Source organism: Diadema setosum, chromosome 19 (assembly GCF_964275005.1).
Source record: "Diadema setosum chromosome 19, eeDiaSeto1, whole genome shotgun sequence".
In the NCBI taxonomy this organism is placed as follows: domain Eukaryota; kingdom Metazoa; phylum Echinodermata; class Echinoidea; order Diadematoida; family Diadematidae; genus Diadema; species Diadema setosum.
In genome coordinates this window covers 5,446,372-5,690,257 of record NC_092703.1, presented here as the reverse complement: position 1 = coordinate 5,690,257, position 243,886 = coordinate 5,446,372, and the positions used below count along the sequence as shown (strand labels likewise).

The following is a 243,886-nucleotide window of genomic DNA, read 5'->3' as shown; positions in this document are numbered from 1 at the left end:
TTCACTTATTTGATAATTCTAGTAACAAACAACATTTTCAAGGCACGATGTTATTTTGAATTGAACGTTTCATGACCTTTCTTGGGAAAATGAAAGTACAATGTAATGTTGAAAGAATAACTCACGGAAGACAGCGCCTATTGCGATCAGTACAATCAGGACAAAGGTTTTGACGATGCATGGGTTGTGCATCAGATATTTTGAATGGTGGCGCTGCTCACATTTTGTCGAGTACGGTTAAAGGTGAAAATTAGTAACCGATCAGTGGGAATGCTGAGGGATGATTGTTCCAATCATTGTGGGATTCATTTAAGAGTATATTATATATCTACTCTTGTGTGAAAATGATTTTCTTCAGAACGGTCTCATATTCAAGTAATGTGCAGATTAATGCCCCGTCACTGACCAGGCACGCTAACCTGGAAACATATAGAATAATCTGACGGTATATCATAACCTACATTCTTTGAATCTTGTTTTTGTCTTTCTACAGGCTCCTATAATCGATGCTTTGCCGCACTGAGATGAAGGAATGGAATCTTCTTGACGGTTAAATGGTTTTAGTTCTTTTCTTACACGTGTCTTATACAAGTATATGCCACTTTCTCCACGAATCGGCAAACTTATTACAATTTTTAGAGTTAGAGATCGCAGTGCATTGTTGGCTACGGTTTTGGTATGACATGAACACGAACCGTATAATGATTCTCACATGGATTTAGATTAAAAGATCAGAAAGTAGCAGATGTATAGACAAAGTATCCAAAAATATCCTTCCCTTTACATTGTTGTAAATTTATGATCATTACCAATTATTGTTAATAATTCCACCCGAGTGTCAAAAATAATGTTGCAGCACACACACACACACACACACACACACTTACGCCAAAAATATTGCAGTATTTTAAGGTTTCTTTTTTTCTTTTTTTTTCTTTTTTCTGCAGACACAGCTGAGTATTTGAAATATTCCAAGAGTATAGCAATGTGTCATCGCATAACATAACAATACACTAAATTGTTTTAACCTTTTAAATAATTACTGTGAAGAATATTTTACATTTTTAATGAAAAATTATCTATACACCTATAACATCTACAATAAAAACTGAAAATCCTTTGCGACTTCTCTCTCGATTTAGCTTACAGTAAAATGAAACTTCATGTTTACTTTCTCGAAACACTGTTTCACAAGAATGACGAGAAAACGAGAACAGGCCATTTTAGTCCATGTGACTCAAACCTGAATATCATATACTACCAATCACGTTATAAAACAGTTGTAAATGGAAACAGTTACCAAGACTAGGCTCCAATAAAAACATTACAAATATCGGAGAGTCTGACATTCTCGTTACACTTCAATTTGTGTTCGTTCTCTGAACAAAATGAAATCATCATAAATGATATGTGCATTGTCGGTCATACCTCTTTCATAATGTGTGCGTGAAGCAATAAATCTTTCAAGTCTATTAGCATACTGAATCCTATGTGTGTCAGGTAGTCATTGAATGAAGATGTGTTTTGTCCAGCCAGCCTCTTAAACCCTATAGTACTTACAAACATGTGCACCCAGCACACGGAGTTATGTTACAATTACATCTTAACCCTTCTCAGTGTTCTTCTGATTAATTTGGTATACATGTTGCGTGTACGTTGGTTCTTAAGAGCAAATGTAGTTTTTCAAAGCCAGTAAGCTTTGCTATTGTATTATACACAGAAAAAGAGAAGATCGAGGGAGGGGGAGAGAGAGAGAGAGAGAGAGAGGGAGGGAGGGAGAGCGTAGAGAGCGCTAGGAATAGTACATTAGAAGTACAGTATATGTATTAAAAACATGAAAATACACTCGCTTGTGTAAACGTAAGGCACTATGGAAATGCACAATGTATCATAAGGCTCAGTTTACGCAAGGAGGTACGTCGGGCGGTTCGCCTATAGCTACCTTATGTGAGAAATAACAACATTGAGTGGAGTGGACGGAGGCAATTCCTGTGTAAAGAGGAAAGAATTCAATAGTGTCTTCTTTAATTTGTTTTGTCGTACGTTGTGAGTGCCTCTTTTGAAAATGGCCGGGGTTGACTAGTGTACGTCCGATTTGCACGTCACAAGCTCGACACCCACGAGTTATACAGCCTACCAGCTAGACTAAAAGTGAACAAGGCCCATGAGCTCGCCATCAAGTAAAATAGGTCCCCGAGCTATACGGCCCACCAGCTAGACAATTGGAAAAAAAGGGCCCATTAGCTTGAAATTATGGAAACAAGGCCCACGAGGCCGAAACAATTCGAAAAGGTCCATGAGACAGAAATTACATCACGAGGCTTCATGCCATGTATTGGACTTATGGGCTTTATCTGCCTAGTGTCGAGCTCAAGGGCCTTATTTTTCTAGTGTCGAGCTGGTGGGTCTTTTTGTCTTGTGTTGAGCTCGAGGACTGTGTGACTCAAGGACTTTTCATTTTTTTCAAAGCAGAGCTCGTAGGTTGTATGCTCGTGGGTGTCGAACCCGTGGGGTGACCCCAAGTAATGCAGGTAATGGGTGCTATCCCTAATCAACATTGAAGCTACCAAACATATTAACTTTTTTTTTTGATAATTCTTTATTCGAATTTCGTACCATTCCATATCATAGAGACAGAAATGTTCACAGAATCAAAACATCATACAAAAACAAACTGCTTTTTACACAAACATTGTACACAATAACGTCAAACTTACACTACATAAATAACAAAATGCATTATCACCACCATTGTGCAAACTAATATCAAATTTCACATTGTAACTCTCTAAAATCAAGGAAACGAAATCCGCTTTTTTTTAAACACATAATTCTCGCACAAGTCCGCGAAACGGGAACATAAAGATCATTTGCTTAAGACACAAAACGTTTCGCGGACATAAAGATCATTTGCTTAAGACACAAAACGGGGCATACTTCACTGTTTCTCTATGAAAAAAACAAAAACAAAAACAAGGCCATTTGCGAGACAACATACACACATGCACACACATCCCCACACCATGCCAACATGCACCCCTCCCCCCCCCCCCCCCCCGTGCCTTCAGCCCTTAGGATTCAGGTTTTATTCACACTTTAATACCTTTGCAGTATAAATTGCCATTTTGTTTCTCATACAATAAAATACTTTCTACTCATGATATGGAAGTGATGTGGAAATGAAACAATAGAGACGAGGAAAAAAACAAGAAAAAAAAACACACAAAGATAATCACATAGGATTATCATCCTCGGTGTACCTCATATATATATTCCCACTTTGACAGATGCATTCCAACTGTTCCTCTTTTACTAGCTATCTTATTTTCTTCTTCTTTACACATCTTGAAATACTTCATAACTTCATTAAAATTTGGTACCTTCCCTTCTGATCTCGCTAAATATAAAACATATTTAATCATCAATATAATCGTATTCCATCCTTTGATTTTTAACGAGTTTCCAGATATACCTGTATAAACAACTTCCCAATTCATATTTCCTAATTCTTCTAAATTAAATTTCTAAATAATAATTTGCCACAAATCCTGCACTTTAATACACTCCCAAAATAAATGTGAATATGTCTCCATGCTCTTTTTGCAGAAAGAACAGAGATCATCCGAAACAAACCCAAATCTCAACAGATTAACTTTTGTATAAAGTGCACCATGAAGAAGTTTAAACTGAAATTCTCTAAGCTTTGGGATAAGAGTTGTGACTCTGGGTCGGAGAAAAATATCTTTGGTTACTTTTGAGGAGAAGACAAAATTACTCTGTTGATCTCCTACTTCCAATGTATATAAATGTTGTAAATCAGTTTAAAAAATGCGTGTAAATCTTCCTCGAAGGTATGTCACCAATCCTAATTTCTTTTCCATGTAATTTTAACCAAATATCATACACTTGAAAAGGTTTATTGCTGACCCAGGATAAACTAAACCGTCCACTTTTCAAAATTACATTACAAATCCTCCAAACATATTCAATTTCCTCACTACACAACCCTGCTTTCTGAAAATAGATAATCGGCCGTATACCTTTTCCATCAAAATAATGACATAATCTATAAAAATTTTTCCTAAATAAATTTTCATTATATATCATTTTACCTTTCAATAAAAAAAAATCTATTATTAAATACTATTTGATTGATAGACCCCTCTTCTAAATCTCTCAAACTTCCCAAATCTTGCCACGCTTGTAAAATCTCTTTATAAAATTTCGGAACTTTCAAAGAAAGCTTATTCATTTCAAAATTACACTGAAAAATTAAAATGCCACCAACTGACCTAAACACATATTGAAAATACTTTTTCCAGGTCATATTCTTTTCTCCACAAAAAAGTCTTTTCACCCACATTACTCTTTGAGCTTTAACGAACAACTCAAAATTCATCATTCTAAGTCCCCCTTCTCCATAATCTTGATACAAAATAACCCTTTTAATGCGATCTTTTCCTTTCCATAAAATTTCAAAACAAATCTTTTTAACCTCTGCAAATACCCACGAAGTAACAACAATTGACGATGATATATAATTCAATTTAGATAATGCGTATGTTTTAAGCAAATGAATCTTACCCATCAAAGATAAATCTCTTTGTTTCCACCAACTTAATAATCTTTTTATTTTACTAAGTATCTCTTTATAATTCATTTCTTCTCTCAATTTTAAATCTGTCGAAAAATAAACCCCCAATATCTTCACCTCTTTCACCAAATTACGAAACGAAAGCTCCCCTACCCTATCCCTGTCTTTTCCTATCCACAATATTTTTGTTTTTTCCAAATTAACCTTCAAACCAGTCATTTCATAAAAACACAAAATTTCATACACTCTTTTAACCGAACTCTTATCTCTGACAAAAATTGTCATATCATCAGCATATAACACTTGTCTAACCTCAAAATCACCCAGAGTAATTCCTTTAATACCTTCAGCACTCCTCAATGCTTGCGCAAGAATTTCAGTCACAACCAGAAATAAATATGGCGACAGAGGATCACCTTGCCTAACTCCACGATCAACATCAAAATAACCAGTTGAAAACCCACCATTCATTATACTACTAATTCCATTATACAAAATTTTTACCCAAGAACAAAAATAAGGACCAAAACCAAACAATTCCAATACCTTAAACAGAAACTCATGAGAAACAGAATCAAACGCCTTTTCAAAATCAACTGCAATTAAAAAACTCTGCATGTTATTATTCAAACAATAAAAAACCATATCATCTATCAACCTTATAGCTTCTCCAATATTCCTATTTTTCATATACCCTACCTGATCCGGCTTAATTATATCCTCTAATACCTCCTTCACTCTATTCGCTAAAACTTTAGAAAGTAATTTATAATCAACATTCAATCAAGTAATAGGTCTATAATTCTTAATATGTAAAGAATCTTTACCATCTTTTCCTATCAAAGTAATTACTCCTTGTCTCTGCGATATTGAAAGAATCCCTTTATCATACGCCTCATTAATAACATCAACAATCAGACCTCCAATATATGGCCAAAAATTCATATAAAATTCCACAGAAAAACCATCATTACCCGGTGATTTGTTCAGTGCCATAGTCTAAGGCATTAAAACATTCCTCCTGCGTTATTTTACACTCACATGAAATTCGACTTTCATCACTTAACCTGGGGATATCGGCGAAGAAACAGTTTTCTGTATAATCTTCTTCTGACCGTTTCCTTTTTGAATACAATTTCTCATAAAATAACTTGATGACACGCAATATTTCCCTTTTATTTCGTGTTATATCACCATTTTCATTATATAATTCTTTAATAAATGTTTTCCGTTTATTAGATGACAATAATTGCTGAAAATATTCCTTCTTCTCTTCACCTTCCTCATACCAAACCGCTCGTGATCTTATCTTAATTCCCTCTAAACAAAAATTATGTAACCCCGCCTCAACACACACACACACACACGCACACACACACAGCCATATTTTAGAACTGAAACTATACATGTATTCTTCCTCTTACAATAATCAGTCAAAAAGGAATCACAGTCATTTTTAATCTAGCTCAATATTCACGTGCTCTCCCATAAAATCGATGGGACAGGTTCTCTCAGTCAATCAGAACCTATTAAAGCCGCGATACAGTTTTCATTTTTGGATGGCTTTACACAAAGAATGAAATAAAACTTCGGTCACTCTATAAATTTGATATCAAGGCATCATAACGGCAACTGATATACTGTTCATTGCAGTTTCGAAGAATACAAGATATTGGCATAAAACAACATGTATATTGCATAATATACAGCACAGTAGACATAGAAAAATATGGGAAATGTCATTAATTATGCACTCATTTTTATGTACATTGTGTTTGTATGTGACAAAGAGACCATGATTAAAACAGCAAGAACAGTGTGTAATAATATTGTAATCACATAATTGCGTACATAGCAAAGAGTTGTGGTTATTTATTACAGCGTATGGATAAAATAATAATTATGTTGACAAACAAAGAAAGTCAGCAAGAGCAACGAAAGAGTAACACCATTAATATTACACTCCCCTTGAAATTTACGGAAAAAAAAATGACGTGGGGAAGAAATACCTTAAAGATGGCCCTTCCCTTTTGCATTCCTTCCCAAATAGCACAGAACATGATATATTCCACCAGAATGACAAGACTATTGTAAATCTATAACATTTCTGTGATATTTGAAGGTTGTCAGCCGTTAAGATTCAAATAATGCATCAAACGCTCACCGTAGCGTATTCTGTGTACTAGGCACAGCTGCATACATTAATCCTCCTGTGGTTTGACTTATACACTGTACTTCGAACAACAGATATGCATGTTAAAGCTGTCAGAAAAGAAGAATTCACTAGCTTCTCTTACTTTGTTATCAATGGCAAACAACAACACACCATTTTCATGAACTACATGTACAACTAAGTGCATCACACAGGTCTGTAAAACTAGACTTGTATTTAGATTTGTAATTTTGCGTAGTAGGCAAAAATTATTCAAATCTTAACGGTCAAATAAAGACCCTCTTGAGTTCAAAATGTACAGGAGGTTTCCAAATAGTGTTTTCTTCAATACCTAAGTGTTGTCACCAATTTTTCAAAAATTTGCATGCAAAAGGGATTGGCTGTCTTTAAGACAAAAGGTCTGCTAAAATGTTAGACACTTCAAACAAAATGTCACATTAATATCAATTACAGTATCATGACAAAATGTTCCAACAAATATTTTCAGCACTTTGACCCATACTTTTTAGCTACACCCCAAAAGCATGGTTAGTAACATCACGGTTAATAAAGTCATATTATTTTGTCCAATGTTATTCCCCAGGTCCTTCTGACCCTTCTAAGTATGATTGATTAAATATCACATACTTTTTTTTTTTCCATATGGCAAAATTTGTAAGGACAAAAAAAAAAAAAAATGAGACTGTATATCACAAAAACAAAAAGTCGCACCCACTGATTTTACGCGTGGACTCAACATTATAAGTAAATCGCGTCAACCTATAGTCAATCTTGAGTTTCTTATATTTTCTGAAAAAGCAATACTTCTACATAATTCTAAGGTTTGGCGTTATTAAACGAATGGGCAATTGTGTTTTAGCGGTTTCCTACAACATCGATTTTGTAGAATAGAGTGATTAGGTTTGTCATAGAGGCCCCTTTCCATGTCTTAAAAATCTTTTACACGCTCTTCACTTTCAACACTGATAGCTTCAGAAAGGATGGTGACAAAGCTTTTAACGTCGGTATATATAATATAGTCATGTATAATAATGTGTTAATAAACGTATTTCAAAAGTCTCGTTTCTCCGTGTATTCGCTTCATATTCTTATGGAGTATGGCTTTCTTGTCGGTATCTAGGTAGGTTATGAGAGTCCATTTGAATTCAATTACACATCTCTTCAGAATCTCCCCCTTACTTAAAATCCATATCTGGTGACTTTTTGTTGGTTTTGTGATGTAAGATCACAGATATAAAATAGTCATTTGAATTTGAATGCAATTGTCTTCTTCATCCTATGCACATTTTGAATGATGTTTTCATATCTCGAAAAAAGAAAAGAAAAATAGTTTCTACCGAATATGAAAGACTTTTCAGAATTCTGAACATCAATGGCATTACAGGTGATACCCGTATGGTGTATCAAAGATTAACATAAAGAGGCATTTTCTTGTGTTGATGTCACGTCCTCCTGAACGGAATTGCCGTAATCATGGTAATGATAATGAAAAGGGCATTCATATTGCACAGCTACTATGATAGGAGATGGCAGTATACTCTATGCTGTGTATTACAAAATGGTAGTCATGTCAAACATAATTCAAATGTCGGCGTTTTGAGGTGGATACGGCTAAGTTTTAAGTTCCTTGATTCACAAATTCCTACAGAGATTATTCCACGATTCTGGAGCAGCATACATGAAAGCCCTGTCGCGAAGGGTATTTTTTTTTCTTTTTTTTCTCAACAATGCTTATTCCTTAGAACTTCGGTGGCAATGGAATACATAAGAAGATAACTTTAACTCTACATAGGTGTTCTTGTATGTAAACTGGTACTGTGCCATTAATAGCTCTTTATACTATCAAAGTTTTGACAATAGTACTTTGTTTTACTGGTAATCACGTCATGTATACTCACATTTAATCACGGATGATAACGAAAAAAAAAAAAAAAAACCGAGATGGCTTCGAACTTATCTATAACCCATTCATTTTGAACCCTTTGTAGTTTACCTGGCTCATATACAGGTATATCAAGAAATACATGAAAATGTTTCAGTAACCCAATCTACCTGTGATAAATGCACGGAAGATTTCATACATGTCAAATACTTTCAAAGTGTCTAGTACTGAGTAAAAGGTAAAATGAATGTTTGCATACATCAGAGATATGTTTGGCAAGACAAGTACTTGCTGGCAGTTCGACATGTACTTCAAAGACAAAATTCTTGGTAAGTTATTTCAACAGATTGATGGTCTGAACACGTCAAGAGCCTGTTGAATGGTACTCAGTCCTCCTTTGCTGTAGACCCGGTATCGGCCGCGATGAAATATAACAATCTTGTCTGGTGATGGAATGGCAATAGACGGTTGGGGATAACCTCCTTCGTAAACAAAACTGATGATCTTTTGTGACAGAATGTCGCCACTGGAGGACATCACATCTACGTGACATATAGAGTGCTGGCTGTCCGAGTACAAAATAAAAATGTGGTCATGTGCCTGATCTACTGCGAAGCTCCATATATTCCTATCATGGAGGTGGAAAGTGTCTTTGATACCGCCAGACTTGTCTGTGATGCACAAATCCGTACCACGTTGGCATTCAGTACGCACTGCAATGTCCCCTGATGCGAGAGGGTGTAAATGGAACCTATATTCAACGTCAATATCGATTACTTGTACCTGGTATCCGTCACATAAGCTGGGTTTAGGTATTGTACGAGTCCCCTTTAGAGATATTAGAATAAGTTCATTGTGGATGCATGCAACGAGCGTGGGGACATGCGGAAGTTCTGCCGCTTCCTTCAATCCATTTTTAGCTGGCGGGGTAACGAGCTCCCACTCGTTGTTGTACACAGCAACAGTACCAGCCACATGACCGCACACGATCCTGTTGTCGGAAAGGCGGACGCAATTACTAATATCCAGATCCTCTGGTTTAGTCAGGACTTTTGTTGTGGTCCTGTCGCAAAGATTGGTGACACTGATGTGTTCATGATCCCTAATTACAACTTCATGGTCACTGATGCACCCTACCATTTCAGACCTGTTAGCACGGAAAGCCTGGTCTCCCTTGCCTACGGATGCACTGCCTTCGTCAGTAACTGAGTTCCAGTTATCAATCAACTCCCATTGTTTCATCCCATCAATTCGTCCAATGACGTGCAATGCTGATTCTTCTCTGCAGAATTTCACCTCCTGCACTGCGGAGGATATCCTCGAAATACCATCAAGGTTGACTTCTCTCTGTAGGTAACTAGACAACAATGCAGAGTCCCCATTAAAATTGAGCAACAGTTTCTCACTGTCGACAAGGGTGTTGTCAACTTTCTCAGTTGCCTGCATTATATCTGCATGCAGTTCCGCTATCTCAGAAGTAACTTGCTCCTCGATGTAATCTAAGACTTTCTTTTTCAGATTGGTAAGATCTCCTAGCAAGAGCTGCTCATTCGAATCAATCCAGCTGATTTTTTCTTCATACTCAGCTTTGCTTTTCAGTAGATCGCTATTCCTCTTTTACTCCAATTTCTTTATTTCTTCATCTGTCTTTCTGTTGATTTCCACATCGCGACGTATTCTTTCATCAGTCAGTCTCTCCCTGTCATTCTTGATGGCAGCTTCAACATCCTCTGTGACCCTTTGAAGCACTTTCCTGGCATTTGACACACTCTCTTCGACACTCCCATGAGACTGCTGAAGGTCTGCAATCTTAGCTTTTCCTCGTTGTATTAGGTCCTTAAGGTGTTTTTCCCACTCAGGCATAGCAGCTGCGATATCGACACGTTTGCACCCATTCATATGGTACATGATTGCACATGTAGAGCAAATTAAAACTCCATGGGATTTGCAGAACATCGTGAGAGTTTCACTGTGCGTTGCACACCGTTTATTCATCGCACTCAACAAATCATTCGAGGAGAGGGTTTGTTCAAAAATCGCAGCATGCTCTGTCATTGAGAAGTCGGTAGCCATGTTGATTTATACTTCTCAACACCTGGAAGAAAATAATGTAAATCACTGTTCATTATATTCTTGAATTTTGTGGTGTAGAATAATCAAGCAATTGAATAAGACTACTCAAACAACATTACGGTATAATATACCATGTTGTCTTAAATGGAAAAGTTAACCTTCATTCTATTATTGCATGTGGATCGAGAGAATGCAGAAACACTGATACGACACATCAATAAAAGTTTGAGGAAACTCGATCGGACAATCCCTTTAGAAGTTACGAGGAAAGTCAGTTTTAGTGCCGCCATCATTGGATGAGAAGAATAACAAAGCCTGTCATGTCACATGTGTCGAACGATTTAAAGAAAATGTGAAAAAAAAATCAACATTTTTATTTTTCTCGCAAAATAAAAGAGCACTTGACTTGCCTCTTTCAGAAAACGGGGGAATAATATTACCCGTCACGTCAGGGCAATCTGTCCTTTTATCAAAAAAATGAAGTTTGTGAAGTTCTCGTTATATTTTCCTTATAAATGTACCATTCTGTGCATGTGTCATCATAAGCTGGTGTTATCTTCTCATCGAGCAGATACTTAAAAAAATTCATAACTTTTGAACAGATTGTCTGATTTTCCCCAATTTTTCACTGATGTGTACTGTTTTACTAATATTGCTGCATTCACTCAGTCCACACGTATAAAGGTGAACTTGTCCTTTAATTTGATGATCTAATTTTGAATTTGATCTGTAAATAGCCACAGGGTTCTTTGCATTGACTATGATCTTGTACCCCTGTGGTGCCCAAGTTGGTTATGTCATCAACCGAATTGCATCACAGCCAGCATTCTATGCTGTGAGCAATTGATGCTGAAAAACATTTCCACATTCAATACAATTCATTTGCACTATTGAATAAAGTCATGATAGTGGTGATGGTATATAATGCTCTGTCCCTTGATAACTTTGCATGGACACTTGAATATTTTAGCATTCCTTCATCATTTGGACAATTTCAGCCAACTCTGACAAGGAATTTGTCGAAATTAATGACAGCTGATGACTCACCAATGGATCTTTTTTCCCCCACTACCAACTGGGTGTATAGTGAGGTACACGCAAAACAACATCATTGTTTAATTTGATCTTGGAAATTTTTTTCCACTATACGTCAGTGTTTATTTAAGATCTTTACGGCATTGGTTTGGGAGCCGTATGGTAAAATACATGTATAATTCGGATTGGGGGAGCACAATAAACTGTGATCACAATCTTGGATATTCTTAAAACATGATGGTGTGGTCATTTTAACACCCCCCCCCAACTGGACCCAATCTGGCCATAAGTACCACTGTCATCAACAACCTATTTATCTGTCCCTTACAATAATTATATAGGCCTACCTAGCTGAGTATTGGGAGGGGGAGGGGAAGGAGGGGAAAGTGACAAAGAGATCTACTAGTACTAGGCACCATAAAACAATGGTCAGTGGGAAAACCAGCAATATATATGTACACCTGTACACACATCTGCATAATATGTCATCACATGACTATACATACTGATCCATAGACCTACACATGACATATTAGTACATCATAAACATGGGTGCCTGTAGGCTCTAACATTTATACCACTAACTAAACCCGTCTAAAGTGTGTGTTGCATGATTAAAGGGTATGTACAGTTCTGGTCGAGGTGAGGATTTAGCTTTTAACGTTTTGCGAGATATTCAGAAACCACTCTATGAGATGTCAAAGAGCATGCAGTTCTAAGGGGTATCAAAAGTTTATTCGATAAAAATCGGTTTTGAAATGGCTGAGATATCCAAAAACAAGGTGAAACAAAGAGATCCTTATAAAGTTGTGGCATGTCGCCTTTTATTATTAGCACTTTTTTTGGATATCTAAGCCATTTGAAAACCAATTTTCATCAAATAAACGTTGAATCCTTCTTAAAATTACATGCTCTTTCATATTTCATAAGAGGGTTTTCATTATCTCACTTAGGAATGTTCAAAACATGAATCCCCACCTCAACCAGTACTGTACAGTCCCTTTAAGGGGAGGGAGAGTGTGATCGAGACGTGTGTTAAAATTAAAAAAAAAAAAAATCTCTGAAATAGCTGGGAGAAATGAGGTGTTTCATCTTCATTAACCTGGATATGTGAGATTATACCTTTCATCGATCAAAATCGGGCTAGGCGTACACTAATTTTACAGTACACTAGTGTGGGCTGAAAGGCCATAGCCACGCTTCGATTGTATAAACTGACATGGTAGGTCATTGCATTCAAAGTTAATATATCTTACCTTCACAGCCAATGAAGTATCTAGGTACTCTATATGTGTCTTGACTACGCCGATGAAACAACAAGACGTCTCCAAGAAATGTTGAGGGGAGGAAATCCTCAAAAGTATCAAGTCGTTCACCTGTAATTTTATAGGTAGGACCTGATTATCCAACGGAGCAGTGTGGCAGTGTAGATTTGAATACGTAAATTGGCAACTTCGTTTTGGGGGAATCCCCTCCCCGGAATCAATGCCAACGCATGGCCTGCCGATAGAGGGCGTAAATTTACTACTTAGTATTAGTCTTGGGATCAGGCAAAATAGAGACATCCTTCGTAGACATGCTCTGTGAGGCAGGTCCTGGGCGATCGAGGATACCTAGCATGGGCGTAAATCCCGGGGGGATTGGGGGGGGGGATATATCCCCCCCCCCCCTGAAATGGAGGAGGGGGGGATGGCCTGTACAATCATCCCCCCCCCCCCCCTGAATTTTGAGGGGAAAAAATGGAGGAAGCAGAAATGTGATTGTATCAATTTTGGCATATTGCATGACGTTTGTACGCCGGCCTTCAGACAGGTAACAAAGCTGAACAGTATTCTATCTTGTAGGAAAATATATAATTTTCTCAAGCGCTCGCTCGCTTCGCTCGCTCGCGAAGAAAGTAACATCGACATACACTGTAAGGTATGGCTCAGGCGTTGACAACGTCAAATAGTATAGGTCTACATGTAAACATGCTATGACGCGAGTAACTGGGGACCATCTGCAAAATATGTACGAAAACATACAAACAAACAATAACAACAACTTTATCGCCATAATTGAATCCCCTCCATTTCCTGAATCATTCCTGAGAAACGACAGTGACTGATGACTCAGTCAGGATACATCTATGGGCATACCAAGGGAAGATCAGGGACGTCGAATCTATGGGGGCAAAGGGGCATTTGCCCCGCCCCAAAGGAAGTGTTTAGACAGACAAATCATTTATCCCCCAAGCAATTCCCGAGATGAAGACAAATCTCGAACTTTCTTAATGGAAAATTGTCCAAATATCGCCAGAACTATGCACCAGATTGTTGTATTGCAATCATGAACATGCAAAAGGTCCGCTATACAGGATAAGGGATAAACTTTGTACACTTTTGACATAGACGTATATTCCCTAATTTATCAAAGAGTGTGCAGCAGATCTTTCACCTAACTAAAGCAACCTAATATGTATAGAGGCGTCGATGGGGGGAGGGGGATGGTTCTCAAATAAAAGTGGGACAAACAAAAGCGAAAAATATAGCTACAAACGGCAGTTTTTGGAGTGTAAAATTTTAAAATTTTAAAGCTCGCTCGCTCCGCTCGCTCGCATTTAACCGCTATGCCATTCTCCTGATGTTGCTGCCAGTGATTGACAGCAGGTGCACCCGGTGCGCCCCCCTTAATTTCCAAAGCGAAAATATAGCTACAAACGACAGTTTTTAGGACTGGAAAATGTCAAAATTTTCAAGCTCACTCGCTTCGCTCGCTAGCATTTAATCAGTATGCCATTCTCCTGATGTTGCTGCCAGTAATTGCCGGCAGTTGCGCCCGGTGTGCCCCCTTAATTTCCAAAGCGAAAAAATACAGCCACAAACGGCAGTCTTTGGACTGTAAAATGTCAAAATTTTCAAGCTCGCTCGCTCCGCTCGCTCGCATTTAACCGCTATGCCATTCTCCTGATGTTGCTGCCAGTAATTGCCGGCAGTTGCACTCGGTGTGCCCCCTAAATTTCCAAAGCGAAAAAGTACAGCTACAAACGGCAGTTTTTAGACTGTAAAATGTCAAAATTTTCAAGCTCGCTCGCATTTAATCGCTATGCCATTCTCCTGATGTTGCTGCCAGTGATTGTGAGCAGGTGCGCCCCCCTTAATTTCCAAAGCGAAAAATATAGCTACAAACGGCAGTTTGGGGACTGTAAAATGTCAAATTTTTGAAGCTCGCTCGCTTCGCTCGCTCGCATTTAATTATTATTCCATTCTCCTGATGTTGCTGCCAGTAATTGCCAGCAGTTTTTGCCCGGTGCGCCCCCTTAATTTCCAAAGCGAAAAATATAGCTACAAACGGCAGTTTTTGGACTGTCAAATGTCAAAATTTTGAAGCTCGCTCGCTCGCATTTAATCATTATGCCATTCTCCTGATGTTGCTGCCAGTAATTGCCAACAGTTTTTGCCCGGTGCGCCCCCTTAATTTCCAAAGCGAAAAAATACAGCCACAAACGACAGTTTTTGGGACTGGAAAATGTCAAAATTTTCAAGCTCATTCGCTTCGCTCGCTCGCATTTAATCATTATGCCATTCTCCTGATGTTGCTGCCAGTAATTGCCAGCCGTTTTCGCCCGGTGCACCCCCTTAATTTCCAAAGTGAAAAAATACTAGTACAACCACAAAGGACATGTGGGACTGTCAAATATCAAAATTTTCAAGCTCACTCGCTTCGCTCGCTCGCATTTAATCGTTATGTCATTCTGATGTTGCTGCACGATTGCCGGCAGTTGCGCCCGGTGTGCCCCCATAATTTCCAAAGCGAAAAAATACAGCCCCAAACGGCAGTCTTTGGACTGTAAAATGTCAAAATTTTCAAGCTCGCTCGCCCCGCTCGCTCGCATTTAACTGCTATGCCATGCTCCTGATGTTGCTGCCAGTAATTGCCAGCAGTTGCGCCTGATGCGGCCCCCCTTAATTTCCAAAGCGAAAAAGTATAGCTACAAACGGCAGTTTTTAGACTGTAAAATGTTAAAATTTTCATGCTCGCTCGCTCCGCTCGCTCGCATTTAATCGCTATGCCATTCTCCTGATGTTGCTGCCAGTGATTGACAGCAGTTGCACCTGATGTGCCCCCCTTCATTTCCAAAGCGAAGAATAGGTACAAACGGCAGTTTTTGGACTGAAAAATGTCAAAATTTTCAACGCAAAGAGATTTCACCGTAGGAGGGGGAAACCCCCCTACCATACCCTCCCCCCTCGCTTGATTCGTTCCCTCACATAACCACTCCTCCTAAGATCAAATCCTGTCTACGCCGATGATAGGCCCCATTATTTAGTAGGCCTTCACAGTGATGTCGCACAGCAAGAGCTGAAATATTACGATTTTGTCATTCAATAATATATTGTGAATATTTCATTTTCTTATTGTTTTTTTTAAAGAAAAGAAAGCAAAATTTTCACCACAAGTGAGCACCAGATAGCTGAATTTCAGGTCTGAAAATGCAAAATCTTCCTCGTGTGGGAGAGGGATACCCCCCCCCCCCCCCATACACACCCTTCCCCCCGTTCGGTCGTTCCGCTCCCTCTCACAGATATTTCCAAAAAAAAAAATGTTTTCATACTCTTAAGTCGTCTGACAAGCAAAAAAAAAAAAAAAAAAAAAAAAAGCAACAAGAACAAAAAGTCTTTATGTTGTTGCTGCCACTTTTCTCCCACTTTATATTTCATGCAAAAGAGTGGGGCATCCGATCCCTGTAAAGTGTGTGTGTGTGGGGGGGGGAGGGGGGCACAAAGCTTCTCCCCCCCCCCCCAAAAAAAAAAAAAAAAAAAAAAAAAAAAAAAAAAAAAAAGGTTGCGCCGGTCCGGTTATGGGCTTGTAATCGTGGTGATGGTGACCATCCCCCCCCACTCCTCAGTATGGATTTACGCCGTTGATATCCGAGAGAGAATATGGGGCAGTACACAAAGCCCCCTGTTCCATTCAAAGAGTTCTCTGTGCTCCCTGCGTCGCTCAACATACCGGTAGTTCTGTGAAGCAGTGAGGTATATTGGTTGGTATTAAAGGACAAGTTCACCTTCATAGACATGCGATTTGAGTGATATGCAGCAATATTAGCAGAACACATCAGTAGGAGTTTGAAGAAAATCGGACGATCCGTTCAAAAGTTATGAATTTTTGAAGTTGCTGCTCAGTATCGGCTGGAAGAAAAGACTATTATAGCTTGTGATGTCACATGTGTACAACGATATCAAGAAAGAATAAAGAGTATTCAACATAATTATTTTCATTTTTCTCACATAAAAAAGAACACTCGACTTCTCTCTTTCAGAAGGCATGGGGAATAATATTACACATAACTACGTCAGTAACAAGACGAAGAAATGTGCGCTTTATTCAAAAAGTTAAGTTTTGTGAAATTCTCTTTTTATTTCCCTTATCATGGGCGTCACCAGGGGGGGGGGGTGCGCTGGGTGCGAACGCACTGATACTATACATTCATCACGTGTTTGCTATCTATCGCCCGTACTGTATACGTAAGGTATATTTCATTCATTGTGCAACGGATTATCAATTCAGAAAATACAAAAGCTCCGTCGCATGGGAGGGAGATAACCCGCCCACACCCTCCCCCGTTATAGGTCTCCAATCAGTGGTGTAACGGGGGGGGGGGGGGGGCACGTACCCCCTCCCCCCAATCCGCTGGTTTAAAAAAAAATCAAAATGGTAATTCAAGGGTTGGTAAACTGCTTTTGAAATTGACATGAAAGGGTGAGCAAGAAATTATTTTTTTTTTCTCTAAGATTTCTTTTAACCATAATTAAAGAGGCATCAATAGTGTGAAACATTGTTCAAAAAGCCCGGAGCCGAAAAAAAGATTGTGATTCAGCGTGATTCCTGGTTGGCATTCTGAATGATAAGCAGGATGGAGCAGTGTACTCAGAACATCCGAACGGCAAAGAGTCGCTGCAATGTTGCGCAATGTGATGTAGAATGCACACCTCTGTACCTTACACTTTGTTATATCAAAGCTAGATCACTGAGTGTTGCTTTACATACTATAGTCTATATAAAAATGCCTTGCATTGCCAATAATAAGACTTGACCTGGGCTATTTCCCAACTTTTCCATGTATAAAACACACACACACACAAACACCAACACTGGAGATGCTCTAAAGTGCAGATTTTGGACATCCTTCCCCCGCTTGGTCACTTCGACGCCCCCTCGCTGATCATATACCTCCCCCAATCATGAACATAAACCGACATCCTTGACTACCAGTGGTGCACCGCCCCCCCCCCTTAATTTCCAAAGCGGAAAAAACATAGCTACAAACGGCAGTTTTTGGACTGTAAAATGTCAAAACTTTCACGCTCGCTCGCTCCGCTCGCTCGTATTTTAACGCTATACCATTCTCCTGATGTTGCTGCCAGTATTCAATAATGCCAGCAGATGCGCCCGGTGCTCCACCCCTCCTTGATTTCCAAAGCGAAAAGAAATAGCTACAAACGGCAGTTTTTAGACTGTAAAATGTCAAAATTTTCAAGTCGCTCGCTCCGCTCGCTCGCATTTTAATCAGTCCAATTCAATTCAAACTTTATTTCATTTTTCGAAAAGAGCATAAACATTTCACTAGGCGTTTTCACATCAGCCCGAAGTTTCGAAATAGCGCGCTATTTTCTGACTTGGAAAATTAAAAAGTATCTCGAGCTTGGATTTTTATCGGGCTGATGTGAAAACGCCTACTTTCTTTGGTAACATAGAATAAGGTTGCATAATCAAAACAAAGTAAATTGAAAAAAAAATAATTGCGGAACCTTGGCGGTAACAAAAACGTTGTAAGGAAAATTGATTGACTGAAGTGATACAGACGATATAATCGTTATGCCATTCTCCTGATATTGCTGCCAGTAATTGCCAGCACTTGTGCCCGGTGCGCCACCCCCCCCCCCCCCCCCCTTAATTTCGAAAACGAAAAGGGCAGTTTTTTGACTGTGCCAAAATTTTCAAGCTCATTCGTTCTGCTCGCTCGCATTTAATTTTATGCCATTCTCCAGATGTTACTGCCAGTATATGTAATTGCCAGCAGTTGCGCCCTGTGCTCCCCCTTAATTTCCAAAGCGAAGAAATATAGCTACAAACGGAAGTTTTTTTGACTGTAAAATGTCAAAATTTTCAAGGTCGCTCGCTGCGCTCGCTCGCATTTGAATCTTTATCCCATTCTCCTGATGTTGTTGCCAGTAATTGCCAGCAGTTGCGCCAGGTGCGCCCTGCTTAATTTCCAAAGCTAAAAAATATAGCTACAAACAATTTTTTTTTTTGTAAAATGTCAACATTTTCAAGCTCGCTCGCATTCAATCGCTTTGCCATTCTCCTGATGTTACTGCCAGTAATTGCCAACAGTTGCACCCGGTGTGCCCCCCTTAAAATTTCAAAGCGAAAAAATGTAGCTAAAAACGGCATTTTTAAAACTGTGAAATGCCAAAATTGTCGAGCTCGCTCGCTTCGCTCGCTCGCATTTAATCGTTGTGCCATTCTCCTGACGTTGCTGCCAGTAATTGCGAGCAATTGCGCCCGGTGCGCCACCCCCTCCCTCCTTTAATCTCCAAAGCGAAAAGATGGAGCTAAAAAAGGCAGTTTTTTTACTTTAAAATGTCAAAATTTTCAATCTCGCTTGCTTGCATTTAATCGTTATGCCATTATCCTCATGTTGCTGCCAGTAATTGTAAGCGGTTGCGCCCGATGCGCCCCCCTTCATTTCCAAAGCGAAAAAACATAGCTACAAACCGCAGTTTGGGATTGTAAAGTATCAAAATTTTCAAGCTCGCTCGCTCCGCTCGCTCGCATTTAATTGCTATGCAATTCTACTTTTGTTTCTCTTTTTACAAAAAGTCCCTCCGTGGGAGGGGTATCCCCCTCCTACACCCTCTCCCGCTCGGTTGCTTCGCTCCCTCGCCGAGGATCTCACACCGTCACATAATGTACCTCCGTATATAATAGTCCTTCATAGTATTTTTATTTTCACTATATGCTCTGTAAACGCGACTTTTACACTCTTGTTTTTACAAAAAAGTTCCTACCGTGGGAGGGGATATCCCCCTCCCACATCCTCCGCACTGAAGGAGCGGAATGGATCATCGCCGAGGATCTCACACCGTCACATAATGTACCCTCGTATAGTCCTTCACAGCGAAAGATTCGTGTATGTATACAATATGTACAATATATAGAGTATGTGTAAATGTACATGATGACACAGAAGCCAATAAATCAATTTTTAAAAAAATCTCACAGTTTACATTACTGTCAAAACGCACCCCCCTTGAAAAAAAGCTGGTGACGCCCCTGCTTATATCGTTGTACACATATGACATCATACACTGTAGTAGTCTTCTCATCCAGCAGTGACTGCACAGATACTTTAAAAAAATTCATAACTTTTGAACGGATTGTCCGATTTTCCTCAAACTTTCACTGATGTGTTCTACTGATATTGCTGCATTCTCTTAATCCTTGCGTATATGAAGGTGGACCTGTCCCTTAAAGTAGGCTATCCATCCCTACATCTGGTTGCGCACTACGTTGGTTTTGAGTTTGAGCACTATAGTGCTAGTGCTCACACCCATAAATATTTCCCCATAGGGATGTGTGTTAAAAATCAAATTTCAAAAAATTCTGTAAAATAGCTGGGAGAAGTGAGGTATTTCAGCTTCACTAATCTGGATAAGTAAGATATACCCTTTCATCCATCAAATTTTCAGGGTGGGTTCTTTGGTTCAAATTCTGTCCAGGGGTCCGCAAAGCCAGACTACGAATTCTTGTCACTCAAAAAAACAGCTATTTTCCGTACACGTATCCAATGAAATATAGTCCCCTCAAATTCCCTCTGAAAAGCTTTCATCTTCCAACCAAAATGCAGTCTGTAGAGGAATTCATACTCAATATCTACAGTTATTCATGGGGTTTTTTTGGTCAAACTACATTATTGATTTTTAATTAATTGAATAAATTCTTTTCTTCATTTATTTTGGTATCTTTGGTACGATATTTGTGAAGGGGTCTGGGAAATTCCATTTTATTTACGGGTGTGAGCCCTATAGTGGAGGTCATATTTCTCATTTGACTTTTTAACATCATTAATGTGGACAGAATTTGAGCCAAAGAACCCACCCTGAAAATTTGATGGATGAAAGGGTATATCTCACTTATCCAGATTAGTGAAGCTGAAATACCTCACTTCTCCCAGCTATTTTACTTCATAAGATGAATACATAGATGCAGACAGTAATCCTTGATTATGGGGGTGTCATCATCACCTTGTTGCCTACAAAGTACTTTAAAAGACTTTGCTGTGTCAAACAGACTAACTTTATGTATTTTGAGCTGTTTCAGTGGTAGCCAAAACAAAGAAATACATTGAAATAACACAGTCATTCAAAGTTGTGTGATACTGTTGACTTCTATGTACAAAGATCTAGTACCACAACAACATAATAGGAAAATAAATTGTAGCCAAGCAGAGTTGGGGGGGGGGGGGTAGGAAGGAGAAGGGGGAGGGAGGAAGAGATCTGACACAATATATCAACATAAACCAGCAGAGCTTGTTTGATGGGATGAATACTTCCCATAGACTTGTGTGCATTGCATGCATTCTCTATAGTGGAGGTCATATTTCTCATTTGACTTTTTAACATCATCAATGTGTTTTGGATGATATTTGCCCCTACAATTTGAAATTACACATTCAAGGGTTATAAAGCTTCTCAAAGGGACACTTTTGAAAATCATGCCCTTTGGTTGTTGTTTTTTTCAAAAATAAATCTTGCAGTGTTGATCAGTTCTTCATAACATGAATACATAGATGCAGGCAGTAATCCTTGATTATGGGGGTGTCATCATCACCTTATTGCCTACAGAGTACTTCAAAAGACTTTGTTTTGTCAAACAGACTATAATTTTATGTATTTTGAACTGTTTCAGTGGTAGCCAAAACAAAGAAATACATTGAAATAAAACAGTAATTCAAAGTTGTGTGATACTGATGACTGCTATGTACAAAGATCTAGTACCACAACAATATAAGAAAACAAATTGTAGCCAAGCAGAGTTGGGGGGGGGGTAGAGGAGAGGGGTAGGGGGGTAGGAAGGAGAAGGGGGAGGGAGGAAGAGATCTGACACAGTAGATCAACATAAACCAGCAGAGCCTGTATGGGATGAATACTTCCCATAGACTTGTGTGCATTGCATGCATCCTCTATAGTGGAGGTCATATTTCTCATTTGACTTTTTAACATCATCAATGTGTTTTGGATGATATTTGCCCCTACAATGGGAAATTACACATTCAAGGGTTATAAAGCTTCTCAAAGGGCCACTTTTGAAAATCATGCCCTTTGGGTTTTTTTTTTTTCAAAAATAAATCTTGCAGTGTTGATCAGTTCTTCATAACATGAATACATAGATGCAGGCAGTAATCCTTGATTATGGGGGTGTCACCATCACCTCATTGCCTACAAAGTACTTTAAAAGACTTTGTTTTGTCAAACAGACTATTATAATTTTATGTATTTTGAGCTGTTTCAGTGGTAGCCAAAACAAAGAAATACAATGAAATAACACAGTCATTCAAAGTTGTGTGATACTGATGACTGCTATGTACAAAGATCTAGTACCACAACAACATAATAAGAAAACAAATTGTAGCCAAGCAGAGTTGGGGGGGGGGGGGTATAGAGGAGAGGGGTAGGGGGTAGGAAGGAGAAGGGGGAGGGAGGAAGAGATCTGACACAGTAGATCAACATAAACCAGCAGAGCTTGTATGGGATGAATACTTCCCATAGACTTGTGTGCATTGCATGCATTCTGTATAGGGCTCACACCCATAAATATTTCCACATACTAGTATAGGGATGTGTGTTAAAAATCAAATTTCAAAAAATTCTGTAAAATAGCTGGGAGAAATGAGGTGTTTCAGCTTCACTAACCTGGATAAGTGAGATATACCCTTTCATCCATCAAATTTTCAGGGTGGGTTCTTTTGCTCAAATTCTGTCCAGGGGTCCGCAAAGCCAGACTACGAGTTCTTGTCACTGAAGAAATCAGCTATTTTCCTTACACGTACCCAATGAAATATAGTCCCCTCAAATTCCCTCAGAAAAGCTTTCATCTTCCAATCAAATTGCCGTTTGTAGAGGAATTCATACTCAATATCTACAGCTATTCAGTTTTTTGCCAAACTACATCATTGATTTTTAATTATTTTTTTTCATTTATTTTGGTATCTTTGGTACGAATTTGTGAAGGGGTCTGGGACATTCCATTTTATTTACGGGTGTGAGCCCTGTTATTGAGACTAATGATGAGTTACTAGTATAGGGCTCACACGGGTAAATAATTCCCCATAGAGACGTGTGTTAAAATTCAAAATTCAAAAAATAATGTAAAATAGCTGGGAGAAATGAGGTGTTTCATCTTCACTTGCCTGGATTTTTAGTGAGCTATACCCTGTCATCCATCAAATTTCCAAGGCAGGTTCTTCGGCTCAAACTCTGTCCAAGGGTCCGCAAAGCCAGACTACGAGTTCTTTTCACTCAAAAAAAAAAAAAAAACCAAAAAAAAAAAAAAAACAATCACCTACATTCCGTACATGCACCTAATGAAATATAGTCCCTTCTAATTCCATGAGAACAGTTTTCATCTTCAAACCCAAATGCAGATTTATTGTTGTTCCACATCTCAAACATAAATACAATGATACAATCTATAGAACATAAGACTCGATATGACGTTGTAAGCAAGAAAAAAGACAATTGAACAATCATGAAATGTGAGGTGCCTACAATGTACTAAAAAGCAAAAGCTTGTATTGTATTTCTAGGTCCCTAGAAGAATGTTAAAGTCTTATTAAACAACATAAAACGAGGATGTTGAACGGATGAACGTGGAGGAAAAGAGAGCAAGAAGATAGAAAGAATAAAAGCAAGAAAAAAAATAACAAACAACGAGTATACTTTATAACCAGATAGCACTGGTAATAAACATGCATAGATTCCTCGCCGCCCGATTAACCCTTTACTCTCTATCCATATAGTTATTGACACGGCAGGCAAATAGTATACAGTGACTAGGTTTGATAACAGCTTCCACCTCCAAATTCACATCAATTATATTATATTTCCAGTATCATTTTGTTCCTCATTTTACGTTCGATCGGACGCTGACCTTGATATCAGCATGTTTAGGAAAAGTGCTTTTATGTAGAATCGCATAGGCCTAATGCTGTCCAAGTGAAAATTATACACTTTTTTCACACCACTTTCCATTATTAAGATGCATCGTCTCCGGTTTTAATGTGGCAAATGTTAGCTTTAATTTTGCTTTGATTTTTTTTTAAGTATTGCTTTCTACTGTGATCCCTTGGACACTGACACCCATATATAATGTTGATGCATTTGGACCACAGAGACTATACAAATGAACACGTATAATAGCCAATTTCCTTCCAGTCTCTCGTAAAGGTCAGGATATCTGTGCTGCTTGCGACCTTTCTGGTTGAGACCTTTCTGGTATGGGGCGGAGACGGCATGAGCATTGTTGTTCGACATCTTAAACATAAATGTAACAATACAATCGACAGAACATAAGACCCGATATAACGTTGTAATCAAGAGAAAAGACAATTTAACAACCATGAAATGTGAGGAACCTACAACATACTAAAAAGCAAAAGCTTGTACATGTTGGAGAGTTTGTTTGCAAAAATCGATAAGTCCATTTTTGAAGATTTCAAAGTACGGTCTCTGTCATAAAGTACAAAAAATACCTTTTAAATGATATATTGGTCACTACATATATAGGTATATTTTTGAAGTGTGTGTATGATCAAAAGAAGCAAAAAAATTCTTATTATTCTCTTTATTTTTCTTGACCTTTAATCGCAAATATCTCCATTTGACAATATATGGACTTATCGGTTTTTGCAAACAAACTCTTCTATTGTATTTCTAGGTCCCTACATTTGCAACATTTGCAACATATTGACCGGAGACGATACATCTTAATATGGGACGTGGTATGAAAAAAAGGTAGATGATTCTTTCGTCAAGAATACATTTAAAAATTCACAGTTACAAGCTCCGCAATTCTCAGATTCAAATTTGGTTACCTATGAACCTAAAACAAATTTTATGAAAAGAAGTTTTTTTATGTGTAAGTTCAGGTTTATTTAATTCATTGACATTGGTTACCCGGAGGACTAAAGATATACATTGTTAATGAGATTCAGATTTTTTTAAAGTCGTACTTTGATATATCAGTATTTTTTTTCTCAATATATTTTTTATATCAAGTATTGTTTTATTTATTATCTGGTCAGCGGTTCCAAGTTTTCGGTTTTGGATATCCCCTCCCCCCCCCCCCCACACACACACACTCAAACACATTTTTGTTGCCGTTAATTAGTATTTTGGTTAGGTATTTAGTCGTGTTATGTCGAGTTCTCTTAAAATGTTTCTATTGGGTATTTTTGTGCTGTTATTTTCATTACTGACATTATTTTCATGTATCATATTAATATGTCGACTGCAAGTCATTTTGTGTATAATTTTTCTTTCCTACTGAAATAATTTTAATGAATCTTATTAATTTGTTGAATGTAAGTCACTTTTTATAATGCTTTGATATCCATGGCGTACGAGTTTTACCGTATATATATCGCTGTTGTTGTGCTTTATATGAATTTGATATGTATGTCAAGTGGACCCCTTTGAAAATCAGCTGTGCTAAAAGGGCTGTCTACCCTATTGCTGGAAATAAATGAATAAATAGAATAAATAGATAAATCAGGGGCTGATAATGCCTAGTGTTACAAATTTAAGGTTCGCCTTTAGTTTACATTATTTAATTTTCTTTATGTGGTATTAAATTGATCGGGTATGAATTTTCTTATCTGTTCTGCATTCATTATTTAGAACCATTGATTATATTGGGGCTTACAGTCAAACATGCTTGCTTTTATGTAGGTCCCATTACATAATTCTGTTATTTGTACAACAAAATCGAAACGTAATGTTGATATTGACCAGTTATGGTTATCATGGAGGACAAAATCTGTTTATAAGAACCGTATTTATGGGTAAATTCGGTCTAAAGTGTAAACTCGCCCCCTGTTATGAGAGCGCTAGGGAACGAGTTTATAGACCGAGTTTAACCATAAATACGTTCAATTCAATTCAATTCAATTCATTTATTTTCACCCTTCTTTCTTTCAACAAAAACATAACACAAGATAAATCAGGTATTACATCATAAACAAAACATTTGCCTTTGCAATAAATAAATGATATCGATAAACATACGAGCTCATACTGGCAAAAAAAAATAATAATACAAAGTCATGTTGAAAAAAAAAAAGAAAGAAAGAATAGAGAGGCCCAATAAAAAGCAAAGCTTGTAGATTGTGAACCACTCACAAAACTTATGAATTACTACAAACACTTGTGACAAAATATGATATACGACATGACGGGACAAAACAGAAGAAACACAACAACATGACACAACTTGCCAGAATAGATGAAAAGTATGGAAGGAAAGAAAGAAAGAGAGAATGAGAGAATGAGAGAATGCCTACACGCTGAACAAGGGAAATGGAACAGGGGATGGTAGAGAATGTGCTTCATAGAGTTGGTGTTGCATGCAGCTGAGCAGGGATTGTGATGGCTACTTCTTTACGTAATAATGAATTCGGTGATTGAATGATTGGTGGGTGGATGATGAACCCTGAGGTTGACGAAACCTATAGCTAAGGGAAAAAAACATATCAGAGAGGATTTAATAGAAACGACTTCAACTTGCGCTTAAAAGAATACAAAGATGAGGAATTTTTTTATTTCACAGCTCAGTGAGTTCCAAAATCTACGACCGGTGTATATAAATGTATTCTGGGCCAATAAAGTTCTCAGGAGGGGTAAATGAAACTCATTAGATTGTCTAGTGGGATAATCATGAAAAGACTGGTTCCGTGGGAACATTGAATTGAAAATACTGGGAAGTGCATTTACATTGTAACTAAACATAAACTGACCAAGTTGAACAAAATACAAATCTTTAATTTTCAAAATGTTATATTTAGTGAATAATGGCTCTGCATGGGAACGTGGCGGGACGCCACAAATAATACGAATAACCTTTTTTTTTTGTAATAAAAGTAATTTATCTAGTAAGTTTTGATGGGCACTACCCCACGCTAGGAGTCCGTAATTAAGATAAGGTAAAATTAGAGAAAAATACAACGTCAACAAAGAGGACAATGGAATATGAAGCTTGAGTCTATTAATAATACCAATATTGCGTGAAATTATTGTACTAATGTTTGTGATATGTGGCCTCCACGAAAGTTTATCGTCCACTGTGATACCAAGGAATTTTATATGAGAAACTCGATCTAATAAAGTGTCATCAAAAGCAATACCTGTGTCTAAGTCTTCTAAAGAATTACTAAAAAGCATATACTTAGTTTTCTGCAGATTAAGAGATAATTTATTAGCTCTTATCCACTGAGTTACTTTTTTCAATTCGGAATTAACGATGCGTACAAGAGTATCTGGGTTTTGGTGAGAAAAGAAAATATTTGAATCGTCAGCAAAAAGTATAAATGAGAGTATGTCAGATGATCTGCAAAAGTCATTAATATAAATGATAAAAAGTAAAGGTCCTAATAAACTACCCTGTGGGACGCCACATTTAATGAATTCTAAACTCGAGCTGTACTCGTTCAGAGATACATATTGTTTTCGGTTTTGTAGGTAACTCCTGAACCACTCCGAGGCCTTCCCGCGTATTCCAAAATGAGACAGTTTATAAAGTAAATAATTGTATCGAAGGCCTTGGAGAAGTCCAGGAAGATACCAATAAGATGAGAATGATTACCAATAGTGTGCGCAGCGTGGTCAATAAACATTAAAAGAGCATGAATGGTGCTATGTTTCTTACGAACCCAAATTGAGAATTTGTAAAAACATTATGCAAATTCAGAAAATTCATTGTTCTTGTAAATATCAATTTTTCCAATATTTTAGATAAAGATGAAAGCAAAGAAATAGGTCTATAATTACATAGATCAGAATCATCTCCTTTTTTGAATAAAGGGAAAACCTTAGCTATTTTCATAAAATCAGGAAAAAACACCACTTGATAAGGATTTATTGAAGATATATGAAAGTGGGTCAGCAATTGAAGATATAATTCCCTTTAAAACAAAATTACTGATATCGTCATAACCGGCACTTCGCTTGTTATTCATTGCGGTAACAATATCTACTATTTCATGTTTTGTTGTTGGAACAAAAAAGATAGAACTGGAATTGGATTGACCTAAGAATTTAGAAAAATGTATATTTGACTGTGGTATTTTTTCTGCCAAATTCTCTCCAATCATTGAAAAATAAAAGTTAGAAATATTAATTATATCATTGGGATCTTCAAAAACTTTATTATCATGTCTTATTTTTATAATTTCTGATTTCTTTTTTGATATATTCATAGCCTGCTTCAACACCTTCAATGTGTTTTTTTTTTATATCATGTTTATATTTTTCTAACTGAATCATATAATATTTTTTCTTTTCCAACCGTATAATCTTCGTTAAAATGTTTTTATACGAAGTGTATTTATTTTCTGACTTCTCAGTTTTTTTTCATTTTAAATTTATAATATAACCTATTTTTCCTATTTATTGAACGAAGAAGAGATTTTGTAATCCATGGTAGTTTAGGGGAAGTTTTATAATTAACTGACTTTTCTTTTAATCTGGGAATATATTCATCTAAATATCTATTAATTATCCCTGAGATTCTCAAACGATACATTTATATCATCATTATCATAAACACTAGATCAATCAGCCCTATCTAGGTTAGCACCAAGGCTAGCCAAATTTTCTGGTGTAGCTCTACGTCTGGATGAAGAAGAATGAAACTTATTAACACAGTGTTTAAGTTCAAAACATGCTATAATGGGAAAATGATCAGTAATATCAGATGAAATTATAGAAGAATTTAAAATCTGCACAGAATTAGTAAAAATATTATCAAGGAGGGTGGCCGGAATGATTTGTAACACGAGTTGGCTTCGAAATTAATGGCAAAAAAGAAGCTGACAAAAACATTTCACGAAATTCTTGAGATGTATTTTCATCATTCTTCATCAAATCAATGTCAAAATCACCCATTATGAAAATATCTTTATTAGTAAAAAAAAAAAAAAAAAAAAAAAAAAAAAGGGGGGGGGGGTTAATAAGTTTGTTATACAATCCAGAAAATCTTTAGGACTTGAACTTGGGGGTCTATAAACAATACCAATCATAATATTTTTACTTTGCGGAATGAAAATTTCCACAAACAGGGACTCTAAAATATCATTCATAATATCAAATTCATCACAAACACTATATTCAAATTTGTGAGATAAATAAAACGCAACCCCACCACCCGTCCTGTTCACTCTGTTATATTAACAATAAAATCATAACCATTTAATGCATACGGCAAATTATCATCGGATGATAACCATGTTTCACGTTGTGTGTGTATGTGTGTGTTTTCTTTTGTTTGTTTGCTGTTGACAACGTACAAACATTTTGCCCACATTATTAACCCGTTCCATACGGGAACCTGGTGGTCTCTGTATTAAGTCTATGGGGATTTCAGAATTCAGTGCGGAACGGGTTAATATAGCCTGATTTGAGGAGTAGGAAATAGTCTGAATTGAATTGAATTAAATTGAGGTAGAGCGAGGCACTCGTATTAAACTCCCCACCACCCCATTCCAATATTCATATTCTGCGGTGTCTTTCACAACTAGGCTACTCCATCCCCTTACCCTCTCTCCCTCCTGTTTATCTTCATTCAAAAAGTATATTATTTTAGTGATTTTGACCTCCGTATTCTTTTGACAATTATTACGGAATGGAGACAAATATTGGTGGCACAACAACGTGTTAAGATGTTACACGCATTTTCTGACAACAAACAAATCACCACCACCATACATATCAGACTTAAAGGGAAGGCAAACCGAAAGAGCAATCCGTGGACTGAGTGATAGCAGCAACTTTAGTAAAACACATCAGTGAAAATTTGAGGAAAAAATTGATGCAAAAGTTATGAACTTTTAAAGTTTTGGTGTTGGAACAGCTGGTTGAGGGGACTCATAGATATTATGACGTATGTGAGGACAAGAATATAAAGAAAATATAAAAGGGAATTCCACAAAACTTAACTTACCTAGCATAATGAAAAATAAAAACCACTTGACTAACCGCTTTCAGAATGCAGGGGGAATAATTGCTACCCCTATATGTCAGTATCATGTTGATGGAATGTGTAATTTTCACGAAAAAAAATATCTATTGAATTTCCTTCATATTTTCTGTATATTCTTGTCTTCAAAATCGGAACACGTCAGTTATAGTAGTCTCTTCATCCAGCGGTTCCATCACCAAAACTTTAACAATAACTTTTGTCGGCCCCTATCGATTGTCCGATTTTCCTCAAAAACTTTCACTGATGTGTTGGTAGCTGCTTTCACTCAATCCACATCGCTCTGTAGGTTTGGGTTCCCTTTAAGCAACAACAAAACTTTATTCCTCCCCTCGCCTTGGGCGCCATCGTCTCCAGTCTCGATCCATCACATGCTCCACCGTGGGCCGAACAGGCCACACCCACTTTGCACAATGCATATTCATGACACAATGATCTTAATTAATAGTGTCTGCTTGTTTGGTGAGGTCATGGCATCGAATCATGGTGATCTTTATACATATTTCCCTAATGTGACAATTAAGGATCAAGTGATCAAGTTAATGGCACATAGCGAACAAACAAAATAAGACAAGACAGAACAAAACAAAAACCTGTAAAGGGCCATTCAGATTCCTCTACCCGTATTCGTCGCATTAAGTTTTCTTTATTACATTTTATGTCAACAGAGAAAATTCCGTTCTGGGAATTCAAATTTTCAGATTTTATACTCTTGTAAATTACATCACAAGAAACATGTAAACAAGGCTGAATATATATATATATATATATATATATATATATATATATATATATATATATTATAAATTGTAAATAATGCCTTTAAATCAAATAGGGTTATTTTGAGTAGAATAAAAATCTTTCCATTCTAAAATGCAACACTAGAAACATGCATAACATGATTGTGTGATGATATCGAAAGCAGGGTTGCCCACTGTTTCAGAAAAAAAAATGCGTTGTCTTGTACTCAGTTTGTTTGGCATATCGATATCTGCAGTATCCTAATTAGAATATTATTAGAAACATTATATAACCTATAGCTAGGGAACGTCTCCACCTTCTTCACTGTTAGCGACTCAGCAACAACAACAAAAACATCAAGGCAAAGCAAAAAACCAAAACAAACCAAAATAAAACAAACCATAAAATTCAATGAGAAATGAACATGACCCAAAAGGTCGATATACAATGAGAAAGTGGGTTTGGTTTACTTGACTTCCTTTAGTGTATAAAAACACACAAAAAAGTTCTTGAAGAGGCCCTTATACTGGTGATATCGATGTTTCGCAGAGCAAAACTTCACCTTTTATCATTCATCTCAAATTCTGAGACGATTATTTGATTAAGTTTGGGCAAAGGACAACGAACAGGACAGATTTCCCGTCCAGCATAGTTTTGTTCTTTCAGGAAAATAACTAGAGTAGGTGCTAATATACACATGTAGATATGCTAAGGGAGTCTCAACGACAGGGTTTCGGTCACACAACACATAGTAGCTGAAGCCAAGAATGTGTGCATTGGGACCTATAGTATATCCCTTTCATACCAGACGCTGAACAGTGGATGACCTCCGGAGGTCGTCCACTGTTCTTCATAGACCATGGCTGGTATGTATGCAAGGTATCCCGAAAAACGACGCTCGGGTGAACAGTGGATGAAACAGTGGACGAACAGTGGATGCGATGCGTGCTAGACTGTCAAGCACTAAACAGTGGATGAAAAGTGGATGAAAAGTGGATGTCGTTTCGGTATGAAAGGTCTCCGCACGAACACAGAACATCGATCGGAACAGGACATCCTAGAACGTGCTAAAATCAGTGATGACGAAATTAAAAATCTGTAATCATAATTAAGAAGAGTAATTTTGACAGTTTAATTCTAAAAAGTCCCCTTAATTTTTTGACTTGATTTTACGGGTATTATGCACTGCAGTAAAAAAGAAAAAAAAACATTTAAAAGGAAATATCATTGAAGAATTCGCTGCATCGCCAGGTCAACGTCACTGTGGGCGCTAGATGTACACCGGCTGAGTCAGCTGGATATTAGACGGAATTTCTGAACATGCTGTACGCATGGCCAATTTGAATAGGACAAAACGAAAGCTAGTACCGGTGCACCATGTTCGACGGGCACATACAATGGGCTGATCTCCTTTCATACCACATTTCAGTTTTCTGCAGCACACATCTTTGCAATTCATGGATTATGCTAGAAAGTTTGATGGAATTTGACAAAGCATACATATTGGGATCAGTTGCATATTAGCAATAATTGCCACAATCAAAATTATTTTGATTATGGCAAATGTTTAGTTAATTCCTACAAACCTTCCTACGAACTATATGAGTATAATATATGTTATGTTTGTTGTTGTTTATGTATGTTTTTGTTTGTTTCTTTGATGTTTCGTTTGTTTGATATTTCACAGTAATGTTACTATTCTAATGAAGAGAGAAAAAAATCAGACTCCGCAACGGCGGCATCACATCTCGAGCTCGCTCTGGCAGTTTGACAAACGAGAAGACATGGGCCTAATAACAACGCTATGGTAATTGAGTCTGCAAAAACGATTATCATACGATCATATGATCATCATAATTACTAACATTCATAAAGTTAACGATAGTAGCGAAACATATAGGTAAGCAGCAGATTATTAAAGTATAACTTTATTTTGCTCATGACATCCACTTATACCAATTCAACAGCTAATCACGTGCAAAATTTATTCCTTCTTTTCACAATGTTTTGATTACTACATTAATTCATTATACCCAACTCATCGTTTCGTAATATTCATCTGAGCAACCAAAAGCTCTTACAAGCTCAAAAACCAATGATATCATGCTCCAGATATCTGAAATACGTACCCTCCCTGAGCATGTTAAATACCTTGTCTCGATCCTGATAATGTTGTCTATATATACATCAATCTTTAAGAAATACAGATTTTGTTGCAGTGTAAATTGACTGATTATTTTTTTTGTAGGATGAACTACGCTCGGGCAGAACCCGCTCTAGTCCATCCATTGGTTGTTGGTCTTAGATGTAGGTAGCCTACACCACCAGAGCATACGATGTACACCACCTGGGCAGAATCCGTTCTGGTCCATTCATTGGCTTGTTGGTAAGATGTTCACCACCTGAGCATAAGATGTACATCACCTTGGCAGAATCCGCTCTGTGGTCTATTCATTAGCTTGGTAAGATGTACAGCAACCGAGCATACGATGTACATCACCTGGGCAGAATCCGCTTTGTGGTCTATTCACTGGTTTGGTAAGATGTACACCACCTGAGCAAACGATGTACACCACCTGGGCAGAATTCGCTCTGTGGTCTATTCATTGGCTTGAAGATGTACACCACCTGAGCAAACGATGTACACCACCTGGGCAGGATCCGCTTTGTTATGGTCTATTTACTGGCTTGGTAAGATGTACACCACCTGAGCATACGATGTACACCACCTGGGCAGAATCCGCTCTGGTCCATTCATTGGTTTGTTGGTAAGATGTGCACCACCTGGGCATAAGATGTACACCACCGGGGCAGAATCCGTTCTGTGGTCCATTCATTGACTTGTTGGTAAGATGTACACCACCTGAGCAAATGATGTACACCACCTTGGCAGAATCCACTCTGTGGTCTATAGTATTCATTGGCTTGGTAAGATGTACACCACCTGAGCAAATGATGTACACCACCTGGGCAGAATCCGCTCTGTGGTCTATTCATTGGCTTGGTAAGATGTACACCACCTGAGCAAACGATGTACAATCTGCTCTATGGTCTATTCATTGGCTTGGTAAGATGTACATCACCTGAGCATACGATGTACACCACTTGGGCAGAATCCGCTCTGTGGTACTAGGTGTTACAAAAAAAAACATTCCCCACTTTTGATCTTTAATATTTCAAAAACAATATATCAGATAACACTGACATTGATAAGAGCAATAGCTGAATAGTGTACAATTTTTTGGAGGCTATTCGAAAATGACAGCATAATTCAGTTTCATTAAATTAAACATTAATTTTCAGTTAGCTTTATTCATTCTGAAATGTGATGTATGCAAGCACGTGGAAGCATGTGCTTACTTTTTTCATGTGCATGCATTTCACCCTCTGCTAGAAATCCAGACTAGGAGTGCCCAGGGCAATCCATCATGAATAATTAATAAAGCATTCATGTGCCTTGGAGCAGCGCTCTGAACAGGTGGTATCCAGGTCCATTGTTCGGATTCATTGTAAGTACACACTCACACACACATCATCAGTTCCCGTGTAAAGTTTTGGTTTTGTACAGAGGTTTTTTCTGGATCCTAACTTTGAAATTAATAATGGATTTCATGAAACTGATCTAGGTTTTCATATTCAAATCACCTCCAACTAAATTGTACACTATTCAGCTTTAACTCATATCAATGATACTTTTATTTGATATAATACCCTGCATCACAAAACCAACAAAAAGTCGCCAGACATGGAATTTTAGTTAAGAACATATTCTGAAAGAGGCTTTAAAATGATGTATAACTCAAATAAAATGGACTCTAAATGGATCTAAATATTGGAAAGAAAGCACACACTCAGGAAAAGTGTGAAATGAGAAAAGAGACTCATAAGTACTGCAGTGTCTATTCAAGCGCTTAATCTTTTACCAAGCCGTGCTGGTAAAAACAGGATGTAAACCACCGGAGTAACAACAATAAAAGGATTATCAGATTAAACTGAAACTGCGCATGCTTTATCAACACATTCTGTCCATAATTAATGCCAGCTTTGAAAGCAGTGGCATCATCCTGGTCAAAAGTTATTAGAGTTGAAAGGGAAGAGTGTGTACAAGGTTTGTAAGAAATGAAAAGGAGACTCTAAGGGCACACCTAATCACACTATTCTACCAACAAAAAAAAAAAAAAAAAATCAAGAAAAACTGCTAAAAAATACACTTTCCTGCCCGTTATATGATTCCAAAAATCCAAACTTTAGCATAATGTAGAAGAAGACTTGCTCTTTCAGAAAATATGAAAAAGTCAAGATTAGCTAGGTTGTCCCATTTCACATATTTTCAGTCCTCTCACAAAATCAGTATGTGCAACTTTTTGTTTGTTTTGTGATGCACGGTCACATATAGTTTTTGAGCTATTAAGCATCAAAAGTGGGAAATGTTTTTTGTAACACCTAGCACATTGATTTCGTTTACTCTTTGGTATAGAATATATAGTCCATGGACCAGGTCAGATGTTGGTACCACCAAAAGGGACAAAACCTTTGTGGTGCCAATTTGTTTGTTTGACATATATGAGTGTATCGCAGTATGATAGCAATTCAAAATGAGTAGGTTAGTCATGAAAAAAATGTAGTCTTAAACCAATGCATTATCGGCTTTAATAATCAGCCTGTGCGTCTGAATCGAGACTATGCGCAAAGCAATTTCCCCAGGGTCTGTCCGGAGCTCATACACTGTTTGAACGCGACGTCTTTAGCATAATCCATGAATTGCAAAGATGTGCACTCTAAAAACGCAAATGTTGAATCAACATTTAAAAGGGCCGAGGAGTGACAGCATTTTTTGAAGTGTTGCATCCAACTTTTAAAATAACATTTTAAATGTTGAATCTAGCAGGAAAACCAACACTTTCAAAATGTTGTCACTCCTCGGCCCTTTTAAATGCTAATTCAACATTTGTGTTTTTAGAGTGTGTGCTGCAGAAAACTGAAATGTGGTATGAAAGGAGATCATCCCATTGCGTGTGCCCGTCGAACACGGTGAGCGTATACAACGCACCGGTACTAGCTTTCGTTTTGTCCTATTCAAATTGGCAAGAAGCGCACAGCATATTCAGAAATTCCGTCTAATATTCAACTGACTCGGCGTTTGTACATTTAGCGCTCACATATCCAGACGAGCCTCCGGTATGAAACGGTGCTCTGCCCGCATCTCATGTTTACTTAACGAACCACACCCTAGGCAGACGTCCGTCTATAGAGTGCGCTCGGTTGACGTCTGGAGAAGTTTGGTATTAAAGGGATACTAGTCTCTCGCCATCTACCGTCGATAACTGCCAGCATTCTAGGGGGGAAATGAAATTCTGTGAAATCTGTGCCACCTGCCTCTTTCTTGTCGGACTGGCTGCAGATATGGTGGCCAGCCAGGGCGGAAAATTTCCGATCAAACTCGAGAATGGTGGTTACTCTGACGTCCTGATTGCTATCGTCGAAGGCGTCCCGGAAGACCAGACCTTGATCGAGAACATCAAGGTGTGTATACCGAGAAAGACCATTTGTCTTTATCATGGTGGTGAGTGCGATGATGATGATGATGAAGATGATGATGATGATGATGATGATGATGATGTGTGTGTATGTTTGGTGTTTATGGGTGTTTATTCTACTATAGTAGTTGGGATATACCATGGCGTAGTGGTTTGAGCACTGCACTGTCACTAAGGAGGACAGGGGTTCAAGCCCTGTCATGAGCGAAGATTGGGGATAAAGGAGTTAAACATGACTCAGAAGACTGCATGTGAATTCAAGGCTGAATACTTGTTCCGAAGGGTAATAGTGTAACAAAATTGGCCGTTAGCGATAGAGGGTAGCAGACAGGGAGAAACTGTACTGTGTAGAACCCATAGCGCTGTATTATACGTAAATACAGCTCTATGGTAGAACCTGTGTAGGATAGACACACATGTATAAGTGAATGTCAGTGTGTTCTGTGTGTCTAGCACCCCTGGCCACTTAGTCTGGTTTCCAGACCCTTTGCTAAACTGGACTCCGCGCGAGCGATTTATTTTCCGTAACCCTAACGCGTCGAAATTGACAATTGTGTCACTTGAGCAAAGACTATCAGTGTATTAGCTGGTTTGTACGCATGCGCGTGGACTGCACGCAGTGGCATACACAGTAAATAAAATGGAATGTCCCAGACCCCTTCACAAATTCGTACCAAAGATACCAAAATAAATGAAGAAAAAAAAATAATTAAAAGTCATTAAAGGACAAGTTCACCCTCATTAACATAAGAATTGAGAGAATGTAGCAATATTAGTAGAACATATCATTGAAAGTTTGAGGAAAATCGGACAATCCGTTCAAAAGTTATGAATTTTTGAAGTTTTTGTGCAGTCTTTGCTGGATGAGAAGACTACTGCAGTGTATGATGTCACATGCGTACAACAATATAAGGAAATATTATAAAGAGAATTTCACAAAATTTCATCATATGAAAATATACACATTCCCTTGACTCGTTACCGACATATGTTATGGGTAATATCATTCGCATTGCCTTTAGAAAGAGGCAAGTCAAGTGCTCTTTTATTATGCGAAAAAAGTGAAAATATGTTGAATTTTCTTTACATTTTCTTTATTCTGTTGTACTCATATGACATCACGAGCCTTAGTAGTCTCCTCATCCAGCGGTTCCAACACAAAAATTTTGAAAATTCATAACTTTTGCATCGATAGTCCAATTTTCCTCAAACTTTCACTGATGTGTTCTACAAATATTGCTGCATTCTCTCAATCCTTATGTTTATGAAGGTGAACTCAACCTTTACTGCAGTTTGGCATAAAACTGAATAGCTGCAGATATTGAGTATGAATTCCTCCAAAAACTACATTTTGGTTTGAAGATGAAAGCTTTTCTCATGGAATTTGAAGGGACTATATTTCATTAAATGCGTGTACGGAAAATAGGTGATTTGTTTCGTGAAAAGATCTCGTAGTCTGGCTTTGCGGACCCTTGGACAGAGTTTGAGCCGAAGAACCTGTCTTGGAAATTTGATGGATAACAGGGTATAGCTCACTTATCCAGGTTAGTGAAGATGAAACACCTCATTTCTCTCAGCTATTTAACAGAATTTTTCGAATTTTGAATTTTAACACACGTCTCTATGGGGAATTATATACCCGTGTGAGCCCAGTATGGTCATCTACTAACACGTAATCAGATTCGAATGTGTGTTTTCCACTCTACACAATAAATCTGTGCCATTGGCATCGCGTTTGGCTTTGCCGTCTGCGGACACTTTTCCTGTGGTTCTATTCGCCGTCTGCTCACACTCATCCCTGTGTCTGTCGCTTAAATCTCACAGGTGGTGATAAGGGGATTGCTTGTGGTGATATGATAGGAATGATGATCATGGTGATGGTGATAAGATTATAGTTGTACAATAATAGTAGGCCTAATGATGTTTATGGTGGATCATGCATGTAATCTAATAAAAGTAATGATGGTATCTTGATTGGTTGATGTTAGTTGCGATGGTGGTGGCGGTGGTACGTGATGAGGAAGGCATATAATTATGACTGGCAATGATAAAGTGAACATCATGTTAGAAAAATAAATCAATTTAAACAATACTAATGAATGAAAGAAAGATATATTATTCCATATTCATCGTGTCACTGCCGGCAACCAGGGACAGTCTGGTGGTAGTGTCGCTGTCCGGAAAGCAGTAGATGACAGGTTCGAGACCCACTGGTTCCTTTTTTCTGACATGTTTGTTAATTTAAACATCAGCAGTTGCGGTCTTAACAAATTTAATTTGTAGAGGGAGACAAAGTGAGGAAACTCGCACCTGAATACTATTGAAATTTCGTACATGAAAGAACTTGGAGGATTAATTGCCATTTGTTTGAAATAGCACACCTTTTTGAAATGTCGATTCAAAATGCCTTTTTAAAGCCAATTGAATAAATCTAATGATATCATAGAGATCTTATTCATTTATCTTTTTATTCATTCATTCATTTCAGATCTTTAAAAATGGTAGCCCGAGTATTGGCTGGTTTTCATCGGGGCGAGGCATATGAAGCATTGCAGAGTTACAGTTACTAACAAAACTTTTAAAAGCATTTAAATACAATAAAAAGACCAAACAGAAAACACTCATCCCATGATAATTTTAAAAACAGTTCCTAGATAAACAAAAAAGTCAGATTGATTGGGGAAAACGATAAAAGATTACATCTATTGCACAAATTAAACTACTGATAAACTGTAAAGGTACTGATTATCGAGAAGAAATATTTCCTGATATAAAGAACATAATTATATCATGATTTAATTTCAAACAATTCTAAATTAATACAGGGTGTCTCTGTTTACAAGCATACAAATGAGTTCCGGTAAAATTCAGTGTTACATCTACATTATCGGTCAAAATCGATGATTACTCACCCCTTTCTCTAGTTGTTTGTTTGTTTGCTCGGTTCTATTTCTGTGGGGTTTTTTTTCTTCAAATCACATATAACAATAGAGTACATACATTTTGAAGATAACATTACATGACGCATAAGCCTAGCACACTGTCTTATAAATTGATTCAAAATACATACATACATAACAGTATTCGATGTATTATATAAGACGTATAGCATAATATTACAAGAAGTTTAGAATGAAATCATGAAAATAACAATTTATTGTAAATTAACTATTTGATGATTGATTATTCATTCAGAATGTGTTATGTCGTTACAACAACCAAAATTTGGGGGAAAATGAAAAAAAAAGGATTTAGATAAATTGATTTTAGAAATGCGTATTTCTAGACATTGTAACAGCAGAAAAAGCAAGGACAGCGATCATAAGCAGCTGCTTGGCATGGATCGAGGCCTAGGGGGAAAATTCGAATTTAGATTTGACTTACGTGACTGTATAAGGGACCTGTCTGCAAAATAGAATCAATAATCAACTCCAAAATAGCATTAATTTGTGGGGTAAAAGAGAATACAGGGGATAACTCGAAATCGTATGATTTTATTTGTTTTTAAGAGTCATTTTCCGCGAATATAACAAACAAACTATGACTATCCTACTGTGCTGAGGTGAGTGTTGTGCTTTGCTGTGCTGTGTTGTGCAGAGCGTGAAGTACAATTTTGTTAATTTGATGTTTAACTGTAACATATTTCTGTTTACAGTATTAGTGATCATGAGTATGATTTTAAAAAGAATCATTCCATTCTATTTCATTTCCGACGAACGTATACAATGCTTTTAGCAGTCTCCTCCATATCCGACGTTTTGTCTTTGTTACGATTAAGTTACAGTTTGCTCATGCATTTCTTTATCTAAAAGTATATTTTGCTTCATTGTAAAAAAAACATCAACCTGCGTTTAAATCTTATTTGAATATGCAAAAGTCAGATTGTACTTTACTTGTACACCTATGTCGGAAATGTTATGAAATGAAATGTCTGAAAAGGTAATCATGCAGCAAGTTACTAGACTTCTGCCTGTATGAACTGTTTATTAATGAGCTAACATCAATATGACTATCATACTCTGCTGAGGTGAGTGCTGTGCTGTGCTGTGGAGAGCGTGAAGTACAATTTTGTCAATTTAATGTTTAACTGTAAAATATTTCTGTTTTTAGTATAAGTGATCATGAGTGTAATTTTAAAAAGAATTTTTCCATTTTATTTCATTTCCGACGAACTTATACAATTCTTTTTGTATATAGTCTCCTCCATTTCCTACATTTTGTCTTTGTTACGATTAAGCTACAGTTTGCTCATGCTTTAAATATGCAAAAGTGAGATTGTACTTTACTTTGTTTATATGCAAATGTCTGATATTGTATACTTACGTCGAAAATGAAATGAAATGAAATGAATGAAAAAAAAAAGAATCATGCAGCAAGTCACTAGACTTCTATCTGTATGAACTGTTTATTAATGAGCTAACATAAAAATCCCCCCCCCAAAAAAAAATGGGTGTCATACATTATTATGATTCGATGAAAGTGCCTTAAAAGAATTAATGTAATCTAGTGGTTGCCTTTATTTTCTCAGGGAGATTGTTCCAAACATCTGGTCCATGGTGTCTATTTGAGTTTTGAGCTATCATTAGCTTGGGATTGCTGAGGTGATAATCTCTGGAATGTCGAGTTGGGTAGGCGTGGACGCTGGAGTTCACAGTAAACAGGTTGTGGAATGAGTATGGGCTGTTTTTGTACATGAATATTGCACATTGTAATGCATGAATATCGTTTATTCTGTAAAGTTTTCAATTTACAGAATAACGGTTCGGAGTTTGCCAGATAATGTGGATTGGTGCAAATACGGAGTGCTCTTTTGTGAGAAGGTGACCTGATTGAATTTTTGTTTTATTACAATATGCCCACACTATATTGCAGTAATAAATGGTATAAAATCACTTTATACAAAAGAAAAAAGAGACTGTGTTTTTCAATAAGATTTTAAGTTTAAACAATATACCTATCATATTGATAATGTCTGTAAGAAAATTTCACGTAACATAGGTGTTATTAATGAATTATAATTGTCTATTCCTCAACAGTAGTTGTTTAGATCGTATTCATCTTTGATACTACCCTATCTAAATTACGGAATTTTAGTATGGGGAAATACGCATCAATTATTATTGAATATATTCTACTGTTACAAAAGAAGGCTCTTCGCATCATTTGTAATACCGTTCCATACTTCTCATACAGATCCTTTGTTCTTTGATAATAAGATTCTGAAAATTGAAGATTTGTTTTTACTTCAATTAGGGCAATTTATGTATACTTATGATAATAACTGCCTCCCGTTTATTTTTTACTCCATGTTTATGCGTAACCGGACATAATATAGATTTCCAACTAGACAGTAAAATGAATTGCATTTATTTTGTTAAGAACTTGCTAGCTCAGCAGATTATGACTTTTATTTATGCAGGTCCATGATTCTGAAACTCCCTTGCTATGGACATAGAAAATGCACCTTCATTGAATTCCTTTAAAAAGAGACTGGAGGTGTTTCTTTTGAAGTTTCATAATGCAACCGAATGAATTTAATTTTGTAATGTATTTCGTATTTAAAGCACGACATTGGGCCGAATGCATAAAACAAGCAATTGCTTGTAAGCAATTGCTTCAAGCAAAAGCACAAGCTCGTCTAGCAAAAGGTCTAGTTCAAGCAATTGCTTAAATCCATATGCATAACCTTTTGCTTGTGCCCATACCTTTTGCTTGTCCCGCACAAGCAATTGCTTGCGTTTTCAACAAAAGGGACGTCACGCCTGTGCGAACACAAGAACAAAGGAGTGTGGCAGCATGTACGAGTATTTGAAAGGGCATGTGTGTGCGGAAACGTTTCCTGACATGATAGCAGAAGAGCTATGAAATGACACTCATAAATGCACACACACAGACGCACACACACAACTATACACACACATGTATCACTGGCTGATTCCCATCACTGCTTACAGTATCCCGGATCTTCCAGATCGCACGTGGAGAGAGGTCTCCTCGCTCTCCACCGAAGTCAGACGTCCTACCTGTTTTTCATCACACTTTGGATGCTAACCACTGGACATTCCCGTTGTTGAAATGAAAAAGTTTCTTACTCTACTTATGAGTAATTTCTTGAAGATCTATACCACTCCTTCACAAGTGTGGTCTTTCTTTCATAAATATGAAAATGATATTTAGAAGGGAACGTCCAGTTAAGCAAAAGCTCAAGCTCATTTTACAGAGCTTGGAAAATCGTAAGCAATTGCTAGCAAGAACTAGCAAAAGGTATGTTTTATGCATAAGTTTTTAAGCAAATGCTTGGTCTCTAAGCAATTGCTTGCGGGCATCAAGCAATTGCGCGTGCTTGCTAGCAAAAGCTTCTGCTCGCAAGCAATTGCTTTTTTTTTTTTTTTTTTTTTTTTTGCATACGGATTCGAGTAAAAGGCTAGCACAAGCAATTGCTAGCGTTTATGCATCCGGCCCACTATCTCCTCTTCTTTCCCTATATAATAGGATGCGTTCTCTTGAGGTATCGATCATTTTTTACTGCCTACTAGTATTCCATACGTGCCCTCTCGGTTACAGTCTGTTCCGCTGGAAAGCAGGTCGACACTGTATCACTTTTGAATACGCTTGGCTAATTGTCTCTATGGGCTTTGGCCATTGGTGTATGCATCAAAATGATATAGGTTTTTCTTTCTCTCTCTCTCTCTCTCTCTCTCTTCCTCTTCTCCCTATTTTCTGTTTTCTGTTTTTTGTTTTCTTTGTTTTTTTTTATTCCCGACTTTCCCAGTATCCCGCACTCTTTGTCGTTGTATATTTTTTCACCCCCCCCCCTTATTTCCCCCTTTCCCTCAGAGGTACCAACATGATACAAGCATAGTCTTTTGAGTTGGTACCTCCACCTTTTTTTCCACAGAGTGTATATAAAGTGTATGTTTCTTTTTTATTTTTATTTTTTATTTTTTTTTTTTTGACATGATCGCGTTGCTATCTCTGTCTGGGTATGTAGGCCTATATTCTCAACGACTCGCATGTCAAATTTATTGTTTGTTTTTTTGTAAATTCTGTTGAAAAAAAAAAAGTGAAAATGAAGTATGAATTTGAATTTGAATTTATCTCTCTCTCTCTCTCTCTCTCTTTATGGATTTAGAATTACCTTACACACACATTCGCACACAGCAAGCGATGGACTCGCACACAGCGATCGGAGCGAGCCATAACTTGTATACAGTGGTATACCATCGATATCAATGGTATTGTTATGGGCGATCGTTAACGGACCGTTAACGATCGCCCCGTCACTGTACAGGCATGATAACCTGGAAACACATTAAACTGCACATTACTTGAATATGAGACCATTCTAAAGCAAATCATTTTCACACAGCAATAGATATATAATATACTCTGAAATGAATCCCACAAGTACTAGAACAATCAATACCCAGCATTCCCACTGATTCCCACTGATCAGTTGGTTACTAGCCATCCCCTTTAGAAAAAAAAAATAAATACAAGAACGCTAAGGTGGTATTCATGTTCATTGTTTATTGTAAGCACAATCTCACATACATCACTGGTTCCTGTGGTGCGTTCAAGTTTTGTACAGAGATTTAGAATTTTACCAAAATCCGGAACCTAACTTTAAAATCAATAATGGATTTAATTAAATTGTTTTATGCTTTCATATTCAAATCAACTCCAACTAAATCGTACCTTTTCAGCTATAATTCATATCAATGACAGTGTTATCTGATAGGCCTGTATAGTTTTCAAAGCATCAAGGATCAACAGTGGGAAATCCTTTTTTTTTTTTTTGTAACGCCTAGTATAACATACACAATGAGGACGTATAACACACCTTTGTAAACCAACAGAACTATAAAAAAAAAAAAAAAAAAAAACACTGTGGCGAATGGTTTGCCTTCGTCGTATCTCATTATTCTTCAAATAAAACTACGAAACGTCTTCCATAAGACTACAATTTCAAATGACTGATGATAACCAAAATATAACATTTTAGAAATCTGATTGCACAATCCCCAAATATATCAACTAGGTATAAATGGATGGCCTATTGGATGAAAAGAAATATGCTGACAGAAACTTCTTTGTGACATCTGTGCTTATTCTTTATTCTCTCAATCAGGCCATCTGTACCTAGTCACGATTAATTCTATTTGCGTAGTGATGAATTGCTTGTTGTTCCAAAAATGATCATGGGAGATCGGTCGTTTGCACGACTGGAATCGGTTGCCTCGTATCCGCTATTCTAGGTAATATTTCGAAAGTTGATAATTATGGTGATTGTTTCAAAACAGCCCTCCATTCCCTTTTATTTGAAGCAGCATTTGGTCTTTTCTTTGACTTAGAACCAGTTAAAGGGATTGTATAGTTTTGGTTGAGCCCTAACTTCAGGCTTCTAACATTTATCTTTGTGTGTGTGTGTGTGTGTGTGTGTGTGTGTGTGTGTGTGTGATAATAAGAAACCTCCTATGAAATGTGAAGAGCATGAAATTCCAAGAGGAATTAAACGTTTATTTGATAAGAAATGGCTGTGAAATGGCTAAGATATCCAAAAATAGACCAATCCTAATAAAAAAAAAGACCACCTTTCATTGCCATTGCTTTGTTTTAATTTGTTTTTTGATGTCTCATTCATTCCAAAACCGATTTTCATCAAAATCTTTGAATTCCTCTTAAAATGGTGTGCTCTTTACTATCATGAGGGGTTTCTTGATATCTCACGAAAAGTAAAAAGCTCAATCCTCACCTCCACCAATACTATAACTGCCCTTTAAATTAATGATGGAATCCTTCTTAGAGCATCGAAGTTCAGCTCCATTCATTTCCCTTCTCTGTTTCATCCAACTTGACCACTGCAATGTTATACAATCTATGCATGTCGTCATTTTTAATACTGCTATGTCCACTTCACAAACGGTGCTGATGAATCGGCTCAAAATTAACTTTAAATTTATGTCCGTGGTTACTAAAACGGTTACAGTTTGTTATTCCGAAGGTACGTTATTCCGAAGGTTCTTTGGTCCGAACGTTCGTTATTCCAAAGATTCGGTTTTTCCGAAGGTTCGTTTATAATCCGAAAATGTGATAAAGTTTGTTAATCCGAAGGTTCATTAATCCGAAAATGCAATAAGATTCGTCATTCCGAAGGTTCGTTAATCCGGAAATGAAACAAAGCTCGTTTTTCATTTTCAGATTAACGAACCTCTAGGTGTAGGGAATTTGTGTGTTTCGGATTAACGAACCTTCGGAATAACGAACCTTCGGAATAACGAACAGCACCCACTAAAACACGGTTGCTCTATGGCGCACTATAATAGACAAGTTCCACAAGCGTACGTATACACGTGACACCACAAATACGTACACATACACACACGTACATATTATACACACAAACACACACACGCACACACGCACACACGCCCACACACTCACACACACACAAACGTTTCTATGTGCACCTTGTAGGACAGCGTGTAGTTGCAGGTGCGCTGAGTTATGCATATTCATAATATAATCTCTCGCTTGGTTACGAATAAAAAAAAAAAGGCGCCGCCGGGTTGGTAAGATAGACTTGCGGGTGGCAATGTGGCAGTCTTGACCGAGTGAGGACAACCAATGAATTCGTGTAATTATAAGATTTATATGTTTGGAAAAAAATACATAGATAATATGTTTAAAAATTAAACTGTTGATAAATATCAATAATTAAATCATAGGCAAAAATAGAGATTATATAGTCCGGCAAAAATAATCGAAATTATGACTGATTGTCCTTAAACCCAAAACAATAGCAACAGCAATAACAACAACAGTTCGAGTATACGAATAATGACTGCTATGAGGGGCACAGTATACAAATAATGACTGCTATGAGGGGCACATTTAAAATTATGGGCCCAAGGTGATGTGAAATCCGTAACTATGCCCGAAGCGAAGCTGAGGGCATGGTTATGGTTTTCACATCACCGAGGGCCTACATAATTTTAACTGTGCCCCGAATATCAAGCAGTCATTATTTGTTTTATATACCGAGAATATAGAATCCGAAATATAGATACCAAAAATATATAGATTCTAGTCTCTTTTACAGCACTCGTAGCCAATGCTGATCGACAGCGCGGCGGTCGTATCATTGGTGCATACATGAGTGATCATCTACTGTATAATTATGTGTACAGTGTACGGGGTTGCGACAAATGTAGGTTGCGACCGTCTCCAAACGTATTTACAGGGCACAGTGACTGCTAGTCTCTTTTACAGCACGCTGATCGAATGCGCGGCGGCCGTATCATTGGTGCGTACATATGAGCGATCTATGTGTACGGGGTCGCGACTGTCTCCAAAGCTATTTACAGGGCACAGTTGATTTACCGTGCCCCGATGCCGGGCACAGTAAATCAAAAATGGGGCACAGCTATTTTCATGACTCCGCTTTTAACCAATCAGAGAGAGAATTCTATATATGAGGTATATAATTAAAATTATGGGCCCAAGATGATGTGAAAACCATAAAACCATGCCCGAAGCGAAGCTGAGGGCATAGTTATGGTTTTCACATCACCGAGGGCCAACATAATTTTAACTGTGCCCCGAATATTAAGCTGTCATTATTTGTTTTATATACCGAAAATAATAATAGATTCTAGTCTCTTTTACAGCACTCGTGATCAACGCTGATCGACAGCGCGGCGGTCGTATCATTGGTGCGAACCCCTAACAAAAAAGTCCTGTGGTACTCCCTGTGGTACTTGTCGGTACCACACAATGTACCACACACTTGTAATGTTACCACAGGAACTGTGTGGTACTGTACCACAGGCTTGTAGGGTACTCCCTGTAGTACTTGTCAGTACCACACAATGTACCACATAAATAAATGTTACCACAGGAACTGTGTGGTACTGTTTTACAGGCTCATGTGGTACTCCCTGTGGTACTGGTTGGTACCACACAATATACCACACAAATATATGTTAACACAGGAACTGTGTGGTACTGTGTCACAGGTTTGTGTGGTACTCGGGATGTACCACAGGGCAGTACCACAGGACATTACCACAGGAAAGTTCCACGACAGTACCACAAGACAGTATATACACACAAATTGTCCTGCGGTATTTTGGGATGTATACCACACAACAGTACCACAGGACAGTACCACATGAATTGTCCTGTGGTATTTTGGGACGTACCACAGGAGAGTACAACAGGAAAGTACCACAGGATAGTACCACAGGACAGTACCACACGACTTGTTCTGTGGTATTTTAGGACGTACCACAGGACAGTGCCACAGGGCAGTTCCACAGGACAGTACCACAGGAAAGTACCACAGGATAGTACCACAGGACAGTACCACAGGAATTGTCCTGTGGTATTTTGGGACGTACCACAGGACAGTACCACAGGATAGTACCACAGGACAGTACCTCACGACTTGTCCTGTGGTATTTTGGGACGTACCACAGGACAGTACCACAGGGCAGTACCACAGGACAGTACCACAGGACAGTACCACAGGAAAGTACCACAGGATAGTACCACAGGACAGTACCACACGACTTGTCCTGTGGTATTTTGGGACGTACCACAGGGCAGTACCACAGGACAGTACCACAGGAAAGTACCGCAGGATAGTACCACAGGACAGTACCACACGACTCGTCCTGTGGTATTTTGGGACGTACCACAGGACAGTACCACAGGGCAGTACCACAGGAAAGTACCACAGGGCAGTACCACAGGAAAGTACCACAGGACAGTACCACACGACTTGTCCTGTGGTATTTTGGGACATACCACAGGACAGTACCACAGGAATTGTCCTGTGGTATTTTGGGACATACCACAGGACAGTACCACAGGACAGTACCACAGGATATTACCACAGGACAGTACCACACGACCTGTCCTGTGGTATTTTGGGACGTACCACAGGACAGTACCACAGGGCAGTACCACAGGACAATATCACAGGGCAGTACCACAGGAAAGTACCCCAGGATAGTACCACAGGACAGTACCACACGACTTGTCCTGTGGTATTTGGGGACGTACCACAGGGCAGTACCACAGGATAGTACCACAGTACAGTACCACACGACTTGTCCTGTGGTATTTTGGGACGTACCACAGGACAGTACCACAGGATAGTACCACAGGACAGTACCACAGGGCAGTACCACAGGGCAGTACCACAGGACAATACCACAGGAAAGTACCACAGGATAGTACCACATGACTTGTCCTGTGGTATTTTGGGACGTACCACGGGACAGTACCACAGGACAGTACAACAGGAATTCCTGTGGTAATTTTTGATGTATACCACAGGAGAGTACCACAGGAACTGTCCAAAATCCCACAGGAAAATCATAATATTGTTCTATTCCACACAGAAGTACCACACAGCAAATTAAATTCGTAAGTACCACAGAAAAATGCTACAGGATATTCTTTTTTTTTTCTTAACATTTTATCCCAGAGGACTATCACATCAGGAGAATATCAAACAGCAGTACCACACAGGAGTACCACACAGGAAAATTGTACGGCAGAATCAACTGAAATTTATAACAAAAATACAAACAAAAAATCACATATTAATATTCCCCAATTAATTGATAGATGAGTTATGTTGTGAATTATAACAATTGATTTGCCATTACTTATCCTGTCCTATACTCCTACAGTATTACCTATTTAGTGAAAGTGCTGATGTAAAGCATGAGAAATTTCATAAGGACTTCTGTGGTATTCCTGTGGTACTCCTGTGGTACTCCTGTGGTACAAATTTTTACATAGCTCATGAATATTCATAAAAAGCACTCTAGATTTTAGAAAATACATATATGACTTAAAAAGTCAAAGTATTAATGATGAAACTTACTTTGAACATTATGAAAGATTGTCTAATTATGTTATGTTATTCCCAATATCATAGATATTGTTATGAAAGTGTAATTTCATATCTTGATAATAAAGTATAATCGAGTTAGTAACCATGCCTTAATGCTTTACGGATAGACGGCCATATATATATGTACTGAGAGGGTCGATGGCTACCTAGGAATAGAATATGACTATATAGATCTATTATAGGACTACATTGGCACTTGGCCATTAGACTCTCGTTTGAGGTTATATGTTAGGAGTAGGACAGGTTATTAAGTAGGGCCATGTTTGTCCTAAAATCCGTCACTCACCTATCAGAAATATTCCTAGAAATGTGGCTAAAAATATCCCAGATTTTTTTTTTCGATCTATCCTGTGTGGTACTCTCCTGTGGTACCATAGAAATGCTGTGTGGTACTGCCCTGCGGTAATGCTGTGTGGTAATGATCGACCTGTGGTACTGTCCTGTGGTACTGTCCCAAAATACCACAGGACAGTTCCTGTGGTACTGTTCTGTGGTACTAGTCCTGTGGTACTGCCCTGTGGTACGTCCCAAAATACCACAGGAATTCCTGTGGTACTGCCCTGTGGTACGTCCCAAAATACCACAGGAATTCCTGTGGTACTGCCCTGTGGTACGTCCCAAAATACCACAGGAATTCCTGTGGTACTGTCCTGTGGTACTGTTCTGTGGTACCGGTCCTGTGGTACTTTCCTGTGGTACTGCCCTGTGGTACGTCCCAAAATACCACAGGAATTCCTGTGGTACTGTCCTGTGGTATGTCCCAAAATACCACAGGACAATTCCTGTGGTACTGTCCTGTGGTACTGTCCTGTGGTACTTTCCTGTGGTACTGTCCTGTGGTACCGTCCTGTGGTAATTACCACAGGAGTACCACAGGACTTTTTCGTAAGGGACATTATGAGTGATCTATGTGTACGGGGCTGCGACTGTCTCCAAACCTATTTACAGGGCACAGTTGATTCTATGCCCCGGGCACAGTAAATCATGACGTCATTTTGATCAAAAATGGGGCACAGCTATTTTCATGACTCCACTTTTAACCAATCAGATGAGAGGAATCTATATATGAGGTATATACTCAGTACTGCAGTGGAGGCTAGGGGTTCAGCGGCGGTGCGGTGCGGCCAGCCGAGCTACTGTGCCTGCTGGGAATGGGGCAAACAGTGCTGGTCCCTGCACCGGCGCCTGTCCGCTACAGAGGCAGACCAGACAGGCAGGCTGTAGCTACGATTGTCCTTTTTATAGAAACACATGTTACTACTTGGTCCGATTGCTACCAGCTGAATAAAGACAACCTTTGACAGTACGTATCAGTTGCTTCTGGTTTAAATATATGTGATTGTGAAGCATTTTTTTTATTTTGTGCCAATTCTCTTATTAGATACATGTGAAGAGTGCATTGTTTGTTGGTCAGCGATGAACATGATGGAAAGTGAACCGCGTGCATGGGATTATGAGTGCTGAGTTGGAGCCAACTAATTACTTCAGCGACTAGCAGCACAGCATAAATTTATACAAGATCCGAATCGCTACAATAGTTATAAACACTAACAATGAAGACTATAGCATTTAAGAAAAGCCTAATAATTACTCAATCTTATGAAGAAAAAAAAGGGTTGCTAATATTAATAAACTGTCCTGTTAGAGACAGTTCACTGCCACCTGTTGTCTACCATAAATTTTGAAATATAATACTAATGGAGTGTCATCGGAAACGATAACTGTGTTTCCATATTCCCAAATACAGGCAAACCTGTCTATAGCAGCCACCCAAGGGAGACGGAAAAAATAGCCGTTATAGACAGGTGGCCGCTATAGATAGGTAATCCAACTTTGGGTTCATTGTTTACATGTACACGTATCATCGTTGTATCCTTACATGTACATGTATGTGTGTACGTATGCACACGTGTGTTTCATGCATTTAACCATGCCAGTGTATATGAAATTGTTGCACAGTAGTATGTATATATGTGTAATATCGTGATGATTATGACTGAATGAGGGATGAATGCAGTGGCGGCGATCGCTGAACGTTGCCCGCACGGCTACAAGGCAGAAAACACGCTGAATTATCGGCTCGGCTACGGCTCCATTTGGTTTTTGGCCGCTATAGACAGGTTAAAATCTATCGCCGGAGACAAAATTTGTGGCCGCTGGCCGCATTAGACAGGAGGCCGCTATACACAGGGTCTTTAACAGGGCTTTTCTCTCGGGGGATTTTTTCAGTGGCCGCTATAGACAGGTGGTCGCTATAGACAGGTGGCCGCTAGGGCAGGTTTGACTGTATTGTTAAAAGCATATACTTTGGTTGTCGAGCCTTTAAGATTTAGTGTCATTGATTTGGTTCTTATCAATAACATGTCAATTTATTTATTGAACGCCTTTTTTCTTTTGCTTACAAAGCGTGTTGCAAAGAATAAAAACACAGACACAAGAAATCACCAATAGACTTACAATACACTTACATCAGAATTGCAGTAAAGCAATGAGAATAACATTTTCCTGCACAAAACAAAAAGGACCGACTTAGATAAATGAGATTTTAATGATGTTGCGTGGGAGAATATTACATAGTTTAGAATAACCGATCCACTGAGTATCAATTTTTTTTTTTTTTAAATCAATGTTCACGAGGGTATTTAGATTGTCGTGATAAAGAATATGTTTGATTAATTGGATAAGCACACAAACGAAGGGGTGATTTGCAGTTGTTATGATTATGATATGCAATGTATGTACATCTATATAATCATATCTTATATTACTCTATAGTGATACTCTTTTTTCTTATATGATATATCCGAATCTTGTTTCTGAGTTTTCCGCATATTATCTTGTCACGTCTGTATTGTTCTAACTGACTGACTGAATCGCGTATTGTATCTCCGCTTTTGAAATTTATCACTTTGGTTTGTTCGTTCTCACAAATTCGAATTTGTCACCCCTGTTAGTTCTAAATTCAGAGCTTACTTTCTTTTTGTTTTTGTTAGAAGTTTTTCTTGTTGACTGATCGCAAGCTAGACTTCGAAGGCCAAGGGAGTTCGGATATCTAAAGCTTCCAACGTACCTTTCTGTCATGTAGAGTTGGCTGATTCCGCATGAAATATCATTATTTTTATTTTTTTTTTATATCAAGTGATACATTAATTTTAAACCATCAGTATTTATGGCATAGCCACATAACCAGTGTTGATTGCTTTCTAGACGGGCTGGATTGTCTCGTGTACCTCTGTGTCTTGTCGGAAGGGGATAAGACTCATGGAATGCATTGCTCAAAATTAGAATGCGTCACAATCGGATAAAGTCTCTTCAGAAAGTTTAAAGATATATAATTATGCAGTCAAACCTCAATTCCTACCATTCTATTTTTTTTTTCAATCAATTCGTCGGCGTTTTCACGAACCGACGCTATTTCGTTTTTGAGCGAAAATGCAATTCTGAGAAAATCGCGTTTAAAGATCTCACAAGTTTTATACAACGTTTTCAATGACTTTTCCTGTCTTTTGTGTGAAAATTTTGACAGGGTGATGAGAGTGGAAGTTGTTCTTCCTATCCATAGTGTAATTTTAGTGTGAATCCAAGAAATTTACGATATTTCTGTCTTCAATCTCACTGCGTCGGTTCGTAAATTCATCGTTTCTTGCGCGCACCATAGGTTATGTACTTAAGCGCGGGTCTCACGAACCGACGTAAGTTGTATTACGCCGGTTCGTGAGACCCGCGCTGTAGGGCCTGCACAATAGGTAACGGGCAATACGCGTGTATTTACGAACCGTCGCTATTTCATTTTCGTATGTGTTTACATACAAATACTATTAGGGCTATACCTGCTTATCAACAATAACCTTATTAATTGAAATTAATTGTCATGTAATGATTGTTGTGATGATTACAATACATTTAGTGATAATTAAGATGATAATACAAGCCAGTTTCTCTTAATTGTTCTAAAAAGCGTGTTGTCATTGTTTTCATCTTTATTTAGTATTGTTATTAGAGCTGTCGTTGATCGTTCCAAAGATTTCTTTGCCCCCTTTTTTTGTGGATATATTATTTAACACTTTTGCATGTGGACATCTATCATTTGGTAATACATGTACTCGGTATACTGTGTATCATATTTTTTACTTTTTACTGTTTTTTTTTTTTACTTTTTTAACTTACTATTTTATTTTTTCACATTATTTTTAATTCAAATTCAGTTCACTTCTTTCATAATAATTATGAATGTTTGTTCTAAGATGAAGGATACCGCTAAAAATTAGGAAAATACGTGCCAGTCAGTAATAATTACTTGCATTTACTCATCTTTCATACTCTTGCACTCTGTTATTTGTGACTTTTACTTTGTCACAATTTTTATCGGTGTCATTACTGTCATTTGGCTCGCATGCGAATTCACTCATAATTCCTCATTTTCCATCTTTCTCTATCCTGCTCAACAGATTCTATGATAGCTGCACTTGATATGAAAACATAAAACTCATCCTGCATGCACTCTTCGAAACTGATAAACTCCTAGAAATACAAAAATATCAACACTATCAGAATTTCAAGCTTCATTTTAAATATATAATAATGGTCATGTTTTATTATGCCTTTTGCAGCAATATATTGAAGAGGTACAATATGTAATCGAAGAAACATAGGTCCTCCATAAAATATCAAATTTGAATTATTCAGAGATGAGTAATGACAATGGGAAGGATAACAATTGTGGAAGAGCTCCATAAATCAATAAATAGGCCCTATCTAATGGCAAATGGAGATGGAATCAAGATTCAAGAATATGTGTAATTCAAGTTCATTATCATATCAGTTCTTGTGTGTTCACAAAAAGAGGAACACAGTTCGAACATGCACACCAAATCTTACATCGTACATTTACATCTATAGAGTGCGGACGGAACATATACAAGAGAAAGAATAACATTCTCAAATTAACATATCAAGCATAACTATGTATATGAACACACAAAGATGTTGCTGCATATGCATGAAGCTTGAGAGTGCTGCAACACCCATATGCTCAGATAAAAACTTGATGTATATCATACAACAGAGAAGATGTACTGCATGTACATGTAGTTACACTATTCACAGGACAGTAGAGAAAAAGCAAGAGAGAAGAAAAGGGTGTCTAAAATAGGTCGATGTAAGGAGTGCCAAGCCAATTAAGTCTCTAATAGAAGTCATACATATACATGTATAAGGAAACAAATTAATCACAACATAAATGATCGTGCTCCTGTTAACCAATAATTAGCATCTAAAAATGTGTGTAGAAAGCCCATAATATCAGCCTTTCGCCCCGTAGGCTTGTTACATAATTATGAGAAAAGAGAAATTTTGGCGACCCCCCTCCCTGTGAATCCTTAATTCACCAGTACTATAAACACATTCTGAGAATGTGTCTTAGTACATGTACTAGCAAATTCACAAGAGGGGTGGGGAAATTCGGCCAAAATGTGTGTGGCTAAAATAATTAAAAAGAAAGGTCATCAGCAAAACTACGGGGTGGATGCAGACGAATTTTCATGTGATGACTAAAAAAAATGCAGCTAAAGAAAGAAAAAAAAAAAGGACGGTGGAGAGTGGCCAAGGCTAATTTGACTCCCCTCCCCCCCCCCCACCAAAAAACAAACAAGCAAACAAACACCACTGTTTTACAGCACCTTTAAAGGACTCTTAATTTTTTTGTTTTTTAAAAAGAAACGTCTCGAAGTAAAGAATTCCTTATTGTAGGCGAAATGTAGACCGATACAGTGTATAAAGTGTCCATCCCAAGCTATTAAAGAAAAAAAAAACAGATTATGAATATCATTTAAAGCAAGAATTTCAGTGTGTTTAATCATCTTCAGTTGAGTTGCAAATGACATGTACATATTTAATAAGAGCAGTAAGCTTCGAAGCGCTCCCAAGCCCTTCTATATTTAATTATTCATGTGTAAAGGCAGTTCGAATCCCGCTTGGGCTGCCTGTGATTTTTTTTTTTTTTTTTTCACAGCAGCCTACAAACTGCACACTGCAGTTGTGTGTTTACTACGGATGGAGACAAATCAATAATCTATTATTTTAATATACAATGTTTGACATCCTTTTTGCAATCACTTTCTTTAATTGTAAATTTAGAGACATAATGAATTATTATTAAAAGAAATCATATTTATGTATTTTGTTGTGAGTTTGCATGGGAACATACACGTATCATTATTTACAGTTTTAGTTAAATGAAGAACATCTTATAACAGAACTGTCTGGTGATGGTTGAATAATTATGTCAATTTGTTATAAGTCCTATCAGTTACATGGAGTGCATGTTCCCATGTTTATAAGAATCATACGTGACACATTCAGAGTGGGTTGAAGACAACAAAATAATAAATAAAAGAATAAAGGAGAATAGAACTTAATCTGATTACAGCATCATCTAATATTGCCAATGTGCACTTAGAAATCTATCAAGATTTATCACAAGGTTATGATTACCACACAAAACCTTCAAGATTTATCATCATGAAATACATACCAATGAACACTTTAAAAAATCTAACATTCCATATCCACATGAAGCTTTCCTTGATATAAATGTCTCTCTGTAGTGTTATTAAAGTGTAGCAAAATTGTAATTACGACATCACAGAATGGAATGCATTGTTTTCACCTTCAATCTTACAATCTAGTTTCATGTTTCCACTTTACAATAACATTTCACTGTAGATATACCGTCCTTATGTTGTTGCCCTTCATCCCAATTTCTCCCTTCTATCCTATCTGTAGATTGTCCTCTTTCCTACGCCATTGTATTCACATTCCTTGATGATCAGCACGATGCTGTACTTTTTTTTCTTCTCTGAAACAGTCCAACTCTTCGCTACTGCATAGCATCAGTCATCTGAAAGAAAAGACAGAAATTAAGAACTTTCGATTAAAATCAAACATCATGATACAAGATACAACTTTCATTTTGAGAAAAAGAAATCAGCCAACTAAACTGTAGTTGTAATCATTTTGCTCTATTTATATTAAACATAAACAAAATGGTATACAGGATCAAAGAATGTCAAAAAAATACTGCTGTTCGTCTTTGATGCATATTCAAATTGTCTCACCTTTTACATATTTTAATGATGCAAGATCTTATGTCTAGCACTTAGTAAGTCTCATGTAGAAATTAAATTATTATTCACATGAATAAATCTTCATGTCCTTGTAAACAAGACATTGCTTTGAAAAAGCTGAATATTACTAACTGCATTTGGGAAACAGTCTACGACAATCAAACTTGGTTATTATCAGAGACTTTAACATCTTAATTAGACCTAGACTCTACATTACCATTGTATTCACATCCGTTGATGATGTACACGACCTTGTACTTTTCCGTTTCTTTTCTGAGACAGTCCTGTTCTTCGCTACTACATGGCACCAGTCATCTGAAAGAAAAGAAAGAAATTAAGAACTTTTGATTAAAATCAAACATCATGGTACAAGATACAACTTTAATTTTGAGAAGAAAAAAACAATCAGCCAACAAAACTGAAGTTGAAATTATTTTGCTCTATTTATATTAAACATAAAACAAAATGGTAGGCCTATGCAGGATCAAAGACTGTCAAAAAAATGCTGCTGTTCGTCTTTGATGCATATTCAAATTGTCTCGTCATTTACACATTTTACTGATGCAAGATATTATGTTTAGCACTTAGTAAGTCTCATGTAGAAATTGAATTATCATTCACATGAATATAAATCTACATGTACTTGTAAACAAGGCATTGCATTGAAATAGCTGAATATTACTACATGTACCTGCATTTGGGAAACAGTCTATGACAATCAAACCTGTTTCTTATCAGAGACTGTAACATCTTAATTAGACCTAGACTCTACATTATCATTCAGCTTTTAAAGGTATTAACCATTCACCTATAAAACACTGGCATTGTCATGTGCATCATATTTCTTTGATACTGCACATATTTTCATGAAGTCTGTGCAAGAATGCAAATGAAACACGTCTGCTGTTTGGTATTTATGAACAAAAAAAAATCACTAACCCGGAAGTCCTTGGCCTTAGGAATAACACGTGGCGAGTTAGTAGGAATTGACGTTAAAATAGAATAAGAATAGATCTACTAAATAGGCCTTTGCCTCATGAATGTCTGGTCTAATTATAGACTAAGTGAAGTCTAGACCTTTCACTTTTAAGTTACACAGAATTTATATTACTTAGATCTAGACATCTAATACTATTAGATCTTGGCAACTTTTGTCTTTGTGAAACGAAATTAACACGTTACGGATGATATTGCGGCGATATCCAACAGAATGACAGTACCACTACTACTGAATCAGTAAGTTGACATAGATAACTGACATCAACTGTAAGTTGTTAACGTACATTAGAGATGGCACCATATACAATAACCGGTGGCACTGACTCTGACAGATCTAACGACTACGTTTAGACTAACGTTAAAGAGTTAGACTCGCCATCTCAGTAAGTCGGCCAAAGACAAAGTCAATACAGGGCTAAGTCAGTGTTACTGTTATGTTAGGCCTAACAAACGTTAACGGTTACTCGGTTAGGTTAGGTTTACCAGGACTCAAGAGTCCTGGTTAAATCAGTCGAGGGACATTTCTTAGAAGTCCTTCGATCCCAAGAATAAAAAGGGTGAAAGAACAAACGGAAAAAAGGAAAGAAGAAAGGACAAAAGATTAGAACCTATGTATGGCTGCTGTGGAAATCTACAGCGCTACTGTATCACTATCAATCATGCGTAAATATGTAAACGCCATTTGGTTGGGCCGCATTCACAAGTTTTAGGGGAAAAAAGCCCCACCGCTGTGCTTCAAAGGTACTCCACTCGAACTATTAGACATAATGTCACATATCTACACACAGTACGGTACTAGGGCTGAATTCACAAGTATACTGTAACACTGCACTGTACAGGAAAGCCACCTAACCTGTAGAGTACTCGTAGTGTTTAGGTAGTATCACTAGACCACATACTGTCATAGATGACATCTACACCAACGCTGCACACTGGCACTGGTCTGACGGTCCCTGACCAGGAAAAATCACTGTTGGACACTGACCAGTAACTTTTTCAGGAATGGACCAGTAAAAATTGGGGGAAAAAATGGGTGGACTCTACCTACTATTACCACTAGTCTAGATGTAGATCTAGAGCTAGACTATGATAGACTCTGTGTTAATTTGACTTGGTCTTAGACTTCAACTGATCTTAGTTTTAGTAACTGGTACAAGTAAAGTCTTAACTTAGACTTAATAGTTAGACTTGAAAGTTAAAGTCTAACATGTCTACCTTTATTCTTTACTCTTCCTTTGAGTTTTACTTTAAGACTTTTTACTTTTTTTATAGTTTAGTAGGCCTAACGTTACTTTGTCAATCTCATGATTTCATTTTCAACTCAAGTCAAGGCTTAGCCATGAGTGTCTTCGAGACTTTGACATCTTGCATGTCTTGCACACAGACGTTACGACTACAGTACTCAGTAGTCTCAGAAGTAACGACATAAGTTGAAAAGAAACTATAAATAATATGATTTGGGATCTAATTTGAAGTTGGATGGCGTTTACAGACTAGGCTTCATAAGCATCACGCGATTGAATACATGGGACTACACTCTACCGCAATTAATGGTTATGGTAGTCCAACTAACACTGTTATTTTGAGCATGATTTTAATAGGATTATAGCTTACCATTCACTTCACTTGTGGACAGTGGGCTGGCTTAGGCCGTCATTCATCTTTCAGAAGGTTTGGTTCTCACTCTGAGATCTGGATTAGGGCCAAAACCTAATTCTAGGCCAGTATGTTGAACAAAGCTCAAAATAATGCAACCGCGACGGTTCGTAAAACCCGCATTGCTCTTCACCCTAGCAATTCGGGTTTCACGAACCGGCGTATCTTTCCTGCGTCGGTTCGTGAAACCCCTTTTTCTCAATTTCTCGATATTTCGGGTACCGTCGTTTTTTTTCTTTCTTTGATAAAATCAAGAATAATTAATTTTGTGATCTAAAATTTGGGGATTTGGTAGAGTTTCGAAAGCACTTTCATTTGGTACCAATATCTCGATTTTGAAAATTTTGACCAAAATCGAAATAGCGTCGGTTCGTGAAAACACCGACGAATTTTTTGTTCTTATCCCTGTGGACGAAGGGGTTCTCGTGTGATAATTATCGTGGATAACTAATCGTACTGAGCACATTGTGTATTCCCTATTCTTCTCTACATCATGGTGGCATGTTAATATTGTTAAAAACAGTTAATTTGACGTATTTTGTCATAATTTGGAACAAAATACGCATCTCTAATAAAGAATAAGATATTCATATATTGCCCTATACATCTCGGAGCTGACCATGGGTTGGTCTCAAATCATGTGCCATTTGGTACTTTTGGTTAGGTGTTTCCCTATACCTCCAAGCTTTCGTCCATCCATTACTTTTGATAAAGGATTATAGGTACTCTTCTCCATCTCATTTTCCTGTCCTCTTACTCCTGTCACCTATCTGGCAACATCATGCTATTGCAGGAGATGTACACTTCAGCTTCAGAACTTCTGTATAACGCCAGCAGACACCACGTGTATTGGAAAGAGATCAAGATCCTCGTTCCCCCGACATGGTCTCCCCAGGAGCACTACGGCGTCGCCAAGACGGAGACGTTGGAAACGGCTCACATCGCCGTGCACTCCGACAGTCCACGAGGCGACGAGCCTTACGTGGATAACCCTTTCGGCTGCGGCCAACAGGGCATTCTGACTCACATCTCGCCTGCGTTCATTTCCGACAAATTCTATCGCGAAGAAATATTTGGTCCCACAGGTAGGTGAAAGGTTGGATGTTTGAGTCATATAATTCAAAAGGTTTGTGTAGACCATACTCAAATGATTACCATACAATTACAAACGAATAATCAAATATCAGTTCCCAGGAGTAATACACGTGTATCGCTAGAAAGAGAGAAAGGGAAAAATATAAGAGATAAAAGTTAAGAATATTAGACAAAAGAAAGTCTTGACCCACGGCAAGGTAAAATCATGAATAATATTGGGATAAGCGAACTAAATATAGGGAAACGCGGTAAAACCATCTGAAAACAAGGCTATTTTGTGAACATGAGTGCTGGGATGGGAGGTTTGTGATGTGATGACAGGATAACCACATTTTATTTTGCAATGTTGGTCGCAGCAAATATCGCCGTCAAACCGCTAATGATCACGTACCACGCATGTTTACTTTCTGCAGAGAGCGTCTTGGTGAGAATCTGGGCGTATTTTCGATGGGGTTTGTTCGAGGAACATTACGACGCTGCGCTCAGCGAAGCTGGCGTTGTACCGGCGTATGATGCCGGTGGCCGTTCGATCGGGACGCGTTGTTCGGCGAACATAGAGGGCGAGGTAATGTGGCCGGACTACACTCCATGCAACTATAGAGATGGGAACAGCATCGGATATCCAACGGAGTGTCGCTTCGTCCCTATTCGCGGACAGACTGTTACGTCATCACTCCTCTTCGGAACCAAGGATTTTCACATTCCCACCGTGAGTGCACATCTGCCAGTATTCTCCCCGTATTTCAAAGATATTCGCATGTATTTCTGGTAGATAATGAGCCTGTAGAGGGCTGTTGGTATACACACACGCACACACACACACACACACACACACAAAGTAGAAATTATTCTACTTGAATGTTCAACATGTTCAAATAAACACATATACAAATATTCACATAATATATTATGTACGTATCAATATATATATTGAAACAAAGAAAGGAAAACTGACCAGAAACAAATAACCGATGAAAACCGTTTTTCTTCGCTCAAAGTTTTCACTATTAATATATTAATATATTAATATATTAATATATATATATATATATATATATATATATATATATATATATATACACAGTATATTTATACTCACAACACAACACTTCCTGTCAAGGAATACACTTAAATCAATCCACTTTAATGTGCATGTAAACAAAGATGTACCAATTTCGAAATAACAAATAATAAAGCATAATATCTCTACTCAATATGTACACAAGAAAAATAATATGAATTCAATCTTTTGCATAAAAATCCCCAACATCCCATCCCCCATAACACATACTAAAATCTATCTTTCGTTATCATTAATTACTAGAAATCTATCTGCCCTATATGTACGCCCACCCTAAAATTGCATCTTTCTTATCGCCCTTAACTTACCTATTCCCTAATCCTACGCTTATTCCCTACCCCCTCCAGCCCCAGAAAAAACCCCAAATACAAGAACTTCATTCCGTGCACCTATATACGCTCACACTTCATTCCAGTGTTGCTAGATGGTGATCTCGGTAACGAAAATGGTGAAATTTGGTGACTTTTGAAAACCCTTTTGATAAAACTTTAGCCTGGTAGCCAAAACACTATCTGGTGATTTTTGGTAAATCTTAAGAAATTTCCGAAACAACGAAAATAATCATAATAAATACCGAAGAAAATGCACTTTCTCCAAAGTTTTCCCCATACACTACATTGCAATTTGCTGTAGAAACATAACATGTGTGTATTTTGCCACACGCACACACACATTCACACACTCACACACACACAAACACGGAAACACTCGCTCAAACACGGAAACACTCACTCAAACATACAACATACAACGTAGGTATAAAGAGCGAAATAAAATGAAAAGAAATTTTATTTCTTCTTATCGCCATTACTAACCAACAACAAACATGGAGTCCCTTCCACACACACACACACACACAAAGGCCCCTTCGCGGCGCCGAAGGCGAAACGTCTACTGATCTGTAACAATAGCTATTGTAATAGCTATCATAACATAATATTACAAGGACATATTATTTAGGCGTTATATCATAACGCCTAAATAATTATGTCCTTGTAATTGGATCATTTAGCCCATTTCACTGTGACGTCATCATCCGTGCAATTGCGGTTACATTTACCGTGCAATTTTGGATCCATAAAGGCCGTGTCACACCTTTCCGGGCAAGCTAAGCGGGCTTGTTGCGAGAAGGGATTTTCCAGCACGCAGGACATTTTTCTGTGGCTGACAAGAATGTTTGTAAGTTTCGCACTTGTGTCTTATCACCTGCTAGACACCTGTTACCTTCCCCTTGCGTGTATTTCGTGTGACCTGCATAAGAGCTTTGAAACCGATCCATTTTCTGTTACGAGCGACTGCGGGTACTGCAAAGTACCTGCGTTGGAGTTGCCTGCAAGGTGCTGCCGGTAAGGGTCTCCTACTGGTGTTCTGCTTGTACCTCTGCAGGCAAACCCCGCGTCTCACTCGGAACAAGTTCTGAGCATGCTCAAGGCCTTGTCATACCGTATCTGAGGAGGTTTTGTGGGTTGATATTCTGGGAAACAAATTTGCTACACGGAGCTCTCCACAGTTGGTCCGCACGTGACAGTACTTAGCGCGTATCTCACCCGTAGTTGCCCGGAGGTGCGCACGCGAGTCCGATTTCCCCGCAAAGTTTTGAGCATGACCAAAACTTTTCCGGGTGAGTCGCGGGGATTGCCTGCAGAGGCCCACGCAGAACACCAGTAGGATGCCAGTAGCTGCCGCAAGTCACAAGAAGTTGACCCGCTTGAAGTACGTAGGTTGCCTGCGGATCTATGCATCTATGCAAGATAATGGCATTCTGTTGGAGTTCTGCCATATCCAACTTCAGAGGGATTCCTTCACAAAGTTGTCAGCCCTCACTATCCACGTACCCATGCGCCTGACACGCAGGTCACATGGAATGTACTTAGAACGGATCCAGCATGTATAGGACGCACGCGAAACTCGCCCAAATTCTTGCCCGTCCGCAAAAATTGTCCAGCGTGCTGGAAAATCCCCATACACAACAAGCCCGCGTAGCTTCCCTGGAAAGGTGTGACAAAGCCTTTTTTTTCTGCTCGTATATAGGACCTGCGTGCGTTTAACTACGGTAAACTACGGGTGAGAAAAGTGCTAGTTACTGTCATGTGCGGCTCATCTGCAGGGACTTCCGGATACAAAAATTGTTCTTCGCAAGTCGCACGCAAAGCTTGCCCGGAAATGTGTGACACGGCCCTTATGATTAGCTCCATTGCACGCCGAAAGTGCTGCACACTACGCGTGTATAACGTTTGCGTTTGCAGTGTGTGTTTGCGACAACGCGCTAGCGGAAAGCGCTCAGTGAGCACTCTTTCCATTTCATATTCACTCTCGCTTCTAAATCATTAAAGGGGCATAGTCCCGGTAGTGTAGAGGGCGCTGTTGATGATACTGCCGATCACCGTTAGCATTGATACGAAGATTACCAAAGTTGAGTTGTCATCAAGAGTAAAGTGCGTAGGTGTTGCTAAGTAACGTTGCCTTCGTTGTCTTCTCTGCGCATCGCGCAGTCTGTAGTAATGCCAGGGTGCGTGCATATGCGCTTGTTATTATGACATCACAAAAGAAGTTTGCTAAAGCTGTCATCCCCTCAGCCGAATCATCATGAGCCGAACTGTGATCGGACCACTGACTACAGTGGATCGGACTTCTTTGGACTCGGGGAGGTGGGCTAAAGCGTAAGCGCCAAGGAGGAGTCGATAGCGTAGGTCTCTATAGGAAACTTGCGCCGTGCGCCCGCGTACGCATTTGACTAAAACACCGGGACCATGCACCTTTAAAACATCATAGGCCTATGACAATGATCTATAGGCGTTATATTAAACAAATAATACATGTTTTTCATTCGCGCAATGGGCAGAATATTCATTCGGTGCAAGATGAAAACTTTGATCCATTCAACTCATTTCATCTTTCACCTCAGAAAAATACTATATCCTGTCCATTGCACTCATAACCTTCTTTCGTCGTTAGAGGGCGTTAGTACTCCGCAGAAACAAAATAGTACATTCAGGCAGAAGGTATGGAAACCAGACTACACATGGCTGTAGGCGTATATCACCCCCCCCCCCCTCTCTCTCTCTTCCTGTCTTCCTGTGGCAATCTCTATAAAGGTTGACTTTATACCCGTAGAAGTACTAAAGATTTAAAATGGTCCACGCACAGTGCAGAATCTTTTCCCAATTTCAGCGATTACACCACAAACCAATCCCCAACGAAGATACTTTATGGATAACCATTAGTATGATGACAATGCATGGTGTTGATACGCCACTAATTTTAATGTTCTTTCTACTACTACTACTACTACAACCGCTACTGCTACTCTACTTCTACTTCTACTACTACTACTACTACTGCCACAACTGCTACTACTACTCTACTTCTACTACTACTACTACTACTACTATTACTATTACTATTACAATAGATTAACGAATTTTGCGACGATGATCCAGAGAGCCCAAATTTCCACAACGCGGAGGCGTTAAATCTTCAAAACAAGCGATGCGGAAACCTCGCAGCCTGGACGGTGATGAGGGAAAAAACAAACGATTTCGACAATGGCCCACAGGTGGTGACGAACACTAAGCCCATCTTTACGGTCATCCAAGCTCCGCTGTCTCGCAGCGTCGTTCTCGTTCTCGACAAAAGTGGCAGCATGTCGGTGAGTGCGGCGCTTTTTTAATTGAGGTTGACGTAAGACGAATTAATCAATAAACGAGCACGAACTGATAAAAAGAGGTATACAGAGAAGGAAGGAACAAAGGTATTGATTCAGTTGACAATCAATCATTCAGTCCCGGAAAGGATAACATATAAAATGAATACATTTACGATTGAAATGATATAAAAGAGAGAAGAAAAGGGCACTGAATAACTGAATCAACAGATAAATAATTGATAAATTCATTCAATAAACATAAAATTAGTCGATTGGATGTGGATAGATTTGTGACAGTCATGTCATTTTCAGGAATCACTTCAAATCGAAATACCAAGTAAAAGAAAAAGAACAACGAATTCAATTACTTACTTTATTTCCATCGAACAATAGGCGAAACATAATACAAAGAATTTAAGCAAAAAGCAACGAAATACAAGCTGAAAAATATTGTTGTTTGTATCTGACAAACTCTTATCTAAGCTTTCCCAGAATCTTGGTCGTGTATTTTGAGTATGTACAGTTCTCATTAAGGGGAAATGGAATTAACTGTGTACATGACTATTTCGATGAAATAAATGGTAAAATATTTTTCGTAATTGATTGTGATTATAATTAAACATAGACTGTCCAAGTTGAAATAGATACAAATATTTTATTTTCAAAATTTTATGATTAAAAAAAGCATCAGTATTTTCTCTGGTACCAAAAAAAGGTAAACCTAAAGATTTAATGAAAGAAACTTCTCCTTAGTGGTGTCAAAGGCAATACTAGTATTACTTGTGAGGCTGCCTAAAGAATTACTAAGAAGCGTATATTTAGTCTTTCATAATTTATTCGCTTGAATCGACTGTATAAAATTTCTTAATTCATCATTTACTGTCCTTATCGAAATTTTGGGGGCATGGTGAGAGTAGAAGAGATTGGAATCATCCGCGAGTAATATAAATAAGAGATTGTCTGATTCAACCTTGGTAATAACAAACCACTTAAGAATTATGCCATTAATATCTGATATGTTTGCATATTTACATACGAAATTAAATAACGGTGATGCGTGACAAATAAACGCCAACACTCACGTACACGTGTCCCATGTCTTATCATGCTATCATAAGGACAATATAAATGTCGAAAATATGTGTGTGTATGTGTGTGTGTGGGGCGGGGGTGTAGGTGTGTCTGTGTGTGTTATCTCCTTTGGAGATGTATTCTCCTGATTTTTTTTTCTGCTGTATTCTTTTGAACTGCGGTAGGGGAACGAACGTTTCATCAAAGTGATTTCAGCATCTACTGAATACATTCGAAATGTCATTCCGATCAAGAGTCGACTGGGCATCGTCTACTTCGACAACAGCGCTTCTGTGGGCGCTGAACTCACACCAATCGTCGACGACCAAACGCGGGAAAGCCTGGTGAATTCACTGCCCCCGACAGAGGGGGGCGGTACGTCGATCAGCAAAGGAATACAAAAGGGCATTGAGGTATTAACAAACAATAGTTACCTCTGCAGCCCAAGTCATTACGGATATATGGTTGAATGTCTCGCTGATGTCTCATTCAAACTTTATTTCAATAATTATGTCAAAAAGCTGAGAAAGTAGAAGGTACAGAGAAGACTGTCCCTTTGTTTCCAGTAAAAGACCGGCGGTCCCATGTTGAGATCAACTAAATGTAATGATAATGATCTCCTCAAAACTTTCTGTCATTCGAATAGTTATAAATCAGAACACTTCTTAATACATTCCAGAAGAGAAACTAGTGATTGATTCCTTTTTGAATAAGTACTTTATGTTTTCAATTCCATTCTTGCTGTCTGAAATGTCTTTACCGCCCGTTAAACTCCCACAAGATAAAACAGAATTGTCAAGAAAACGAAAAATACTGACCCCTCCTAGGCTCCTACAATCCAGATGCGCGTGATGAGACCTATACAGACACGAATTTGATGGGAATTGTGATTAGTACCCAGTATACAGTACTCATTTGGACCCAGGGGCTGAGGAACCTTTTTTTTTCTATTTGTTTGGTGTGAAGGAGCTGCGGGGGGGGGGTTCATGGCTATAGTGCTCGTGATTGGATCAAGGGTCACTGGTTCCCCCTCGCTTCGGCGGGAAGAATTATGATTCTATTTGCAAAACTTCCGGGGGATCAAATAATGAGCAAAACTTACTGTTAGCGAATGAATACCTGAATATAAGAAAGTCCATTAGAGAAAATTTTCGAAAACATTACGAAAGAGCTTATTTTGTATTTGTCAGTTATAGCAATGTTATGTACATAAGTTGAAATGTAAACCAGTCATTCAAATGATACTCCGTTTTTTGCATTACTTTGCAAGGGGTCCCCGAAGATGATAGCCAAATTTCGACTTGGCCGTTCTTTATATTCACGTAATCATATGCCAAGTCGATGCAAGCATGTTCACTAATACTTACATTCTCTTATAACCTATACAAGGTACTAGGTGAATATTCTCCTGGCGGCTACATTCTGATTCTCGGCGATGGGGAAGATACCAGCAACTACGTGGAAGACAACCGACAGTTAATCGAAACATCTGGAGTTATTATCGATACCATCACGGTCAGTAGCTCTGGAGATTCGGATATGAGGATGCTAGCCGATATAACGCTCGGAGAATCATATCACTGTATCGATACTGACAGCGGGAACTGTCTTATTCAGGCCTTTCAGAGCACTATCACCAGCCGTCCAAGTAGTGTTGCTGGGCAAACCACTCCCGTACAGGTAGGTATACGACCTTCTGTCGTATCAAGTCCCCTTGCGTGAATGCCTGAAAAATTAAAAGCACCCAAATTGAGGAATCTTTAAAATGTTCTTCTCTCGAACCCTAAAGGAGAAATCCGGCTGATTTTCAGACTTTTACATTTGAAGAACTGTAAATTGGTTAAACTGAGTACAGAGTTTCAAAATCTATTGTAATTGGAATAAGGAATAAGAATGTTTTCAAAATTTACAAGAAATCACAATGAACAAGGATGATGACATACTAGCTTCACCAAAAGAATGCATGAGCGGGGGCTCAAGGAAGTAGAACAACAACAACAAAAATGAGCATGTATAAATTCTAAACAGCTAACCTTCTTATGCAAACGGTATTGTAATGGAATAACCTTGCTTCATTTTTTAAATATATAAGCCTCCTGCTCGTGAATTTTTACGGTGTGCCCTGACTCATGCATTTTTATGGTGATGCTGCTATATAAGTGTAATTTGTTCTGGGTTTGTTAAAGTATTGGTTTCTCTGTTCTAGCACCACAATTAATTCCACAAATCTAAACATGGAGCTGACGATTTATGTGCTCTATGATGTAAAATTATGAAAATCGCTTGGACTTCCCCTTTAAGTAATACAAGCTAATTTCATTTTATGGGGAAGTAGATTAGATCAGTGCCTGTATTTTCAGGTTTGTTCGTGGCAACGTGGGTTGAGCAGGGAGGTGAATCACCCTGCTTCGGTTGAGGGAGGAACCGAACTGGGACCCGTGAAGTTTCACATGTTCATCTTCTTATTGTGAACGCATGGGTGCCATGTCCCCACCCCCTGGGGATCCCATCCAGAAGCCCCCAAAATACGAGAATGTGATATATATATCCTAGGTAATATTCTGCTCGCCCCCTCCCCACTTTTTTTTTTTTTTTGGTACTATACATAGGAATACATAGGGTGTCACCACTTTGGGCGCCCCCACTTTTTTTTTTTTTTTTTTTTTTTTTTTACCCCGAAAGTGGCACTAGAAATAGAATGAAACCTTGAAGTGAGAGCGCGGTAAAATGCCTTTGTTTTTGGACTTGAATTTTGGAAGTGCCCCATCTCACACTTTTGAAAACGTGGCGCCGGTCATGTTCTGCAACAATCCATGGGAGGTGAACTTACGATAGTCGGGTGAGCGTTAAACCAAATGGTGTCTTGTGTTCTTTTTCTTGTGTTTTTGTGTGCCTTTGCAGTATTATGTTTAACATATATAGTATGAGATGCAACATGCCAATGGCATCAACTAAACTCAAATTTTAAAGATGCGGCTATTTACAGGCGGATAGTTGCCGAGTGGTCTGCCCGTGACAGACCGCTAAAGGCCGTGTCACACCTTTCCGGGCAAGCTACACGGGCTTGTTGCGAGGAGGGTTTTCCAGCACGGAGGAGAATTTTCCGCGTACGTACAAGAATGTTTGCGAGTTTCGCACTTGTGTCTTACCTGCTAGACTCGTGCTACTTACATTATACTTGTGTGTATTCCGTGTGACCTGCATGAGAGCCTTAAAACCGATCCATTTTCTGTTACGAGCGACGTACAGGTACTGAAAATTACCTACGTTGAAGTTGCCTGCGAGGTACTGCCGGTAAGGATCTCCTACTGGTGTTATGCGTGTACCTCTGCGAGCGAACCCCACGACTCACTCGGAACAAGTTTTGAGCATGCTCAAGGCATTGTCATTCTGTAACTGTATGGGGAAGTTTCGCGGCTTGACTTGCGGGGAAACAACTTTGCTACCCGGAGCTCTCCGCAGTTAGTCCGCACCTGACAGTACCTAGTACCTAGCGTGTATCTCGCATGTGTTTGCCCGGAGGTGCCCACGCAAGTCCCATTTAACCGCAACCAAGTTTTGAGCATGACCAAAATTTTTCCGAGTGAGTCGCGGGGATGCCCGGAGAGGTCCACGCACAACGCCAGTAGGAGATCCGTAGCGGCAGCTACTTTTTCTTGGAACCTGCGTTTACAAGCTTTGCTTTTGCGGTTCCATCATAATAATTTCACAAGTTATAGAGAATTGTCTTATGTACATTATATATGCTGACACACTTTCTGTTCGTGACCCGATTTATAACATATTTTGTATCTTGCTTGGTTTGTATTTTTTATAATGTATCTCGATGAAATGTATCTCAAGTGAAATATGAAAATAAACGAGCTGGAACTATTTACTGTGTCTCGAGTGTAAGACCAGTGCAGTTTCAGTTATTCAATAAATTCAATCAAACCTAGCAGCCAACTCCCATACAGGTACCTCACAGTCCCCGTACGCAGTCAAGATAATGACATTCTGTGGGACTTCTGCCATTCCTTCAGAGGAATTCTTTCACTGAGTTGTCAGTACCTATGCGACACTCAGGTCACAGAGTATACCCGCAAGTAGAATTAAAATAGAACGCGTCCAGCAAGTAAGACACATGCACTGACTCGCCCAAGTCCTTGTGCGTCCTCAAAAATTTCCGGTATCCTCGAAAATCCCCACACACAACAAGCCCGCGTAGCATGCCCGGAAAGGTGTGACAGGGCCTAAATATGGTTGCGGGTAAAAAGATTTGCGTGCGCACCTCCGGGCGACTACCTGTGAGATACGTGCTAGGCGCTGCCATGTGCGGCTCATCTACGAGTACCTCCGGGTAGTCAAAATTATTCTTTGCAAGTCGCACGCAAGGCTTGCCCGGAATTAGGTGTGACACGGCCTTAAACTTTTCGCGTCTAAAGGCCGTGTCACACCATTCCGGGCAAGCTACGCGGCTTGTGGCGAGGGGGTAGTTTCCAGCACGTAGAAGATTTTCAGCGGGCGAACAAGAATGTTTGCAATTTTCATTCATGCCTTGTCATACCGTACGGGGGGAGTTTTGCGGCTTGACTTGCGGGGAAACAAATTTACTCCCCGGAGCTCTCCGCAGTTAGTCCGCACATGACAGTATCTAGCGCGTAGTTGCCCGGAGGTGCTCACGCAAGTCCGATTTAACCGCAGCCAAGTTTTGAGCATGACCAAAACTTTTTCCAGGTGAGTCGCGGGAATGCCCGGAGAGGTCCACGCAGAACGCCAGTAGGAGGCCCTTAGCGGCAGCACTTCCCAGGCAACTCCCACGCAGGTACTTCGCAGTCCCGTATGCAGCCAAGATAATGAAATGCTGTGGGATTTCAGCCATTCCATCAGAGGAATTCCTTCACTGAGTTGCCATCCCCCACGCGACTGGTACAGAGGTCACACAAGCCATGTTCAGACGTATTTCTAGTCGGAGTAAAAATTTATGGCATGGCAATTAAAATTCGTATTAATGCATATCTTACCACGACCCTTGTGTCCACACGACTGTCGTGGGAAGAAACTCCGACCAATTTATGTGCGAGGGTCGGTGGAACTTCCGGAAGTGGTAGCGCCGCGCACGTCGACCATGCCATTGTTTTTTACCAGTGGCATTTGTCTTCTCCATTCTTGTTGATGGAAATTTCTGCATGAGCGCTAGCTTCTTCGTCGCGATCGACTAGGTTAGAATTGCACTACACGCGCACGTGTAGTCGCAAACTGTCAACATTGCGATTTGACCCAGGAAGTTTTTCCTAGGTCATAAGGCATGTAAGTTCATAGATACTCCGAGGGCTTGTCCGCACGGGCAATTTACTCCGACCGGCTAGTCGTGGTAGCGAGATACTCCTAAGAAAACTCAGGAGTATCTCGTTCGGAGGAAGAGGTCGTGGTAAGCTCCTCCGATCGGAGGAAGTTACCACGACCTTGTTCAGACGGGCACTACTCCGACCTGTCCTCCGAAGTTTCTCCGACCAAGCTTCCTCCGACCCTTCCTCCGAAGTTACTCCGACCAAAACTGCCTCCGTCTGAACACAGCTATATTATACTCGCAAGTATGATTTAGGTAGAACGCGTCAAGCAAGTAAGACACATGCGCTAACTCGCTCAAATCCTTTTCCGCCCTCAGGAATGTCCGGTATGCTAGAAAATCCCTACACGTAACAAGCCCGAGTAGCTTGCCCGGAAAGGTGTGACAGGGCCTAAACATGGTTGCGGGTAAAAAAATATGCGTGCAAACCTCCGGGCGAATACGGTTGAGATACGTGCTAGGTACTGTCATGTGCGGATCATCTACGGGGACCTCCGGGTAGTCAAAATTGTTCTTTGCAAGTCGCACGCAAGGCTTGCCCGGAAAGGCGTGACACGGCCTTTATCGCGTCTCCCCAAGTTTTAATCACTGATTAAAACTTGAACACGGATTATCACGTGTGTTTAACGTGTGTTGCACGTCTTTACCACGTGTGCAACCCGGGGGGTTGTCCGCGGAATAAAATTTTGAGCAGTTCAAACTTTTAACCGCGTCCGACGCCGTTCCAATTTTTCCAGCGTCCTGCCACGTCTATAAATCGACCGTAGCTCGTCTTAAACTCGACATCAACGCGAACAACATCGTCTGCTTCACGGGAGACCACTTTTTGACGTGTTTTGGCCGTGATTAAGCCGTAAAGCCCTGTGTGACCGGGCTTTAAGCTCTGCTAGCGTTTTCACGCTGTATGTAAAGGCAGAGTATAGAAGAAGCGCACCGATCACCCTGAAAAATTACACATTTTTGTTTATGTCGAAAAAGATTTACAGCTCTGACGTTCAGATCCAGCAGAACGTCGGCCGGGAGATCGTTCCCCTTGTCATCGACTCCGCCCTGGGCAATGACACGGTATTCACGGTTACGTGGACGGGAAGTAACCCAGTAAAGGCAGTGGTGACCGGATGGGAGGGTACTCGGATTGACCACAATGATCCAAGATATCACGAGGATGCCACGAACAAGATTATTTCAGTCACATTGCCATCCGCTAAGGTAGGTTGCATTGCCTTGACACTCAGTGCCCATAAGGGATAGCTAACTTCCCACCGCATAAGATACCTCGGGGTGCATGATTGTGCAGTGAATAATGCTTCCGGGTAAGGCTCGGGCCGGACGGGGTGTATCAGCCGTTGCCCCGTTGCCATAATCCATTGACGGCAAAGTTTTATGGAACGGTCACCCCTAACTGTCCGAAAGACAGGCCCGTAGCTGGAGGGGGGGGGGGGGTGTCAGGGGTTACCGCCACCCCCCCCCCTTTAATTTTTGTTAAAGAAACTAATTTTATCTTTGTGAGGCTATTGTAGAGGCACCAGAAAATGCGCTGAGTTCTTTTGTTGTTGTTGTTGTTGTTGGTTTCAGTCGATGAAACGCTGAAGTGGCACGAGAAACTGAAAAAAAATTGCATGGGGAAGCCATTTTTTTCTTTTTGCTGCTTAAACCCCAAAGTGGCACCAGAAATATTGTTGCGCCCCCAGTGTGTAAAATTATCGAACTGAACATGAACTGGAACTAAAAATCTACACTTTTTCTAATTCTGAACTCTCCTATAAAAATCTTAGTTACAGGCCTGTAGGACCAATACAAGTCATAAGCTTGGATCAGCTGACCCCTTTGAGTAAACAAAAAAACAAAAACAAGGATACAAAAACAGAACAAAGCAATACAAAAAATAGAGAGAATCAGAAAATCTTGCAGAACCCCCCCCCCAAAAAAAAAAAAAAAAAAAAAAAAAAACAGCAATAACCTTGGACAGGTTGATATGAGTACAGCACCAGAATATAACTTCAGAATAGCATTGACCGACTTTTCATTCACCTTTCATACATTTGATAACAAAATATGAAAGTTATGTCATCAATTTTGATGGTTCTCTGGGAGTGCGTTAGACAGATTAGTGAGTGTCTGCTGACATTTTGACTTAGTTGTCATGTCTGTACAAATTAAAACCTTTTTGATCGCGCTGCGTTTGCTATTACGATGTAATAAATGAATGATTTGTTTACCGCTTTTACAATATCTTGGTTTTGTTCCCCTTAATTGAAATACGTTTTTTTTTTTAATGCTCCTTCTAGCCTGGTCAGTGGAATGTGACAATCATAAACACTCAACCGTCCAACCCGGCGTACGCAAGTGTTGCGGTGACGTCTAAACCAGCGTCAAGGGAATATTCACCTGTTACCGTGACAGCCATACTTGGATCTACGGTGAGATACTGAGTGAATGCAGGTGTTTTATCTTTCTGTTTAGTCGCTTAGAAAAAAAAAATGGACAGTCGTCTAAAAGGTAACTTCATAATAAGATAGTCGCATCCACTTCAGTGGGCAATGAAAAACAAAATCAACAATTCGACAAAAGGGCATGTATGATTTCAAACTTGTGGAGGCTACGGATTTACCAGTTGTGGGAGCACGAACATTCTCTGTCGGGGAGGCGGTTTCTTTAAAGTATCTACTTCTTCAATTCTTCAAAATCTTCATTGGATTATTCCTTTCCCTTTCTAGACCTGAGACCAGGAATATCCACATGACTGTGTACATACGACATTAATGGCTACTGTGAATAAAGTGGTCGTGAACAAGCTTATGACAGCAGAGAAGAAAACAAAACTCAAACAATTCCAATCAAAATTTAGCAGGAATACTGACACGTACATACATCTACACCTAGTTCCTTACGTATTAAGTAAATGGATTATAATTTATAGAGTGCATAGATGAGGATTCTTTAGTGGTAGTTGTGCCTTATTTTTTTCTTGAAATGTTCCATATAGAACTATGAATGAGCTCTTGTTGGATAAACTACTATACCTGCGTGAAAGTCTTGCTCAAAACATTTGTTCCAATGTCAGTTACCTACGCAAGAGCTAACTTTACTAAGCAAGGGTGTAATGCGTGTCAAATCAGGAAAGACTGTGTTAAGATTATACAGCATGGATAACACACACTGCTGTCAAGCCCTTCGTCAGGAAGTTTTGCTTATTTTACTTTTTTCTTTTTTGTTATTGTTGTTTTCTGCTGTTCTTTTTTCTTGCCACAGGCTGTTGATTTTTCTACTACGCCAGCACTGGCAATCTATGCCCAGGTTCAGCAGGGTTACGAATCCGTTAGCAATGCCGACGTTGAAGCGATCATCACTGATGAGCAAGGAACGAAGACAACTATCTCATTGCTCGACAACGGTTCAGGTTTGATAGGAAGGCTCAATACTCATGATACTCTATAAAGATTGAGATGCTGTATCTCTAGACGATTACTGATGTGTGCAACAATTAGGGGGTTTCTGTGAATCGTTCAATTCTAGTAATCTACTCTCGAAATAGTTGTCCTTTAACAATCAATTGGCATTTAATAATAACTTTCATCTCGTAGCAGTAAGAATTTTTCGGAGAGTACACGCTAGAAGCGCTTATTTTTAGTTGGTTTACCCATTTAAGATTACTGATTTATATCGACTTCAGCTGGGTCGTTTTATGTACAATGTAAAAATTGACGTTACCCCTGCTGCATTTATGGAATTGTTCCGATAGAAAAGATATACACAATTACTCAACAAGTCAAGCGAATGATTATCATCTTCGTAAAAATAGAACTAGTTTAGGCGACAGGAATTTTATGTATACTGGTCCTAAGTTCCTTCGATCATTCATGGAAAAAATGCTTAGCTTTAAGTATAAGGTAAAAAAATATAAGCATTTCTTTATAAGTACTAATAATCGACTTCATGGTAATCAAAAGCCTGTATATTTCATCCAATGTTTTCTAGAAGTACTTTCATTAAGTATACTCGGAAAGTTATCTTCTGTTTCATTCATTACTCTAATGGTATATAAATACACACTGTAAAACGTTGTACATAAACCTGTACTTCATGTGTAACATTACATGTATATCAATACCAGGGTTCATGATTGTGCTCTTGTAAATAATGTATGTATGGTGTTTTCGTTATAGCACTTCGCCTTTTCTTTGATATGATTTTGTATTCTGAAGAGAAACTACATAATAACAAGCAGTAATTGTAAGTAGTCCCCTTCACATTTTGTACATGTTGTCATTTTATCTAAAAATATCACGATATTTTTATATACTATACTCTGTATAGTTATGATATAATGTCCACCATGTGTTATATTCTGTAAATTTATGATATAATATCCACTACGTGGAATATGAATAAATTTCATTTTGTTTCGTTTCATTTCATTTCGTTTCATTTCATTTCATTTATTTACAGTTTATTGTTTTGTGTTGGATTACGAATGATACCACTTTATTATCTACCTCAACTCCTACTCAGATTGGTATTTTGTACGGTACTCAAAAGTTCGCTTTAGTTTCATTTTAGTTTCATTCCATTTATTCATTTAAGCACGGCAACAAGATTCATCTAATAGCTGTTATTCAACATATCGGTGCACGGATAAAAACACATAGAAATATGCGATACAGTACCAAAAAAAAAAAATGAAGAGAAAAAAATCAATCAGATACTACAAACAAATGCTCTACATGGTGAGCATGGTGAGTAACGATATACAATGTGATGATTCAAAAAGAAAATAGAAAAAATAGACCATAACGTCTTACAATGAGTAAAAAATATGTACTCAGTTTAGTATTGATAACAAAACAACGGTTTATATTCTCTTCAAAGCTTTCATATCATGTCGGTTTCAGTTTAAGATCAGTTCGTAAATCATCGTCCCGTCGATGCGTTAATGATAATCCAGCGAATGATATCCAGCTAGGAATCCTGCCCGTCACAGCTTTGACGTATAGCAATGTCCAGTGACATAAAATGGAGTCTGTCTCCAATGTAGGCAAATCCGTTCTCTGCAGGCAAAATGCCTTATCTCCACAAATATAGCAGGTCAGCAGGTAATAAACACAAGACTGACTATAACAATTCGCTTCAGAGGCAGAAGTGACGTAACTCTCAGAACAAAGATGTTGGTTACTCTGCCTACTTCAGAATTTCTGTGGCTTATATACAAGTGTAGGTCCACTCACCCCTTCTGAAATGGTCTATCAATTTGCTCCAACCTGAGGTTACACACTTGTACATACTTGTGAGTTCAAGACTCTTCCAGAAATCTTATACTGACTCACTGTCTAACTATGTGCAGAACTACCCATCACATTAGGATACAATGACAGCTCTGCATGGATTGCATTACATCATCCCCCTCCCCCCCCCTCCCCAAAAAAAGGGAAAAAATAAGTGCCAATCATATTAGGCTGCAAGTACAGTGCATCCTCAGCCAAATATGTAGGCACTTCCTAGATCATTCTAGATTGGGTGAACTGTATTGTAGTTCCTGTCACATGCATGTACTGTACAGATGTAGCCATACCAAATAGAAAGTTCTCCATTGATCTGGTCAACCTGGAAACATACAAACACTAAAGCAACCAGGCATACAGTGCATCATACATTTACATCTACTAGAAGGTACATTCTTGACAATATTCATCATGTTTGTCACAACTGAGAGAGGTGTAATAAATACTCCGAGGCATTTACATGTACTAACCTGATCTATGTTTGCGTTACCAATACAAAGATACAACATCTTGCCTCTAATTCTCTTTCTGTGACCAAATCAACATGCCTTCACATTTCTTCGCATATAATGCAAGGCGATTACATTACAACCAGTCTGGAATATTCTGTAAATCCCTATTCAATTTTAAATAGACTCAATATCGACAGGTTTGTCACCAGGACAATAATGCACGTGTCGTCTGCATGTACTGCAACACTATGGTGGTTGAGACAATTAGGAAGGTCCTTGATAAATATAAATAGAAGAAGGCCTAGATTAGACCCTTGTGGCATACCGCACTTAATACGTTGAGGGAAAGATTCGACACCATTCACTACTGTGTATCGTTCCCGCATGGTTAAGTAACTTTCAAACCATTTACAGGCATGATCATTTAATCCATTTAGCCTTAGTTTATCAACGAGCATAGAATGATCTACCGTATCAAAGGCCTTTCGGAGATCTATTGTGGCCATACCAATCATTTTACCCATGCCCATGTTATGTATAACCAGACTTCTGTGATTTCCACTAGCGCATTTAAAGTTGAGTGACCAGGTCTGAACCCGGACTGATTCACACGTATGATATTATTGTCATCAAGGTAAGTATATAATTGGTTAAATACACACTTCTCTAAAATTTTAGCTGTGATCGCAATACAGATATTTAGCAAATTTCACAAATTCGTCATTCGTGACCGATTGCCACTTTTATGAATAGGATGGAATGATACTGGAACCTCGTCGTATTTTATTTACGTATTGTCATTTAAACCAAGGACTTTGATATGGTGTCCACCACTGGTTTTAATTAGGATACAAGTAAAATTTGTCTCTACCTCATGATTTTTATCGGGTAAGTTCATCGATATATATTTCGAACATCTTGCTCACACACGGGTTCTAGACGAAATGTTGCCTATTTGCGTTTAACCAAGGAGGTTTAGGAAATGGAGTTCCAACTGGCTGTAATTATTCAAACAGCTGCCATTTTTATATTGATGCACAAAAGAATTCCACAGGTGCACTTGTGCCTTTGATGATCAGGGTTCCATGCCGCCGTCTTTTTTGAGCAATCTGTAGATTCATTTTATACTCTGACATTATATCGTCTATATTCTACTTGCTTATTTGTCAAAAGGAATGAATGTTCTCTTAATGATAAAACATATGAAACAAAAGTAAATCCCGTCTAAAATTATGAGCAAAAATGTAAACCCGAGCTGTGTGCCGTGAAAATAAATTATTTGAAACTGTACTCTCACTACAAAGCCAATTTTATCATCTTTCCGATCGCTTCCGACAAATAAAACTGATATGGTATAATTGTCGAGTATAGTTCTTTATTCATTTATATGTTAGATTGAGTGTAAAGTCATTTAAAAACGAGTAATTCTGATTTTCATTCTATCAAATTTTGTACAATTTTTATTCGCACATCCCCGTGCCTGTACTATTAATGTGCCACTTGTTTTGACAAGAAGGGACGGCGAAAAGCAATTACCATCATAAAGACATATCTTCCTTTGAGAGTGACGAGTCATGATACAAGGCCATATGAATCCTATCTGTGAGGCAGCTCCAGTTTAGCACATACTTCAACTATTTCTGAGTGGCGGCATGAAACATGGGATCAAAGGGAATGAGACTGTTTTACTCCATTTCTCAAACCTCCTTGGCCTGACGTGCTGATATTGGCATGCTGTGATGTCTGCTGTTGAATTAATACTCAAATATCAACAACAAAAAATAAATTCATTAGCAATTTCTTGTCTGTCGTTGGTGAGACCATTTTCACCTTCAATAGAAATTACTCCGTCTTAGTCTTTTTTTTTTTTTTTTTACTTGGCATAAGAGTTTTCAAAGACTTTCAATTTTGTTGATTGTTATTTTTTCCTTAGTTTTAAACCCTTCGTTATGTAATCAACCTTTCCTTAGCGAATCTTTGTAGTTACTTGATTTCTCGACCGTTTGTAATTCTTCCAATCAGCAACCACCTTTGTTTTTACTGCAAATCTCTTCTTTAAATTTCTCTTGTGAATAAGATCCAGAATTATGTGGCCTCTACCATACTAAAACCAAAATATTTCATTTTTTTATGTAAGAAAACTGTAGTTCAAGTGGCAGCAATTCTAGACCATCAGCCATTAAATCTTGACGAACAATGAAATTTAAATCCCATTTGATATAGGCCGCTGCTCCTCCTACGTGCCTATCTCCATCTTTACGAACAAGATTATATCCTTCTATTTTCAATTCAGAATCAGTAATCGCATCATTGATATGTGTTTCACTCTTTGCAACTCTTTGCTTGAATACATCTCAACTCAGCAATATTTTCAGGAACTATGCGTTATCCAAATGAATGAATTTTTAATCCTTGCATTCAGAAATCATTTGTATCCCTGTATCAGTATCTACATCATCAATATCATCAATCGCATCAGTAAGATGGAAGTGAGAGTTTGAAGCAGAGTCTGTCTCTCTACATAGAATGTCTCTCTGTTCATAATTGGTTAATGAGTCCACAGTCCTGTCAAGACATGAGAACGGTAGCTCTTTAAACCTACAAATATCGCAAATCCAGTCACAGTCTGATCGAAATGAAACTTCTCTGTTTTTGAATACTTTATACATCACAGTAGACATCATTACACGAAGTAAGGCGTTCTGATTTGTCCTCTCTGAATGCTGACAAAATAACACTTGGAAAACGAATTGTCATAAAAATCATCTTTACAGTCAAATAATACCTTCACAATAATATAAAGCTGGCAAAGGCTCTCGATGTCACTCAGTGATCGAATGACGACTTTCTCCTTTTATCTTGATGTCACTCGAAGATCTTTCCGTCCTTAGACCAGGTCCACGCTATGGCTTTACTCTTTCTGGCCAAGAACAAGAGCTCCTGACGCATGTATATGTGAGGTCTTCGTTGTAGAAGATTGAGGACCCCTACAGCTTCGATCTCTGCTGGTACACTTTTTGACATGCGTTGTACATGGAAAACTTCATAATGATGCTTTTCTCCTTTACCGGTTCGTTGGGTGTTTTGTTTCTCGGCATGATTCTGTGGCTGCGGCCGATGTCACGGGGGGTGGGGGGGGGGGGGGTTGATGCCCAGACGATCACTGACGATGTCGCTTACCAATGTATCTGTGTTTTCTCCTTGAGCCTTCTTTATGCCATGGAACCTGAGACAATTTTGGCGACTGTATTGCTTCTGTTCATCTATGTTTCTGTTGATGTCTGATAAGTCTTTCTTGAGATGACTCACTTGCTTTTCTAGCTCTTTCATCTTGCTGTCATTTTGCTGAGTGTCCATTTTGATGGCCTCGTATACTTGTTGCATCACAGTATGGAGTCTGTCACGGCTTTCACTAATGCCTTCAGCACCTCTTCAGAATAAAAATGGGCCTCCTTAATCTTTGACTCAATGGTCAACGCGAGCTCAGTGTCCTTGTCCATTGACAATCTTTGGTCGGTTGACCAGCACGCACAGCTCTCTCACTTGACATGGACGTTTGACCTGCTGCCCCGTGAACTCTGCGACCGACGTTTGCTGGGCCTCTGTTCTCATTGTCTTTCTTCACGGTGCTCATTTTCGTCATTCAGTTGTCACAAGATATTTCACAAGTTTACTCACGTAGATAGTCAAATTCAGCTTTATTCACATGTCCATAAAAGTGTTAGCATGACGCCTCACCTGACTTGAGCATATCGTCAAGGTGTACAATCTCACATAATATAGTATGAAAAAACTCAAGATTTTAGGAGCCCCGTATCACCTTGTTTATGACACACCGTCTTATCTATTTGTTTGTTTATTTATTTATTTATTTACTTGTCTATTTTATTTATTCAGTATTCTTTACCAAGGGAAGCCCCATCCGTGGTTACTACACTTGAGTTTCAGGAGTTTCGCTCTATTTGAGTTTATGTAAACTTTGTTCTCTTTTTATACCCTCCTGAGTTTTAAAAAAGGAACTTGAATTTCTGCACAAGATAGATATGTCTCTATAATACTGCTGATGACTGACGTGCAACATTTTGAAATTGAAGACAGTCACTCTTTTAACATTCCATTTCATCCATTTGTTCTTTTGTGTATACCTTTGTTCATAGGATCGGATTTACTGAAAGAGGACGGAGTGTTCTCTGGGTACTTCCTACAGTTTACCTCCAACGGAAGATACAACGTGAAAGTCAACGTTGTCGGATACGAATTAACAGAATCTGGAGACACCATTGGGATAGGTTAGGCCGCGTTACGTAGTATTGGTGTATTTTTATAATCATAATCACAGAAGTCGCAGTATGCAGTAGAAATCAGTGTTACATAATAATGTTACTATTTGACCATAGAGTATTACGCTGCTAATGATTTGCTCGTGGAAAAAAAAAAACACACACACACCAAAAACCAGGAAGAATTGTAATAATTATTGGGAAGCATGTGTAACTGATGTCTCATTTTACTGTTGACATAATGATAAAGGAAGTAAATAAAAAGCAATGAAATGGAGGTCCCGTGTGTGAGGGAATCACGACTCATGCAGGCAAAGATCCGGCAACATTCATTCATGGCAAGGAGCAGGGTGCTTACCCGTATGAAGTGGTCCAACTATCCAACAATGGGCGAATGGTGTCGGCCCCTCGATTAGCCCCAAGTGACTAGCTAGCAATAGTTAGCAAAATGATATCATCCAGGCACATTGTGCCATACAAAAACAGATGACGGCAGTATTTTTTTTGCTATGCACCTGCAGTAACGACCCAGATTTTCCATTCTTATTTACCAGTAAAACGAGATGTCACAGCCACGGAAGAGGAAAAATCCGTGCCGTCTTTCATGCGCACTGCATCTGGCGGCATGTTCGAAGTGGCGAACTATCAGCCCAACGCCCCTGATAGTATAGCGCCCTCTAGAATCCATGATCTTACCTACACGTCTTTCTCCTACTCCAACACCACCATCTCTCTGACTTGGACCGCTGTAGGGGACGACCTCGATCAGGGGAAAGGTAAATGGAGACTGACCATCATCAAATTTCCGAAGAAGCCTCTTGAGTGATAGCGCAGCTCTTCAAGAGGATTATGTCATGGGGGCAGTGTGATAAGTGGTTAAGGTTTTGGACACATGAACATGGGATTCTTAGATCCAGTGCTGCCAGATGCTTAGGTGCCTACATCCTTGAATAAGATGTTTCATCCATTGTGCCCCTCTCAACCCAGATGTATCATTCAGTACACCACAATGTCTGGAAAATAACATTGACCTGGACTAATAGGAGAACAATGTAGTAGGTCAAGAAGCTACACGGGATAAGTTATGCCAAAATCATGTATGGCAATATGGCATTACTTATTTCAGGTTGTACGGTCATGTACCGAATGTGCCACACGATTAAGAATACCTTAGAGTTGGCATTGAAGACTCTTGTGAATGATGCGTGCATGAGGGTGTTAAACATACATCACAAAACTGGTTTATTTTTTTCCCATATTCTAGCAAGCAGCTACGAGCTCCGCTACACAACCACCTTCTCCGTGATCCAAAACAATTTCACCATGGCACAAAGCGTCTCCGAGAACCAAACCATAACTGGGAATCTGTCATCGATCGCCCCCGCCGGAAGTACGGAGTCGATCACGATCGAACTTCCGGCTCGTAGAATGGACATCGTCTACTACTTCGCTATCAGAGCGTGGGACGAGGCGGATAACGTTGGAGATAAATCCAACATCGCATCCGTCTCCATCCGGTACATCCCAGATCCCACTCCACAACAACCTACCCAAACTGAGCCATGGAACATCGAGACGACGTCCGAAGGAGAGCACGAGACCTGTGCCCTCAATGTCGTTCTCTTGGCCGCCGCGGTGGCTGTGGCGTGGTGGTGCAGCGCGAAGTCCATTTAAAATGCCAACGCAAAGTCGTCCAACGGACATTAAATGGAGACAGACGGGACACGTCAATAATGCTTATTCCATTGAATAAGTGTCTTGAAGAGAGATTAAGAGTGAGAGAGAAAGGTTCAAAACGGAAAAAGAGGTTCGATTTGATTATGCAGTTACCGCTCCATGTTTTCGCAGACCTTGCTAGGCCGACAGTGAATTCGAATAAGCACGATTGCAGAATTCTTCTTTGCATTGCAATGTTATACCGTTTTTCACTTCACACATTTTAATAAAAAATTCGCAATGATGCAATGTTCTAGTTGCAATAGCGTATTCAATTTTGATAGGGTGATGTTCTTTGACTGTTTGCATAGTGATCGAGAGACACTTGCTCTATTGTAATATGAATAACATGGCCCCCGAATATATGAAAGATATTTTTAAGTACAAGACATCACCATACTCTCTCCGTAATCAAAACGATTTACAGTTACCTCGGCCAAAAACTAATCATTGTAAGAGATCTTTTTCATACAGAGGTGCATCAGCGTATAACAACTTACCCAATGATTTGCGTCAAATTTCCTCTTTACCCGTTTTTAAGTTCAATTTAGTTAAAATCGAAATCCTTTCTATTTGATCTTTTTTTTTGTGCTTCAAACCTTTGAACAATGTGTGATAACATGGTATATATGTAGTTACGATGTAGTAATGTATGTACCGTTCTATTTGTGTTTGTGTATATCTTATTCTATCATCATCAGTCCCTGATTGTATGAAATCTTTGTGTACAGGGCCCCATGGAAGACCAGAAGTGACTGTCATTGTCACTACTGAAAATGGGCTACCCTCCGTATGTATTTTTTTTTCTTTACTGACCTTTATGTATGAAATGTGTCGGTTTTTTTAGTACGGAAATAAAACAACAACAGGGTGCGTCGAAACCTAACGCAGCTTGATGAAGTGATATCAATTATATGATATGGTCTAACCCTGACGGGGATACGACATTTATTGTCTGAAGTATAGAATCGTATCGTAAGAGGCAAGGGCAATACAATTTTAGTTCAGGCGTCAGACAACAATGTCGTATCTCCCTCAAGGCCAGTCATTTATTATTATCTTCCCCTAAGTCTGCCATCATAATCTACACAATTAATCTTGAAATGGAGGTAAAATGCTATTTTGCATCACGTTATTGCAGTCATGTATCAGCCAATAGAAGTGATGATAATGATGGTGAGGTGAAGGGGCTGTAGTGGCTGAGTGTGAACGAAACACAACATTTATTCAATGAAATTATACTGCGAGAGTCACCGCATTATCTAATGCCATATCTAACTGTTACAAACATCATTGTTTTGTGCAAACACATAAAATTCCTTTTAAAAAATTATGTGCGATTTTCATGGAACTTGTTGATACTTCAATTTGACTATATAGTCAATGGTTTAAGTTGGAGTGGTATTGCTTTATGTTTACCATGTTCACTATAAGTCTATACCTTGCATGTCCATATACCTATTAAGAAACAGCATGTCACATACCTTCTTATTTACAAGTTATTATTTTCTGATCCTCTACATTATCGTTTACTTCTAGAGTTTTGTTGCTTTTTTTTTACTTCATTTTATATTGTTAAACACGATCTTTGACTGAGACTATGATCTTTTCCCGAATTTACTGTGGATTTGTTGTTATGATTTTTTAGAACATGGCGTACTCTTCTGCTATTACTAAACCTTATCAATATATCTTTTTGTTGCTGTTATGTTTGTACAGAGTGTATATAAATGTATTGTGCCAAGATATATAACCGCCATGCTGGAAGAAATAAAGTCACTTGCCATCCAGACACCAAGCGTGGTGTGCATAACTATATGGCCTAGTGTATGCCAGCCTGCACCTTTTCTTGATTGCTTCGAAAGCATGGACGCAGCGGGCATCACGAACTCGGCCCAAAATAATTAAAGCGCTGCTGCTCCATCCTTGCCGAGACAGACGTTCAAGATTTGTTTGAGACCCTAACGATCACCCGGAGCATCCGGAACCTGCCAGACCAAATACGACTTGGGAATGGCCGCTTTGTCGAAGTACTTCAATCTTACGCCCAATGTCGCATTCGAGCTCACCAATTTACTAAGCAGGCAACCGTGCCAACAACCGTGCCAACATCTTGCAGCTTTGACAAGTAAATCGACAACCTCGCTCGTGACAAGTTTATCGATGAGTGTGCGTCAAAGCCACTCCGACAAAGACTTGTGAGGGAGCCCTCTTTCAAACTAGCGGAACTCATGACCATCGCTCGTGCATCAGAGGCTACCGAAAACAGGCCTCCCTCATGGAGTCTGTATGCACTCCATCCTGCCCAAGCTAATACTGACGACGACACACCACCAGCGAGCAGATAATGGTCGTTTTCCCTCCCGACAGGCGAACAAAGGCCCAATTCGCACAAAGATGGAAGAAGGTCTTCACAGGCCTCGGCAAGATTCACCAGCCAGCACGTGGGAACTGTGGTCACATCGGACATCAGGTTCGTGATGATGAACGATGTCCCGGCCGAGGTCAGGAGTGTAGAAACTGCCACAAAGTTGGACATTACAGCCATGTATACCAGAGTTCAAAAACCTTTCGGGAGAATTCGAAATCATACAACGAGCTCCTTTTCGTGCTGTAAGAGCTCGTGAAAGCTAATATCGAGATATATGGCCACAATGTCCGAATGATCGTCGACTCATGCAGGGGTATTGGTTCTAAAGTGTTTGACTGGATGAGAGGCCATGATCATCGACTACGCTTGACCCCAGCCAGGTGCGTCCATTCACTTACGGGTCGAAAGAGCCACTCCCTGTGAGAGGGAAGTTCATGGGACACTTACGCTCTCCAGGAGAAAACCATACAGTCCCGCGTCATATCGTCATCGAGGGCGATGGCGACTGTCTCTTCAGCCGAGATACAGCCATCTTGCTTGGCCTACTCCAGATGGAACTTGGAATGAATGCAGTACATGTATTGTTACCGCGAATAACTCTGCTCTGGAATTTACAAGGATTTACTCAAAACCTACCTGACGGTTTTCGAGGGACTTGGCAAGCTCCTCAAATACCAAGTCCACGTCCATGTCGACCCAGGCGTTAGACCAGTCGCCCAACCACCGCGGAGCATCACCACCTTCTGCGCTACTCCCACGATTCTGAAAGAGACAATAGCATCAGGTTGCGGGGAGTCAGTCGACCCCGTCATCGCTGATACTACGGGCAGTGTCGAAATGAATTTGCCATTAAAGGGATCGTACAGTTTTGGTTGAGCCTAATATAAGGTTTCTAACATTTTTTTTTTTTTTTGGGGGGGGGGGGAGTGAGATAATGAGAAACCTCCTATGAAATATGAAAGTGCATGTAATTCTATGAGGAATTCAATATTTATTTGATGAAAATTTGTTTTGAAATGGCTGAGATATCCAAAAAAGAGCGAATCTGACAAAGTGTGGGCCGGACCGACACCTTATCACGATCGCTTTATTTCACTTTATTTTTTGATGTTTCAGTCATTTCAAACCCGATTTTCATCAAATAAACTCTGAATTCCTCTTAAAATGGTATGATGTGTACTATATCATAAGTGTTTTCTTGGTATCTTGCAAAAAGTTAAAAGCCCAATTCTCATCTCCACCAATACTGTACCATCCCTTTAAAGACGGCATCGTTCTTCGAGGCACACGAATAGTAAAGCATTCGAATCTGAGACAACGCACGCTCTCAGTTGCCCATGAGACTCACTAAGGAGTTGCGCGCACAAAGCAGCTGATGAGAACAAAGGTTTGTTGGCCAAAAATCAACCAGGACGTCGAGGATCTGATTTGTGGTTGCCGCAGCTGTCAGATGTAGAGTCGTCAGCCGCCGAGACAAACCATATATGCCACCCAGCCCACCCGTGGCATGGGTCCTTGATGACCTTTGTGGACCGCTCCCCACGGGAGAAACACTCCTGTGCGTGAGATTGACAACTCAAGCCGGTGGCCAGAAGTGAAAATACTGTCGCCACGACAACCACAGCGATCACTACCAGACTAGATCTAATCTTTGACACGCACGGAATTCCAGTTTGCATCGTAACGGATAACAGACCTCAACTCATCTCGGAACAATTTGCCGAATATTGCTCGACCAATGCCGTTCAATGCGACGATAATGAAGTGAATTCTACTGGCCTACCGTTCGACAACCCATCCCGCGACAGGAGAATCACCAACGAAACTTCTGTTCAATCGCAAAATTCGCAATAAACTCCCCGCTGTCGCGAACACGCCACCGTCTCACGCATATCATCAAGTACATCAAGTACGAGTACAAGGCGCGAATGAAAGACAATTCACCGACAGAAAGCTTCGCGCGAGAAACAGCGAGATCAACAGAGGAGACAACCGTCATCATCCTTCAACAACACAGAAACAAATTCGACACTCGCCCCTAGACCGTGATACCCGTTAAAGGCGACTGTGCTGTGCTGGAACGGCAAGGAACATAGATAATGCGGCACTTACTAGTGTCGCAAATCAAAAAGTGGACTCCATCCCGCGACCACCCGCATGTAACGATGAATGCGACGACGATGTCCAGCGCTGATGTCGCGGCCAATGATCCGCCCGCGAACATCGCCCCCGGCGACCCACCAGCGAATGTCGCACCCCAAACAACGAACCAAGCGTTCGCCGCTCAAACCGAGTGCGACGAGAGCCGGACAGACTGATGGATTACCGCGAAGGACCCGCGATATTTGTAAATAAGTGAATACTGAGCTGAAAAATAAAACGGACTGAAAAACCGAGAAAAGAACTGAAAGAAGTGAACAAACCGAGCGAAAACAAAGAAAAGGTCAAAATGAAACTCATGTTTATATATAATGCCAAGCTCAACCAGACACCGTCAGACAAGCTGCGATACACCCATCTCCTGAGACCCCTTGAAACACAACTACAAACTATTGAATGCAACCGTTGATATTGAAAATTTCTCCATTCTTATCTCAAAATTCACGAATTACTCACGTGAAACCAAATGTTTTGACTATAAGCATGGTACATTTATTGTATATTAATCTATAGTGAGCTCTCACGTATCCTAAACTAAACAAAAATTGCGATATCAAACATTTTAAATCACTGCCGTTACTGAGCGAGCGTATACGAAATTTATATCTTTGTTTTCGGTAAGTTGTGAGTTCTGTATGTCAGTGTCGATAGCAAAACATACTAGCTACGGTTTTAGATCAAGTTCATGATATAGTTCTGAGTATAATACGATGTAATAAATTCAATATCGAGTTGTCGCTTCGGAATTTGGAGATTGTGTGGTCTCTATAGTAAGTACTAGTACAGTCTACTATGTCGAAATATTGGGTCCCGTGAGATTTTCGTGCCAAAATTGATTTTTTTTTTTTTACATCTAACTAGGTCAATTTGGGGGTGCTGAATCCAAAAAACTTTGGTTCCATTTTTTCCGACTACGTCTTCAGTCACCATTTTGAATTTCAAAATGGCCGCCATAGCAAACTGTATTTTGACCCAATTCTCATAATGTGAGCATCATAGAAGGTTCAGATTTGATGCAAAAAGCATGTTCGTGATGTCAGACATTCTGATACACCATTTTCTAATATTGTAGATAGCTTTGATACAATTTTTAGGCAGCGATCTTGAAATTCAAAATGGCCGCCATAGCTAAATATATTTTTACCCATATCTCAGGTTGTAAGCATTGTGTGGAGTATAAATTTGAGGCAAAAAGCATGCCTATGATGTCAGTCATGCTAATACATGTATATACATTCTTTTATTCAATGGTGGATCATTTTCCTTAGCGGCCATCTTGAAATTCAAAATGGCTACCATAACAAATGTAATTGGACCGGTATCTCATATCGTATGCATTGTGTAAGGTTCTAATTTGGGACAGAGAGCATGCGTATGTTGTTAGACATTCTGAAACATCTTTTTCTGAAACGATGGTTCATTTTGATATTAACGGTGGCCATCTCGAAATTCAAAATGGCCGCCATACCAGAATGTATACTTTGACCCATATCTCATGTTGTACGCAATACAGACAGTTCACATTTCGGGCATAAACCGGGCTCATGACGTTGAACATTCAGATGCACTTTTTCCCTCCCTAAAATTGCAGATCACTTTCAAGGCTGCCTTCTTAAAATTTAAAATGGCTGCTTTTCATCTAATATCTCTGGTTACAAGCAACTTTAAGACATATCAATGTTTACGGTGGCGTACAGTGTACATTCTTTAAAACACACACACATAGGGCCTATACATTCTGTAATAATGAATTATTTGTATTGGTCGCCACTCTTGAAATTCGAGGTGTATTTCGACCACATTGGGTGCTGTAAGATATTTAAACTGCAAAACCAATCATGGTAAAACACTCATGTATTAAAGTCAATCACTTTATTGAATATTGCGTAAGCGGAAGTGTTTCCTGTCCTGTAGGTACACTGTTGTGTTGAAATGCAAAAGGGCTGCCATCTGAAACATTCCTTTAAAAGCATAGCGTTTGGGTAAAATTTGTGAATGGGCAATCATGTGATTTTGATGTTAAAAACAAATGACTTTCAAAAAACTGTGAGTGACTATTAAATAATGCCCCTTTTAGACGATTTGGTGGTAAGAACTTACAATATCAGCCCTATATACTCTAATAATTCGTGGGATAGTCGCTTAGATAATGAAATGTTTTTTAGGCTCATTCCCTGCACGTGTTTTTAAAGAAACAGCACTCTAAAGCTGTACACAGGGTAGAATTAGTTCTAAATTCTTCCAGAAATAATGACTTTTGCATTTCTTGCTGTTGAGCATGATAATGAATTATGTGGCTGCCGTTGGTGTAGGAAGCTCGAAGCATTTTATAATAATTGAACAATTTATGCATACCCTCTGGAAATATCTACAATCTAATATATCATATTTATATGTATTAGAGGCACAAATTAGGTTGTGAGAGTTTACGAGGTTATAAGTTCTCTATTGTTTCAAGTCTCTACGAGGGTAAAGCGGGAAATTGTCCTGGTTGAAGTCATCCACGCCAAACTTCTGGAAGGCACGGACTGTGTCATAACACATTCTGCATTATTCAAGGTTTAGATACTTCTTGGTCCATCTGCTCTTGGAGACATCCTCAAATTTTCAACTTCAGCCAGCACCATGAAAGGCATGAAAAGGCAGACCTTTGGTTGTTCCTGTTTTTCGCAACAAACTGCAGAGCATAATCTCTCAAAATTGTCAATTGTACCTTTGTCATTTCCTTTTCCAGTGATGGAGCAGACAGCATGCAACGCAGTAAGTGAAGCAAACCTACAAGATCCATCAGGATAATTGAAATGTTAGAGGCTACGTAATAATCATCAATATCTCTGATTTTCCCGTTGCTCTAATACATAAAATGGAATGAGGCTATCTGTTGTGAGTGACGGGTGACAGTAACTCCCATGGCATCTTTGATGAACTCTTGTTTTTGTTTTTGTTTTCATGATGTGGTCTCTGTGTCAGATGGAATCGACTGCTCAGTATTTCAACTCTCAGGCTGATTATTTGGCTCAGTTTTGTGAGTTTCTAAGGCATGGGTAGGAAAAAATGAAACATTAATCGTGAGAATGAGGAGAAGGCCATGAAACAATGAGATGAAGAGTGATTGTGGAATTACTTAGAACTTATATCTTTCAATATTGTATCGTTTAGCAATGACTGGATAATGACAGGTCTATCAGGCTGTAGAACCATTAGAAATGTTATGAAGAATTGGTGATCCCTTAAGCTTCATGACTTTGGATCCTATCTTACATGGTGTATTTTTTTTTTTTTTTTTTTTTGCACGAGCTGAATGTCTGGCCTTTCTAACAATATTCCAGAGATTAATATATTTTAATTCTCTCAGATACAAAAGTACAGAACATTAAAACTGCCCTTTTCATCTCTTTCTAGAGTATCTCCCTTGAATGTTTCTGATACCTGACTGCCAAATACCACATTCATCAGTTTCAATGCAGTGACTATTTCTTACATTACCCTCGTGTGATGATCTTCGAAGTTGTGGAGGAATTCTAATGGATGCAAGCGCCACAGAACTGAGCTATCATTACTCCTTTGTACGTAGTTTTAGAATCATTGGCTGTACAGCTGCTGCAGTAAGCATCTTGGAAGTCTTGATAATTGAAGATGACCCACTCAAGGGCAATCAGGAAAAAGCCAACTTATTCCTTCTTCATTCTGTGTTATTCCAGAAATATATCTAGCAAACCTTAAGTGTGTCAGTTTATGGCCAACAAACAAGCTTGTGAATGGGATGCCTGGTAGGGTGACCATATAGCATTTCTTGCCATTGCGAGACTTTTCCTTGTTTGTCTTCATTCTCCTGAGGCAGCATCAAGTTTTTGAAGATCACCTTCAATTGCATCAATGCTTTTGTACAAACATTCATTGACTGGGATTAATAACGCAAAATAACGTGTTGCCTGAGAGGCAAAAATGAACCGTTTTTTTGCGAACCGCATACCCGCATGGCTATATGGGATGTAACGCTAACACGCTTGCCCACACTATCGGACAGTGGTATGCCCCCTCCCCCCACGCAGTTTTTGCCCCTCAGCATCTCTTGATGACGTAATTAGAACCTCGTCCTTACATTTTGAATTGAGAGATGACTGTCATTCTGCGTGAACTGGAAATAAATTCAGTCTAACCAGGACAATTTTGGCACGTTCATCTAAGGCGCTTAACACAGTATTATATTATGTTTTCTATGGCGGCCATCTTGAATTTCAACATGGTGGCCTATCTAATGATCCACAAATAGGAAACAGCTGTACTCTGGACCGTTGGACACCACAAGCAAGTGCATTCCTGAAAATTTGATGCTTCTACAATAATTGCACACTGAGATATGGGTAAAAACGCTATGGCGGCCATTTTGAATTTCAAGATGGCGGCCTACAAACTCTACAAAGCAATCCACAATATCAGAAAATGATGTATCAGAGTGTCTGACATTATAACGATGTATTTTGCACCAAATGTGATGTTTCTACAATGCTCACTTTATGAGATATGGGTAAAAATACAGCTTGCTATGGCAGCCATTTTGAAATTCAAAATGGCAGCCTACAAATTGTATCAAAACAATCCACAATATCAGATAAAGATTTATCAGAGTGTCTGACATCACACTCATGCATTTTGCACCGAATTTTAAGCTTCTACAATGCTCACTTTATGAAATATGGGTCAAAATACAGTCTGCTAGGGCGGCCATTTTAAAATTCAAAATGGCGGCTGAAGACGTGGTCAGAAAAAATGGAACCAAAGTTTTTTGGATTCAGCACCCCCAAATTGACAAAGTTAGCGAAAAAAAAAATCAATTTTGGCACGAAAATCTCACGGGATTACATAGTAGCCTCTACTATACACTGTAGTTATATTATGTCATGCCTTGTATATGTACATGCATTGTATATGCAAATGCCTTGTATTATGAATGCACTTTCTTTCTTCATTGTTTTCGTGCTATCCCTTACCTTCTCTACAGTGTTCTCACTTCTCACTTTTCACTCTCGTGTTTCCTACTGATCGTAACTTTTTTCACTACAAAAAAAGAAAAGTAAAAGTTGTTTATACGTATAATATGTATAGTAAGAAGCTCTGTGCTTAAGAATGAGCTCTGAAATTGTTCAAAGCTCTGTGGTTCAGAAGCTCTGAAAATACCTCTGAAAAAAGTACGTTCTATCATGTTCTCTGCTCTGCGTATCTGTTTCATAGCCTACAATTACTATCCAATTCACTCTCGGTTGCTCTTATTTTCTCCCTTCTCTGCTCCTGCTCTTGAGAAAAAAATAATGACGAATGTTTGCAAAGTCTTGTCTTGTTAAGTATCTAGTAAGCATTAACATACCGCCCTGACGACGAACGTGGGAACAGTAAGTCATGTTTTCTTTTATTATTATAATATGAACCTCCCTGATTTCTTCTGTCTTAATCTCTGACCTTCCTAACTTCTCACTCGCCCTTCCGCTAGGATTCTTGAATCTTCGTTCTGATGTACTAAACACTTTTTCTTTCAAGGGGAGGGATGTTATGTTTGTACAGAGTGTATACAAACTGTATAAATGTATTATACCAAGGACCTGAATTGTACCATCACATGCTCTCATTTCACCATCACTGCTCTGGTCACTCTATCCTGTCTTCTCAAGGTCAATCTGACATTCCCTGCTCCAGCCACCACCATTCCTCATTACCTTTCATGTAAACCACCACCTCTTCATCTCACTCCCTCTCATCCCATGGTTGTAATCTACTGTGTTCTGTATTTGTCAAGTTATATTATCGCCATGCTGGCATGCAGAAATAAAGTCACTAGCCATAAAGACACTAGGCGTGCAATTCGTGTTATGTGTGTGTGCATTACTACATAAAAGTTGTATTTTCAGAAGTTTTTTTGTTTTTGTTTAGAAAAGCACTCTCTCAGTACAGGTCTGCAAAAGTGAAAAAAAAAAAACCGTCAACTTATATTTTAAAAAGCTGCATACATGTAGTTGCATAGTAGTGCACTTTGAGAAACAAAGAGTCACGTCTTTATTATGTTTTTTTTTTTTCAATGGACTCGTTACAGGGCACAGCCTATAATCAATAAGTAAACGTTCTCTTTGAAAAAAAAAATCAATCCATATTCAAATTGACGACAACACAAGAGTTGAGAATAAAAGCAAACAGAACAGTAAAGGTTTCTGAAAAAGGAACTAAAATGAGAATGAAAATCAATGCGTTTTAGCGAAGCAGTGACAGGCCAATTGGTTAAGTAGTGTCGAAAAATTAAACCAGCTGATTACATGATGAGATACGTACATCACAAATCTCATTTTCGTCTTTAGTTGGGTATATCTAAATGTAGAATAATGCGTCATTTGAATAATTCAGTATCTGTTAACCCCTCCGCTTTACAGAATCATCATTCCTAAATCGTTAAAACGTTAGAAAATGATTTGATGTGCGGGATATGCATGTATTTTGTTTTGTTTTAAGTTTTGTGTACGAGGAGATGACGAGAGACTGAGAGACTTATGAGGTTATTACATCATCACCTAATCAATGTGGTGATTGTGATTGATACTTTTTCTGGGGAAAAACGCGTGATCCTATTATATCAAAATAATTTTATTTTGAATTGAATTGAATTGAATTGAATTGAATTGAATTGAATTGAATTGAATTGAATTGAATTGAATTGAATAGGGATGGTACAGTATTGGTGGAGATGAGAATTGGGCTTTTAACTTTTTGCGAGATACCAAGAAAATATTTATGAAATAGTACAGAGCATCTTACTTTAAAGGGGGTGGCTAGTAACTGATCAGTGGGAATCAATGGGAAAGGTGGGGGATGATTGTTCCAATCCTTGTGGGATTCATTTAAGAGTACATTATACATCTATCACTATGTGAAAATTATTGCTTCAGAATGGTTTCATATTCAAGTAAAGTGCAGTTTAATGTTACCAGGATAGCTGGCCTGTACAGTGACGGGGCGATCGTTTGCTTGGTGATGTCATGGCATAGAAACATGGTGACATTTATACATACTTCCCTAATGTGACAATTTAGGATAGTTAATGACACATGACGAACAAAAAAACAAAACAAAACAAAACAAAGCAAAACAAAACAAATGGAACAAAAAAAAACGTGTAAGGGGCCGTTAAGATTCCTCTACCTTTATTCGTAGCATTAAGTTATCTTTATTACATTTTATGTCAACAGAGAAAATTCCGTTCTGGGAATTCCAATTTTCAGATTATATACTATTGTAAATTACATCACAAGAAACGTGTTAGCAAGGCGGGATTTCCCCGGAGGTTCACCATTGTTTCATTCACCTAATCATAGTAATAGCAGGCTTGTGTAAATACCATGATAGTTCAGTTATATGGCCGGCGGTCTCCATTCTGCACGTTTCAGACGGCGTATATTATCTTTTAATGGGAATCGTGAAAATAAGAGGGTAATCTAATGTTGATAACGAGTCTCTTAGGACCATGGCGTGACGTAAAGGCTAACTTGTCATATGATTTTAGAGATATTGTTTACCTTTGGGAGCAGTGATTAAAAAATGTTCGAGTTATCACATTTGATGCATATGTGTAGGTCAGTTGTATCACAAAACATCCTACCGTATAAACATTTCACAATAAGCCTCAAATATAAGGAGATGTCACTGTTTTTAACCATAACTGCAGACGGCTTAGCCTAGAAACATTCGTATTATAACTATTGTTCGCATTTGGAATATACTTAACAATGCTTAATATTGGCTATCATGATTCAAATTCTTACATTGGTTGTTTCTATCACTAACTCACCTTTTAGAACTATTTTGAAGCACTAAAGCTGTTTTTTTTTTCATCTGCAAATGCTAAATAATGCCTGTAAATCACTTAAGGTATATTTTGAGTGGAATAAAAATCTTTCCAATCTAAAATGCAAAACTAGAAACATGCGCATACCATGATTGTGTAATGACATCGAACGCATGATTACCAACTGTTCCAGAAAAATTGCATTACTATCATGTACTCAGTTTGGCATATCGATATCTGCAGTATCCTTATTACAATATTATTAGTTTAATATCAAACCTATTGCTATAAGGAAGGCCTTCATTTCCTTCACTGTTAGCGACTGAACAACAACACTGAAAACATGAAAGCAAAGCAGAAACAAACAAAACAAAATAAAACAAACCATAAAATTCCATGAGAAATAATCATGGCGCAAGAGGTCGATATACACAAATAGGAAAGGGGGTTTGATTTATTCTAATTCCTTTATTGTACCAACACACAAAACAGTTCTTGAACATTGCCTAATAAACGTCTACACTGGTTATGCTCGGTCTACATGGGTGTCGCGCATCTTTCGGTCTCTTGAGAGGCCCTTATGATATCGATGTTTCGCAATACAACAAATAATCACCTTTTATCATTAATCTTATCTCAAATCCAGAGATGATTATTTGATTAAGTTTGGGCAAAGGGCACCGAACAGGACATAGTTGATTGATGTCCCGCCCAGCATAGTTTTAATCTTTATCAAGAAAATAACTAACAACAACTCGGAATGGGTGCTAAATGAGTCTCACTGACTGGGAATTCGGTCAGACGACACATTGCAGCTGAAGCCAAGAACGTGTGCATTGAGACACTGTCTCTAGCCAACTGAAATAGTATAAGCAATAACCGGTGATAACTGTCAGCATTCTGGGGAAAAATGAAATTCTGTGAAATCTGTGCCACCTGCCTCTTTCTCTTTGGACTGGCTGCAGATATGGTGGCCAGCCAGGGTGGAAAATTTCCGATCAAACTCGAGAATGGTGGTTACTCTGACGTCCTGATCGCTATCGTCGAGGGCGTCCCGGAAGACGACACCTTGATCGAGAACATCAAGGTGTGTATCATACACCAAAAGAGACCACTTGTCGTTTTTAATGTCATGGTCTGCGTGTGTGTGTTGTTGTTGTTAATGATAACGATGACGATGATGATGGTGATGATGATGAGCTAAAACATATTTCCCGTGTGCCATGCTGAATTGTCGATTTTTGCGAAAAAAAAAATGAACACATTCTATTCCTAAGAAATGTGTAATATAGATAACGCTGTCCCGACACGATTTTGGTTAGGTGACGACGAAAATAGGAAATATTTGGAAGAAAAAGCTTCACCGGAAGTACTACAACCACAGAGCATACCCCTTGTTTTAATTGTTTGTTTGTGTGTTGTTTGTTTGTTTTTACATCTAAATACATCCATTTTAATATAATATCGGGCCACACAGCTGTATCCATCGCGGGATGCATTGCCACTGTGAACACGATTCGATCATCACGTACTATAGCATAGTTCTACGTATAATACCCACCACTGAACGGAATGGGATAAAAGTCGGCATACCGACTTTTACTATTTTACACTTCAAAATCTCAAAATACTACAGAACAACTCATTATCTCGGCAAATTGCATCAGGCAGACAAGTTTCTTGGTAGAGCTTTCCGATATATTGTAAGCAGCTTTTAGATGGTGGAAAATGCCTTCCCAGTAGGCTACATCGCTTCAGGTTTGATGGTCTTTATTCCATTAATATTGGGGAGGTATCACGGCCTAGTGGTTTGTGCACTGCAATGTCAATGATGAGGGCAAGGGCTCGAATCTTGGCATGAGCGAAAATTGGGACAAAAGATGAATAAAGAAAGAAAGAGAAAGATGATGACGATGATGATGTGTGTGTATGTATGTGCGTGTGTATGTGTGTGTATTTGTGTGTGTGCTTTTTGGGTGTTTATTCTATTTCGGAGATATATCTCGGTGTAGTGGTTTGCCAACTACACTGTCAGTGAGGTGGATACGGCATCGGACCCTGTGTGCAGGAAGATGTGGGATAAAGAGAAAATATAGCTCTGAAGACTTTGTTTTACTTCATTGTTGAACATTTGTTTTGAAGGACAATAGTTAGATAGCTGCTGACAGTGAAGGCTATAACACTCATTAAGACGAAGACGGAATATAAAGTCAAGCCTAACAATCTTCTGCAAAATAATTTTGCAAATGTCAACTGCACATGCATATCTTTGTCTGAGGCAGTTTATTGCCGTCTGTTATAATACCAAGAAATTTGATGCATGAAAACAATCGGATATCTTTCATAGCTATAGCAAAGTGTACTTCTGTTATAGACTGTGCTTATTCTGGATTCTCCTTGATATAACAATTATTGTCAAGTTACATTCACACCAATGGCAGTATTGCAGCCACGTAACTAGACAACTCCGTCTAGACTGGTAGCATGGATTGTCTCGTGTACCTCTGATGTGTCTTACCGGAAAGGGATAGGACTCATGAAATGCGTCCCAATCGGATAATAGTGTTAAAAGTGGAAAGATTCATGCAGTCAATTCTTAAAAGGGCTGTAGGGTGCCTACAGTACTGCAGGTGGGGATTCATGTTTTGAACATTCCTAAGTGAGATACTGAAAAACTTCTTATGAAATACGAAAGAGCATGTAATTTTAAGAAGGATTCAACATTCATTTGATGAAAATTGTTTTTCAAATGGCTGAGATATCCAAAAGAGTGATAATAATAAAAGACTACAGGCCACGCCTTTTATTAGGATCTCTTTGTTTAACCTTTTTTTTTTTTTTTTTGGATATCTCAGCCATTTCAAAACCGATTTTCATCAAATGAATTTTTGATACCAATTAGAAATGCATGCTCTTTGACATCTCATAGAGTGGTTTCTGAATATCTCGCAAAAACGTTAAAAGGTAAATCCTCACCTCGACCAGAACTGTACACACCCTTTAAATTCCAGTGCAGTGTTAAAAGAGGGAGTAAGTTTTTCTGGGCACAAGAATGGAAACTTGATTAAAATGTCAAATTTCGCTAATTATTCATGAAACAGATAATGAATTTAGTCTATATGAATATGCAAATAGTGAATAAATGATGGCATCCCCTCACAACTTGCCATATATATAATTTATATAGTTTGTACATAAAATTGTGAATGATTTTTTTTTTCTATTTTTTATTCAAACGCCACTGTACCCAGTCTAAAATCCTGATGTATCTAACTGATCATCATTCTGTCGTTATTCAACCAAGAATAACATTATGTTTCACATTTGAATACCATTAACATTAAATTTTCATTTTTTCTTTTGTGCAGTGCTCAATCATTAGGTGATGACATCATCATTTCACTCATTTTCATATTTTTATCAACAGTACGAGAACTGAAATTAGCGAAACTTCACAATTTCACAACTTTCCTAAATTTCATCCGATATTGATCAAAATATCATTGTTGTACTCGTAAGATTTTACTTTCACCTATACATGGACTGGAACTCCTCTTTAATTCCTACTATTTTTTATTTAGTCTTTTGTTCTTATGCGTACATGTTGACAAGGAGTTTTCGCTTGATCATAAAAGGGGATTAAGCACTCGTATGCAGAGCACAGTCCACCTTCCCCATTTAATTCATATGTGCATCATGGCTACATTTTAGCATAATTATTATGAAGAATGGGTGATTTGACGATTGTAATCATAATTTGGATCGAAAGACGCGTCTCTAAGGAATGAGAATGTAGGTTTGTGTTGGGTACATCACGAGACCGTATAACAATATGTTCTCATATTTCCCTCAAGCTCTCGGCATTGACTATCAGTTGGTCTCAAATTATTTGACATCGTAAATTGTAGGCCTACTTCTGGTTAGGGGTTTCCCTACCTCCAAGATTTTGTCAATCAATTAATTCCATGCTTTTTATAAATTATCATACAGTGTCATAGTTATTCCTCTCCATCTCACTTTCCTGTTTTGTTCCTCTACGTCACCTACTTCCGGCAACCTTGTGACATTGCAGGAGATGTACACTTCGGCATCAGAACTTCTGTATAACGCCAGCAGACAACACGTGTATTGGAAAGAAATCAAGATCCTCGTTCCCCCGACATGGTCTCCCCAGGAGCACTACGGTGTCGCCAAAACGGAGACATTGGAGACCTCTCACATAGCCGTGCACTCCGACAGTCCAAGGGGCGACGAGCCATACGTGGATAACCCTTTCGGCTGCGGCCAACAGGGCATTCTGACTCACATCTCGCCAAAATTCATTTCTGACAAGCGTTATCGCGAGGAAAGATTTGGTCCTACAGGTAGGCCTTAGTAAAATACTGGGTGTTCGCGTTATATATATTTCGAACTTTATATTGATATATAGACCATACTTCAACAGATTACCATGAAAACCGTCTGCGTCCCAGCAAATAAAAACGCATAATGGCCCGAAAAGGTGGTACAATCTTTGTCCATGCTGAACCATGGAGAAAGACCGTAGTTTTGTATGGGGCGTCAGGTGCAGCGTGGCCTATTTTGTTACGAAATCAGTCATTTCGTCGACGGAATGAGAGGAAATAATACCATTTCGTAACGAAATTTGCCATGCGACACTTGGCGGCCAATAAAAACCTACGGTCTTTGTCCAAGGTTTAAACCATGGACAAAGTAAATGTACCACCTTCGTGAATTCGGGCCGATGAGTTTTTAGAAAGTAATATCGTCCGAAAGAGAGAAATGGGAAAAAATTGAGATGGAAAGTAAGAAAATAAGACGCAAAGCGAATGCCGTGATCGATACGGTGTTATATTGATATTCAAGAATTTATCGCAATGAAACGCGATAAACAAGCCAATTTGTAAAAATGTGTTTGCTGGTATTTCGGAAAGTTGTGTGTGATGACAGGATAACCGCATTTTATTTGTAATGCTCGTCTCAGCAAATTTCGTCGTCAAAACACAAATAATCATGAATTGCTTACAGGATTCCACGTATCGTTGTCGACATCATTTGTTGTTGTTGTTGTTCTGCAGAGAGCGTCCTGGTGAGAATCTGGGCGTATTTTCGATGGGGCTTGTTCGAAGAACATTACGACGCTGCGCTCAGCGAAAGCGGCGTTGAACCGGCGTACGATGCCGGTGGCACTTCGCTCGGGACGCGTTGTTCGGCGAACATAGAGGGCGAGATAATGTGGCCGGACTATACTCCATGCAACTATGGAGCTGGCAACAACATGGGATATTCATCTGAGTGTCGCTTCGTCCCTATTGGCGGACAGACTGTTACGTCATCACTTCTCTTCGGAACCAAAGATTTTCATATTCCTACCGTGAGTTCACATCTGCTAGTGAGCTCCCCGTATTGTAACATACTCTAGAATGTCCTCATGTATTATTTTATTTGCACTCAGAAAACCGTCATTTATTCTAGATACCAGCCATGAACGTGTTGAACGAATGATTGTCATACATAATTTAAAAGAATGCCTCATCCAGATAGTTTTTGTGTGGTAGGCATATATGTTCATGCTTGGATGGACAGGAGGCATTATTTGCAAGAGCACAAAAATTGCCAAGAGGCAACTTCTCAGAGGAAGAAAATGAGTGAGATATAGGGCCCTTTCTAATAAATTGCATTGCATATTCTGTATTTCCTTGATATTGATTGATTTAATTCTACAAAAAAAAAAAAGAAAGACATACATACATGAACAAGTTTTTCATTGCTGATACATGTATATTGATGTTGCAGTATCCACATGGACCTGCGCAATAACAGTCTCCGAACTAAAGTGTATTGCCGTGCTTAAAATAAATGAATGAATGAAATGAAATGAAATGAAATGAAATAAAATAAAATAAAATAAACAAACCGTTTTCAATTCAAAACAGGACATAAAAATACAATTTCAGACAAAATCAACATTATTTTGCAGTATTTACAGCCATATTTTCTCACTGTTAAATCAACAATGATGATAAATCAATTCAAATCCAGCAATTTAACAAAACTATACATGGGTAATGTGCATCACATTCCGCTTGAATGATATGCATTATAAATCATTCACTTGACTGTGTAAACATTATAACTCACATTCCTCCTTTAAGAAAGTACATAATTATACAAATAACTCATTATACAACTAGAATATGAAATATTTCTATAAAATCCCTGTCAGCCTCCCTCTTAAAAAAGACATATCACAGGATTCGCAATTGCGGTGCTAACCCAGCTATTTTGCAGGGCCAGATAGTACCGGACTATTGGTGGGGCTAGCCCACTTTGGCAAAAACGAGTGTAAACAGAAAGTGGACTAAGGATAGTCCCGTACCAACGGTGGGGCTAAGGCCCCCCCCCCCCCTTAGCCCCACCGTTGGTACGGGACTAAGCAAAAATTTGCAAGTGTAAAAAGCCCTATAGGTCTAGCTTTTTGTTTGCTTGTTTTTTCCAAGGAGCTACTCACCTAGTGCCTCCCAGTATCGGATGATCGTTACTCTCTAAAAAATATCGAGTGAAAATATTCACTCTTAGATAAGTGAATACAAAAAAGTGTGAAAATAGACTGAAATTGGAGTGAAATTTGAGCGAAAATGTTCAGTTTCACTCATTTTGGAGTGACCTCAAGGATCACTCGAAGATTTTGAAGTGATCCTTGTGGTCACTCTAAAATGAGTGAAAATTGAGTGAAAATTAACATTTTCACTCAAAATTCACTCAAATTTCACTCTAAATTCATTTTTTTTTTGTATTCACTCCTTTAAGAGTGAATATTTTCACTCGTTTTCTTTAGAAAGTACTTTGCTCATATACATGTATTTCATCACTGTTGTGCCCCTCCACCTCCTCTCTCACGTTTCCCCTCTCTTTTCTTTAGTATTCTTTTTCAAAGTTGACTACAGTACTCGAATACTTGTATCTGTAGAAGCCCTTGAAAATAATGTAAAATGACCCAAGTATAGTGGGTAATCTTCTTCCAGTTCTAATACACAAACCAAGCCCCCATGAAGATTTGCGTAAACATGTTTCTGAATGACAATAATATAGTATTACTACCCCACTAGTTATTAAATTGTTCTTACTGATACTACTACTACTACTACTACTACTACTACTACTACTACTACTACTACTATTGCTACTACTGCAACTAGTACTCTGTGATTACTACTACTACTATTACGACTACGACGACAAGGACGACTATTACTATGACTAATATTAGTATTATTACTACTACTACTTTTACCACTACCGTAGATTAACGAATTTTGCGACGATGATCCAGAGAGTCCAAATTTCCACAACGCGGAGGCGTTAAATCTTCAAAACAAGCGATGCAGTAACCTCGCCGCCTGGACGGTGATGAGGGAAAAAACCAACGATTTCGACAACGGTCCACAGGTGGTGACGAACACTACACCTATCTTTACGGTCATCCAAGCACCGCTGTCTCGCAGCGTTGTTCTCGTTCTCGACAAAAGTGGCAGCATGTCGGTAAGTGCATGTGGCGCAGTGAAGTTGACGAAAATGTAATCAAACACGGTATGAATCAATGAATGACCACGAATAGAAGAAAGGAGAGAGGGAAGGAAGAGACGGATTAGATTCATTTGTCAATCAAATAATCACTTATCCTGTCGCGGAACTGATGATATTTATATGAGATATATGAGCGGGATGATTATGAAGGAAGGAAGGAAAGAAAAAAATGAATCAAAAGATATATGACTGCATCGATTGATTATCTCATTAATTAATCAAATAATTAAGTAAGTAAAACTGATAAATCAAACTTGATTAATTATCTTGATTGAATCAATTAATTATTGAATATCTTATCTGATTAATAAATCAATTCCTTCAATGAACCAATAATCTATCGTGTAGATGTGGTTAGATTTGTGCTAGTCATGCTGCTTTCAGGAACTACTTTAAATCAAAATTTAAAAAAAAATGAACAAGCAAATCTAATCTTGCATGCTACTAACAAACCGATATGTTTGGATAGTTTCTTGCGAAATGAAACGATGACGTGTAGGGTATGCAAATAAACGCCTCCAGTCACGTATACACGCACAGATATCACGAAGCTTATAGGATCCTATCGTAAGGACAACATCAATGTGGAAGACAACACATTCAATTTGTGTGCGTGTTTGTGTGTATTTATGTGTTGGGTGTATGTGTGTGGATTTGTATGTGTTTGGGTGTGTGCGTGTGTGGTTGTGTGTGTGTGTGTGTGTGTGTGTGAGTGTGTGTGTGTGTGTGTGTGTGTGTGTGTGTGTGTGTGTGTGTGTGTAGAAATCCTTTGGAGATACATTCTTCTGAACTCTTCCCTCTGTTGTCTTTTCATCTGCGGTAGACGAACGAACGTTTCACCAAAGTGATATCAGCATCAACCGAATACATTCGAAGTATCATTCCTCTAAAGAGCCAACTGGGCATCGTGTATTTCGACAGCTATGCACATGAGGGCGCTGAACTCACACCAATTGTCAACGACCAAACGCGGGAGATACTGGTGAATTCACTGCCCCCGACCAATGGGGGCGGTACGTCGATCAGCAGGGGAATACAAAAGGGCATTGAGGTATAAACCAACAGTAATCTTGTCTGCCCAATTGTTTCTGAAATGGATGTATGCTACATAATGCACTGTGATAGACGTTGCACTGAATCAACTTCATGTACTTGATGAATGATCAATAAAATCAACCAATAGCAATCATCAAAGTATGAACAAAAGCCAGCGCAGGCCAGTCCGTTAAAGGGATGATAGTCATGTTGCTTCAGCTTTCTAACGTTGTTATGATGCTGTTTTGAGTAATGAGAAACCTATTATGAAATGGAAAGAACCTATAAATCTAACAGGAATTAAATGTTTATTTCACGAAAATTGATATTGAAATGGCTGAGATAGCTAAAACAGGCGCCCATCTTTTATTAGGATCGCTTTGCTTTACTTTGTTCTTTAAATATCTCAGCCATTTCAAAACCAATTTTCATCAAATAAAGTTTGGATTCCTCTTAGAATTATATATTCTTTAACATTTCATCCATTTTTTTTAAGTATCTCGCAAAAGCTCAAAGCTGAATCCTCACCTCAACCAATACTATTATACCATTTATTTACTCCTTACATTCTCTTATGAAACCTCCAAGGTACTAGGTGAATGTTCTCCTGGCGGCTATCTTCTGATTCTCAGCGACGGGATGGATTATAGCAACTACGTGGAAGACAACCGAGAGTTAATCGAATCGTCTGGAGTTATCATTGATGTCATCATGATAAGTGACGCTTCATCAAACGATATGAGGATGCTAGCCGAAATGACGCTCGGAGATTTCTATTTCTGTGCCGATAATGGCACCGGGAACTGTCTCATTCAGGCCTTTCAGAGCACCATCACCGAGCGCCCAAATGTCGCTGGGCAAACCACCCCTGTACAGGTAAGCCCTTGCTCTGTCTCTTCCACTTTTTATTAAATGCAGGCTTGAGAGGTTCCTTTCTTTCTTGTTTCATTGATTAACCCGAGCATGTATGCCGCAAATTTTCATCATTGCTACTACTAAAATATTCATAATTAGCTCCAAACTACAAACGTGACTCCCATGATTTACAACTTTACAAGCCAAACTTTGAAACGAGTTTTCTACCGCTTTCACGTGCATATGAAAGACGTTCACTGTACAATTGCCCGGGGGAGGGGGTGGGTGGAGGTACAAAATTCACAATGAAAATGAATATACATTTTTATATTGAACTGATATAGATATACAGCTCCGACGTCCAGATCCAGCAGAACGTCGACCAGGAGATCGTTCCCCTTGTCATCGACAACGCCCTGGGCAACGACACGGTTTTCACGGTTACATGGACGGGGAGTAACCCAGTAACGGCAATGGTGACCGGATGGGAGGGTACGCGGATTGACCACAATGATCCGAGATATCACGCCGACAACGCAAACCACATCATTTCAGTCACATTGCCATCCGCTGAGGTACACTGTCTTAACACACGTGCAATGGGAGTGTGATAGAGGCTCGTCCAGCCCTAGTGATTCCAATCTCTTGAAGACTTCTTGGGTTGCATATGCGCAGTGGATCAATCTATAGGGTTGGGGGATGTAACAGCCGTTCCCTATCATTCCTCCCCCGCCCCACACCCCCCCCCCCCCCCATCCACAGAGAATTAATCTGAATATGCCTAAATACTACGTATCAATGTCGGATTAAAACAGAAATGAAGTAGCAATTACTCTCTCGTTAATTGATGAATAACATGCTTCAAGAAAGTGTTCAGATGGAAACATTAGCATTTTATACGTAAAGTACATTTGCCCATCCCAAAAAACAACAACAAACTGAGAACGATGTTGCCCTTTAATATGTATCTTTAATTATAAAAAAAAAAAGAAAAAACGGCAAAGGCAATCATACAGAATTGTAGAATGTCACTGTACACACTAAGAAATACGGGTTCAAATTTGAACCCCAAAATTGTTCCTACACAACCACCCTAATGGGTGCCAATTTGCACCCTTAGGGGTGCAATACGCTGAATTTTGAACCTGCAGGGGTGCGACTTTGCACCCTCAGTTTTTGTCATGATTGGGTGCGAACATGCACCATAAACATTAATACATTGTGAATTAAACATTTGGACGAGTACCAAGGTTATACTCGTAAGATCAAACTTACACTCTAATGGATATGTTCGCATCTTTATAGGTACGTATATAAGAAATTTGATTTTCTACTTGCATAATTGAAGGTACAAATGTGCACCCCAGGGTGTTGGTATAGGGACAAATAGGGTGCAAATTTGAACCTTTATTTTCAAGTGTGTAAGAGGAAAAAACCTTAGATATAACAATACAAATGAATACATTCCAAAAAAAGATGAAAATTTGTCAATCATATATCATGATGAAATAGCATAGGTCTGCAATGTATCATCACCTTGTACATAATTTGTGTAATGTGATTTTTATCGGTTTGATAGCTTGCCACGTCCCTGTTCAACTGAATCTTTCATGTGGCTGTCTTTGTTTTAGTGTATACAGTTTATTCAGTAGGATGACTTTTAGAATTTTGAGCTTCCATGTCAGTTACATAATTATTGCAGCATACACACGGTCGATATTATTTAAAACGATTGGTTGTAACCACAAATTTGCCTGTTTGACCCCTTTGCGGTAAATGGGTCCAATGAAATGAAACCTAACAGTTGACTGCTAGAGATATCGAGGAGCTGATTGATTTTCATCGGGTCACAACTGATTCTAACATCAGCCACTAACGGCGAGGTCTCATGATGGAACGGGTTTCTGACCGTGCGGTGTTATAGATAGCCAAGAAAAATGCAAGTAACGAGCTTGAATCTGCTAACCCCTTGAAATCAACAAGCAAACAAAACGCAATTCCAAGCACGAGAGAAAACTCCTTTTTAATGCAACGTCAGAATAGCAGAGAAAGAAGTATTTCTATTCACCTTTCCTACACTGGCAAGAAAAGGTACAAGTTATACCATGAATTTTAGCACCTTTCCGAGAGTCCTTTACACTGATTACTGCTGGCATTGTAACTAAGGTAGTCAAGTCGGCACAAATCAAACCTTTTCTTTTTCTTCTTCTTCTTCTTCTTCTTCTTCTTCTTCATTTTTTTTTTCTTTTTTGGAGCTGTGATTACAAAGAATGCGATGTAATCAATGAATAAATTGTTCATTGCTTTTACAATATTATTTCCTGGTGTTCTTACCTATAAACGAAACACGCTTGACTGTGCTTCCATTTAGCCCGGTCCGTGGAATGTGACAGTCATAAACTCTCAACCGTCCAGTCCGGCGTACGCAAGTGTTGCGGTGACGTCTAAACCAGCGTCAAGCGAATATTCACCTGTTACCGTGACAGTCATACTTGGTTCTACGGTGAGAAACTGATTGAACGAAGGTTTTTCAGTTTTCTGTTAATTATGTCTCTTAGAAACTATTAAAGGACAGTCGTTCTGTGCATCATATAACATAATAAATGTATTCACTTCGCTTACGTAGGTAGTGCGAAAAAGAAGACAAAACTAATGTTAAAAAAAAAAGACGTTTGTTTTGAACGTTGTGGAGACTATGGATTTACCAGTTTTGGAAATATGGACAGAGGATTTTTTTTTTTCTTTTGGGGAAGCAATTTCTTTTTAAAGTATCTATTTTTTCAAGTGTTCAAAATGTTTCACTCGGTCTGTCCCTTCATTTTCGAGATATGTGTGAATTGAAACCAGGGATATCTAACCACAAAGTGATGAGCTATACTGTCAATAAAACGGTCTTGGGAATATAAGCTTGCTTCCAAAGAGAAGAAAAATTTCAAATAGCTCCAAACATATACCTATCAACAGTATGCAAAAGGGGATTTTGCTTTTATCGCAATGCATGTCAAATCAAGAAAACTCGTGTAACGATAACACAGGATAACGGATCACGTTAACTCTTCTTTTTCTTACAGTGTTGTTTTACTTTGGTTTTTTTTTCTTTGTCTGTTTGTTTGGTGCGTGTGTGTGTGTGTGTGTGTGCGTGTGTGCGTGTGTGCGTGTGTGCATGTTGTTTGTTTTGTTTTTTGTTTTTTTTTGTTTGCAACAGGCGGTCGATTTTTCTACTACACCAGCACTGGCAATCTACGCCCAGGTTCAGCAGGGTTACGAATCCGTGGCCGATGCTGACGTTGAAGCGATCATCACTGATGAGCAAGGAAGAAAGACAACTATCTCATTGCTCGACAACGGTTCAGGTTTCACAAACAGACTCAATACTATGATACTCTATTTGCAATGCCATTATAAGACGATTACTAATATGCTCTAAATGACTAAATGAAAGAACAAACATACCTCACCATAAATATTTGTGACAACCAGTATGGTGTGGTGATGATATCGTAGTGAGATGGAGACTTAGACTTATAGGTGTTTTTTTTTTTCTTATCAAGAAACCTTTGAGAATGAAGAAACTTTCCTAACATTGTCTTCGATATCGGCACTTTGATTGCTTTTTCAGTACTGTAAATAGAACTTTGATGATAATTATCTTTCCACTGATATCATCATTTATCGAAGGAATATAACATAAATTCGAGAATTTCTGTTCCTCACTCAATTTTTAGTCATCTACTCCCTCAGCAATGCTCAGCATCGAACTCCTTTCATGAAAACCTTTCGTCTCGTAGCAGTAGGTTGTTTTGTTTTGTTTTGTTTTGTTTTGTTTTTTTTTGGGGGGGGGGGGATGGCACCGCTAAAAGCGCTTGATTCAAAACGGTTTCTCTATTTATTGAATGTAATTATGAATAACACGAATGATACCAAAAGTACTCATCTTCCTGCTTACATTGGTATTTTGTAAAAAGTTCACAAGACATCTATACACTTTGAGTTACAGGGTTTCGCTTTATTTAAGTTACTATAATAGACTTTGTTCCCTATCTACCCTAAGTTGGGAAAAATAAGGAACTTGAACTTCTGCACACGACAAATATGTGACGAAATCTTGATGATGAAGTGCAAGATTTTTAAAACTGAAGACAATCCCTCTTTTAGCATTCCAGTTCATCCATTCGTTCTTTTGCGTTTTTGTTCATAGGATCGGATTTAATGAGGGCGGACGGAGTGTTCTCTGCCTACTTCTTACAGTTTACCTCCAACGGAAGATACAACGTCAAAGTAAATGTAGTCGGATACGAATCGGCAGAAACTGGAGACACCATCGGGATAGGTTAGCCTACGTTACATTATATAGGTGTAATTTTACAGTCAAATAGAATTCGCATTAAGAGAAATCGGACAGTGCTGCATTACAGAGCCTATAATACATTAAAATAATAATGTGACAAAAATCCAGAAAGCAAAAACCAACTTGACTTGCAGCGCCAGAGTTGTGTTGTGAAGCAGTGTAATCGTTTTATGAAGGACATAAGGTAGAGGAACGAATAATATCACCTTCGTGGTATGCATCCTTTTTGGTCGTTATTCTATTTCCCCTTAATCTATTTCATTACAATATTCGCTCCTATTATAATTATACGGTCCTTCGCCATGCTTTTGTTGGAGCTCAAAACCACTGTCTTGATCAGACAGTCATACCAATTATTGATGATGATCTGGGTGTATAACGGCAGGTTATGTGGCTCAGTCGGTAGCCCGTCTGCCTCCTAATACAAAGGACCTCGGTTCGGTCAGGGAGGTGCTTCACCCCTTCACCTCCCTGGTTCAATTCCCGTGTCTCACTGAGCAACGTTGTGTGTAATCATGCACATCTGATACATAGTAAGAAATGAAATCACCCGTCCTCGGATATATAGTCACAACTCACAGCACGTAAAAGATCCCAGTCCACTACATACAGTCATTGCAAAGAGCAGGGCACACGCCCAGTGAAGTGGTCCACCCACATACCCACGCCAGAAAACTTGTAGCAATAGTCATAAAACGGTATATTTTTATCAACCATGCAGGTACATTGTGCTATACAAAGAAGAAAAAAGATATTTACTCTGACGGCAGTCAAAAAGGTTTTTATTTCTATGCACTTGCCGTATCGACCCCGATTTTTCTCTCCTTTTCATACTTTCCAGCAAAACGAGATGTCACAGCGGAAGAAGAAGAAGAAGCCGTGCCGTCCTTTATGCGCACTGCATCTGGTGGTCTGTTCGAAGTGGCGAACTATCAGCCCAACGCCCCTGACAGTATAGCGCCCTCTAGAATCCATGATCTTGCCTACACGTCCTTCTCCTATTCCAACAGCACCATCTCTCTGACTTGGACTGCTGTAGGGGACGACCTCGATCAAGGGACAGGTAAAAGAATGCAGACCATCCTCAGTATGGTAAATGATCTTAAATTATCGAAGTAGCCGTCTCAGCAGTGTTAGCGCTGCTCTTCAAGAGGATTGTGTCAGGGGAGCAGGGTTTAAGCTATTGGACACTTGATCAGGAGAATCTCAGATCGAGACCCTGCCGATTGAATATCCTTCAACAAGATATTTCATCCAGTGTGCCCCTCTCGCCCCAAATGCATCAATCAGTACACTACAATGCATGTCAAATAACATTGACTTAAACTAATAGGAGATGCTACCCTGACTAGGTCCTAAATTACACAAAAAAAAAATAGTGTGGCATGCAATCATGGCAGTGTCGGTACTTTATTTCAGTTTGCTATGTCATATACTGTAGTTTGACTCGATACAAAGTGTAGTACCTTTTGAATTGGCACTGAAGATTCTTCAGCGGAATGCATGCATATAGGGTTTTATTTATATAAATGCCTTTTTCTGCCCCATATTCCAGCAAGCAGGTATGAGCTCCGTTACACAACCACCTTCTCCGTGATCCAAAACAATTTCACCATGGCACAAATCGTCTCAGAGAACCAAACTATAATTGGGAATCTGTCATCGATTGCCCCCGCTGGAAGTACCGAGTCGATCACGATCGAGCTTCCGGCTCGTGGGATGGACATCGTCTTCTATTTCGCTATCAGAGCGTGGGACGAGGCGGATAACGTTGGAGATAAATCCAACATCGCATCCGTCTCCATCCGGTACATCCCAGATCCCACTCCACAACAACCTACCCAAACTGAACCATGGAATATCGAAACGACGTCTGAAGGAGAGGCCGAGACAACAGAACCTCCTCCGACGTCGGAGCCTCCAAATATCGCTCTCATTGTCGGTTGTTCCTGTGCCCTCGGTGTCGTCCTCTTGGCCGCCGCGGTGGCTGTGGCGTGGTGGTGCAACGCGAAGTCCGTTAAAAATGCCAACGCAAAAATCGAGCCCTCAATGGAGAAAGAAGTGACACAGTACGATAATAATGCTTATTCCATTGAATAAGTGTCTTGAAAAGATATCATTAAAGGAGACTTCTGGATGATTTTTTTAAAACTTTGACATTTGAACGACTGTAAATTGATTATACTCAATACATAGTTTCAGAATTTATAGTAATTGGGACGAGGAATAAGATTTTTTTTCAAAATTTATAAATTGCAATGAACAAGGATGGTGACATGGCAGTCTCGCCATAAGAATGCATGAGTTGGGGCTCAAGGAGCGGAACAAAAGAAGGCATGCATAGATTCTACACAGGTGAACTTGTTTAGCAAGTGGTATTGTAATGGAATTACACTGCTACATTTCTGAAATATTGAGCTTCGCGCCCATGTCTGTTCTTCTGCTATCAGTACACCTTAAATGTACTCTTGTGCTATGTGTACACATTAAATAACTTATAATGATCTTCTGCTGTTATTACACCTTGAATATCATGTGCTCTTCTGCTATTAATTGTACATCTTAAATAACATGAGTTCTTCTCTTCTAGTGTTACAACTTTTAATACCATGTACTCTTCAACTATTATTACAACTTAAATAACATTAGTTCGTCTGCAAACATTACACCTTATATAACATTTACTCTTCTATTATCATCACATCTTGATAACATGTGTTCTTCTGCTATTATTACATCTGAATAACGTATGCTCTTCTGCTATTATTACACCTTAAATAACACGTTTATTCTTCTGCTATTGTCACATCTTATCAATGTGTAGGCCTACTCTTCTGCTATCATTTCTACCTATCAGTGGAATCTAATCAGTAGTTGAAGTCACCCGAGGGACATTGCAATCATTACGGATCTGATCGGGGTGATAAGTAAACCATACGCAAAGCCGAAGGGTGTTCCATTTTTATGTCGTTTGGAAGTAATGCGCAGAAACGCATTCGAATATAATAATGGTGACACAACAATATTCCTCCTCCAACAGTAAAAAGCTCCGGTCTTGTTTTCTCACTGGACTCAGGGTCAGGGTTAGGATTTTTAGGTTTAGTATAATGTGATGATTAGGATTAGGGTGAGAGTTATGTTTGTGGGTAGAATTTGTGTGTATTGTTTACATCCACAATAAATTTCTTATTATCCCACCTTCTGCTTATGTATTTATACTGTTACGCCGTTCTTCACACCCATTTGAATATTTACAATCTGAGACGTTGTTCTCCCAATGTCCTTACTTATAGTAGGTTATAATACTGTTGCAACATGTGGCCTTTCTGTATTTTATTTAGTAACACTTATTTGATCGGATTTTTCGTTTGTTTTAATCGGTTTCCCCAATTATAATATGGTCTAAAAAAAAAAAATCTGTATTTCATAGTTACCCTAATCTGATTTATCACGAAACCTGCGGCTGTACAAGCTTGCTTTCACGCAGGCCCCATCATATTTTTTTTTCGCATTATGACCACAGTTCAACTCGTATGTATACAGACCTTGTGTTTATACCAATGCAAACTTTTGTACATTCCCGTGAAGTCTCATCTAAGTTATGTTTTTTTGAATAACTTTTGTATTTATATACTTTATTGTGATATGGTCATATGTGAGAAATATGAAAATAAATTTCATTTCATTTCATTTCATTTCATTTTTTATTTCATTTCCGGCCAAACCATATAATATGACATTGCATATACACAAAGTCAGTACAAAGTAACTTTTACACGTCCAAATGAAATTTAAATACACGTCTTTTGTTTACATGAAACAAAAAAAAAAAAAAACATATTTTGGTAGAAGAAGTACAAGGACAAAATGTGACTGAATCATAACAAAGAAAAGGTCGGAAATGGAGGGGACTGCTAAAAAGCCAAGCTTGTAGAATGCAGTCACCTCGGAGTCGCTTTATAATAGTAATACACGAGACATTTTAACATAATCCACGGGAATCAGAACACAAAAACGAGTACGCACTCAAACGCACACACATATAACACAGTAACAAAGCAGCTCTCTTACATACACGTGGAAAGGATAAAAAGGAGATAGAAAGGGACAGGAAGACAGAGGGAAGGGCGAAGGAGGAGAGTATTGGGGGTCGATGCAGGACACAGAAAGTTGTCTTCATAATATGAATGATATAACATAATGGTTATGAAATAAAGTAAACAAAATAAAGGCGTTAGCAGCAAGAGAAATCAGTTAGGAGCTTTCAGAATGCAAATCCCCACTAATATAAGAAATAACAAGCATTTTCTTTAATTTTAAAGTAAAAGTGTTGAAACTTAGAGATTCTTTTATACTGCTGTCAAGGGAATTCCAGAGTTTATTTCAATTTCATTGAAATGAATTGCAATGAAATCTATGTTTGGCCTAGCGTGCGGAATTTTCATGGGAGCAATTGTGGCTATCGCAAATGTCTTTATATAATCAGCCTACTGTAAAGTATGTTTGTTTGATATATGTGGTATGATAGAATAGAGTCTTCGATGAAGGTGAGAAGGTCTGATGAAGTATGTAAGAATTTGGTAGAAATGTCATAATATCGTACACCATGAATGTAATATTTGTCGTGCGACATCGCGGGGTCGGTGAGATGCAATTTATAATTGAAGTCATTCGAGGGGGCATGACAATTGTCACATGTTTCGCTTTTTGCTTTATTTTGTCATTTCTCTTCAGTGATCACTAGCTATAGGGCTCTTACAGCCATTATAATATCATATATACTGCATTATATATATATATATATATATATATATATATATATATATATATATATATATATTTTGCAAGCGTTCCTGCGTATCTGTGAGCTATGAATTCTTCTTTTAAGCCTTTGATTCAGTGTCACGTATAGTTTTTTTTTTTGGAGTGAGAGTTATGTTCCTTCGGTTTTGGCTCTTCATTTTGCAAATATACGTTAGGACTATAAAATACAATTTTATATGCAAGGAGCGATGAGGCAGAAATCATGGAAGTCCTGAGGGGACATCGTAAAACACTTTTGTCCATAAGGTTCACAGATGTTTCACAATTAAGTATTCACACAAATTGAGCTAGGGTTTTGATTTGATTTGATTTTATTGGTTCCTGCATTATATCATTGCTCATGCAGATACATAAACATATATCATATACATTAATGGTACCATACATATAAATGGATATACATGAACATTAGTTGCTAACAAAATGAGTTTTTTTCATTACCTTTAGAATATACAGCAATACATTTCTTCATTGCCTGTACATAAATGTCCAACAGAACAGTGATGCAATGAATAACGCAGAAGGGCTACAGCTTAAGCATTGCTTGATTTGCATGCAGCCCTCGTACATAATACACTAAATTTCACTAAAGTTCACTAAATTTTCACAATAATTTCACAAAGATTTATCAATATATTCACAATTGTATCACAAATATATTACAATTAATTCATTTTCCCCCCAAAATTTATCTGCAAATTCGTGCATCATCATCACAATTTTTTTCTAGTATCCTAAGGGGTACAAAACGAGTGTGTCTATTGCGTGCATTGAAAATGAGTTGTTCGTAACGCGCCGCAAAAACTTTTTACCCTAGTTTAGCGACACATCCATGGAAAGGTTTTCATCTGTGTCTGAATTTGACATGAACTGAAAAAAAAAAACACTTGTAAATAGCATTCTCAAATTGCAAACAACTGCACGAGTCATAATGTTGGTGAAAACCGTGTGGAAGAAATTGCATTTCACAGATATGAATTCCCTTTCACTACGCACCGACAACTAGAATTATGTAGTACTAATCATGGCTTTTGTGTCAGTTACATCTCCTCAAAGAACACGAAATTGAAGCCCCATAATGATTCAAGTACTCGATCAAAAACTGTTCGAGTAATAGCGTACGTTGTTGTAGATAAAGTTTACAAACTTGTATACAATAAAACCAGATCCTTTCAGCTTGCAGACTCTCATTTTCTATAAGGGATAGTTGAATCGTGTAGGCCCCTATCTGCAGGCGTATAGATTCAAGCAGCACTATTAGGACACTGTAACAAAAATGTATAGCGTACGTAGACCGATCCGAGGAGCTGTTAAAGCACGTAATATATCAGATAATAATTATCTTTCTTGATCAAATTATTCGGCCATTTTTGGAGCACCATCAGCTAATGTGTCCATTATGATTGTGAAATTTTCAAATCAAATTTGCTAATGCAGACGGAGTAATATAGTCTTACGTAATATGGAATACAAGAAATGCAACCCAGACGTATTTAACATTGCATACACCATAATAGGTAGCTTTAGATTTTCCCGACGGGGACGTTCAGAGGGAGAGAGAGAGAGAAAGAGAGCGCGAAACATGTTCTGCGCCTGCACAGAAGCGCGCATCAAAATTAATCGATGTATTAGTTTATCACTACGCGTTCTGGGTTATTTTTACGTCCGCTCAATTTACGACGTAGTGAGCTCCTTCATGCACCGATCATAATTATGGGGGCGCCATTTCATTTTTATACGTTGCGTCCCAACGTAATCTAAAGCTACTTTTCAGCACGACGCAGGGGAGAGGAGAACGTTCAATGCACTCGTCGTCTCAAACGTCCGCGCCGCAAATCTAAAGCTCCCTAATAAGGCATGGGGACGGGGAACCACAGGCGGATTGTCTGCTGCGTACAACGATGAGCAGCTATAAAGTCAGATCGGTATTTTGGAATTCGCACGCACAGACGAACGACTCGTCGCCAATATAGCAAAGAAGTCGAAAAAGAAAATAAAGTAAAGTAAACATTATGCGGGTTTTTTTTTTGGAAACAAACTACGACTGATATAAATTGAATTGAATTGAATTCAGCTGTTCAAACAAACAAACAAATAAATAAAGAGTAATGAAACTTTGAATTCTGACTATGATGGATGAATTATGGTTATCACGATCGTTATTATTTTCATTATTTTTATTATTATACTATCACTGTTATTGTTGTTGTTATTGTTATCTAATCAAAAATGATAATATACGAAATGAAGAAATAACTTGTATATACAATATATGTACATAAATCGGATGTTGATATGTAATTTGTACATGTACTAGCTATGCTCCTATGCAATGTTTCTAAACACGTCTGAAACGTGCCAGAAGGTAATTCCAGTATAACATGTGTATGACAACTTAATATGTACATTCAAATTACTTAGTATCTTCTGTTGAGTATCTAGTTATGATATCAATAAAAAATACATATATTATATGCAAGAAACGCAGCTAATCGCCTTAACCAAATTTTATGATCTTCTATATCATTCAAATAAGTTTAGATTAAAATAACTAAAAGTTAACTCCAGGATGGCCCTTTAAACAATGATATTATTGTATAAAGTAACATAAATCAAGTAAGGGACGCAAAGACAAGAAATCAAAGTTCATGTGGGAATATAACTTGATCAAGAATATGATACTGTGTTATTATTTATTAATATGATTAGTTGTACAGATTGCTTTTTATGGCACTGACGACAACCTTTCTCTGTTAGATGGTAAATGACGCGCAGTTTACATAGTCGGGAACCAAAAGCAAACATAAGTTTGGGGGTTTTCCCTAATGGTTCGCCTTGGTTCCCCTGCTCTTACAGAAGTATAGGCAAACGTCATAGTCAGGTCATTTCCCTCTCCTTATCTTTTGTGGACGACGTATTTCTTTCTTCTTCTTTTTTTAAATGCTGACATAAGCTAATAGGCTGCCCGTGGAATGAATGATTCAGAAATTCACCATGATAAGCTATCTAATAACTGTTTAAACGTATTGTATAATACCTCAAATGTCTCGCTACATAATTCTATTAGCCCGATTGCCCCCTTTTGAAGAGTCAGAGCATTGATATGAAAATTGACTTGGTTTGTAGTACGATCAGGGGGGCATTTCAGTAGCTTACGACAGTTTGTCAGAAAAATATCCGACCAAAACACTTCATGAAATGCCCCTTAGGTTTAACATAATCATGCCTATGTATTCAGTGATTCTTCCCACGAGAAATTGAAACGGAAAACAATATCTAACGTCACATCTCTATAAACAAGTTTATCACAAAACGAGTCCCGCACCATGCACCATCAATTAAATTTCATTTACATTATACAATTATATATATATGTTATATAAAATAGTTTACTACTTATCTTCATCTCTTACCTGTCCTGGCATCAATTAAAGCTCTAAGAAGATGAATTCGAAATGTAGAATGATGAAAGATCCTTATCCAGTTCGCCCCTAATTTAAATAATACACCATACTTAGACTACTAGTACTTGTCATATAGTATACGTACATTGTATGGATGCGTAGAAACATAGAAGAATTGCTAAGTTTTTTTTCTCATGTTCACAAAGGATAGCTAAAACGCATGTTGCGTCTTGTCTTCATGCTACTTACTGCGATGTGATATATTATCAGCAGTTATCCCCCTATCTTAATTAATAATGCATTATGTTGACGTAGTGTTTCAGAATAAAAACAGCAAGATCTTTCAGAACCGCAGAAGCAGTGAACTTAAACAGTTCCTATAATAACTGGCAACTGTTATGTCGAAGGACCTCAAATTGATAGTTTTTCAAGTTTTTCTGTTAAATTGTTTCCAAAGACAAAAATAAAACAAATGGGGAGCGGAGGGGTACACTGGTTGGGATCTGCAGTTAAGTTACTGACAATTCCGGGTACCATGAGACGATAGCCTCCCCTCCCTCTTCATATTGTCATGTTATTTCTTCTTCTTCTTCTTCTTCTTCTTCTTCTTCTTCTTCTTCTGGGTTATTGCATTTTTCTGTCCACTAACAGGGCAGCGTGGTACTCTCAGGAACACCTCTGCCCCGCTCTCTGTAGATGTGAAAACAACAACAACAACAACAACAACAACAACAACAACGATGGAAATTTATGATAAATATTCAGATTAATGCTACGGGATCTAACCTATAGTTCACAATGGAGGAACTGACTTTCCAAAATTAAGATATAGTGTCTCACTAGAGCAAACATCATGATTTTGTTAGAACGTTGACAATTTAGCAAGTATAGTCTCTGAGAAAGCCTCTGAAATCTTGATATTTCGCAATGCACATAACTCTTTACAATCCAACAGATTTTTAGTTAATAGCATCTTTGAGCTATAAAGACATTATGACTGGGCGAAGAGCGTGATAGACTCCTATGCACACATTATCGTCTCTTTATTGTCAGTACTGAGCGTGCGAAAACGTAGCCCTAATAATTGCAATATCAGAGGTGAAGTAAATACGCACTGAATACCCACACCGTAAATCATCAATAAAAGAATAAAAAAATCAGGAGGAGATAAAAATTCTAGCCTCCCTGAAATTAAACATTACACAATCTGATAGTGTCCCGTCATTAATGTAATATCTGCACATAGCATAAGGAAATGATGAACAAAACCCCGTATTACGATTCGCTCAGACATCATAGTTGAAGTTGGAACTGTGCGCGGTGCCATACTGTCTCTGGCCATCTATGTACCGTCCGGGAACAGCTTCCGACATTCCAAGAGAAAATAATGAAAGTCTGGGACATCTTAGCCCCCTGGCTGATCCTGGGACTGGCTGCAGAAATGGTGGCCAGCCAGGGCGGAAAATTTCCGATCAAACTCGAGAATGGTGGTTACTCTGACGTCCTGATCGCTATCGTCGAAGGTGTCCCGGAAGACCAGACCTTGATCGAGAACATCAAGGTGTGTCAAACAAAAGACGTTGTATCATGTTGTTTTTTCTTTTGGACAGAAATAAACTTGAATTGATTTACTTACCCTCCCACTGAGCACTGTGTGCATTCCCCATTTGATTGAAATTTCAATTCAATTTCAATTCAACTCATCTCCTCCACGCGATGGTAACATAGAAACAGTCTATTGAGCAGTGGCTGTATGAATTTGGTATATTCTACTGCAATTTGTCAAGAAAACTCTCTAGCTCTCGGCTCTGTCCATCGGTCAATCTCAATTCATGTTGGCATGTGTAACCAAATAAAGCCTTCGGTACTGGTTTCGCGTTTCCGCGGTGCTTTCACCTGCTGTCCATTACTTGAGATAGGGTGTCACACCCTCTCCATCAGATATATTCCTGTCTTCTTATATTCCTTTCACCTTCTTTTGGCAACTCTGTGCTAATGCAGGAGATGTACACTTCGGCTTCAGAACTTCTGTATAACGCCAGCAGACAACACGTGTATTGGAAAGAAATCAAGATCCTCGTTCCCCCGACATGGTCTCCCCAGGAGCACTACGGCGTCGCCAAAACGGAGACATTGGAAACGGCTCACATCGCCGTGCACTCCGGGAGTCCTCGAGGCGACGAGCCGTACGTGGATAACCCTATCGGCTGCGGCCACCAGGGCATTCTGACTCACATCTCGCCAACATTCATTTCTGACAAGCGTTATCGCGAGGAAAGATTTGGTCCTACAGGTAAATATATAGTTGGATCGTCCAGCCCTATATCTACCACACCCAATAGATTATCATGGACCAATAAGTGCTGATACCCTGACATATTCCCTGGACCTTGTTTGTCCTGCCAAACAGAAGCACATTCATCTGTAAGCAGTTCTAAGGAGCTAAAGTCGCCAACGCCGGGACGTGTGAGAAATCAACTGATTCAACCAAACCACATAATAGTTCAGAATATACCTCGTATATCACTCCCCAAATTGACTCAGTATAGAATTGTAATGACGTGATGACTTTGATTTGAAATGTTTGAAATTTCATATATGAAAGACAAATATCATATCATTTGAGAGCTTTGGAATAGAATCTGTATAAACTACCCCCACTTTTTCGCATCTATTGAGGGTACATGCTAGACCAGATACTGGCCGTTTTTTATCGTATTATATCCCTCCGATCGTGCGCCAGCGTAAATCACATATCTACCACACTGATAGCGTGATCCCCACCGATCGCGTATCCCCTCTGAGCAGGTTGTGTGTCCGTGCGTGCGTGCCGTACGGTTAGTGCTTTATAGTATTGTGTCAATCTATCTGTGTGTGAGCCGAGAAGCGCGCACGGGTAGCTCGTAGAGAACAGTCCAGGCAGTGGACTAGGTACATGGTGACATCACATGATGAATAGATGTAAGCAAATAAACACATCAATGACGTCATGACAGTATGTTTGTTTGTTTGTTTGATAGATACTTTATTTTCTGCAAATCAATATATACATAAATTACATAATCATGAACATGGGAAACATACAAGTATATTTGAAACAGAGTCGTTTGACTTGCATAAACAACGATATAAAAGGAAATTAATGATATAACATTACAGTATGCATGTCTATGCAGCAGGGATTACAATAACAACATTACATTTAAGAAGCCATAATGCAGAGGGCCGCCATTGTAAGCATTGCTTGAAAAGATGGCCGGCCCGAGGAAAAGGTAGGGACGTATTAAATTCGTAACAATACAAATTCTGCTGCGAAGATAGCAGGGGAAAATAACCTCTGATGTGTGATGGTGGTGAATGTGCGTACAGGTGCTTGAAAGTGCACAGGGGCAGATAGGCTGGAATTTAGAATAATAAAATTGGTTTGCTGGAAGAGTGAACGACATATGATGTTGCTATCGGGAGACCAACATGAGTCATATAAATTATTCGTGCTTAACTCGTATTTGAAGTATACTGCAGTAAAATATGCTTCTTTAAGTTTGCTTTGAATGAAAACAAGGAGGCACACTGTTTCAACTCCTCAGGAAGAGTGTTCCATGTATCCGGACCGTGATGTCTAATCGACTTTTTAGCAAGTAAAAGCTTTGGATTACTTAAATGAAAATCATGGGAACGACGGGTAGGGTATGGGTGAATATGGTCATTGGTTACTAGGGCATTATGGAAAAATGGTAATAAATTTCGAATGTGTTTATATACATAAATATGGCACTTAGGTATAAATGTATATCATGGGCCTTTAGAGTTTTTAGGCGATAAAATATGGGATCAGTGTGAGCCAAAAAATTTGAATGTGTGCATATACGAAGAGCCTTTTTCTGGAGAAGAAAAATTGTGTTAAATTTGGTTTTGCTACAGTTGCCCCATACAATATTGCAGTACATTACATATGGTAGAAATAAGGTGTTGTATAACATCATTAAAGTTTGATCTTTAATTAGATATTTTATTCTCCTTAAAACACCAGTTACTTTGGATACTGCTGTTATAATATTCTGGACATGAGTATTCCAAGTTAGATTGCTATCTAGGGTCACTCCTAGGAACTTGGTTGAATGTTTCTCAGCAATGTTTATATCATCAGTAGAAATACTTTGAGGAAGGGTGGGTTGGGATTGAAGCGTATGAAAATGTATAAAGCATGTTTTATCAACATTCAATGAAAGCTTATTACTTCTAAACCATTTCGAAATGTTACTTAATTCCATATTTAATGTATCAACCAGTGTTATAATATCCTTGTGGGAATAAAAAACGTTGGTGTCATCTGCAAATAAGATGAAGTTTAAACGAGGAGAGGAATTGATAATATCATTAATATAAATCAAAAAAAGCAGGGGCCCGAGGATAGATCCCTGAGGGACACCACATGACACGTTCAAATATGATGAGTGACTGGATTTAAATGCAACATATTGTTTTCGATGACTTAATTAACTTCTAAACCACGACAAAGTATAATCCCTCTCACGTCATAATTATGTAATTTTTCAAGTAAAATGTCATGATCAATAGTGTCGAATGCTTTACTAAGATCCATAAAGACTCCAATTATGTGCTACTTTTTAATAAGCGCATCAATGATATTATCAACAGATTTGACTATGGCATAATCGGTAGAAAATCCTTTCCTAAAACCAAACTGATTCACATTTAATATTTCATTTTTTTTTTCAATTCATTCAGAAAATGTGTATAAATTCCCGTGCATAATCTTCACCCAAACCGAACAGGCATATATCTTGTCTACAATAGGCACAGATATACATGTAAGTAGAGTGAATCTATTTTATGTTTATATCTGTATTGTATTGACAGTTCTATACATTATTATGTAGGTCCTACATGTTATTATGTAGGTCCTATACATAACATACGACGGGATGTGCAGTAGTATCTGTATTATAAGCATCATGTTTTCTTCAAAACTTCTCCCTACAGAGAAAATCTTTGTTCTCGTTGTTGTCCACCGTGTTCTTCAGGAGACGGAGAAATAAAAAAAAAAAGAAAAAAAGAAAAGAAATGGCGTGACGCACTAGGTCAATTGAGTGGAGTTATTTTATGCTAAGACGGGTTCAATTTACATGACAGTATCGAAATGTCAATACAATACAGATATAAACATAAAATAGATTCACTCTACTTACATGTTTATCTGTGCCTATTGTAGACAAGATTTATGCCTGTTCGGTTTGGGTGAAGATTATGCACGGGAATTTATACACATTTTCTGAATGAATTGAAATGCGGCACCACAAAGTAAATTTGTGAAGATGTGTGTGCTGTACTAGTGCAATGACAATTAAGTATCACATTTTATTTGCACACTGTTGGTAACAGTATAGAAGTCATCGTCATAACGTTAATGATCATGGTTTGAAGTGCTTTCAGGATTCCACATATCGTTGTCGACATCGGGTTTTTTTTTTTCTTTCTTTTTTGTTGTTCTGCAGAGAGCGTCCTGGTAAGAATCTGGGCGTATTTTCGATGGGGCTTGTTCGAGGAACATTACGACGCTGCGCTTAGCGAAGACGGCGTTGAGCCGGCGTACGATGCCGGAGGCCGTTCGATCGGGACGCGTTGTTCGGCGAACATAGACGGTGAGATAATGTGGCCGGACTATACTCCATGCAACTATGGAGCAGGCAACAACGTGGGATATCCAACGGAGTGTCGCTTCGTCCCTATTGGCGGACAAAGTGTTACGTCATCACTCCTCTTCGGAACCAAAGATTTTCATATTCCTACCGTGAGTGCACATCTCCCTAATCTTCGTGTATTTCGATGTTTTAGACCAAACGGTATCTCAATTCAATTCAATTCAATTCAAAGGTTTTATTTTCACTTCTTTCAACAGAATGTACAAAAAAATATAGATTCGACATGCGTTTGATAAGGAATGATACATAGCAAAGAATAACATTTGTCAATAATCATTACAAAGTTAGGTATCTTTCATACAGACATACATTCTGCGAAAAAAAGTGGAGGTACCCACTCAAAAGACTATGCTTGTACAACGTGGGCACCTCTCAATGGTTTAGTGAATGAAAACTGTATTTAAATGATTATTTAAATGGTGAACTGTCAATGGTGAACAGTATTTCATTCATGCACCCAACAGGTAAACAGTACTTAAAAGGTAATTTATTGGTGAATGATATTCCATTCAGCGATTCGACTGGTATTTTAGTGGTACTGATCAATGGTGAATTGTAAATGGTACATTGTGTGTCCTCCTTGCACTCGACTGATAAACAGTATTTCAGTGGTAATTTACGGGTGGATGGTCCAGGGCAAACAGTATACTTCACTCATGGACTTGACTGGTAAATGGTAAATATCAAATTTGGTTTTGGAAGAATAGTCACGAAGAATATAGTAATCATGTTCACAACTCAACTAACCAGCAGAAAGGCAATAACTGATCCTCAGCATGCACGCAATTTACTCGATGTTGGCAGTATCGACATCGTTCCTTGCCAGTAAAACACCCATATTATGCTCGTAAAATGCCCGCAGATTAAATGCGTGTCCGGCGCATAGGCATAGATCCACGGGCAACCTACGTACTTCAAGCGAGTTAACTGCCTGTGACTAGCTACGGGCCTCCTACAGGTGTTCTGCTTTGACCTGCGATGGTAATACCCGCGACTCATCCGGAACAAGCTTTGATCATGTTCAAAACTTGGCTGCGAGTAAATCGGACTTGCGTGCGCACCAAAAACTACCGGCGAGAAACGTGCTAGCATAATTACTGTCGGGTGCGTGCCATATATATCTGCGGGGACCTCGGGTAAAAAAAGAAAAAAAAAATGTCCCCCGCAAGTCAAAAGCAAGGCTTGCCACGAAAGGTGTGACAGGCCCTTGAGCATGCAGAACACCAGTAGGAGGTCCGTAGCGGCAGCACCTCGCAGGTAACTTCCACGTAAATTGCCCGTAACTAGAACGTGAGTAGAACGTAAGTATCACGCGTCCAGCCGTGGCAGGTAAGACGCACGCGATACCCACCCAAAGCCTTGTCCGTCCGCGGAAAATTATCCTGCTGTGCTGGAAAATCCATATACGCAACAAGCCCGCGTAGCTTGCCCGGAAAGGTGTACAGGGCCTTTACAGGTTGAAAATCGTTGAAAATCAGCTACACGTACCTAGACACATACAGGCCTGACGCCCATGAAGATATGCATGACCATGTGTGTGATTATGATGATATTTATGTCACTAATTCTGTCATTTTTACTATATTAGATTAATGAATTTTGCGACGATGATCCAGAGAGTCCAAATTTTCACAACGCGGAGGCCTTAAATCTTCAAAACAAGCGATGCGGTAACCTTGCCGCCTGGACGGTGATGAAAGAAAAAACCCGCGATTTCGACAACGGTCCACAGGTGGTGACGAACACAACTCCCATCTTCACGGTCATCCAAGCACCGCTGTCTCGCAGTGTCGTTCTCGTTCTCGACAAAAGTGGCAGCATGTCGGTGAGAGTGGTGCATTTCTATTGAGATTGATGGATGTATAACTAAACGGATTAATCAATATCCGACCACAAATTTTGGTAGATGAAAAGAGGGGAAAAAAGATCGTACAAACGGATATGATTCAGTCGACAACAATAATTTAAGTCCGTGAACGGACAACCGAAGAAAAATTAAGAAGTGCGAACAACCATAATGAGTAGGAAGAGGGAGAGGGAAATGAATGAATAAATCAATAATAAGTATGCAATCTATATCTATTCATTTTATATGTGTACATCTATTGAACTATGTGATATGCATAATTCATTCATTCATTCATTCATTCCATTCATCATTTTATTCAGTGCACATGAACTTAAAATCAGCCGATGAGATAGGGATAGATTTGTGACAATGTATTATTATGCCCTTCTCAAGAACTATTCAAAAGCTATTTATACCGAAGAAACAAAAACAAAATATTTGATCATTGTTCTGCCAAACTAACTGAAATTTAAGTAATTCATGTCTGATATCTCATGAGCTATATCGTTAAATCTGGTTAACTGGACTTACTTGTGATTTGGGGTAGCGACGTTTCACGTCCTCTCCGAGACGCTTCATCAGGCCGACTGATCTTTGGCGGCATTTGGTTGTTGACCCGTAACAGGGTCGGGGAATTTCGGAAAGCGCCGAGGAATCTTCCGAACTGCTTGGTTGTAGGCTCCGGATAGGTTGTGTCGCAAGCCCCCTCCTCGGTTTAGGGATGGCTCCTCCCTTGTCCACATCAAGCTAGGGGTGATCAAAACCCTTCTCCACCGGGCATGGATGGGGACACGAAAATCAAGGAACACAGGCACGTTAAAGAGGCACTTAGTGCATGTGGTTACAGTTTATAAATCCAAACCAAGGCACAAGGACAAACCCAACCATAGCAAGACAACGACAGTAAACAGTGGTAAAGCGGAGGTACAACGTGACGGTTCCCTATAATTCCGGATTTTCAGAGAAATCCGTAGAATCTTCAGTAAGCGTCATATTCATGTCTCTTTCAAGCCTACCAACACATTGAGACAGAAGGTAGTCCATCCTAAGGATAAGACTCCAAAGGACCAACAAAACAACGTGGTCTATGCTATCCAATGCAAGGACGACGAGTGTGAAGAGCTGTACATAGGAGAGACAAAGCAGACCTTAGCCAAACGCATGTACCAGCACAGACGAGCTAGCTCGTCGGGATGTGGAGACTCTGCCGTATACTCTCATCTGAACAGCAGTAACCACACCTTTGACAACAAGGACGTGGTCATCTTAGAGAGGAGTCAAAGAGTCTATCTACGTAAAAAGGGAGGAACCATCCCTACAACCGGGGAGGGGGCCTGCGACACAACCTAGCCGGAGCTATACAACCCGGCAGTTCGGAAGATTCCTTGGCGCTTTCCAAATTCCCCGACCCTGTTACGGGTCAAAAACCAATTGCCGCCAAAGATCAGTCGGCCTGATGAAGCGTCCCGGAGAGGACGTGAAACGTCGCTACTCCAAATTACAAGTAAGTCCAGTTGACCAAATTTACCAATATATTTCATGAGATACTTTACCTTCATGACTGAGAACATTCACAGACATATCTGATATGTTGTCATATTATTTGCATGGAAAATGAAACAAATGACGGTCGCCTGGGGAGATGCCTACACGAACATACAGGTATTACTCAGTATGTGACCATATCCTACAATAAAGAAAGCATATTCTATTGTCCATAACAACACGGTCAGCCGGCTCATTTTATAGCTGGTTTTCACTCCGAATAATCTCTGTGCGTGATATTTTGTGTGAGTGTGTGTGTGTGTGTGTGTGTTTGAGGGGTTGATTTCCTCTGGAGATGTATTTGACAAATCTATTGCTCCCTCCGTTTTCTTTTCATATGCGGTAGACGAATGAAAAATTCATCAAAGTGATATCAGCATCAACCGAATACATTCAAAATATCATTCCGCTCAAGAGCCAACTGGGCATCGTGTATTTCGATAGTTCTGCATATGAGGGCGCTGAACTCACACCAATCGTCGACGACCAAACGCGGGAGATCCTGGTGAATTCACTGCCCCCGACCAATGGGGGCGGTACATCGATCAGCAATGGAATACAAAAGGGTATTGAGGTATAAACCAACAGTAATCTTGTCTGCCCAAGTTGGATAGTGAATGTCTCTGTAATAATTACTATGTTTCTGCAATGGATGTACGTTACATAATGCACTGCGATAGACTTTGTACAGAACAAGGTACTTGTAAAACTTCACTGAAAAATGTAATGATCAAAATCAACCAATAACAATCATTATTAACAAAAGCAAGGCATGTCCATTAAAGGGACGGTACAGTTTCAGTTAAGATGTTGCTTCAGCTTTCCAATGTTTGTTTTTTTATTATGATTTTTTTTAAGATAATGAGAAACCTATCATGTAGTATGAAAGAACATATAATTTTAAAAGGAATTCAGTGTTTATTTGATGAAAATTGGTTTTGAAATGGCCGAGATATCCGAAACAAGCAATCCTATAGAACGTGGGGCCCACCTCTATTAGGATCGCTTTGCTTTACTTGGTTTCTTGATATCTCAGCCATTTCAAAACCGATTTTCATCAAACTAGATTTTGAATTCCTCTTATAGTTATATACTCTTTAACATTTCATGAAGTGGTTTCTAAGTACTCGCAAAAGTTCAAGACTGAATCCTCACGTCAACCAATACTATATCATCCCTTTAATGCTTACATTCTCGTATGAAAACTACAAGGTACTAGGTGAGTATTCTCCTGGCGGCTATCTTCTGATTCTCAGCGACGGGCAAGATTATAGCAACTACACAGAAGACAACCGACAGTTAATCGAATCGTCTGGAGTTATCATCGATGTCATCATGATTAGTAGCTCGTCATCTAGGGAAATGAGGATGCTAACCGATATGACGTTCGGAGAATTCTATTACTGTGCCGATACTGGCAGCGGGAACTGTCTTATTCAGGCCTTTCAGAGCACCATCACCGACCGCCCAAATGTCGCTGGGCAAACCACCCCCGTACAGGTAAGTCCTTTGCTATGCATGTCTCTTCCATTTTTTATTGAATGCATGCATGGGAGGTTACTTTCTTTCTTGTTTCATTTACAAATTATTGATTCAGACCCGAGCATGTTTATGTACTAAGTATGCCGCAGATTTTTTTTTTTTTATCATTGCTACTACTAAAATGTTCAAAATTAGCTCCAAACTTGACTCTCGTTCACCAGCCAAACTGTGAAGCGAGTTGTCTACCGCTTTCACTTGGTATGATAGACGTTCCCTGTACGATTGCCCGGGGGGGGGGGGGGGGGGAGGGTAGTTCATCATGAAATTAAATATATTTTGTTTATGTTGAATTGATATAGATATACAGCTCTGACGTCCAGATCCAGCAGAAGCAGGAGATCGTTCCCCTTGTCATCGACTCCGCCCTGGGCAACGACACGGTATTCACGGTTACGTGGACAGGGAGTAACCCATTAACCGCAGTGGTGACCGGATGGGAGGGCACTCGTATTGACCACAATGATCAGAGATATCACGCCGACGACACAAACCACATCATTTCAGTCACACTGCCATCCGCTGAGGTACTTTCCGGGCAAACCTTGCGTGTGATTTGCAGAGAGCAATTTTTCCTACCCGGAGATCCCCGCATGCAGATAGCCCGCACATGACAGCACCTATGATAGCACATTATTACGTCCGTAGTCGTCCGGAGATGCGCACGCAAATCCTTTTTAACCGCAGCCATGTTTAGGCCCTGTCACACCTTTCCGGGCAAGCTATGCGAGCTTGTTTCTGAGGGCGGACAAGGATTTGGGCGACTTTTGCCAGTGTCTTACCAGCTGGACGGGTGCTACTTAAGTTTTACTTGCGGGTATTCTTTGTGACCTGCGTGTCGCGTGGGGGCTGACAACTCAGATTCCTCTGAAGAAATATTTATTTGACAGAGGTCCCAGTGAATGTCATATTCTCTTTCTCTTCTCTTACATTTTTGTAAGCGAATGTCATAATCCTGGCCGCAGCCGGCTCTCAACTAACCAGCAGAAAGGCAGTAACTGACTCTCAACGTGCACGCAGGTTAACTGCCTGTGGCTTGCGGTAGCTACAGGCCTCCTACTGGTGTTCTGCGTGGACCTCTGCTGGCAATCCCCGCGAGTCACCCGGAAAAAAAAAGTTTTGAGTATGCTCAAAACTTGGTTGCAGGTAAATCAGACTTGCGTGCGCTTCTACGGGCGGCTACGTGCTACATACTGTCATTGTGCAGGCCATCTACGGAGACCTCCAGGTAGCAAAAATTTTCCCCCGCATGTCACAAGCAAGGCTTGCCCCGGGAAGGTGGGTGGGCCCATTAACACCCTTGGAAGCGGAATAAAGGCCCATCCAGCCCTCTACAGATTTTAATCTCGTGAAGAGAACTTTGGGTGCATGACTGTCACTGTCTTAACTGTGCAGTGGATCAGGCTAGGGATGTGGGGGGGGGGGGGTGGAACAGAATTAATTTGTTTAATAAAACCTAACAGTCGAGCGTCAAAAGGTATTTGATTTTCATCGGGTCAGATCTATGATAGATGACATTAGCCATTGACGGCAAGGCTGGGTTTCATGGAACGAGTTTCTGACAGTGCGATTTTGTAGAGAACCAGGATCAATGGAAGCAATAACCTTGAATCTCCATGCTACCCCCTTGAAATTAAGAAGCAAACAAACGAAAAATGCGATCAGAACAGAATAACGCAAAAACAAGCCATGAGAGAGAGAAAAAAAAACAGAATAATATCTCGCTGAAATTCTTTTAAAAGTGACAGGTCGGTATAGTATACAGCACCAGAATATAACATCAGGAATGAGGATGGCATTGAGAAAAGTTTCATTCCCTTTTCTTACATTTTTGATACCAAAGGGTGAAAGTTATTCCACCAAGTTTGTGGTTTTCTGAGAGTGCGTTTATACAGATTAGTGAGTGGCTGCCGACATTTTGATTAAATTGTCATATCTATACAAATTAAAACCTCTTTGATCGAGCTGCATTTGCAATTACGATGTAATCAATGAATGATTTGTTCACCGCTTTTACATTTTCTTGGTTTTGTCCCCTGTAACCATGTTAATATGAATACACATGTGCTTCCTTCTAGCCTGGTCCGTGGAATGTGACAATCATAAATTCTCAATCGTACAGCCCGGCGTCCGCTAGTGTCGCGGTGACGTCTAAACCAGCCTCAAGCGAATATTCACCTGTTACCGTGACAGTCATACTTGGTTCTACGGTGAGAAACTGATTACGAAGGTGTTTCAGTTTCAGCTTAGAAACTAATAATAAAGGACAGTCGTCCTATGCCTAACGTGACTTTAAAAAGTGCATTCCCTTCGCTTACGTAGGTTATGCGAAAAAGAAAAAATTATAATAATGTTATAACAAAAGCTCTTTGTTTTGAAAGTTGTGGAGACTATCAATATACCAGTTCTGGGAACATAGACAACATTTGAAGAATTTGTTTGCAAAAACCGATAAGTCCATTTTTGAAGATTTTGAAGTACGGTCTCTGTCATAAAGTACAAAATAATACCTTTTAAATGATATATTGGTCACTACATATAAAGGTACATTTTTGAAGTTATGGTCAAAAGAAGCAAAAATTTTCTTATTACTCTCTTTATTTTTCTTGACCTTTAATCGCAAATATCTCCATTTGGCAAATATGGACTTATCGGTTTTTGCAAACAAACTCTTCATTTTCTCTTATTGGGAAGCAGTTTCTTAAGCATTTATTTCCCTAAGTAATCAAAAACTTAACATTGTATTTCGAGACTTCTATAACTTGAGACCAGGAATATCTAAGCACAAAGTGATTAGCTACTGTAACTAAAATGGTCTCGAGCAAGCACAAGTCAAAAGAAGTGGAAAAAAATAAAAACAGTTCTTAACTTTAGTAGGACCATGACAAACTTATATTCACACCTATTTCTGCGAAATACTAAAGTGATGGTATGTTTCACAAAGCATAGCGATAGATTGCTGAGGTTTCTAAGGAGCAATCATGTCATTTTTGTAAGCATTATAAAGAAATAAAACTACTACTTTGCTTTAAAAAAAAAAACACTGATTGCATTCAAGTGTGAGTATTACCGTTAAATCGAACACGTTTATAACAAATTTAAACTACAATAAAGTAAAAATTCAGGTCTCCAAATCATCATCTATATATCTCTATATTCTTAATTTGTTCGGTTGTAACGAAAATTTGATATAACAAACAGCTGACAAAAGAAAACTGCTGGTCCCGAGGACTTCGTTATAACGGGAGTCCCTGTAACATTTAAAATGCAAAAGGCGACTTTACTTTGCGATTTTACAATGCATGTCTAATCAGGATGGATTATGTAAACTTTTCCGTTTTAACAGTGTTGTTTTGTCTTATTTTTGTTTGTTTGTGTGTTCTGTTTTGATTTCTCCCACAGACAGTCGACTTTTCGACTACACCAGCACTGGCAATCTTTGCCCAGGTTCAGCAGGGTTACGAATCCGTGATCGATGCTAACGTTGAAGCGATCATCACTGATGAACGAGGAACTAAGACAACAATCTCATTGCTCGACAACGGTTCAGGTGTGACGGGAAGGCCCACCTATTATCATACCCTATTTGAGATGCTAATCTTAGGATGATTTCTGATGCTTTAACAGAGAGAACAGAAATTCATCATAATAAATAAAGGATAATTACGTAGCGTGGTAATGACGTCAGAGTGACATAAAGACTACAGGTGTTTTGGGGGTTTTTTTTTTAAATCAAGAAACCTTCGAGCCATCTATTCCCTGACATGGACATAATTATATTGGCATTAATAAAAACTTTTCACCCCGTAGGTATTTTGTTGTTGTTGTTGTTGTTGTTGTTGTTGTTGTTGTTGACGAAGAACGCTAAAAGCGCTTCATTCACGCGGGTTTCTTCAATTATTCAGAGCTTATTATTTTGTGTAGAATTATGAATGATGCGAAAAGTACTGAACCTCTTTCTTACCTTGTCATTCTACATTTTACAAGACAACGTTCTTTGAGTTACAGTGATTTTGCTTTATTGAGTTTTTGTGAACTTTGTTCTCGGTTAGGAAATTTGAATTTGTACTTCTACACACACAAAAAAAAAAGATGTGCCACTATTAATACTCCTGATGATGTGCAAGATTTTAAAAATGAAATGCAGTCACTTTTTGAACATTGTAGTGCACCTGCCGTTCTTTTTGTGTCTATTCATAGGATCGGATTTAATGAGGGCGGATGGAGTATTCTCTGCGTACTTCTTACAGTTTACCTCCAACGGAAGATACAACGTGAAAGTCAATGTAGTCGGACACGAATCGGCAGAAACCGAAGACACCATCGGGATAGGTTAGTCTACGTTACATACATCGTGTGTACTTTTACTATCATAAAATTCGCAGTAATAGAAATCAGACGGTGCTGCATTTGAGTCTATAATGAATTATACAATAATAATGTGAAAAAAAAAGGACAACAAAAACCAATAAACTTGCAGCACCAGACTTGAAGCAGTGTAAATTGATTCATTTTATCGCGGACACAACAAGGTGGAGGAAACAAATCAAACAATATCAGCCTTCATGGTATGTCTCCCTTTTCGGTCGTTATTCTATTCTCCCCTTTACCCATTACACTAATTCGCTCCTATTCGGTCCTTCGCTTATAGACCGATTCTGTGACGCGCAATGTGTATTTTTGGCATGGGCAGCGCCATTACTGCGGTGTATCATCCGACCCCCCCCCCCCCCTCCTCTCTCCCCCACCCCCTTCCGCGCGCGGAATGAAAAACTGATGCATGGTTGTTTTAGCCAATTGGCGTCTCGTACTGAGTGCGCGAATGCTTGCTTAGGGTGGGATTTCACGGAGCACGCGAACGATTTGCGAAGGACGCGAATGGCAAAATCCAGCATTCGTATTTTAGTCTGCAAAAAATCGCCAAACGAACGTGAGGGTTCGGAAGCGTCGTCAATTGTTCGCGAATGTCGTTTTTACTTCGGCGAGAATTTCAAAAAAGTTTGAAATTTTTTGCGAACCTTTTCCGCACACTTGGTCGTGATTTGCTCGTGAATTGTTCTCGAAAGTGTCTTTAAAGCCTCGTCATTATGCGCAAGACCTTCGCAAGACACGCGTGATGTTCGCAAAATGTTCGTGAAACCCCAAACAGACTCCGAAACTTTGGAGAATGTCTCGCGTATGTTACGCGAAATCTGCGAAGTTTTTCCGATCATTTTACGACGTAATCGCAAACTGTTCGCGTACCTTTTGAGATATTCTTGCGAACGTTTAGCGCACGTTTGGGGGATGTATGACCTATACGTTCTCTACAAATAAAAATCGTAACATACATCTAAACATCAAACAATTATTAACAACTATAATAACAAAAGAAATTAAAGACTAGCAAGGAGAAATAAATGTTTGATATGCAAAAAAAAAAATCGTAGAATACACTTAAAATTAATCTAAAGTATGTGAAATTTCATTTGAACTATAGAGATTATGTGTTGGAGGAACTGCAAAAAGAAAAAAGATCAAAGGCTTTACTAGTGGAGATTTATGTCCTAGGAAAAAAAAAATGTAGGCAAGCACACGATAGAGAAATGAGAGAAAAAGAAAGGAGAAATAGAGGAAAGAAAAAAATTCAACTCAAGACAGCTTCCACCTCTCCTTGGGTACATTTTCTCCCATGATTATTGAAAGTTTTTCGTTGTTCGCATTTCCGTCGCGTGTTCTTCGTGTACGTAACATGCTGTACTTTAGCAATGATACACACGACATTCGCACATACGTCTTGGAAACTTCGCACAAATTGCGCAAGAATATTTTTCGGCTTCATTGTCGGAAAACATTCGGAGAAAAACTTTTCCGAATGTTGGATTTTGTCATTCGCGTCCTTCGCAAATCGTTCGCGTGCTCCGTGAAATCCCACCCTTAGTGCGCGAACCTTTGTTACAAGTGCGCGATAAACATGTTGCCCGTGGGGTGGGGGAGAGGAGGGGGGGGTCGGCTAATACACCTCAAAATGAGCTTTAGTTTGATGGCTGCGCCCAGTGCCACAAATTGTCTGCTGCCCTCAACGAACCCGAATCGGTCTATAGGAGAAACAGCATATTGTTAGACTTAAAAAAATATAACCTCTGGCTCAGACAGTCATACCAATGCATGGATGATGATTTGGGTGTATAGTGAATGCAGGTCATGTGTCTCTGTCAGTAGCGCGTCTTCTTCACAATGTATATGACTCTGGTTCGATTCCTACTAAGTCTATCTCAGCAATGTTTTTATCATGCCGTCCCCTCTAGGAAGAGGCAAACACATTCTCTCCTTCGAGTGGAAGTCCTGTGTGTAAGGGAATCACGCCTCGTGCACGTAAAAGATCCCACCAATATTCTTTCATCGCAAAGAGCACAAAACTCGGTAAAGTGGTCCACCCACATAATAATATACCCAAACCAGAAAACGGGCAAATGACTTGATGCTAACCCCTCGTGGTTAGCCCAAGGTTCATTTCAGTTATTTGTCATTTCATTTTATTCCATTTCCGACAAAATTAGAGAGTACAACATGCCATTTGAAAATATACAAAATTTTAGAGCTCAATGTGACTTTTACAAGCAATAGTCATATAACGGTTTCAACCAGGAACATTGCACTATACGAAGGACAAAAAAAAAATATACATATAGTCAAAACCGTTTTCATTTCTATGCACCTACCGTATAGACGCCGTTTCCCCCTCTTTTGTCATGTTTATACTTCCCAGCAAAACGAGATATCACAGAGGAAGAGGAAAAAGCCGTGCCGTCATTTATGCGCACTGCATCTGGCGGTCTGTTCGAAGTGAAGAACTTTCAGTCCACCGCCTCTGACGGTATAGCGCCCTCTAGAATCCATGATCTTGCCTACACGTCTTTCTCCTACGCTAACAGCACCATTTCTCTGACTTGGACTGCTGTAGGGGACGACCTCGATCAAGGGACAGGTAAAAGAATGCTGACCATCCTCAGTATGGTAAATGATCTTAAATCATTGAAGTAGCCGCTTCAGCAGTGTTAGCGCTGCTCTTCAAGAGGATTATGTCATGGGGGGGGGGGGGGGCAGTATGACACTTGATCAAAAGTGGGGGTGCTGTGGCATCGTTGATACGACTCCCAACTTCCAGTCGGAGGACCCGAGTTCGATTCCCGCCCAGTGCTTACGTCCTTGGACAAGATGTTTTACCCACCATGTTCCTCTCGACCCAAGTGTATAAATGGGTACCTGGCAACACTAGGGCAATAATAATGGCAGGGCCCTCTGGTAGCTAGAGCAGTGGCAACACTGAAGATGCTACCCTGGATAAATAAGACCTTATCATTATTATCATTATATCATCAGGAGATTCTGAGATCAGGACGCTGCCGGTTGAATAGGTGCCTACATCCTTCAATAGGACGTTTCATCCAATGTGATCCTCTTGACCCAGAGACATCAATAAATGCATTACAATGCATGTCAAAGTACATTGACTTGGACTACCCCGAGTAGGTCCTAAATTAGACCAAAAATCGGGTGTGGCAGTCAAGACAATGTTGGTACTTTATTCCAGTTTGCTAGGTCTACACTGTAGTTTGACTCAGTACAAAATCAAAATGTAGTATACCTTTTTGAATGGCATTGACTATTCTTCGGAAGAATGCATGCATATCATGGTTTTATAGACAATACAACTTGCCTTTTTTTTTTCTTTCCCATATTCCAGCAAGCAGCTATGAGCTCCGCTACACAACCACCTTCTCCGTGATCCAAAACAATTTCACCATGGCACAAAGCGTCTTCGAGAACCAAACCATAATTGGGAATCTGTCGTCGATCGCCCCCGCCGGAAGTACCGAGTCGATCACGATCGAGCTTCCGGCTCGTGGGATGGACATCGTCTACTACTTCGCTATCAGAGCGTGGGATGAGGCGGATAACGTTGGAGATAAATCCAACATCGCATCCGTCTCCATCCGGTACATACCAGACCCTACTCCACAACAACCCACCCATCAAACTGGAAATCCCACTCGACAACAACCTACCCAAACTGAACCATGGAACATCGAAACGACTTCCGAAGGAGAGACCCAGACTACAGAACCTCCTCCGACGTCGGAGCCTCCAAACATGGACCCTCGTGGTAGGGTCCATACTCCAAATATCGCTCTCATCGTCGGTTGTTCCTGTGTCCTCGGTGTCGTTCTCTTGGCCACCGCGGTGGCTGTGGCGTGGTGGTGCAGCGCGAAGTCCATTAGAAAAGCCAACGCAAAATCGACCAAAGTGCACAGACACGAGACAAATGAGATACAATACGTCAATAATGCTCACTCCATTGAACTAGACTCGGAATTTGTCAACACTGACAAATTAGGTGATCCGATCTATTGGGAAATCAATGATTTGAGTCCTGATCCCAATAGGCATGACCATACAGGTTTCATCTGTGTTGAGGGGACATTGGCCATGTGATGTTTGGAGTCTCATTTAGAAAAGGGAGTCAGACCTGCCATCTTTGGTACCGAATTCCGTATGCACTAACGAAGATACAGAATGAAGTATATTTTGAACTTTGACCCCATTTTGCACACCAAAGATGGCATCTGAGCAAAAAGTGGTTATTTTGTGAAATGATTCTTGTAACATGGTCTTTGCGTGTGCAAAATATGGGAAAGATAGGACAATTATTCACCAAGATACAGGATGAAACATTTATCACCTTTGACCCTAATTTACATACCCAAGATGGTGTCCGATCAAGTAGTTGTTATATAATGAAATAATGTACGTGACATGAACTAAACATGTGCAAAATATGGGGGTGATAGAGGCTGTTTTTCTTGAGTTATTGCAAAGAAAGTTGCAAAAAGAAAGAAATATCTCAATACATCGAAGATAACAACCAAGTTTTTTAGCATGATCCCGACGTCGTATGAAAAAAACAAAAGATACAATAACGATAGCGCCAAGTCTCAGCTACAACATATTAAAATCTGGGAGAAATTCACCGAAGGGTAAGTGAGCTAGTGCTCGATAAGGACAATCATGTCAACTTTCACATCTAGAAAAATTCCCTTCCATAGAGATAACACGTCATAACGAAGGTACAGAAAAAAGTACATATGACCTTTGACCCGACTTTGCACAGACAAGATGGCATCTGAGCAAAAAGTGGTTATTTTGTGAAATGATTCTTGTAACATGGTCTTTACGTGTGCAAAATATGGGAAAGATAGGACATGTATTTACTAAGATACAGGATGAAACATTTATGACCTTTGACCCTAATTTACATACCCAAGATGGTGTCCGATCAAGTAGTTGTTATTTTATGAAATAATGTACGTAACATGAACTATACATGTGCAAGACATGGAGGTGATAGGGGCTGTCTTTCTTGAGTTATTGCACAGAAAGTTGCAGAAAGAAAGAAATATCTCAATACATCGAAGATAAGCTTTAATTTCAACCAAATTTTTTGACGTGATGCCGACGTCGTATGAAAAAACGAAGGGCATAACAACGATAGCCCAAAGTCTCAGCTACAACATATTAAAATTTGGGAGAAATTCACCGAAGCATAAGTGAGCTAATGCTCGAGAAAGATAGTCATGTCAATTTTCATTTCCAGAATAACTGCACTCCCATAGAGATAACACGTAAACTGGTCAAATTTGACAAGATTACTTTCAATCCATTTTTACGAGGTGATGCCGTCATCCAATCAAAATGTTGTTATTATACTAATGAAAGAACATTTAATAAGCTACAACATACTGAAATTTGTGTGAGAATCGGCAAAGGATAAGTGAGATACACTCGAGTAAACTTGAATTTTGATGACGTCATTTTGAAAATTTACTTTTTTTATTTTATTAAGAAATTTGATATCTTTTAATCATTTTTTCAGCATCGCCAACCCATGAAATGACATGTACAACTCATCAGCTTTCAGAATATGTAAAGAAAATTGGGGTCCATCCTGACGAGTAAAATCGGATTTAAAATTGGCGGTTTTTTGGCATAGTTGAACTGTATATCGCCATTGACGCGCGCGCGGAATTTCAACTTTGACGGGCCCGTATGACGTCATATTGAGTCGGATTGACTTGAAACTTGGTAGAAATCTTCCTTGACTTTTCAGGCATCTGATCAAAGTGAAAAAACGGGAAATTTCTATTGCATATGAGCTGTGCGTGCGTATATACGCGCGCGCGTACGCGCCCGTCCAATTTTTTCAATTTTTCAAAAAATGCTGCAAACGGTCTGAAACGTGTGCAAAAAAAATTGAGCTCGATTGGAGCATACAAATATTTCAACGCGCGCGTACGCGCGCTTCTTTATAATAAATATGAATTTTGATAATATGAGTAGAATGCGCTTGACTTGAAATGTATATTATGTGACGTAAATTTCATTGAAAAAAATCCTTTCTATTAATGAGATATGCATGAAAATGTGTTTTCATATAATGACGTCATAGTGACGTCACGGTTAACCAATCACAATGATACATTAGATTTGTCGTCTTTGGGACATGATACATATATGCTATAAGTTTGAAATTTATACTCTGAGAACTTTCTGAGTAAGTAGATGCACAACTTTTGTCCAGAAAGAAAGAAGAAGAAGAAGAAGAAGAACAAAGAATCCGTACAGATGCAGAAGGTGATCCGAGAGGATACTCGGATCAACTCGGGCAAAAAGGAGAGTCAGAAGGGACATAATAGTGAAAGCAAGAAATTATAAAGCAGACGAAGTGAGTTTTCTTCTTTGTCTCCCTCTACAAATTAAATTTGTAAGATGGCAACTGCTGATGTATAAGCTTAAAAAACATGTCGGGAAAAGGGATAACCATAGGAATCGAACCTGACATCAATAATTGCTTTCTGGGCAGCGACACTGCCACCAGGCTATCCCTGGTTGCCGGCAGTGACACAATGAACTTGGAACAAATACCCAAGCTCCGAAATTCCGACATTTTCCGACATCTTTGTCAAAATTATAGATCAGCAGTTACGATCTTTGCAACTGATTGACAGAATGCCCTACCTCGAGGTAAATAAGCACTGAATAATTGATCAATGTTTAGTAGTAGCCATGATAAAAAAATAAAAAAAAAAATCATGGGCGTACATACTCGAGCAGGATTTGTACCTACGACCTCCTGATCACCGGACATGCGTCATCTCCACTAGACCACCGAGCTTTCGCCCGACAACAAGCAAGTGTAGGTTCTAATCCTAATAGCATGCAGCGGGTACTGCGTAATTATTCAAATTCATGAAATTCTTCCGTCGCGATGTTTTCATTGCAACTGATTGACAAATTGCCCTACATCGACGTAGTAAGTTACGATCTTACAAATTTCATTAGAGGGCGGGACATTATAGCATTGTCTAAAACGGAGAACCACTTACGATAACTATCCCCCACTTCAGATGCAGTGTCGCTCCACGTTATGATCTTCCATAGACATTAGATTACTTAAAGTAAATTAGATTTCAGCAAGCAAAATGACAGAATCATCTTTTGAATTAGATGCATGGAAATTCCGGATCAAACATTTATGTGAAATAATGGCATTCAATCTGGATTGTGGCAATTAGATGATGTAATATTCTTTGACGGATCGGCTGGTGAAGGATTCTAGCTCCATGATCCATTGATGCACCAAGTAAACTTGGGAAATGTCCATTATCCTGCCGAAGATCAGAACATACTGGCCGAACCAAGACGAGTATGTCCTTTCCCGGATCACATTTTGTTTGATACTGTCATACTTATTTTCCTTTCAAGTCTTGTATGCAAATGGAGAAATTAAACTTACTGAGCCTGAAACATTTACTAGTGTGTGTGTGTGTGTGGGGGGGGGGGGGTGGACTACACGGTGTGCCGCAACTAAAAAATAATGTTTATACCAGTACAATGTATATTCAGAACAATCCTCAAGTTCCATCGGAAATGCTGCACAAACGCATTGGATTTTACTCAGTTCTGTGTTGATAACCAAGCGTCATATTATTATGTAACGTAACCTCATTACTCTTGCGTGTTTGAGAAGATTTTCAAATCAAACAGGAGAGTTCAGTCATACCAACAAGAGTGATTTATAGTGGTGAATATGGATTAATCTCATAGGTAATCTGACTGCAATCCTGGTCAATATCTAGTCTTTTCGATAGTCTATTGTTTGTAATCCAGACTAAAACCATGATCATATAACTTCGCCGGTAATGTACTGGATTCTATGTTTGATATCTACTTTTATTTATTTATCGTTTTCCTAAGGAAACATTGTTGTCGTTTTTATTTCAGTCGAATGTATTTTCGTTGTATGACAATGATAAGTAACGTTTACTGTTTCAATATAGAACGTAATTTGAACGCTGAAAAAAAAAAATCTATGTATAATAGGTAGAGCAAATTCAATTAAATATGATAATAGAGAAATGAGCAACTGGAATAACCTAGGGCATCAATGTGATGTAGGCCCTATATTGTGTGTGTCTTTGTTTTGTACCGTGTGCATGTATTTCTGTGAGTTTTAGCATTTTAGACACAAAATCCTCAGTTTCATTAAAAAAAAAAAAAAAGATACAGATTTTGTCGCGAAAATAGCTGTAACAGTCCTGTGTCGGTTGTGAAAGTGGTTACGAGAGGCACACTGCAAAAAAATAAAAAAAATAAATAAATAAATAAAAAAAATCGGTGTTAAACTTAACACCATGAGTGTTAAATCTAACACCGATCAAGTGTCAATAGAGGACCACACCCACAGGTATAGAAAGTACTATACGTTGTGATGGTGTTGAAAAGTGTTCACCTGGCACGTCTTCGTGGTGTTAATTTGACACTGTATAGCTGGTGATATTTTTGACACTGCGCTGGTGTCAATTTAACAATGACACCGCATGGTGTTGATTTGATATAGCTGGTGTTAATGCCAATGGTATAACACCCGTCCAGCTTCAATAGGAGACCACACCAACTGGTGTTACTGTGGTGTGAATGTGTTTACACTTTTTTCAAAAATCAAGTACTTTATCGGAAAATTCTTTATCGTCTTGTTGAAGTTCAAAATCAACAAGAAGAACAGTAACCAAGAAACTATTAACAAAAAAACAAAAAAAAATGACACCAGGAGGTGTTAATCTAACACCATAAATGAGCACCGGAAATTTAACACAAGCTCGGTGTTTCATTTTTAACACCGGACTTTTTGCAGTGCATGTTCCTGTATACTTACGATGCACCTCGGTACCCCCGGGTATCTTCATACCCCAGGTTTCGGCATTGAGTAGTGCCATCTAGTGTCCGTTAGATGTACAGTTACGTGCTGTTATCATGGTGGGCAAATTTTAGCAGGCTATGATAATGTTCCCATGCAATGTCAATAACCATGCCATGCACATAACATTTTCACCGCAATAACAATAATAATGACAATAATGATACCTTCTTTATATTTTGTTCGAGACATGTTAAAATGAGATCATTTTGATCCACGAACTCGCCCCAGATTTCGGTTTTCATTCTTTTAGCAGAAGAAAATCTTGTCTATACTATACTTAGTATTTTTGTCATTATTGTCATTTTGACATTGTTCTATTTCATTCCTCATTATTATCATTAAGTTTTGATATAATAGATACTTGTCCTGTTTTTGTGATCTGTTGCATACCGTGTGGTCCATCATAGCTGTCCGTTTACTGCTGAGGATGACACTTCAATTACAAGAAACTTTTTCTTTCTCGTTATCAATTTCTTTGTTATGTATAGAATGATGATCATCCCTTGATCTCTCTCTCTCTTCTTTCTTTAAAACACCCTCAGACATGATCATCCCTCCTCCTCAGTAAGTTTTGAGGCAATGTGATCTCAGAGAGTGGCAAACTTTCCAATCATGCTCACGTTGACTTTTAATGAAATAGCGTTAAATCACATGAATAGAATGGTAAATTTTTTCATTAAAATTGGAGAAAAAAACCATTGTTTCACCAATTACTCCATATTGTTTGCGACTAACATGCGCAAATTAAAGGCGATACCACCAGCTTACAGCTGTCTATTTCACTTTTTATAGCATCTTTTTTTTTGTAGGCCTATATATTAATGAAAGCGGGAACACACACACGCACACACACGCACACACACACACACACACACACACACACACACACACACACACACACACACACACCAGTAGCGGATCAAGGGGAGCGAACCGGGTGCGCGCCCCTCTTTATTTTTTGTTAAAACAAAAGAAATAAAAAAAAAATAGGAGAGGGGTGCGTGTGCCTCCCCCTTTAATTTTGCAAAGGCGCCTCCCTTTATGGAATTCCTGGATCCGCACTGGTCTTGCACACACACACACACACACAAATTCGATTTTGCCTAAAAGATATCGTTACTATAGGTCTTTACCAGACTCCAAACGATTTGATGAAAAGAGTAACTTATTCCCTTTGGATTTCATGTCAAATAAGAAATCCATATACACAAGATTAGTCAGTGGAAGACGTCTTAGCTGGTTATATCATCTGGTATAGACCCTTCATCTCTTCTCCCTTCTCGTCATTTTCCTGTCTTTTCCTGTCCTCATGTCTCTTTCTGTTTCTTCTTTCAAAACAATTTCTTCTTTTTCCTTCACTGTGTTATTTTTTCTCTCTATCTTTCTCTTTAACAAGAGAGGTTACATGTGTTTGTTTGGCCGTCTGTTTGTTTGTTTGTTTTTTGAGCACTTTTTATATTATGTCTAGCAACTAATTGCTTCCTGAATTTTATTTAGTCTTTTTGTCCACGAGGAGACTGGAAAATACAAACCTAGCTTTTTAGCATGTCTCCTCCATTTCCTGCAACTTTGATTTAAATTCAATTCTAATTTGCTTCAGTGATGTAGTATTAACTTCACGTATTTTTCTTTGTTACTACATTGTATTGATATTGTGTTATCTTGTGTATGAAAATGTTTTGCATTGTTGGAAATGAATTAAACGAAATGAATGAATGAAATGAATGAATCTCAAATTTTGTACACAAATCTGTTTTCGTAGCTGGAAAATGGAAAATGTTAGAGTTTTATCTTGAAGTTTCATATTTGGGTCTAATTATTGATAAAATCCCCATCATAAAGGGATCGTACAGTTTTGGTTGAGACCTAATTTCAGGTTTCTAACATTTTTTGGTGAAATAATGAGAAACCTCTTATGAAATATGAAAGAGCATGTAATTCTATGAGGAATTTATCGTTTATATGATGAAAATTGATTTTGAAATGGCTGAGATATCCAAAAAAGAGTGATTCTAATAAAGTGTGGGACCCACACCCAATTGCTTTGTTTTACTTTATTTTTGGATGTTTCAGTCATTCCAAACCTGATTTTCATCAAATAAACTATGAATTCCTCTTAAAATGGTATGCTCTGTACTGTATCATTTGTTTTCTTGGTATCTCGCAAAAAGTTAAAAGCCCAATTCTCATCTCCACCAATACTGTGCCATCCCTTTAACAATATCTCCCGGTGGTTTACGAAATCCCGTTTGAAAATGGGGCTGAATTGTTGCTGTTCTTAATATTAGTAGGCCTACAGTGTATCTTTATTTGCAGGTGTTAGATAGTGCAGCCTACCGAAGATGATTTCCAATGCAACTGTACTTCAATAACATGTATGTCGATCCATATTGATATCACATTGCAGCAGTCGCCAAAGTGCTTGCGCCGTTTCCCCATCCAGATAGAGGAGAAAAATCTCTTCCGAGTTGACTTTCACTTCCTGTCAATTAACGTAGAGGGGAGTAGACACTCTCGCTCTTTAGACCCACCACCCATTCACGATCACCTATTACGTGTAAGTGTGTATACTGTACGTACCGTACGTGTCGCCGGTGCACCAACAACCCGGCGGGCCGCGGCTGCCCGGATACTCGCGCCCGATCGTTGATCTCGGACGCGTAGTATACAACGCAATGCGCAACACAACTAACACGACGGTGACGTGAATGTGCCTGACGCTTGATGATTCCTGCTTGTGTCCCGTTGTGAATTGAGACTACCTTTCTATTTGCAAGGAATTTCAGCAAAATCTACCAGAATGTGCTCTCAAGTCATATCATGTGTTTTGTGTGTGCTGCTTATAATTGGTGAGTAACCATCATTATTCGTTAACGTCAAGTTTCAGTGCTGATAGTTCGACTTCGCCGAGGCGAGCAATGCAATGGCTGGTTTCGTTTAATCTGCAGCTATCGTACATCCAGAGCTAGAGAAACAGACGCCCTTAACTCCGGCGTACACACGGCTTGATATACCGTGCTGGACGATCGCCCGTCTGTGTTCGATGAAATGTAGAGATCGATCAACTTCTATGCTTTTGTAAATCAGTTGTATGTGCGATATACCTGTATGAAAAGGTTCCTGCTGTGAGTTCTAACTTTACTGTGCATAAAAAAAAAAAAAATACATGTTTTGCATTATCAGTTATCAGCACAAAAATAAACTAGATTCTACTTTCTACTGGGCGCTAGACTTTTATCGTGACGTGATGAGAGTAGTCTGTACTCTAACGTTAAATTTACTCAAGTCAGATCCATGCACAGCACGAGCAATTGCCAAGGCAATAGATTCTAATTGATCAGTTGATCCAGCTCGCATGCGAAGCTGCATGGTAATACAAAATGTAGTCAAGACTACGAGTTGTAAGTTGTAATAGCATGAATAGTCTAGTGACTCTAGTAGTTTACAACTTCAAGTGAGATTCATGTGAATTGTGATGCATTTTTGTATGACTCTACTGGTAGTAACGTTAGTGGTAGGCCATTTAATAAGACTAAAGTCTGACTAGCTAGGCTTGTTTCAAGTTTTTCATTTTTTGTACTCCCCATAATTAACATGAGAAGAAAGTATACAGGACTGGAGTCAACCATGGCATGGATATTGCTTTATAAAAAAAAAAAAAAAAAATTGGCAGTGTATTTAGGGTGAGAAAGCTGATAAAACCGGGTCTCTACTGGATCTCTATCAGAGTCCAAAGGTTGGGGGGGGGGGGGGGGGGGGGACGAGAATATTGGTTTGTTTGTTTGTTTGTTTTTCTTTTGCCCCTAAAGTAATCATCATTGATAAAACCAGTGAAGAAGGGACATAGGCCTAGATGTTCCAGGCACAAAAGAAAGCTGAGCTAAATTGGACCAAATTTAAAGAAGGTGGTTAAGGGGTTGCAAATCAGATGTCATTTTTAGACATCCGTTGTAGCGTCTTCTTATTCTAGGAGATCATGCAATTGTTGTCTTGGATGCTGGGAGTAAAATGAGTGCATTTTATGGCATTGATGTGATTCCATTGACTCGGTTAATTGGAAAATGCAAAGCACTTTGAACACCATAACATGAATTTGAAAGATCTCATGATTTGTTTGCCATACATGGCCTCTAGTCTAGGGAAACAATAAATGCATCATAAGCAAGCAGCCATGGGACAGCCTAGATTGACAACTTTGGCAGTGACAATGAGCTTAAAGTGCCCATATACTGGATTATGTAGTATAGGCCCTAGAGCAAAACAGAGCTGTTGCCAGGAAACCATAGTTTTTGCAGTTGGTAATCCACATGGTCTTTTTTTTTTTTCACTGAGCAACAACAGCCCACTGAAAACTGTTTGTACATGATGTATTCTAAAATTTTCTTAGTTGCATTGCCCTTAATCCCAACAACCTTTTGAATTTGGTGCTACCTATCTGTGAACCATCAATCATAAAATCCTTATAGATGATAAAATGTTACCAATTTGTGAAACTATGTCTCAAGTGTAACAACTGTCTTTGTTTTTCATAGTGGTATCAATCTTTGATCTACAGATTGTACAATGTACTTTTGAAAATTCTGATCAAGTCACCAATTATTCTGTGGTACATACTCCAGCGTGCTAGAAATTTTCTTAGATTTGACTTGTGAACTATGTGTCAAGGTGCTACATTTTGATGGTTAATGGGTTTTAGATTTAGAGTACCCATGTCAACATTCTCCATTCGTTTTGAGTGATTTTAATTTCTTATCTTGAACTTTAAAGTGATTTGAAATATTTTTGTAGTTGGTACAGTATCTTTTTTTCACTTTACTATGTGTTAGTGACGTATTAACCACTTTACTTAAGTTCACTGTTGACCAATAAATCACTCAAGTGGACCCGTGTGTTGATACCAACTGGCATCTGTAAATGATGACCATGATGATGATGGTTCAACCTTTAATGAAACAAAATGAAACAGTCATGTCATTGAGCAATAGCACTTGCCAATGAACATACACAAATATGTCAACGCGAATGGACACATGAACATTCGACCTCCATACGTATTGTACATACAGATCTGTAAATGTACATTCTCCTTGTGATTGTATCTTCATTCCATCAATAAATCCAACGGACTATTAAGGCAATTGCGTTATTTGTGTAATCCTTTGTGTCTTTCACACCTCATTCCACAGCTGGTAACATTGCAAAGGTGCAATACAATATACATACATAAACCCCCTTTGAGATTGCATAAATACCAATTTGTATTTTGCTACACGAGTGAATAGGTCATAATGATACTCTTAACCCAATATCATTTATCATAACCTTGCATACTGTTCATCTTATACACATGACTTCCATTATCGATAATCTGTCCGAGCCTACATCTCAACAGTCGCCCAGCTCACAGCTAGAGCCTGTATCAATTGACCCCACATGGCCTGACCTACTTTCTCTATCACCAACACGCTGTCAGTTTCACACATACATTTCTACTGTTTATCTGGCTCCTTTCAGCATTATAAAACACCAACTTCATCAAATTCTTATTTCCACACTATCTTCATAATTCTACTCAGCCTGTTATAGTCCAGGCATAACCATTTTCAATTTTCACCTCATTTGCGTTGTATTTTCTTTGATACCTAAACGCAGACGATCGTGCGAAGTTTCACCACACAACATTCAGTGGCAACACGCGTCACAATCTCGTACTCAAACGATAACATTTTAAACTCTGGTTTACCACTTCCACCATTTCTTCACTCAAATGCATCATAGCTCAAACAAAAGAAACTATTTAACTCAAATAATCTTCACTCATTTTGTACTTACAACATTGGGCTTGCGTGAAACAACCAAAATATAACAGTGACCTTCAGTGACCACAACACGTTGACCCAACGTGAATTAGCTCCTCACCAAAACATCAGCGCCCTCAACGGCAATGCTCAGAAAGGGCGATAAAACTCTCGCTTCTGACGTCACAACACTATCAGAACGTATCAATGTGAAACCGCTGTAATCACGCACAACACTATGAATTCAATATGCTCTTACAAATATTTAGAATTCCCAGAGAGGGGAGAGAGTGTCGGAGATGCCCACATAATTTTTTACATACTTTGTTTTTTCTATGATAATTTCTTTGTTTTTGTGCCAAGAGATTGTGGGAAACCAACAGCATTGTGAATGCATTCATTCAAACTGCAACATTGATTATGTGTGCACACATGACCAGTTTGTGTCAAATGTGTATTGTACTATACTCCCTTTTACTAGTTTGTGGAGAGTCAAAATGATAACAGACATAGGGAATTATGCTTTAGAATTGACTGGTGATGTTGAATCAGAAAGAGTGAATTCAAAGCCTTCCTTTTCAAAACTGCATTTTAATCTTCACTAAATTCAAAGATCTGCATTAGACCATGGAGCTACAGTGTGCATTAGATTGATTGTTGATGATTGATCATTGAATCTTGCCAATTTAATAATTCAGGACAAGATTATTATTTTGCAAATTATTTTATGATTCCTCCAGGAGTGGATGGGTTAAGGAAGACTTTTGAAGATGGATGGTGGTTGGTGGGGGGGGGGGGGGGGGGGGAGGAGGAGGGTTTAAGGGAACAAGGCCTTGTAAGTTGTGAAGAGAGAGATAAACAAAGAATCCTGAGATGGATTGATCACAGGCTTGTCATTGTCTTGAACAGCTGCTGGCAAGGCTAACAGACAAGTGCACATCATCTGTTCAGTTTTGAATTGCAGGCTTTTCATTCCATAGTTTGTAAGAATTTGATTAACCGTCTGCATCTGCGTGGTTGTAACACTTCGAAGGGGAATGATTTTTGCCATCTGAAGTAGGGTAAGGAAACCCTGTTGATATCAAAAGTTCTCGCATGCACTGGCCATGGAAAAAGGCAGCTAAAAGACTGATAATAGTGAAAATCCCTGATTCATCAGTGAACATAATAGAGTTGTAGTTTCTTCCCAGAAATATCAATACAATAAAACAATTTAAAGTTGCCAATGATTTTATGTGCCAATTGTCCTAACACTGTATAATATACTTTGTGCACCTCCCGGCAAAACAAAACAAGACAAAGCAAAAAACAAAACAGAGACAAAACAAGAAACCAAATAACAAACAAACAAACAAACAAAAACAAATGCAAAAACAAAAACAAAACAAATAACAAACAAGAACAAAAACAAAACCTGAAACAAACAAAGCAAGTGCATTGACATGTGTCTCTAGATGACAGTCTTTGATATAAAGTGTGCATACAGTGTCAGTGTCTACAGTACAGTGTACACGTACACATCCGATGTACAATGTATCAATGTCCACTACACTGTTTCTGTGTCTGCTTTGCTTTTTATGCTCATCAATGTTTGGATGAGTGAGTACTTCAAGAAGAAGGTTTTATAGGCAACAAAGTCGCTTCTAATCTATAATGCAATATTAAAGTACATCAACTCCACTGTTAACAAGGAGCTTCTCCTTGTGTGTCATTTCTGCCCCCCCACGGAAAAAAGCAGTAACTGACATTTTTATGAATGTTTACTTTTTTGCAAAAATGAATAGTTTACCCAATGCTCTCCAATGTTAATAGGTCAGTTTTGCAAAAAGAAAAATGAAGTGACCAAAATACAATTTTTCACTTTTGCAAAAAGCAGTAACTGCATCCAGTTGATTCAACTTTGCAAGTTTCCCCACGGAAAAAAGCAGTAACTAACAAAGCCCACGGAAGAAAGCAGTAACTAACAATTTAGTCTTTATCATTCAGACTCTGTATAGTCCTTCCTGTATATTTTTTTCCCTAATACCATTTATTTTTTCTACTATTTTTTTTTTTAACAATGTAAACAGCAGTTTCTCCCATAATTTAGGAGAGTAGATATAAAAAGATTGTTTCACCAGTAACTTGACTCTGCCCGCAGGGAATCATATGACAAGTTGTAGAAAAAGCTTCTTTCTGGAGACTAGCAAACCTGGCAGACTCAGCGCGCTCAGAGTGCAGAATACGCGTGCAGCAGCTGCATGCGCATAAATTCTGCAGCATACAGTAACTAGCTGAACATTGCATCATATCACAGTCATCACTTGCATGCACAGTATTGCAGGTCTGGTACAGTTTGAGTGATCATGCCAGTGCTAACCATGCTGTCACACAGTTTCTGCGGTCCAGGCATGCCTGTAAATCTATCATGAATTGCAGAGGAAAAGTCATGGTAGCCATGGCTTTGGCCAGAACCAGAAAATCTAGGTGAGCTGAAAATATATTGAAGGGAGATGAGCACTAGTATTAATGCACTAACGTTAGTCTAATGTTAGATGTAGGCCCTAAAGTTTAAAATACAAACCGTAGGTCTACCAGATCTAAAGTTACAGAGATGTTGTAGATCTAGATTCTAATCTATTGTTAACTGTTTAGTGTTACTGTTAGACAAAATGTCAGTAGGCCTAATCTAACGTAATAGATCTAGGTCTAGCACTAACATTGGGCATAGATCTGTAGTCTAGCTTAAGTGTAACGTCAGAGTTCGACTAGGATCTAAGACGAAGAGACTTGACTTTATTGTCTAGTCCAGGGTCATGTGTCAGGGGCCAGGCCGGGCACTCCAAAGTTCAATTAGGGTACATAGGTGTCTACCTTATTTTTACACAGAATGCCATTCAATCTACAAGACCTAGTCTAGGCCTAGCGATAGGTCCTAGATCTTATAGATCTAGAATAACCAGAAAGTAGAAGAACTTTATAACCTGGTGGTGGTAACAATTCTCCTCCTATGGTCATGTGGCATGTGCAGTTACTGCTTTTTTCCATGGGGAAAACAGCAGACTCCTGGCCGTCTGCAGTTACTGCTTTTTTCCGTGGGGAAACTACCCAGAATCAAGGGTGAGCCACCGCAGTAACTGCATTTTCCTAAATAACATTTAAAAAATAACGGAAACATCATTTTTTCCTAGGTACTGTTAGACAACTAGGTATGGTGCATAATCATACCACAAAATTATTTTTGAATGTTTCTGTGTTTTTAAAGAATCTGCAAAAAACACAAAATCGCATTTATCTCAGCTCAGCAGCTATGCAGTTACTGCTTTCTTCCGTGGGGGGGCAGATTTGTAGCCTTGTGCCTGCAAAGGATGACTCAAGCTTTTTATATTTTCTTCGCGTGTTCCCTCTTAATGAATTCCTTCTTGAGCCGATGCTTGTTCAGAATATATTTAGCTCAAGGATGGCAAAATCTGTCTTTTGCTTCCCCAAGTTTTTGTGTCATTGAAGCGAATAACTTTCCACTGCTTGCGTCACCATTCAAGATTCTAGCCATGGAAGGTCTGTGCCAAGTAAATATTTGATTACCATCTAGCATTCCAGTCTTGAAGAGATGTTGGCGCACATCCGTGTACTATACATGTAGGTTTTGTTTGGGAATATACAATTCTGTATGACTGAATTTGGTACTGTGTGCATAGTGATGATTTACCTAGCCTTTTGACAAGGCCCTCTCGCTGTATAATGGCTATAACGGGTGAGGGAAACGAGCCCAGCCGAGTACGACAGCATGAGGGCCTTTTGATAGGATCTACTTCACTCATTATTATTCATGACCACAAGAACCCTACTGAATAATCATATTAACAGGTTCCAGTCAGCGAATGGAATGGCGCACTGCCGACATCCTTCTTCTTGGCATTCCGACCTGTTAACATGCATCACCGACCACCCGTGGCGGTCAGTGGCTTGCATTTTCAATACCGTATGCAGTTCGGGCATGGGTAGACAGACACGCAGATCAAATTGGCGAATTTCTGCTCCCTAAAACGGGGAGCAAAAATCGGTAATTCAAAGGGCCAACATACAGATGTACGGATGCGAATCAGGATGCGTTCGCCCCCATTCGCTCACCACCGTTCAGCAAGAGGGCCTTAAAGGCATTGCATCAAAATTATGACCAGCAGGAACCCTCAGGATCCTGATTCAAGCAGGATCTTGAGGGATCCTGCTGGTCATAATTTTGACGCAACGCCTTTAATAGCAAAGGGCTATTTCCCGGGCATCATAGACAATTGTACCTTTTTGGGCCCTTTATTCTTAACCCATCCTTCTTCATTTTAATAAATCATCATGAATTCTTGTAGGATCAGCTTTGAATACCAAACATTTGTAGATAATCTGATGTTGAAACTTGCTGTAATGCACATGGAGAGTTTGGGGATTCAGAAAATTGTGCACAAAGATGAGTGACACATTTAGAAGCAAATGCTCCTGGAAAATTTGAAAAACCTAGTTTTGACTTTTTCATGTGGTAAACATCGAATCACTGAACATTATTATGAGTTTTTGTGGGAATGATGAGAATGACTGTACATGTGTAAAGTTTCATGGATGTTTCATATATTTTTTGTGTGTTTCATTTGGAACTAGAAAAGCACTCGATCTGAGAGCGCAGACCTCCACCAAGCAGCTAATTTCTACTAATGATCTTCTTCTACATACAGTATGTACAAATTGTACCATAGAGATCAGTGATTTTCACCCATTCATACATGTAACATATCATGCTGAAAATCGCCTTACTTCCCAATATAGAAGCCATTTGTTACGTCATAACCCTCAGCTGTGCGGAACGCCTTGCTGTAGAGAACGCACTTTAGTGCGCATATAAAACATTATAAATGTGCAGCTTGAACTCCCAAGTTCATTGACCCTACCTGCCAAAATATCGAAAATCCTTCATAAAATCCATAAAAGTTTCTGGATCACTACCATTTTTTTTTTCACACGAATAAACAAACCAACGGTAATGAAAACAAACCTCCTCCCTTGGCAGAGTTAATTAAAATCAGAGAAAGATTGTGAATATAATATACACTACCAAAGAGAATGATGGGTGCTCTAGGATAGAAAAATGTCTGTATACCTGTAGTTCAAAGGTGGTTTAAAGCATTCATGAGACGAATCAATCAACCTTGTGTTAGCAAGGACCTGTTGTCCACACATAGACAAAGCCAGCTACCGGTACATTGTAGAGTACATGGTATGAAGTCTATTGCCCTTGCCTTCATAAGTACAGGAAATCATACAGTGGGGGGGGGGGGGGGAACTCAGCAAGAGCCTTGAGTCTCTATAGCCCGACCATGAAGGCAATATCATGGTTACATGTGATATGCAGCCCTCTGATTTGATTACATGCCATGATTTACTCTTGGCTGCAAACTGAGATTGTTGTTAAAGGTTGTGATAACCTGCTCTGTACCAGCTGTATAATGTCAAACTATTAAGAGCTAGATTGTAGAAATAGCATCTTATCTTCAGACCTTTATCAATTTTTGAATGTCAACTCACAGTACAGCATTAGAAATGTGCTTACACTATTGATAGAATCTGTCATCATGTATTCATACAAGTGGGGGGGGGGGGATTATAATCAAAAGGAGATTTGGTTATTTGTTGATACATATAGAGTCGTGATGATAATAATAATGATGTTAATTACATGTACATTGTATGTTGATGAAACTACAGTTATGTAGTACATGTACTGCCATCGATGAAAATAGTGATAGTGATGATGATGATTTCAATTACAACGGCACAAAGTACAATAGTAATGATAATGTTGGTATTTGAAGCATGGTCTCATTTATCCAGAGTAGCCTCTTAAGTGATATGTTTTTAAAACCCATTGAGGATGGACTGATTTTGCTATAACACACATTTCCCATAGACACCTGTATTCACAGACAGCATTCTCGGGACTTGTCCTCAAAGGGTTTATAGTACTGTTCTTCCAGAGGGCCCTGCCATTATCATTACCCCAGGGTTGCCAGGTATACCCATTTTTACATCTGGGGCAAGGGGGACATGGTGACCTATAATCTTGTCCAAGGATGAATGCACCACACGTGCATAGTATGATTTGAACCCCGTACCTTCTGTTTACAAAGCCAGAGCCGGATCTCGCTGTGCTCCTAGCAAGTGATGGTCTCAGGTACTCATCATTTATGGAGCAGCACAATCCATGCCCACTAACCAATGATTCTAATGCTCATAAACTTGGGGGGGGGGGGGGAATATATACAAACAAAGATGCGTTACTTAAATTGTAGCCAGAAAACATTGACATTTTGTCTGCGCAAGGAAATGACATGGGCTGCCTGACTTCGATCGGAAGACAAGATATTGATCAGACCCAGAACAAGGATAAAACATAGAGAGGCTTCAGTGAACCATCAGCCGACACGAATGTGCAGGAATAAACATTTCCCGGGGTGGAAGTCTAATGATGGGGGGGGGGGGGGGGGGAGAGAGGGTTTGTGTCGGACATCGTAATGAGATTACATTTCGGCTTCGTAAGTTGAGCAAGGCACCTGATGGCTGAAGTGAAAAGCTTGTGGGGGCTTTTTGGAAAATTAAACCCCCTGTATCATTCCAGCAACAAAGTGAATAAACTACTAAACTTCTGAAGGCAGCTCATTTTTTTCTCTGTTTTTGTGTTTTGTTTTTCTGGGTGATTGTTAATGCAATGATAGGTATGGTATTTTTTACAAAATATTACAGAATTCACTCTGGAGCAGCCTTTTTTAACAGTTAAAAACAAACAAACAAACAAACAAACATAAAACCGCTGGATGAAATTTGTGAAATTGATTATTCGTGCAACCTCTTTAGAGGAAATCTTCATTCAAAGAAAGAAATGCAGCATCAAAACCACAGAAATACAATGTATGATTTCTGGGACGAGATGGACTCATAATACAACTGTAAAGGTGGCGGTACAATATAAAGCAAACATTAATTTGTGCTTTAAACATGTTTGGAATCATTGTGTATTACAACTTAATGCAGCGATCCAGTCAATTCATGATTTTTGTATTTTTTGCTTTAAGATTTTTTGGGGCCATTTTCAGACTTTTTCAGTGTGTTTGTCTGCTATTTCATACTTTGTTTTCTTTTGTTTTCCCTCTGAGATATTTTATTATAAAGTATTAATAAACTGTAGGTGCTATCATAGTTGCAATTCATTGATCTACCACTAGTAGTACAGCTTGATTACTTTAGAGTATAAATCATACTGGATCTGAATAAGCCAGTTCGGGGTTAGCTCATGGGCACATCGGTACATATGACCTTTCTTCTTTCTCAGTTGATTAGGCACTCCATGAGTTTTCAAGCGAGAGAAGGTATTTCAGCTTACCTGATGTAACAATTTATGGAATTCATCAGTTATGTTCAAATGAAGAATGAACTTGTGTAGACTACAAAGTAGGTGACCAGAATGATCCATCAATTAGCACTTTGGAAAGCATCCATTTCATTATTTGGCATTGAATGTGTTAACAATCTTTTTCTATTGATATTGTCAAATACCGCTTTTGCTGTCAGGTGGATGTGCTGGCAAGCACCACTCATAATGATCACTTGAATAATCATCACATCACAGATGCTTATCTCAGTGAATAAAAAAACCAACATGCTCTGCTGGTACGGTACTGATGACCTCATGCTCAAAGTGGAACCCCGAACTGGCTTATTGCACCATATTTCTGAATGTCCTCTTTTACTGGAAATTAATCAAAACTTGATGTGTGAAGTTACAGCTGTCTTCGCTTGCAGTGAAATTTCCTTTTCCCCTTTCTCTTTGCATAAAGACAGATAATGTATGCACTATAAACAATCACTCAGCTGTTTTTCACTGTGCAATCATGTGTACTATGAAGACACCATCTTTTAGTAGACAGAAGCACACAAAGAATAGGGGATACAACGTTTTTCAAAGAAAATTTCTATGAATAATCGCATCCAAGAAATTAGGAATGTCTACAGGTGTATTATTGTAAACAGAAATTAATTTAAGATTTGAAGTCATACAGAAACTTGTACATGTACTGTATGGGCGTGAATTTCCCCCACAGTTTCAGCAACATCGTCTTTCACAAAATACCAAAGGCCAAACTTGAACGTGTTATAATCTATTCATTTTTGGGGGGTGGGGGCAGGGATTTTTTTATTTGTAAAAACAGAAAGCCAAACTGGGATAGCAACACAGGTTGTGAGCGTTATTTCCACGTCAATTCCAGCAAGCGAGAGTGAGTGATGAGGTGTGCTAAATCCAATGATTAATCACACTCATCCCACACAATTGCGCCATACACCCATATACGTGGCGGTGGCAATGTCGTTCCCGATAACACTATTGGGGGGGGGGGGGTTTAAAGGGATTGGTCCACGTATTCTATCACCATTTTGAAAGGACTTGGGTGTGTGTATGTGGGTAAAAAGGGGTGGGGGAGGGAGAGAGGATGGGGGCCTAGAAAGAGTGAAATGTGTTGGAATCGGGAAGTGTTGTGCGTGTGGAAGAGGTGGACACGTCCCCTTCGTAGCCATGCTGTATTATGTGCTGTACCTTGCACTTTGCATTACACTGTAGAACTCCATTGCAGACTGAAAGCCAGGTTTACACTGTACACACACCTTGTATGAATGTGCCATGTCTGCAACAAAATACATGTAGGATTATTGCGAGAGGAAGTAATGGGTATTTAGAAAAAAAAAGTAGATTATGTTATGCAGGCATATGGCTGTTGCATATCATGTAACTGTGTATTTTTTTCTTTTAGTGTATGGAACTTGGGTTTTTTGTTGTTGTTGTTTTTGTTGTTGTTGTTGGTGGGTTTTTGTTTTTGTTTTTTTTTGTTTTTTGTAAAGACGTGTAGACTCTCACTGGACCCAAGAGACATACTAAATAAAATTTTAAATGTGTCTGTATGTTTTATAACATTGAAATTATTCTCCATCGCAGTAAATGGGGACAGTGATAACAAGGAGTGTTATAATAAGGATATATACACAATGTACCATCTATTAAGAGGCTCTTGTTGAAATTATAGATTTTAAGGTGGCAGGCAGGGCACAATTTTCTTGTGCCTAGTAACTAGAAATTAGTGCTACAGTATCTACATTGTATATCCCTGCCACCTCAGAAGCCATAATTTCAACTACCATGGTAGTAGATAGATGTAGATCCTATGAGAGCCTGGTATGCTTTACGACTAATATGCTGAGTCTGCATAATAAAGGTATTGTGTAAAAAGATAGCCGAGAGAGTTGTAAAGCAAAAGAAATATTTGTTGTAAGTGATGTGAACAAGTAGAGTAAAGCTGCAATTAATTAAAAGCTTTTTAAAGGGAGAGACTACTATAATTAGTAAAACAAAGTAAATTTTGTATTTGTAACTTGGAATGAAATCACACACACAGACTGTTAGAAATTTCATGACAATTTTAGCTCTGATAAGAATGTTAATGGAGTGACTTCTGTAGTAATGATACAGTTTATAGTCACCACTATGCCACCACTACATGTATGTACACTGGTAAATTTGATGAGGTACAGTTGTTTTATAGGCTTACACCTCTGCTATTTCTTTGACAAACTGAAAACAATCTTGACCTCATAATTTGACAACTGCGACCCCGTGTCCCTCCTATCAAAACATTGGAAACAACAAATTGCACTAGAAATGTAATTGTTGCATTCAAGTTTGGTACTGTGTGCCTTTTGTTATGAAACTGTTCTCTCATTTGAGAACATATGATATAGAAATCTACATGTTGTGATGAAATGTTCCATTATCCCTTGATTATGTTTGTCCAGTTGCAAACTAATACACAAAAATTTAAATGATTATCATACCTGAATTCAGTCAGATTTACGTACAGTGTCGTAGAGCAAGAAAATTATTCTGAGGTGTCCACAGTCCCCTATTTCATGTCACACACTGATTCAGACTGTCTTTACTCCATTTGCTTGATCTTGCACCAATTGATGAAGATCTGTTGATTGGACATGTTCCCTGGTATTCCATTGCTTTTATTCATTCATTCATAATCTAGCACAGCTAGTGAACAACCCCTTTAATGCCATGCCAACATGCCCACTTCAGCAAAATTCTTGAGAGATAATTTGAACGTCATGTGACTGCTTGAATGCAGTCGATCATCTGATTGTGTTAGCTCCATTTGCCATGGACATGAAGTGTTTTTTGTTTGTTTGTTATTTCTTGAGGAACGTTTCTTCACTCAACCCAAAGGTAATAATCACATGTTTCATGACATCATAAAGGACAGTTCCTCATCCACAGACAACACAAACATGCAGTTTTTTTTAACCCTTTGTTTGTTTCAAGTGCTGAATGACATAGAAAGCTCCATAGCATTGTACACACTGTGTAAAATCTGCAGTGCAGAAAGGGGTGCCTATTGTGTGTTCTTCTCTTTGATTTATGTGTGCTATGCTTTAAAGAGTCGTGGAATTCATTCAACAGCAACAAAAATTATTCAAAAACCAAACTGCAGATAACCAATGTTTTTTTTGTTTTTTTTCATAGCCTTTTGCTTTTTGTTTGGAAACCTGAATATGTGTTTTAGTATAGCCTAGAGATTTTTGAAGAAACACCTTATTCTTATTTAAGATTTAAAGTAAAAACCTGATTTTACGTGGCATTGTACAACTGACATTAAATCAGGATGGTTCTATGTACGCTGCTCTTTCCTGCTCTACAATGTACATGCAGTGGATACTGTGACTGCCATACTGCACTATGCAGAGTAGGCTTATCTTTATTGGATATGAACCAATTGAGATCCACTTTATATTACCAGTTTCTATGGTGTAGGGCTTCAGTTTATTCCTCCTCCCCGGGCAGAGCAAGGCCGTGCAGAGTGTGTAACACGTGTGCATGTACTCCATGATGCCTCTTGCAGTCCGTCGAGGACAACGGCAATTTATGAAGCCGTACAGAGCCATTTGCCAAGTCCCTCCCCCCCCCCCCCCACCTCCCCTGCACACCATCTTAATGAACCTGGGCAAGCCATAAAAATTATTGCCTATCATGAAAGTGCATCACATGTCATTTAGCTATGTGGTCTTTGGTAATGCTCATATCTGCATAATAGCACTCACTCCCTCTCTTTTTCTTTGTCACCGCCTATTGCTCTACCCCACCCTCTCTTTTTCTCTCTCTCTTTCTCACTCTTTTTTCTCTCTCTCCTTTCCTAAGCCCCTACCCTTTTCCTGCAATGTATGCAGGAATGAAACCATACATCACATTATTTTTATTCATGTGTTCTTGATTAACCTTGTATATTAAATAGATGACTGCACCAGTGCACTACCATGGAAAGGGTGTCTACACCCAGTGCAAGAAATAATGGCTTACTTCTTTGCTTTACTCTTTCTTTTCTTTTATCCTTTTCTTCTTTGACTTCACCTCGTCATCTTTCATTTACCTTTCCATCCTCTTCAACTTAGTTTCATCTTTTCCTCATCTTTCTTCTTTCTGTTCTTTTTTTTTATTCTTCTCCTTCTTCTTCTTGGTCTTCTCTCTCTTTCTCTCTTTCTATCTCTCTCTCTCTACTTTAGACACAAAAGTGCATGTTTCACCCAATTTTCAGGATTTCCTATCAGTTTTTAAAATGTACATCACCCATGCATTTCTTTTGTAGAGTATCATTGTAGCGATTGATACATCATCATCATTTTTTTTTTTTTTTAATCTAGTTCAGGCATGTAGTGTGCTACTTAATAGTACAAATGTTCTGGTCATACAAGCGCCCCGGATTAATGCGAGGCGATAATTCCACTCTACCACAGGAGGAAGGTGATAGAAATCTGCCACACACATTCACTTGAGCCCGTGTTTGTTTTTGTTCGTCACAATATCCAAAATCAATTTCCCTCACAGGGTTCTCTGTCTCACACTGTGTCTGCACCTCATTTCGGGGATGGAGATATTAAAGGCACTGTCAGCTGAGTGCTCTAGAATTGAAAGAAATTGATGAAAACCCTAGGGACACTTAGACTCTTGTCATGACTGAAGGCAGTCTGACCCTCAGTCGCAGACATTCTATGTTAATCAAGGATGCTGGTTGTTGTCTACAAAGTTTTCATGTGATGGACTGTATAGGCTTGAATACCCACACCCCCCCCCCCCCCCAAAAAAAAAAAAAATAGTTTTGATCATCAGCTTTTACAAATGGATGCGATGTGAGAACTAATAATTCTTCTGTGCAGACACAGACACCCCCCCCAAAAAAAAACCAACAACAACAACAACATCAACAACAAAACCACTGTGATGCTAAAATATGTTCATCTTTATTTTTCTATTTTAAAACCCTGTCAATAGTTTGCGTCATATAGTGTGTGTAAATAGCACATGAAAAAAAATTCAAGTTTTCTTTTTGCAAATCCTATGATGACCCAACTACTGTAGGTCTGCAGTTTACAGGGTGCCAGGGTCATGGTCCAGTCACGGTGTAGGCATGCATATATTTGAGAGATATGAATTGTTTCGCACACAGGGATGAGAGGTTTCTTGGCTATGTGTGAACGACAAAATCAATTTTTGTATCCCAGTCCTAAAACTGATTACTCTTGTGTGTGAATAGGCAGTTTGTGCAAGAATATCCGCATGCAATCAGTTAGATTCTACAACATGTCCTTTAAAAGTACCCGTCTGGCAACTGTTGACAGATGGTAAGCAGAGCTTGAGACAGAAGCAAACAAATAACCCATCACACTTATTCTTCTATCCACCATTTCACATCTCTGTCTTTTCTTCTTCTTTTCTTTCTTGGGGGTGAGGAGGAGGGATGGGGGAATGGGGTTGGCAGAGATGCCAAGTTTCTCAGCTGGATAGGAGGGATAACTTTCTATAGTGAACAAAGTGACTGAGAAGGGGAAGGGTATGGGAGGGACAATTTCCTCCCCCCCCCCCCCCCTAACCCTAACCCCCCCCCCCCACCCCCCCCCCCCCACCCCCCACAGTAGGGAGCTTTTTGGGATTAAAAATTGTGCAGTTTGATGTATAAACATACATAATGATATGATTTTACTGTAATAGTACTCATTTATTAGTAATGGAAGATGGTCCTGAAAAACATTATTTTCAACACTTTTTCCCCAAATTTTGGACAATGATAAATGGTAAACGAATTTGTATGACCGACATATTAACATTATTGTGGTCCCTAGATGACACAGTTTGTAGAGACATCTATCGGTATGGATTATTCAGTTAGAATAATGGCCATGATTTGTAAGATTAGTAAGAGAATAAAGAAAAAGTTTACCTTGATTATTTTCAGTACCATCCAATGCTCATTATTGATAATCATGCAGTGTTTTTTGTTTGCTCTTTCCTGGGAAGCATGAGAAAATGATTGCTTGGCCGATGAGCATTAAATGAAATAGTTGTTAGGGCGTGGGACTCGTGCTGTAGGCTTGAGTCTTGGTAGATCTGGGACAGGGTGGCAGAGGGAAAGGCACACCATGGTATTGATGAAGTTAAATGTAATGTTGTGTAAACCATTTGTAGTTCTATCATCTCCAAATCGTGTTGTGGCACGTGACACGATTTGCATCCCGGTATAGCTTCCTTGGAGCTGCGAACGGGGTTGCTGCAACAAGTAACAAGTAATTTGTTTGGTTATTTTTGTAGGTGTGTGTGCAGCCACGACAACAAGCCCAACAGAAGTTGCAACTGAATTGATGACCACAGGTAACTTTATTTCTCTCATCCATGTTTTTGTTGCTGTTCCCTTTTTCAAAGCAAAATTCTGCATGCCTTTTGGGGCTCCATTCCACAAAAAGTTTCTATGGTAGCAAATCTTGCTGCAACACTTGCCATGGCAAGTATCATGGTATTCACTAATGACAAGAATCCCTGCTTCCTGATTGGCTGTAGCTACAAGAAGTTGTTGCCATGCTAGCAAGAATTGCTATCACAGCATCTTTCATGATAGGAGACCATGACATGTTTTTGAAAGCTTGCTTCCCCTTACCCTTCATTTCTTGCCCTTCTGTCTTTTCTCCCCCTTTCTCCCATTCTCTTTCTGTAAAAGTGGAAATTTTTCTGCATTTCACACGATAAGAAACTAGCACAAAATAAAAACACTCAAAAATTTTTGCTTGCATGTTATGCTATTTTTTGTTTTGATTCCATGGAAGAAAAAAACTTGCAAAATTCATCTACCCAGGCGAGTGCAAAAGGTTACTTGCACAAATATTTGCACTTTATACCAATATTCCATTTTGCCCAAGTAGATGATATCATAGATCTGTTTGAACATGTCCCATAGAGGACTTTTCCGCACCCCAGTTTGGTGCATTTTTTTCACATAATATATATTCCAACCTCCAATATATTATTTCACTTTAAAGGAGAAATATATGTTAAAAACTGCTCTATCATTTGGCGCATAAAAATATAATTCAAATGATATTTGGAAGGAACAATTCTCCACATCGCACTGCAGTATTTCTAGATGCAGTGTTGCTTGTTGTGCAGGTTTCTCAAGAACTGTTTCTTTTATTGTCTGCAGAATTGCCTTCTGATACTCAAAGTGAGCCAAACAATGGGACAACGGCTGGGGCGACGCTGACGTCTGCAGCCACAAACGAGCCAACATCATTGACTGATGAGAATGCGACGACAGCCCAGACAAACCCTGCCACGGTGGCGCCCACAGAAGCCCCAGCCACGGCGAAGCACATGACCACAAAAGCAAAGACACAAAGCCCAGTGGTTGGGACTACAGCCAAGACTCCAGCGGGTTCCGGCGGGTCAAAGTTCAGCGCCGGCAGTTTCTTCGGTGGAATTGTCCTAGCGGTGGCTGTTATTGGAATCGCATTTTGCGGCTTCAAATTTTACCAGTCCAGACAAGACAAGAACTACCAGACTCTATAAGGGGATACAAACTTATGGATTATGTTTTGTTGGGTTTTTTTCCACTGAGTGTTTTTGTTCCACTTGAGATTCAGTGTGCATTTTGTATCTGGCTGGTTTTGTGTGAATTCAAGATTCGGGAGAAGAAGTGTTGAGTTTGGTACAATCGAAGAAACCATGATCTTCCACAGGCCTTTTTTGTCCATCTGCTGGTGCCCTTGTTTTGGTCTGAGTCACAGTGAAGGAAAGAAAAAGTAAGAGACCGAAACCTTGTTGCATAAAAGTTCAGATCGAACGTAAGTCAGAAATTCAAACATAAGTCTCTGAATACTCATTTCTTATTGGCTGATATCTATTTAACTTAAAGTTTGATTTTCTGACTTATATTTGATTGCATCTTTTTATGCAACAGGGCCCTGGTCAACAAATGAATTGAAAAGAATGTGAACAAAAAACATAAAACAAAAACAAAACAACACATTGCAAGCATATTTTAGATACTGTAAGTAACGAGTGACAAGACTTAACAACTTTGCTCATAGGCATTTCCTGAAAATGGTTGAATGATGAAACTGAACATGGAAAAAAAAAACAACCACACTTATTTTCCCTCCATATATCGTAATACATATTGTGGGATGCTTTCATGCATTTGGCTCTGACACTTGTTATTTCCAATACGGGCAAGTGCTTTCTTAATCTGTGTGAAGCAAATGTGAAATGTGTCTATGTCATTTTCCACATACCAATACACGTTTATGGGAGCGAAGGCAGATGTACTTTTACGATAGAAATTTTTACTTTGTCAAATTTGGATCGTTTAAATATTGGACATGTGGTATGACGCTTTTGGGCAGCTTTAGGTTGCAGTGGAGATGTGCATATCAAACAGGCCATGCCGTGTGATTCACCTTTCTTCATATTTTAGGAGGGTACTGTATGAAGTAGAGGACATGGCTTTGTAAGAGGTTTATAGTCGGAAAAGAAACAGATAATGTTAAGTAATGTTCTACCATGGACCCTATGGTTCTACAATATGAGAAACTGTTATAAAACAGTTTCACAACCCTATAAAAGGTGCACAATACAACCTCAAACTTAAGATTTGTGAGAGCTTTCAATTCGTTCATTAATAGAGAAATTTGCTTTTTATCCTATTCCTATACAATTCTTAACATTGACACTGAAATTAGGAGCTGAGAATATTCATAACCTTCAATGACAGTCAGATTGTATGAATTCAAAGCAGATTTGTGTGGTTCATGCATCTATGCTGGATTTTGAAGATATCTGAGAGTGGATATTGTATTTCTGTGACTATGTGTGGTGGCTCATCTTAATACATGTATGTGTTTATGAATCCGAGCAGGTGTTGTGTAAGGTCAGCAAAGCAGACTGTGTATGGTAAGTTTGCATACATTGTGCAGATGTATGTTTATATTAATATATGTCTCTTTATATGTTTCTCTTCTCCCCCTTCTCTCTCTCTCTTCTCTCACTCATTCTTTCCCTCTGTTGCCCTTTGCCTTATACATCGTAGGATTTACAGACTTAGAAGTAAAAAGTATGGTTTAGATATTGAGACAAATATACATATTTTTAACAGCTGTGACAGTGAAATATTGTAAATATGGAATATTTTGTTATGTGGGAATATTCACTAATTTCAGGCTCTATATTAGGCAGCACAAAAATAATGCAAAAAAGTGACAGATATTTTAATGGGGAGATATTAGGACATGCATGGCTATTCTTTTGCCTGCAAAATTATAAGCAAGTGAAATTCGTTAAAATAAGCGAAACTCAAAAAATTCAATTGTGTGAAATTTCCCATTTTTACAGCAGCGCACCACAGTAAAGATTGTCCAAAATGGACGAGTGGTCTCACCCAGCAGTGTATATGCATAGTAATTATACAGCAGATGCTCCTTATTACCAATATCACACAAGATGAGTCTTGTGTAGCTGGAATCGATACATGTTATCATATTGGCCAGTCACAATTGATGCAGGTTTAACTTCAACTGCCATGTTTCACTGAGATAAAATGTTTCTAATCTGTCTTATAAAAGCAGACATTTTTAACGTGTGTGAGGTTGATCTACTGGTCATGATGAACCTCAAAACAGGTAGTGTTATTCATCTATAGTGTTGGTCATTGTTTGTGTGGCTTTCCTGCATTTCTTTTTAACCTTGTAATGTTTGATGATAGGCTCTGTATCTCTCACAAGGTTCCATCTGATTTGTGTGCATACCAGTGTCCGTGAACTTTATAGGTACAAGGTACATTTGACCATCAAAATTTTATCAATTGTAGCAAAATTGTAGCAGTGACCTACAATGTTTTCCTCAGGTATATAGAAATATGCCAGCTTGTCACATGCTAGCAGTATGACCTTTGTCTGCAGTTATTACGCGTTACTCTTACCGTGAGAGTATCTTCTCTCTGATGTAAATACACATTTGCTTTGGTTGAATGCTCCAGCTGTTATTACTGCCCCACCCTTACATTTCATTATAATGTAATTTTCTCATAGGGCACATTGTTTCAATGAAATGCTTATCTGGCTGTTTAGGATGGAGATGTGATATTCCTGTGCTCATATTAACACAACCTTTTCTGTGCCAGGGACTTTGGACAGTGTGTACAACACATGCTATGGTTTTGTTGTTGTTGTTGTTTGTTTGTTTTTTGTTTGTTTTTTGTTAAATGTTTTTTGCCAATTGACACTCAAAACACACAAAGGGTTATGGTCAGTCTGGTCACTTTTGGGTAAGCACTTTTGATTTGATGGTTATAGCTGTATCACTTACAGAATATTGTATTATCAAGTGAGCCTGAAATTATCTTTTTGTGATAAACAGTTTGTATGTTTTTCACTTAGTCCCACATGATATGCATACCTGTATGTGCGCTGTGTCATTACAGTAGTATTCATGAAATCTGATGATGAGAAAACTTCCCTGTAACCAACAACGCTGTTTGGCGACAGATTCTATGTCAAGCATACTTTAAATGCTGTATGTGTTGTGAAATTTTCGTGAAGCATTTGCATGAGAAATTAGCATTAGTGTTGTAATGCATGCTGTGCAAGCAGTGGTACATGTACATTCTTAGCATAATTATAAGCCTGCCCAGTTGTCATGCATTGTGCAAGATGCCTGCTGGGCTATACATGGAGCTGTGTTGTAGTGGAGATGCAAAACGTGACCAATGCGTGTGAAGCAAACAAATCAATAGAGAGGGTTGGGGATCTGGTGATATTGTTTGCTCGTACCAGATGTGTGTTTTTCCAACACTTGTCCATGCATATAGCTTGTGGAACATACCATGGGCTGTATGTAATGGCATTTCTCTCCGTTTCTTTCCATGCTGCTCAATGAAATACAACACATACTAACCTCATTCTCCCCCCCCCCCCCCCCCAAGTGATGGTTTCAGGTCATTTTTTGCTAAACCCTACCATAGATAGTTATAGAGGTAACCCATACACAATCATTTGTGATTTTGTACCAATCATACACAGCTGCCTAGTCTCGCTAATTCTGGAGGAGGCTTCCTGGAAGCATAACTATTCCTATTCCTTTAATTTTTTAATAGGAGAAAAGAAAAGTCTTCGTGAGTTGGGAATTATTTTTAATTATTGAGGTAGGCCTACAGTTTGTAGGTACATGTATACGTACAACACGTAAATCTCCCTGATCATGATTCGTACTCGCGTGGATTTTTATGTGTGTTTAACATTGGCGGGCCGGGATCATTGTGTGGCATATGGCCATAGGACTGCTAGTGGTAAATATACTGTAGAAGTCTATTCACTATTGTTTGAAAGGGAGTGGCCCTCACTCTCAAAACATTGTAGGGCAATGTTGAAATTTTGAACGATAAGCTTGTCACTATACAGTGCATTTTAAGGTCACAGTGTAGGATTCTATTCACAAAGTTGTTCTTGACTGAGATGATAGAAAGTTCGAAAGAAGAGGGAGGAAATTTTGAGGACCGTTACATCTGTCACTGTCTGTATAGTCTCACTGTGCTGTAATCCTCTCAGGAATACGTAACATTGTAGAACAGATTCCAATGGTATAAATTATTACTTTTCATCTGTAAGTGAAATTCAGTTAAAGTAGATAAAGCTTGGAAAAGTTGAACACTGCTTTCCAGTCAAGCCACGGTCATGAATGCTGCATTCCTAAACACTTTGGCACAGGGTTTGTGTATTACCAGGACCCTATTAAGCTACAGTGCAAACACTTTCTTTTCATCATAAAGGAGGGAGGGGTAGGGAAGAGGGGGTATTCAAACAGATCAAGTGGGGGTAAATCCAGTTCTCTGTAGTTTAGGAGGATGTTTGGGCCTTCTCGAACGAGGCAAAAGTACTCTGAAATAGCCCGCAAGATAATATCTCTTTTTTTTAAAAGTCTGTCTTTTTTCCTTTGCATCCATGGTTATGTACTATGTGTACGTTTCCTTTTTGGACGTCAAGGAGGGTGAAGGGTCCCATCAGTTAAAAAGGTATAAAGGTTAGATGTACAGTGTAAGGTTAGATGAGACCCCACCCCCCCCCCAAAAAAAAAAAAAAAAATAGAAAAAAAAAGATGAAAGGCCAAAAAGGTAATCTGTTTCTTGTAAAGTTAATCACTTCCTAGCTGCTAATGCTAATGCATGAGCTGCTCACTCAGTGTATTTTTCGCATGATTTAGCAAAAGCACCAGAATACCATCCATGAACTCACTCCCCCACCATCCCATCCCTCCCCCTTCACCCCTCCCCCACAGACAGGCACACATACGCACAATCAGCTATTGATTATCAGTGGTGAATCCAGGGGGAGCACACCGGGTGCATGCCCCCTTTATTTTTTGTTAAAACAAAAGAAATAAAAAAAAATTGGGGGAGGGCTACGTGCGCAACCCTTTCATTTTGTAAAGGCGCCCTCTCTTTAAGGAATTCCTGCATCTGATTATTGTGTATGTACAATGTAGATTATTTGAACTAACATTTACCTCACTGTGCATGTATGCCATGGATCATGGGACTTCAGATGACTGTTTGCAGAGCAATTTCACAACCAGGGATGGAAAAAGGTCATAAGTCATGACACAATTCGTTGGGTTGTTTTTCCTCCATCATGTGACCAAGAGTACTTAAACATTCCTTGACACAGAAGCTTAATGTAAGTGATTTGACATGCAATATTTAACATTAGGTTTTGATGAGGGAAAGACCCGAACATGTCAATGAGTCGGTCATCAAATTATGCCCTGTTCTGAAGTGGTAAATTGATGTCAATAGTATGGTATTCCAAAGCCATAGTTACTGCAGTCTTAATAGACTCAAGGAGATCGTTAATGTTTTGTACACCAGGAACTGGAGCAAACATGTAGATCTGGTCAGCTCAAAGGGAAAACATCAATACACCCCAGAAAGGTGTCTTTTTAAACTTTGACACCTTTTTATATTGTCAGCTTCAGATGTAACACGGTAGTATGAATAATTTCTACTTATGAAAGGGTGTTATTGAATATTTATAGCATTGTAAACATATGCAGTGATCTTGTTTTTCTGACAAACTTAAAAACATTGACAGATGTCACATGTACATACATAATCATTAATCTGTAGAAAGTGTATTTGTGGATGGTCTCCTATCGACCATGGTAAAGGTGTGCTGGTTCAACAGGTGTCAATATACATGTAATATTATATTTATGGTTGTCTACATCACAAGTGGCTGAATTCTCTTTTAAAGATACTTTATGAAACATCTCATGACAATGATTTCAAGATTATGTGAATTCCTGGCATCATGTTGCCAGATATTACTGTCTGATTTCACGATATCTGTCTAGAGCATGGTGATAACACCTATCAGTGTCATAAGAAAGGATGTGCAAGAATGGGGCCATAATTATCAATTAATTACTTGCCATCTTAATGATTGATGGAAGTAATATGATATGGATTTATCAAAGAGTTTGTTTGAATTTGTTGAGTACATGTGTGGACAGGTTTTCACTAAAATTGACAAGGGAATGGCTTGAGGATGACATACATGTATTGAAAGTTAAATTTGAGGTGACTTGACGGTGGTGGTAAGGAACTTATTTGATGTTTAAAAATAATTTCTCTGATGGTCTCATTTTTATCATCTGTGCACCAGTGGTGTGTGAGGCTTTTTTTGTTGCTACTATAATAGTGATTTACCACAAGTGCTGAATCTTGATATCAACGCAAGCCAACCTGCCTGTGTCCTGTGTGGTCATCCTAGTGGTCATCCTAGTGGTCATTGGACACCCAAAGCAATAACTCTCGCACAAGTCTGCAAACGTTCTACAAAGAAATCACGTCTTTCTCAGTAGCGGGCAGATCGGTGCATGCTGTAAGTTTGTTTTATCATCTTGTAGAAGTTGAAGCTGTGGGCTTTTACCTCCGTGCATTGGTTAAAGGCAAGTGGTGGTTAATTGAGATTGCTTACAATGGGAGATTACACCTAATCCTCCAGCTTTTGAGTATACATGTGTTTGATTGATTACTGTGACTGTGATGGTAGTAGTTAACAGTTTAATAGCATAGATCAGCTTCAGTTTTATCAAGCATTTCATAGATGAATGCTCACTGGAGTATCACAAGTCAAGGGTTACTGATAAAACTGATTCTTTAGAAGCAAAGTTTTTTTGTTTACATGAATTTAGAGCCATATGATGGTGACATCAACTCTAAAATGTTCAGTCATTTGTGCATAGAGAATAGCTTCTTCGGGGTTATAGAGAACGACCGGCACATTCTCTTAGGGATTGTTTCGTGTATACTTGCAGTTCTTTTGATGCATGAACTCAAGATATCAAAATGTCCCCTCCCCCACCCTTCTGGTCTTTTGTTTGATTTTGTTTGCATATTGTGTCGCTCGTTGACTGGCAATGACTGTAAGGCATTATTTCCATTAATTGTTCTAATTTATTTTGTTTTGCTTTTGTGTTGGTGTGCTCATTAGTCGTTAAAAAGGTTCGTAACAATCAGAAACCTAATCAAATGTATTTCCCCAAAGTGATAGTTGTTCTCAATACCAAAGTTTATTGATGTTGTTGTTGTATTTTACTAGCTAGCCAGATGTTATCTTGTATGGTCGGTTTGTGTAAAAGTGTAAATCTAGTGTTTTGCTATTTTGCATATCTTATGGGTAAATGGGGTAAAATGGGTACATGTATTTCCACAAATAATAGTGCAATAGAAAAGTGTAATTGGTGAGTTGTTCATGTTTCTTAATTAATTCAGATTTATCTTGTGTCAAATGACTTTAAATGAAATAGATTTTGTTGAAGTGTGACAATTCAGAAAGTGATGTATAATCATTTTAGAGTTAAAGTTTTGCTTTAAAGAAGACAATCACATAAATATTCTCTATGGATCAGCTTGTCAGAAACTTTGATGAATAGTGTGGCACAAACTCCATCTAAAAACCTTATTCTTTAGAGCTCATTTTTAATTTCTCCCAATATATTTCTTTTATGCATTTCACAGCAATGTATGGATTTGATTTTGTGGATAGAGCTGTGAACGTTGCATTCCATAGGCTGATACATTCATATTCAGGTCTGTGCAGAAACATCTATTTTTCTTGTAAATTATTACGGAATTATTGTTTTGTAGAAAACAGTCATAGCGTGGTATCATTGCTCAAACTGGCACTTGTGTAGAGTAGCATGTATATGCTAGGCACACTATTATACAAGAACATGACCAACTGCTGTTTCATATCCAAATTTTTGTTCGTACCAGTACACCAAGATTATTATTCTTATTACAGGCTGTCTCATTTTTCATCACTGCTGATCTGACAAAGTCTGAAACATGAGCTGCACATTAACTGGCAATATTAGACCTCTTATTCCATTCCCTCTGGAAAATATTCACATAGCGTGTATTGCAGAAGTATATTTGTTGAAAAATAAAGTGTAATAAAAATTATAATGTCTGGTTTGATGTGTTGTTGTCCTTATTGAATTGTGGTAGCTTGTGTGTAACAGCAACATGCGTACTCATGGGATGAAAGTGATGAGAACATGTGAAGAGTTTGTTTGCAAAAACTGATAAGTCCATTTTTGAAGATTTTGAAGTACGGCCTCTGTCATAAAGTACAAAATAATACCTTTTAAATGATATATTGGTCACTACATATAAAGGTATATTTTTGAAGTTATGGTCAAAAGAAGCAAAATTTTTCTTATTATTCTCTTTATTTTTCTTGACCTTTAATCGCAAATATCTCCATTTGGCAAATATGGACTTATCGCTTTTTGCAAACAAACTCTTCATGTGGAATGATTCACAAATTAAAATAGGCAAATTAAGAAAAGATAGATCTCCACAGAGACACACATGTTGACAGAATTTTGTTATGCTGGGGATGATCACGGTGAAATTCGTAAATGTGATTGATAATGGAATTATTTGATGATTACAGCACGTTACAGCACGTAACAGCAGTGATGATGGAGTGATGGTACTGACTATGATAATCCAAGTATGGTATGCTTGTGGGCCCTCGTTGGAATCATGGCCTCTATAGTGGCTGTAGAATACCATTCACTTGACCCTAAACAGGCCAGGCTTTTTAGGTTACTATATGCTAAAATCTGGGGGTGGGGTAGAGGGGGAGCACTGATTCTCGCCCCCTGTATCATTTTATTATATATACATTTTTTCAATTTTCTTTGGAATAGTGTCTTACGTAAAGTAAAGTTAAAAAAAAAACAAACAAACAACTGCCCGTCATTTGAGCCCTCTAGTAGTTTGATAGCAGTACTATCAAAAGCACCTGGATTACTAAACCCATACTGATTCATAAACTGGCAACATATTTAAAGTAGATTCAAGTTCATGTTTCTCTGAAAATTGGCAACTTTTGTTGAATCTGTTCATTTTTTTCAGATTTACACACTTCGCCAATCACATCTAGTCTTTATTCAATACAAGATACACATGTACAATGAACTTCAGAATTGCCAATGTAATGTATCGTGCATCCTTGAGGGTTTTGAAATATTCAATACCCATCAAAATGGCTGCCAAAGACAGAAATTCCCATATAGATGTACACGTATTTCCTTGTAAATGGTGAAAAAATAGAAAAAACAGAAATGAGTTTTGCTCCATTCCCTAGGGACTGAATCCAAATCTGGATGATTCATCTCTTGCATCCTTGAAGGTTTTGAGGAACTGTATTCAAAATGGATGCCAAAATGTGAATTTCCCATATATAAGTGGTCAAAAAGTATGCCTCAAAGGCATTTGCGAGAGATGGAACCCAGGCTTACAAAGCAATTTACAGCTGTAGCTTGGGTATTCAGACAAATTTCAGTTGAGCAAATTTGTCAAATCAACCAAACTGTTTCCAAATTGGCCACCACAATTTTAATAAAATTCCAATAGTGTTTGTCCCAGAGCATTTTTTCACGGGTATCTAAACAATACAAGTGTAGCTGTAAAGTTTTGCCTAACTCCAGTACTGGATGATGGCGAGCAGTACAAATACTTCGTGGTAATTGTGCACAAAGAGGAACTTTGTGTTTGAAAACTTTCTGATGTTGGGGCCAACTTTTTGCAAGATGGTTAGAAACAACTCATTTGAAATATTAAAAGGGCATGTGGTTCTGAGAGGAATTCACTGCTTATTTGATAAAACTCCCATTTCGAAATGGCTAGGATATAAAAAACAAAGTTAAACAAAGTGATCTTCAAATAGACTTTGTTTTGGATATCTTGGCCATTTCAAAACCGATTTTCATTGGATAATCTTTGAATTCCTCTTCCCATCACACCCTTCTAATCATTTCATATAGGTGGTTTCTTATTATCTTGGAAAAAAGAGTTAAAACACAAATTTCCATCTCGACCAAATAACTGCTCCTACACTTGCTCAATGCTTGTGAACATCATCAACATGAGAGAGAATACACAGAAAGGAAGGCACCCGATATTCCTCCATAGTTCCATTGCATCACTTACTCTGGTACCTCCGACTCCCAGAGACTTTATTCTGCAACAAAGTAACTTTTATTTTTTTACTGGAAAAGAACGAGTGTATACTTTGACGTAGTAAAACATGTTTCATGGGTCACTTCTGACTTCCCTGGTATTGTGTGGTACATTTATTGATACCAAGTCATTTTCATACCAGATCTTTTGCACATGAACCAGCTGTACCAGACATCATTGTCAATAATAACAATAATTATGACCAAAAAAAAAACTCCTGCCATAGATCATGGCAAAGGACACACAAAAACATTTTCTCCTCTGCTATAATTGTACACGTGTAAATCTGCTATTGCTATCTTTGACATCGATATCTTCAGTCGGAATTATAAAGACAATTGATACAGGACAGAAGGGCGTCACATAAGAATGCAAATATCCCAGTATAAAATAGTCATGTATGATAGTAAATATATTTCGAATTCACCTATGAATCATGTAACAATTATTTACAGCAAGATACATGATGTTGAATTTAAAGTAACTCACTCAGGAGTTGATATTAATCTTGCCACCGATGAAGGCAAAGTTAGATTTCTCTTTCGACGTCTTTCCTACTATCCAACTCCCTTTCTCACGTCAAGAAAAGCTGTGTGGGTCTGCACATTTCTAAACTCTGCTAAATTGTAGATACAAATTTCTCTTAAAATTTCTCAGTCAACAGGCTATAAAATATTACACATGGTTGGCTTTTATAGATTTATCACATCTTGTTTACATCCAACATAAAGTGAGTTGTTGTAGCATAATTACACAAACATTAATTGCATCAACTGAATCAACACATCAGAAGTCAACTGATCACTTTATGTTGTAACACTTTACGTACCACCATCACAGTCACTAGCTTTAATTCACATGACAATAGCCCGCCATAAAAGGAATTACTTATGCTGAAAAGAAATTTAGACACCACGTTAAATTACGTTAGCATACACCAGAATATACGTAGCATGAAGCATGTACCTGTTTGCCCAATGAATTCACAGAAACAGCCAGAATTTGAAGAAAAAAAGAAAAGATATACAAATAAAACATATCAGCTGATGTCTCAAATTACCAAAGCAATAAGAAAACAAAACTGAACAGAGAAAATATATCCAAAGTACTTTTACATTACCATACACGACAATATCACAAAGTAATTAGTATAAAGATGGACGATGAAGGATAGGGGGGTTAGATTGTGATTTACAAGGTCATTTCTCTGTATCCATATCTTATTGCTTCCAGCCAACTGAAGATCAGTATGAAACCTACTGATACCAAAATATCCCAGTATTAGAATCAAATGTCATAATGCAGCAAGGGTCACTGGACAAAAAAAAAAAAAAAAAAAAATGTCACTCCTGTAATTTCAGTCAAGATGTAGAAGACCGTGGCAGAGATCTTCTAGCAATATCAGTTTCATGTCATTTGGATACTATCTCCTCCCCCCCCCCCCCCACCTCATCAGCTCCTCCGTTGATCTAGCTTCTTTCTGAATACATGATATCCACCATTGCCACACAGAAGACATTTATACAGAATGCCCCATTCTATAAACCGTCTTCTACCACACGCTATCAAAATCACAAAAACATCAACTTGTGATCACATAGAATCGCCCACAAATTTCCCTTCCCTTGCCTTGTGCCTCTTTTTAACCCAGATCTGCAAGACGCGCAAACTGAATTCGAAGTCAGAACCCATTCACAGATCTTAAAGGTAAAAACAACTCGGGTATGTATGTCCATTATTATTCTATATCATGGCTACTACTAATACACTGAATAATCACTGCTTACTTACGTCGAAGGGCAATTTGTCAAACACTTGCAATAAAGTATTTCTTTATTTGCATTAGACAAATGGGCAAGCCTGGTGCAAGCTTTACATGTTTTTTTTTGCTCAGACTTTTTGAGTTCTCCGCATGGAAAAGTAATAAACTGAGTCTGAACTCCGAGATTGGCATAAATTATTTCAGCATGAATCTACAATCCAAAAGGACATCACAGCAATCCTGAGTGGACTTGTGCAACCAATAACTCACTGTAGTCATCTCCATCTACTCACTGACAATATAACATCCAACCATGGTTGCAGCGGAAGATACTGCAGGCACACGGAATACACATTAATTACTTGCAACCATTAAAGGGTATTAAAGACAGACTCTTTCTGTCTTTAAATGTCCCTAACACAAGAGATAAACAGTAAAAATGCATATCACAATATTACATCATGACAATATGCCATAATGGAATCAATGTCATCATTCCATATACCCTTCATGACTATCATGGCCACTGCAAAAAGTGGTAATTTACCACAAGGGCAGAATTGGCACATTTCTTTTTCATTAGACATGACAGGAGCTCAAAAACATATTTTGTGTGTGTTTTCTTTTATCCCATGAACAGGACAGTGCATTTAATGATAAAGTGACAGCCTTGCTAAATGCTTTTTGTGCCCAGTTGCCAAAATTTCTGAGTCAATGATTATAAACAATTTGAGGGAAACATCTAATCACAGCTGCAAGATTACTTGACACGTGGTTTGTTGTTTAGTTCATTTATTTATTTTTTTCAATGAAAGCTTTGCAGAAGATCGTAATGAGATAATTGCATTGGCAATTTTGGGGGTTCCTGCAGATATGATATTGAACTATTTTACAAATGTTGAGATAGTGAGCTTCAATCATGAGCTTAATCTTTCTCAAGCTCCAACTGATTCGCAATGCAAATCAACTGCTTTCGATACACAAGACAGCTATCTTGATGCATTACCCTCGAACATCAGCACCGAGTACACAAAAAGCATATCAAATGCAGCATCTAAATGAATATTGAAAGCTAGCTGCTCAACCCTACAATGGCGTGTTTGTACGTACAGTCAAACCTGTCTGTAGTAGCCATCCAAGAGAGAAGAAGGAGTGGCCATTATTGACAAGTGGCCACTACAGACAGGGTCGTTTACATGGCTTTCCTCTCGGAGGAGATTCCTTTTTAGTGGCCATAAACGACAGGTGGCCACAAAGGCAGGTTTGACTGTAAAATATTTTGATCATTCCATCAGTTTGCATAATCATCACTGACTTGAGAATGTCACAATCTTTCTAATCCATTTTTTTATATCAAAATGGCCTCCTAGTGAAGCCATGGTAGAGACATGCTTTGGTGGATAGCCAAACTTTGCATTCTGGTCATTTCTTCCCACCCCCCCCCCTTTTTTTTTTCAGTGGAAGGGGAAGAATTGACACAATGCTAAGAAGGCGTCTTGGCAAGTTACAGCTAATAAGTACGTGAGCACAAAAAGGATTTGAAAAAGAATAGAGTCTTGAATTTGAGTTGACCCATTCAACAGTAGGAGTTTAGACCTACATAAGTTAAGTTGTAGGATATATGAGCTACATGTATATAATTTATCATAACACATTTATAAACAAAATGAAACTTTATGAATAACGATTTTTGATCTTTGCTGTTGCTGTTAAGTTTCTTTCTTTGGCATTGGCTCAAACTCCCAAGGAAAAGAGCTTTTACTTTCCCACCCATTGCTAATACACATAGTCCTTCCACATGCTAACAGGTGCACTGTAGGCTGTCACATATCACATGACCTCCACACTGCCCCATATCGAAACGCTATTTGTTCCTGCACATTCTGGCATTGTCTTGGCTACGAGGTGCCATCACTTTATTCAGAAATCCCTCACTTCTCATGAAAATACAACCAAAATTTATCTCCAGATCATCATCCCTATCCACATAAAGTAGCACAAAATGAGGGCTGCCATGAGGAAAGAGACGTACATGCACCCACAACGATAAGAACAGCTGCATGTCACTAAAACGACGCTCTTACAAATACTGCCATATGTAGCATCATGCGATATTCTTTGTGTTAAAACAGTAATACCAGTCTTGAAGAATATCACATGAAAGCAAGCTGCATGTATATGCCTAGCTTAGCCCCCCACTGAAGCACATTCAATAGAGCAGAAAATGGAAAATAGAACTCACAATGCCTGAACCAACAGATCCACTCTCACATTGGAAACTGCCAGTCTGTTTTTTTTTCTCAGTCATACACCATAAGTGAGTTAAACTGCTGCTCAGCAGCAAGGAGAGGATAGAAGAATCTATGTCAACCACTCAAACCAAATTTAAGACAGCTTCTTTGGCAAAATATATCACATCTACAAATTGTACTTAAATTCTTACTAACCCTCTAATGGACCTCTCTCACATTCTATATGAATGTCTATGCATGCATGTCATCACGAAAAGCAGAATATCGAGTAAAATTTGTTGAAAGTTGTTGGTGATGTGCATGATAATACCTGAGTAGTTTGGCATGCACTGAGAAGGGACCCAGCACTGCTTGCATTGTATTATTTTGAGTTAAAAAAGAAAATCAAATCAATTCACTGCTGCTTTCCTTTTATTTTTTTTTTTGTTATTTCTCTGGTCTTATTTCAGGGAGCTGGAAGGGCTGGGTTTAGAAGTTTGTTATATTGTGACTGTGTAATGCAAAAAGTGCATCCTTAACTAGCAAAGAGTTCAACACACTTTCTCCATGCCATCCAAATCTTTTAAATTTGCAATTTAAACATCAAAGTAAATAATGTTTGGATTCAGATATGCTTAGGTAGAAGTAATGATCAGCACTTCTGTAAATACATGTACATTGCATCTTAAAGAGTTCATCATCAAATTTGTTAGCCCTTGTTAAACCATGTTCAAATATTCAAACAAGATTAGGAAAACATAAATGTAATATAACAAATCAGTTTCCTGAGTGACGCTTAGCAATTACAAAAGACACAAAATATTTACCTTTTGAATAAATTAGTTTTTATAACAGCTTGGGATGTACTTATGCTAGAAATAGCCTTGTGGCCATTTTTTTTTTCATCCTGCCTTTACTTTAGCTGTAAGTTAAATTCATCTGCTAAAATGATATTTTAATTTCTATTATTAATAATAACAACAATAATTAGACAAATTGTCTACATTGAATATTAAGACGGCACATGAATGAGTTGTAGATATGGATGTCACACTAAACCTACGTGTACGAGTCATTATTACCGTATTACATCAAAGTTTATACCTAACCTTGAGCAGTTCATATTTCAATGTCTTTTCTTTTTCTTAAGACTATCACCAAATCAAGATTCCTCCATGATAAATATGGTACAATGTACCATGAAGGTACCTCAATAGCAATATGATGCAAAACATAGAGGCACCTCCATGATCATATGATGTAAACACAGAGGTACCTCAATGACAATACGATGCAAGGCACAGAGGTACCTCCATGAGAGTTTGTGGGTGTTTTTTTTTTTTTTCCTACCTTCTGCTTTATATCTGAGGTAACTGATGCACATCATGATTTTTTTTTTTTTTTCAAATAAACATATTTCACAGAATCAGCTGCTTGTACGGTATTTACACTTAAAAGAAAAAACGGACTAAAAACTACTACAATTTTTTCTTGAGATTTTCAATCAGGGGGTATACTAGCAACGTAACACATTATTTGGCATTTGACATAAAACTGTCTGAGTTTACTTTACCACATTTCCAAATATGCCTCCGCATTTCAGAAAAAAAGAAAGAAAGAAAGAAGAAAGTCCTGTAACAGTGATAAAGAACAAAATCCACTTAGCTGTATGTCTATACAAAATTCAAATAGCCATGGGTTACTTTTCTCCTTATTCCAGCAGACTCCAAAAATATGCCTAATTGACGACACATTTGAAAAACAAGTTTACGATACTTTGACAGAAAAGTACGGCATAATAAAGGAGTTTAACAATTTTGCCCAGATCTCCTCTGTCTATGCTGGTACTGAAACATATCGACTGAATGCTACTTCATAGTTTTGGTAATACATGCATACCTGAAAATTCACATATGAACACAAAAATGACACGAGAATGCAGGTAAGACACACATATATTTATCTTAAAGCCTTTTCTGTCCCCTTGATGAAAGGAAATAACATCCTACGATGGTTTCCTTATCTTCCTGACCCATAACAATATGTTAAGAACACTAGAACAGGAAGAAAAGGAGAAAAAATCTATAAAAAAAAAAGGTTTCACACCCGATGTCAGTCTGAAGGTTCACTAGACACAACATCTTGAAAATAATTTTGGCAGCTTCATCATTCTTAACACTGTCTGTTTCCTCACTAACTTTGGTCAATTTGATCATTCAGGCAGGGAGGCAAAAACCCTCAAACACTGATAAATTTCAGCTCCTCAATTTCTTTGTCAGTAGAGTTTAAAAAACACCAATCATAACTTTATCTACACTCAACGTTTACTTTCAGCTACATATGTTTATATCAATCTTACTACACTTCAATTTCCCTTTAAATGCCAAAGAATAAATGAATTTTTCATCACAGATGTATTCAATTTGATAATAACAGCAGATAAAAAATCTAAACAGAGAGACATGACATCACAAGATGAACTCAAATATCAATCATTACATCATAAATTCGCTAGTGACGTAAGAGATAGGTCAACGATGTAGAATGACAATACAGCATCGCATACGAGATATGAATTGAAACATAACCAAATCAGAAAGAAATAATAATGGAAGAAAAGATGCAAGCTTTTATACTTGTTTCACCATCTACTATGAAACCAGCCTCTCGTAGAAGAGAATGTAGGCCTGAGCAGTTAACACTTTGGACTCGCTTACTTCTGCAACATGTGTGTCACTCACATGGTACCATTTGCCACTAGGTAAGCTGACGTTGCGGCCAGCGTGAAAGGGTAATACCGGACTTTGTATGTGGTTGCGCTCGGAAATGTTATTAGCGGAGTTGCTCGACTTGTTCTGCGAATCCGATCTCTTATCCGAGTTCTCCCCCGACGAGCTGTCACCCCCGTCATCACCGTTCTTTGCCGACGACCTCCCGTGCTCCTTCTGAAGGCGCTCCTCGGATTTCTCCGCCTGCAACCTCTCACACTGTTCGTTGAGAAGGTTCAGCGTCCGAGGGATCCCCAGTGTGTACAGGTTGAGTTTCCGATTGGGCTGCCGTACCTTCACGAAGGCCGTGTAGTGACCAAATTGAAGTCGGCCACTGTGCTCCACCACACCATAAAGGCCGTACAACACTCGGTTTTCACTGTTGGCATATCGCTGCAAAGAACAAGACATCAACATGTCACACACTTTTGAAGATACTGCCCATCTGAACAGACCACAAGGATTATACCTTCTAAAGGTACACTACTGACCTAACGTCAGTTTTCAATGGACCTATGTTGAAATGGGAGACCATGATCAGTGGTCACATAGGCAATGATCAAATGTCCATGGTTTGACGAAGATTTACTATTTATTCATGGCATTTCACAAGAGTGCATTCAATAATGTATGTAAGGTACTGGACGTTAGCCACTAATGTTCATCATTTAGTGCCACAACATATGGGATGAAATCATCATCACTGGAAATTACTTAATGACATAACAGCCTTTTAATCTGCCTACTGGTAATCCCAGACAATCCTTTCAAAAGCACACTGCAAAATTTTAACCCTCTTTAACAAGCTGGCCCCAGTGCCAAGCAAGTACTACAAAAGTGGAAATTTTCACCCATTTCCGCAAACCAGAAACTAGCGTGAAAATAAAAGCATGTGAATATTTTTGCTTGCCATATGTTCCAGTAGTTGATGTCTTGATTCCGCTGAATTAAAAACATGCGAAACTCTTCTTAGCCAGCCGAGAGCGAAAAATTAGTCGCGAAAATGTCCACTCTTACAGTATGTCAATATAGCATTTGGTTTCAATAACAGCGATACACATTTATGGTATTTTCTCATTTGTTTTTATTTTGTTTAAATGGTTACAGCATTTACGCAGTGTCAGAATCCCCTGATCTATGAGAAAAGCATACAAATGCAGTGGCAGAACAAGTACATTGAAAATGACTGGCTGTGACAAATGGTCAACCTCACATAAGTTCATCCAAAAGGACCAGCAAAAGCCCTTTGACTTACGTGATTTTGAACTTGCACAATAGAATTAACTCATGTTTATATCCACCCGAGATAAAATTTTGTCTTTGACATCAGAAAATTTTATTCATGCAAGGTCAAGGTCAACTAATGCATGGTTGACTAATAATCAAAGGAGACCTCCAGATGATTTTCAGACTTTTACATTTGAACAACTATAAATTAGTTATACCGAGTACAGAGTTTCAGAATTTATAGTGATTGGGATGAGGAATAAGAATGTTTCAAAAATTTATAACAAATTGCAGTGAACAAGGATGGTGACATGGTAGAGCTAATTAAAGGAAGCAGAACAGAAGAAGAAAGCATGCATAGATTATACACACGTGAACTTGTTCAGCAAGCAGTATTGTAATGGAATTACATTGCTACATTTCTGAGATACAGTGTATGTGAGGCTTTTATGTCCTCAACACTGTTCAGTGTAATTTGTTCACAATTTTTAGAGTATTGGTTTCTCTTCTCAAGAACCACAATAAATCCCATAAATCTACACATGGCGTTGTTGATTTATGTACGTGATGTGAAATTAAGAAAATTGTCTGGAATGCCCCTTTAACTATCCCAACTCACCTTGCATGCTGAGCTGCAAAATGGTGCCACATCCAGCGTCATGGGAAAGTCAATGTGCCTTGTGATCTTGCGGAGATTGTAACCAACCTAATGCCATCAAAAATACCACAAAATTAGCATTTGTTATGACAGGTCTCTATTGCATCTCTATATTGGCAAATGATCAGATCATGTAGTCTTAAAGTGAGAGTCTATCTTGATATCACATTGCTTTGTATGAAAACAAAACAAAACAAAAATCAAGAGAAGTTATAAGGTAAATATTTGGGGAAAGAAATTAAGGAAAAAATCAGATATACAAAAAGAGTTAGAAGTTAGAAAGTACAACAAATCGGCATCTCTATGTGACGTAGGGGTTACAGCAGCGCTCCATTCAGTTTGTACACAAAAAGTCAGCAATTTTCATTTTTCTTCTGTGACAAATTCTCTGCAGACTTGGTATAACAGAAGAGTAATATATTTTTACATGACTTGAATCACATACGACTTACTTAATGCAATAGTTAGTAATATATTTATACTCGTGAATGACCTCTGTCGGGTATACAATATACCGGATCACATAGGATTTTCACTGTAGGAGCCAGCAGAAGCTTTTTACCAGACAGTCTGATCCAACAATACTTAATCTCTCTGATTTCAAGGCATATGATTCCCACTGGATGTTAGTCTTTTTCTGTGTGAGGAGCCTCTGCCCTGAATGTCAAGTCTCTGCACCAGTCTTTTGATTGTTTATGGTTTGGTTTTGTTGTTGTTGTTGTTGTTGTTTTTGGTGGTGGTGGTGGTAGTGTTGTTGTTGTTTGAGGTGGCTCTGGACTGTTACTGTGAGGTGACTGCAAAATAAGTGTCTGCACCAATTTTTTTTCCTTTTCTTTCTTTTTTTTTTTCAATATGAGGTGCTTCTACAATGACTGTTAATGTATGCACCACTTATTATCTGTGTGAGGTGCCTCACTCACCTGCTGAAACCTCTTGAGGTGGAGGGTGAGGATGGGTGGGGGCTGATGAATGAGGAGCTGCTTGCTGGCATCTGTGTACACCGTCTTGCTGCCCTTCCCTTCTTCTGCAACGTAATCAAGTAGCATGCAATATAACAGCAGCACAGTCTTAACGACATAATTTACCATTTGCGAATGAAACAAAAACCCAGCCTTATTACTTCAAAATAGTTCTAAAATGTGATTTACGGGTAGAAATAATCATGTAAAATTTTGAATCAGTATAATCGATGCTAAGTACTGTTCAATATACAAAATGTAAACCAATAGTTATAATGAAATGTTTCCAGACTAAACCGTCTACAGTTATGTTTTTTATGAGAAAAAAATAGTGATATCTCCCTTTATTTTAGGCTTTAATGCAAAAATTTTATATGGTAGGATGTTTTGTGATACAACTGACCTACACATATGCATCGAAAGTGATATCTTAAATATTTTCTAAATCACTGCTCCCAAAGGTAAACAGGACCTTTAAGGATTTCTCAGGTCAACTTTGCGACAAATACAACGTAACATTTATTATCACACGGAGAGGTTTGCGGTACACCTTGTGGGAGGTACTGAAAAGGACTATGGAGAGAAGAGATGGGAAAAAGGAAAAGACGAGTAGTCTTCCTGACACAGTGTTGTGAATTGGTGTGATGCAATGTTGGAATTGCCATGTGGATAGTAATATGAAAAAAAAGGACTAGGTAAAGTGCAGTCCTAATGGGACGTTCACCGTGTGGATGGCCCTGATAATAATAACCATAATTCCCTATTAAAATAAAATGTATTATTATATTATTATGGTTAAGGGAGCACAATCTTAACTTCTATCTGTACCATCACAACATTCAGATTCAAAGAATAAAGCTCACTGTCACACAAATATTCAAATATTGACTGGCTACAGAGGGAACATACAGAATGCTTAATCCAAAGCGTTTTAACTGCTTTTCTTAGTCATTTTATGCACCCCTGGTACATCAAAATGTTCTCTTGTTGGCGAACATCCCAGTACATTCTGCCGACGGGAGAATATAACAAAATGGTCCACTATCACATGATCATGCTCATCCAATCACTGACTTGCATTTGACTGACTCATAAGATATACAGTGTAAGTATATGAAATTTCAAAATCAATATCTTCCAAGTTTTCTAGCATAATGAAAGAGCACTGGGCTCATTAAACCTCTTTCAGAAAACAGGGAAATAAAATTGTCCTCAGCATATGTCAGTAACATATGGGACAAATGTGCACTTTTCATTCATTTTGTAAGATTATCTTTTAACTTTCTTAATATTTTATCTTTGCCCTACTATGACATCATAAACTGTTGTAGTCTCTTTATCCAGTGATGGCTGTACCACACTTTTTTTTTTTATAATAGATTGTGTCATTTTCCTAAAACTTCACTGATGTATTCTACAGGTTTCTGCATTCACTCAATCTACGTAATACATTTGGGTTTCATATTCCTGTACTGTCATGACAATGTTGTTTGGATATAATTTCCCTGGATGGGACATTACATCATCGATAGGAAGGTATAAAAAGAAAATAGAAATTAAAATGAATCAATCAGTGCAAGGCAACAGCTAAAGGGGGGGGGGGGGAAGAATTAAAATCATGTTCTTGTTGCCAAAGCAACAGAAGGCATCTTTTGGACTCACCTTTGTGCATCTTGGAGCAGGTCTCACAGCCAAACTTATTAGTGCCAGTGAGGAGTTCCGGCGCCGTGAACTGATTCAGACATGACATCACCGAGCATTCTTGGTTCTTGGATTGGTAGCGGGGGGCGAGGGTTGAGGCGACGCGAGTCCGACTTGTGGGAGAGATTGGGGAGACGGGGGGACTCGTGGTGCTGTGGGTTGAGGCGTTGAGTCTCGATGCAGCTGCAGTTGATATTGGGTGAGGTTTTGTTTTTCCCTGACTGCCGGTTTTTGAGCTGCTAGTTTTTGATGACACAGAGGTCGAGTTGTTCAGTTTCGCGGGCGTGACGCTCGTGCTTTTGTCTTTCTTCGAGTCGACGTGATTCGAGTCGACGTGATTGCAGTCGACCAGGCTTTCACCTAACTCGTGGATTTTGGCAAGAGGAGCAATCCCCGTCGGTGGCCCGTCAGAGTTCTTCTCGTTTCCACCGTGCAATTTCTCATCCTTGTCTTCCTCGGTTTCCACCCCATTCTCTTGCGCCACCGCCTCCTTGCACCCATCACTATCAGCACTCCCCTTGCGACCACTCACCCCCTTCCCTAGATGCTCTTCTATCACACCATTAACCTTTGGCCCTTCCTTCCCATTCTCATTCAAACTCAGTTGCTCCACTTTCACGCAGACGTTCCTCACCTCCACCCCATCCGCATCCCCCTTTGGGCCGCCTTTACTCCTACTCCTCTCCTCATCCGTTGCCCCCGACAACTCAGCCCCCGACGCCTTTGATGAATGCTGCGAGGGCAAGGGGCTGAGTCTACTGGAGGAGTTGCTACTCGTGCTGGCTCTACTACTCAAGGAGAGCCTATCTGCCCCATTCAGTTTGTCCTTCGTGTCCGACTGATCGTCATCATCCATTGGCCTGGTGGTCACATGACCCACACAGCTGGCTTCTTCCTTCTCCCTGTCGGACGTCACCTCCGGCAGACTGTTGTGGATGCTGTGAGCGGCCTGCTCGCTGCATCGTCGGCTGCTGCCAGCGTTACTAAGCCGGTCCAGCACAGACGCCTCGCTGTCGGCATCGTTTGGATCCCGGTAGCCCACGCCTTCCTCCCTGGGTTCCTCCTCGTTCTCCGACTGGACCGGTGAGTCCTTCTTATCCAGGGCTGGGTCAGCATCCTCCGATTGAGAGGCTGTTCGGCTTCTTCTGGTTTTCCTCTGAATCAGTTTGAACAGATCAAGAGATGATACATGAAGTTTAATACTTGGTGATTATAGACAGACTTATTTACTTCTGTCACAAATATTACCAAAGGAATACGCATCTACACGTACACAATAGATCAGTGATAAACTTACGGATCTTATTACTTAGCATTCCTCACACTGCACATACGATAGCCTACATGTCATCTCGTGAAAATGTCTATGGCCTCCTCTTTCGCAAAAATATCTGTATGAGAATAAGATAGCATTTAGAGTAACAAATCAAACTCACCCTGGCTTCTTTCCTCGCCTTTTCCTTTTGTTTCTGCTGCTGGTGTTTGCTGAGTGTCCGCGTCTCAGTCTCCTGGGCAGCGGCCGCCACATTGACGAGTTTGTCGCCCTCGCTGGCAGGCTGCTGCTCTGTCACCTGGGTACCCGGCTTGTCCACACTCTTGCTGGTAGACAGGTTTCGTTTGCTTCCCTTTACACATCGAACAGACAACACACACATTCATAAATTCTTAATCCAGGGACTTATTCATAAATTCTCAGTCCTAGGTAATTGGTGGGGTCATTTAAGAATGAGTTGAAACTTATTTGTTTCATGACATCTAAACTTTCCCCATTCTTTTACGTTATCTTCATCCTTTCATCTTCGAGTGCGCCTGGAGCATTTCAGGATTTGGCACAATGAAAAATTGCAACTATTTATCTTCTTGGGCAGTGGCTACAAACTTTGTAGCAATTCCAACAGATGTCAAAACAGAAGTCAACAAATATGTTTCAAAGACAGATAATCTGAAATATCTGTGATGAATACGTTATCATTCCAGTCTGGTGAGATTTCAAAGTCAGCATAAAATTACCAGAAACCCACAAAATGAAAAGTAAATGTCAGTACAAAAGTTTGTTGAATACATCAATAATTTTCATGTAACGAGGGTGAATTGCTCAGCATGCATTCTGCCATCCAAACTTTCTTCTTCTACCTCTGACTCTCTCTCTGCCCTTCTTTACCTGTTGAGGATGGAATGATTTTGCTACAACACTCATTTCCATAGACACCTGCCCAAGCATACTCCGGACTCATCCTCAATGGGTTAAAAGAAATCGAACAGTACCACTAACAGTTGAATAAAGACCTTATAATTACTACTGCAGAGTGGCCTAATCTCATCCATAGATTATAAATACTGAAATATTGGTTTTCACCACTTTGTCAGCCTCAAATCAAATACAAATGCATGGCACATCCCCGACTTTTGAAAAATTATTTGAAAAACAAAACAAAACAAAGAAACCAATGCTGTATCAATAGCTAAATCCGTCCCACAGACTTAAAAAGTTTTATCCACCATGCTCTACTTATCTGGGATTATGACGTCAAGTATATGGTTTACTGTCTACTGTAAGCTGTAACAATGAATAAAGACATAATACATTAATAATAATACATTACATTTGTAATGCACTTAATACAATGTTTCTAAGCGCAAATAAGCGCAAGACATAGTGAACATAACTTTTTTTTTTGTAAAAGGAAATGACGATGACATAGGGAAACACACAGACACAGACACACACACACACACTATGCAAAAACAGCAAGACAGAAATATCAAAGACCTCACATACCTTGGCTTCAAGTATGGGCAGGGAAAGGTCCAGGAATGGTTCCAAAATTTCTGAGATCTGAGGGGGGGGGGGGAATATGTAAATGTATGAGAATATGCAGTTTGTTTTTGTTGAAATAAAACACAAATACATAATCAAAACACATACAATTAGATAAATGGATAAATATTTCTCTCTTGACACTAGAAAATGTGATGTGTTTAATCTGAAAAAAATTTCTCAGGCAAGTGTTTATGAAAATGACGGGTCTAGGGTAATTACGCCCCGGGCAATTACCCCGGACCCTTGCCTTGACCCTAACCCCAATTATGAACCTAATCCTAACCCTAAACCTAACCTTAACCCTAATCTTTACTCTAACCTTATCACTAACCAGTATTTAGCCAGGGGGTATTTACCCTCAGGGTGTAATTGCCCTGATACTGAAAATGACAATTCACCAGTGGTAAACAGCCCTTCACATAACAAGTCATTACAATAAAACAAAAAGTGGGACATGGTACCCATTTGAACCAATTTATCTTCGTACTAACTCACAGCGCTTCACAAGAACTATCACTTCTGATCTAGAGAAGATTCAATAATTTGGGGGGGGGGGCTTGGTGCCAAATCAAACTAATCGAGATAATATCACCCTAGGAATGCTACCTGTCAAGTTTGGTGCAAATCCGTTATGGGGTTTTCAAGGAGAAGCTGAAAATGTAAAAAGTTTTCGCACAATGTACGACAGATGCTGGATGCTACATGATCACAATAGCTCACCTGAACCCTAAACTCGGGTGAGCTAAAAATGGAATGGCATCCCAAAGGGTGGTTACCCCTCTTTCCCCCCCCCCCCCCCTCCAACATGATTTTGCCGTTTGCTTCTTACATTTTGGCACTCGTTGCACTTGACAGAGCTGATAAGATGACCGCCAAAGACCGTGTCCACAAAGGTGTGCTTGCTGTGGTTGCCGTACTCTGCAAAGAAGGGTGTCAAGATTACAGAGAGATACACACATGATATACAAACAAGCACACTTAAAGTTTATCTCCCTGAATTCTAACAATCTTGTTCACCTGCCCTTTCCCCAAAAGACGAAAGACGACACAAGCACAAAGAAAAATAATGAGAGTCATACAGCAACTGATAGAAAAATTCTTCCCTTCCCCCTCCACCAGCATTCTAAAAATCCTGCAGACATGTGATCTTTAAGAAAGGATGGTATACACTGTTACAAGATGCATAAACCACCGACACGTAAGTCAGACAAATCAAGTTTTGTTTGTTTGTTCTGTTTTGTTTGTTTTGTTGTTTTGTTTTGTTTTGTTTTTGTTTTGTTTTTTACAATCTTGTGACATGAAGACTGCACAGAAAGCTTATTAATTAGCATGATTCATCTACAATCATCCTGGAAGCATATTCCATGCATTCAGGCAATTGCGTACAAGTGCCATTTTGACCACTGTACAGTTTATTAATCACCTTTAATCCTCTTCTTGGTTGCCTCGTCCATGTTCTTGATCTTGGCTTTCTTGATATCAAAGGTCACCTGCAAACCAGCTTGCATCCTCTGCAAAGAAATACATACAATTTAGTATTAACTCCTACAATAATTCACTCGTTTAATGTCATTGAACACACAGTTAAGATTGTCTTTTTACACATGAGAGATTAACAGGAAAGCTGTTCCACAGCTTTTAAATGTTTCACCAAGATGTTATTACAAACTTGAAGTTAGACATAACAAGGCCTCAGCTTTCATTTTACATCATCAAGAACTACTTAACCTAATTTACAAAATTCTTCTATTGACATAAAAATACCATGTTAAGTGAACATACCACAGACAATCACAATAGCGAGCACATACATGATATTTGAGATATACACACTGAACCAGACCCACTGAACGTCTGATACCATTGAGGGTTAAAACTCACAAGATGTGCTCCGCTACTTTGAAATATCGCAGTGATAGGAAGCTCCCTGATGTTGTGACGTTCATAACAGCCCTGAATTTTTACACTTCATAATATACCACTTCAGAAGCATAGGGGTGTTAACTCTGTTCAAGGTGTATGGGAATTATGCCTCTCTTCCTCTCAAGTGATTAACAGACCAGACCTGTCTTACCTTGATCTCTTCAGCCTTCATGCCATCCAGGAGGTAACGGAGAAGTTCATGGCTGTCCTGCTGCTGGTAACCTTTGAACCTTGCCGCCCTGTCGGGTCAGAAACACACATGACCTTGCAGTGAAGATTTTAAATATGACCTTTCAACCTTTGCAGAAACGAGGCCAGAAATCATGTGAGCACATCAGGGACATTTGAGATATACCTACTGAACCTTTGCTGCCATTCTGGGTTAAACCTCACATGATGTGCTCTTTGAAATATTTTGAAATATTTGCCCAGTAACAAACAATCTGAACTCAGCAAATCAAGATAAATCATGCTACATAGTCTCTTTTTTTAGACATTTCTACCTATGCATAAGTGGGATACAAGGGATCACATGTTTTATATGCACTGATCAACTTCATAGATGCATTTCAGTACCAGAAGGCATTAGCATATTAAAGTATAATGGAATGTTATCTATTAAACTACAGATCATGCCAACTCCTAAATATAACATGGACACTTTTCATTGTATGTCCATGCAGTCCCCTTGAATAATGGGACATCCATATGAATTATTCTCAAAATCTTTGACACGTTAATTTCAATGGAAATAACTTTATATCCACAATGGCTCTGCAGGTATTTAACCCTTCAGCAACTGAACATTCTGTACATAATGGCTTATGGTTCGCTGGAAGGTTGAACGATATTGCTCTCATTTCGATAACCTTCTAAATGATGTAAAGTAGATCGCTGCATTCTTTTTTTTTCTTTTTCTTTTTTTTCTTTTTTTTTTTCTTTTTTTTTTTTGGGGGGGGGTTATCTAAGTTATGTTTATATGGGAGCTTATTAAGATTTTACCAAGAGAAAGGTGTGACATAAAACTAATGCAGACATACACATACTTTTGCTGACCTTTGACCTCTTTCAAATTACATGATTATATATTCCATATTAAAACAAAAGAAATTATAAAGGAAAAAAAGAAAAAACGGACAGGCAGTTCCTGGCATTTTTAGGGAGTAATAAGACGCGCAGTTTTGGGCATTTCAATTGCTAATGGGTTAACTCAACGACTAAATGTCAGGTAGGCAATACAATGCATTACAATAAATTTGAAGCACACTTTTAACCCTAAAAGGGCCGGGGGGGGGGGGGGGGGAATCCGCCCCCCCCTCGACGTTTCGCGCTATAATTCTGTAACGCGAGAAGGCCTCATCGCGAGGCTTCTTGACTTTCTTCGTTCAAGTCTCGCGCAACTTTTGAGACCAAATTTGCAACGTCCGCGCATACTTTTGCGAAGCCACGCCCATTTTTGTAACGGAATGTCGCCCCAAAACGGGCAAAATTTTGTGATTTTGTGTACATTTCCTATGGAAAACAGTGCTCTGTCATGAAAGTCATAAAAACCTGATTATTTTTACAATTAATCATTTTCATTGATTAATTTTGTGCTAATTATGGTAGAAAAGTGGTCAGTGACAATTTCCAATGAAAAACAAACAAAAAAACAAAAGTTGAAAAACAAGGAAATACATAAGAAATTCTGAAAACAATAAAATACATAAGAATTGAAATGAGTTTTGGAAGTTTTTGTGATGTACAATTGTTGAATATGCTAAAACAGATTTACAGATCGAAAATTAGACTCTCAATGCTTTTAATAAGGCTAAAATATCACCTTGAGCTTAATTTGCATAATTAATTAATTAAAATTAGAAATTGATTGTTTCAAAAAATCGAATCCATCCCCCCCCCCCCCCGGTCTGAGCATAGCCAAAAAAGCCCGGCCCCTTTAGGGTTAAGAGTCTGTGTGTGTGTGTGTGTGTGTGTGTGTGTGTGTGTGTGTGTGTGTGTGTAGGGGGGGGCAGTTTTTCACTCACTTGTTGCACACTTGGTTGAAGAGGGCCCTGGGGTTGAGGGTGAGTGACTTGGTCGGTTTATGCATCTCATCTAGAAACTCGATGAGGGCGCTTGTCAGCGGATGGAGAGCAGTCACTGTGATGGTGATCGGCGTCTGATTTGATTAGACATGACATCACACAATCATTGTTAAAAATGGTTGATAATCCACTTCAAGGGCTCATTCCCACACATTTCCGATACTGTGACACTAGTACGGACTGTCTTTCCTCTCCTGGAGTTGAAAAATGTCTGCACAAAAATCTTTCACATTTGTTTGTTTTTTTATATTGCATGGGGAAGTAACTCTTCCTCTAAATCAAAATAAGCACTCACATTTTCTATACCTCAAAGTGTTGTGAGATCTAGGAATCAAAATACATGAGAGCTACAAAAAGGACATGGAGACAAGCCGTATCAGTGCAAAGTTGTCTGGAGTAAATCACAGTGCTTTATGAACACCAAGTGATATTACAATCAACTTCAACATCAACATATCAAGACATATTAACCCGCTGAGGACGAGTTAATTTTGCTACAACACGCATTTTCCATAGACACTTGCCCGAGCATATTCGGGACTCGTCCTCAATGGGTTAAATGCATAGGAGCTTTAATACTGCTGAGAAGTTTCCTTTTCATATGATCTATGATTTAAAAATGTCAGGAATTCTGTTGGTAAAAAAACTTGTGAAAACTTCAAGTTTGATCCCTTAAAGTACAATCTTCTGTGTTGTGATGTGAGCTGATTCTGATTGAGGTGTAACTATCTCATTATTCAAATTATATAGTTTGAGACAGTGACAGCGAGAATGCACTCCAGTATGTAAAATCATAGTAGTAATTAATAAGTAGGACTTACCCTTCTCACCCAAGGTTTCAAAAAATCTGAAACCTTTTCTAATAATACTTGATATCTTAATTAATGCTATTACTGGAGATGTTTTTGAAGTGCAATCAATTACAGAGTCCTGACTTTCTTCAGTAAAACTGCAGCCATCATCCTGCAGCTCAAAGGCAAATCTAAGCTCTCCAAATTCCAACACGCAAAACCCAATTAGAAACCAGTGTCTGCCTGGTCATTCCCTTTAAAGACTGTAAGCATCACTTTCATATCCCAGTGAACAATGCAGGAAACCAACTCTCAAGCTCGACAATGAAACCAAAACTCACGAGGGCCTCCTTGTCAACGTCCTTCCAGCCACATCCGTTCTGATTGGTGGCGACAGAGAGATGGGTATCCAAGGGAACGTCCACCTGTTTCCCACACGACCACTTCTCATGCAGCAAAGACCGCAGCACGTGGGTTTGGGTCAAGTTCTACAGTCGGCAGGAATAAGCCAAATCTTTTGTCATAGAAGGCGCATTTTTAGGACCTATAGGAACTCCCGGTCTGCTGAGGTCAAATGTCACTAGACTATAAAATTTGTCAGAATTAACCCTCAATTTCTTCTATTGCATGACACTCGTATGGTGTCATGAGTATATCATAGCAACTTGACAATAGCAAAAATATCACAACTATAAAGTCCACGGTGTAAGAACTGATCTAAACATCTCATTCAATTCTGAACTTTTCACAGTATTGCTTAGAAGTGTAATCTTTTGTTTTGTTACCATAATTTAAAGCACCAAAAGACAAAATGCACTCTGAATGGGATATCACCTTTATTATTCATATTAACACAGAATCTCATTAGGTTTGAACATGAAGCATCACATCTAGACATACCCACTAACAAGTGAGAGGAATTTCAGTCTGTTTAATACATCAAAATAATTCAACATATGAAATGAAGTCATATACAGGGTACTCATTTTTTACATATCTTTGTTCACTTTTAATAAACAACTTGGCTAATGTCACTATAAAAGGATTTCCATAATGTTGTTCTCGGTATGGCTCTGTCTAAACCACACATGAACCCATAAAATAACATTTCCAGTAGTTTCTAAACACTCAACTTGGACTTTAGATTGTAAGCTCTGAACTGAAATAGAGTTGCACTTGCCTGCATAACTGCATTGAAGAAACAGGTGTTTCCTAAATTGTTCAACCCCTGCAGGAAAAAAAAAAATACAGAAGAGAAATCAAGGTGCATCGTTTACTGCAGTCATGCATGGATCTAGTTGTAATCAAGTCAACAAGTAGGACAAAAAAGTTCACAAGCCTAGAAAATAAAAATGACCTGCACATTTTCCACTGTTCTACCACCACGGGAAGATTGGAACACAGTCAAGATTTCAAACTCTGAAATGATAAGTTTGTGCATTTCTCTTGAGAGTAGGCACTGAAGAAAACACAAATCAAAATAACTGCAAAATGACCCTTTTTCCTATCAATTTATTTCTTTTCTACAAATGTACTTCTTCAAGTTAGACAATTGTCATCTGTGCTCTTCAGTGGTAATAGGAGATCACTCAAACCATTTTCCCCAACAAACTTAATTTTGACTATTGACTCTCCAGCAGGTGACTGGCAATAGTCAGCAAACAGTATCGACAAGGCACATCCTGCCACACGAATGAACGAAAGAATGAACAAATAAATGAACAAACAAATGAATGCAACTTTCCCCAAATTTTGACTATTTATTCATATGACTTTCCTGTTTTCATATACAAAGCCACACAATGTCAGAATGGAACTTCTCTTAATATGTCATTGTGGTTGGATGATGTGTTTGTGCAGTGCATAAGGCAGACTGAGCTGGAACGCTACTGAGGGAGGCAAGTAAAGTGAGTGCCCTATGAGCATGGGTTTGTTCATGTGGCCAGGGCACTGGTATAAGAAAAACCAGGGAGGTGTATGAAAAGGAGAGACAACTTCTGCTCTCCTTTGAAGGATGCGCAGCACCGCCGAGAAGTTATGCGCTTAACTACAGGTGGAAATCAGGTGCTTTGACAAAAGAGAGCATCAATAATCGGGACTAGCGCTCTCACATCTAGAAATACTTGCCCCTACTGCATTTCGCTCTCTCTCTTTCAACGTGATGGCAACAATGAATTTGTGTACCTTGAATTGGAGCAGCGAATCAAAATGCAGTGTAAAACTGACAATTTTAACAGCAAATATTTTAAAAGCACGCTGGAGCACGCTTTAGCGGAATACTTTATTTGAAAGATCAAAATATCCCACATTAAAGGATAGAAAACTAACATGTGGAAATGTGCGCATTATAGAAAAATATTAGGTTTTTAAGAGGGAATAATTTTCATTTCACTTCGATTTGGGCATTACAAAGAAACTAGAAATACATGTTTATAATATTGAATTCTTTCCTAAACTACTCTTAATCAATTCGAGTATTTCATTAAAAATTTTACGGGGAAATAAAGCTTGTAATTCAACGAAAGGTGAAATGCGTTCTTCGTCTTCGAACTTCGCCTTGCAACTAGAGCGGTGCAGAGCATGACTTCAAAGCGTATAGTGGAATGCTAGACATCCCATTGTGACGCTCTGAACCCAAACATGTGTTTGCATGAATTAACGAAGAGTTGTCTCTCCTTTTCTTACACCTCCCTGGAAAAACATTGATCACAATCATCACGACATGCAAACAGGTATTACCACCACACCTTGACCTTTGGCAGGTATTATGTCCACACCATGACCTCATTCAAAGTGGGATAAGGCCATACATTGACATTTGGAAGGTATTACGTCCATACCTTGACCTTTGGCAGGGGTCCATCTCGGCTGAGGAGGGGGGACCTGATGGGGGAGGCAGAAGTCCGCACATGGCTCTCATCGCTGTCTAAGTCCTTACTCTTCTTCTTGCCTTCAGGCCAGACAAAATTAAAAACACAGAAACAAAACAAAAACAGCAAATGTTAAATAGGATGGGAGGATGTTGCCAGCGGAAAAAACAAAATGTCCCACCAAAACAAAACATTTTCAAAAGTGTAATAAAAAAGTAATCATCAATATGAACTCACTCTCACATCTTCTATCTAGGGCCAACACGGGCAGCTTATCAGCACATATTGCTTCTACAAATGTTTACAGTCCTCAGTGTCTTCAAAGGTGTGTGTGTTTGTTTTGTTTGTTTTTTTCTAGGACATACATGACATTGTACATTTTCCCATGCATCAATGTGACTACCATGCAGAAGTGAATTATGTAATATATAAACCTGTGCTTATTGATAAAAGAGACAACTTGCATCAAAACTTTATGTATTATTACTGGATTTCCAATAATTCACATGTTGTAGGTCACAACAGATCAGAGCAAAAAACAACCCTAGATTATACTGAAGGGGGGATTCAAAAGGGCAGCGCTCTACATGAAGAAGGATCTTGCTCATACAGTACAAAACATGAACAGAAAACCCTAATTTCACATACAACAATGTTTAGTTCACATATATTCAACATTCATATCACACATTGGGCCTTTCATAGGACAGCAACTGCAACATGCAATATACAATACACAATTTGTACATACAAGTACTTGTAGGAAGAGAGCAATGGATCCCTTTCTTTCTCTCTGATGAGCATTTATATCATTAAACTAGATTGTGCTGTATAACAAGCTTACATGGAAAAGGTTTTGCATAGACTGAAAAACCTCAGAAAAGAGGGATGTGATCTTCTACAATGAATCACATTATGAAATATTTCCAAACTGATGGCAATCTTCCCAAAACTTTCTACATGTTGCAAAACAAAACAAAACAAAACAAAAAAGAATGAGATTATACAGCAGACATAAAAGAGTGGTTTCATATTTCAATCTGTAATTGAATTGTTGAGGTGAATTGGGAAATTGGATTTCCTCTGGTTTTTCTATCTATCTGTTCTCTGACCTTCTGTTTATCTAAATCTATCCATCCATCCATCTCTCTATCTCTTCCCCTCTTCCCCTCAAGGACAGCTGATTTGACATTGCGGTATTATACTACATCATATTTCGAACTCTCAAATTATGCCACATCCTGTCAAAGTGCACACAGCTCCCTGCCACTCCACACTTCCTGTTTGACTGAGGACTGCATAAATTGTGCTTACCGGAGGCTTTCTCTGCAGACCGCTGCTGCAAAGCTTGTCTCTTGATCCAGTCCATGCACTCTGCGAGTTTCTTGCTCTCCGCTGGATTAATGGCCTCATCGCATTTATAACACCTGGACAAGATAGACAGTGGTAACATAGAAAGACTGATAGCATGAATATACACTGATTGCTGCAAAAATATTGACCACTAGGAATATTGACTGCTACAAATATTGACCACAAAAAAATACTGATTGCTACAAAAAAATATTGACTGCTACAAATACTGACTGCTTCAAACATTGACTGCTACAAATATTCAATGCTTCAGATACTGGTGGCTCAAAATTTACACTGTTGTAGACTGCTTCAAACACTGACTGCAACAATTATTGACTGCTTCAACTGTAGATTGAGGACAACAATGTTGACTCCTTCAATAGTAAAGGTGTACAAGCTGTAGCTCATTGATTCATGGTCACTCTTAATGTACCTAGGACTGCCATGACCAACAGTTTCACCTCGGGTTCACTCATGCTCGTATTAAAGAATCACAGGATCTCACATGTGGTCCTGAGTCGTTTCTTAAGACTTGTCAAGCAACCAATCAGATGCCCACACTCTTCAAACCTCTGGAGCAGGCTACGACCTAAATTTAGTGTCAGAGAATGACTCAAAGTGGGCATCCCACAGCAACAATCATGTGGCATTATTTCATTGCGCAAATCTCCACATCCAGTCAACACATACAGCGGACATGCACTTGTATGGGCCAGGAAAATGTGAACATTGCACAGAAAACTGGACATCTCAGATTGTGAGACCAATCACTGAATTATGAATGAAGTAAATTTTAAAATATCTTCACACATTATCACAAGGGAAATTTTAATTTGTGGCCAATACTTTCAATGCTCATTAATGAGTGAAAAAGATATTAGATCATCATAATCTATGAACAAGTACTACAGAACATGAAGGTAGTATCACCCAAGGTTTGACATTATATTAGCAGTAGCCCAGGACCAGTGAAAATTGATGTTGGGCTACCACATTGCCAAAAAGGTTATTGTTTGGTGGCCCAATTAGGCAAATATTCAAAATGGATTGTTACATTTCCTGTTACTTTAAACCAATTCATTCCTTTTCAGGCTACTGAAATTTCAGATTAAAGGGGAAGGCTAGTAACTGATCAGTGGGAATCAGTGGAAATGCTGGGAGATGATTGTTCCAATCCTTATGGGATTCATTCAAGAGTTCATTGTATATCTATTGTTGTGTGAAAATGATTTGCTTCAGAACGGTCTCATATTCAAGTAATGTGCAGATTAATGCTCCGTCACTGACCAGGGACGCTAACCTGGAAGCATTAAACTGCACATTACTTGAATATGAGACCATTCTGAAGCAAATCATTTTCACACAACAATAGATATACAATGAACTCTTGAATGAATCCCATAAGGATGGGAACAATCATCTCCCAGCATTTCCACTGATTCCTACTGATCAGTTACTACCCTTCCCCTTTAAAATATTTTTGTGGCCAGAACGGGTCACTGGAGAAAAAAGTTAGTGTTGAACCCTGATCATAACATGATGTACACATGAACAGGAATACATGCAGTCTTGGCCACAGGATAACAAATACAGGATTTTGAAATCATGACAGTCTGGCAACATACATTGTATATGGAGGTAATTATAAAAACATATAGTGCAGAGTAGATAGGATCTCCTGACTTTGATTTTATCTACGCATTACTTTAGTATCCGCTCACAATTACAAAATACACAAATTTAACCTATCACATCAAAGGAAACAAATTTGGGTAGTTTCCTTTATGATTGTTAGCATAGAGCTCTGCTACCTAGTATTTCTCATGGTAGAATAAAAACCTCATCCTCCTTTGATAACTAGTTTGGCCACAAATCATTGTGTATGTCAGTTTGAGAACCATCAAAAGCATTCAAGATGCTACAACGTTGTATATTCATATTGATCCTTGAATCGGTAAAACATTTTAGAAGACTAAGGTTAAAGTTTCTGTCCAATATTGGCAGATATTTGTACTCATTTCTGATCTAGAACATATATTGAGTCAATTCCATTGATGTACATACAGCATAACATACTGTATATCAATTTTATATACCGTTATAATGGAATTTTTATTCACATTTCGCACAACCAGAAACTAGCATGAAAATAAAAGCACGCAAATATTTTTGCTTGCTATATGTTCTGGTAGTTCATGTCTTGATTTTGCGGATGAACAAGATGCAAAAATATAAATTTTTGCAGTACACATAGGATATTCAGTGAAACTCACAGCTGCCAATTTAATAGTAGCAAAGTGATAATTTCTGCCTGCAAGTTTCTGCAGGACCTGAAACAAACATGAAAGAGATATGACTAAATGCAATTGTGATATCATTGGTGAGTATGGAGCCTCAGTGTATCTAAAGTAATCGTGTGCATTGTGTGTAGTAATCTGTCAGCATTACACGCTTACACTGTAAATAGAGTGATCAGTTGCGTGTGTGTTGATTGTATGCAAGGAACAGTTTTATACAGTGTAAAAGTCATGTTGACATCCACTTCACTGTGACAAGCATACAGTAATTGATGTGTCTGCAGCAAGTGAAAGTGTCCCTCCCTTGGGCTGAAACAATGATCTACTATCCAATAACAAAATTCATTGTTACTGTATACTCCACTGGTTTTGCTCTTGAGAAAAACTGTGTATGTCTTTATACTTTCGCTGCCACTATATGCACCCTTAGAATGATGCTTGCCACCGTACGAGCTGGGCAATGAGATTAAGTGAGTTAAATGATTCAGGGACTACACAGCACGACTCACATACTGAGTACTCCCACACGTTCCTGCTTCACGGGACTTATCAAGTGATGCTACTTTTGTCAAGTTAAAGTGCTGCCCTATCTCTTTATGATTCACTTCCTGGCAAGTCAGGGGGATGCAGGGTTATACTTAATTGTACTTTAGGTAGCTACAAGGCTAATCTCAATAAACTGGGACTCTTTAAAGGGAGCTGACCCATACAAGACCTTATCCACAACATTGATGGAAGAGTCAAGAAATATGCATAGAATTTCAGTTCAAATTCTACACTTCATAAGATTTTCAGACATCTTTGCCATACTGTCGGTCTAACTGCTGGTACTTGTAGCTATCCCAGTAAAAACCCATAATGTAAAGGATATCTGAAGTACACAGTAACTGAGCAAATTTTGGCATGAATTGACAGAGGTGAGCACATTCCACGTAATGACCCAGTATTCAATCCATACTGTCTTATTGAATTGTAGACATACAACACTTCAAGCATGCAAGAAGGAAAGAAAGGACAATATTACAACATGTACAATTTTCACTGCTGAATATAAAGCAAGATACATGTATCTAGTATACTGTACATCATGTTATTTGAATATCAGGCACCATTAAAGGTCCTGATTACCTTTGGGAACAGTGATTTAAACAATTTTCAAGATATGACATTTAATGCATACACTGTAGATGTGTAGGTCTGTAGTATAAAAAAAAAATCCTATCATATAAAATTTAAAATTTCATATTTTTAATTATAAAATAAAAGCCTAAAATATAGAGATGTCTGTATTTTTCTTAATAAACCATAACTGTAGATGGTTTAGTCTGGAAACATTTTATTATAACTACAATTGTATTGTTTACATTTTTTATATTGAATACTTTTTTTAATACATTGAACAATACATTGATTTTACCGATTCAAATTTTTACAGTGGTTGTTTCTTTCCCTAACTCATATTTTAGAACTACAGTTGAACCTCTATTATCCGGCCTCCCTTTATCCGGATCTCTCTATTATACGGGCGCAATCTCGCCGTGATTTTTTTTTTTTTTTTTTCATAATTACGGGAGGAAAGGGGGATTCCCAACTCCTTGAGAACTCCTGCACAAACACACATGAATTACATATTACTTCCAACATGATCAACATACATTACATCAAATTTCCTTCCGTATTGCTTACCCTCAGACATTTTAACATCCCCAAACATCCCCAAATGTAACAATGAAAAGGTTGCAGAATACACATTACTACATGGGGTACTACAATGGGCTACATCAGTACATGTGTATATGTACATGTATAAAGCATTGAGTCTCCCGTACCCGGCCAAATCCCTTATCCGGATGAGCCCCGGTCCCGACTTGTCCGGATACGAGAGGTTCAACTGTACTTTAAAGCACTAATGCTGGGTTTTTGTTCCATGTGCAAATAGTAAATCATGCCTTTAATACTGTACAAGACAAAAAAAGATAGTACAGGTACAAACTGTAAAAAAAACAGAGACTGTGTACAAGGGAAGGTGTGTGCCTTTAAGGTGAGAGCTCTGACTTTAACTTTCTTTTGTTTTTTAATATATTTGCTTTGAATATTCCTATACAGTGTCCTACTTCTACAGCAAGAGGACATCTCCATTTCCCATCATGTCAATGCATCAACAAGTTTACATTACAACATTTCAGTGCATGTGCAGTGCAGTATTTCGCAACATGAATGAAGGTCACATGCCGAACCTGTAAGAAGCTCTGACAAAGAGCTTTTCATTTCTATTTTCTAGGTTAGTCAATCCTTGGGTTTTGAGCTTTCCATAATACTTTGTCACACAGAAAATATTTTTACTCTCAGTGGGAACTGAGATTCAACAATCCTACATGTCAAGTTTTGCTGGAAATGGGCATTGTGAGTTGAGTATCACACAAAAGTATATATTTGGTATCTTGGAATTTTTTCATCAAGCAGATGTATTGTACTTGAGTGGTCTTACAATTCTAACCTAGAAGAAGGACACACTTCAATACACCAAATTACAAATCTCTAATCAGAAATCACAATTTATCAATTTTGCTACCTACACACACATCCATTGTTGCATACTTTGCTACATACACTGTATTTATACATAAAGCTTTATAGCAAAGCAAGAGACACTAAATTTCACCTGATAACAAGCTGTTAGTTTTCTCTGTTTGTATGTTCATCATGTCTGATATAAAATGTATACGCACAGAGCCTTTGGTACAGTATTCTCAATACGCCGAATATTTCACGAGGTTTTTATTTTCGCGAATTTTGAGAGTCAGGTGCTTTTCACGAAATTATAAACATGCAAAAATATTGACTCTGATCCCGATGTGAATGTGACGTACACGTGTACTCTTCTCCGTTGGACTCCACGACCGCGAATTTAACCACTCGCGAAATCATCGGAAATTCCCGATTCGCGAAAATTTAGACTCGCGAAATATACGGCGTGTACAGTACCCTTTTGAAAAGGTGCTAGAGATACAAATGACACAATATACATTGCACATGCAATGTACAGGTACCTGTACCTGTATCTGGTATTTCTATAATGTCGATGTACCATCTCCATTCAGACAAATTTTCCTACTACTCAATTCCTCATAGTCTACAGGTAAACATTCTTTTTTTTTTCCTTCAATCTACCTAAAAACAAGTAATTATTTTCTACTTCTAAATGGTGTACCATCACATCTTGAAGCCCCTCCCTCCCAAAAGAGACTGACCTTCAGAGATACTTTACCACAACAGGTGTTGTCTTAAAGATAATATAAAGTTTTGGTATTACCTCAAAAGTTTCCCTGAATTTCCTTGTCTTAGTTTGTGTTTCAGGTTAAAGTACCTTTCATATAACTAACACTGTGAGACTTACTCGCCCCAAAGTGCACTCATGTCTTCGTAATCATTCAATAATGGTTTCGTACCAGAGCCGCCGCCGTACGACGGCGGCAAGGTAGTACATGTATTGTGCGAGATAACTGCGACCAGCAGCGTGCAGCCCCATACGCATACTGTGTAGCTAACTGCGACCAGCAGCTCCATACGCATAGCTAAATGGGGCTTCGCATTGTAGTTTACAGGATCATGACAGATTTAGTATCGCGGGTAAATATCAACTTAAAATCCAAAAATTTCTTCAATTTGAAGACTTACCAGTTAAGTTGAAGTATTGAAAACAGGCTTTGGGCAACGTTTGGTTTTGCGCCAATAGTCCCTTTCTGTTCGAATTGATGACTGAATGTGACTCGGTCAAGAGGACCTTGGGAGAGCTACACTGAATTGACGGCCAGCGCATGCGCACACAAACATCTTATCCGTTCATGGATTTGAAATTTGTTCGCATGTGATGTGTGCGTATGTAGTAATCAGTGTATGTAGCTCTCCCAAGGTCCTCTCGACAGAGTCACATTCAGTCATCAATTCGAACAGAAAGGGACTATTGGCAGAACCAAACGTTGCCCGAAGCCTGTTTTCAAGACTTCAACTTAATTGGTAAGTCTTCAAATTTAAGAATTTTGTGGATTTTAAGATGATATTTACCCGCGATACTAAATCTGTCATGATCCTGAATGCTACAATGCGAAGCCCCATTACGCTATGCGTATGGGGCTGCTGGTCGCTATGCATATGGAGCTGCTGGTCGCAGTTAATTGCATGATTACTAAGAAATGAGAGCACTTTGGGGCGAGTAAGTCTCATAGTGTTAGTTATATGATAGATACTTTAACCTGAAACACGGAAATTCAGGGAAACTTTTGAGGTACCAAAACTTTTTATTATCTTTAACCCTTTCTGCGCCAAGGACTTTGGATAATGTGTACAATGCTATGGAGCTCTCTGAGCCAATCAGCACTCAAAGCATACAAAGGGTTAAAGAGGATGCCTAAACACCAGCATGAATTCTGGCTGCCATGCACGTGATATTTAAAGGGATCGTATAGTTTTGGTTGAGACCTAATTTCAGGTTTCTAACATTTTTTGGTGTGATAATGAGAAATCCCTTATGAAATATGAAAGAGCATGTAATTCCGTGAGGAATTCAACGTTTATTTGATGAAAACTGGTTTTGAAATTGCTGAGATATCCTACACAGAGCGATTCTAATAAAGTGTGGGACCCATATATCGTATTACAATCGCTTTGTTTTACTTTGTTTTTGGATGTTTCAGTCATTCCAAACCCGATTCTCATCAAATAAACTTTGAATTCCTCTTAAAGTGGTATGCCCTGTACTATTTCATACATGTAAGTGTTTTCTTGGTATCTCGCAAAAAGTTAAAAGCCCAATTCTCATCTCCACCAATACTGTATAATCCCTTAAACCATGTCACATTCATTGGTTCAGGGATGAGGAAACTAATGTAGGGAAAGTTTCAGCTAATATGCACAATTATCACTTGTCTTTCCTGCAAGGGGTAGAATCGAAACATTTGTTGAATGCGCCTTTACTAAGCTGACAATATTTTGACCTTGAACTACTAGTAGCTGTATTCCTAACGGCAATTGTCAGAATAAACGGGCCTGTCATACATTGTGGGTTTTGTACATTGATGAAAAGAAAGTGAACCTTGAAGCATGGTGGACCCATTAGAGTCCAGCAACCGTGGTATCAAGTGTCGATGTAGACATCATTAAAGGACAAGTTCACCTTCATAAACATAAGGATTGAGAGAATGTAGCAATATTAATAGAACACATCAGTGAAAGTTTAAAGAAAATCGGACAATCCGTTCAAAAGTTATGAATTTTTGAAGTTTTTGTGTTGGAACTGCTGGATGAGAAGACTACTGCAGTGTGTGAATAACTTGGATGTCACATGCGTACAACAATATAAGGAAAATATGAAAGAGAATTTCACAAAATTTCATCTTTTGAAAAAAGTACACATTCCCCCTACTCGTTACCGACAAATGTTATGTGTAATATTATTCCCCCTGCCTTTAGAAAGAGGCAAGTCAAGTGCTCTTTTATTATGCGAAAAAAGTGAAAATATGTTGAATTTTCTTTACATTTTCTTTATACTGTTGTACGCATATGACTCACAAGCTGTAGTAGTCTCCTCATCCAGCGGTTCCAACACAAAAATTTTAAAAATTCATAACTTTTGCATCGATTGCCCAATTTTCCTCAAACTTTCACTGATGTGTTCTACTAATATCGTTGCATTCTCTCAATCCTTATGTTTATGAAGGTGAACTTGTCCATTAAGCTACCACTCTCCTCCCACAAATACAAGAAGAATCAGACAGAAGAGTGTACATGATATTAACTACAAACCAAAAACATTTGCAGCATGAAACTTTTGTGAATTGGAGCTGACAGCCTTTTTTTTTTGCGGCATGCAACTTTGGCCAATCGCCACAGGCATTCAATGCATCGTGCAGAAAAGCACTTTTGCTTGCATTTAGCTGTTCGTACAGCGTAAATTTTTGCTTTCCATGAAATTTGTGAAACTTTCATTCATGTGAGTATTTCTGGTTATACAGAACTTGCATTCATAAACCATGCCCAGGTGTTGACTGCACAAGCACCATCGCAATTATAAAGTAGTGTCAAAAAACTGTGGAAGAAGAATGATTCCTGTACACATTTATGTTTGGCAAACCAAAATAAATTTAACATCAAAGTGGCAAGCAGTTATGCCTTAAATAGGGAATGCTAGAATGGTGTTACCTGCTCAACTTTGCTTACACTTTCCACTATCTGTGGGACTAATCAAAAAGCATTTTTTGAAAACATACAAACAGTGGATATTAATTACTGTAAAACCAGAAATTTTGGCATGCGTAAAACTTTCGCAAATATTAGGAGGAGCCATGATTAGCATAAGTATAATGCATGTGAAAGCTTTTGTCTCCAAAATCCAGCACATGTAGCACACTCGTAATTTTTTAATGATTGGCAATTCATATATGTTTCATGACACAAGAAAAGGCAATCTGCTCCAATGCAGGATGACTAGAGAAAGAAAAAGAAAATGGGAAAGAGAGGGAGATAATGAGATGGAGAGGGAGATAATGAATGAAATGGATACAGTGTAGAGAGAGGGGGAGGGACTGAGATAAATAGGTAGAGAAATAGAAAGAGATGTGAGAGAAATATGAAATAGTGACCAGCCTATGAGTTTAGTCTTACCATACGTTCCAATTGGCCAGGCAAACGGCAAGAGCGTGCGTACCAGACCGGGGCGTCTCAAAGTGCTTCAGAGCATGTTGGGCGGGACTGTTCCGACAGCAACCCTGCATTCAGAAGAGGATGGTCACAACAGAAACAAAATAAGAGGATGTTACAGAGCTCACATCCATTCAGAAATTATTCAAAGGGACAGTAGTTCTCTTGGAATTACAGTTGATGACAGCAATTTTCCAAAGGCAAGGATTTTGAACTGCCATAAACATTGATCAATGAATGTGAAGAAGGTAAACTGAATTTATTCCACCTCTCAAGGTTGACTGACTGTGGCAAACACGAGTCGCCAGTGGAAAAGAGGAATAAAAAACAACAAAAGATTGAGAGCTTGTTATTCTTCAACATATTTTTGAGTGTACCTCAGCCACTTTTATCTACCTCATACATTTGACAAGAGGAAATTAGATTGCAACTCACTGCTCTCTATAGCATAATTATGTTCACTTCATATGTATTTATTTACAATGCTGAATGTTTGAGGAAATAATGCATACAAATGTGGCATTTCATCTAACATCCCAGCATGGCAAACACAGACCAGTTTGAAGCTAGCAATGGTTCAGATGACCCCAAATTTTAAACCATCAAAACAAAACAGTTGAAACTCTAGATATCACCCACTACCACATAATCCAACATAAAGATTCAAATATTGTATACGCCATATATTTTGCGAGTCTAAATTTTCGTGAATCAGGAATTCCCGACAATTTCGCGAGTGGTTAAATTCGCAATCATGGAGTCGTGTATACTGAACAGAGAAATGTACACGCGTACGTCACATCCACATCGGGATCGGAGTCAATATTTTCGCGTGTTTTTAATTTCGCGAATTGCACCTGACTCGCGAAAATAAAGACCTCGCAAAATATTCGGCGTATAGAGTATAAAAAGCTCCCTTGAATGTTTGCGATGATCTTTCACTGCAAGAGAAAGAAACCATTCAGTCGCTGTGCATGATACTGCTCATTTCAACTCTGCATGTCATTAGGTCTTGACTAACTCTTATTATGACTTTTGTCTAGTCATGTGCAGAATGCAACTTTGAACTGGCGTAGTGAGAAAGGAGGCATGAGTGCCACACTAGGATTTCACCAACCTGATGTCCACATTGCAAGCACAGCCAGACCACAGGTTCGAAAACTTCTCCGTCAAACTCATCTGCACAACTCACTCGCTGACTGCTACCGCCTCCTCCTTTATCATTGGTACATGGCTGCATATTGAGACGGACGCGTGGAGTGAGAACACATTGTGTATATGACAATCACATGTCATTGCATTATTCAAGAGTATAAAATTATGCAGCTCAGTCATGCAAATCAAAAGTATTACTTGAGAATTTCAACCAAAGCAGATCTAAACATTTCGGGAGGAGGTTAAAGGGACTGTACAGTACTGGTTGAGGTGGGGATTCATGTTTTGAACATTCTTGAATAAGTGAGATAATGAGAAACCTCTTATGAAATATGAAAGAGCATGTATTCTATAAAGAAGGATTCAATGTTTATTTGATGAAAATTGGTTTTCAAATGGCTGAGATATCCAAAATAGTGATGATAATAATAAAAGGCGACAGGCCACAACTTTATTTAATGTTTAACCTTGTTTTTGGATATCTCAGCCATTTCAAAACCGATTTTCATCAAATAAACTTTTGATACCCCTTACAATTGCATGCTCTTTGACATCTCATAGAGTGGTTTCTGAATATCTCGCAAAACGTTAAAAGCTAAATCCTCACCTCGACCAGAACTGTACACACCCTTTAAAGGGATGGTACAGTATTGGTGGAGATGAGAATTGGGCTTTTAACTTTTTACGAGATACCAAGAAAACAGTTATGATATAGTACAGAGCATATCATTTTAAGAGGAATTCAAAGTTTATTTGATGAAAATCGGGTTTGGAATGACTGAAACATCCAAAAACAAAGTAAAACAAAGCGATCGTAATAAAGTGTGGGTCCCACACTTTACATGCTCATTTCATTACATTACAATGCTTACATTACATGCTCTTTCATATTTCATAAGAAGTTTCTCATTATCTCACCAAAAAATGTTAGAAACCGGAAATTAGGTGTCAACCAAAATGATACGATCCCTTTAATAATATGATTGGTAAATCTCTATCAAAAGCAAATTTCTTCAGTTCGCAAAAAGGTTTTGATTGCTAACACGTTAACACCCCACCTACTGTCTACATCGAGTCAACACCAGTGTGACAAAGCCTGCAGAAAACACTAGGTGCAAGTTCATAAGGGTGATATCAAACTCTTAATTTGAACTAAGAAATTTCATTTTAATACAGATTGAAAAGTTTTACTGCCTGATATTGACACAATTCCACAGGTGCTACAAGGGAGAAGAGTATAAAACACAGAAATCTGTGAGGGAAGATGGATCAGATGAAATCTACGTGAATGGAAACTTTGCTGAACGTAACGCTGCAAATCATGTATAACATAAAATACCAGCACCACGAGACGCATGCACAACCAACAAAACTAAGGGCTACAAACACTTTCAAGATATGAAACCATACCACTTGCTTTACCTTGTTGCGTTGCCAGACTCTTTATGATGCTTTTAAACTGGGTTCTCTTGACAGAACCACAAATTCTCTGACACTGGCAGTTGTGAGCGCCATTAAATTATGCTATAGCCGTAAAAGTCTTCTCAGCAAAACTGTACAGTGTCTTAGTTTCCTGCTACAGGATCTCTTCAATTAGTGCCGCCCCCGACCAAACACGTCACATGACAACACACAGCTCAAAACATCCACAAACTTTCCACTTGCATCCCCACTGTGTATACAATACACACAATTAATATGCATACTGGGGCAAGCTGTCACACTCGGCACACGGCACTACAAGTGGCGAGATATTTTTAGAGTCTCGGTTCTGGTTCACAGTGCGTTCATCGCAAAAACAAAAAAAAGGAAAAAAAGTGCTTTCTTGCCCTCTGGAGTCTTGCATGGAGGTTGCTCCATTTTCAAATAAATTTGAATTTCCATTGTATCTGAGTGACAAATTGCACTTCATTAGCATAAATACATAAGCACTCATCTATTCAGTGTTTCGGTAGTAGCCAGGATGAAAAATCATGGGCATATGTTTGTACACCTGTACTCCCGTTGGATTCATCAATTTGAATATATTTGAATTTACCGCCTGATCTTTACACATTCTGATTGTTTTATAGGAAATTTTCTAGCAAACTGCTGAAGATACAGGAATTTACAGACATGCTGATTAATATCAAAGTGCGATTCTCACTATGTTCATGGTAATCTATGATGACTAGAGGAGAATAAGACTAATGTCAGAGAAGAAAGTTGCACATAAGTATCATAGAATCATGGCTTTGGCTGGTAATTTTAATAACCACAGCCATAAATTTCCCTTAACCCGTTCCATATGGGAACCTGGTGGTCTGTTTATCAAAGTCTATGGGGATTTCAGAATTCAGTATGGAATGGGTTAACAATCATTTTCAGTAGGTTATAATTGTATTACTTGTATAGACAACATTTGATGTGAAGGATTCAACATATTTGCTTGATTTCATGACAAAAGGAAATTTGATGAAGATTATTAAACCAGTTGGTGGTAAAATTGTGAGGTGATGACATCATTCAATTTGTGTACCATGAATAGTGATCACTCTTTTATGAAAGGGTACACAAATGAAACTTTAAAATTTCACAACTTCCCCATTTTAGGTTTCACTTTGATGAAATCTTGACAATTCTTTTCACTTGAATCAACTACATACCATTAAAGCTGACTCAAACATAGTGTAACACTGCTTTCCAAGCACTAACTATTGTCTAAAAATTTAGACATCAAGAAAAAGAGCAACTTGACATATTCTTGGGAATTATGCAAATCACACAATTTCATGTTCACCTTGGATAGTTACAGTTGTAAGGTTCACTAATTTGACAACTATATGACTCATTTTTCCAGGAATTCACAATCAAAATAAACAACACATGTACCAGGTTACATGCACTGTGTGCACAGAAATGTACATGGTGAACATGTTAAAGGTATTTTGTTTTTGTCAAAAACTGAAATTAATTGCAGCTGTATTTGTGTGCAGGTCAGTGGCAAACTTACACATTCAGTATGTAAGTGAGGCCATGATATTGTTGCCTCATCTTCTAAATTGACATGATTAATGGTTGAGCAGATCTTTTATCTGATCTTCCTCCAATACAAGATATGCAGTGTAATTTTCAAAAGTGCCAGTCATGTAATAACGATACGATGATTTCTGCAGGGAATTCCCCTGAGACTCTAAGGCCCGAATTCACAAAGGTGGTACAAATGAAACCATGGTTTAAACCATGGACAAAAACCATGGAGCGCCAAGTTTAGCACGGAATATTTCGTTACGAAATTGGTCATTTCATCGACAAAATGACCGTACCGTTGACAAAATTATCATTTCGTGGACGAAATGTTTATTTAGTTACAAAATGTTGTCATTTCGTTACAAAATAGTCATTTCATCAACAAAATGACTGATTTCGTAACAAAATATTCCATTCAACACTTGGTGCTCCATGGTTTTTGTCCATGGTTTAAACCATATGGTTTCATTTGTACCAACTTTGTGAATTCGGGCCTAAGGGTAAGAAGCTCTGGTACTCACTGTACACTGGCCAAAGCCACAGTTCTTTAGGCCTTTCTTCACACTGTTCAAGCTCACAGACTTCTCCAGGTGAGTACATCCTTTGCCTTGGATTCAATCAAAAGAAAAACATCTTTTCATTACCGGTATACAGTACTTATCCACAAATGAGTTTCAGTCCAAGTTTTACTGCATACAGTGTAGAGTCACATCAGCATATTAAATGTCTGACACCAATGACCTACAATCAGTCAAAGGGGCTGACATACATCGGGAGATCTCATTTTTATAGTATGCAACTGAAATCCTAATTTCATCATAGGGAGCACAATACACCGAATCAGTATACAAATGACGCACAGGTCTGAGTGCGTCAGTCGGAATTGTGTGCATAAGGTAACTATGGAATGCTTAACCCACGAGGTGAAGCCGAGTGGGTTTAGGCTAAATTCCATAGTTACCGCATGCACACTATATTCCGACTGACGCACGAAAAAGACATATGTGCGTCATCTGATTTATAGAATGGGTAATTTTCTTGTCAAAAACCCATTTTTCTATCGTGTTACCCGATGACAAAATTACTGGATGCATTTCCTTTTGGAAATGCTTACCGTTTTTACTGGATGCATGGCGTTTTTACTGGATGCATGGCCAGCCATGCATCAGTTTTACTGGATGCATGGCCAAGCTGAGTGCGCGAACGCTTGCTTTAGTGCGCGAACCTTTGTTACAAGTACGCGTACTCTTGCTAAGTGCGCGATAACATGTTTACCACTGTGACTCAGCGTGCGGCCAGTAAAAATGAACACATAGCTCTCAACCAATCAGATCGCAGGATTTTCGCTACCCACTCTATAATAGCTTTTGAACACTGTGCAGTGTTGGCAATTTTGCCCTGGAAGCTTCAGACATGTCATGACTACTACATTGTACTGTAAAAGTGGAAATTTTCGCCGTGTTGAAGTTTTTGCGCATTTCGCACAACCAGAATCTAGCACGAAAATAAAAGCATGCATGCGAATATTTTTGCTTGCCATATGCTCCAGTAGTTGATGTCTTGATTCCGCGGAATTAAAAACATGTGAAACTCTTCTTACCCCGCGGAGCGCGAAAAATTAGTCGCACGAAAATATCCACTTTTACAGTATTCATCATTCAACAGTCAATATGGTGTTGTAGTTTACTGTAACATGTGGCAATATAAAGTACCTCTTCACTTTCTTTTACTTCAATTCAGTCTGACTGAATGACTATATCTATAGAAATAGACTCAAATTGCATAATGTGCTTTATGAGTTTGTTGTGAAGAAAATGGAATGTGTCATAACTGCTGGCAGTCGTAACACACTACACACAAACAGCTATTTACTGTATATTGACATAGATTCTATGTTTAACTCATCAAGTCCCAGAACCTTACAGTGTACAATAAATTTGTACTTCTATAGTTTGCTGCTGTGTCTTATTTTTATTATTTTCTTTCTTTTTTTTTTCTACTGGAGAATCAATGTATTTCATAGGGCTGAGTATTTCATAGGGCTGAGTATTCAAAAACATTCTCTTTCACTTCAAAGCCCTTTTCTGTTCATATTTTTGCATATCGGTAACTGTAACAAACTTTAGGTTGTACTAAACTGAGCTACTTTTGTCTTACACAAAGGCTAGGTCTACCATGTGCTAACATGAAGCATTGACCTCCAAATCATACAAATTTATCCAAGATTGTGACTCCCTCTTCTCGGATAATATACATGGGAACAAAGTGTCCTCAATCTGTATTCAACAACAGAAGTGATATTTAAGTAATCTTTTGACAAACTCTGAACTTGGCAATATTTCATTATCTCATGAAGAAAGATGCCTGGTCTGTAGATCTCAGTCACACAAACATTGTAGACCCAAATTCACGAAGGTGGTACAAATGAAACCATGGTTTAAACAATGTACAAAAACCATGGAGCGCCAAGTGTCGCACAGAATATTTCGTTACGAATTTGGTCATTTTGTCAACAAAATGACCGTTTCATTTATGAAATTATTTCGTGGACGAAATGTTCATTTAGTTACAAAATGTTGTTATTTCGTCACAAAATAATCATTTCATTGACGAAAAGACTGATTTCGTAACAAAATATTCCGTGCGACACTTTGCGCTCCATGGTTCTTGTCCATGGTTTAAACCATGGTTTCATTTGTACAACCTTTGTGAATTTGGGCCAGAGTGACAGCCCTCTGATCTCGGCTCTATACCATGTCATGCACATGTGACTAAACTGACATTCTAATGGCAATGCAAATGCAAACGTTCCTTTTTACATGAGAAAGTGTCATTCATGCTATAGTATGACAGCCATGTTTATTAAGAACCAGTAGTGTGGGGATGCCAGCCATGTATATAGTGGGAAGGCTGGCCTAGCTCAGTTATTTTCGCGAATTAATTCCCTGTCATGAATCGGGTACAGGTTTATAAAGGGCTTTTTACACTTATGTTTCTTAACCCGGACTTTCTCTGACCCAGGACTATCGTTAGTCCCGTACCAATTTTTTCAGCTTTTTACACTCGCCAACTAGTCCCGTACTATCTCTTGTCTGGGGCTAAGGAGAAAACTGACCTTTTTACACTCGTATTTCTTAGCCCCGGACTTTCCAAAGCACATGAATATTCATAATTACGCTGTGTATTGTACACATACACACAAGCACCGGCAGCACTTGATTACCTCATTTCTGGTTGGTTTTCGTTCTGTTTACGCTCACTTGCTTGGCACCGCAATTGCGGTGCTAGCACCGCAATTGCGGTGCTAACCCCTGCTAAAATTTGTATTTTGCAGGGCCAGATAGTACCGTACTAGCCCACTTTGGCAAAAACGAGTGTAAACAGAAAGTGGGCCAAGGATAGTCTCGTACCAACGGTGGGGCTAAGGCCCCCCCTTAGCCCCACCGCTGGTCCAGGGCTAAGCAAAAATTTACAAGTGTAAAAAGCCCTTTACTGATCTCTAGATGTAAGTATATTATACACAGCCGAAGGATCTGAACAGGAGTCAACCATTACCGATGAGTGCATGCTTCAATTGAAAGCACATATTTGCTGACACATGGCTAATGGGCGCTGATATGGTTTTCAAATGTAACCCAGTGGGAAGCAAATGAAGATCAATTCAATTGGACCATCCATGTTTCCTCATGCTATTGGAAATGGGCCTTTAAAGGGTGTGTACAGTTCTGGTCGAGGTGAGGATTTAGCTTTTAACATTTTGCGAGATATTCAGAAACCACTCTATGAGATGTCACAGAGCATGCAATTCTAAGGGGTATCAAAAGTTTATTTGATGAAAATCGGTTTTGAAATGGCTAAGATATCCAACAACAAGGTGAAACAAAGAGATCCTAATAAAAGCGTGGCCTGTCGCCTTTTATTATTATCACTTTTTTGGATATCTCAGTCATTTGAAAGCCAATTTTCATCAAATAAATGTTGAATCCTTCTTAAAATTGTATGCTCTTTCATATTTTACATGAGGTTTCTCATTATCTTACTTCTACAATAGGAATGTTCAAAACATGAATCCCCACCTCAACCAATACTGTACAGTCCCTTTAAGCTCAAGAATACAATGTCAAGGACTCACTTCCCATTAAAGGGATGGCATAATTTTGGTTGAGACCTAGCTTTAAGTTTCTGATTTTTTCAGTGAAATAAGAAACCGATTATGAAATATGAAAGAGCATCTTAATTCCAAATGGAATTCAGTGTTCATTTGATGAAAATTGGTTTCGAAATGCCTGAGATATCCAAAACAAAGAATCCTAGTAAAAGGTGGGACCCACCTTTTTTATTGGATTGCTTTCTTTTACTTTGTTTTTGAATATCTCAGCCATTTCAAAACCAACTTTCACTGAATAAACTTTGAATTCCTCTTAGAATGGCATGCTCTATGAGTGGTTGAATAGTACATGTACATGTATCTCACAAAAATAAAAGCTCAATCCTCATCTCCACCGAACCTATACCATTCCTTCAAACTTATCATAAATTGATACTTCTTACAAAAACATGCCCATAACATATCAACAACTTACCATACATAAATTGGTACTTCTTCTACAAAAACATGCCAACAGCAGGGTGATTAACACTGAATATATACCCTCGAATAAGCAACAAACATACACAATGTCAAGAATTTAGAAGATAAACATTTTCATGTTCAGAAGTCATGGATGTGGGAATAAACACAATGTATACATGTGTACTCCTCCACTCCTTTATAAAATCAACAATGTAGTTAAAGACCATCTTGTTGGTAAAATCCTCCCCAGACAATGTACGTGTACAATGTACACTGCATTGCAATGTGTACAACTTTTTTTAAAGGGACTGTACAGTATTGGTTTAGGTGGGGATTCATGTTTTGAACATTCCTAAGTGAGATAATTAGAAACCTCTTATAAAATATGAAAGAGCATGTAATTTTAAGAAGGATTCAACATTTATTTGATGAAAATTAGTTTTCAAATGGCCGAGATATCTAAAAAAGTGATAATAATAAAAGGCGACAGGCCACGCCTTTTATTAGGATCTCTTTGTTTCACCTTGCTTTAGGATATCTCAGCCATTTCAAAACCGATTTTCATCAAATAAACTTTTGATACCCCTTAGAATTGCATGCTCTTTGCCATCTCATAGAGTGGTTTCTGAATATCTCGCAAAACGTTAAAAGCTAAATCCTCACCTCAACCAGAACTGTACACACCCTTTAAAGGTCCAGTTTACCTTTGGGAGCAGTGATTTCAAAAATGTTCAAGATATCACATTTGATGTATATGTGTAGGTCTGTTGTATCATAAAACATCCTACCATATGAAATATTTGCAATAAAACCTAAAATATAAGGAGATATCAGGGTTTTTCTAAGCAAACCGTAACTGTATACGGTTTAGTCTGGAAACATTTTTATTATAGCTATTGTTCACATTTTGTGTATTTAACAACACTTAACATCGATTATACGGATTCAAATTTTGACAGTGGTTGTTTCTATCCCTAACTCACATTTCAGAACTATTTTAAAGCACTAATGCTTTCATCTGCAAATGGTAAATTATGCCTTTAATGATGCTAGCTGGAAATAGACGAGTACACCTGCGAGTACATGACCCCATTTTTCAGCATTCGATGGGGTGATGTGCATTATGATCATGATGCAAACAATGCCTGTCAAAATTCAAGTTGTATTTGTCCAGTACTATAAATTTTTGAAAAACTAATTTGTTTCAAAGTACAAACTAGATATTCCTGGAAATGTGAACCAAACTGAAACTGTAAGATAATGCTTACTCCAAGAAGAAATTTATTCAAAGTACTTTCGTTAAGTATTTCCCCAAAGCACTAATATCACGCAACAAAAAATTCTATTGGTTATTTTTTCTACATTTGCATTAGCCAAGCCCTTGTGATTAACATGCTTTTATTAGACTGAAACTGAAACTCATCTTCACTGCTCACTCAATGCTGTACTACGTGTTCAGTTGTATGATGGCTAAGTCCAAGAGAAGATTTTTGTTTTTGTTTTTGACAAGATACAATGTACACTGTACATTGTAGATCTATTACATTTGGCTCTGAACATTACAAACTCTGTTTGCTGAGATTTTGTAATATCAGGTACTGTGTAAGCTGTTATTTTCACAAGGGTTTAATTTTTCGTGAATTTCGCGAAGAACAGTTTGATCGCCAATTTAACAACACGTGAAAATGTCTCCATACGCTTTGTTATTTAAAAGAGCATTAACGTAAGCGTCGCTGTCTATTCGCGGAAACATCTCACAAAAACGTAGATGACCTCGTCATTCGCGAAAATATCTGTAAGCAAAAATAACAGTGTATACAATGTACAGTATGATGATGTTACCTTCACACTGCCCTAGCATCAAAATGATGGATATTCTCAAGTGATTGAAGCTACAAATGTAGCAGGCTATTAAGTCCAATGAATGTAACATGCCAGACCCTTGATAAAATTTCATTATCCCACAAGAGAACATTTGGTGTTTCACAAGCAAGCTGGCCCAATGTATTTTTAGCATCCTGTCACTTACAATGTATGTTCCTGCAATTGATTGTAGTATCACTTTTTTTTTTTAACTGTCCTAAATTAGCAGCACAGTGCAACACATTTATCATACCCTTTAGATGTCACATGCAAGACCAACATACGTACATTTGTTGATGTGTATTAAAGATAATAAAAAGTTTTGGTACCTCAAAAATTTCCTTGTCTTAGTTTGTGTTTCGGGTTAAAGTACCTTTCATATAACTAACACTGTGAGACTTACTCGCCCCAAAGTGCTCTCATGTCTTAGTAATCATGCAATTAACTGCGACCAGCAGCCCCATACGCATAGCGTAATCGGGCTTCGCATTGTAGCATTCAGGATCATGACAGATTTAGTATCGCGGGATAAATGTTAACTTAAAATCCCAAAAATTCTTCAATTTGAAGACTTACCAATTAAGGTGAAGTATTGAAAACAGGCTTTGGGCAACGTTTGGTTCTGCCTATAGTCCCTTTCTGTTCGAATTGATGACTGAATGTGACTCCGCCGAGAGGACCTTGGGAGAGCTACATACACCATGTACACTGAATACTACAGCCAGTGCATGCGAACACATCACATGCGCACAAATTTCAAATCCCATATCAACGGATAAGATGTTTGTGTGCGCATGCGCTGGCCGTAGTAGTCAGTGTATGCATCGGTCCATGGTGTATGTAGCTCTCTCAAGGTCCTCTCGACCGAGTCACATTCAGTCATCAATTCGAAAAGAAAGGGACTATTGGCAGAACCAAACGTTGTTCGAAGCCTGTTTTCAATACTTCAACTTAATTGGTAAGTCTTCAAATCGAAGAAATTTTGGGATTTTAAATTGACATTTACCCGCGATACTAATTCTGTCATGATCCTGAATGTTACAATGCGAAGCCCCATTACGCTATGCGTATGGGGCTGCTGGTCGCAGTTAGCTATGCGTACAATGGGCTGCACGCTGCTGGTCGCAGTCAGTGGTTTCGTACAATATTTATCGACGCTGTACGGCGACGGCTCTGGTACGAAACCATTATTGCATGATTGTACTAAGACATGAGAGCACTTTGGGGCGAGTAATTCTCACAGACAACGTACTTTAACGTGAAACACAAACCAAGACAAGGAAATTCAGGGATACTTTTGAGGTACCAAAACTTTTTATCATCTTTAATAAAACAACCAGCATGTAAACCAATCTTACACTTAGACAACACTGGTGTGCTAATCATATCAAATCTTTGTTTTTGTCCACATTGTAGAAAAGTTCTTTTTGTCATTTTCACCTTTTGAGCAAAATCATGTACAATAGTATTCTTTCTAGTTGGCCATTCAGAAGGATGGGAATTAAATCACCTGCAATCTTTGTCCGTTACTTAATGCATGTCTCAGTTTTTGCTATTAAAATGCTGCTGTATAGACATGATGTACAAAGTACTGTTTGTCTTAAAAAGTAGCATTTGCATACTTGTGAATAATTTCATCGTAACATTTGTATGCATGGATTCACATAAAAATACTAAAAACTATTGTTCTTTAAAAGGTCCATATCTACACACTTCTGATGAATTAAGAACAATAGCTAGAAAAGCACTTGGAGAGCACAGATCTCCGTCAAGCTGCTCAAGAAGCCCTGTGTTTACCTCATCAGCTTCCTGCTGTGCAGTGTCTTGCCCGAGCAGAGCATGCCCTTTTAATAGAGTGCATACATGCAAACCTCAAATATGCACAACTTGAAACCCAAAGTTCCTTGACCCTATCTTCCAAAACATTAAAAAAAAAATAAATCCTTTAAAACTTTGTAAAAATTCCCAGACTACCAAAATCTAATCATTTGTTCCTTGTGCCCTTATCAACTTTTCCTGCAAGTTTCATCCAAATCTGTTCATAACTTTCGATTTATTATGCACACAAACAAACAAACCAATGCCGACAAAAACAGCCTCCTTGGCGGAGGTAATAACAATACACCCACCTTTGGTTGTTTCCTCATCTGAAGTGTTGTGGTAGTCCGTTTGCTTCGTTCTGTTGCGCTTCTTACCCATATCCGAAGATCCAGTGGTGTTCTCCTTTACTCGCATTGAGCCAATATCCAATGTCACATCACTCGATTAAAAACTGTATGGCATCTACAGCAAAAAGAATGACGCTGAAATAATTCCAAGCCAATGAGTACTAGATACTTTAAAAGAGTGTGGCTCTGTCAGTTTTTAACTCTTGTCTTGTCACACTTAGTGTGAGGTGAAACAGCAGTCTTCCAGCTTAAACAATATTCTGTTAAAACAAAACAAAAATAAAAAGCAAGCAAACAAGTTTAATAAACTCACAACACACCCATTACTAAGCCAGGTTCTTAAATCAAGTCTGAACAATTTAAAACTGATCACATAATTTCCTTATCTGCACACATATCATCACCAGCCAGAGAGAAGCACCCTCAGGCTTGTGCACTCGAAAAATCACAAAAATATGTTATTACATCATATGAAAGAGCTTTGAATACAAAACTGTCAAATTACGTCACAACCCCCCCCCAAAAAAAAAAAAAAATAAATAAATAAATAATAATAATAATAAAAAAAAATAAACAGATAAAAAATAAAATCAATTTGGGGTCAAAACTTCACCCCCTTTAGTAAGCCCTTCTGCCAGGCAGGTGATGACAGCATTTTATGCATCTCATGCATCTTGCAATTATGATCAAACTTTTTCAAGCTACTCAAGATGTATTTCACACCCATCCACTACTTGTTCGCTCCACTCCCTCAGTGGCTTGGATACGAGTACACTTGCATAACAAAAATTTCAGAACCCACAGATGTATTTTTCCAGCTGCTCAGAGCGAAAAATTTATTGCATGAAAATAAGGCACTACATGTAGCTTACGAGTGTCAACAGTTTCTTATATAATTTGGTATTTATGGTTTTAAAAGTTTCTAAAATGGTCTAATGTAGACTCAGCAAAGGAACAATAAAATACTAAGTTCACTCAGGCAAGTAGGTCTACAATTGTATAGGAGGGGATCCGTGAAGCCAGACAAAGTTTCCGCAGAACATATCCCCGATGACCAGATACATGTACAGACCGATCTTTCGGTCAAGTTTACAATTAGCACAACTGAATGTACCAACTGTTAAATGTAATCAAATGGTCGAAACGAAGAGAAACATGTACTAATCTGTCTTCTCCCCTAAGTTCTCCTATGTATGGAAACAATCCATGATAATAAACAAATGCCTTACAGGTTCAAGGTGGTCGGTACAGGAACTGTGCACACAGTGTATCTATAAAATCTAACATTAAATTTTATGCATGCATGCATGTTGTGGGCTATGTTAGACCCTATTTAGACTTAGAGTAAAGCTACCAGTTTTCAGCCACCAACCAGAATTCAGACACTTATCACTAATCACAAGCCAGTGAATTCTATTGTCACAGCAACATGCATATCACATCATCTCAAAAGTTTACTACTCATCGACCACCTATTTTTAGATCGACCACCCTTGCGCAATGACTTTCTCCTGTATAAAAAAATGTGTGGGACAGGGTGCAATACGCTGGAACATTCTATCATGAATACAAATCAAGAGAAATCAGGTAAATAACCTGAGGAAACAGGAGGAAAAAGAACTGAAAAAAATTCTCATTAGTAATTTAGTACATTGTATACATACATGTATTATTGTTGTAGAACACGTCTTTGCTATTCACTGACACTAGATTTACGTGCTTTAATTTCATCAATGGGAGAATGGGCGGTTGATTATAAAATGGTGATTGACGAGCTTGCACCGGTGCTCAGTAAAAAATGTCAGTTTTGCTTTTGTTGTCGAGAATTCCGCGCGTACGGTAGAGTCAACAATCTGAGCCCTGGCCCCGGATATGATAATTTATATGAATCTATGGTAAATTATTTTCTAACTAGCTCTCAATTAAGTTGAGTGAAATCAAATTAGGATATGTACAATGCAATTAAAGGTGACTCCTGAGAGATATTTTCTAAGATACAAGGTATTTCAAACAATAAGTGGTCGATGATGAGTACTAGTAGGTACAATTGTATACAAATGTAGTTGGGTGTCCAACACATCGACACCTTTATGTTTTTTCTATCAATAGAAAGTATTCTAGATACTTCCAATATCTCACAATTTGCCTGAAATTTTACTCACATGTGCAGAAAATACTCTGAATTCACAAGCATGCATTAAAAATGCGATTTGCAGTACACGCTCCAAGATAACTGCTTCGAACACGTGGGTTATTTTGACGCACTCAGTTGCGTCATACTCCTAGCGTGGTTTTGAAACCAATACCCATACCCTCCATTGACAATACGTGTGAAATGCACATAGGAATGCTGTGCATTTAATCTACGGTACAATTTACATGTATTGTTTTGCTGTTGATCTTGTTTGTTATCGGGTTTTTCAGTATTGAATAACATCATCAAATCCCCAGTGAAGAATGAAAAAAACACTGGCACTGCGCATAGTCTCATGCGTGAAAGTTCGTTTTTTATGCGCAATGCTATGAATAAAGGGGTGTCGGTTTCAATATATAGTAAGGGTACTAGGTCTCGCGCAGGGACCTAATGATCGCGCATAGCGTTAACTGCGTATAGCAAGCGATATTACGCGTAGAACTAAGCGCAAAATTTGCCGATACGCCCATGGAATAAACATACCTAACTTACCGCTCAACATGAGAAGGAAGCAGGTAAGAAATTTTGATTTCCAACAAATTTTTCACTAAATTTCCAATTTTTCACTTTGTAATTTACCTACCTAACCTTAAAATCTGTTCTAAGAATGTTGTAGCCTGACGGTGAATTAGGCGTGTCGTCTCGCTTGTCTCGTTCGTAGTCCATAGAATTCGTAATTTGTTCGATCGATCGTTTACCATGTGACGTCATCATACACAAGAACAATGTATGCTGCCAGCTACGCTGAAATACTGTTAATAAATGTTGTTTTAAGTCAAATTTTAACACAACGATTATAATATTACAAAGGAATAGATATTTCAGTCTATCGAAGTTGAAGTGTGATTTCAATTTGAATTTGCTTGTGATTTCTTGCGCTAACTTGTGATATATTTGTGACAGGGGAGGGCCATAATGATACTGAAGAAAAATTAGATGAGAGTGTGACAAATGGGTGACGAAAATGAGAGGGTGACGAATGGGTAAGCACACACACAAACACACACACACACACAAAAAAAAATGTTCATATTTTACTTTTTTCCATTTTATATTACGTGTATATTATTGGTTAAAGTGATTAGAAATATTGTAAGAAAACTTTATAAATGAAAATCATTAATGATTATGAAAATATCAATGACAAAAATAATGATAATAATGATAAAATGATGATGGTGGTGGAAGTGATAATAATAATAATGAAAATGATAATGATGATGATGATGATTATGATGATCGATGATGGTGGTGGTGATAATAGTAATAATGATAATAATAATAATGATAATAATAATAATAACACATATAATAATAATAATAACACATATAATAATAATAATAACACATTTAATAATAATAACAATAATATACACAAGTTAGGTAAAACTGCTGTTGCTTAACAGGGACAAATTTAATATCAAGTGAAAAAATATTCTACGAAAGCCGGAGCACGTTACAGCCGCAGAGGGGCAGACACTTTCACGCATGAAACTACAGAGGGCAGCTGCGCGATCTTTACATACCCCGAGAAATTGAACGCATAAAAAAAGTCCGACATACAAACGGCGACAGCGCACTACTCCGTCATCGTATCATCAGGAGATTCTGGGAGGTGATTTTTCTGCATTTTCGTGATATTCATTGAGAAATTCAGGTACGACTATGGAATAACTTCTATTATAAGAGCATTTCAAATTTTCGTGCGCGATATCTAGACCCCTCAACCATACAGACAGTGTGAGTGTCGTCTGTCGATGCGTTGCATTGGACACCACCACACCTAACGACGTGCGACGTAGATCTAGGTCTAGTTAGACTGGTCTAGTCTGAGTGCTAGATACAACTCATAATAGTAATCATGGTTGATAAGTTATGTCTCCAATTATTGTTCACATTCACAGTCATCTAAACACCACACATTTAAATTTACAACCACCACCCCAATGGCCGCGGTACCGCGGGTAGCCGTATCAGCGTATTAACAGTTAGCACCACACCTCCCTGCGTGATCGTGACCTTATATACAACCAGTGCATGCAGAGTGTGCATAGGTGGAAGTTCTCTACAACCGACTACATACACTCACTACTACTTTACACACGATTCATTCTCGTGTCCCACGGCCACACCATGCCAGTGATCATCCATCCGATCCACCACCACATCTCTAATAACGTCAGCTCGGTCTCTCAATGTACACACCCCCTCTCTGAAAAATCAATAAAAGTGTCATTAAATGAAAATCACAGCAGTACAACGAATCTCGATAAACCGGACATTAGGCTTACTTGGTTATAGCTCAGCTTGAGATATTTTGAGCCCACACTGCATTCTAGAATCAAAACATGACCGCATTGGCACCTCTCCTATCCTTGCGAGAAGAGATGATTTCTCACGATCTCTACACCGGAAGCAATACAATCCTCGTTTCTTTCCCTAATCAAGAAATATCTAGATTAAAAAAGCATTTTTGTTTTGGCTATGACATTTTTTTAATAAACAATAATATTATATTCCTTGAAAGAAATCAAAAAATAAAACTAGTTAATATTGATGGAATAGCAAAATAAAAATTTCAAAAGAATAACAATAGTGATAAATGAGGATGATATTTTAAGCGATCGTGGCAAAATTTGATTGACCAGCATGTCGTCTGTAGAGAAATTAACGCGAAATGCTTAGTGAGGACGATCACCGATGTGACAGCACGAAATTTCCGTAGAGGTAAATATTGTCATCCGTTGCTTTTGATATTAAAGTTATTTTGCAGGAAATGACAGGACCTTTACGCCATATCTGAAGTGGTATTTGAGAATCACCGCTTTCAGTCCCATCAATTGCAAATCGTGTGTCATTTGATTTCCCTATTTGAATCTCCAGGGACCAGGCAGTAACAGACGTAGACTCAGCTCGAGTCCAGTGCAGTGCAGTGCAGTGTGATGATGCGCAGACAACATTCAGGGGAGGCGATTAAGTAGACAAAATACCCCAGATCTTGCCAGTGATTTAACTTGGTGAATAATGGACCCACCTATTGGAGCATGTTGGATTTGGAGTGTGTGTGTTCAAAAATCAAAATGGTGTTTGTGTCTCACTGACACTGTCTGTGACTGTGTGTGTGAATTTATGTGACCGTGCACATGTGATTGTACAGCCAGTGGGTGGCAGACTGACACTGACAGTCCTGTAAACTAAAATGCTTGGATCTGGATTGTAATGCCAATGAATGAGTACTCGATGAAATAACACTATGTCACTAGAACAATCTACAGTGTAGGGGCGGTACCTTTCGCTCCCTTCGCTCCCTTCGCTCCTCACTTCGCTCCCTGTGTGGGCAGCATGGGCATTAGTATAATGATGAATAATTCTTACAAAGATTATGCCGATTATGTAGTGGCATTGATTTGATTTGTTGTAGCATATAATTAATATTCATTCACTACTCTTGAATTTCCAAATATTTGCTTTTCTAAATCAGGTCTGTGATCACAGGCTACTCTTGACATGCTCCTAGAAAAAACGATGGTCTTATAATATTAGTGCCCTCCCACTGTTGGTTTTCCACTGTACAAGCGTGTACCTGTATTGCAAACCTTAATGAATTCAAACTAAAGGATCTTAACTTGAAGTGTACGCTCAGACTACATGCTGATGCTCGCTGTCATTTTTATTCATGGTTGTCACTAGTGCAGTGTCAACAAGGAATTTTAACTTATTGTAGCTACACATCTGTATCACACGTTTACCTTCTGAAGGGGGAATGGAGCACTATTCACTTCACCCATTTTTATAAATTCAAGCAAAGAAATACATAGCCTGAGTTTGGTGAATAGTAACTTTTTTTGTACAGAGTACTGGTAGTCCCTGTTGTTTGCTTGTTTTATTCCTTAGTACTGGTTGAGGTGAGGATTCAGGTTTATAACATTTTTTGGTGACATAAGGAGAAACCTCTTATGAAATATGAAAGAGCATGTAATTTAAAGAAGGATTCAACATTTATTTGATGAAAATTGGCCTTGAAATGGCTGAACTATCCAAAAAAGCAATCCTAATGAAATTGACAGGCCACGACTTTTATTAGGATCTCTTTGTTTTACCTTGTTGTTAGATATATCTCAGTCATTTCAAAACCGATTTTCATCAAATAAACTTTTGATTCCCCTTAGAATTGTATGCTCTTTAACATTTCATAGAGTGGTTTCTAAATATCTTGCAAAATGTTACAAGCTGAATCCTCGCCTCAACCAGTACTGTACAGTCCCTTTAACATCTGCTGCGGGTGTCCCTAGGTCTGTGGGAGGAAGCATTAAGCAGGTGCATGGCTAGAATGTCATTAAAGGACAAGTATACCTTCATGTACATAAGGATTGAGAGAATGCAGCAATATTAGAACACATCAGTGAAAGTGAGGAAAATCGGACAATCCGTTCAAAAGTTATGAATTTTTAAAATATCTGCGCAGTCACTGCTGGATAAAAAGACTACTACAGTGTATGATGTCACATGCGTACAACGATATAAGGAAAATGAAAAGAGAATTTCACAAAACTTTACTTTTTGAATAAAGTGCAAATTTCTTCAACTTGTGTACTGACGTATCAGGGTAATATTATTCCCCCTGCCTTCTGGAAGAGAGAAGTCGAGTGTTCTTTTGTTATGCGAGAAAAATGGAAATATGTTGGATTGTTTTTTATTCTTTCTTTATAACGTTGTACACATGTGACATCACAAGCTATAGTAGTCTTTTCATTCAGCCGTGACTGAGAAGAAACTTCAAAAATTCATAACTTTTGAACGGATTGTCCGATTTTCCTCAAACTTTCACTGATGTGTTCTACTAATATTGCTACATTCACTCAACCCAAATGTCTATGAAGGTGAACTTGTCCTTTAACACCCACTCTCCATGCAAGGAGATCTTTGACTTTGGTGGGTCAATGCGGGTCAGGTTGCATATAATTTTCATGTCAGCCTTGTTACATTCAGACCAAGTCATATTTCTTTCTTTTTTTTTTTTTTGTTATTATAAGATCAATATTTTGTTTATTTATGATGCAGTTTCCTGGATACTGAGTTACATGTAACAGCATCTCTGCTGGCAGAAGACAGTGAGCAGGATGCCGGCGCTAAATCGTGGTATGATCTTTCAGCTGGCTCTGCTTCTACTCATTGTCCCAGCCCAGTACATCCTGACTCAGTGGAAGCCCATTTCTAGCACTGAAAGGAATCTTGAGGTCAAAGGGTACGTGAACCTTGATGGAATGTCCAAAGGGGGGGGGGGGGGGGAGACTCCCACAGATGCACAGATATAATTATAACTTTGTGTTCAGTGTTACTGTAATTTCAATAATATTATTGAAACCTTTGTAAAATTGCTTTGCATAGTACACAAAATAAAGGTGTGTCTTTAATACAAGGTCTGTGTGTGTAGTGTGCCTGTACATGATTTACTGTAAAAGTGTACATATGTGTAACTGTTCACGGTGTAGAAACTTTTCTCAGAAACTGGCACGAAAATAAAAACACTCCTTTCGTTGAGAACATACAGAGATGGAGGCTGCAAGCTGCAGGTCCTGTGACCCCTCCCCCCCCCCCCCCAAAAAAAGTCTTAAATTCATTTTGCTCAATATAATTCAACATCGGTAGACAAGCATTGTTCAGAGTGTTTGTTTTCTGTGTTTATCCTGTGTTGGAATGTTTCAAATAAAATTCTTATTAAAATACCTTTGTTAGATGACACAGTGGTGAGTTTCTTTTCATTTTTTTGTTTGTTTGATTGATTGTTTTTGGGGGAGATAAACACACACTGGAAAATGAGTAAATGATAAATGATAATTTGCATCTAATAGCCAAGCCAGAATGCTCTTAACAATGCAACTGTTGAAAGAAAGCTGCAATGTGCATTAAATAATCATTGCTTCATCGTCTGTTTCCAACTGATTGGGGGCTATTCTCTTCGCAGGCTGATTGACAAATTACACCTTTGGAAGGAAAAGTTTTTCAACCCTGAGTGGTGGCGGAGGAGAGGCCAGAATGCCTGGAACACACTCTCAAACTTCATGGACCACTTTGAGAAGTACGGGGAGAAGATCCTGCATGGCGGACCAGTCACAGATGATGACATCGATGATGACCTGGAAGGGGAATCCCCTGCCATTGAAGTCCTGAAATTTCGGCAGAGCAATGGGTACTATGGAAGTGAGTTTTTATAATTTCCATTGATTATGACTTGTGACTAGATTGTATTCATTTTTTTTTCCAGTCCATATCAACAACTACAGCTGAACATAGGATTAAATAAATACATAAATGTATATCCATGCAAGCTGACACCAGTGCCATACGCTTGTGCCATTTGGTATTCATGTTGATACAGTATTTAGCATGTTATTGTTTTGTTTTTTGTTTCTTTTTTTTTTCTTTTTTTGAGGGAACAGTGCATTTGTAAAGTACTTTGCATTGCATGCTGTGATGCCATCCCCCCTTAAAAATCTGCAACAACATCGGACACTATACGAATCTATAAAGACCGTTTCGGTGTAATGTCATTTATGGATATTTCTTGTGTTACAGTCTAGTAACGAAGCATTTCATTCACCTGCTCCCTCCCATTACATTCCATAGGTAAGAATTCGCTCAGTTGTTGCTATGCCGGGCAAGTCTCCCGCACGCTTTGTGGTTCTTTGGGCAACTTTTGTGAACAAAGTATTCATGAAATCTGAGTACATTACAGAACCGGTCTATTGTATAGTCTGAATAAATACTGCGGAATAATTAAAGTAAGTGCCAACAGTTTTCTCCACATTAACATGCTTCACCAAAATGGCAGATAATAATCATGCCTTGTTTACAAATCCCTAATTATTTCCCTTTCTTTTTCCTCAGGCTCAACGGAACCGAGAAGTCCTCGACCAAGACATGTCAAATTTCGGGTTGGTCAGGTCGTCCGAAACAAAATGATGGGGTACAGGGGAGTCATCATAGGATGGGATTTAACAGTAAAGGTAGGTACATGTATTTAGCGCTGGACCAAGGAAATGGGAGAAGAAAAAAAAAATGTCTCCTTGGTCAGCAGTTTTCCCTCTTCACCGATTATTGTTTCCTTTTATGAACGCTCCCACAATCAGAAAGCTTGTCTAAAGTTTGTCCAACATACTGTAGCCACAACTTGCATTTAAAGTTTTGAAATTTGTGTATCAACCAGTACATATTCAATTTTTCTGCATGCCTATATAAGAAAGGCTTTTCGTGACAACTTTACAAATTGCCCAAAGACTTGCATGGCATAGCAACAAGTAATGCATGTAAAGTGCATTCCAAACACTGAAATTCATTAATTGTGTACAAGTGAATGCAATCGTTACCAGGCCCTCAAAGGTTGGATACACAAATAATATCCATAAATTTGGTTACATTTAGAAGCAAAAACGGGGCATTTTGCTTGGCTCTTTTCAAGGTTCTCGGGTAGAGAAAAGTAAAGTTTATTTACGCAAAGTGGCCTATTTAGAAATGCTTTTCCATGAACTGGTGTGAAAAAAGGTCATAGATTTTAAGACATCAGCAAGTAATCAATTTAATGTGTCTTTCCCAGGCCTTGTGATGTAGAAAAGCCATTCGTTTCAAGACAGAAAAAAAAAAGAAAAGATTTTGTTCAGAATGTGTAGGAACCTCCAGAAACTGAAGAGGCTGTCAGAAGAAAACAGAACTTGAACTAAAGAACTTGAAAAAAAAAAAATAAAGAAAATAGATTAGAGCAGTTTTCCTCCATGACCAGCTGACTGTTTATAAATTTGTTTGTAAGATATAGATTCAGAATATGCTTTTTTGATTTACAGCTTTAGGATGTTTTCTCACCTTATTTTCTATTAGGCACCTGAAGTATGGATAAAAGAACATATACCACCGGAAAATAAAGTAAGTTTTAATTGAAATTTTATGAATTCAGTCAAATGAATGATACGTAGAAGAAAATGCTTAAAGGTGCATGACTCTTCATATTGCCTTTTGAATACTTAAAACATTGTATTCCCAACAAAAATAGCGAAGAGGAACTTATTTTGAGTAATAACGCCTTTCTCTGCATACAAGTACCTACAGTATGCAATCAATGTTGCCTTTAAAGTGACATTTATTCTCGAGTGCCAATAGTATGCAAAAGTGAAAGGCCACAGGTGATGATACAAGATTTCACATAAGATAAAAGATGAGAAGTTCTATTCATTGAGGCAAAGCTAAGTTGACAAGACCATTTCATCTTTGACAAAATATGAAATTTTGTCCCATTGACCAAGAAGAGACCATTTACCATTTGTTGTTATTGATTAATTGATTTACTAGGGAAATGTTTCACCATATGGCAGCCACATGAAGAACTTTTGAAAATTTGAAACATATCATCTTCACTCTGCAAACATTTTAAGAACCATGCTTTCTCCGGTTGTTTTGAAATGTGGGTGATTATTCATTTTGCATACATTGATCGATGTGGTATTGTGCTGATTTAGTTATAGCTTTCGTGTTTCACGTTTTCATCAAACATGTTCTCTATGCTGCATGCATGTTGAGTGCCTTAAATTGGTCTATTTTTAGTTATGCCGCAATTTTAGAAAGAAAGTGAAAAGGAATTGCACACATACATAACTTTTTTTAATAAATCTGTTTATGTGTAGGAGGCCATTATGTTATCATTTAATTGGCATATGTGGTTGCTACTTTACCACTGTCAGTAAAGAGAAGAAAAAAACCAACACTCAAAATAAAAGAAATGAATAAAAAGTAATGAATTTCTATAATTTACTGGTTTGGACCAAAGTTGGTCATTAAAACCAACATGACCATTATGTTGAATTACAGATTAATCTCCGTCTTCCATATTAAACCCTATTGGTTCTTTTTGTTCACTTTTTGTTGCATGATACGTTGATGTTATATTGCCCTCTTCTTCTTTTGTGGCTATTGCATGTTTCATCCCCAATATCCCTCCTTGCATGGTCCCCTGCTGGAGTCACTTGGATGCATTATCATCAGATCAACAGCCCACATCTTAATACCAGTTGAATGATATGCATGATGCTCTTTTATGTTATACTTAACTCTTCTGTTAACTTTCCCTCCCTTATGCATTCCTTGGACACACCCTCTTCCATTTCTCCCCCCATCTTGCCCCTTTAGCACACCCTATCACACCCCTTTTATGCCATTCTGATCGATCTGCGCGATGTTCACATCCCAATCTTCCTTGTTAGCTACATTAGCGAGGCGGACCTCGAATTAATGCATGTCTCCACCATGGTGAGTATGTGATGTTGGAATCGTTCTAAGGCTGTAGAGAATTGGACTATGGTGTTGCAAGTGGTGCCCTGTTTATTGCGTTCATGATGTGGTTACACCTCTGAGGTAATTGGCCAGAGCATGTTTTGTCTGGAAGAATTTGAGTTTTAAAGAGAAAGTTTTTTGATAGTCAATCAAGATTTTAACTGCTGAACAGCAGACTTCCAAGTTTGCTTTGCATGGACATCTCTCTCTATTTCTGTAGCAAAATTCAACAGCATCACAAAGTGGAGCAAGCAAGCGGATATTTTAATATTTGACCATGTTGTAGTTTGTGCAAAAAAGGGATTTCCCTCCCCCCATATTAAATGTTTATCAAAGCTTTCTAAATTTGAGAGACATGGAGCCTAGAGAGAGATGTGCAAAGTAATGTACATACACAACAAATTATACAGATTTGTTAGGTGTTTTATCACTGCCAGAGGTCATGATTCATAGTTAGACTTGGAATTGTTGTGTCAGCTTCTCAATCTAGACCTGTGAGTCTTCTTGTTCACTGCAATGCTGTGTGTACAGTTCCTATTGTGACAATAAATCTTCCTTTATCATGACATGAAATAGATCAGGGCACAGCTTTCACTATAGTTCAGATTTTGTACAGCTTTAAAATCATGTCCTGTTTTCTACTTCTTCTTTGTCTTCTTTATACATGTATGTTTATTTACTTCTCTTTTGAAGTGGAAGAAGGCGAGTAAGACTTTTGCTGATCCATTCCCTTAAATTGCAGCGTTTCTTGTCTCAGCCAAACTACATGATTCTGGTCAATGGTCAAGATCGGCAGAGCTTCACCACGGCCTATGTCGTTCAAGAGGCTCTGGAATCTGTAGAAAATGTTAAGGTAGGCCCAGCCAAGCCGGCCCAGCCGAGCAGGATGCTTCATAGGATGAGCTTTCTCATGCCTGCTGGGACAAATATCTTGAGAGAATAGTTGCCTGATTTCAGTCCAGGCCCTTGACGAAAATTTCTGTCTATGCTGAGTTTGTGTGTTTCACTAACATCACTGAAGCTGATTTGATGAGCCTTCTACAAGCTTGTACATGCTAGCATTGACGTTCACGTGCCCCTTCAAAATACTATATGCAGTTTGTTTTGCTCCAAATCTATTTTCATGAATGAACAACTCCCATAGCACAAGTGCATGTTGTTAACTTCAAGGGGGAATATCATTTACTTTTCTCCTGAAAAGGGATACTACTTATCTCATGTGTAAATCACTGATTCTTAATCAAGTTGTTTTTGTTGCAACTTATCGTCAAATTGTCAACATAGATGTTAAAGGCACATGGTCCCGGTGGTTTAGTCGAATGCGTACTTGGGCGCACGGCGCAAGTTTCCTATAGAGACCAACGCTATCAACTCCTCTTTAGCGCTTATGTTGTGACCCATTTCCCCGAGTCCAAAGAAGTCCGATCCACTGTAGTCAGTGGTCCGATTCGGCTGAGGGGGATGACAGCTTTAGCAAACTTCTTTTGTGATGTCATAATAAGAAGCACATATGCACACACCCTGGCATTACTACAGACTGTGTGATGCACAGAGAAGACAACAAAGGCAACGTTACCTAGCAACACCTACGCGCTTTACTCTTGATGACAGCTCAATTTCTGCAATCTTTGTATCAATGCTAACAGTGATCGGCAGTATCATCACCAGCGCCCTCTACACTACCGGGACTATGCGCCTTTAATAAAACACTCATTATTCAGTGTTTTAGTAGTAGCGGAGATGATAAAATATCATGGGTATACATACCATGATCTCCTGATAAGTCAGTTGCTGCTTATATATATCATTCCATCGATGCTGTTTTCAATTATGAATCTAACCACATGCAAAGTTGTCTGAAATTATTTATTCATGAAATATTATAATCATGAATAATACTGCACATAAAGTGTCTGGCATAGAGGCAAAGTTCATGGGAATGGGGGGGGGGGGGGAGGGGGGAGTGGGTACCCTTGGAAAACTTTTTGTGCATTTTCATTCATGTACCATCTACTGAGTTTTTGATGCCTCTAGAAAGTGGACTTGTGGGTCAAATAATAATGCCCATTGGACCAAATTTGCAAAAAGGTAATGTGGGTCAAATATGTGGTTTAGCTAATTTCGTCCATGGACTAAAACAAGCGCGAAATAGGCGTACCTTTCACGTTCCCATATCAGTGCTCATTTTAGAGGATTAATGTTTATTGTTCCTCTCTCAAATTAGCATAGAAAGTCTTTTTTTGTGTATTGTTAATTTCTGTTTGTATGTTTGTGTGTGTGTGTGTGTGTTGTTGTTGTTTGTTTGGGGTGTTCACAAGTTAATTTTCACACAATTTCAGAGATACTTGTTAGCACATAGGACTGTATCACTCATGTTGTCCAAACTGGAAGCATTAAAGGGATCGTATAGTTTTGGTTGAGACCTAATTTCAGGTTTCTAACATTTTTTTTTTTTTTTTTTTTTGGTGAGATAATGAGAAACCTCCTATGAAATATAAAAGAGCATGTAATTCTATGAGGAATTTAACGTTTATTTGATGAAAATTGGTTTTGAAATGGGTGAGATATCCAAAAAAGAGCAATTCTAATAAAGTGTGGGACCCACACTTTATTGTGATTGCTTTGTTTTACTTTGTTTTTGGATGTTTCAGTCATTCCAAACCCGATTATGCTCTGTACTATTTCATATGTGTTTTCTTGGTATCTCGCAAAAAGTTAAAAGCCCAATTCTCATCTCCACCAATACTGTACCATCCCTTTAAGTGATGTCTGTGTAGGCAACGCTAGAGGCTCCACATGCATGCTTCTGGTGTGCAAGCATTTGTTGTACACACCTTACAATACCTAGTAAAGTATGTCAAGTGTTTTCAAAAGATATAATTGTCTTGCTCTTCCAGAGTTCACTTGTTGAACTGCATTCATTGTTCACTAGAATGTTCACATTTCTTTTTTTTCTGTACTCACTCAGTGGTCTTATGAAAAAAGAAAGAAAAAAAGCGATACATTCTATTTGAAGATCAGCCTTTGAAATTTTTTTTCCTTTCTGTTCAAGCCAATGCTGCTACAGTTTAACACCCATTGTTCTGTTTACCTTTGTTGTTTTTTAAGCAACGTTTCTGGGTCTTGTATCTTAAAATAGCATACCATTTTTTATTTTTTCTGTGGGAGACAGGTTTGATTATTCAGATGGGCTTTTCTTGTTTTGCTCTCATCAATTACTTCTTTTGGCAATTGCTTTCACTATATGTGATTCTTTTCTTTTTCAGTATATACATCTTTTATTTGTATTAGACTGCCTTGATCATTTCCATTTTCTTCCACATTTTCCTGTTTCTCGTCTGGCAGGTTGAACATTCCCAGATCGATGAATACTTTGAGGCGTTCGACGGCTCACGATACCTGGCGAGACCTTGGTTGAAAAAGATTTACCCACACGACCAATGACAGGCAGACATCTCTGTGTTCTCTGTTTGGGACCAGTCATCAGCCTTTACCGTTCACATGTGATTGAGTGAAAAAAAAAAACAAAAAAACATAAGTTCTTCTACAGCAATAATCTTTATGAATAGGTTGTGAATAATGTTGAGAAGTACTGGAATGGGTGGATAGAATTTGTGTCTTTAGTGTTCTCCTGATTTTCATCTCAAAGGTATTTAACTGTGTGCACAACATCGTAAAATTAAAGTGATTTATTCAAAATGTGTGAAGTGAGTTCCTGTTGCAGCTTCCGAGGGTTTGCATATAACCATTGTTCATCATGAAATCTTAGTACGGTATTAGGGATCCACCACTGAGGTACTCAGTCCCATCCGTGCAAAACTGTGTGAGCTTGCTATGTTTTGTGTAATGGCCGAGTAGGGGATTAATTTACTTCAGGGATATTCATTCTTTTCTTTTCTTTTCTTTTTTTTTTTTGTAAATGATACAAAATCATATCAGCATTCCCTTCCATGTCATTGTTGACGGCATTCAGAAATTTCCTGAAAACTTGTCACATCAGTCGAGTTCACTGCAACGTGCATCGCATTTCAATCATGGTCATACTGACTTTCTCCATCAGTATGTCAGTTAACATGTGGTGTCTACAAAAGTTCAACAATAAACAGAGAACAAAAATGCTTTCTCCTTTCATATTCTGATGATGTGGTGTTCACAAATTGTGAATTAACTGAGATGTGGCATTTCAAAGTCTGAAGGCAAATTCCAGGAAGACCAAGATTAGCAAGGGAATTCTCCTAGGCCTGTGAATCAAAGGAACTATCTCACTATGGCATACTCCAAGTTGATAAATTATTCTTTGCCATGCGATGGTGTATAGGTCATGAAGCTTTGCAATGTGATTTTTATTCATTGTCATATAAATCCTTTACTGTTATACAATGTGTGATATATTTCTCAAGTGCCTTTTACAAGATTTTCTATGAGAATGTCTTGTGTTGGAAGAAGACTTTGTGAATTGACGGTGTAAACTTGAAGGCCAGAACATTAATTTACCATGGACTTTGTGATATTCATATATTTATGAAAGTATGTCAAGGGGAATTCATAGTATATTATGATCTATAGTTTTTTTATTGTTTTTCTTTTTTTTTCTTCCAGTGTACTTCACTGCTACTGGTCTACCATGTTGCAATATGAATTTCAAATATCAGTAGTACATTTTAGATTAACACTTAACTCAAGTTACAAGGTATTCAATGTTTGTAATTCTGTGAATTCTACAGACCAAAATAAAAAAGGGGGTGTATTTTGACAGCAGCTTCATGCTCTCTAACTTTTCAGGATGTAAGTGAAGAGTTTTCAAAACAAGTTCAATCCATTCTTGTTGAGATATTTGTGATTAAAGCTGCTATTAAAAAAACACCAAAGAAATTAATACGAAAATACAGGATATTTTTAATCATAACTTCTAGAATATTCCTTGTTATGTTACAAGTGAGGTATTACTGGAAAGGTTTAATTTTGCTCTATCTGCTGATGGACTTACTTTGAAATGTTTAAAAATAGAGCTTAGACCATTTTGCAATAAAACTCTTCAATTATAAAACCAAATTTCGGAGGGGGGGGGGGGGAGTTGTAGACTTGGGTGAAAATCCTCTTCAGGATTGAAGCATTATTATGGTCAACCAAGCATTTTAAACTTACCAGTACTGACCTTTTTCAAGAATGAAAAAAAAGTTGTAGTTTATGTGTCCAGTATTGTCAAATATTTCAAGTCGGTTTGAAGTTTGGTATAAGCATAGAGCTACTCCATGGTATAAGTAGACTACTTATGTAGAAATAACTTTCCCTTTGCAGTATGATATGGTATTGCATGGTACAGTAAGGTATGGTATGATATTGACGGAAAGATCAGTCTGTATCTGGTCGTCGGGGTTATGTTCCACAGAGACTGTGTCTGGCTTCAAGGAATCCCCTGATGAAGTCGAAAAATGATAAAAGACTCCTCCGGACAGACAGATTTTTCTGTCTGGGTATGATATAGTACAGTGCAGTATGTTACTGTAGGGAACAATACCAGCATTTAAGATAATAGTATATGCTGGTATGGTGCCAAAATAATGATTTACACAAGTATATGATACAAAAAGTACATGACAGCATATTTGATTATTGCTTGCAAGTTCTCTTCTAACAATGTTGACAACACATTTCTTCCTCTCATCAGCCATTTTGATATGTTTTCAGTCAAATTTGTAGGAGCATATATACACGTAGCTCCATGGTATGACTAAATGCAGTACTCAAGCCAACCACCGTAATTTGATATCTAATAGTACAAGTACAAAGGTTTATCACATACTTACAATTACCCATTCTTTTATCATTATTGTTATTATTTTTAGTTATGTTTGACATGGGACAAGTGCAATTAAGACTATTTAGAGTTAGGTTTCATTGAATGCTTGTTTTGCTCCATTATACTGTCGTGCTTCCAAGCAGGCTTATTCATTTAATCAAGAAAGTGTCCATGTATATAAAGCAGTACATCACCTCACTGCCTAATGGTGTGTTTACACCAAGCAAGATACGGGCGACGGGCTGGGTTTTTGCTCTGGTATGCCAAAAGGTGGCATGTCTGGTTCTGTTAAAAAGTATCAGTAATTTGGTACAAAATCACCCAAAATTTTATTCTTATGTCAAAATCAAGAGCAACAAAATCAACAGTAGAAGATTAATTTTGTAACAAAATTATTGGCGGGGAAGTGATATTGTAACAGAACCAGACATGGTTCTTTTTGGCACACCATAGTAAAAACCCTGTTCTGTGCCAGATTTGGTGTAAACGCAGCTTTACTCTGACCATGGAGATTGAAAGCTTTCTCTTCAGAACCTCACTGCTCTGATTATGAGATTCACTCAACCTGCATTCACACTGGGTCCCACCTCCAAAACCATAGCATGGACGCTCATTTGGACTTTGGCCCCCAGTCCCCGCGAAGCTTGTCGGGCCCTTGGACAAAATTTGAAGGGGAGAGTGACTTTGGGTCGTAATTGATAGCGCCCAGCTATGTTCATCAGATGTGCACATGCATGAAGTCTGGTGCCAAGTGGCAGATCTCGCCCCAAGCCCTGATTGCCCCCACAGCTCAGGGACAGTCGAGATAGCTGTGTGGATGGTCAGTCATTAAAAAAAAATAATAAGATATCTCCTTCTGTCCCAGCAATGTGAGGTCTAGTGTGAACGCGGGATAGTGGTGCAATTTGTCTCATGGATATCACTAAGATCAGACAGGACACTAAGAGTTCCATGGTGGTGTAGGCACACCCAGATAAAGAGAGGACTTTGACATGGTATCCTCTTTTCAGTTGCACTTTGATTTTGCACTGCTTGATGGTGTATGCATTCTGAAAGCTACTTTTCTCAGAGGGTCTGTCGTTTGCTCATATGTCTTGCTGTTCCTTCTGTTTTCCCTCTTGTCCTTCAGAGTTGCAAGGAATCATATGATCTTCATACCAGAGAGGCTGGTATATCTTTCATCTGTCTGGTATGATGAACCCGAAGGAATACTGCCCTCTTGAAGGTTTTGTTCACGAGGTCAAATTCTGACCAGAGCATACAAATGTGTACATGCAATGCGTACATCCAATTTCGTTGATCCTGTCGTAAGTTCAGCCCAGTTCGTAGTCCATTGCATGTTATAAACTTTGGGGGTTTTTTTAATGAAAGCAAAAGCAAAGTAAACACAAAAACAAAAAATGGAAATCTTTCATATAGTCAAGGGAAAGTTTGTAGAACTGTTGGAATCTTTTGTACAGTATACTAATTTTTGAAACAATTCTACTTCATTTACTTGCCTTATTTTTCTTTTGTTTTTAGTTGTTATCAATGCCATCAACTTGTCGACGTCGACCTCTCACAAGTCAAAAAATTGGCTAAGTCAAAGAAAAATTCAACCTCAAATGGATATAAATGTGATTATTCTATTGCATAAGATGAAATCCATATCTATAAGTCAGCTCACAGGCAAGGTTGACTGTACTTTCACTGTTAAGTTTCAATATATCATCAGAGTGATTTTTGGCAGACTGGTGCACTTTTCTGTGAGCAATACAAGACATGAATAAAGTGTTGTCTTCCAGTCAAATTCATGCTTGATATCTTGTGCAAGTTTTCTTCACGTTAAGAGAGCATGTTAAATGAAAGAAAGATATGAGTGAGGTTCAGGTGTGAGTTTCTTCAATTTGTCTCCCTCTACAAATTAAATTTGTTAAGATTACAATTGCTGATCTGTTAATTAACAAACATGTCGGAAAAAAGGAACCAGTGGGACTCAAACCTCATTGTGTCACTGCCGGCGAACAGGAACAGCCTGGTGGTAGTGTCGCTGCCTGGAAAGCAGTAGATGACAGGTTCGAGTCCCACTGGTTCCTTTTTTTCCGACATGTTTGTTAATTTACAGATCAGCAGTTGCAATCTTAACAAATTTAATTTGTAGAGGTAGACAAATTGAAGAAACTCACACCTGAAGAGAGCATGTTTTTACTATGTAGACATGAAAAGAATGTTTGGCTATGATTTTGTATGACACAGTGTCATCACTGGTTCCATGGAGTTCATTTTAGCTGGGATCTACAATTGCATTCATACAAGTATAGAATGCAATTGTAGACTCCAGCTAAAAGGAATGTTTGTATGAATGTACATTGTATGTATGCACGTTTGCATACATACAATGTACATTCATACAGACATTCCCAGTCAGTTGTTTGTTTTTTTATTCTATGTTTCATGTCATTTTTTTTTTTAAGTGGTAGCTTGCTGGGGAAAATGGCAGTTGATGGGCTGTTGATTTGATGATTATTTTATTTCCATCACACATTATTTTGAACATACATTTTTAGTACAATGTACAACTCACTATTTCACAGTGGGCTGATTCCACAGTGCAATGTATTGTCTTGAGACTTCCGAGCCGTTGTTTTGTTTCAGCGTATTGTGTGTAAAGTATTTGCGTTCTGAATGTGCAATGAGTTCAGGCCTGTTGTAGCTGGCAGATACCTTGGAACTAGTAGACCAGAAAGATATGTGGGTAAGCCCTAGAACAGCTTTACAATGAGATTGGGTTTGTGTGATGGAATTCACCCACGCATCAAGATTACTTTAATTGGATGGATATTATTTTGTGTTTGTATGCATGTGTGTGCTTGAATTGTAGTCATACATGTAGTATTAGACAATTCCCTTCATCATATGACTGAAAATCCCATGCACATAACCTCATAAGTTTAGGTGTGTTCATAAAGTTAAAGTTTCAGCATAATCAATCTTGTATTCAGGTGTAGGGGGTGGGGTGGGTAAGCTATGGACTACAATGTACGGTATGTCTTAGAGTTCAACACAAAAATCTTATTGATATTCTGGTTAATCAAAAAAAAAAAAAAATCCTAATACCAATTGTAAGACTACTATACTAACATACATGTATTACAAACATATTGAATTGTTTGTAGAAAATCAGACGATCTGTTCAAAAGTTTTGAAAGTTTTGGTGTAGCCATTGCTGGATGAGAAGGCTTCTAGTATTCATGATGTCACAAATGTACAACGATAAAGGAGAACAAAGAAAATTCAACATTATTGATATTTATTATGAAAAGTACACATTTTCTTATCTCATTACTGACATATATTAATACGGTGATATTATTCCCTCCTGCTTTGGAAAGAGGTATCATACTCAAGTTCTTTGTCATTGTTCTAGAAAAGCAAAAATATGTTGATTTTTTTCTATATTTTCACTATAATTCAACATGATAATGTAACATTACAACCATAGCAGTCTTCTCATCTCGTTGCGATGGCTGCACAAGAACTTTAAAAATCTATCACTTTTGTACAGTGTCCAATTTTCCTCGAACTTTCGCTTCTGTGTTCTCCTAATATTTCTGCATTAACCACATGTATATGGAATTTCGTTTGGAATTTCCCCCTTTAACAATGGATGGGGAGGGGTGTTTTAGAGCAAACGATGAAAGTAGGTGGCCCTGTAGGACTGACTACGCATTTGCACACTCATGCTGAACACAAGTTTCTGTTTTAAAAAATGGTATCTGTCAGCAAGCAAGTTATAAGGTACTGTACGAGCTGAAATTTTCACGTACAGATATTTTCGCGAATTGCTACTTGGCGGACATTTTCGCGTGCTGTTAATTTCGCGGTTACGAGGGTCTAACTGAACTTAGTTAATCACGCGTTGTTATTTTCGCATGTTGTTATTTTCGCGGTTCGAAGGCGATTCGCGAAATTCGCGAAAATGAAACCACCGCGAAAATTTCAGCTCGTACAGTATTACCAGATGTTTTAGAGACAAAAACAACAAAAAAACAGAGAGGTCTTATACATGGAGACAGCCTTACCTGTCAATATTAAAATGGAGTCTATTTTGGGCTAGAACAGTACCCTCTTAAGGTAAGAGATTTGAAGTTGCTTGCTGAGACTTAACCCCAGAGCACCCTTTGATTGTATACCTCTTCCCTAGAGTTGGGTGTACTGTGGCATGTGCATGCTTAGGATGTATGAGCATATGTATGAATGTAATTTATGTATGTATGAATTGTCTGTACAATATGTATGAATATATTTGTATGTGAATATAAATCTATATATTTATGTACTTATATGTTTATATATTCAGATATTCATATATTTCTATATTCATATATTTGTATATTTTATATATTTATATATTTTATATATTTATATATTTATATATTTATATGTTTATATATTTATATGTTTATATGTTTCTATATTTGGTTGGATTTGTACCGGCATGCAAACATACATGCACTCACACATGCGTCATATGGATATATGACAGAATGGATGAAGGAGACAGCATGCAGACATCCCACAACCACCGAAGAATACCCTGGATGACAAAGAGCCAGACACATAGACAGATTGACAGATCATGGGGAAAAAAAGAGAGAGAGATTGATGGAGAAACAAGAATAAAGTTGAGAAGAGATAGAGAAAGAGAGGAATAAGGAGGGGGGGGGGAGATGGAGGGGGGTTGAGGGAGAGAGTGATAGAGGTGCTTAGGTCAGGCATTTGTGGAGTCCTGCTGTGCAGAGGGTTGGGTGTGGGACCATTCAGCTTGGCAAGAGGCCATGTGGTTGCTAAGTAACAGTGATTGGTACAAGTTCATTGCCAGCCAGAGAAGGAGTCAACATGATAATTTCTAGCCATGTGTTTTGTGTGGGTTTTTTTTTCTCCCTTTTTTTTTCTCCTTTTTTTTTTGTAAGGGAAAGTTGTGAGTTACCTCATCAAAGGTAATACGTGTACTTCTTTAACCAGTATTTGTTTTATGCACAATCGGATTAAATCCAATGCCCCGTATTTACTTCTCATAGTTGTAACTTCTTCCCTTATTTTTCAAGGTAGGTTCTCTAATGCTTTTGTGGAAATATTTTTTTTTTTTACGAATTTTCTCTTTCTCTGCTTGTTGTGCATAACCTTGTACATATTAATGAATGATTCAAATGGAGTAAATCTTTGTGTTGTCCTTTTTTTCATTATTCTTTTGTGTGGTTTCACCATTTTCTTTTTATGTATAGGTCTCCTATAAAGACTTCCTTTTTCTTCTGTATCAGTAATTGTCAAACAAAGTAATAACAAATGATTCAAAAGCTGCCTTGTTCAGTCTTGGTGCTTGATTGTTTTTGCTGCAATATTATATCAAATCTATTAAAAGAAAAAAAAAGGAAACTTATTTCATCAAACAATGTATCAAGGTCCTATAGCTGGCACTTCACTGCTGCTGTGGTGATTGTGATACATCCCTATATATTCATACTATTCTTTTAATGCAAAAACATCATAATTATCATCCACTGAGAACACAGGTGATCACACGCAGCGGAGATATGAAGAGATTGTTTGCAAAAACCGATAAGTCCATATTTGCCAAATGGAGATATGTGCGATTAAAGGTCAAGAAAAATAAAGAGAATAATAAGAAAATTTTTGTTTCTTTTGACCATAACTTAAAAAAAATGTACCTTTATATGTAGTGACCAATATATCATTTAAAAGGTATTATTTTGTACTTTATGACAGAGACCGTACTTCAAAATCTTCAAAAACGGACTTATCGGTTTTTGCGAACAAACTCTTCATATATAGCACCATTCATTTTCCTTCCTATGATAAAAGCTCAGTTCCTTTCTCTGGTAAAGCACATTTCCCTTTTTAGTTCAAAACAGAAAGTGCCTCTTTATCGAACTCTTTGTGTCTCATTGCCAGATTTAATTGGCCTCAGTTTTCTCATAGCAAGAGAAGAAAGTGAAAATATTCAAGGAACTAGAAAAGCACCACTGACAACTTTTTGAGTCATTTTGCACACAGACAAACAAACGCAGATGAAAACATGATACATGAGGAAAATAATATGCTGATAATAGGGGGAAAAAAGTTACACAGTCATAATTACTATGACCGCATGCCTCAATACCCCCTGAATATAGAGCTAATGCCCTTTCGATTATCAGGTGATGATTGAATTGTGTTAATGACAACCACACGGATGCTATATTTATAATCTCCGCACAAATTCTGCAGTTATGCCCTTTTGGTTCTAAAGGTGATGATGTCATGACCTCAATGGTCTCCCATGCCATATCTCATCCATTTTTTTTCATTTATTTATCTTTTTTTCTTTTTCTTTTTTTTTGGGGGGGTAATTTTGGCATATATTTGATTAGACAAAATCACATCCTACAAAGACTTGTATTGATGTATGTAAACAATATGTCACAATTTTAAACACCTTTTGCAGATTATAGGGGAGTTATATCAGTCAATGAACCTTTTTTTTTGGGGGGGGGGGTCTGGTCTTTCTACAGATGATGTAATGGGAGAACCACATTGCTTTATTTTAGTGATTGTATTTTTTAACAACTGTTTCATGGAGACATGATAAACACATGTGTGGGGTTTTAATTATTCTTTGTCACATTCCTCCATATCGACGAAAGTGTGCCCTAACTTCGTATAGCTTCTCTTCCCAATACTTTTCTTACCTTTCCCTTGACCTCCATTCTTCTGCACTCTGGTGCTGAGTGCTCTTTCTACATTATAATGCTGCCGTAGCAGTCTGTTATTCTTGCTTATTTATTCGACGTAAGCTCAGTTCTTTATATTGACACCGTCTGTTGACAAACCCTGCCCTGTGACAATTGTTCCGGGGATCTGCTTGAGAATAGAACACAGCCAGGCTTTAAGACATTGCACAAACAATGCAGTGCCCACTTGATTTTATTCAGGGCCCATGGTGTGGGTGTGATCCAGTTGACCTTTTGGCGAAGGAGCTCGGTAGCAGCTAGCACTCAGGCTCTAACTCCCTGGAAATCTGGCAAATACCAGTCTATGAATATGGAATATACACTGTATTATGAAAGATCTACATGGTTTGCACTCAAATTCTGCTCAAATTAGGCCTACTACAATAGGGTAAATGCATTTGCATGCATAGACGAGGCTGCATGGCACAATCAGCTCTAATGCCTGCTGAATGTGCATTTTCTGGTTTCCCTCAAAGGAATGGTATAGTTTATTTCAGCTGAGATGGGGCTTCACAGGTTTCCAACTTTCTTTGTGAGATAATGAGAAACTTCTTATGAAATATGACAGAGGCTTAATAAAAGGTGGGCCTCACCTAGTCCACCTTGCTTTACTTTGTTTTTGGATATCTCAGCCATTTCAAAACAGATTTTCATCAAATAAACTTTGGATTCCTCTTAGAATTGTATGCTCTTTAATATTTCATAAGTAGTTTCTAATTACCTCACAAAAATTTAACATCTGATCCAATCCCCCCCCCCCCCTCGATCTCAACGAAAACCATACCATCCCTTTACGGGACAAGAGTGCTGCAATCTCACAAATGTTATATCATTACAGTCAACAGAATGTTGCCATATTATGTTTTGCACATAGGCGGTCATGCCAAGTTCAATTTAGCCTACTTCTCTATCAACACACTACAACACAAGCATTGGTGAAGGATGATTATGAACACTCTTTACAACATACCAAAAAAAGGACAAAAATCCTTCTTTCTGCCTCCTTTTTCTGATAATTCAGTTGCTATTGCATATTACTCTCTTGCCTTTTGCTCATGATTAGGTTCAAGGGAACAGTAATGTTCAGTTATTTTTCAGAAAGGTAGTAAAGTTAACAAATAGAACAGTTAATTTTTGTCTTAATCATAACAAGACAAAAAATTATTTAATTTCGAAGTTTCATATATATTATTGTAACTATATAAAAAGTAAATATATGTGATATATCAATCATCATATATGCAAATTAGATGCAGTGATGATGTCAATCTTTCATAGCTCTCTGATTGGTTTGTATGTGATAGGCATCATATTAAAGATTATTGGACAGTTTATAACTCATCAGCAAAGTTAACATCCAAAGTGAATATCATCGCCTTCATACAGACTTGAGAAACTATGACATTTTATCATCTCATCTCACCCAATTTACACAACTGATATTTGCTGACATCTTTATAGTTTTGTGAAAATAATAATACCTTAATAGTATTTAATAAATGCTGGGGGTTATTTGGTCAATTTTTGATAGAATAGATGAAAGCAAACTTTTATTTCTTTGAACTCTGTTCTTGCTACTGAAGTCAGTTTTAGATTGGAGCTTCTCTTTACTCTTTTCAGTGTATATTTGTGTGTGTGTGTGTGTGTGTGTGTGTGTGTGTGAGTGAGTGTGTGTGTGTGTGTGTGTGTGTGTGAGGGAGAGAGAGTGACAGAGAGAATAAAAGAGAAATACAGCTGTAGAGGAATGGGGGGGGGTTGTGAGATAGGGAGAGAGAGGGATATGATAGGAGGAGAGCTAGGGAGGGCAGGGCAGAGAGAGGGAGGAGGCAGAGAGGGTAACCGGAGAGGGAGGGGAGGAGGGGGGGGGGGGAGGAGGAAGAAATGCAGAGATGGAGGGAAGCGTGTTTGTGGGGTTAATTAATAACCACACCCATCTCAGCTTGCACGCATTGACCTGAGAAGTGTGAGGCTCTCCCTCGCACCTCCCTGCATCAACCCACTCTTCCCTCCCCCGGAAAGGTGAACCCTATAGGGAATCTTGGGTGGGTCCTCAAAGCAAAACATTACATAGGCTCTCATTATGTCCCCTTTCATGCAGACCAGGCCATCTTTACAGCTGCAAACCATTTTGATTTCTCTATGATGGACTCCTGTTGAATTAGGCATGTACCAATGAAACTTTAATGAAAACACAAGCTAAAGTCACTCTCCTCATTTCTAAAGTATCTGCCAGATGTTCATGTATGGTGATTATAAGCGGGAGACTACAGTCTGATAGGCAGTCCCACGACTCTCTGAAACATTGATACTTCATACATACTGTCCTGCCAAGTGGCAGCTAAGGGTCCAATCTGCTGTATCAACCCTTACCATGATCAGAGTGATGCATGCAAATATTCATGCTGATAAATTTAATTGGAATTCAATTCAGCTTCGACCACATTTGCCTCTGCAAAGTACATGGAGGAATCCACAGGGCTATCAATCAACATTCACTCATTAAATTCAAGGTGGTTCCAAAAGCCTCGGCAGTGAAAGTACAAGGAGGAATTCAAAAGACTATAAACATTCACTCATTATTAAATTCAAGGCAGTTCCCACAGAGCAATAGGTGTAATCAAGGAGATATATATACCATTAACATGTTGCAATTCTCTCATGTGCAAAAATGATCCCAAAACAAGGGAGGCTTTTATATCAATTCTCTTGCCTGGATATAAAGAGATGGTTAATTTCTTTAGAATCAGGGAAACTCAGCAGCTCTGAATCC

General features: G+C 38.5%; 5 protein-coding genes and 1 pseudogene across 5 annotated transcripts; 5 read left to right on the top strand and 1 right to left on the bottom strand.

The window, feature by feature from the left end:
- The first annotated feature begins 59,835 nt into the window (after positions 1–59,835).
- LOC140242930 (calcium-activated chloride channel regulator 1-like) lies at positions 59,836–83,025 on the top strand (annotated as a pseudogene).
- A 13,202-nt stretch (positions 83,026–96,227) lies between these two features.
- On the top strand, positions 96,228–111,269 carry LOC140242929 (calcium-activated chloride channel regulator 1-like). Its single transcript, XM_072322676.1, has 12 exons — positions 96,228–96,431; positions 99,417–99,708; positions 100,423–100,718; positions 102,650–102,886; positions 103,755–103,982; positions 104,555–104,842; positions 105,166–105,396; positions 107,193–107,324; positions 108,027–108,174; positions 109,020–109,151; positions 110,011–110,232; positions 110,725–111,269. Exons 1-12 carry the CDS (start codon positions 96,255–96,257, stop codon positions 111,267–111,269), a joined length of 2,928 nt encoding a protein of 975 aa, XP_072178777.1. The 5' UTR covers positions 96,228–96,254.
- Positions 111,270–118,784: 7,515 nt separating this feature from the next.
- On the top strand, positions 118,785–158,565 carry LOC140242928 (calcium-activated chloride channel regulator 1-like). Its single transcript, XM_072322675.1, has 13 exons — positions 118,785–118,958; positions 119,399–119,690; positions 122,914–123,209; positions 124,709–124,945; positions 126,861–127,088; positions 127,727–128,014; positions 128,356–128,580; positions 130,132–130,263; positions 131,456–131,603; positions 132,254–132,385; positions 134,802–135,020; positions 135,780–136,339; positions 158,509–158,565. Exons 1-13 carry the CDS (start codon positions 118,785–118,787, stop codon positions 158,563–158,565), a joined length of 2,988 nt encoding a protein of 995 aa, XP_072178776.1.
- Positions 158,566–160,390: 1,825 nt separating this feature from the next.
- Positions 160,391–163,597, top strand: LOC140242927 (uncharacterized). The gene is made up of 3 exons (XM_072322674.1): positions 160,391–160,418; positions 160,833–160,916; positions 161,740–163,597. The coding sequence occupies exons 1-3, from the start codon at positions 160,391–160,393 to the stop codon at positions 162,102–162,104; spliced, it is 477 nt and encodes a 158-aa protein (XP_072178775.1). The 3' UTR covers positions 162,105–163,597.
- A 14,635-nt stretch (positions 163,598–178,232) lies between these two features.
- LOC140242552 (ubiquitin carboxyl-terminal hydrolase 16-like) lies at positions 178,233–217,111 on the bottom strand. The gene is made up of 18 exons (XM_072322296.1): positions 216,996–217,111; positions 208,952–209,037; positions 205,384–205,500; positions 204,231–204,334; positions 195,232–195,344; positions 193,888–193,997; positions 192,228–192,275; positions 191,389–191,535; positions 190,197–190,330; positions 188,324–188,411; positions 187,673–187,760; positions 187,079–187,167; positions 186,208–186,264; positions 184,865–185,053; positions 183,390–184,584; positions 181,689–181,792; positions 180,730–180,816; positions 178,233–179,276 (listed from the first exon to the last, which is right to left on the bottom strand). Exons 1-18 carry the CDS (start codon positions 217,099–217,101, stop codon positions 178,767–178,769), a joined length of 3,372 nt encoding a protein of 1,123 aa, XP_072178397.1. The 5' UTR covers positions 217,102–217,111; the 3' UTR covers positions 178,233–178,766.
- A 7,208-nt stretch (positions 217,112–224,319) lies between these two features.
- LOC140243050 (uncharacterized) lies at positions 224,320–232,005 on the top strand. The gene is made up of 7 exons (XM_072322789.1): positions 224,320–224,473; positions 225,194–225,429; positions 226,117–226,235; positions 227,101–227,145; positions 228,403–228,522; positions 229,289–229,399; positions 231,892–232,005. Exons 1-7 carry the CDS (start codon positions 224,349–224,351, stop codon positions 231,988–231,990), a joined length of 855 nt encoding a protein of 284 aa, XP_072178890.1. The 5' UTR covers positions 224,320–224,348; the 3' UTR covers positions 231,991–232,005.
- Positions 232,006–243,886: the final 11,881 nt, after the last annotated feature.

Excerpts from the sequence above, each read along its gene's own strand:
- LOC140242929 (XM_072322676.1), top strand. The coding sequence starts at position 96,255 with ATGAAATTCTGTGAAATCTGTGCCACCTGCCTCTTTCTCTTTGGACTG. Across the intron at positions 99,709-100,422 it reads GGAAAGATTTGGTCCTACAG|AGAGCGTCCTGGTGAGAATC; the intron begins GTAGGCCTTAGT and ends GTTGTTCTGCAG. Across the intron at positions 102,887-103,754 it reads ACAAAAGTGGCAGCATGTCG|ACGAACGAACGTTTCACCAA; the intron begins GTAAGTGCATGT and ends CATCTGCGGTAG.
- LOC140242552 (XM_072322296.1), bottom strand. The coding sequence starts at position 217,101 with ATGCGAGTAAAGGAGAACACCACTGGATCTTCGGATATGGGTAAGAAG. Across the intron at positions 192,276-193,887 it reads GACCCCTGCCAAAGGTCAAG|GGGTTGAACAATTTAGGAAA; the intron begins GTATGGACGTAA and ends TTTTTCCTGCAG. Across the intron at positions 190,331-191,388 it reads ACGTTGACAAGGAGGCCCTC|ACGCCGATCACCATCACAGT; the intron begins GTGAGTTTTGGT and ends TAATCAAATCAG.
- LOC140242928 (XM_072322675.1), top strand. The coding sequence starts at position 118,785 with ATGAAAGTCTGGGACATCTTAGCCCCCTGGCTGATCCTGGGACTGGCT. Across the intron at positions 123,210-124,708 it reads AAGATTTTCATATTCCTACC|ATTAATGAATTTTGCGACGA; the intron begins GTGAGTGCACAT and ends TTACTATATTAG. Across the intron at positions 130,264-131,455 it reads CAGTCATACTTGGTTCTACG|ACAGTCGACTTTTCGACTAC; the intron begins GTGAGAAACTGA and ends TTTCTCCCACAG.
- LOC140242927 (XM_072322674.1), top strand. The coding sequence starts at position 160,391 with ATGACACAGTTTGTAGAGACATCTATCG. Across the intron at positions 160,419-160,832 it reads GTTTGTAGAGACATCTATCG|TAATTTGTTTGGTTATTTTT; the intron begins GTATGGATTATT and ends ACAAGTAACAAG. Across the intron at positions 160,917-161,739 it reads AACTGAATTGATGACCACAG|AATTGCCTTCTGATACTCAA; the intron begins GTAACTTTATTT and ends TATTGTCTGCAG.
- LOC140243050 (XM_072322789.1), top strand. The coding sequence starts at position 224,349 with ATGCCGGCGCTAAATCGTGGTATGATCTTTCAGCTGGCTCTGCTTCTA. Across the intron at positions 227,146-228,402 it reads ATATACCACCGGAAAATAAA|CACACCCTATCACACCCCTT; the intron begins GTAAGTTTTAAT and ends TTGCCCCTTTAG. Across the intron at positions 228,523-229,288 it reads TAATGCATGTCTCCACCATG|CGTTTCTTGTCTCAGCCAAA; the intron begins GTGAGTATGTGA and ends CTTAAATTGCAG.